This window comes from Rana temporaria, chromosome 1 (assembly GCF_905171775.1).
Source record: "Rana temporaria chromosome 1, aRanTem1.1, whole genome shotgun sequence".
NCBI lineage: Eukaryota > Metazoa > Chordata > Amphibia > Anura > Ranidae > Rana > Rana temporaria.
The window spans coordinates 191104526-191392883 of NC_053489.1; the positions used below are offsets into that span (position 1 = coordinate 191104526).

At 44.2% G+C, this 288358-nt stretch overlaps 1 protein-coding gene across 3 annotated transcripts; it reads left to right on the top strand.

Moving 5' to 3' along the window:
• The first annotated feature begins 4500 nt into the window (after positions 1-4500).
• On the top strand, positions 4501-204549 carry GLT1D1 (glycosyltransferase 1 domain containing 1). Of its 3 annotated transcripts, XM_040347369.1 has the most exons (13): positions 4504-4777; positions 25535-25683; positions 31465-31570; positions 43813-43864; positions 51511-51547; positions 51900-51956; positions 92394-92489; positions 106796-106882; positions 113098-113147; positions 124336-124379; positions 139306-139426; positions 167903-168001; positions 204119-204549. In XM_040347369.1, the coding sequence occupies exons 1-13, from the start codon at positions 4710-4712 to the stop codon at positions 204269-204271; spliced, it is 1119 nt and encodes a 372-aa protein (XP_040203303.1). In that variant the 5' UTR covers positions 4504-4709; the 3' UTR covers positions 204272-204549. The 3 variants fall into 3 exon arrangements, with proteins under 3 accessions (XP_040203308.1, XP_040203303.1, XP_040203305.1); XM_040347374.1 differs by lacking the exon at positions 167903-168001 and having other exon boundaries at positions 4501-4777; XM_040347371.1 differs by lacking the exon at positions 106796-106882 and having other exon boundaries at positions 4508-4777.
• Positions 204550-288358: the final 83809 nt, after the last annotated feature.

The window sequence follows — 288358 nt, forward strand, 5'->3', positions numbered from 1 at the left end:
TCGAGTCAAGTTTTTTAAAAAGTTTCTTTAACAAAAAAATTGGGGATGCCCGAAACACATACAAAAATTTTGGTAGGTAAATCATCTTGAAAATGTTCACCCGGCCAATAAGGTTAAGCGGCAAGGAGGTCCAGGTTTTGAGCCTAGTCTCCATGTGTGTAACAATTGGGGTAACATTTAGAGTTTCGTAGGAAGACAGGTCTGCGTTAACATTTATCCCCAAGTATTTAAAGGTAGGTTGAATGGACAATTTGGACCTTGAGAGGTAGGAATAATCAAGCATAGGGCCTATAGGGAATGCAACCGATTTTTCCCAACCAACTCTCAACCCGGAGACCTTCCCAAATTCCTCCACCACCCTCATCAGGGAGACAAAGGACCGCTCCGTTCCGTCGAGGTAAATCAGGGCGTCGTCCGCGTATAGAGATATCTTTTCAGAGAGGGAACCGTAACAGATCCCGGCCACCTCCGCCGTCTGTCGCACCGCCAGAGCCAAAGGCTCAATGGCCAATGCGAACAGGAGTGGCGAGAGCGGACAGCCCTGCCTGGTACCCCTCTGCAAAGTAAAAACATCTGAAACATCTTTATTAGTGCTAACCCTGGCTCTGGGATTGGTGTACAGCAAGCGGACCCACTTGATGAATCGGGCACTAAAGCCCATTCGGTGCATGGCCTCCCACAGGAACGACCAGTTGACGGTGTCAAAGGCCTTTAGTATGTCCAAAGACAGCACCAAACCCCCCATTTTCCTGGCCCCAGCCTGGTGAATGTGCAAATAGAGTCGCCGGATATTGTCGTACGTACTCCTTCCAGGCATGAACCCCGCCTGATCCCTGTGAATAAGATGGAGAATAACCTTCTGTAATCTTAGGGCCAGAACTTTAGCTAGCACCTTCACATCACTGTTTAGAAGCGAAATGGGGCGGTACGACCCACATAGCAACTTGTCCTTGTCAGGCTTAGGGAGCACCACAATCAGGGCTTCACACATGGAGGAGGGGAGCTCACCCTCCTGCAGAGCCTGCCCAAACAAGGAGTGTAACTTCTGTGCCAACTCTTCCGCGTAGTTTTTGTACAACTCGGCGGGCAAGCCGTCTAACCCAGGAGCCCTATTTGGGGGAAGTGAATGAATAGCCTCGGTGACCTCTTCTACCGTTAGGGGTTTGTCCAGTATCGAAACATGTGATTCCTCTAGGACTGGGAACCGAAGAGATTCTAGGAATCCCAATGTCTCTTCCTCTTCTGGGGGGGGAGGGGCGGCGTACAGACTTTCATAAAAGGATTTAAAGGCCTGATTTATGGCTATGGGGTCCGAAGCGACAGAGCCATCCGGCAACTGAATACGGGGTATCGTCCGATCCACGTACTCCGTGCGGGACAGAAATGCCAACATCTTGCCATTCTTACCACTATGCTCAAGTATCCTAGCTGACAAATATAGCTGTTGTTTCCGCGTCACATCCACCCTGTGAAGGTCAAGGGCTCTGTGCGCCCCCACCAGTGCCCCGTGGGAGTCCGGGGTGGGGTGCGCAGAGTATTGGGCCCTGGCCCTCTCCAGGGAGGACTCCAGGGCCAAAAGAGCGGCCCGGGAGGATTTCCTATGACTGGAGATGTTAGAAATGTATGAACCCCTCACCGTCGCCTTAAAGGCGTCCCAGGTGGGACCAAAGGAGGCCGACCCAGCGTTGTCCCCCCAATAGTGGGACATATCCTGCCTGATCTGTTCCTGAAATTCAGGCGCGGAGACCCAAAAGGGACTGAGCCGCCACACCCGAAAGGAGGGCCTATGACCCATCACCAATTCCACAGTCATTGCGGAATGGTCGGACAACGTCTGAGGTAAATGGGAAACTGTCTGTACACTGGGTATCAAATCCGGAGTCCCCAGAGCATAGTCCAGCCTGGAAAGAGTACGGTACGTCCGGGACTGGCATGTATATTCCTGAGCCCCTGGATGACTGAGCCTCCAGAGATCTACATAACCGAAGGAGTCACACCACTGACTAAACAGCTTAGAGTCATAGGGGATGGGCCTCAAGCGGTCCCGCACAGGGTCGAGCACCGAGTTGAAGTCACCCACTATAAGGGCAGCCATAACCGGGAAGGCAGCAAATTGCACACTTAAGTCTGTAAAAATGTCTGCCGTTACAGGGGGGGGGGCGTATACCACTACCAACAGTAGTGGCGTGGCATGCACTGTGCATTGGAGGAACACATACCGACCCTTGGGGTCTAGCACCACCCGTTCGCAGGAGAAAGGGAGACCCTTCCTCACTAAAATGGAAACCCCCCGTGCATAGCTAGAGTAGGTGGAATGGAAACCATGCATAACCCAACATTTCTTCAATGCCATAACCTTTGAACCCAAGAGGTGCGTTTCCTGCAGACATAAAATATGGGGGTTGTATGCCTTAAGGAAATCAAACAACAAAGCCCTCTTAAATTTAGAGTTTAACCCCCGAACATTCCATGAAATACACTTTACCACAGACATGTTAAAGCTTTAAATACAGTGGGACACAGGGCGGATCAAGTGACAGTGACCCAGACAGGGCACAGGCGGGGAGAGCGAGAGGACCAGAAACCCACACACACAAGCACACAACACGCAACACCACATGCAGGAAATCAATCACACTCCCAAACATACACATCTTAAACAGCAACCCTTCACAATTAACCCCTGCCAGGCCCCCAAAAAAACACGGGGCTGGCTTTAACCCCGAACTACCTGTGGACACAGGGAACATGGCCCGCCGCAGGCACGCCAGCAAGCGAGTTAGAAACAGTCAATGTTCACTTAACTGACATAAACGTGTTTCAAACAGAACGGTATTAGGCTGAATAATAGCAGCACAGTCACCTTGAGGAGACCTTAGTCCTCTTGTAACGATGAGTATCTGAAAAACCTCCTGCCCCGGAGGCATTCTGGTGGAGCGGAGTTCAACAAAAGAAAAAAGCCCCAAGGGGGGCTATCCCATGTAAGAAAAACGAATATATGGAAAATAAAACAACAAAAGTAGAGGAATCACCCATCGGATGCCCTGTCAGATGCACGGCCAGGCTGGTGCAGGGATTCAAACCAGGATAAGGCGTTGGCAGGGGTTTGGAAGAAATTCACCTGGCCCTGGTGTACCACTCTCAACGTAGCAGGAAACAGCATAGAATACTGGATGGTCTTCTCCCTCAGCTTCTGCTTGACATGCTGATATTTGGCTCTCGCGGTCCGGACCGCAGGGGAGTAGTCCGGGAAGAGGGACACCGATGCGTTGTTAATCTTTAGGCTCCCCTTAATCCGGGCGGCCCTCAGGATAGAGTCCCGGTCCCTGTAGTTAAGGAGGCGCATTACCATAGTACGAGGGGGGCCTCCAGCAGGCAGCGGCCTGCCCGGCACCCTGTGGGCCCGTTCCAGGACAAAGCAGGGGGATAGGCAGTCCTTCCCAAATTCCTGGGTAAACCAGCTCTCCAGGAAAGCTACCGGGTCGGACCCCTCGACCCGTTCAGGAAGGCCCACCAAGCGCAGATTGTTTCTGCGTAAACGATTCTCCAAATCATCCATTTTGTCCTCTATTGCGCGAAGTTTTACACCCTGGGCTTTAACAGTAGGAAGGACGGGGCCCACAGTATCCTCCAGGTCACTGATACGGCGCTCTGTCTCCTTAACGCGGTCCCGCATCTTGTGCATGTCCTGGCGCATAATAGTTATGTCCAGCTTAAGTTCCTCCATCTTTCCCATAGTATCTGCATGGTTTACCTTCAGTAACTTGAGGACCTCCAGCAGCGTAGGCTCCGGCTCCGGGCCTTCCTCCAGGCCATCCTCGCTGGGCGACCCAGGGGCAGGCAGCACTGGCGTGGTGGAGGACCTGGGAGAGGGTGGGGGAGATGATTCCGGGTCGTCTGCAAACAACTCCGGCGTAGATGCCAAAGAGGAGAGTGGAGCGATGCTGCGGCGGCCATCATGGCCGGAGCGCGTGGTGACATTCATCCTGGCCGCGGGCTGTTTTTTCCTCTTTCCCATCCACCAGATTCCTCCGAAAAGTATCCCAAGGGGTCCCCCGAGGGATTAGCAAGGTTACCCGACGGTGTATAGGGGCAGGATGGCAGGATGGTGCAGGATTGTACAGAGGGATCACGGAGCTGCTAGGAAAGACGTCCGCTTACATGCCGCTCCAGGCCACGCCCCCCCAAAAGTGCTTTTATTACTACTACTATTCATTTTCCTCATTTTGGCTTTAGGAATTTACAAATGTAGCAATTTAGAAATCAGATGGAAGGTTTAGCGCTGGAAAACACTTTTTGATAGATAAAAAGTGCATTTTATATACAATTATAGAGATCAGGGCAAAATGAGGGACAAATGAGGAGGAATAAGAGACAGAGGGACATTGCTCCGAATCAGGGACAGTCCCTCGAAATCAGGGACAGTTGGGAGCAATGGTCAGTGTGCTCTGATCCTCCATACACAGCAATCCTAGTGACAAGGGGAAAGCTGCAGCTAGGAACCTTAGCGCCTGGGTGCAGTTTCTGGGGGAACACTTTGCAGAACGGAACGATTCAGTGTCATAGAGAGAAGAGAGAGAGGGGTGTGATCGGTGTGCAGGTGTCCAGTGTCTCCCTCCCCATATTCCACCCATGTGTACTCTGCAGCTGTCACAGCTCCGGACACTGACAGAGACGTGGCACACCACTGACAGGGGACAGTGACAGCTATGAGAATCCTCTTCCTGGCCCCTCTGAGAGCACACACCGGGAACTCCACCACTGCTCTCCGGATCAAGTAAGATCACACACACTGTCCTCACCCCATAATCCTACATGGGGGACAGATCACCCCATACATCCTACATGGGGGACAGATCACCCCATACATCCTATATAGGGGGACAGATCACCCCATACATCCTACATGGGGGACAGATCACCCCATACATCCTATATAGGGGGACAGATCACCCCATACATCCTATATATGGAACAGATCACCCCATACATCCTACATGGGGGGCAGATCACCCCATACATCCTATATAGGGGACAGATCACCCCATACATCCTACATGGGAGACAGATGACCCCATACATCCTACATAGGGGACAGATCACCCCATACATCCTACATAGGGGACAGATCACCCCATACATCCTATATAGGGGAAATTCAGTGTCCCCACCCCATACATCCTATATAGGGGACAGATCAGTGTTCAAACACCATACACCTCACAGAGGGTAACAGATTAGTGTCTTCATTCCATACTCCCCATAGCGGCCAACAGATCAGTGCTCTTGGTTCATACATCCCATACAACAGAACACCCCATACAAGTTCAGTAACATTGTCTTCACCCCAAGCACCCCATATACGATCAGTGACTGTGTCTTTACCCCATGCACCCCATATAAGATCAGTGACTGTGTCTTCACCCCAAGCAGCCCATATACGATCAGTGACTGTGTCTTTACCCCATGCACCCCATATGAGATCAGTGACTGTGTCTTCACCCCAAGCAGCCCATATACGATCAGTGACTGTGTCTTTACCCCATGCACCCCATATAAGATCAGTGACTGTGTCTGCACCCCATGCACCCCATATACGATCAGTGACTGTGTCTTTACCCCATGCACCCCATATGAGATCAGTGACTGTGTCTGCACCCCATATGAGATCAGTGACTGTGTCTTCACCCCATGCACCCCATATAAGATCAGTGACTGTGTCTTTACCCCATGCACCCCATATAAGATCAGTGACTGTTTCTTCACCCCATGCACCCCATTCAAGATCAGTGACTGTGTCTTCACCCCAAGCACCCCATATAAGATCAGTGACTGTGTCTTCACCCCACGCACCCCATATAAGATCAGTGACTGTGTCTTCACCCCATGCACCCCCATATAAGATCAGTGAATGTGTCTTCATCCCACGCACCCCATATAAGATCAGTGACTGTGTCTTCACCCCAAGCACCCCATATAAGATCAGTGACTGTGTCTTCACCCCACGCACCCCATATAAGATCAGTGACTGTGTCTTCACCCCAAGCACCCCATATAAGATCAGTGACTGTGTCTTCACCTCATGCACCCCATATAAGATCAGTGACTGTGTCTTCACCCCACGCACCCCGTATAAGATCAGTGACTGTGTCTTCACCTCATGCACCCCATATAAGATCAGTGACTGTGTCTTCACCTCATGCACCCCATATAAGATCAGTGACTGTGTCTTCACCTCATGCACCCCATATAAGATCAGTGACTGTGTCTTCACCCCACGCACCCCGTATAAGATCAGTGACTGTGTCTTCACCCCATATAAGATCAATTACTCTGTCCTCACCTCATATACCCCATACAAGATCAGCGACTGCGCCCTCATCTATGTACACCTCAGTACTGTGTCTTCACTCCATGCAAGGGAACAGATCAATATCCTCTCCCCATACACCTTATACAGGGGAATGTCCTCACTCCATACTGTATCCTCACCCTGTACATTGGGAACTGATAAGTTATCATGTCCTGTTTTCTCTAAGTATATGTGCTGGATCAGATGCTGATTGCAGTCTAATGTTGACACACATGCACATGTCCTTGTCCTGACTATTGTATGATTTTTTGTCTGGCTGTTTTTGGTTTTTATTTCACAAAGGTTTTATTGGGTTTTCAGATTATTTATTACGCTTGTACAAAACAATTGTGTGCACAATACAGCATACACTTAATAACAAAGGCAAGGACATAACAACATTCATGGTTTTTAATCATTGGGCTGGATTCAGGTACGAATTGCGCCCTCTTACCGTTTTAACGCTGCGCCTCAGTAATTTACGTGCGCTACACTTCATTCGTGAAGCAGTAGCTACGTAATTTGCGCGGGCGCTCCTTAAAACTGCCCGGCGTAAGGGCGCGTAATTTAAATGATCCTGTAGGGGGCGTGGATCATTTAAATTAGGCGCGTTCCCGCGCCGAGCGTAGTGCGCATGCTCCGTCGGGAAACTTTCCCGACGTGCATTGCGGTAAATGATGTCGCAAGGACGTCATTTGCTTCAAAGTGAACGTGAATGGCGTCCAGCGCCATTCACGATTCACTTACGCAAACAAAGTAATTTTCAAATTTCGCGACGCGGGAACGACGGGTATACTTAGCATTATGCGGAACCCGACGAATGCAAACGACGTAAAATGCATACGTAGGGCACGCGTACGGTTGTGAATCGGCGTTAGTATGCAATTTGCATACTCTACGCTGACCACTACGGGAACGCCACCTAGCGGCCATCGTAAGAATGCAGCCTAAGATACGACGACATAAGAGCCTTATGCCAGTCATATCTTAGGCTGCAGTCGGCGTAACGAGCTTTCTGAATACAGAAAAGTCGTTACGCCGGCGCAACTAAGCAATTGCGCTGCGTAACTATGGTTACGCAGACGCAATTGCTTACTGAATCCACCCCACTGTTCCTGGACATCTGTCTGTGCAAAATGTGCCCTTCTTTTAAAAGGGAAGAGATAATGGGCCAGATTCTCAAAGGCGTTACGACGGCGCAACACCATTAGCGCCGTCGTAACTAGGGTTGTCCCGATACCGATACTAGTATCGGTATCGGGACCGATACCGAGTATTTGCGGGAGTACTCGTACTCCCGCAAATACCCCCGATACCAAAATAGAATACACCCCCCCCCGCCGCCGCCGCCGAACGAATCCCGCCGCTAAAGCCGCATCTCGCCGCATCCCTGCTTGGTTACCACGGGCGGGGAAGATTACAGCATTCATTTGAATAGCTGTAGTCTTTCCCGCGGCGCAGCGTAGAGACACTCCCCTTGCTCGGGTGAACTGTCCAATCCCGAGCAAGGGGGAGTGTCTATACGCAGCGTGAGAGACTACAGCTATTCAAAGCTGTGATGGCGCGGCAGCATGTACGGTAAGGGGGGGACATGGCTGATTTTTTTGGGGGGGACATGGCTGGTATGGGGAGGACATTGCTGCATATGGGGGGGGGACATGGCTGGTATGGGGAGGACATTGCTGCATATGGGGGGGGGGACATGGCTGGTATGGGGAGGACATTGCTGCACATGGGGGGGGGACATGGCTGGTATGGGGAGGACATTGCTGCACATGGGGGGGGACATGGCTGGTATGGGGAGGACATTGCTGCATATGGGGGGGGGCATGGCTGGTATGGGGAGGACATTGCTGCATATGGGGGGGGGACATGGCTGGTATGGGGAGGACATTGCTGCATATGGGGGGGACATGGCTGGTATGGGGAGGACATTGCTGCATATGGGGGGGGGGGCATGGCTGGTATGGGGAGGACATTGCTGCATATGGGGGGGGGGGACATGGCTGGTATGGGGAGGACATTGCTGCACATGGGGGGGACATGGCTGGTATGGGGAGGACATTGCTGCATATGGGGGGGGGACATGGCTGGTATGGGGAGGACATTGCTGCATATGGGGGGGGACATGGCTTGTATGGGGAGGACATTGCTGCATATGGGGGGGACATGGCTGGATATGGGGAGGACATGGCTGCATATATGGGGGGGACATGGCTGCATTTGTGGGGGGACATGGCTGCATGTGGGGACACATTTAAAAAAAGTATCGGTATTCGGTATCGGCGACTACTTGAAAAAAAAGTATCGGTACTTGTACTCAGTCCTAAAAAAGTGGTATCGGGACAACCCTAGTCGTAACACCTCATCTGGCCCCGGGTATCTATGCAACTGATTCTCAGAATCAGTTGCGCATAGGTACCCATTAGATCTGACAAGCGTAAGGCTGTTACGCTGTCAGATCTTAAAAGTATTTTTTTTTCCCGCCGCTAGGTGTCGCATCGTCGCTTTTCCCCGTCGTCTATGCAAATGAGGTAAGTACGGCGATTCCCGAACATACGCGAGGTCGAAGCAGCGAATTAACGTCGTTTGCGTAGCGTACCCGACGCGTAAGGTTGCCCCTGCTAATTAGCAGGCGCAACCAATGTTAACGATGGCCGTCGTTCCCGCGTCGAATTCAATAAAAATTACGTCGTTTGCGTAAGACGTCCGTGAATGGCGCTGGACGCCATTTACGTATACATCTAGGCAAATGACGTCGGGGCGACGTCATTTAGCGCAATGCACGTCGGGTAATTTACCCGACGGAGCATGCGCAGTACGCTCGGCGCGGGAGCGCGCCTAATTTAAATGGTGCCCGCCCCATTTGAATTGGGCGGGCTTGCGACGAGCAATCTAACGCTACACCACCGCAAGTTTACAGGTAAGTGTTCTGAGAATCAGGATGTAAACCTGTAGACCTGCGGCGGTGTAACGTAGATCTCATATATTACGCTGCCCAGGAGCAGCGCGAATGTATGAGAATCTGGCCCAATGAGTTTTCAAAGATGAAGATTAGCCACTTTTCTAGCACCCCGGTAGGATGAGCACACTTGCCAAAAGTCAAGCGATGAAGGTAAATAACTCTGAAACCCTGGATCAGGCTTATTCTATATTGAGCGGAACTCTGTGGATCTATATACAGGGGGGAATAATTATTTGATTTTCTAGGTTTGCCCACTTCCAAAGAAATGAAGGGTCTATCATTTTTATCATAGGTGTGTTTTATATGATAGAGACAGAATATCAACCAAAAATCCAGAAAAAACACCTGATACAAATCTTATATATTGAGTTGCAGTTCAGTGAGTAAAATAAGTATTTGACCCCCAAGCAAAGCATGACTTCGTACTTGGTAGATAAACCCTTGGCATACACAGAGGTAAGACATTGCTTGTAGTTAGTGACCAGGTTTGCACACATCTCAGGAGGCATTTTGGTTCACTCTTATTTAGAGGTCGACTGATATGGGTTTTTCTCTGGCCGATGCGATATTTAGAAATCGGGGCGGCCGATGGCCGATATATGATGCCGATTTTTGCGGCTGATATTTTAGGCTGATTTTTTTTTTGGCAGGTGGCACTGGCAGGCACTGACAGGTGGCACTGGTTGGTACTGGTAGGTGGCACTAATTGGCACTGGCAGGTGGCTCTAATTGACACTCATTGGCACTGGCAGGTGGCAATGGCAGGTGGCACTGATTGGCACTGGATGGCATTAGTTGGCACTGGCAGGTGGCACTGGATGACACTAGTTGGCACTGATTGGCACGTGGCACTGGTTGGCACTGGCAGGTGGCACTAACAGGTGACACTGGCAAGTGGCACTGGTTGGCAGGTGGCACTAATTGGCACTGGCAGGTGGCACTGATTGGCAGGTGGCACTGGCAAGTGGCACTGGTTGGCACTGATTGGCAGGTGCCACTAATTGGCACTCTCAGGTGGCTCTAATTGCCACCGGCAGGTGGCACTGGATGGCACTATTTGGCACTGGCATGTGGCACTGGATGGCAATAGCACTGGCAGGTGGCACTGGTTGGCATTGGCAGGTGGCACTGGATGGCATTTGCACTGGCAGGTGGCACTGGTTGGCATTGGCAGGTGGCATTAGCACTGACAGGTGGCACTGGCAGGCAATGGCAGCAGATAGTGTAACTGTGTGAAACTGCTCTCTGCAGCGCCGCGGTGTGTGTAACTGTATGGAGAGAGAAAGGAGCTGACAAATTCAGCGTGATGTCAGAGGTGGGCGGGACCCGGGGTGGGCGGAACCCAGCAACTATCCAGCCAATGATTGGGCTGTTTAAGAAAGGGACGGGGCCACATACACGTAGCGGCCTGCCCAGATCCCATCCCATTGGCTGGTGTTGGACAGCTGGGTCCCGCCCACCCCGACCTCCAACCTCAATTATCACAGCTTCTCTCTCTCCATAAAGTTTCACCCACGTTCCTCCCTCCTTCTCCACACTCTGCTGACAGAGGTGCAGCCAGCATTAAATATCGGCCCAATTTGGATAATAATCATCGTAGCTGATTTCTCCAAAATGGCCAAATATCGGCCGATATATTGGTCGACCTCTACTCTTATTACAGATTTTACAGATCTCGAAGTTTCAGCTCCCTCCATAATTTTCTATAGGATTAAGGCCTGGAGACTGACTAGGACACTCCATGACCTTAATGTGCTTCTTCTTGAGTCACTCTTTTGTTGCCTTGGTGGTATGTTTTGGGTCATTGTCATGCTGGAAGACCCATCCACGACCCATCTTCAATGTTCTGGCTGAGGGAAGAAGGTTCTCTTCCAAGATTATACAATACATTGCCCCCTCCATTGGTCCCTCAATGCGGCAAAGTCGGCCTGTACCTTTAGCAGAGAAACAGCCCCAAAGCATAGTGTTTCCACCTCCGTGCTTGACTGTAGAGCAGGGTTTGACAAATTTGCTTGGAATCTAGGAGCCAGAAAACGCACCCCGTCCCGACGAGCTTGCGCGCAGAAGCGAACACATACGTGAGCAGTGCCCGCATATGTAAACAGTGTTCAAACCACACATGTGAGGTATCGGCGCGATTGGTAGAGTGAGAGCAATAATTCTAGCCCTAGACCTCCTCTGTAACTCAAAACATGCAACCTGTAGATTTTTTTAAACGTCGCCTATGAAGATTTTAAAGGGTAAAAGTTTGTCGGCATTCCACGAGCAGACGCAATTTTGAAGCGTGACATGTTGGGTATGAATTTACTCGGCGTAACATTCTCTTTCATAATATAAAAAAAATGGGGATAACTTTACTGTTGTCTTATTTTTTAATTTAAAAAAGTGTAATTTTTTCCCCAAAAAGTGCGCTTGTAAGACCGCTGCGCAAATACGGCGTGACAGAAAATATATATATAATGTTTGGGGATTCTAATTAGAGGGAAGAAGATGGCAGTGAAAATAGTGAAAAATGACATTAGAATTGCTGTTTAACTTGTAATGCTTAACTTGTAATACCAACGGCCACCACCAGATGGCGCCAGCTCACACAAGGAAGAGCTGGGGACTTCACAAGGCCGCAAAGCCACGGCCTCAATTACCGGACATCACGGGCCCCCCGCAATCTAGCGGCGGGGGAGGTGGGGGCCTAGTCCGCCGCGATCCTGGGAAAAAGGCGCTCCGCGGACTAGGCCAAAGCCGCAGCCTCACCTAAAACATCCTGCCCGCAGCGTTCCTGGGAAAAGGCCGCGAGCGCCAGATGCCGCTCGCGGCCTTTTCCCAGGATCGCGGCAAGCTGCGGGCAGGATGTTTTAGGCGAGGCCGCGGCTTCGGGCCTAGTCCGCGGAGCGCCGGTCCTATGGAACAAAAATTTTTTTTTTGCCCACCTTCCAAGCCAAGTCGCCAGGACGCTATTTCTAGTCGCCATGGCGACCTGTCGACCGGGATTTGTCGAGCCCTGCTGTAGAGAAGGTGTTCTCGGGGTTACTCCTGTGTACATGTGCAAGAGTCTGTGGCAACTCCATTGCTTGACCTGTCATCGCTGAATAAAGGCGCACTGAGAGGTGCAAGTATATTTGTGTACCCACAAGTTTTGTTTAAGTTATATTATCATTTATGCAGGAGGAACCAGGCTCGGCAGGAGGAACCAGGCTCGGCAGCAGTGGGAGCCATTGGCTACTGCTGCTGTCAGTCAACTCCTGTGAGCAGAGAGAAAGGGGGCAGGGCTGAGCTGTAATGTGTGTGTCGATAGATGTACACAGTGCGGCTTGGGATTGAGACTGCATGAGTGCCCCTATAGCAAGCTGCTTAATATGGGGGCACTCTGAGAAGGGGAGGAGCCAAGACTGCCGGCAGGGGACCCCAGAAAAGGAGGAGCATGTAAGCATGACCTGTTGGTTATTTTAAAAAAGAAAAAGGTTGGAATCACTTTTAAACTGGCCCAGTTGCTTTCTCCACCACATGATTTTACTATTGTGTACCCGTGTGCATACATTTTTCATTGCCTAAAGCAGGCATGTCCAAAGTCTGGCTCGCTGGCCAATTATGGTTTGCCCCACTGGTAATTTGGCAATACTGTATATATCTTTTGTGGCCCCCAACGAATCCCAGAGCACTGCAGGGGCCACAAAAGATATATACTTGTATTTATTGGTGCACAACATGCACTTTCCCCCCTGAAAATCAGCGGGAAATCGAGTGTGCGTGTTATATTTAGATTCCTGTTGTCTCTGATTGGAAGGAGGGGGCGGCCGCCACTGGATTACACAGAGCGCTGATCTCCTGTGTACCTGGCAATCAGTCACACGCAGTCTCACTTCCCGGCCCAGGATTGGACCACTGTTCTGTCGATTACAGGTGGCACTGTGTGTGACTGATCACCAGGTACACAGGAGATCGTGGCACTGTGTTATCCAGCACTGACGAGGCTGCAGATGAGCAAGGATGTGCAGGCTGCATTCATTTACAATGGTAAGGCTGCATTAATGAGCAATGCTGAGGCTGCTGATGGGCACTGTGCATGCTACATTAATGAGCAATGCTGAGGCTGCTGATGGGCACTGTGCAGGCTGCATTAATGAGCAATGCTGAGGCTGCTGATGGGCACTGTGCAAACTGCATTAATGAGCAATGGTGATGCTGCTGATGGGCACTGTGCAGGTTGCATTAATTTGCAATGGTGAGGCTGCTGATGGGCACTGTGCAGGCTGCATTGATTGGCAATGGCGAGGCTGCTGATGGGCACTGTGCAGGCTGCATTAATTTGCAATGGTGAGGCTGCTGATGGGCACTGTGCAGGCTACATTAATTTGCAATGGTGAGGCTGCTGATGGGCACTGTGCAGGCTGCATTAATTTGCAATGGTGAGGCTGCTGATGGGCACTGTGCAGGCTGCATTAATTGGCAATGGCGAGGGTGCTGATGGACAATGTGCAGGCTGCATTGATGGGCAATGGCGAGGCTGCTGATGGGCACTGTGCAGGCTGCATTAATTTGCAATGGTGAGGCTGCTGATGGGCACTGTGCAGGCTGCATTAATTTGCAATGGCGAGGCTGCTGATGGGCACTGTGCAGGCTGCATTCATTTGCAATGGTGATGCTGCTGATGGGCACTGTGCAGGCTGCATTCATTTGCAATGGTGATGCTGCTGATGGGCACTGTGCAGGCTGCATTAATTTGCAATGGTGAGGCTGCTGATGGGCACTGTGCAGGCTGCATTAATTTGCAATGGTGAGGCTGCTGATGGGCACTGTGCAGGCTACATTAATTGGCAATGGCAAGGGTGCTGATGGACAATGTGCAGGCTGCATTGATGGGCAATGGCGAGGCTGCAGATGGGCACTGATCAGGCTGCATTAATTGGCAATGGTGAGGCTGCTGATGGACAATGTGAAGGCTGCATTGATGGGCACTGTGCAGGCTGCATTAATTGGCAATGGCGAGGCTGCTGATGGGCACTGTGCAGGCTGCATTAATTTGCAATGGTGAGGCTGCTGATGGGCAATGTGCAGGCTGCATTAATTTGCAATGGTGATGCTGCTGATGGGCACTGTGCAGGCTGCATCAATTTGGAATGGTGAGGCTGCTGATGGGCAATGTGCAGGCTGCATTAATTTGCAATGGTGAGGCTGCTGATGGGCACTGTGCAGGCTGCATTAATTTGCAATGGTGAGGCTGCTGATGGGCAATGTGTAGGCTGCATTAATTTGCAATGGTGAGGCTGCTGATGGGCAATGTGTAGGCTGCATTAATTTGCAATGGTGAGGCTGCTGATGGGCACTGTGTAGGCTGCATTAATTTGCAATGGTGAGGCTGCTGATGGGCACTGTGCAGGCTGCATTAATTGCAATGGTGATGCTGCTGATGGGCAATGTGCAGGCTGCATTAATTTGCAATGGTGAGGCTGCTGATGGGCACTGTACAGGCTGCATTATTTTGCAATGGTGAGGCGCTGCTGATGGGCACTGTGCAGGCTGCATTGATGGGCAATGGTGAGGCTGCAGATGGGCACTGATCAGGCTGCATTAATGGACTGTGCCCATTATTTTGCTTCAAAGTTCTCTATTTAAAATGTAATCTTTTTTCCTGAAACTTCTCTCTTAAAATGAAGGTGAGTGTTATACGCCGATAAATAGGGTATATATCCAAATAACATGCCCAAGCTCATCCTTAGTCCTGAGCGGCGCTCTGGGATTCATTGGGGACCACAAAAGATATATATATATCCAAATAACACGCCAAGCTCGTCTCTTCACCACACACGGCCACAAAAGGCGGGAGAATTCTTGTTGGGTAGTGTATTAGTGCTTAGACCGAATTTTAATGGTTCTTAGAATGTCAGGCAAAATGGTCGGCCCTCACGCATGTTCACTTCATTAAATCTGGCCCTCTTTGAAAAAAGTTTGGACACCCCTGGCCTAAAGGAACTAAAATCTTCATACTATATGTGAAGTATACATCCTGGTACTGACATGAGATGGCACTTGGGCTGTAAAACTCTGGCTTCATGCTGTATGGATTTGTCATCATTGGTTATCTAAAGCCCCATACACACTATCAGTTTTCCTGATGGTTTTCTCTTCAGGTTTACCAAAACCATCTAATATGAGGTCAATTAAGCGTTTCAATTTGAATGCAATCAGGCAGGTCCTTGTACTACATGGTTTTGGTAAACCTGAAGAGAAAACCTGCAGGAAAACTGATAGTGTGTATGGGGCTTAATTGTTCCACGTACGTTTTTTTATTACAGCGTAACTTCCCTGTTCCTGCTCTGTCTGGCTAGCCCTTATGGTGAGGGTTGTGGCAGAAATACAAGAACTTTGCTAAGTAGTATTTGCACATGCATTTAAAGGGACTTAGTCCCTGAAAACAAAAAAAACCCCAAAAGATTCCTGTAAATGAAGAAATGAACGTTTGATAGAATCATGAATCATTTGCTGAGAAGTGAGGACTTCCCATGTGACACGCTCCGGGGTTGGATGTATGCCTCCCCTGCCACGCTATGTGGTTCTGTCTGCTGGTCCCTATAGTGATGTGAACAGGCAAGTACAGCATTGGCTTCTTATACTGCAGCCTTTTTTTTTTTTTTTTTTTATCAACAGTAATACTTTCATTTCTGGCAAACAATACTGACGTATTGGTGACAGTTCAGTGAATACTTAAAGCGGAGTTCCACCCATTTAGGAGTCAGCAGCTACAAAAAGTGTAGGTGCAGACTTTTAATAATCAGACACTCACCTGTCCCACGGTCCAGCTATGCGGGCACAAAGCCTCTCTTCTTCCTCTCCACGGCACTGGCATTCTAACTGTGGGCGCCCGGCTGTGGCTTCACAACTGCGCATGCGTGAGCTGCTCTGTGTGGCCGGGCATTCTTCTGGGACCTGTGACGTGTCCCAGAAGATTTCAGGGAGGGAGGGGGAAGAGGTGATCTTTCCCGCGCCGCAGAGCCAGAGGAGGAGGTGAGAGCTGGGTGCCCGTAAAAAAAAAAGAGTGTCCCCGTAAAAATAGGGTACCTGCTCCTCCCCCCAAAAAATGACATGCCAAATGTGGCACGTCAGGGGGTCACCATCACTTAAAGCGGAAGTTCAATTTTTGGGTGGAACTCTGCTTTAAGGCAGAACATTATTCTCTTAATCAAAATGAACTGGTTTTAATCTTTTTGCTACCAGCATTAGTAAATAGATACAGTGCATCTGGAAAATATTCACAGCGCCTCACTTTTTTCACATTTTTCATTTTTTTTAGTCTTGTTTCAAAATTAAATTAATTATTTTTCTCCAAATTCTACAAGCAATACCCCATAATGACAACACAAAAGAAGTTTGGTTGAAATCTTTGCAAATTTATATAAAACAAATAAAAAAATCCCATGTACATAAGTATTCTCAGCCTTTGCTCAATACTCTGTTGAAGCACCTTTGCAAACGTTACAGCCTCACGTATTTTTGAGTATGATGCTACAAGCTTGGCACACCTATTTTTGGGTAGATTCTCCCATTCTTCTTTGCAGGACCTCTCAAGCTCCATCAGGTTGGATGGGGAACGTTGGTGCACAGCCATTTTCAGATCTCAGAGATGTTCAGTCGGGTTCAGATATAGACTCTGGCTGGGCCACTCAGGGACATTCACAGAGTTGTCTTGTAGCCACCACTCTGTTATTTTGGCTGTGGGCTTAGGGTCGTTGTTCTATTGGAAGATTACTTTTCACCCCAGTCCAGAGCGCTCTGGAGCAGGTTTTCATCAAGGATGTCTCTGTACATTGCTGCATTCATCTTTCCCTTGATCCTGACTAGTCTCCAAGTTCCTGCCACTGAAAAACTTTCCCACAGCATGATGCTGCCACCACCATGTTTCACTGTAGGGATGGTATTGGCCAGGTAATGAGCGGTGCTGGGTTTCCTCCAGACATGATGCTTGCCCTTCGGGTCAAAAAGTTCAGTCTTTGTTTCATCAGACCAGAGAATTTTATTTCTCATGGTCTGAGAGTCCTTCAGGTGTCTTTTGGCAAAGTCATGTCATTTTTACTGAGGAGTGGTTTCTGTCTGGCCACTCTACCATACAGGCCTGATTGCTGGAGTGCTGCAGAAATGGTTGTTCTGTCAGTGACCATCGGTTTCCTGGTCACCTCCCTGACTAAGGCCCTTCTCCTCCCGATCGCTCAGTTTGGCCAGGTGGCCTGCTCTAGGGAGAGTCTTGGTGGTTCTAAAGCCTCATACACACATTCGGACTTCCAACTGACGTTTCCGTGGATTTTGCTCTGAAGGGCACTGTCCATGGTATGCATACACACGGCAGGAATTTTTCAGCCAACAAACACGAACGTAGTGACGTAACAGACGTACTTTGTGGTTGTTCTGCTCTTTACCGCCACTCTTTGGGCAACTTCTGCTATTGTTGCTTGATCTTTAGCATTGATTCTGAGCATGTGTGTTTGTACTTTGGACTTTAGTCCAATGGACTTGTGTACACACAATCGGATTTGCTCCAACATTTGTTGCCGGAAAGTTTGTCTGTTCTCACAGCGAACATTTGTCCGATGAAAAAGTGAAAAAACTAATTCCAGTGGAGCGTACACACGGTCGGATTGTCTGCAAAAACAGGTCCGTCGGAGGTTTGTTGTCAAAAAGTCCGATCGTGTGTACGGGCCTTAAAGGGGTTGTAAAGGTAAAAGTTTTTTTTACCTTAATGCATCCTATGCATTAAGGTACAAAAACATCTGACAGCACCGCCCCCCCCCCCCCCCCCCCCCCCCCGAGCACCCGTTTTACTTACCTCACTGTTGGAAAGTCCCGGGCGCGTGCTTGTCATCTTGCTCGGTTCCCAGCCTGGCCGTTGATTGGCTAGGCTGGGCGGATTGATAGCGCAGCCATTGGCTGGCGCTGCTGTCAATCACAGCGGATGACGAGGCGCGCCGGGGGGGGGGGGCGAGTGATATAGTCGGCGGCCGCTGTATCACGGGAGCGTGCTTGCAAAAGCTTTCCACCATGCAAGCTCGCTCGCATGAAGGTAGAAAGCTTTTGCGAGGAGGAGCCGAGACAGCCACCGAGGGACCCCAGAAGACAGGATTCGGGGACACTCTGTGCAAAACAAGCTGCACAGTGGAGGTAAGTATAACATGTTTGTTATTTAAAAAAAAAAATATTTATTTTATTTTTATTTTTTTATAAATTTGCCAAGATTTTAAACAAACTTCTTTCACGTTGTCATTATGGGGTATTGTTTGTAGAATTCTGAGGGAAAATAATGAATTTCATTTTTTTAAATAAAGCTGTAACATAAAATGTGGAAAAAATGAAGCGCTGTGAATACTTTCTGGATGTACTGTAGGAAGGTATATTATGTTTCCTTTTTTTTTTTTTTACTTCAGTTGCTTCCTGTTTTTTGGCCTAGGCCAACATGATGAGAGTCCTAATGGGATTTATGTTTTATTTTTATATTTGCGGAAGAGCTTTCTCAGCTAAGCACATCCTCACTTTATATTCCAAGCCATGTAGTCAGATCAATTGTTGTTAATTTTTAAATATGTTTGATAAGGTTGAGTTCTATTTTCAATAAGGAGTCATATTGTTATTATGTATGTAGCATGACGTGCTGCTGAGGAGTGGTGCTGGAATGTGAATACAGTGCCTTGCGAAAGTATTCGGCCCCCTTGAACTTTGCGACCTTTTGCCACATTTCAGGCTTCAAACATAAAGATATAAAACTGTAATTTTTTTTGAAGAATCAACAAGTGGGACACAATCATGAAGTGGAACAAAATTTATTGGATATTTCAAACTTTTTTAACAAATAAAAAACTGAAAAATTGGGCGTGCAAAATTATTCAGCCCCCTTAAGTTAATACTTTGTAGCGCCACCTTTTGCTGTGATTACAGCTGTAAGTCGCTTGGGGTATGTAACTATCAGTTTTGCACATCGAGAGACTGACATTTTTGCCCATTCCTCCTTGCAAAACAGCTCGAGCTCAGTGAGGTTGGATGGAGAGCGTTTGTGAACAGCATTTTTCAGTTCTTTCCACAGATTCTCGATTGGATTCAGGTCTGGACTTTGACTTGGCCATTCTAACACCTGGACATGTTTATTTGTGAACCATTCCATTAGGGCTGCAACTAACGATTATTTTCATAATCGATTAATCGGCCGATTATTTTCTCGATTAATCGGATAAAATCATTAAAAAAACGTAATGTGGAATTTTTTCGTTGTTCGAGTGTTACACTCAAACGGCAATGATGGGGCACTATTCCTCCCAGGAACACCAATGCTGGGGCACTATTCCTCCCAGGAACACCAATACTGGGGCACTATTCCTTCCAGGAACACCAATGCTGGGGCACTATTCCTCCCAGGAACACCAATGCTGGGGCACTATTCCTTCCAGGAACACCAATGCTGGGGCACTATTCCTCCCAGGAACACCAATGCTGGGGCACTATTCCTTCCAGGAACACCAATGCTGGGGCACTATTCCTCCCAGGAACACCAATACTGGGGCACTATTCCTTCCAGGAACACCAATGCTGGGGCACTATTCCTCCCAGGAACACCAATACTGGGGCACTATTCCTTCCAGGAACACCAATGCTGGGGCACTATTCCTCCCAGGAACACCAATACTGGGGCACTATTCCTTCCAGGAACACCAATGCTGGGGCACTATTCCTCCCAGGAACACCAATACTGGGGCACTATTCCTTCCAGGAACACCAATGCTGGGGCACTATTCCTCCCAGGAACACCAATACTGGGGCACTATTCCTCCCAGGAACACCAATACTGGGGCACTATTCCTTCCAGGAACACCAATGCTGGGGCACTATTCCTCCCAGGAACACCAATACTGGGGCACTATTCCTTCCAGGAACACCAATACTGGGGCACTATTCCTCCCAGGAACACCAATGCTGGGGCACCATTCCTCCCAGGAACACCAATGCTGGGGCACTATTCCTCCCAGGAACACCAATGCTGGGGCACTATTCCTCCCAGGAACACCAATGATGGGGCACTATTCCTCCCAGGAACACCAATACTGTTTACACACACAGCTCCCGGTTCTCGCTCTGTAACGAGCAATCGCGGGTGCCCGGGGGGGATCGCGCCCGCCAGGCACATGCGTCGGGACCAGGGACGAGAGGAGGACAATAAGAGAAAATAGGATTTTTTGTACTCACCGTAATCACCGTAAAATTGCAGTACAATTTTTTTTTTAAAAACGTCAGCAGCTACTAACAGCTACTGTAGCTGCTGACTTTTATTAAAGACACTTACCTGTCCTAGGCGTCCGCGATGATGGGCCCCCGACGGCGATCGCTTGGTCCGGCGCCTCCATCCTGACTAAGGGAAACAGGCACAGGAAGTTAAGCGCTTTGTGAATGGGCGGCTGCCTCCTGGGATACACACAATTCCCAGAAGGCAGCGCGCCCCATTCACCAGAAGACACGCAACAGAGGACAAAGTAGAAGAGGAACGTGGTGGAGGAAGAGGCAGAATAACTACTTCCGCATAACAGCCCTTTCTGGTGAGTATAATTTTTTTTATTTTATTTTTTCAGATTTTAGGTAAAAAAAAAACAAAAAAAAAACAGGTGGAACTCCACTTTAAGGACCAAGCCTATTTCTGACACTTGTTGCTTACAAGTTAAAATCAGTATTTTTTTGCAAAACATTTACTTAGAACCCCCAAACATTATATATATATATATATATATATATATATATATATATATATATATATATATATATATATATATATATATATATATATATATTTAGCAAAGACTCTGGAAAATCAAGTGGCAGTTGTTGCAAAAATTTAAGTCGCTTGGTATTTGCGCAGCAGTTTTTTTAATGCAATTATTTGGGAAAAAAATGTACTTCACTAAAACGAAACAGTAAAGTTAGCCCAATTTTTTTAATTCATTGTGAAAGATGATGCTACACTGAGTAAATAGATCTAGATTCCCAGGGAATTGAATCAGTGTGACGTGTATCATAGGAACCAGTCTAAGAGGCGGGACTTTGTTACAGTGGCCGCCCGGCAAATTAAAATCCAAGCTCAATGACACGGCAGGAGGTCGCTGCTCTGTGTGATCCAGGCACTGGTAGGCTGCATTTGATGGGCACAGTGAGGCTGCATTTAATGGGCACAGTGAAGCTGCATTTGGTGGGGCACTGATAGGGTTGCATTTGATGGGCGCAGTGAGGCTGCATTTGATGGGCGCAGTGAGGCTGCATTTGATGGGCACAGTGAGGCTGCATTTGATGGGCACAGTGAGGCTGCATTTAATGGGCACAGCGAGGCTGCATTTGATGGGCACAGTGAGGCTACATTTAATGGGCACAGCAAGGCTGCATCTGATGGGGACAGTAAAGGCTGCATTTGAAGGGCACAGTGAGGCTGCATTTGATGGCCATGGGTGAGGTTTTGGTGGCCCACTTTTGGTGGGCACTTCTAAGGCTGCATTTGATGGGCACAGTGAGGTTGCAGTGACTGGTAGCAAGCAGTAACTACCACTGTATATGGTTTAATGTTGTTTTTGAAGTTTGCATGCAGCCCCAATGGGATATAAAAACTTGTCCAGTGGCCCTCAAGTAATTTGAGTTTGAGACCCTTGCTGTAGGATAATATAGAGAATTTGTATCTTATATTTATTGTTGAACAAGGCTGAACGTGTTTTTTAACCACTTAATGAGCGCCTAACGCCAATATACGTCGGCAGAATGGCACGGCTGGGCACAGGCACGTCGTCTTTAAGAGCCCAGCCGTGGGTCGCGCGCGCACGCCGCCGGTGTGCGCACGTAACCTGGTCCGAAGCTCCGTGACAGTGCCCCGCGGGACCCACGGACCCGATCGCCGCCGGTGTCCTGCGAACGGTCACAGGAGCTGAAGAACGGGGAGAGGTGTCTGTAAACTCACCTTCCCCGTTCTTCACTGTGGCAATGTCAGTGATAATCTGTTCCATGATATAGGGAATGACGATCACTGACGTCACATGTCCAGCCCCGCCCCCCTACAGTTAGAAACACACATGAGGTCACACTTAACCCCTTCAGTGTCCCCTAGTGGTTAACTCCTAAACTTCAATTGTCATTTTCACAGTAATCCGTGCATTTTTATAGCACTTTTCGCTGTGAAAATGACAATGGTCCCAAAAATGTGTCAAAATTGTCCGATGTGCCCGACATAATGTCGCAGTCACGAAAAAAATCGCTGATCGCCGCCATTAGTAGTAAAAGAAAAAATTATTAATAAAAATGCCATAAAACTATCCCCTATTTTGTAAACACTATACATTTTGCGCAAACCAATCGATAAACGCTTATTGCTATTTTTTTTTTACCAAAAATAGGTAGAAGAATATGTATCGGCCTAAACTGAGAAAAAATAATGTTTTTTTATATCTTTTTTTGGGGATATTTCATATAGCAAAAACTAAAAATTATTGAAATTTTTTGAGATGATCAAATACCACCAAAAGAAAGCTGTATTTGTGGAAAAAAAGGACGCCAATTTTGTTTGGGAGCCACGTCGCATGACCGCGCAATTGTCAGTTAAAGCGACGCAGTGCCGAATCGCAAAAACTGGCCAGGTCCTTTACCTGCATAATGGCTTGGGTGGTTAATGCAACATTTTAAAAATAAATCTTCCGAAAAAAAGTGGGCTCACAGTAATCTGTCAAAGGTTGGCTTTTGTGTTGTAAACTGTGGTGGAAAGTGACCTTAGGAACAGATTGTTTTCATGAAAGAGCGGGTCTAAACGAAAAAAAATGGCAACAATATTTTCAAGCAATTAAAATGGCAGACGGCCTCCTGGAAAATACATTCTTGTGTACGTCCAATCACGGTCTTATCAGTATTCATTTTAGACTAATACAAGACTCCTATTTTTTCAGTTCTTCCTGCGGGAGTTGAAGCGGAAAATGAAGTCTTTGTCCTCTTGCTGCAATCCCCGTAGTTTAAAACAAAGGAAGAGTACAAGATAAAAGGAGGAGAACTTGCTCATTGTTTGTTACAATAAGAAAATCAAGGTGGTGATATCCTGCCACCATATAACGTGCCAGTGCGTGAGTCAAATCTCTGCTCAAAGCGTGAATATCAGTCTTGTGTGGACTAACCCGATTAAAAGCCAACATTATTCGGTGTTATAAGATGGTCTGGTGGCAGGTTTTCTTGAATCTGAGAAGGCTTTAGGGCTCATTTACATTGGTCTATCTATGAAAAGCAGTTTATGGTGGATTGCTATTCGGAGAATGGTTAAAGGGGTTGTAAAGGAATTTTTTTTTTTCATAATAAGCATTCTTTACCTGCAGACATTCCTCTTTTCACTTCCTCATTGTTCGTTTTTGCTCAGAAGTTGCTCTATTTCTTCTCTGTTCTGTTCACTTCCTGCTTGTCTGATTGTTACTCACCACCATGAAGGGAGGCTTTACTGCGGTGGTCAGTAACGTGCGCACCCCCTCCTGGGAACTACATCTGTGTGGCAGGACGCTCTCTACGTGTTAGAGACTTCAAGGAGGTGTGAATTACTGGGCGTGCCGCAATTCATAATGGGAAATGTACTGCTTACATGAACAAGCGATGCAAACCAGGAAGTGAATGAGAGAACAGAAACTAGAATGCCGGAGGTGATATAGATGAAGGAATTTAATAGGTATTTACTAGTTTTATAACAGAATCATTACACTATTCTGTCTGTCTACCTTGCAGACATTAATTTTAGGCAAAAAAAAAATATTTCCCTTTAGTGACCCTTTAAGCAGCGGCTGGCAAGCATTTATAAGGTGATACGTCCTGCTCCTGAATGTCTATTTTTTTTTTTTTTTTTTGCCAAACTGAGATTTTGAATGGGAATATGGCACGGACTTATTCACTTGAATGGTGACAGTATCGCCATGCCAAAAGCATTACAGGATATAATTTTTACGACACTGACCATAGTAAAGGGTGTTAACATGGCCAGTAGCCATTTAACTTGCAGCTGGACTGTAAAAACGGCCTAGTAAAAGCATGTTTATGCCTATTTTCACTGCCTGTGTAAACTTTGCCTAAGGCCCCTTTAACACTGGGGTGGGAGGTGTGGTGGCGGTAAAGCGCCGCTATTTTTATCAGCGCTTTACTATTAATTTTGTGGCGCAGTTCGGCCGCTAGCTGGGCGGATTTACCCCCCGCTAGCGGGCGCATTGCCAGCGGTATAGCCGCGCTGTTCCATTAATTTCAATGGGCGAGAGCGGTGAAGGAGCGGTATACACACCGCCCCTTCACCGCTCCAAAGATGCGGCTAGCAGGACTTTTTTTCCCGTCCTGCCAGCGCACCGCTCCAGTGTGAAAGCCCTCAGGCTTTCACACTGGGGAGACAGCAGCAGCTGTTTAAGGTCGGTTTGCAGACGCTATTTTTAGCACAATAGCGCCTGCAAACCGCTCCAGTGTGAAAGGGGTCTTAGGATAGGTTCACACTGCTGTGATCCAATTTTGATCCACCTTTCAATGCGATTGTGTAGTGCAACTTGGATCCTGCTTTAAAGCGGTGGTCCACCTAAAAAAAATATATTAAAAGACAGCAGCTACAAATACAGCAGCTGCTGACTTTTAATAAATGGACACTTACCTGTCCAGGGTGCCTGCGACGTCGGCATCTGAAACCGAGCAATCTATCGGCTGTCCCCGCCATCATCTTCGGTGAGGGAATCAGGAAATAAAGCATTGTGGCTTCACTTCCTGGTTCTCTACTGCGCATGCACGAATTGTGCTGCGCATCTTCTGGGACCAGTGTGTTTCCCAGAAGACAGCGGGGGGGGCGTGACTATGCTCAGAAGTGGGTGCAAATACCTATATTGTACAGGTATCTGCACCCCCTCCCCCTGAAAGGTGCCCAATGTGTCACTGGAGGGGGGAGGGTTCCGTAAAGCGGAGGTTCACTTTTTGTGTGGACCTCCACTGTAAAGTGGTTTGCATATTCTTTGGGGCCAAAATTATTATGGATTGGCACCAAAGTGGGAAAGAAGCCTTTTTCCAAAATCGCACCATGCTGACTTGCATGGACACCATTGAAAACCATGTGATTTTTTTTATTGTCATGGGATTCTGTGGGACTCAAGTCGCATCTGAAATGGCACTAGTGTGAACAGAGCCCTATATCTGTCTAAGTTGTAATATTATCTGTTTTCTTTGCCATTCAGGAGTCACCTTGAAGCTGCAGGACATGAGTGTGATCTCCGAGACGCCTCTACTTTGGAGAGCCCATTAGAAGTGGCAAGACTTATTTCCCAGAAGAAGTTTGATGCCGGGCTGGTCATCCATTTGTACAAAGCTGGAAAATTATTGCTGGGTAACATATTAAAGTTTTTTTTTTACTTTCTAGAAGTAGAGATGGGCTGAACACCCCCCTGTTGGCTTGGCACCAGAATTCCCGAACAGAGAAAAAGTTTTGACCTGAATGGCGAATCCCATTGAAGTCTATGGGAGCCGAACTTGAAAATTAAAGTCTCCATTTTAAAGGCTTATACTGTATGCAAGTACAGTGCCTTGAAAAAGTATTCATACCCCTTGACATTTTTCACATTTTGTCATGTTACAACCAAAAACTTAAATGGATTTTATGCGATAAACCAACACACCCACTTACTGCCATCAAAGACCTGAAAAAAAAAAAAAAAAAAACACTGCTGTGTCAACTAAGGCAATCTGTTGAATGCCAGACTTGCTGTTTGACAGTTCTTAAATAGGTAAGGGCAGGGCCACCTGGCGGCATCACCTGGTGACCTCACCAACCCAGCATGCACCGGTCCGTGACGTCACAAGGGGGCGGTGCCACCAGGTGACGTCGCCAGGTGGCTCTACCCCCTATATATATATATATATATATATATATATGAACCGTCAAACAGCAAGCTAGGCATTCAGGGATTTGCCTTAGTTGACAGCAGAGCAATTTTTTGTTTCTTTTTCGGGTCCGGTGGCGTTAACGTCATGATTGGCGATGGATCTACATCAGGGGACACTGTTTTTTTTATTACTTTTTGACACTTTTTTTGGGTGAATGGGTAGGGGTACTATGTGCCCTATACTCATTCACATGGGGGTTTGGGGGCTACTTTGTTTAAAGGGGGTTCCAGATTTTGATAAACTCCCTGGCCCTTTCTGCACTGATCATCACTGCACCCATGCATTTCTGTGTGTACAGGGCATAAAACAGCAGGACCTAACAGAACTCTATGGGAAAGTGCAGATAATTCTGCCTTTTGAGGGATCAGAAAGGATTTTTTTTTCCTGCTGGAGCAAATTGAATCTTGCTTTTTTTTTTTTTTTTCGCCTTCTTCTGGGTCAGCTGTGGGTATAGGATTGTGTATATGGAGGTTTGTGTGTGTGTGTGTTTTTTTTTTTGTTCTCCATGGGTTGAACTGTCTGTCTTTTATTAAGAGGAAAAAGAGGGTAGGTCCTCTGCTCACTAAATAACAAACTACTGGGCAGGCTGAATGAACCTTTCACAGTGTCCCATAATTTACGGACTCACCTCGAGGGTGCGGTCTCCATGGGCCTATAACGAATGCAAAAAACAGCCCCCCGGGGAGAACAAAAAGAAAAGCCCCCCCCCCCCCAGGATAAAGAAGACACGGGCGGACCACGCCGTATATAGAAAATGGAATTATTGGTAAAAAATTACAAAAACATATTCATAGCAATGGCACTCAAAAACCCTACAGCACCACCATAACAATAAAATGAATACGATAACGTTGTGTCTTTTCTTAACTATGTAATTCGCACCAAACCCATGGGTACACTGCACTACTCCTGTGGTACCAACACATCAGTCTGAAGGCACTGTAATGGCACAATTCTCCACCGTATTGGTGCGCTACAAAATGTAAAATGTGTTAGAGCCATCTCTGTTAAAAAAAAAAAAACTGTGTTAGAGCTCTTTCACACGGGCGGTCCACCCAACGGACTCTGCTTTGCTCAGTGGGGGATCGATCCACTGATCCCCGATTAACAGGCAAATGACAGGTCCATCTCTGCTCACCCAGCAGAGACGGACCTGTCAGAGTCCAGCTCTCCTCTATGGGAAGATCGGATGAAAACGGACCACCTGTCTGTTTTCATCTGATCCGATCTTCCAGACAGATGGAAAATAGGGTCACCATCAGTCTGGATTTCATGGACAGGATTGGATCAAATATCGGTGGATGTCAGCGGACATGCCACCGCTGACATCCACTGCTCCATAGAGGTGAATGGAGCGTCCGATCAGGTCCACCTAAAAAACTGACAAGCCTGTGTGAAAGGGCCCTTATGCCCCATACACACGATCGGCCTTTTGCCTGGCCAAACTTACATCTGAATTCTGACGGAATAAAAGAGAACATGTTCTTTTTTTAAACTCCGATGGAATTCCTCTGATTATCCGATGGAAAAACTCCGATGGGGCATACACACGGTCGGAATTTCCGATGGAAAAAGTCCGTCTGACTTTTTCCATTGGAAATTCTGATCATATGTACGGGGCTTTATACATTTTTTTCACAGACTACATTGGCCCGGATTCACAGACAGCGGCGCACATTTATGCCGCCGTAGCGTATCTCCTGTACGCTACGCCGACGCAGCGCAGAGAGGCAAGCACTGAATTCACAAAGCCAGTGCTCCCAAAACTGCGCTGGCTTTCCTAGGCGTAAGCCGGCGTAGGTGGAAGTGGGCGTGAGCCATGCAAATGAGGCGTGACCCCATGCAAATGATGGGCCGAGCGCCAGACAGATACGTATAATGAACGGCGCATGTGCCGTCCCGTGGATGCATCCCAGTGCGCATGCTCAGAATACCGTCGGATCACTGCCTACGGCGTGAACGTAACCTACGTGCAGCCATATTCACGTCCAACGTAAACTACGTAAAATACGCCGGCTTGTGTTCCCTGGTGCAGCCCTTTGCATGGATGCTGCTGAGTTACACCTCCTTTATGGGGCATAACTTTACGACGTACGTATAACTTACGCGCACTTGCGTCGGGCGCACGTACGTTCGTGAATCGCCGTATCTCCCTCATTTGCATATTTGAATGGAAAATCAATGGGAGCGCCAAATGCGTCCAGCGTAAATATGCGCCCACTCTACGCCGGCGTAGGCAAGTTACGTCGGTGGGATGAAGCCTGTTTTTAGGCGTATCTTAGTTTGTGGGCCCGGCGCATAGATACGACGGCGCATATTTGCACTTAAGCGGCGTGTCTGGAGATACGTCGGCACAAGTGTTTTGTGAATCTGGGCCATTGTATTTAATATTTGTAACACTAGAAGTTTTTTTTAAGAATATAGAAATACTTTTGCTGGCAGTCTTATAAAGAACTGTGATGCTAAGCTGCAGTTTACAAATGAACTTAAATAAGCAAGGACACAAAAAATGTAATAAATATAATGAACACGAAGGCCTGAATTCGATTTATTCAGATTTCTGTTTGCTTAAAAAAGCCTGCACCATTATAATTATATTAAATATGCATAGGATAAATGCTTTGATGTACAAAGTGGTAAGGGCACACACAGCTAACCAACACAAGAATGTATTAATGACATTACTGCTCTCTTAATTGTGATTTACAACCTGTTCTCATGTCTATGATCTTGTTTTGTCTCTATATTTCCTAAAAACTCTCCCATTAATGTACTTGATGGTGCTAATAACTTTTAACATTTATTTTCTGCATGAGTATTTAAATCCACTCTTTCGTTTGCCAACGCTTAGAATCTGCTGCCAAATATAAAACAATCCACTCATAAATAAATCACCCATGCAAAAAAGTGAAAAAACCTTGTTCAGCCTCATACGCTCAACGGCGGTTCTTTTGAATGGCCGTCTGTATGCACAGCTTTGCAAGAAAAGCTTGCCAGGAATCCCGTCAGGAAAACCAACGTTTTTTTCCTGACGGGATTCCCAGCCGTGTGTACAGGGCCTTCTTGTCTGTCCCCTAAGACCCAGCTATTCCTCTTGGTGCGCCATCTTGCTCTTACATAGCATAGGAAAGGTAAAATCGGTAGTAGCTTTGCCAGTCCAAACTTGCTTCTCTCTCTTTAGCTCCAGCTCCCATCAGGTGCATCCGCACACAGCTGTGCCACTTGTCTACATGCCTCTATGATCAAGCCCTTAAGGGTCCTTTCACACGGGCGGACAAACGGACCGTTTTTTACAAGTCCGTATACGGACTTGTAATGCATCGCTATGGGATTGTGGACGTTAGCGGATGATGCATCCGCTAACGTCCGCAAACATCCGCATCCGCAAAGATCCACTTTTTCAGACGGAAGAAAACCGTATTTTTCTTCCGTCTGGCGGAACGGATTGGATGTATTCATCCGATTCCCCATAGGGGAGAGTGGAGGAAAGACATGGCGGTCTCTGCACAGTGTGCGGGGACCGCCCTGTCCGCCGACAGCTTAGCGGGGATTTACGGATGATCCCTGCTGAGCCGACGGACACACACGGGGCGGATCAATACGGATCCGCTCCGTGTGAAAGAGCCCTAATGGGGCGAGACACATAGTAGGAAGTGGACAGACAAGACTATATGTTGTGAATCCTCTAGTTCAGGGATCCTCAAACTATGGCCCTCCAGCTGTTGCGAAACTACACATCCCATGAGGCATTGTAAAACTCTGACATTCACAGACATGACTAGGCATGATGGGAATTGTAGTTCCTGAACAACTGGAGGGCCGTAGTTTGAAGACCCATGCTCTAGTTATTATATTTATGCTGGTTTTACATCAGTGTGTGGCCCACGTATTGCACAAAGAAATCGTTCGGTTTGTTCGAATCCCATTCCCGCCGGGAGAACACAGTGATTATTGCTAGTGGCTATTATAGATGCTAGCAATAGTCTCATGCAGCATTCGTCAGGTTGGTTGCACCCAAGTTGATCAATTGATCAACTTGGGTGCATTCAGTCTGCCCCTACATGGTTCGAATCTTTGCCAGTTCCTGCTGAACCGTCTATGGCTGGCTTAATTGAACAAGCTGTAGTTAGAAGCTGATTGGCTATCATGCAGAGCTGCACCAGATTTTGTATTCTCCAGTTTTAGTAATTCAAACCCCACTCTACGTACAAGGTTGGACAAATCTCCAGCATTAAAAAAAGTAAATACTGTCTTTCATTAAAAAAATGAACAGGCACCAACCTGGACTCAGACGGATCATTTTACTGGGCGGATTGGTGTGGACATAGTATTAAAGTGGCATTAAAGCTTTGTTGTTTATTTTTTATATTTTTTAAGAACAAACATGTTATACTTACCTGCTCTGTGCAATGGTTTTGCACAGAGCAGCTCTGATCCTCTTCTTTTCATGTCCCTTGTCAGTGCTCCTGGTCTCCTCCCCCTAGAACAGTGCCCCCAGAGAAAGCCGCTTGCCCAGGGCACCGCTGTGTGCTCGCTCCCAACCAGCTGCTCTATGCATCCATCAATCACATAGAGCTGTGGCTCAGCCCCACCCCACACTTTCTCCTCATTGGCTGTGATTTTCAGCAGTGGGAGCCGATGGGCTGTCAAAGCCAGTGAGGAGGAAGAGTCTTTAGACAGCTGCACACAGAAGGTTTTTTACCTCCATGCATAGAATACATGAAGGTGAAAAACCTTCAGCCTTTAGAAGCACTTTAAACAGACCTCTTGCCATGTGTTTTTTTCTCCCTTTTGCGTGCCCTTCTGGTTCCACGCTCCCCACTATGTACCCTAGAAGTGCTGTGGATCACAGCAGTAGTAGTTGCTTCAGCGCTGAGTTGTGAAGCCAACTGCATTCAGGGTGCCCAAGCTAACATAGACTCCCATTGTTTCTTCTCATCACCCCCCTGTGACATGCATGAGTGCTAATAGCAGATCTCATTATTGAAGAAGCCATTATACCTGCTAGATAACATGGTGGTGACGATGGTGGTAGCACTCTGTCACTATTGGGTGACGTGCGGATGCCGCTTTAATACTCCTACTGACCAACAGGACTAGGAAGAAGATGGAGTTCTCCAGGTCATACGGAAACTATCTTAAAATGTCAATTTTGTAGGTACTTGGAGACAATCTGGAAGATGTTGCATGTGTTAAAATAAAATGTTTTATTGTTGTGTTAAAGGAAATGGAATTCCTTTCGGGGCGGTATTTGGTGGGACAGACATCAATGAAGATGTGAAAAATGAAGAGAAATACAGGGTTATGGGAGCTGTCCTTGAAGATGCCAGGTAATTGGAGTGTTTTGTATTGGTAACTCAGCCCAATGGCTATGCTTCATGTTCAGGTAGGATATGCCATGCAGACTTTCCTTATGTCAGGAATAAGCTAGGACAGATTCATTTCCCATTCTATGTGAAATGTCACGTTCACTGCTGGTGGCGACATTGTTCACCTAGTCACTTGCGTGCGTCCCCATCCTGTTTTTTCAGTGCATTGATTTTATTTTTATTTTTATTTATTTTTATTTATTTTTATTAAAACTTAAATCTGCACTCTAGACAAATGACTAAATACACAATTTAGGGTCTATAGCCTCGTACACACGCTCGGTTTTCTCGGCAAGAACCCGCACGTGTGTAAGAGGCTTTCAGGTTTTTCGTCAAGAAAACTGCCCAGAATCTAGACGAGAAAAATAGAAAACCTGCTCTCTATTTTCTCGTCGTGATTCTCGGCAGTGTTTTCCTGACCGAGAAACCCGAGCGTGTGTATACTTACCTGTCGCAGTGGAAACCCGCGCATGCTCGAAATGACTTTGACGCATGCGCAGTAGCTTCCAAGGCATAGGTAGGGTGTAGCAAGATGGCGGCGACGGCATCGAATGTGACGAGCGCATGCTCGTCGTAGTCAAAGATCTCACCGCGTTCGTGCCATTCAAAAGAACGGCGGTTCTTTTGATTGGAGTGTCTGTACACTTGGCCGGCAAGAGAATCTTGCCAAGAATCTCGTCAGGAAAAATGGCAGTTTTTTCCTAACGAGATTCTGGGCCATGTGCACGAGGCTACACAGTATGTGGGAATTGTATTACCTACTAAAGGATTTGTATTTCTGTCAATTCAAACCCTAGATTTACAGCACAGCACAGCCAGTCTGGACACTTGACTATTTTCTGCTGCAGTTAAAGTGATTGTAAACCTCAGACATGAAATAAGAACAAAGCATATCCCTCTATAGTGCGTACTTGTCTCAATCCAGAGCACTTAGTGTAATTTCTGTCTGCTGCTTCCTTCCTCGGCTATCAGCAGGAATCACTTCTGACAAGTTTTCCTGACACCAAAAGAAAAATGGTGACAGGGAAGGGATCTCCAGCTGATTGACAGCCTCAGCTCTGTTCCTGTTTGGAGGGGTGTGTCTCTTCCCTCCAATCAGCTCTCAGACCTCTCCTCACTGAGCCCTAAAGTGTGTAATTGCATCTCCTCCTCCCCCATATTTCTAACTCTCAGACAAGTTTTAAAGTTCAGCACTTTGAATGGATGTAGAACATAGAAGACTGCAGATAGACAGATACAACTTATGTAGGTGGATTTGTTTCATCTCTGTATCCACAGACCAGTTACTTCACTGGGTATATTGAAGGGTTTACAACCACTTTAAGCTACACAGCTAAGTAACCTCCCCACCCCTACCTTGTGAATAGACAGTACTGGAGCAGCAAAAGACTGATAAGGTCTTCTCTCTGCTCTCCCCTTCGGTCATCATCGTTTTTTCTCAGGACATGTGAATGCAGAACAGCTTACTGGACCCAAGCCTGGATTTTTCTTTCCTAGGGCTGACTGGTTGGTGAGTTGAGCTGGGAATTCTCTCTGGCTTTGTCTTGCATGCATTGCCCTTCCATGTGCTCCTTTCTCTGAAGGCCAGTTCTAGATAGGGGCAGTGGCCATTTGTTTGTTACTAATGTATGATTGGTGAGAGAACACACTGGACACCTTTGCTGCCTATGTGCTGGGTGTCTAGTGTCCCCCTGTGACTTTAAGGAGGGGTGGGCTACCTCCAGGCCCACCTGCCCTCTATCTATCCATTAGAATGCATGTGCTCCCACTGTGGAGGCTCTCATAAATGTACAAGCGTTAGGACTGCAGGTAATACTGGGGTGCCGTGAAGTGGCCTTGCAGCTTACAGTTGTGTTTGCAAATGTGTGCTAACTAAACCCCTGTTTTTAATGCAAACTGTTAATTTGGTTGGTAAGCAGACTGGTTGGTGAGTTGAGAATAGCATCTTCTCTGGTTTTGTCTTGCATGCGTTGCCTTACCCAAAATTAACATGGCCGCGGGAAAACGTAAAACCTTGGCAAAAAACATGCTGCGATTTTGCCGCAGCCGGCGGTCAAAGCGCTCCTATCTTGAACGCTATTCTCCTGCATTCAGGAGAGTGAGCTTAAACTTCAACTAACTGCAGCAGCTCCTAAACTCTGGTAACAACCCATGTATACGCTATACAAGTTACTCACTCACTCATTCACTATACATGGACACAGACTTTTATAGAGTTTTTGTAAAAAAAAAAAAAAAAATGCCAAAAGCTCCAGTTTAGCAGCTGCTAGTGTACACGAAGCCTTGGATGTATTAGTTTTCTTTTTTTAGGCCTTATTTTCTTTATTTTTACCCGGTGATCCTGCCAATAATTCAGTTTTTTTCAGCAGAACAAGCTCTCCTCCAGATGTGTCAGTTCAGTGTGTTGAGAAAAAACAGTTAGCACTGACAGGGGTGCTTATAATGATCAGTAAAACCTTTATCTCAAAAGGAAAAAAAACTGTCGCTGTGACAGCTTGTATAACTGCAGTGAGCTGGCGTTTGGCTTCAATTTGTTAGTGTATCTAAGGCCTCTTTCACACGGAGCGGACCGTTTTTGTGTCCGCTCCGTGTGTGTCCGTCGGCTCAGCGGGGATCATCCGTAATCCCCGCTGAGCTGTCGGCGGGCAGGGCGGTCCCCGCACACTGTGCAGAGACCGCCCTGTCTTTCCTCCGCTCTCCCCTATGGGGAATCGGATGAAGACGGACCGTCTGTCCGTCTTCATCCGTTCCGTTCCGCCGGACGGAAGAAAAATAGGGTTTTCTTCTGTCCGAAAAACCGGATCCTGACGGACGCGGATGGTTGCGGACATTAGCGGATGCTCCATCCGCTAACGGACGCGATCCCATAGGGATGCATTACAAGTCCGTAAACGGACGTGTAATAAACGGACGAACGGTCCGCTAATGTGAAAGGGGCCTAAATCTGCTAGTACACGTAACACTCCCCTCCCCCCACACTGACAATGCTGCTGTACTCTTAAGCCTAGAAAAGAAAACAAATGCAACCACCACATCTAGGATTTGGTAGGTTGCAATATAATGCATTTTTGTTTTTGGATTTAATACCATTTTAAGTCAAATGCTGGTCTTTACAGGGAGTATTTGCATTTAAAAATACATTGAATTATTTTGATAAATAACCGCGTTCAATTGTGTTTTTTAAATATCTAACTGGAGTTCAGCTTTAACCACTTGAGATCCGCGCTATAGACAAAAGACGTCCACAGCGCGGCTCTCAAGTGCCGAGTGGACGTCTTTAGACGTCCTTTTATGTGCATTACCCACGCGCGCCACTGAGGGGCGCGCAGCGGGTAACCACTGTCCCGGCGCATCGCCGAAGAGCCGATGCGTGTACCTGGCGGCCGCGATGTCCGCCGGGTTCACGCGATCGTCGGTAACACAGCAGGGACGTGGAGCTCTGTGTGTAAACACAGAGCTCCACGTGCTGTCAGAGGAGAGGAGACCGATCTGTGTCTCTTGTACATAGAGACACAGCATCGGTCACCTCCCCCAGTCACCCCCCTCCCCCCACACACTTGGAACACACCCAGGATACACATTTAACCCCTTCCTCACCCCCTAGTGTTAACCCCTTCACTGCCAGTCACATTTATACAGTAATTAGTGCATTTTTATAGCACTATCGCTGTATAAATGTGAATGGTCCCAAATTTGTGTCAAAAGTGTCCGATACGTCCGCCGCAATATCGCAGTCTCAATAAAAATCGCAGATCGCCGCCATTACTAGTAAAAAAAAAATAATAAAAAAAATCATAATTCTGTTCCCCATTTTGTAGGCGCTATAGCTTTTGCGCAAACCAGTCGCTTATTGCGATTCTTTTTTTTTTTTTTACAAAAATACGTCAAAATACGTATCGGCCTTAACTGAGAAAAAAAATATTAAAAAAAAAAAAATTGGGATATTTATTATAGCAACAAGTAAAAAATATATATATATATATTTTTTAAATTGTCGCTCTTTTTTTGTTTATAGCGCAAAAAATAAAAACCGCAGAGGTGGTCAAATACCACCAAAATAAAGCTCTATTTGTGGGGAAAAAGGGACATCAATTTTGTTTGGGAGCCACGTCGCACGACCGCGCAAATGTGAGTTAAAGTGACGCAGTGCCGGAAGCTGAAATTTCGCCTGGGCACGAAGGGGGTTTATGTGCCCAGTAAGCAAGTGGTTAATACACTTTGTGCAAGCAGCCACAAGTTTTAACGTATGTCTTTACTTTATGTGAAATGTCTGCTTGCTGTGAGAACATCAAGAGATCCCTTTTATTCATTTAGTTACTCACTTTTCACTTTTTACAATAACTTCTCCTTTTTTGCGCTTTTTGGCATTTCCAAAGAATGTGAATGCTTCTGCTTTCAGCGGCAGCGTGCGCACTTCAAGTGGGAGGGGCTGTATGTCAGTTTCTTAATACACTCATTCAGAACCACTGAGAGTTTTTGAGTTTCGTTTACTTGTCCCTGGAAACTGATAGAGGTCTGCAATGTCGCAGTCCCGCTAAAAATCACTTATCTACAACAAACAAAAGTCACTGCCCCTACCTATGACTGGTCTATACAATAAGGAGCGCTGGAAAGGGCGCATATACATACAAAAACATAGAATATCCAGGCTCAAACTTACCGACCAATCAGCAACCAACCAAATTCACCTGTCTATCTGTGTGCGTTAAAAACAGAGGTTTAGTTGCACGCATTTGCAAATGCATGTGTAAGCTGCAGGCTATTTTTTTGTATAAAAATCGCTTATCGCCGCCATTACTAGTAAAAAATTTAAACAAATAAAAATTCAATAACTATATCCCATAGTTTGTTGACGCTATAACTTTTGCGCAAACCAATCAATATACACTTATTTGGATTTTTTTTTTTAACCAAAAATATTTTTGGTTAGAAATTGGTTAAAAAAAAATGTTTTTATTTTATTGGGTATGTTTTATAGCATAAAATCTAAAATATTCTTTTTATCTATGTATTCTTTTTTTCTAAATTGTCTGTCTTTTTTTGTTTCTAGCGCAAAAAAAAACAAAACACAGAAGTGATGAAATACCACCAAAACAAAGCTCTATTTGTGGGAAAAAAAAGGGACATCAATTTTATTTGGGTACAGCGTCGCACGACTGCGTCAATTAAAATAGTGCAGTGCCTTATCGCAAAAAATGGCCTGGTCATTAAGCGGGTAAAACCTTCCGGGGCTAAAGTGGTTAATCACCACTGGGTTTTTTATTATATAAACAAAACATATTTTCTACTTTCTGTTATAAAACATATCTAATTAAAAAAATAAAATAAATTCTTAATAAATTTAGGCCAAAATGTATTCTGCTACATGGCTTTAATAAAAAAGAAATCCCAATAAGCGTATTTTAATGCCCCTTCCACACTGGGACGGGGGCGGCATCGGCGGTAAAGCGCCGCTATTTGGCCACTAGCGGGGTGGTTTAACCCCGCGCTAGCGGCCGAGAAAGGGTTAAAAACCACTGTAAATCGTCTCTGCAGAGGCGCTTTGCCAGCGGTATAGCCGCGGTGCCCATTGATTTCAATGGGCAGGAGCGGTGGAGGACCGGTAAACACACTGCTCCTTCACCGCTCCAAAGATGCTGCTAGCAGGACTTTTGTTTAACGTCCTGCTAGCGCACTGCTCCAGACACAGCGGCTGTTTCAGGTCGCTTTGCAGGGGCTATTTTTAGCGTTATAGCACCTGCAAAGCAACCCAGTGTGAAAGGGGTCTTATTGGTTTGTGTGAAATTGAAAGGGTCTACAAATATATATACTGAAATGTATGCAGCTAAAGAGGCTATACTGTAATGGGGGTGATGAGAGACGTATAGCGTGAAGGTGATCGCGTGGCGGGCAATCTGGTGTAAACAAACATGGGCTTGGAGGGTCACTAATTAACATTGACGTTGCTAGTGACACTAACACAGTGATCACTTATAATACTGTACCCTGACAATGTACTAATGACACTGGCTATGTCTCATGCCCCGTACACACGATCGGAATTCTACTGACTTTTTCCATCAGAAATTCCATCCGTGTATAGGCCCCATAGGAGTAATTCCATCAGGAACTTCAGATGAATTCCATCAGAGTTTACATAGAGAACATGTTCTCTTTTCCTCTGTCGGAATTCCGATGTGAATTTGGTCGGACAAAGGTGCGATCATGTGTATGCAGCATAAAAAGTGTAATGTGTGCTGCTTTTACTTACTCTTCTGGCTGTTTCTTCTCTCTTTTCAGGGAGAGGAAACAGCCAGGTCGCTGTTCATTGTACACAGAGTTTTGTGTGTTTGTAAACACAGAACTCTGTGTGTAATTAGACACAGCTGATCAGCAGGTTTCAGCCAAAATCATTGGCTGAAATCTGCTGACAAACTTTTGCTTTGTCCAATCAAACCCAGAAGCAAGCTAGAAATGTACATGTACGTTGCCAAGCTCACACCTGCCACCCACATGCAGTATATTTACTGTGAATGGTTGGCATGAGGTTAAAGTGGAACGTCAGTCAAACGCTAACTATTCTTAAGCCTACTCCCACCCCAGTCTCAACCTATTTTATCTGACCTGCGAAAGGATCTTTCGCAGGTCAGGTATACTTACCTATTCAGAGGGCACTCCGGTCCGGTCACCTGATCAGCTGTCTTCAGTGTAGAAGAAGGACAGCCGTCAATGGATGCCACATAGTAAGCCTATGGGTGACGTCACTGCAGCCGTTGGCAATGTCTCCTCTTTACCAAAGCCAGTGCTGGGACCTAGTCATGTGTCCAGACCAGAGTGTCCTCAGAATAGGCAAGTATACAGATCTTTTCTTTCCTAGGGTAGATAGAATAGGCTTAAAAAGGGGGTGGAAGTAGATTTAAAATGGTTATAAAGACAAAAGGTTCTTTATCTTAATGCATTCTATGTGCAGCAGCCCCCCTCATACTTACCTGAGCCCCATCCTGATCCAGCGATTTTGCAGGAGAGACTCGGCTGTCCGGGACTCTCTCTCCTGATTGGCTGGGGCACACAGCGGGTGCCGTTGGCTCCTACTGCTGTTCAAGTCAGTGAGCCAATGAGAGAGAGGGGGTGGGGCCGAGCCGCGGCTCCATGTCTGAATGGACACACAGCAAGCTGCTCGCTGTGGGGGCACTCAGTAGGAGGGAGGGGCCAAGAGTGCCGGCGGAGAACCCGAGAAGAGGAGGATCTGGGCTGGTCTGTGCAAAACCAACTGCACATCGGAGGTAAGTATGACATGTTTGTTATTGTTAGACAAAAAAAAAGCAAGACTTTAGTATGACTTTAAGTATAGTTTGTATTTGACTGAACTTCCACTTTAACTCTGTAACTGTAAGTTGAAACTGTAAGCCTTGAGCTACACATATAAATAACCGGCATAGATGAGGAACTGAAAGCGATTTAGTTCTAGAGGGAACATCCCTCACCTATTGTGAGATGACAAAGTACTTAAAACATGTTTTTTTTTTTTTTCCTAGTTAAGTCATATCTAGAAATCTAAAGATATTATTTTCTTCTGTCTAGTAAATTTGTGACCACTCTATCTGCATCTGTCTGCAGGGATGGCTGTGTTCACTTGTGATTCTGTTTACATGTAATGAATTAGGTAGAGACATGCTTATCTGCTAATGCTTTCTCCATCTGATCTCTAAAATACGACCCTCAGCAGTCATACATGGCTTGTTACTGCTATTTGGCATATACAGTGCCTTAAAAAAGTATTCATGCTCCTTGAAATGTTCCACATTTTGTCATGTTACAACCAAAAACTTAAGTGTATTTTATTGGCATTTTAAGTGATAGACCAGGGGTCAGGGCCAGTACAAGGGGTGGGCAGAAGGGGGGGATGCCCTGGAGAAAGGGGGGCGCAGTAGAGACCACGCTACAGGCCGCCTGTCCTGGGGCCGCTTTGATCTGTGGCTGCAGCACTCCCCTCCAACCTCCTCCTCTTGTTTGTCACACAGTGCCGGTGTCCTGAACGGGAGCGCTGTGTGTCAGGGAGCTGGGATTGTGTGTTTGGCGGCGTCGTAACAAGGTCCTGCCCCCCTAGACTGGCTCATGTGGTAGCAGATTGAATCAGTGTTCCGCCTATCACACGAGCCAGTCTAGGGGGGCGGGACCTTGTTACTGCGCTGCCGAACACACACACAGACCCAGCTATGTGACACACAATACTGCAGGAGATTTCCGCTGTTTGATCCAGGGCAGGCTATGGTGAGTCTGCATTCATAGGCAAAGTGAGGCTGCGATTATGGGCACAGAGAGGCTGCGATGGGCACAGCGAGGCTTCAATTATGGGCACAGGGAGGCTGCGATTATGGGCACAGTGAGGCTGCGATTATGGGCACAGAGAGGCTGGAATTATGGTCACAGAGAGGCTGTGATTGTGGGCACAGAGGCTGCAATTATGGTCACAGTGAGGCTGCAATTATGGTCACAGTGAGGCTGTGATTATGGGCACAGTGAGGCAGCATTGATGGGCACAGTGAGGCTGCAATTATGGGCTGCGATTATGGGCACAGAGAGGCTGCGATTATGGGCACAGAGAGGCTGGAATTATGGTCACAGAGAGGCTGTGATTGTGGGCACAGAGGCTGCAATTATGGTCACAGTGAGGCTGCAATTATGGTCACAGTGAGGCAGCATTGATGGGCACAGTGAGGCAGCATTGATGGGCACAGTGAGGCTGCAATTATGGGCTGCGATTATGGGCACAGAGAGGCTGCGATTATGGGCACAGAGAGGCTGGAATTATGGTCACAGAGAGGCTGTGATTGTGGACACAGAGGCTGTGATTGTGGACACAGAGGCTGCAATTATGGTCACAGTTAGGCTGCAATTATGGTCACAGTGAGGCTGTGATTATGGGCACAGAGAGGCTGCGATTATGGGCACAGAAGAGAGGCTTTGATTATGGGCACAGAAGAGAGGCTTTGATTATGGGCACGGAAGAGAGGCTTTGATTATGGGCACAGAGAGGCTGCGATTATGTGCACAGTGAGGCGGCATTGATGGGCACAGTGAGGCAGGATTGATGGGCACAGTAAGGCGGCATTGATGGGCACAGAAGAGAGGCTGCGATTATGGGCACAGAAGAGAGGCTGCAATTATGGGCACAGAGAGGCTGCAATTATGGGCACAGGGAGGCTGCGATTATGGTCACAGAGAGGCTGCAATTATGGGCACAGCGGTAGGCTGCATTTGATGGGCACTGGTGAGACTGCATTGATCTCTTGTATCATGTCTGCAGGCTCTGATCATCTTTAGTATAATGTCCTCTGTCTCTAACCATCGCCTGAATCATAAAAACAAAACAAAAAAAGAAGTAGCTTCTCCAGGTAAGAAAACAAAAAAGCCTGAGAAATGCCCAGGGAAAAACCAAGCCTCCTTACCGACCAGCCTGCAGAACAACCAATTAACCTGTCTAACAGTATGCGTTAAAAACAGGGGTTTTGTCCGCATGCATTTGCAAACGCATGCGTGAGCCACAGAGCCGCGCCAAGGCACCCTGTAATCTGTGGTCCTAACACTAAACAATGAGCGTCCCCACAATGGAGGCACATGCATTCTAATGGATAGATAGGGGCAGGTGGACTGAAGGGGAGCCACCCCTCCTTAAAGGTGCAGGAGCACACCAAACACCCAGCATGTAGCACAATGGCTGCAAAGGTGTTGGTGCACTGATGGACCAATATAGGCACCACAGGTAAGTGGTAAGAAGCCTTGATGGTGATCCACCTCACGAAAGCCACAAGTGCTGGCAATGCATTCAGCAAGACAGGATCAAGAAATTGTATTTCTGGACAGTCACACTCTGAAGAAACGTTGCCTTTATTATAATAGGATAACACTACAATCCACAGCAAAACAGCAAACTGGACCACTGACGCGTTTCACACTATTCCTGTGGCTTGTAGTGTTATCCTATTATAATAAAGGCAACGTTTGTTCAGAGTGTGGCTGTCCAGAAATACAATTTCTTGTTCCTGTATCGCCTGCATCCATCATGTCCTCAGTCTCTAACCAAATCTTGTTTCATGCTCTCAGTCTCTGACCATCTCTTGTATCATGCTCTCAGTCTCTGACCATCTCTTGTATCATGCTCTCAGTCTCTGACCATCTCTTGTATCATGCTCTCAGTCTCTGACCATCTCTTGTATCATGCTCTCAGTTTCTGACCATCTCTTGTATCATGCTCTCAGTCTCTGACCATCTCTTGTATCATGCTCTCAGTCTCTGACCATCTCTTGTATCATGCCCTCAGTCTCTGACCATCTCTTGTATCATGCTCTCAGTCTCTGACCATCTCTTGTATCATGCTCTCAGTCTCTGACCATCTCTTGTATCATGCCCTCAGTCTCTGACCATCTCTTGTATCATGCCCTCAGTCTCTGACCATCTCTTGTATCATGCCCTCAGTCTCTGACATCTCTTGTATCATGCCCTCAGTCTCTGACATCTCTTGTATCATGCCCTCAGTCTCTGACCATCTCTTGTATCATGCCCTCAGTCTCTGACATCTCTTGTATCATGCCCTCAGTCTCTGACCATCTCTTGTCTTATATCATGCCTGCAGTCTATGAAGGGAGTTTGCTTAATTAGCAATCGTATTGGTAATATGCAGCAGGAATGGGGTTAATGCACTGTCACTGATGCATTAGTATAGATCCCATCGTCTGTAGGCGCTGCAGCTTTTTCCCAGTGGTGGGGGGGGGTTGTGGGGGGGGGGGGGTGGTGTCGCAGTCTTTCATCTTCGCCCTGGGCACCAGGTGACCTTGTCCCGGCACTGCCAGGGGTAGTAAATTCAAATTCATGGAGGTCCGTTAACTTAAAAACAAATTCAGCCGATGTCCGAATCACAAGTCTATGCCATGAAAGATTGTACATGTCTACTTTCCTTTTTTTGGCGCAAGCCACGCTCTCTGTCACTTTTCTTACAGTTTTTTCCACACACTCTGTTAATACCCTGTAAATGTAAATGTCCCCAATAGTGTTCCCCCTTTCATCAGTGCCCCTACCAGAGTAATGCATTATATTGGGTGTCCCATCAGACTACCCCCATAAATCAGTTGCCACCGTCAGAGTACCCTCTTTTAGCAGGTGTCCCCATCAGAGTGCCCCCTTACATCAGGTATTCCCATCAGAGTGCCATCTTACATCAGGTTTCTTCATCAGAAGGCCCCCTTACATCTGGTGTCTCCCATAGTATGCCCCCCTTACATTATTTGTCCCCATCAAAGTGCCCCCTTACATTTTGTTCCGTCATCAGAGTGCCCCTTTACATCAGGTGTCTCCATCACATCAGGCGTGTCCATCGGAGTGCTCCATTACATTAGGTGTGCTCATCAGAGTGATGCTTTACATCAAGTGCACCCATCAGAGTGCCTCTTTACATCAGGTGCCCCCATCAGAGTGCCTCTTTACATCAGGTGCCCCCATCAGAGTGCCTCTTTACATCAGGTGCCCCCATCAGAGTGCCTCTTTACATCAGGTGCCCCCATCAGAGTGCCTCTTTACATCAGGTGCCCCCATCAGAGTGCCTCTTTTTATCAGGCGCCCCCATCAGAGTGCATCTTTACATCAGGTGCCCTCATCAGAGTGTCCCTTTACATCAGGTATCCCCATCACACTGCCACCTTACATCAGGCGTTCCCATCAGAGTGCTCCTATACATCAGGTGTCCCTATCTGCATGCCCTCTTTAACATAATATTTAGTGCCCATCACTGTGTCCCCCACTAACATATATTCCCATCAGAGTGTCCCTTAACATAAAATGTGCCCATCAGTGTGCCCCTTAACATAAAATAAGGGGCATGGGCATATTTTATGTTAAGGGGCACTCTGATGGACATATTTAATGTTAAGGGGCACGCTGAAGAGCATATTTTATGTCAAGGGGCACGCTGATAGGCACAACAAAATATTCCCATCAGGTTACCCCTTAACATTAAATATGCCCATCAGCATGCCCCTTATATCTAATAGCATTATGCTATTTAGTCTTCTCTTAGGGCTGGCTAAATTCTCTTTAGTAGATATGTGTATGGAATCTAAGTATAAGGATAAGTATGTTGTCTTTCTCATTAATAGTTTTTCTCATATGACTAATGTTAAAAAGTGACTTGAGTTTTTCTGTATCATTTACTGATTGTTTCTTCTCTCCAGATTCGCTGTGGCGTTTACTAACGACATTAAAGAAATTGCAGCAAAACACTGGGTATGGCAAAGTATGCTTCTTTTTTTGTGTGTGTGTGATAAGTTGTAGGCCCCTAAAGAGAACTTTTTTCGGCGTATAGTTACCCCTGCTATATGAGGCGTAGCTAATGTTAAGTATGGCCGTCGTTCCCGTGCCGAGTTTTGAAATTTTTACATTGTTTGCGTAAGTCGTTCACGAATACGGCTTTACGTCATTTACATTCACGTCGATTCCAATACGTCCTTGCGGCGTACTTTGGCGCAATGCACACTGGGATATTTTACGGACGACGCATGCGCCGTTCAAAAAAAACGTAAAAAACGCGGGGTCAAGGCAAATTTAAATACAACACGCCCCCAACATCCCCATTTGAATTACGCGGCCTTACGCAGCAACACATACGTTACCCTGCCGTAAATAAGGGCGCAAGTTCTTTCTGAATACAGAACTTGCGCCCAAAGTTACAGCGGCGTAACGTATCGGAGATATATATATATCTCAATAAAATACATTTTAAAACATATCATATAAACATACGTTAATACTGATATTATAACTATAGTTCGCAGTACAGGGAGCTGTGCTTAATGCAAGTATATATTAACTTATACTATGATACCTACATCCTGAAAATCAGTCTATTGAAAAGAAGTTTGGGGCAAAAGGATTTTTCTTGGTACTAGAAATGATATTAAAACAAATAAAGGTTTACAAACATATAATTTTTATTACAAATATCTTTTAATTATTTTGTATGATATTTGTAATAAACACAATGTTTTTAACCATCTATATGTTGTAATGTCCCTGTTGGTACCAAGAAAAATCCTTTTGCCCCAAACTTTTTTTCAATGGTACTTAAAGGTAAAATAGTATTTCCGTTTTTTTTAGAAAGTTTTTATAGTTTCTATCATAGTCTATTTTTTTCTAAATATTACTACCTCCTACCTTTTGAGGTTCAATAATTATCCTAGGGTTTACTCACACTTGGGTCAGTTTAACGGAACCATGCCCGAGTTAAATTCTCCCCCTTGCTCACTCCCTCACCGGTTTGCACAGAAGTGTTCCCGGGAACCTGACCTGCGATCCCTGTATCACTGTATAGCTCTCTATAGAGATGAGTGAACCGCACCCTGGATCTCAAGTGAACCGCAACCTGGATCTCAAGTGAACCGCACCCTGGATCTCAAGTGAACCGCACCCTGGATCTCAAGTGAACCGCACCCTGGATCTCAAGTGAACCGCACCCTGGATCTGAAGTGAACCGCACCCTGGATCTCAAGTGAACCGCACCCTGGATCTCAAGTGAACCGCACCCTGGATCTCAAGTGAACCGCACCCTGGATCTGAAGTGAACCGCACCCTGGATCTCAAGTGAACCGCACCCTGGATCTCAAGTGAACCGCACCCTGGATCTGAAGTGAACCGCACCCTGGATCTGAAGTGAACCGCACCCTGGATCTCAAGTGAACCGCACCCTGGATCACAAATGAACCGCATTCTGAATCTCAAGTGAACCGCACCCGGGACCACCTGTTTCAAGTGATTCCGGGGCACAGTGTGCTTAACTGGTCCCAGCGTGGTTTGGAGCACTCACACTACACGTACCGGCCCAAGGGGCTGAACCACGCCTGGGACTGGTTGAAAGTACTAGTGCGAGGGCACCCTACTGCCCTCTACACACGATCGGAATTTCCGATGGGATAAAATACGATGGAATTTTCCGTCGGAATTTCGTTCAAGCTGTCTTGCATACACACTGTCAGACCAAATTCCGACCGTCCAAAACGCGGTGATGTAAAACACTACGACAAGCCGAGAAAAATGAAGTTGAATGCTTCCGAACATGCGTCGACTTGATTCTGAGCATGCATGTTTTTTTCTCCGTCGGAGTTCCACACATACGTTCGTAATTTCCGATTAAGATTTTTCTCCATCGGAAAAAAATAAAACATGTTCTATTTCTAAACTCCAACGGAAAAAAGTCAGATTGGGGCCCACACACAGTCAGAATATCCGATGAAAAAATTCCGTCTGACTTTTTTCATCGGAAATTCCGATCGTGTGTACAAGGCATTAGTCCTAGTCTCTATTTAATATTTTATAATGTATTATTGGTTCTACCTTTTTTGCTTATGGTTCTAATACAATTTTGTAAGATCTAGGCCTCATGCACACTGGACACTGAACAACCCTTGACACTACTAAAGGCATCTAAATGTGCCTAAATGCTATGCGTTTCTTCATTTCACTAGCCAGAAAAATTACTATTCTGGCCAATGAAATGAATTTACGCCCACGCTCTTGATGCCTGTAAACGCACCTAAATGCTTGTAAAAGCTTTACACGCTTTTACAAGTTTTAGGCTTTTTTCTGCCAAAACTCCAAAAGGAAAGGCTTCTAGGAGAGTTTGCAAAGCATCCTGTGTACACGAGGCCTAATGCCGCGTACACACCATCACTTTATGTGATGAAAAAAAACGACGTTTTAAATCATGAAGTTAAACGACGTTTTTGAATGTTTATTTTCAAAAACGACGTTGCCTACACACCATCGTTTTTTCAAAATGTTCTAGCAAAGCGCAGTTACGTTCAGCACTCTTTTCCATTGAAGCTAGCTTCATAACTTGCTTCTGAGCATGCGCAGGTTTAAAAACGTTGTTTTAAACGTCGTTTTGCCCACACACTATCATTTTAATTGACACAAAAAACAACGTTTTGAAAAACGACACAAAAAATTGAAGCATGCTTCAATTTTTTTTTGTCGTTTTTCACAAGACATAAAACAACGTTTCCCCCACACACGGTCATTTTAATTGATTAATTGTTTTCATCACATAAAGTGATGGTGTGTACGCGGCATTAGGATTGGTTCTGGGTAACACTTTAGGAAGCCCGATGTCTGGTGATTGGATTTTCTCCTTTTTTTTGGTTGCCAATTATAAAATCTTTTTACATGTGCCCAGTGCCATACAATCCAAGACCTGATTGTTCTGTTATGTCATGGATTGCAATGTTTGATGCCAGGGGAAGGACAAATTAACTTTTTTAGGTTTATTAGGTTATTATGAATTTTCTGCTGTCTGATTCAACAGTTAAAGATAGGTTACAAATCTGCAGTTTAATGATGGCTTTTATTGTAAGCACAATAATGAATAATAATATCAATTTGCTGGATGTAATTACCGAATATAAAAGGGAAAAATGCAATAAAGCTTAGCTTCAGTAAAGATTGCGGTCTAAATCTTCAGCTTTATGTATACAGGTGGGACTTTACTACAGATAATTTATTCATATCTGGCAGCGTTGCTACAACAAATTTTTTTCTGTGTGTCAGTTAACTGTCTGCGATCAATCTCGGATCACTTCACAGGGTTACATTGTAGTTTCCTGGTAAATAACAATTACATTTGTTGCCTATTCTTTAGCCTCGTACACACGATAAGAAAATCAGACAAATAATACAGCTTTCAATGTGATCATATGATTATCTGATCATTAGTACACAGCTTTCCAGAGCCAATCACGACAGTTCATGTAAAGTTATCCGAAGGGACAAACACAAACATTTTTCTTTGTAAAATACCAGAACAAACGATTTTCATTTAATCAGTACAGTATTTGTCTGAAAAAAATCGGAAGACGCATGCGCGGAAACAAAAGAATACATTACAATTCAGTACAACACTTCCGAAGTTGTATGCTGTCATGAGAATTTTTGGAACATTAGTAACCTATTGGTTTTTGATATGAGACTAGCATGCTAAAAAAAAAAAAACGGACGATCATTCGTTGTCGGAAATTCTAAACATGTGTACGAGGCTTTAGGCAGGATCTCTAGTTTCACAATTTTTTAATTGCTGATACGTTTGCTTCAAACCCCAGAGGAACTCGCAGTTTAAATCAGCTAATCAGATGCTCAATGTTCTACAGAGTTTGCTTTATTTCTAAAGTAGCTGCATCCTGAGTGAAAAAGCTTGTTCCCTTCCAGCAGCTGCAGTAGAGTAGAACCATTGCCTTTTGTAGTAAGCAGTGGTATCCCTGCAGAGGTCAAACAAGCCCCCGTTTTAGTGAGGCCAGTAGCTCACTTAATTTAATGTTCAGTGTTCTGAAATCCTTGATCTTGGGGCAGTTACATATACCGACTTATTAAAGAAAAGTCAAGACTGGGGCTGCCCACTCCTGAACCTAGTAATTTGCCATTGGACACTGAGGCTTCCCCTCTTTAGAACAACCAATAAGAATTGAAGAATAAAGAGCGCATGTAAGCAGTGGTCTCTTTGCAAAGGTAAAACGAGTTTAGTGAGACCTATAGCTCACGTCATTTAACTTTTAGAGTGTTCTGTGATCCGTGAATCTTGGGGCATTTTAATATACAACTTATGAAAGAAAAGTCAAAAGCTGGGCTGCCCACTCCTGTGCCTAGCAATTTGCCATTAGACACTGAGGTCTCCCCCCATTTTGAACGACCAATAGGAATTGTAGAATAAAGATCGTGTGTAGGCAGTGGTTTCTCTGCAGAGGTCAAACAAGCCTCCCTGTTCAGTGAGTACTGTAGCTCACTTAAAGCGGAGTTCCACCCATATAAAAGTCAGAAGCTACAAAAAGGGTAGCTGCCAACTTTTAATAATCAGACATTCACCTGTCCCACGGTCCAACGATGCGGGCGAACGTAGCCCCACTCCTCACCCCCTCCTCTCTGCGGCGACATTCTGACTGTGGGCGCCCAGCTGTGGCTTCACAGCCCAGCACACGATGCGATTGGCCGGGCAATCTTCTGGGACCTGTGACATGTCCCAGAAGATTGCAGGGAGAGATGGGGAAGAGGTATACTTCCTTCTGGCGCCGCAGAGCCCCGGGAGGAAGTGGGATCTGGATGCCTCTAAAAAGAGTGTATCCGCTCCCCCCCAAAAAAGTGGCATGTCGGGGGGGTCACCTTCACTTAAAGCGGAAGTTCTATTTTTGGGTGGAACTCCACTTTAATCTAATTTTCAGATTGTTCTGGGATCCCTAAATATTGGGACACTTACATATACTGACTTTAAGAGAGAAAAGTCAAGGCCTGGGCTGCTCACTCCTGTGCCTAGCAATTTGACATTGGACACTGAGGCTTCCCCTCATTTTGAACGACCAATAGAAATTGAAAAATATAGAGCATGTGTAAGCAGTGGCCTCTCTGCAGAGCTCAAACAAATCCTGTTCTGTGAGATCTATAGCTCACTTCCTCTAATGTTCAGAGTGTTCTGGGATCCGTGAATCTTGGGGCACTTACATATACCGACTTATGAAAGAAAAGTCAAAGGCTGGGCTGCCCACTCCTGTGACTAGCAATTTGCCATTAGACACCGAGGCTTCCCCTTATATTGAACAAGCGATAGACATTGAAGAATAAAGAGTCACTGACTGGCCTGCCCTCTCCTGCATTCTTCCGCTTTTTGCTGCACAGTGAGGACACCTGTCATGCTAAACAGCTGTAAGGGGTAGTTGGGAGGTGAAAGGGCCGCATTTGACTGTTCAGTCTGTGGTTGATATTTGCATGATTATGAGCCCCAGGATTTAGGTCCCCCCAGGACCTTGTGAAAGCACTTAGATGATAAATCTCAGGCTGACATTTTATCTAATGTGGGGTTGGTGAAGGATCATAAAATCTAGATAGGTTTGTTGGGACTTTTAAAGCGCACATACAACAAAATTAGAACATTTATTTGATAAAAGTTCATATTAGAATACATACAATATTTACAGATAGATCAGTGAAATATACCAACAATAAGTGCATATCTGAATTATCTCTACATGTTTCGCCTTTTACGACTTCTTCAGGAGATCTTTTTACAACAGGCACTATATATGAACTGATAACTACAATGGAAAAATACATGTTTTAAATCAATAACAAATGAGAAACAAAATATTTTATTTGTTTTGTTTCTCATTTGTTATTGATTTCTAACATGTATTTTTCTATTGTAGTGATCAGTTCGTATACAGTGTCTGTTGTAAAAGATCTTCTGAAGAAGCCGTAAAAGGAAAATTATGTAGAGATAATTCAGATATGCAATTATTGTTGGTATATTTTACTGCTATTTTATGTATTCTAATATGAACTTTTATCAAATTTTCTATTTTTGTAATTTTGTTGTATGTGCGCTTTAAAAGTCCCAACAAACCTATCTAGATTTTATGTATTCAGTAGGGACGTGGCGCCTTTAAATTACGCTTTTCAACAATTCAGCTCATAAACCCTTTCTTCTTCTTGGTGAAGGATCACTTTAACCCCTTTTTGGTTGGCCTACCATCCCTTTCAAAAGTTCTAAACGCCCGAGGGGCTGGGAGGATCGGTAGTCATCTGGCCACTGTGATTGGCTGTCACAGTGGTCACATGATCGGGAGCCGGTCACGCTGGCTGCCAATAGTTAGTCGGAACTGAGAGCTGTCTCTGTGCTGAGAGTGCGCAGTGAGTTCTGTCTCAGTACAGAAATATTGGCTGCCTAGCGATGCATATCTGTGGCGTGTAGGTCTTAAAGCCCACCCCTTTGCTGACACGTGTGTATGCATGTGCATCTTGTTAGTAAGGCCTCTTGCACACAGTGGGCCAGATTCACATAGAGATACGACGATGTATCTCCTGATACACCGTCGTATCTCAGAGTTGTGTCGGTCGTATCTATGCGACTGATTCATAGAATCAGTTACGCATAGATATGCCTAAGATCCGACAGGTGTAACTGTGTTACACCGTCGGATCTTAACTGCATTTTTAAAATGGCCGCTGGGGGCGTTCTCGCTGATTTACGCTGAGAATATGTAAATCAGCGAGATACGCCAATTTACAAACGTACGCGGGCCCCGACGCAGTCACTTTACGCCGTTTACGTAAGGGTTTTCCCGGCGTATAGTTACCCCTGCTTCTATGAGGCGCAGCCAATGTTAAGTATGGCCGTCGTTCCCGCGACGAAATTTGAATTTTTTACGTCGTTTGCGTAAGTCGATCGCGAATTACGGATGGACGTAATTTACGTCAAAACCAATGACATCCTTGCGACGTCATTTGGAGCAATGCACGCTGGGAAAATTTCCGGACGGCGCATGCGCTATTCGATCGGCGCAGGGACGCGACTGATTTAAATAGTACACTCCCCCTAGCCGCGGAATTTGAATTCCGCCGGGGGATTTACGATACGCCGCTGCAAGTTTTGAGGTAAGTGTTTTGTGAATTACCCACTTGCCTCAAAAACTTGCGGCGGCGGATCTTAAATCACATAGGTTACGCGGATCTAAAGATCCGCTAACCTATGTGAATCTGGCCCTACGTCTGAGCCCATGAAATGTAAATTCTGCTGTATTTTCCCCACTCAGGAATCCCAGGTGCTACGTACAGCTGCTCATGAACATGAGTGATTGTGCAGGGGTGTATGCTGATGCCTGTGTAAACATGAGTATAGCACTTTTCTTCAGAAGGTGCAATTCTATTAAAATAAAAAATCTACAAATTTCTGAAAAATTAAAAAAAAAAAAAAACTGTCGTCATCACATTTATCGTCTAGGTCCTGCATGACTGTCTTTCACTGCAGTGCTAGTGGGAGAGTACGCTCTCCAATATATGAATTATGATGTTTTTATTCTGTAATAAAAAAGGCTTCTTTCTTTTTTGTCATTATTTCATAGCCACAAGCAATCTATAAAATACACATCCAACCTCAAGGTAAGAATTTCCATTGTTATTAAATGCGACAGTGCCTATATAATGAAAAGATGCCTGTATTTACCCAGGATTGGAAATACAGTAACATTTGTATTAGCACATTTTGATGCTTTCATTTTTTATTTGCTAGTTATGAGCGGAGATATTAATAATGCACCTTCAACTTGCCATCTGCTTTACTACTAAACATGACTAATCAGAAAGGATTAAAGAGGAATGTAAAAACCTCTCAAAGTTATGAGTGTTAGAGGAAGGCGTTCTGTCTTTTTAAGTGCTTTTTCAATTTTGCTAATTCATCTGAAGTGTTCATATTATTTGTCAATTTTAGATTATTTTTTTTTTGTCTTTGCAGGAATAATGACGAAGCCAAACGTATTATTTAATTGCGAAGACTTTCTTCAAAATGCAGGTAAACCAAAAGTAAGTTTATCATTAACCTGTCAGCCAGTCAATGTAGTACAATTAATACAGGTTCTGTATAGCAGGCACCCTTCATAATTGCACTATACCTTATCAGGGTCACTATGTTGCCCCAAGATGCCCCAGGAGCCTAATGAAAAACATAGCGGAGTACTTTTCAGTTGTTATTTGCTTATGATTTTTAAGGGGCTCACTGGGGAAGCATTGAGGTACTGTTGGCCTAAATTTAGCTCTTGACCACAGAAATCTTCCAACCTTGGCTTCAAGTGCATGTCTGGGCAAAATACAAAGAAAGGTGTAATACATATTCATATTGCCATGTTTTATTGCATACAAAATAATAGTAAATAATACAAAGTAATATGTCAGTATTACTAATAAGTAATTGTAACATAAAACTACCTGTTTCTCCTGCCAGGAATACAGTGATCTCCTTATTTTTTGTTATACAGTACCTGACAATGCTACCTCTGCTGGCTAGAAATCCCAAGCAGTGTGGCTAATGCTGCCTGTGTTCCCTCCTGCTGGACTACAGAACCCAACCCCTTCACTTTTTCTGCCAGTAAAATAATATCGCTGCCTCTCGAAAGCCTGCCCTCACAGTGTGTGTAGGGAGATGTAATTCTGGTGGGCATGCCTACATCAATAGGAACTGACCTGGGCACCCTGCTAATCCCTCCTCCCAACAGCTGCACTTGCAAGAATCTTACAAACCCGTTAAGCATGCAATCACAGGAAATAATACAAGTTTTTCTTTTTCAGGAACATGAAAAGAAAACTTAAAGTAGAACTGTAGGCAAAACTTGTTTTTTTAATTTTTGATAGGGAGGATAATAATCCATGTAAGGATTATTTTATCCCTCTTTGTCCCAATGAGGAGATTTCCCTTCACTTCCTGTCCCATAGCCAAAACAGGAAGCGGGAGGTCACCAGAACTAATGTCCCTTCTATTATTTTTCTGGGGACAACCCAAAATTTGGGATTTTCTTTTTCTTTCACTTTCAACGATAATGGTAAACAGGACAAATAGAGAGGGTGAATCTCTTTAATGGGGGCACAGACAGCAATAAAAACTGACAGGTGTTCTAATCCACCTCCACTCTATCCAAAACCCCCAAAAAATGTTTTGCCTTTAGTTATACTTAAATTCTCGAATGTGCTCTAGAGAAGTGTGGGGGGTAAAGTTGGGTCATGTGAGGAATAGTGCTCCAAGAGCTGGATAAAAGCAAGAAAGGGGCCACATATCTTTGAATTCATTTCTTTCCCATTTTCTAGTAATAGAATAATATAAGTGTTGCATAATTCAAATGAAACCACTGCAGTGCTAGTCAAATGGCATTTTTTAAGTAATTTCAATGGCAAATTCAGTCATTAGCCCACCTGAAAATCAGAAACTATGGGTAGCTGTTGGAAAGCTGCAGAAATGCTAGGAAAAAGTGCCAGCGTTATGACTTGCAATAAAATACAGTGGGGCACTAGAGAGTGATTAATATACAGAACACGTGTTACTTTGACCTGTTTGTAGGTTTACTTTAAGTGAAATGTATTTAGTAATTGCAGTTATTGTGGAGATTCCCCTCTATTCCTCTTCTTGTGACGGCTCGATTTTCTGGATATTCCCTCACATTTATTTGAGACAGTGGTCACCAGGAAAAGTGAAAAGTGAATCTCGCTAGCCTGGGCACACCTTAATCCAAGGGACGGCATGAAGGTAAAAAACCTTTCTTTATCATACATTACGGGACACAGAGTTAGGCTAATATTCATTACTTACTGGGTTATACACCATCTCAAGTTGAATGGACACTGGTAGACCAAGTCTCAGACAGGAAATTATCCCCTATATAACCCCTCCCATATAGTAAGTACTTCTGTTTTTTACCAGTGTTTGCAAGGTGGATGGGCACATTTGCTGTGCTCTAGGTCCCAAAAACGGTTCTTAAATAAATCAAGGGATTGACCGATCGGATCCATTTGACACAGGCTTATATGCTTATATACTTGAGCCTTGCAAAGAAGACAGGTCTTCTGGGAAGGATGGTGTCCTTCTTAGAGGCAGTGCCCTATGCCCAGTTCCACTCCAGGCCTATACAACAAGACATTTTGTTGGCTTGAAACAGGAGAGGGCAAGCCCTGGATTATCCAATGTTCTTATCTCCACGGGCACGCTTAAGCCTAAGCTGGTGGTTTCAGAATCAGAACCTGTGAAAGGGAAGATCCTTCCTCCCGGTATCTTGGAGAGTACTGACCTCAGACACAAGTCTCTTGGGTCTCCCATCAACATCCTGGAAATATCGTTAGTACATCTGGTCCTATGGTGCTGGACAGTGGAGCTTTGGGACTGCCCTATCAGGGTTCTGTCCGACAATGCCATTGCAGTGGCCTATATAAACCACCAAGGCGGTAACAGACGTCATTCAGCTCTGAAGGAGGTAAACCACATATTAGCCTTGGCAGAGGGACATGTGCCCATTCTATCGGTGGTTTATACCCCCGGGGTAGAAAACTGGAGGGCAGATTATCTCAGCCGCCAGCAGATCTGCCCTGGGGAATGGTCCCTACACCCAAGGTTGTTCCAGGAAATTTGCCAGCGTTGATGATGGCCAGATATCGATCTATTGGCATCCAGGTTCAACAACAAGCTACAGCAGTTTGTGTCCTTAACAAGGGATCCTCTTGTAATCGGAGCGAATGCTCTTGTAGTTCCATAAAGCCACTACTCCCTGGTTTATGCTTCCCCCCTGATCCCTCTCCTTCCACATTTGTTGCACAGGATTTGGTGAGAGGGGGTTCTAGTCATCCTGGTGGCACCAGCCTGGCCCAGAAGGCCCTGGTTCCCAGAAATTGGACGCTTCCGCGCCGCCCGATCTACTGTCCCAAGGTCCTATATTCCACCTCAATTTACAGTCTCTAAATTTGACTGCATGGCTATTGAAGCTAGGGTGCTAAAGGATCGTGGCATCTCGTAACCAGTGGTGTCTACCTTAGTGAATTCTAGGAAAGCAGTCACTAGGAAGATCTATCTATCTATTAGGAGAATTCTCTCTTTTCTACAGTCGGCTATGGAAATCAGATTGGCTTTGAGTACAATCAGAGGTCAGATTTCAGCTCTGTCGGTATTCCTCCAAAGGCCTTTAGCCTTCCATTCACTGGTCTGAACCTTTATGCAGGGGGCAACTGTTTTGCTTCTCCCCATTAGGTCACCTATGTGTCTTTGGGACTTAAATTTGGTGCTGTCTGTGTTACAGAAACAACATTTTGAGCCTATTAGGGAAATTCCATTAGTCTCGCTGTCACGCAAGCTAGCCTTCCTGATGGCCATCACCTCGGCTAGAAGGGTGTCGGAATTGGCGGCCCTTTCATTTAAGGAACCATACCTAATTCTTCACCATGACAAAGTGGTGTTGTGTCCTATTCCATCCTTCTTACCAAAGGTAGTGTTGGCCTTTCATTTAAATCAGGACATTGTTTTTCCTTCTTTTTTCTCTCAGCCTTGTTTGAGAGACGACTGCATTCCTTGGACATCATCCGGGCAGTTATGTCGCGTACACACGATCATTTTTCGGCATGAACAAAAACGTTGTTTTTCGGCATTTAGAAAAAACAAAGTTTTTCCAACTTCATCATTAAAACGACGTTGCCCACACACCATTGTTTTTTAAAAATGCTCTAGCAAAGCGCGGTGACGTACAACACGTACAATGGCACTATAAAGGGGAAGTTCCATGCGGATGACGCCACCCTTGGTGCTGCTTTAGCTGATTTCGTAAGGCTCCTCCCTTCAGGATGAGAGCTTATTCTACCAGGGGTGTAGGAACCCCTGGTACCTGATCTTCAGTGCATACGTTCACAAAATGTTATCAAGTGGATGTTCGTGCATCATTATTTACAACCACTTGTTCAAAAAACTCCATCTTACTTGAAAGATACTGGTGACACCATACGTCTACTAGAAAAAACAACTGTAGAGGGGGACTATCTATTAGCCACGGCAGATGTGGCTTCCCTCTACACCTGCATTCCGCATCATCTGGGTATTGCTGCTGTTAAGCATTTTCTTGATCGTGAACCTACTCTTGTCTCATTTCAATGTGAGTACATCTTAGAGCTGTTGGAGTTCGCAACCAAACGAAATTATTTTTGGTTCAATCAGTGTTATTACCTCCAACAACGAGGAGTAGCCATGGGGGCCAAGTTCGCACCCAGTTTAGCGAACTTGTTCATGGCCAAGTGGGAGGAGGATGTCGTCTTTGCACAGGTCCATCCGTCTTTGGTCCTTTGGGCCAGATATATAGATGACATCCTCCTCCTATGGAATGGCAGCCCAGAATCGTTAGAGTCGTTTTTTAAGACTCTTAACCAGAACGATAGAGGCATCTCATTATCTTTTGAATATAGTTCTACCAAAATTAACTTTTTGGATCTGGAGATTGGACTTGTTGATCGCAAGTTCAGCTTCCAGACTTATTTCAAACCAACCGATAGGAATGGTTTCATTCCTATTGGTAGCTGCCATCATAGTTCATGGCTTCAGTCGGTTCCTCGTAGCCAGTTTTTAAGACTACGTAGGAACTGTACTGACTCAGAGTCCTATTTACGCCAGGCCACGATGCTTAAACAGAGGTTTGTCGATAAAGGCTATTCAGGTGATGCACTAGACCTTGAGTTACAGAGAGTTCTCTCATTGGACAGATCATCTCTTGTTGTGGCCAAACCCAAACGGGTACAGGACGATAGTTTTAAATATGCCATGATCACATCTTATTCCACTCAACATAGACAGGTGAAGAACATCATAGACAAACATTGGGACATCCTTAGGAACGATAGTGTCCTTAGACCTGTACTTCCGGAACGAGCCAAATTGGTCTTTAGGGGTGCACCTTCGTTACAAAATCGAATTGCGCCTAATATCATCAACCCTCCACCAAAGATTTCTTTCTTTCAGGATCTTACTGGTTTTGTTCCATGTAGGAAATGTAAAGTGTGCCTACACAATTCATTAAAGGGACGTAAAATTACACACTTTACATCCACTGTGACCAATAAGCAGTATGAGATTAAGCATTTTTGCACTTGCGAAACTAAATATATTGTTTATCTCATTACCTGTACATGCGGCAAGCAATATGTCGGCCGCACGATCCGTACTTTTTCAATACGTGTGGGCGAACATATTGCTTTCATTAAAGGTGGAGACACGAACCATACGGTTCCACGCCACTTTAGACAGTGTCATGACAGAAACCCTTCCGGTACACAATTCACAATCATAGATCGGTACATACCTCCGTGGAGGGGAGGGGCCAAAACAAGAGGTGTTTCCCAACTAGAAACATTTTGGATATATGAACTCCAATCTTATCATCCCTTCGGCTTAAACATTGAATGGGATATCAATTCATTTATTGATAAGTCATGAACTGTTAGTTTCTCATTTTTATTTCTATTTTGAAGAACTTTGTGTACAACCAACCATTATCATTTTTTTCATTTTTATATTTTTCTCTTTTTGTCATTCAAGACATTGCTCATTCACTTGACATTTTAAATAATTTTTTATATTGTTAAATGTATAGCTGACATGTTTGATTACATTATCTGTAAATGTATGTTCGTGTTTGTGCATCCAACTTACCATCTGGACGACTCACTCAGCATCGTTTTTCAGATATAATCTGATTTTTAAAAATCTTTGCAGTTCTTTCTTTGAGTTTTTCACTACTCATAGATTTTATATTCTGCAACATTCAAGACAGTCCATTTCTGTCACTGTCATTTTTAACATTAAAGGTCATGCTTTATAGACATGTTACTTATATGCATTTTTACACATATTATTTTTATTCCCGCTTTTGTAATCCCCATTTAGATTTTCCTTTCCAGGTCATTCTAAAATTGTTTATCTATTACAGCTCAGCTTCATGATACGTTCTGGAATCACACTTCTAACAATTATTTGGAGCCCCAGCTATTAATTAACTACCTGGCCACTGTGCTAGCCATTATATTTTTATTTTTATATTCACATGGATGCACCATGCAGATCAGTCTGGAATCTCTAGATATGGTATACATGGAATGCACAGCGGTCACTACAGAGTTAGGTGAATTGCATTGATTTGCATTTCGCTTCGTTCTCTTTTTTCTGATGATTTCAGTCTTTCTCGGCTCATTGTCAGGTGTTGTGGAACGCTGCTGTTCTGAGTACACAGTCAGAACGAGGCTTGGAGCGCACGTTCCGGCGCCATCTTGGTACAATCAGGATGTGCTCGTCCGGAGCGCCTCCTCGTTTCTGACATCTGATTCAGAGCATCAAGTCAGAACGAGGCTTGGAGCGCACGCACCGGCGCCATCTTGTTGATGCCATGAAGTGTTTGCCTGCAGCTCCTCCTCGCTCTCGACATCCTATCAGAACACTGCATCAAGACGAGGCTTGGAGCGCACGCCCTGTCGCCATCTTGCCACACTCAGGAAGCGCTTGTTCCAAGCGCTCCTTCATTTTATATGTCTTGGTATTTTTTACTTATGTCGTTTTTTAAACATTGAAAGTGCTTACTGCACGGACAAGCATGCCATTCTAAGCTTACACTCTGTCCAGATTCGCTTTTCACCCGGAAATGTTTCAATTCTGAGTGACTCCTCCCAGATGGTGAGTTGTATGTGTTTGGGGGCTCACTATAAATTTGTCTGTTGGCCACATGAGAGGGATACCCTTTTGACAATGTGTACTTACACGAAACGCGTCAGGAAAGACTCCAATGTTGCCATCATTTTATTGAAGTGCGCTATATTCTCATACGACATGTAAGTGCAACTTTTAATTAAACCTAAAACTGATTTTTTGACGGTATTACACTATGGCGTCCCCTCTTTTCTTTTTCTACGTTTCTATGTGAATTTTAAACACGGATGACCATCTCCTGCATTCCCTGAGTGAGAGACCTTCCAGTTCTCCCTAGGTTATCGCTTTAAGATCATTCGCTGACCCCTGCCTGAAGCAACTCCACACCGTGGTTTCCAGTTATACCAAACCTGATTGGCTCTGGAAATATACATTTCACAGAGTCCATACGTTCCGGTAAGCCTGCATTCACACTGGTGATGGGATATTTCTTCTTTTGGAGATTCACATTTATTCACTCATCTTTGGAAGATTTCATCTCTCTCTTCAATTTTGAACATTGCTTCATTTAATTTTTTATTTTGTTTATTTTTGGACATTTTTTATTGATAATTGTGTCCTCATATATATGTGCAGTTCACACTATTGCATACTAGCTACACATGGTTTGGATTTTCACTTTCACACCTGTTTTTGTATCAGAGCGCTACACTTTTGTGTCCACATTTTGTTTTTTGCTTCTTGTTTTTCAGTAGCTGTGTTTAGCAGCTTGATACATGTATACCTAGCAGCGCAGTAATTTATACCATATTATTTGCTTTTTTGAAAAATTTCTCATTATTGCAGCAGCTTACCAGTCTAACCAGGTGACTTTCTGGATATGGATGTCTTTGACTACAGAGCATCCCGGACTGTCAACATAGAAGGAGTCTTTTCCACTATTGGGAACGACTCTGAATTAGGAGGCCTTTTCTTAAGACTAAAAAATGTTATGACATCAGAGTTGCACATTTTATGGGATATAGTTTTTTTAGAACAATATATTGCTGAGAGTATGGTCCCACGCAGCCTACGATGGAATGTTAACCCCCAACAGGGTGAATTGGATCTTAATTCCTGGTTTAAATATTTTAATGAGGCCGGTACCAACTTTCTAGGCTTTTTAGTCTCAAAGAAAAGGTCCAGACTTTCAGCCTTTGACAAAGAGATCAAAGAGCTTAAAGATAAATTACAGACCCATAAAAATTCCCTTGAATATAGTTCCTTATCAACCAATTTGCAGAGTCACCTTGAAAAGGAGGACCGCGACCAAAGGATAAAAAAACATAAAAAATATTCAAGGGACGTAGGAGACTACAAGAATAGTTGTGTCTTTGGATGGCAAAAAGCTGTTGTGCCCACTCCAACAATGGACACCACCCCAGCAGCTGAAGTAGATTTACCATCGCTTCCTGTTCCATCTATGATCTCAGGGGGCTTAGCGGCCCAATTCGGTTCTAACCGCATACCACCAATGGGCCCCAACATCAGTTTAGGCTCACTACCTTTACCACCAAGCCATTCACAATCCAGTCTTCACACTCCTGACACTCATAACAGAGGTAGAGTCAACAGTAGAGGCAAAAGGGGTGGACGTGGCCATTCCCGGGGGAATTTTTCACAAAACGCACCCCGTTCTCATCATCGTTATGATAGTTATGCCTCACCTGACCCTTATAGGGAGCACCATGAACCATACTATCATTATCCTCCCCAACATTATGCACCTTCCATTCCAACCCGTAACAGATTCTCACCTTTGAGAAATCAAAGTGGTTACATTTCTGAACCCTATGGGAGAAATGACTATCAACATACACCACAGCCATATGCTCACTCTAATGCACATGGCAACCAGGGTTTTCACGAGGACCAGCTTTCAAAAAAGAAAAAAGGTCCAAATCCAAGAGAGGGTGCAGAGGGGGCCGTCGAATCCAGACGAGGAAAGAGAAGGAGGGTTTAAGAGGTCTTGGTGTATTTAATCTTAGCACTAAGACACTTACCAACGCCGAACAATCAGTACTTGATAAGGGTCTCAAGTTTGCTCCCCCCAAACAACTCAGCAAATTCGGGACCTTTATTGATATAAACAAATACATACGTAAAATCAATATTCAAAGGTATTTGATTTCCAATACACGCAATCATGAAGAACGGGCAGCAACGTCCGGCACGGTGCATTCTGGATTAGCTAATCCATCTCTTTTCAATCCCACCGTGGCAGTAGCACCAGCCGTTAAGATCTTCAAGGATTGTGTGTTAAGGGATTTATCTAAATTGTCTATTAAATCGCCCCATTTACCTTCAGTTTGCAGTTCAGGCCTTCGGTCCCTCTGCGACCGAAAGGATTTGGTTATACGCCCCGCCGACAAAGGCGGGGGTATTGTGATTTTAGACAAGTCAGACTATGAATCTGAGATGCACCGTATTTTAAGTGAACCCGGTACTTACAAGGAAATCCCTAATAATCCCACCCACACATACAAAACTCAGTTATTAAGTCTTGTCAATAAGGGTTACGAGTTAAAGATTTTGAATGACAAAGAAAGAACATTTTTAGTACCCAAAGTTCCACGTATACCGACAATATATTACCTGCCCAAAATTCACAAGCATCCCACCGCTCCTCCCGGTCGGCCGATTGTGAGCGGCATCGATTCGGTCACGTCCCGCATAGGCCGCTACATCGATCATTATTTACAACCACTTGTTCAAAAAACTCCATCTTACTTGAAAGATACTGGTGACACCATACGTCTACTAGAAAAAACAACTGTAGAGGGGGACTATCTATTAGCCACGGCAGATGTGGCTTCCCTCTACACCTGCATTCCGCATCATCTGGGTATTGCTGCTGTTAAGCATTTTCTTGATCGTGAACCTACTCTTGCCTCATTTCAATGTGAGTACATCTTAGAGCTGTTGGAGTTCGCAACCAAACGAAATTATTTTTGGTTCAATCAGTGTTATTACCTCCAACAACGAGGAGTAGCCATGGGGGCCAAGTTCGCACCCAGTTTAGCGAACTTGTTCATGGCCAAGTGGGAGGAGGATGTCGTCTTTGCACAGGTCCATCCGTCTTTGGTCCTTTGGGCCAGATATATAGATGACATCCTCCTCCTATGGAATGGCAGCCCAGAATCGTTAGAGTCGTTTTTTAAGACTCTTAACCAGAACGATAGAGGCATCTCATTATCTTTTGAATATAGTTCTACCAAAATTAACTTTTTGGATCTGGAGATTGGACTTGTTGATCGCAAGTTCAGCTTCCAGACTTATTTCAAACCAACCGATAGGAATGGTTTCATTCCTATTGGTAGCTGCCATCATAGTTCATGGCTTCAGTCGGTTCCTCGTAGCCAGTTTTTAAGACTACGTAGGAACTGTACTGACTCAGAGTCCTATTTACGCCAGGCCACGATGCTTAAACAGAGGTTTGTCGATAAAGGCTATTCAGGTGATGCACTAGACCTTGAGTTACAGAGAGTTCTCTCATTGGACAGATCATCTCTTGTTGTGGCCAAACCCAAACGGGTACAGGACGATAGTTTTAAATATGCCATGATCACATCTTATTCCACTCAACATAGACAGGTGAAGAACATCATAGACAAACATTGGGACATCCTTAGGAACGATAGTGTCCTTAGACCTGTACTTCCGGAACGAGCCAAATTGGTCTTTAGGGGTGCACCTTCGTTACAAAATCGAATTGCGCCTAATATCATCAACCCTCCACCAAAGATTTCTTTCTTTCAGGATCTTACTGGTTTTGTTCCATGTAGGAAATGTAAAGTGTGCCTACACAATTCATTAAAGGGACGTAAAATTACACACTTTACATCCACTGTGACCAATAAGCAGTATGAGATTAAGCATTTTTGCACTTGCGAAACTAAATATATTGTTTATCTCATTACCTGTACATGCGGCAAGCAATATGTCGGCCGCACGATCCGTACTTTTTCAATACGTGTGGGCGAACATATTGCTTTCATTAAAGGTGGAGACACGAACCATACGGTTCCACGCCACTTTAGACAGTGTCATGACAGAAACCCTTCCGGTACACAATTCACAATCATAGATCGGTACATACCTCCGTGGAGGGGAGGGGCCAAAACAAGAGGTGTTTCCCAACTAGAAACATTTTGGATATATGAACTCCAATCTTATCATCCCTTCGGCTTAAACGTTGAATGGGATATCAATTCATTTATTGATAAGTCATGAACTGTTAGTTTCTCATTTTTATTTCTATTTTGAAGAACTTTGTGTACAACCAACCATTATCATTTTTTTCATTTTTATATTTTTCTCTTTTTGTCATTCAAGACATTGCTCATTCACTTGACATTTTAAATAATTTTTTATATTGTTAAATGTATAGCTGACATGTTTGATTACATTATCTGTAAATGTATGTTCGTGTTTGTGCATCCAACTTACCATCTGGACGACTCACTCAGCATCGTTTTTCAGATATAATCTGATTTTTAAAAATCTTTGCAGTTCTTTCTTTGAGTTTTTCACTACTCATAGATTTTATATTCTGCAACATTCAAGACAGTCCATTTCTGTCACTGTCATTTTTAACATTAAAGGTCATGCTTTATAGACATGTTACTTATATGCATTTTTACACATATTATTTTTATTCCCGCTTTTGTAATCCCCATTTAGATTTTCCTTTCCAGGTCATTCTAAAATTGTTTATCTATTACAGCTCAGCTTCATGATACGTTCTGGAATCACACTTCTAACAATTATTTGGAGCCCCAGCTATTAATTAACTACCTGGCCACTGTGCTAGCCATTATATTTTTATTTTTATATTCACATGGATGCACCATGCAGATCAGTCTGGAATCTCTAGATATGGTATACATGGAATGCACAGCGGTCACTACAGAGTTAGGTGAATTGCATTGATTTGCATTTCGCTTCGTTCTCTTTTTTCTGATGATTTCAGTCTTTCTCGGCTCATTGTCAGGTGTTGTGGAACGCTGCTGTTCTGAGTACGCAGTCAGAACGAGGCTTGGAGCGCACGTTCCGGCGCCATCTTGGTACAATCAGGATGTGCTCGTCCGGAGCGCCTCCTCGTTTCTGACATCTGATTCAGAGCATCAAGTCAGAACGAGGCTTGGAGCGCACGCACCGGCGCCATCTTGTTGATGCCATGAAGTGTTTGCCTGCAGCTCCTCCTCGCTCTCGACATCCTATCAGAACACTGCATCAAGACGAGGCTTGGAGCGCACGCCCTGTCGCCATCTTGCCACACTCAGGAAGCGCTTGTTCCAAGCGCTCCTTCATTTTATATGTCTTGGTATTTTTTACTTATGTCGTTTTTTAAACATTGAAAGTGCTTACTGCACGGACAAGCATGCCATTCTAAGCTTACACTCTGTCCAGATTCGCTTTTCACCCGGAAATGTTTCAATTCTGAGTGACTCCTCCCAGATGGTGAGTTGTATGTGTTTGGGGGCTCACTATAAATTTGTCTGTTGGCCACATGAGAGGGATACCCTTTTGACAACGTGTACTTACACGAAACGCGTCAGGGAAGACTCCAATGTTGCCATCATTTTATTGAAGTGCGCTATATTCTCATACGACATGTAAGTGCAACTTTTAATTAAACCTAAAACTGATTTTTTGACGGTATTACACTATGGCGTCCCCTCTTTTCTTTTTCTACGTTTCTATGTGAATTTTAAACACGGATGACCATCTCCTGCATTCCCTGAGTGAGAGACCTTCCAGTTCTCCCTAGGTTATCGCTTTAAGATCATTCGCTGACCCCTGCCTGAAGCAACTCCACACCGTGGTTTCCAGTTATACCAAACCTGATTGGCTCTGGAAATATACATTTCACAGAGTCCATACGTTCCGGTAAGCCTGCATTCACACTGGTGATGGGATATTTCTTCTTTTGGAGATTCACATTTATTCACTCATCTTTGGAAGATTTCATCTCTCTCTTCAATTTTGAACATTGCTTCATTTAATTTTTTATTTTGTTTATTTTTGGACATTTTTTATTGATAATTGTGTCCTCATATATATGTGCAGTTCACACTATTGCATACTAGCTACACATGGTTTGGATTTTCACTTTCACACCTGTTTTTGTATCAGAGCGCTACACTTTTGTGTCCACATTTTGTTTTTTGCTTCTTGTTTTTCAGTAGCTGTGTTTAGCAGCTTGATACATGTATACCTAGCAGCGCAGTAATTTATACCATATTGGATGTTCGTGCAACCAAGGATTTGGCTTTCGGCCACAGTGTACTTTGGCTGCCGTATAAGATCTGACGGCTTTAGTTTGGCAGGTTGTCTCCCTCCCCTGAAGGCTATTGCTCTGGAATGTCCCAGTTGTAATGAATATTAGCCTAGCTCTGTGTCCTGTGATGTATGAGAAAGAAAATAGGATTTTTTCGTCAAACTTACCTGCTACAAAACTGAAGTACTTCCTGTATGGTAGAGGTTATATAGGGCAGAGTCAGTGGGAGCCTTGAGCGTGTCACTTGCCACTGTCACTTGCCACCAGATGTGGAATGTCACTTGCCACGTCACCTGCCACGCTGCCTGTCACCAGATGTGGAATGTCACTTGCCACGCCACCTGCCACGCCACCTGTAACCAGATGCGGAATGACACTTGCCACGCCTCCTGCCATGTTGCCTGTCACCAGATGCGGAATGTCACTTGCCATGCCACCTGCCACGCTGCTTTTCACCAGATGCAGAATGTCACTTGCCATGCCACCTGCCACGCTGCCTGTCACCAGATGGAGAATGTCACTTGCCACGCCACCTGCCACGTTGTCTGTCACCAGATGCGGAATATCACTTGCCACGCCACCTGCCTCATTGCCTGTCACAAGAAGCAGAATGTCACTTGCCACGCTGCTTGCCACCACTGCATTGGTGGCAGCACTGGCCCATTTAGCACAGATGCAGGCCTCTGTGCAGTGTTGGGTTCCGAATTAAGGCAGGAGAGCAGTGATGCGGGGCGGGCAGTGAGAGATGATGTCATCTCTCTGCTCCCCTGCCGCACCTCCGACACTGAGGCTGACAGGACATTGGCTGTTAGGGAAAGAGAGATGATGTAATCTCTGCTTGCCCACTCGCTTCTTCCGATCCACCCATCCGATCCATATCCAGCTCTCATATGCCGGCCGCCCGGCTCTCTTATGCTGACCACCTGGCTCTGTCATGCTGCCTGCCCGCCCGCTCAGGTGTCTCATGCCGGCCACCCGCACCTGCGGCCCGGCTGCAGAAAGGCCATGGCCCGGTAGTGGGCTGCGGCCTGGGGGTTGATGACCCCTGATATAGAGGATCACTTCCTGTCTAAGACTTTTTGTACCAGCGTCCATTCACCTAGAGATGGCATATAACCCAGTAGGTAATGAAAATCAGCCCAACTCTATGTCACGTGTACTCAAAGAAAAATATTTTACAGGTAAGTATGACGAAAATATCCTATTTTTGTGTGCTGCTCCCCCCAACAGCCCCCCACTCTCAATCCAGTGATGTGCACGAGAGCCTCGGCTTTCCAGGGGCTCCCTCTCCTCATTGGCTGAGACAGCAGCGGGAGCCATTGTCTCCCACTGCTGTACATCACTGTCAGTGAGCCAATGAGGAGAGAGCGGGAAGCAGTGTGGAGCCACGGCTGTATGTGTCTTGTGGACAAATAGAACAGGGCTTGGGAAAGAGCATGCACCAGTGCTATTAGTGGGCACTTGTCAAGGGGAAGGAGACAGGTTCATCGGCGGTGGACCCAAGAAGAAAAGGATAGGGGCTGCTCTGTTCAAAACCATTGCACATAGCAGGTAAGTATAACAAATTTGTAATTATTTTTATGAAAAAGCTAAATCTTTAATATCACTTTATTCATAATTCTACTTTGGTCATCCAGTGTAGTGCATACTTTTTTTTTTACGTTTTATGGTAAATCTGTATGTCCATTGTGACACCTCAGTCAACGCGTATGTACTGCAAATACTATACGTTTTTTTTTTTTTTTTAACATAAAATGTATTATGTGTACATAGCCGATTATATTTAGCTACATACAAGCACTGCCACACTTGCCCCAGTTTTTTCTTGTATTATGTAGTTGCCACATTTGATTGTCAGTGAAGCTGGGAGAGGGTGTCCTTTTCTTCTTTATTTCCTTTTTCTGCTCAGAAGTCTTGTAAGAGAACTGCGAACATAGAAAACCATGCTGCAGCTTCTTGCTGCCCTGGGCTAAGGTTGCTGCTATCCTATGTCGTATGGCCAATATGTTTTGTAACCTTTTCCCTGGTCGGTGCCGTCTTAATGTTTTAGAATCCACTGAAGTGATTAGCAGCATTTTGTTCTCCACATTTCAATTACTTTGCAATCATAAGTATGAAATGGAAATTATACACTTGAAATACAATTATTTCTTTTTGTGTGTGCAGGGTCTGTATTTTGTGTTGGTAATGTGTTTGCATTTAGGCGTGCTTTATCAAGTGCCTTGGTTCGCCCAGGCATTTGCTACTCACATGAAAGAGTGGGTGTAGCAACAGCAGCAGAATAATAGCACGTCTGAAATTCCTGGAAACCCTACTGTTCTGCTGGTTGAAAAATTTGTCATGCAAAATAAAGGTGAAGTTTATTGCTAATTCCCAGTCGGTGCTGTGGATTTTAATTTTGTCTACAGAAGGGCTATGCTGCTTTTTGGACAGTGAAAGAACTGAACTGCTAACTATCAGGAATGAAGTTGTTAAAGGATGACTGCATAAATATTCTCGTAATCTGCCTGACTAGCATTCCTGCTGTGTCTAACAAATGAACTGCTGCCACAGAGCAGGTTCATCACATTTTTAAGTACATGTCATTATTCAGTACGTGCGTCCCAGTTTTAAACAGAGCAGTGCCAGGTTATAACATCCATCATAAATCACTGCACATGACACTACCGATTTATTCTTGGATTGAAATAATCTTTCCCTTAGAGGACATGATTCTGCCAGGCTGACTTGGTTTTAACTGTTTATGAACTTGGGTGTATTCAGCGATGTTTAGCGGGACTGCAACATTGCCGCGGACAGATCAGACACCTAACTGAGTTTTGACCAGGGGTCTCAAACTGGTGGCCCTCCAGCTGTTGCAGAACTACAGGTCCCATGAAGGATTGCAAGGCTGACAGTTACAAGCATGACTCTCACAAGCAGAGACATGATGAGACTTGTAGTTTCACAACAGCTGGAGGGCCACCAGTTTGAGACCCCTGCTTTTGACACTTTTTTGGGAACCAGTGACATTACAGTGATCAGTGCTAAAAATATGCACTGACGCTGTATAAATGACACTGGCAGTGGAATGGGTTAACATCAGGGCAGATCAAAGGGTTAAGTGTGTTTCCTGTTTGTGCTTTCTTACTGTAGGGGGGATGGACTCACTGCATGGACACAGTGATCCATGTTCCTGATTAACAGCAACACAAGATCAGTGTCCATGCCTAACAGATCAGCGACCTGCCTTGTTCTCACCAGAAGACTGCCATTCTATCTCTGTGGGGAGCAATCGTGGGTGGCGATGTCTACTGTGCCCGCTGATGGGCGCCCCCCCCCTGGTGGATTTTGTGCAATAGAGCCACCTTGCCGCAGTAACTAGGCGGTCGGCAACTGGTTAATATGAGAGATTTCTCTAGAATCTGTTATCAGCTGTTACCACCATTACCTGCAACAGTTTTATGATGTGTATAGAACAGCACATACTGTATATAAAACTTGTAGTTGCCTTTTCCTTGGAATCAGTGCAGTTAAATTGGAACTTTACTCTGAAAGTTTAGTCCTGATAGATCACTTAAGGCTGGTCCCTTTGCATGTATAGCTATGTAAAACACTAAAATATGTTCTTTTACTGTTTAGAATCCTGTAATGCCTTGTCTCATTCTGTTCTGCATATGCTCAGTTGCTCTCTATTCTTGGCACTGTGCCTAAAACTAGAGTCACTAGAGGACGATCAGCTGACAACTTTAAGATTTACTTTTGCTGAAGGAGGAAGAAAGCAACAGAAATAACACAAACTGAGCAGAGGGAACACATATTAGGGAGAGAGATAAGAAAAGTGAGAAGGTGACAGGACAAACTCTGCTGTCAGGGAGACACAAAAAGTTTAAAGTGGTTGTTAACCTACAGGGTTAAATTTACATTATCCTCTCGGTTGATTTATGTAATGTCCCCCTGTGACTGTACTTTATAAAATAATGCAGCTATATACCTGTTTACAGACCGCAGATCGGCGCTCATGTGACCCACTGCCTCTCTCCTCTCCCGCATGACAGCTGCAGCAGGCGGGGCCGAGGATTGCCCCCTGACGTCAGTCAGGAGGGGAGGAGGAGAGAGGTGGCCCCGCCCACTGCAGCTGTCATGCGAGAGAGGAGAGAGTCGGCGGGTCACGTGAGCACCGATCTGCGTTCTGTAAACAGGTATATAGCTGCATTTTTTTTAATAAAGCACAGTCACAGGGGGGACATTACATGAATCAACCAAGAGGATAATGTAAATTTAACTCGAATTTTAGCAGTGGGAGGGGGCGGGCATGGACACGGAGCTGGCAGGCAGGAAGGGGAGGGGAGGGGAAGGAGGAGAGCAAAGAGGAGACAGTGGATGACGGAGGCATTTAAACTGACCACGGTATCAGGACTCAGCAGCCATGATACATCGTGGTCAGTTTACAAAGGGGTGAACAGGAACTGGCAGGATCAGCCAGGTATTTCATGTTATAGAAGGGGCCAAATTACACAGCACAAGCACTGTGCTCTATAACATGCTTTAAAGAGGAAGTAAACCCTGATGGGTGTTACTTCCTCTTTGTTTCCCTGTAAAGGTAAAGCATAATGGACTACTATGCATTACCTGCAGGAGAAGCCCACAATGTCACAGTGCCCTTTCCAACTCCGGCGCATGCGCAGGAGAAATCGCCATACGGCGATTTGCAAATATCTCCTAGACCGTGCAGGTCTGGGAGATATTTCAAGCACCTACAGGTGAGCCTTAATCTAGGCCTACCTGTAGGCTAAAGTGGTTGTAAAGGGTTTACAATCACTTTTAAGGGAACAGGATCTTTATTTTGACATCTGAATATGAGGTCAAAAAGCATCCACAGTAATGGGATCACTGCACTCCTCTCCCCGTGTTAGGCTGGGTTCACACTATATTCGCATGCGGCTCACAGCTGGGGTCCAGTGCGTCCTTTTCACCATTTCAGGTCTGATTTCAGCCTTAAATTTTGGGCTGAATTCGGACCTGAAACGGACCAAAAGATGCACAGGGTTCCTGTGCAATTCACACCGGAGCCGCAGCGGAGATATGTGGAGAATCCACATCCAATTCACAATAGTGTGAAGCCAGCCTTAGACAATATTGGTGTAGTTAGCTCAATCTCACACTAATCCAGGGTGTCAGTTAAAATGATATACACCCTTGGCCTGCTTAACAGAAATGGCTTCCGCTAGGCATTTTATGTAACTGCCCACCAGTCATTACATTTTTAACCATTCAGCCATGTCCCTACAGTAGTTGCAAGACGGGAAGGCTGCCCACTTCAACTGACTTCACTCTTTGTGGTCCATGTTATCACATTTACAAAATACAAGATATATAAATAATAAATCCCATTACACACAAAATGTTAAAGGTTACATATTCTGCAGTACAGCACTAAAATGCTAAAATATGTACCGTATTGCTTAAAGAATCTGTTATGCTAAAACATTTTTTTTATATACTTTTTAGATAGAACCTCTGTCTGTTTTTTTTGGCACACAAATGCCCGAAGTCTGGTTAATTAAAGGAAAAAAATATTTTTGTTTAAAATAACAAACATGTCATACTTACCTCCACTGTGCAGTTTGTTTTGCACAGAGTGGCCTCGATCCACGTCTTCTGGGGTCCCTCTGCGGCTGTCTCTGGTCCTCCCCGCAATTACTTACCACAGTCATTGGAGAGAGCTTGCATTGTGTGTAGTCCTTGCAGGCGCGCTCCCGTGATACAACGAGCGGCCATAGCCGCTCACTGTATCACTCGGCCCCGCCCCTTGGCGCGCCCGTCACTGGATGTGATTGACAGCAGTGCCAGCCAATGGCTGCGCTGCTTTCAATCCATCCGCTCTAGCCAATCAGCGGCCCGGCTGAGCAGCGATGAGGATCTCGGGACCGAGCGCGGGACTTTCAAGGGGTCAGGTAAGTATAACGGGGGGCCGGTATACTCTGACGTTTTTTCACCTTAATGCATAGAATGCATTAAGGTGAAAAAACGTTTTCCTTTACAACTCCTTTAATTGAAAGAACTAAAGCTTCTGCTACATGTGGAGGTTTTTGACTTTGTGGAAATATCACAGGGGAATGTGATAGCCATATACAAATCTTTAAAATGGTAGTAAACTCCTCTTCTTTTTTTTGCAAAGTAAAGCCATAATGTGCTAGTATGCATTGCATACTAGCAAATTATGTGAAACTAACCTTAGAACGAAGCCCTCCAGCGGCGCTCTGTCACCGCTGAAAGCGCTTGCCTCTTTATCCGGTCTTCCTTCCGGGTTTGCATACTCCGGTTGTGTAAGTGGTCACAGCCGTGGTGACGTCACTCCCGCACATGCGTGGGGGAGCTGCTGTTCATGGCACAGGACTTTGAAGGAACGGCACGTTATGCCATTCTTCCAGGGGGCATAAGCCAGTGTCATCACCGGCTGCATCGAAAGCAAATATCTCCCAAATGATGCAGATATTACTATAGGCTTACCTATAGGTAGAAGTCGTGCATGGGAGTTTACTCCCACTTTAAATGAACATTGTAAACATCACAATAAGGGAGTTTCAGACTACGGTGGTGTATGTTGACTTAGCTCCCTAGCATCACAAGCAGCCTAGAGACATTAGATGGAGACTGGTCATGCATATACTCCAAGCAACCAGCTAAATATTCAACGGGATCACTTATATGTGAGATCTATAATAATTTGTAATTCTCTTAAAGGAGAAGTTCGCCCAAGTTTGTTTGGTTGTACTTCTCCTGAGGATCACAGGAATGCAGTTCGTTCTACACTCATGTGACCCGTTTTCAGCAGACAGAGGGATAAAGTCTGCTGTCAGCTGATGTCACAGAGCCGGTCCAGGCTGAGGAAAGATCATGACCATATGGTCGGGATCCGCCCACATGCCTGGACCGGCACGCAGAGCAGTTTCTAGGTGTCAAAAAAGCAGTTTGAATCAGTGTTTATGACCAACGCTGTTTAGACTGCGATTATACAAAGATAAAAAGTAGCATATTGTTACATTTATATCTTTTTGATCATTCATCTGCAGATCAAAAATGAACAGATAATGCAAGTTAAAGCAACCTGACAAGTTTTATTTATTTTTTATTTTTAAATAAAATGTTCATTGTTTAACCCCTTATTAACACTTTATTTACTTGAATCAGCCCTAATTAACTCCTTAGTCTTCTCACTTCAGCCATTTTTTTCCTTCAGATTTTTTTGTTTGTTTGTATTTTATTACCTATTAATATTTAATATTCTTTTTGTTTTGTTTGATAATGTTTTTACACATTTAACATATATTTACACATTTACCAATTAAAAAATTGCAAAGCTGAAAAACTCATAATTTCAGTCATTTTAAACAGGACATATTTCAGAATGCACACATTGTATGTGCAGTAACCTCATTTATTTTTAAACTAATATTGCTCAAAAAAATAAAGTGTTTTGTTTAGTTTTGTTGCGTTTTTTCTTTTATCTTAGAATTGTGAAAAAAAAAAATCATAATAAGAAAGCCTTATTTGACCTTAGAGAACAGTGTACAGTGGGTATAGAAAATAATCACCCCCTTTTAAAACAATCACAATTTGTTGCTGCAGCAGTCTGAAGTGAAGACAGACACCGTTTTTTTTTATCCAGCTGTATTTACTCAGTGTAACTTATAATATCCAAATGAAAGATATAACACCAACATGTCAGAAAAAAATAAATTCAAACAGAATCCCTGAGATTAAAAAAGGTTTACCCCCTTTTGTCAGTATTTTGTTGGACCACATTTTGCTTTAATTACAGCCTTCAGTCTGTTGGGATATGTCTCTATTAACTTTGCACATCTAGACTTTGCAATATTTGCCCGCTCTTCTTTGCAGAACTGCTCAATTTCATGGTGATACTTTGTGGACTGGAGACTTCAAGTCATTCCACAGATTTTCAAGGGGTTTAAGTCTGGGCTCTGACTAGGCCATTTACTGATCATTTTTGCTCTGTGCTTTGGGTCATCGTCATGTTGGAAGGTAAACCTTCTTCCCATTGACAACTTTCTGACAGAGGGCAGCAGATTTTCCTCAAAAAATGTATGGTATTTTGCCCCATCCATTTTTATTCTATTCCAATCCCTGCTACAGAAAAACATCTCCATAACAGAATATTACCACCTCCATGTTTTACTGTAGGAATGGTGTTATTTGGATGGTGAGCTGTATTGGAATTCCACCAGACATATTTGGTGTTGAGGCCAAATACTGTATTTATCGGCGTATATTGCGCACTATTTTCCCCTTAAAATAAGGGGAAAATCGTGGGTGCGCGATATATGCTGATAGCTGCTTCCCGCGCTCAGTTTGAAATCCTGCGCCGACATATACCGAGTGCAGTACACTCGGGTACATTCGGCTAGTCTCGGCTTCGCTCGTGCTCACGCATAAACGTCACAGAGCGCGAGCGCGAGCGACGCCGAGCCTTGCCGAATGTACCTGAGTGTACTGCACTCGGTATATGTCGGCGGAGGCGTTCGAACTGAGCGCGGTAAGCGGGGACTCGACTTGAGGCGCGCGCTGGAGAAGCCGGAAGGACACCATCGAGGCCGGAGACGGACGCCGGACCGGACGATGGACGCTGGGAAGACACCAAAACCGTAAGTAATAAAATCATATAACTTTTTCTTTACAGGAATTCGGGGCAACTTTAGGGGTGCGTGGTATACGCGGGAGCGCGTTATACCGCGATAAATACGGTAATTCAGTTTTAGTCTTATCTGACCACCTTAAATGCACTTTAAAGATTCGGAGACCACATGGAAAAGGGTGTTTGTTTGGATGGTGAGCTGTATTAAATTTTCACTAGACATACTGTATTTGGTGTTGAGGCCAAATAATTCAATTTTAGCGATATCTGACCACCTTAAAATGCACTTTGAAGATTCTGAGGCCACATGGAAAAAGGTGTTATGGTCAGATGAGACTAAAATTTAATTATTTGACCTCAATTTTAAATCCTGTATGTGTAGTGGAAATCCAATGCAGCTCATCATCCAAATAACACCATACCTACAGTAAAGCATGGAGGTGGTAATATCATGTTATGGGGTTGTTTCTCTGTAGTAGGGACTGGAGCACTTGTCAGGACAGAAGGAAAGTGGATAGGACAAATTGCCATCAAATTCTTGAGGAAAATCTGCTGCCCACTGTTAGAAAGTTGTCAATGGGAAGAAGGTTTACCTTCCAACATGACAATGACCCAAAGCAAACAGCAAACATGATCACACAGTGGTTGAAGAAGAAAAAGGTGAATGTCCCTGCATGGCCTAGACTGCCAAGACTTAAATTGGGGGTTCACCCAAAAAAAATAATTCTAACATTACATTGAGCCGAGTTGTGAGAATGACATTAGACAGTTTTTTTTTATTTCCTTGCCGTACATACCGTTTTATCTATATTTTCACCGCGGCTTCTGGGTATGTAATCTGCGGGACTGGGCATTCCTATTCACATGTTAATTGATTGACATGCTTCCGACCGGCGCATACAGCGCGTCACGAGTTGCCTTTTTCCAACTCGGTGATTCTGTTTTTGAACTTTTTTTTTATGTTTCTAACATTGTTTCTGATTGAGTTTATAAGTCACTTTAAGGAAGGGGGGGGGGGGTGATCCTTTTTCCAACTCTGTGATTCTGCTTTTAATTTTTTACTGACATGTTGGTGTTATATCTCACTTGCATATTATAAGTTAAGTAAATACAGCTGGACAAAACAATAATGGAGCAGATTCAGATAGAGATACGACGGCGTATCTCCTGATACGCCGTCGTATCTCTGAGTTCCGTCGGTCGGATCTATGCGCCTGATTCATAGAATCAGTTACGCATAGATCTCCCTAAGATCCGCCAGGTGTAAGTGACTTACACCGTCGGATCTTAGGCTGCAATCTCACGCTGGCCGCTAGGTGGCGCTTTCGTTTGTATACCCGAGGAATATGCAAATGAGGAGTTACGCCGATTCAGAAACGAACAACCTCCCGGCGCTTTCTTTTTACGTCGTTTGCGTTCGGCTTTTTCCGGCGTATACTTACCCCTGCTATATGAGGGGTAGCTAATGTTAAGTATGGCCGTCGTGCCCGCGCAGAGTTTTGAATTTTTTACATCGTTTGCGTAAGTCGTTCGCAAATACGGATGGACGTAATTTACGTTCATGTCGAAACCAATGACGCCCTAGCAACGTAATTTGGAGCAATGCACGCTGGGAAATTTAGCGGACGGCGCATGCGCAGTTCGTTCGGCACGGGGACGCGCCTGATTTAAATTTTACATGTCCCCTAGCCGCGGAATTTGAATTCCGCCGGGGGATTTACGATACGCCGCCGCAACTTTACAGGCAAGTGCTTTCTGAATTAAAGCGGAGCTCCACCCTCAAATTAAACTCTGCATCATCACTTTAAAAAAAAATTCATTAGTGGAGTAAAAAAAAATAAAACATTTTAACATACCTTAAAACGGTTGTTGCTAGGCAGACTTCCTAATCTGCCTACTTCCTGATCCGCGGTCGTTTTCCTCTGCCTACACCGCACAGACTCCTGGGATTGTTGAGTCACCTCCCCTCCTAATCACGCAGTAACACCCCCCTCCCCTCTGAGACTCAATAATTGTTTTAATAAATGACACTCGCGGCTCCCGTGGTTGGACTCCACCCCCCCCCCCCGCTTCTCAAGATTTTTTTATCAAAAAATGACACTTGCGGCTCCCGCGGTTGGCCCCCCCCCGCTTCGCAAGATTTTTTTATCCAAAAATGACACTCGCGGCTCCCGCGGATCCACCCCCCCCTGCTCAAGATTTTTTATAAAACAATGACACTGGCGGCTCCCACGGACTGCCCCCCCCCCCCCTTCTCAAGAATTTTTTTTAAATAAATGACACTCGCGGCTCCCGCGGACTGCCCCCCCACCCCCGCTTCTCAAGAATTTTTTTTAATAAATGTCACTCGCGGCTCCCGCGGTTCCCCCCCCCCCCTCAAGATTTTTTTTCAATAAATTACACTCGCGGCTCCCGCGGTTCAAAGTCCCCCCCCCCCCTTCTCAAACATTTTTTAAATAAATGCTTGTGCAGCACTGAGCATGTGCAAGGTCTGCAAAGCTAAAATCCAGGAAGTAATACAGTCTGGCTTCATATGCCCACACTTAAGATGGCCACGGCCTAATGCTAGTTTATAAAGTGTCTAAATGCTGTAACAACCTAACAAAACGGACCTTAGTTTACAGACTAACTGTAGTAGAATACATTAAGCTTGTGTATTACAGGGGTATTTATATTTAAAAACTTTTTATTTTTAAAATTGTGGCCGGAACTCCGCTTTAAGCACTTGCCTCAAAAACTTGCGGCGGCGTAACGTAAATCAGATAGGTTACGCGGATCTAAAGATCCGCTGACCTATCTAAATCTGGCCCTATGTGTCTGTCTTCATTTCAGGCTGCAAAGCAACAAAACGTGATTATTTTAAAGAGAGAGGGGTGGGTAATTATTTTCTATACCCACTGTACAGGGAGTGCAGAATTATTAGGCAAATTAGTATTTTGACCACATCATCCTCTTTATGCATGTTGTCTTACTCCAAGCTGTATAGGCTCGAAAGCCTACTACCAATTAAGCATATTAGGTGATGTGCATCTCTGTAATGAGAAGGGGTGTGGTCTAATGACATCAACACCCTATATCAGGTGTGCATAATTATTAGGCAACTTCCTTTCCTTTGGCAAAATGGGTCAAAAGAAGGACTTGACAGGCTCAGAAAAGTCAAAAATAGTGAGATATCTTGCAGAGGGATGCAGCACTCTTAAAATTGCAAAGCTTCTGAAGCGTGATCATCGAACAATCAAGCGTTTCATTCAAAATAGTCAACAGGGTCGCAAGAAGCGTGTGGAAAAACCAAGGCGCAAAATAACTGCCCATGAACTGAGAAAAGTCAAGCGTGCAGCTGCCAAGATGCCACTTGCCACCAGTTTGGCCATATTTCAGAGCTGCAACATCACTGGAGTGCCCAAAAGCACAAGGTGTGCAATACTCAGAGACATGGCCAAGGTAAGAAAGGCTGAAAGACGACGACCACTGAACAAGACACACAAGCTGAAACGTCAAGACTGGGCCAAGAAATATCTCAAGACTGATTTTTCTAAGGTTTTATGGACTGATGAAATGAGAGTGAGTCTTGATGGGCCAGATGGATGGGCCCGTGGCTGGATTGGTAAAGGGCAGAGAGCTCCAGTCCGACTCAGACGCCAGCAAGGTGGAGGTGGAGTACTGGTTTGGGCTGGTATCATCAAAGATGAGCTTGTGGGGCCTTTTCGGGTTGAGGATGGAGTCAAGCTCAACTCCCAGTCCTACTGCCAGTTTCTGGAAGACACCTTCTTCAAGCAGTGGTACAGGAAGAAGTCTGCATCCTTCAAGAAAAACATGATTTTCATGCAGGACAATGCTCCAGCACACGCGTCCAAGTACTCCACAGCGTGGCTGGCAAGAAAGGGTATAAAAGAAGAAAAACTAATGACATGGCCTCCTTGTTCACCTGATCTGAACCCCATTGAGAACCTGTGGTCCATCATCAAATGTGGGATTTACAAGGAGGGAAAACAGTACACCTCTCTGAACAGTGTCTGGGAGGCTGTGGTTGCTGCTGCACGCAATGTTGATGGTGAACAGATCAAAACACTGACAGAATCCATGGATGGCAGGCTTTTGAGTGTCCTTGCAAAGAAAGGTGGCTATATTGGTCACTGATTTGTTTTTGTTTTGTTTTTGAATGTCAGAAATGTATATTTGTGAATGTTGAGATGTTATATTGGTTTCACTGGTAAAAATAAATAATTGAAATGGGTATATATTTTTTTTTTGTTAAGTTGCCTAATAATTATGCACAGTAATAGTCACCTGCACACACAGATATCCCCCTAAAATAGCTAAAACGAAAAACAAACTAAAAACTACTTCCAAAAATATTCAGCTTTGATATTAATGAGTTTTTTGGGTTCATTGAGAACATGGTTGTTGTTCAATAATAAAATTAATCCTCAAAAATACAACTTGCCTAATAATTCTGCACTCCCTGTATATGCATTACCTTGTTATCTGTAGCACAGTTATTGCCAAGTAAACAGGTTCATAGCAGAAATGTAAAAAAATAAAGTTCTGATCCATAGAGAGTGAGCAGGTGTGAGAGGTGAAGTGGTTAAGAAAATATAACTCAATATATAATTTAGCTTTCTGGAGTTCAGCTCTGATAACCTTTTATAGAATTACCAAGTCCTTATTATACCATGTCCTGAGACAGCTGAACAACAATATTGTTGAGAGTCTCCTTGCATTGTTAGCAGATCAATATCTCCTGTCATTTCCCTTAAGCTGGTTCTTCATTCAGACTCTGTACACAATTCTACGTAATCATTTTTTTCCTGTTTATGTTTTATTTTGTTTTCAAGCAATCTAGTTTGTTAACTTCAATCAAGTAGTCTTCTACTGTTCAGGTTTGAAGTTCTGTGACCTCTCTTCCCTCTTCATAAACAATGAAATATTTGCTGATCAAAGTTCTGTGTACATGTCGAAGAAATGTATTCTCCTGTTGCTTGCAGAAGTATGCAGGCGTTTTAATGCATGTGATGGCTGAGGAAGCACGGATGCTTTATTTCAGCGCTCTATCAGAAAGTACATATAACAAGGCAGACTAGACGGTTTACAAATGTTCAATCTAAAGGCATGGAAGCTCAAGGAGGTAACACACTTGTCAGTTTTTTAATCTAAATTAATGGTTGTGTTCATTAAAGGGCAACTCCATATTAAGCAGCTAAACAAACATTTGCAAAGCAAATACAGTCTAAACAGCACCATTTATGTGGATTCTAATGACAAAGCTGTTTATATCTCTAACTACAACCAGTCATTTTGTTTTCTTATTGTTTTTAAACTAAAATTGCTGCCTCTATGCAAAAGATCTGATCTTTTATGCCAAAAAACTAGGAATAATTTGTTTGTGCCTACCACATTACTCACTGTCCTGGAGACGACCTTTATTTCCGACATTTTCTCCAACATTAACACAGACATTAAAGCCCAAGTCCAGGAAATTTAAAAAATATCCCTAGCAGTGGACCTACAGCCGCACTGCAAGGATTGCCGGTTGTTTAGTCTAGGGAAGAATAGAATCACTTTAACCACTTAAGGACCGGACCAATATGCTGCCTAAAGACCCAAGGTGTTTTTACAGTTCGGGACTGCGTCGCTTTAACAGACAATTGCGCGGTCGTGCGACGTGGCTCCCAAACAAAATTGGCGTCCTTTTTTCCCCACAAATAGAGCTTTCTTTTGGTGGTATTTGATCACCTCTGCAGTTTTTATTTTTTGCGCTATAAACAAAAATAGAGCGACAATTTTGAAAAAAATGCAATATTTTTTACTTTTTGCTATAATAAATATCCCCCAAAAACATAAAAAAAAAATGTTCCCTCAGTTTAGGGCGATCCGTATTCTTCTACACATTTTTGGTAAAAAAAATCGCAATAAGCGTTTATCGATTGGTTTGCGCAAAATTTATAGCGTTTACAAAATAGGGAATAGTTTTATTGCACTTTTATAAAAAAATTTTTTTTTTACTACTAATGGCGGCGATCAGCGATTTTTTTCGTGACTGCGACATTATGGCGGACACTTCGGACAATTTTGACACATTTTTGGGACCATTGTCATTTTCACAGCAAAAAATGCATTTAAATTGCATTGTTTATTGTGAAAATGACAGTTGCAGTTTGGGAGTTAACCACAGGTGGCACTGTATGATTTAGTGTACACTTAGTGTGTGTTTACAACTGTAGGGGGGTGTGGCTGTAGGAATGACGTCATCGATCGAGTCTCCCCTATAAAGGGGATCACTCGATCGATGCAGCGCCATAGTGAAGCACGGGGAAGCCGTGTTTACATACGGCTCTCCCCGTTCTTCAGCTCCGGGGAGCGATCGCGACGGAGCGGCTATAAACAAATAGCCGCGCCGTCGTCCCGGATCGCTCCCCGAGGGAACCCGACCGCCGCATGTAGCGGGGGGGGGGGTGCCGATCGGACCCCCCACCCGCTAGAAGGCAGGGACGTACAGGTACGCCAATGTGCCTGTACGTGCCATTCTGCCGACGTATATGTACATGCGGCGGTCGGGAAGGGGTTAAAGGGGTTGTAAAGGTACAATTTTTTTCCCCTAAATAGCTTCCTTTACCTTAGTGCAGTCCTCCTTCACTTACCTCATCCTTCGATTTTGATTTTAAATGTCCTTATTTCTTCTGAGAAATCCTCACTTCCTGTTCTTCTGTCTGTAACTCCACACAGTAATGCAAGGCTTTCTCCCTGGTGTGGAGTGTCGTGCTTGCCTCCTCTCTTGGACTACAGGAGAGTCAGGACATAGAGAGCGTCCTGACTCTCCTGCGGTCCAAGGGAGGGGGCAAGCACGACACTCCACACCAGGGAGAAAGCCTTGCATTACTGTGTGGAGTTACAGACAGAAGAACAGGAAGTGGGGATTTCTCAGAAGAAATAAGGACATTTTAAAGCAAAATCGAAGGATGAGGTAAGTGAAGGAGGACTGCACTAAGGTAAAGGAAGCTATTTAGGAAAAAAAATTGTACCTTTAAAACCCCTTTAATTTACCTTATCCTGTGCTCCCAGGTAGATAGTGCTCCCTGATCTTCTGGCGCTGGACTGTCCCTTGGTATCATCACAACCAATCCAGGCCTATGGACCCCTGCATTAAACACTTGCAGAGAGTCTGCCCCCAATGCATAAGTGGTCCATAAAGGCAAAGCAACGTACCCGTACAGCACTGCCTACCTCTGGGTTTAGAGGCACCGCCCCGCCTGCACTCGCTGTACACAGAAAGAGCAAGGCCAATGCTTTACACCTGGGACCTGCTAATTGGCTGTGTATAATCACAGCCCAGAGTTCTGTGTTGAGAATCAACACTGAGCTCTGTACAGAGGAGACATTCTCTCTGTTTGTCATCCCTGTGAAAGAGGAATGGGAATTTGAGAGATCTTTTATTAACCACTTCAATACCGCACATAGTCATATGACGTCCACAAAGGGGATCTCCCATCCCGGGTGGACATCATATGACGTCCTGGACTTTGTGCGGTAATATCTGAATGATGCCAGCAGCTAGAGGCATCATTCAGATATCATTGTGTTCTGGCGGCGATCTTGTGCACTATAAAAATGATCAAATCGGCGGTCCTGCTGCTTGATCGTTCTTATAGGCGACGGGAGGGGACATCCCCCCCATCCCGCCGCCATTCGGTGCTTCTCCGGGCTCTCCCGTGCCTTTGGTGGGCCCGACGAAAGAATCGCCCTGCGCCGGATAGGAAGCATGACCAGATGGTCATCAGTCATCTCTATGACCGTCGGAGGCCCGGGCACAACGTGATGACGTCACGCCCAGGTACCCGGAAGTAAACAAAGCCGCAATTGCGGCTAGTAAGCATGAGATCGGTTTTCACAATCTCATGCTTTCCAGCCTGGAGGAGAGATGTGGGGCCTTTTTGACCCCGCATCTCTCCTTAAAGAGAGACGATCAGTGACATTGCCACTGTGAAGAACAGGGAAGGTGTGTTTACACACACCTCTCCCCGTTCTTCAGCTCCTGTGACCGATCGCGGGACACCGGCGGCGATCGGGTCCCGCGGCCGTGGAGCTTCGGACCGGGTCGCACGGGCGCGACCCACGGCTGGGCACTTAAAGGGGATGTACAGGTGCCTGTGCCCAGCCATGCTATTCTGCCGACGCAAATGTGCAGGAGGCGGTCCCTAAGTGGTTAAAATGCGAGATTTTTAAGGGTAAAAGTTTGTCGCCATTCCACGAGCAGGCGCAACTTTGAAGCGTGACATGTTGGGTATCAATTTACTTGGCGTAACATTATCTTTCACAATATTAAAAAAATTGGGCTACTGCTGTCTTATTTTTTTATTCAAAAAAGTGTTTTTTTCCCCCAAAAAAAGTGCGATTGTAAGACCGCTGCGCAAATGCGGTGTGACAAAAGTATTGCAACGACCGCCATTTTATTCTCTAGGGTGTTAGACAAATATATATATAATGTTTTTCCTAGCAAAAAAAACTTGGCTCGGTCCTTAAAGCGGTGGTTCACCCTCCTTCACATCATTAGACCATTACATTCGGCATCGTAGCGCGAGCTACGGTATGCCGGTCTTAAATTTTTAATCCCCGTACTCACTGTGCTATCGCTCATTGAAGAATCCGACTCCCGCGGGGAATGGGCGTGCCTATGGAGAGGGAGGATGATTGACGGCCGGCTCTGGCACGTCACGCTCCCCGAAGACAGCCGGAGTAGGTCTCGGCTCTTCACGGCGCCTGCGCACAGGCTATGCGCAGGCGCCGTGAATAGCCAAGCCTATTTCGGCTATTTCCGGAGAAGCGTGACGTGCCAGGGCCGGCCGTCAATCACCTTCTCTCACCATAGGAACGCCCATTCCCCGGAATCTTCAATGAGCCATAGCACAGTGAGTACGGGGATAAAAAATGTAAGACCGGCATACCGTAGCTCGCGCTACGATGCCGAATGTAATGGTCTAATAAAAAAAAACATATTTTTTTTTTTTTAACAGGGTGAACCCCCGCTTTAAGGGAAATACTAGAATCTCTGTTAGCTTTTTATTGTGGTCTACTTACCTTGTACAGACTTTCCCCCAGAACAGAAAACTAGGGAACATCTCTCTAATGGAGCCCAAGATAGCAATAATATCTCACAGGACATACTGACCTTTCCCCATTCTATCCAAAACAATAAATAAAAAGTTGAAAAAAAAGAACAATAGCAGCGTCTGTATGAATGCAAACACTTGGATGTGCAGGGAAATCCGTACAGCCGCTTCTTTCAGTGATTATTAACAGGCTGCTGCCAGTGACTGCATGGCACATCTATCAGTTCCGGGCACATAAACACACACACTGTAGGGGCCTATTTACTACAAGTGAACAAGCCCTCAAGGAGTTCTTGGTTGGCAGCCATGTCATTGGCTGCAAAGCATGAACTTTCTGGCAGCTTATCAACAAGGTAAGTGTGCCCTATAAAACATGCAGAAACCAAAAAGAGACAAATTGACTCTTGTGACATCAAAAACACTGACATTTCTAGGGGAAAGGGGGCTAACACCAATTGGTTTTAGCATAAAATATATCTTATATTCATTTGAAAGTGACATTGTAACTGTGCAAAAAGGAGCAAGCACATACCTCCCCATTGCTCCTCCACTACGCTTTTCAGCAACTGGAAACGGAAAGAGGAAGCGTCAAGTTGTGATGGCATTGGGCGAATCACCAAGCAAAGCTGACACATTGGAGAAAGGGGAATGAGTCACATGCTCCACAGTACCTAGAGATACAGATCCAGATTCAGAGAAGAAGTACGCCGGAGTATCTGCTGATACTCCGGCGTACTTTCAAATTTGCCGCGTCGTATCTTTAGTTTGAATCCTCAAACCAAGATACAACGGCTTCTGGCTTCAATCCGACAGGCGTACGGCTTCGTATGCCTTTGGATCGTAGGTGTAATACTTCGGCGCCCGCTGGGTGGAGTTTGCATCATTTTCCGCGTCGGGTATGCTAAATAGCTGTTTACGGCGATTCACGAAGGTACGCGCGGCCGTCGCATTCTCTTACGTCGTTGCTAGTCGGCTTTTCCCGGCGTCTAGTTAAAGCTGGTATTTCGTGGCCTATATTTAGACTTGCCATGTAAAAGTATGGCCGTCGTTCCCGCGTCGAATTTTAATATTTTTTTTTTTGCGTAAGTCGTCCGTGAATAGCAAAGGACGTAACTCATGTCGACGTTCAAAAAATGACGTCGGTGCGACGTCATTTCGCGCAAAGCACGGCGGGAAATTTCAAAACGGAGCATGCGCAGTACGTTCGGCGCGGGAACGCGCCTAATTTAAATGATACACGCCCCATTTGAATTAGGCGGGCTTGCGCTACGCCGCAGCAAGTTTACAGGCAAGTGCTTTGTGAATCAAGCACTTGCCCATAAAACTTGCGGCGGTGCAACGTAAATGCAATACGTTACGCCGCCGGAATTCTACGTGAATCTGGCCCACAGAGTACTATTTTTGCTCCCAGTGGCTGGATTAAGCGGCAAGCAAGTGAAGGTTGGGTGAGTATTATCTACTAGAGAGGAGAGTACACCTGTGGTTTTGCCCTACGCTAGAAGAAGATATGTTCACTGTAATTTAAAGATGAATTACTGTAAAGTTTTGTCTCCTAACTTTGTGTGAATGGAGAATTGTACCTTTAGCCTTTTGGGAAAATCGTATAACCCTTGAGGGTACATTTATGACTTGCATTGCGTTGTGATACAGCATTAACGTTCATTAACCGCTTGAGGACCGTCGCACGACGATATACGTCGACAAAATGACACGGCTGGGTACAAGGGCATACATGTACGTGCTCTTTAAGATCCCAGCCGTGGGTCGTGAGCGGCCCACCGGCGGCGTGCTTGAGACATGGTCCTCTTCTCCTTGACCATCCCCGTGGGAACAGCGGACCTGATCGCCGCCGGTGTCCCGCGATCGGGTCACAGAGAGGAAGAACGGGGAGAGGTAAGTGTAAACAAACCTCTCCCTGTGCTTCCTAGTGAGCCTGTCACTGATCGTATGTTCCCTGTCATAGGAAACGACGATCAGTGACGTCACACACCAAGCCACGCCCTCCCACAGTAAGAATCACACATTAGGGCACACTTAACCCCTACAGCGCCCCCCTCCTGGTTAACCCTTTCACTGCCAGTGTCATTTTTACAGTAACCAGTGCATTTTTATAGGACTGTTCACTATAAAAATGACAATAGTCCCAAAATAGTGTCCATAATGTCGCAGTCACGATAAAAAATCACTGATCACCGCCATTACTAGAAAAAAAAAAAAATATTAATAAAAATGCAATAAAACTATTTGGTAAACGCTATAAATTTTGCGCAAACCAATCAATAAACGCTCATTGCGATTTTTTTTTTACCAAAAATATGTAGAAGAATACGGATCGGCCTAAACTGAGGAAAAAAAAAAGATTTTTTAGATATATTTTGGGGGATATTTATTATAGCAAAAAGTAAAAAATATAGATTTTTTTTCAAAATTCTTGCTCTATTTTTGTTTATAGAGCAAAAAATAAAAACCGCAGAGGTGATCAAATACCACCAAAAGAAAGCTCTATTTGTGGGAAAAAAAGGACGCCAATTTTGTTTGGGGGCCACGTCGCACGACCGCGCAGTTGTCAGTTAAAGTTACGCAGTGCCGAATCGCAAAAAGTGGCCTGGTCTTTAAGCTGCATAATGGTCCGGGGCTTAAGTGGTTAAGGAAGCCTATTCCTATCGAATAGGCTTACAATGCACCACAACACAGCCAAAATTGGTCTTGTCCAATTATTTCAAAGCACGGCATATGCGTTGTGGTTCAATGCAGTAGGGGAGCATTGTTTTTTTTAATAAAGTAGTGCCTGAGGATGACATTAAAAAAAAAAAATGAACTTACTAATGCCCCATACACGCTATTCGATTTTCTGCAGATTTTTGTCTTCAATAATATAATATGAGGTCAAACTCTAAGGCCTGGTACACACAATTGGATTTTCCGTGGACAAAGAGTAGGACTTTTGTCTGAAGGGCTTTGGCCATGAACTTGTCTTACATACAAACGGCACACAAACAGAAAATCTGACAACAGACAAATGTTTGCAGAAAATTTTAAAGCCTGCCATCCAACATTTGTCCACCAATAGGCTGTCATCACACAATTCCCGTCGGAAAATCCGATCGTGTGTACGAGGCTTAAGAGTTTCAATTTGTATGCAATCAGGCAGGCCCTTGCACTACATGGTGTTGGTAAATCTGAGGATAAAAATCTGCAGAGAATCTAATAGCGTGTATGGGGCTTAAGAAAGTGTGGATGTTCAGATAGGAAGTTTATAAAAAAACAATCCTAAAAATAGTGTAGTCTAGCACTTCACATCTTTATGAATTTATTATTATTATTATTATACAGGATTTATATAGCGCCAACAGTTTGCGCAGCGCTTTACATCAGGGAAGACAGTACAGTCACAATACAATCAATACAGGAGGGATCAGAGGGCCCTGCTCGTTAGAGCTTACAATCTAGAAGGGAGGGTCAAGTGGAACAAAGGGTAGTTAGCTGTGGGGGATGATCAGATGGACTCAAATGAAAAAACAGTTATGTGTGGGAAGGGTAGGCTTCTCTGAAGAGAAGGGTTTTCAGGGATCCTCTAAAAGCTGATAGAGAAGGAGATAGATGGATAGATTGGGGTAAGGAGTTCCATAGGCATGGAGAGGCTCTAGAAAAGTCCTGGAGACGAGCATGGGAGCAGGTGATGAGAGAGCTAGAGAGTAGGAGGTCTTGAGAAGAACGAAGAGAACGTACAAGAATACGAAGAGAATGTCCTCCTTAGCATCCATAATGTGTGGCAGTAAATGGAACATGTACATGTTGTTAATCATTTGCAGTAAAATAAATTACAAGCGATCAAAAGATCCGCCTGCAGTGATTGGGTGAATGTCATATTCACTGCTATATAAATATGTTGTTGTTTTTTTTTTTTTTTTTTTTCTCACTGTAACTGAAGTGTGATAAAACGTGGTGTGTGGGGAATCTCTATAGGCTTGAAGCAGAGCTGTACACTGTGACTCAAAACATATACATTAAGGATCTCTCAAAGAATAAAACCCCTCTTGCTCTCTTATATTCCTATAATGGTTCACGTCAGTCTATTTTCCCCTTTGCATTCACTCATGCACTTACTGTATGTAGCATCTTGCTTTATCTTCTGTTCTATACAGTAACTCTCCTCATTTGCTCTTTTATCAGCTTTGCTGCTCTTTCTCACTTTACCACTTCTCTATTCGTTCCCCCTTCATCACCTCTGTTTTCTTCTCTCTCTCCTTCAGCTGTGCTTTGCTTTGTTACTTTGTTTTGTTACCTTTTATTTTTTCGCTTTCCACCTTTTTGAGTTTTACTAAAAGCTCAGCTGTACTTAAAAACCCATTAGCTTTTTGTGAAGGATTATCCAATATAGAATATATAATCTTTGTCTTCCCTGTATATTGAGAACCATTATATTATATCCAGACCTGAACAATATATTGCTATGTTTACATAAAGCTTGTCTGCATTTGCACTGTGACTGCAGCCAGGGAGTGAAAACAAGTAAGGCATCTGGTCTGCGTACCGTCTTGATTCCATATCTTAACTGCCGAGAGCCATAAATGATTTCTGTGCTGCTCTGCACTCCTGGAGATGACAAACTACTAGAAGCAAGCTGCTGCATGAGTCTAACTACAGAGCACATCTACAAACCAACACTGAGGACAAGGAAGGCATCAGGAATCCCCCTCCAGGAATCTACTTTGCACAATTGGCTTTCGGAAAGCATATTTATTGGGAAGATGGACATAGCTGAGCTAAGCTTATAAAGTGTCTGCCTGTATGTGTCAAACTTTGGTCTCCAGAATCCAAACAAGCTCATTGTAGCTTTGATATGTATGACTTTTTTTCATTGTAGCCATTTAAAGTGGTAGTAAACCCTTACAGACCACTTTGACCTACAGGTAAGCCTAGATTAAGGCTTACATGTAGGTGCAAGAAATATCTCCTTAACCTACACGGTTAAGGAGATATTTCCAAGAAAGATGGCATTGATGTCTACGGCGCATGCGCTGCCGCATGCCGCTACTAACGTCATAATGCCGCTTTTGGGTCGGCTCCCGTGCGCATGTGCGGGAGTGACGTCATCGCTGCTTCGGCCAGTCACAGCGCCGGAGCAGCGATATCCAGAAGTCACTCCGGGTATCATGGCGGCAACGGAGGAGATGTCCGAGGACTGCTGCGGGGGCTTCGTTCTCAGGTAAGTAATTCATAATGAGCTAGTATGCTATACATACTAGCTCATTATGCCTTTGTCTTGCAGGTTTTTTTTTTTTTTTTTTTAAGAGAGGGTTTGCATCCTCTTTAATCAAATGTATACAAAGCGTTCAGGCTTTAAAAAGTTGGCAATGGATGGCTAGATCACATCAGTGTATCAAGAAGATCTCTGAAATTTGTAAACATCAAACCATGATACCAGAAAAAAAGAAAGAAAAGGTGCAAAAATGAACTACTATTGACCAAGAAATGTATTGCGCAAGTGGTCAATTACTTACAAACTGATGGGTGAAAATAAGCATGAATCCAGTGAAAGTTTACAGGTGAACACCATCAACGAGTGTTCAAACGAAAGACCGGAAGTGACGTCTCGTGGATTCGGAAACCGGCCATTATGTGATGGTCAAGAGGTCCTTTGAAGACGCCCTGTGGGAGGGTGAAATGCATTGACGTAATTTTCCCAGACTGAAAAACTAGGGGTCCATTCCATCCGGTGAGTGGGGGGACACAAGAGGGAGTGTGTGGCGCACCTTGAGTTTTGGAGCACGCTGTAATTCTTTCCAATCATTCACTTTTCAAGTGTTAGCTGCAATTTCACTTGTTACACCTGAATTATTTTATTTTATTCTATTTGTACTTTCAGCACGAGTTATATACTGTATTTAGATATTGTAACGGTCACCACCGTTTACGACCTTCCATCAACCCACGACAGCTCATCTGACACTCCAACCAACAGGACCCGATCCATCCCATTTCCCAGAATAACCGAGACTCACACAGCTCTGGTACTGGTTTCAAAATGAATGACATCTTTAATGGTACATTCTCCGGGGTTTTATGCAGTTCAAGCATGAAAGGGACAAAGAGACTCTCCACCCCCCTCATCACACACTGTGGCTTTAATACACCTGAGAAGTCACATTCCACATCTTAGACAGACGTTCTGTCTCCGCATACAGCTTGGCAAGTTCCAGTATTTAGCATACATAATGAGAGATCCTGGACCAGACTCAATTAGCATGTCAACAGTCTACACAGAGAGATGAGTCATAGAATAAACCAACACTTTGCAAAAATATGAGCTATCGGTAATGTCCCCTGTCCTGTAATTTAGGATATAATTTCTCAGTCACCCTATGGCCCTATCGGACATAAGGTGACCCTAGACATAAGAGTTATTAATGACGCTGGCACAGGAGTACCCCTCATCCTTCCAAAGTCTCTGTTTGTCCCGGGTCATTCCGTTACAGATATATATTTTGTTCACAAGTAAATAATATTTTTATTGTTTCCTGGTATGTTTGAATGAATTAGAAATCCTAATGTTTATTAACATTAACTGCTCTCTAGCTCCCTTGTTACCTCCTCCCATCCTCCCCTTCAGGACTTCTTCAGAGCCTCTCCCATCCTCTGGAACTCCCTGTCCCTGTATGTCTGATCAGCCCCTAACCTCTCCACCTTTAGGAGATCCCTGAAAACTCACTTATTCAGGGAAGCCTATCCCACACCCACCTAACAACTGTCCCTGAGCCACCCCCATCAAATCATCCCCGCAGCTATTAGCTTTTGTTCCACCACCCCCTCCCTTTAGAATGTAAGCTTTACGAGCAGGTCCCTCCTGTACCTTCTGTATTGTACTGTACTGTAATTGTGCTGTCCCCCTCTACTTTGTAAAGTGCTGCGTAACCTGTTGGTGCTATATAAATTGTATATAATATTAATAATAATAATAATTAAGGCTTGGGTGGCGGTAAAACAAAATTGAATATATAGTAACTTACTTGTGGCATCCTTAAATGTAGTGGCTGCATTTGTTTACTTTTTCGACTTTTTTCACGTGATCTGGCTTATCTCAGGGTTAGGATGTCTCCACTCTGGAAATAGGGGCAATACAGATGCCTTTGGACAGAAGCACTGTCAGTCTGGGAAGAAGCAATTGTTAGATATACTAGCTTATTTAGATGAACTTCACATACTGTACAAATTACAGACAAATTCCAGACAAAACTTTTTATAGCAGAACTTAAACCCTCCTATCCTTCATAGCCAAGGAAGCTGCCATCCTAATCTCTGTTTGATCCACAATTGCCATGGGTGCTGCGCATGTGATCGGCTATGACTTCAGCCATTTAATGCCTTGACAGTTGAGAGCTGACGTATAGTAACAGTAACATTTATCATTCAAGGCCTTTAAACTGTTTTGGGAAAATTGGTGGGTTTAGTTCTGCTTTAAAAGAATTAAAAAGTTGCTTACCTGCCTGTTTGCACAAAGCTCAGTGTAGAATTCCAGCAATGCCAAGACTACGGAACTCCCACACATGTGCGGAAGTTACGTCATCTCACCTCCGCCAATTAAAACAGTCTGAGATCTATACCCTGAACCACCCGGCTGCAGATGTCAGTGACCTACAGGTATCTCCAGAACATTACGGCACTGGAGAAAAGTATTGTAAAAGTGAGTATAGTTACAGCAAGAGTTTTTTCCTTTTCAGGATGAATTTTTTACATATATGAATAAAAGATAAACCTTGTATTCACCCCAGTCAGTGGTAAATGGTTTATCTCAATACTTTACAGTAGCAGTTGGGGGGAGGGGGGCAGTACAACCATGCAGTTGAGCTTTAGCAGCAAAGGCTGGGGGTGTACACATGCCGCAGCTGCAATGCTTTGCTTTATGGCCGCGGCAGGAATTATACACTTGTTTTTTTTTTTTTTTTTTACTAAAGACTAATCCACTTTGCACTAGAAGTGCACTTGGAAGTGCAGTCACTGTAGATCCGAGGGGGACATGCAAGGAAAATAAAAAACAGCATTTTAGCTTGCACATGATTGGAAGATAAAATCAGCAGAGCTTCCCCTCATTTCAGATCTACCCCTCAGATTTACAGCGACTGCACTTCCAAGTGCACTTTCAGTGCAATTTCAAGTGCACTTTACACTTGTAGTGCAAAGTGGATTTGCCTTTCGTAAATAACCCCCCCTGTCTGCCACCTGCCAGACCTGAGTCATTCAGGTGATTGCCAGGCAGTAGTGCAGTCTTTAGTGGGTTAAAACAATCAGTGAAGAGGTGAGATACTGCATCACATTCTCACTGCCTGTCAAATGTCCTGGGAAAATGATCCGAGTGCTGAATCTGAATACATGCACAGTCATTTTAATGTTTTCTTATCACCCTAGTTCACATCGCTGCGTTTGGTTCCAATGCTGTAAAAAAAAAAGAACCAGAATGCATATGAATGCACCAGAACGCATATCAGAACATGCAAGGGGGAGGAAAAAATCTAGTAAAATAAAATGAAAAACTGAAATGTACTGGAATGAAAGTCATTGTTTAGAACACTTCTTGTTCTTGTGTAACTTCTGGTTTCAAATTGTGCTCCTACCTTGTCACCCATTCACATGCACACTTCTTTAGCAACTGTGCCAGCATACATTGAGCGGGTATGGTCCACAATTGTCACTATCGGTATTTATGATTACTTTTTAGATTGATATTGTAAGGCACAGGTGTCAAACACAAGGCCCGCGGGCCGAATCCGGCCCTCAAGGCCGTTTAATGTGGCCCTCACACCTCACCTGCAGCTGCAGGAGAGCTCCAGTCCTCCTCTGGTCCTCCTCCAGAACCCTACTTTCTGCTTTCAAGCAATGCATCCATCTTCCCAGCAGCAGCATAAGGAAAGGGAGTGCACTGAGATGTAAGGGAGAGTAGGGGACTCGACTTCTGATGGTGGGGTGGCTCTTGACATCTAATGTAAGAGGAGGGGTTGCGCTGGACATCTAATCTTACAGATACAACGGCAAGGGCAAGGCAAGGGCAATCATAATGCTGATGCAGCCCACGATGAAATTGAGTTTGACACCCTTGATGTAAGGGATCTTCATTTAATGTAGCTTGTTTTTTTTTTTTTTTATACATGTCACTATAATTCCTTTGCACGTATCTGTTGTATGCATGAAAACCACGTTTTTTTCTATTCCTTTGGATACAATCTCATTTAAAGGTACCTATACACATGAGATGATCATTGCCCAGTCTGGCTGAACTCATTAGGATTAGGAGTTGCTCCTCGTGTATGGGGCCAGTAGGATGCAGTGGCCAAATGGTGCCTGCTCCTGTGTCTATAGACACTGGACTGCAGCCGAACCCCCTAGCCAACAGTTCACGGGCTGCTATTGTTTTCTACAGTTTAAAGCCAGCACCAGGGTGGTTCTTTCTGTCACCCCGTTTTCATAAGCATGAACATGAATTGCAGGGCAGTCCTCTTAAAAAAAAAATAGATTTTTTTTTTTTATAAAATAACCCTTCAGTATTATTTATTTGACATTTGCCATATTTACTGGGCTAAGTTGGACAGGATTGCCTTGAACTTTTTTTAAGCCACCTGAACTCATTCTTTTAATCTGTTTTTCAGCTGTAAGCCAGAACTCATTACAGAAGCTTATAAGCAAAATTGAAATCTGTTTATTCAATTCTCTGCCTTGGCGCTAAAATAAATCCTTTTGTTCTGCAGGAATTCAACAGATTTCAGAACATTTACATATTTTCATCCTGATATGTGGCCTCCGCAGAGTTAAAGACCCCCTCTTTCTGGTGGATACGTTTGCAGGTAAGCTCCATTCTGTACACAACTTTCTTTTAAGGAGAGGACGCGTAAGTAGTTAATGCACATAACATATTAGGAATCACACTATTATTAATAGAAATACAAATATCCTCACATTTCTGTATAGGTTTTGAATTTCATTTAAAAGGCTTTATTTGCTATTGATTTATATAGCTATACTTATTTTGTATATCATATTTTTATTTTTATTTTATAATTTCCAAATGCATTACTCATCTAACAATGTACAAAGTAAGTAGTAGTTGGTTTGAGAGCGTTTTGCAAGACAAGCAACATTTTTTAACACATTTTGACTTGATAAATAAGCGATGGCTTGATATACAAGTAGAGAGAGGTGCCTTTAATGCCGCGTACACACGACCGTTTTTCGTGTTTTAAAAAATTATGTTTTTAAGGGTCTAGAAAAAACTACTTTTATTTCAACCCGTTCATTAAAACAGCCTTGCCTACACACGATCGTGAAAAAAAAATGCTCTAGAAAAGCGCGGTGACGTACAACACGTACGACGGCACTATAAAGGGGAAGTTCCATTCGGATGGCGCCACCCTTTGGGCTGCTTTAGCTGATTTTGTGGTAGTAAAAGATGATTCGCGCTTTTCTGTCTGTTACAGCGTGATGAATGTGCTTACTCCATTTCGAACGGTAGTTTTACCAGAACGAGTGCTCCCGTCTCATAACTTGCTTCTAAGCATGCGCGTTTTTTTCACGTCGTTAAAGCCCACACACGACCATTTTTTCCAACCTTAAAAGCGACAATGTTAAAAACGTCAGGAAAAAATAAAGCATGTTCGGAAAAAAATTTGACCATTTTTTAGATCGTGAAAAATGCTCTGGAGCCCACACACGATAGTTTTTAATGACATTAAAAAAAAAAAACTGTATTTTTTAGAACCCGAAAAACAGTTGTGTGTACGCGGCATAAGTGTAGAAAAATAGTTAAATTTAATGAAGGTACAACATTTAGCAACTCGCATGGTTGATGATTAAAAGAGGCACATCTAAGTATGCAGGCATCCGGGGTAAAGCTGTCCACATAGACCGTCCTCCTCACTGCCATCAAAGTCATCCCTTCCACGCTGCGCTCCACAAGCGCTTTCAGATCGCTCTACTGCAGACTTACAGCACTGAGAGCCAGCAGTGCAGAGGGCGGTCTATGTGGACAGCTTTACCCCGAATCCCTACATACTTAGATGTGCCTCTTTTAATCATCAACCTCGTGAGTTGCTAAATGTTGTACCTTGAGGGTGCTCAATTTTCACTTCTGTTGTTGTCACTTGTGCCTTATACAACATTGTTACTTCAATAAACATATTGAAATATAAATGTTTTACTTTCATTAAGTGCCGGTTCACACTACAATGGCATGACAGTCGGCACGACTTTCCGAGGCAACTTCAAGTCGCCTCCAGGACAGGCAACTTTGCCAGTGTGCAATCAAACAATAATCAGCTCTGTGGGAGGGAGGGGTTTGCCTGAGAAAACTATTTTCTCTTCCTGTAAAGTTGCTTCAGTTAAGACAGTGATCCGACTTGGAGGCAACTTCCATTGAAATCAATGGGTAGAAGTAGTACAAGAACCTTTTCTGGAGTCGGAGCGACTTCAGTAGTGTGCATTAAGACGCCTCTTATTCACTTTAATGTAATTTCTCATATCGTGCGACTTGGGGCGACACAAGTCGGATCCCAAGTCACGGTAGTGTGAACGGGCACTTAATGTAACCATATTGCCACACTTAGAGGCGCCTCTCTTCTCTTTTATAGTCTGTAGCTCCTGATGGATTTTCCTTCTAATTCCCTTCTAGAGGCTGCCATTTGTGGATGGACATTTTATGGTTACACAACCTTTCACATTTCTATAATATTTTTATATGGACTATAAACTGAAGGACTTATGAATAAATGGTTGTGGAATGAATCATTTGAGTTTCCACTATTTCTTAAGATATACAAGTGCTTTGGATTACAAACATGTTTCCGGAACGAATTATGCTTGCAATCCAAGGTTTTACTGTACAGTGAAATGAATTGCTCCACATGGCTTTTTATTAAAGTCTACATTTCTCCAATTTAGGAGTACTCACCTGTCACAGGCTAAACACATCGTTTTTGCTATGAATGACTGGTGCTATTCTCATTATAAAGCCTTCAAACATTAGACAGCACATATTGCCAGGGACTGTAATTCCCACAGACAAAACCTAGGAAATTAGGAACAGTTGGAGAGGAGAGAAGAGGTGTTCATTTGTCATATTAAGCGCATGAGTGTCATTTTTTATGAGATAGCTGAAGATGACTGTCAGTAAAAATAAGAATTCCTCTGCTGCAGTTTAGAGGCTGAAGAGTTCTTAGGCTGGTCACACATGTTACTTTGCGAATGCACAATCTGTTCAGCTTAGATAGAATTCTACAGAAATACTATTGTACAAGTGCTCACATAAGATCCCTTGTACTCAAAAAAACTGGACGAGGTTGATCGTAATTGACCGTAATCGATAAACTGGAATTTTCCCATTACAAAGGCCTATGTTAAAGTGGTTGTAAACCCTTACATATACCCAGTGAGGTGATACACAGGGATGAAACAAATCCTCCTACATAAGTGGTATCTGTCTATCTGCAGTCTAAAAAATGCTGAATTTATAAAGCTTATCTGAGGAGTCAGAAAAAAGGGGGGCAGAGAGCTGAAGTTACACTCTGCAAAGCTCATTGAGGGGAGCTCTGAGAGCTGATTGGAGGGAAGAGACACACCCCCTCCACAGAGCACACAAGAACAGAGCCGAGTCTGTCAGGCCTCGTACACACCACCGGATCTATCCGCTGGGATTTATCCGCAGATCAGTTCCAGCGGATAGATCCGGTGGTGTGTACGGCCCAGCGGATACTTTTCCGCGGATATTTTTCCGGCCGATGGATTTCCAGCGGATATAAATTTCTTAGCATGCTAAGAAATCTATCCGCTGGAATCCTGTCCAGCGGATTGATCCGGTGGTCTGTACAGACTCACCGGATCAATCCGTCCGCTCCTCTCCCTCGCATGCGTCGTAATGATTCGACGCATGCGTGGAAATCTTTATCTTCCAGCGTCGCGCACGTCATCATCGCGGCGACGGCGCGACACGTCACCGCCGATGGATTCCGCGCGGATTTCGATCTGATGGTTAGTACAACCATCAGATCAAAATCCGCCAGAGGATTTATCCGCGGGAACGGTCCGGAGGACCGTTTCCAGCGGATAATCCTCTCGTGTGTACGGGGCCTAAATCAGCTGGAGGTCCCTCCAATCACAATTTTTCTCTTGGTGTCTGGAAAACTTGTCATAAGTGATTCATGCTGATAGCAGAGGAATGAAGCAGCATACAGAATTTACACTAAATTGAGACAAGTACACACAATAGAGGGATATGCTTTGTTCATATTTCATGTCTGAGATTTACAACCACTGTCAGCCATCATGTTCTATTTTTCTGCTTCTTTTACTTTGTACTTTACTTTCTTAATCTCCCCTCTACTTGGCTCCTATCATTGACCATAAATACAGTCTCAACAACCAACTACTAACCCGTAATCTATTCCCTTCTATGTATATCAGAATTCTGGTATTTCTGTTTTACAGATGCTTCATTCGTACATATTACTTGTAGCGTTCCAAAAGTATACCTTTTCTTGTTTTATCACCACCACAGCCATAATAATATGCATGTAATTGGTTAGAATAACTGACAGATGTTCAGTTGCTAAGGCTGGTATGCAATTTCTGAATTTTGCCATCTATCCTTAGCGAAAAGCTTGCAGCATCGCGTTAATGTCCATAGAGAGTTTTGAGATTTGTATTTAGTTTTACTATGTCTGCATGTTTATATTTCAGTTGGTGTTGGGTTCAGCTCTGTCCAGGTGAGATCTGATGAATCATAAAAATTTGGCTGAATTGCCAACTGCAAATTCAATGACTAAAATCAACCTAATCATCATCACTAGTATGATTACTGTTCTCAAAGTCACATAAAAAATCCCTCTCCATTCTGTTATGTGCATGTATATATTTGTTTATTTTGCCATTGGTATATGTCCCCTATGGCTGTCAGTCAAAGCCTGTGAGGTGGCCGAGCCACGCTGTTTGTCTATGGATGCGCACAGCACGGATCAGAAGCATGCCAGCACGTGTGCCGCCATAGTAAGCGGCTTCCTATGGTGGAGTGGAGAGCACCGGGGGACCCCAGAAGAGGAGGTTCAGGGATGCTCTGTGTAATATTGCCCAGAGTAGGTATGTATCTTTTTTTTACATGTTCAAAGTTTTTGTTAAGAAACAAAAAAGAACAGAAACATAATATGTATGACATGAGTCTACACCAGAAAACACGCTAGGTTGTGCGCAGAAATTGTTTACAGAATAAATTGACAAATAACAACCATACAAAATATGAATGCACCATCAGCGCCAGAATAATCGAATATAACCAATATGGATCAGGAACTAAACAAACACCCAGGGTATCAAATAACTATATAGAGTATATATGGGGAACATAGATCCTGGATTTAGAAAGGACATCAGTAAACATATTAGTGATGTGGATGAGCATAAGGAGTAACATACACCCCCGGTGCTGTCATGTCATTTAGTAACCGTACCAAAGTTTTATAGGAGTGGATAAAGCAGAGAAGTGAAGACCAGAAAAAATGTGGGGGTTGAGGAGACTTGGAAAGCATAGTGAGGGGCGAGCCCAGAGTCCTCACCCACATCCGGCTCTGCGGACTGGGAAAATCGCAGTAGTGGGTGAGGGCCTGATTTGCTCATGGAAGCAAGAGGGTTTCATCAAAGTGAGTAGGGTGGAAAGTGTTCTACCCACAGTAGCCACAGTTTGGCATAACAATCCACTATATCCAGAAGGACTGCATCTAATTTGGCATGGATCCTGTAAAACATTTTTTTTTTTTTTACTAAAATAAAAACAGACTGATGCCGCGTACACACGACCGTTTTTCAGGTTGTAAAAAATGAAATTTTTAATGTTCTAGAAAAAAAGATTTTTTTTTCAACCCGATCGTTAAAACGGCCTTGCCTACACACGATCGTGAAAAATAAATGCCCTAGCAAAGCGTGGTGACGTACAACATGTACGACGGCACTATAAAGGGGAAGTTCCATTCGGATGGCGCCACCCTTTGTGCTGCTTTTGCTGATTTCGTGTTAGTAAAAGACGATTTGCGCTTTTTAGTCTGTTACAGCGTGATGAATGTGCTTACTCCATTACGAACGCTAATTTTACCAGAACGAGTGCTCTCGTCTCATAACTTGCTTCTGAGTATGCGCATTCTTTTCACGGCGTTAAAGCCCACACACGACCATTTTTTACGACGTTAAAAACGACAATGTTAAAAACGTTGTGAACAATTAGAGCATGTTCTAAATTTTTAATGCCCGTTTTTTACATCGTGAAAAATGCTCTGGAGCCCACACACGATCGTTTTTAATGACATAAAACATTTTTACAACCCGAAAAACGGTCGTGTGTACTCGGCATTACAATTGCTTTAACTTGCTTATGGCTATAACTTGCATTGAGAATTGACAGCTTTGCGAGGTGCAACAACTGTTATTATCACTTATTCATTGGGTATATAAGGCACAAAACCTTGCTAGGGCCATTCTAGTAACCAATCATTTTCAGATAGGTTGATGGCTCTCCAGGCCATTTATAGAGCCAAGTATGGAAATCTTTGAGTAACTTTTAGGCTTTGTTCACACTACTTCAACCTGAAAGTCGCATGACTTATGGTGTGACTTTGCCAGGCAACTGCCTGCCGATTTGCAGGTGACTTAAGTATTACTTTAATGCGACTTTGAAGCGAGGGAGGGGCTACAGTGCAGGGAATGCGTAATCTTCCTGTAATGTCGGATCCAAATCCTAAAGTCTATGGGCACAAATCGGGTATAAGTGCCTTAAAGTAGTACAGGAACTTTTTCTAAAGTCAGTGCAACTTCAGTGCTAATTAAGACAGCTCTCATAGACTAACACCTGATTTCACATGTCATGTGACTTGGGGTCTCACAAGTCGGATCCCAAGTTGAGGCAGTGTGAGCTAAGCTTTAACATGGCCCTGAACAACTTCTTTGAGGAATAGAAATATGGGAGCTGCTATTGTTGACTTGGAGCATTGGGGCTGTAATCCTTATCATTGTTTAACTACTTGGTCATTGACTTGAAAAAAGTACGTAGTTAAGGATACCTGATTTTGAATACAGACTTATTTAGGGTATAATAGGAACAATAATGACTTGTTTGTGATTTAACTATATAGTTGGGTAGTTTATGACAAATAAGGAGACAAATTAATTGCATACCATTTGTGGGACCCCAACCAGCAATGACCACCTTCAGGCCTCTTGCACACAGATGTAATAATGTACTGATATTTATATTGAGAATCTTGTTAACAGGAAGATCTTGAGTAAAAGGATCCGTAAAGACCTGGTTTATGCATATACAGTATATAGGCTTGTAAATGTGCCCATACATGCATAAAATTCTTCCTTTTCGGTGGTTCTGTATTCATCTTTGCGAAGCTGTATGCATTGTTGAGTAGGCCAGGGTTTGACAAATTTGATTGGAATCTAGGGGCCAGCTAAAAAAGTTAGGAGCCAGAAAATGTGCCCCGTCCCGCCGAGCTTGCACGCAGAAGCGAACGCATACGTGAGTAGTGCCCACATATGTAAACGGTATTCAAACCACACGTGAGGTATCACCACGATTGGTAGAGCTGGAGCAATAATTTTAGCCCTAGACCTCCTCCGTAACTCAAAACATGCAACCTGTAGAATTTTTTAAACGTCGCCTATGGAGATTTTAAAGGGTAAAAGTTTGTCGCCATTTCACGAGCGGACGCAATTTTGAAGCGTGACATGTTGGGTATCAATTTACTTGCCGTAACATTATCTTTCACAATATAAAAAAAAAAAATTGGGCTAACTTTACTGTTGTCTTATTTTTTAATAAAAAAAAGTGTATTTTTCTCCAACTTTTTATCTTGCACGGTATTTGCGCAATCATTTTTCAAACGCCTTTTTTTTTGGAAAAAAATGGTTTCATGAATTAAAAAATAACAAAACAGTAAAGTTAGCCCAATTTTTTTATAAAATATGAAAGATGATGTTACGCCGAGTAAATAGATACCTAACATGTCATGCTTTAATATTGCGCACACTCATGGAATGGTGCAAAACTTCGTTACTTAAAAATCTCCATAGGCGACGCTTTGAAAATGTTTACAGGTTACCAGTTTAGAATTACAGAGGAGGTCTAGTGCTAGAATTGTTGCACGCGCTCTAACGCACGCGGTGATACCTCACATGTGTGGTTTGAACAACGTTTACATACGTGGGCGGGACTTACGGGTGCGTTCGCTTCTGAGTGCGAGCTACCGGGGACAGGGGCGTTTTTTTTTTTTTTTACTTATTTATTTTTTTTTTACACTTTTTAAAAAAAAAAATGTTTTTAATCGCTTTTATTCCTATTACAAGGAATGTAAACATCCCTTGTAATAGGAATAGTGTGTGACAGGTCCTCTTTAAGGAGAAATGCGGGGTCAATAAGACCCCACATCTCTCCTCCAGGCTGGAAAGCATAAGATCGTGGAAAAAAAATCACTGATCTAATGCTTACTAGCCGCAATTGTGGCTTTGTTTACTTACAGATACCCGAGCAGGATGTCATCACATCGCGCCCGGGCCTCCGACGGTCATAGAGATGACTGGTGACCATCTGGTCGCCATCTCTATGCTTCCTATCCAGCACAGGGCGATCCTTTCCCCAGGCCCCGATGGCACGGGGGAGCCCGGAGAAGCACTGGATGGCGGCGGGAGAAGGGAATGTTCCCTCCCGCCGCCTATAAGAACCATCAAGTGGGGGAACCGCCACTAGGATTGTTCTTATGGTGCGCAGGATCGCTGCCGCCGCAACACAATGATATCTGAATGATGCCTCTAGCTACAGGCATCATTCAGATATCACCGCACAAAGTTCAGGACGTCATATGACGTCCACCCAGGATAGGAGATCCCCTTTGTGGATGTCATATGACGGTGTGCGGTATTGAAGTGGTTAAGTTGCAATAAAAATAAAAAAGTTAGACTTAAAATTAACATAGGGAATGCCACTTCGCAGTTTTTTTAATCTGCCATTGTTATGCATCAGCCCCCCTAATTTTCAAAAAAAATTCTAGTCTAGAAAAGAGAAAACAACACTCCAGGTTAGACCACCACCCACATCACACAATCTCTATATGCTCGTCACCAGGACTTTTCGAGAGCCTCTCCAAGCCTATGGAACTCCTTACCCCAATCTGTCCGTCTATCTCCTTCTCTATTAGCTTTTAGAGGATCCCTGAAAACCCTCCTTTTTAGAGAAGCCGATCCTACCCACACCTAACAACTGTATTTTCATTTTGTCCATCTGATCATCCCCCACAGCTACTACCCTTTGTTCCACTTAACCCTCCCTTCTAGACTGTAAGCTTTAACGAGCAGGGCCCTCTGATCCTTCCTGTATTGAATTGTATTGTAACTATACTGTCTTCCCTGATGTTGTAAAGCGCTGCGCAAGCTGTTGGCGCTATATAAATCCTGTATGATAATAATAATAATAATAGTGGGTGCTCACCACCAGAGGCGTATCTAGTAAAAATGGCGCCTATGGCAAGCACTGAAACTGCGCCCCTGTCGAAACATTTGAAACCTTTCAGATTACCAGGGACAGAAAGGGACGCAGTGCGACGAGGACAGAGAGGCACACTGGGGACCACTGGCGGCTAGTGCTGAAAATTTTGGAGGGGGGGGGCGCAAACAAACTGAAAAAAAAAATCAATTGCAGCCACTGTGCCAATCAAACGCAGCCACTGTGCCATTAATGGCCAGTCATCAGCTATCATGGGGGCAGCTGTCACTCCCCTCCCCAGGCCAAGTAGCAATATTAGCAATTGCTGTGCCGGCGCCATGCTTCAGCAGGCCGGCCGCGATGCCGGGAGCTACATTAGTGCGGGAGGTGGCCACAGCAGGACAGGTGTTTTTTTTTCATGTGGGGGGTGGCTTTTTGCCGCCCCCCCTTCCCAAGCGCCCAGAGGCGATTCAGTACGCATGTGTTGCGCTATATAAGTTTCTCACTCACTCACGGCACTTGCCATGGCTGCCATACCACTGCTCACCACTGTCACACAGCAAAATAGAGACAATTGGCAGCACAAAATTGCTGTAGATGCCAAGTCCTTTATTCCATAATCAGATGAAGACAGCATAAAGAAGACAGATTATGCTGTGGCTTGTAGTTCTTATGCAATTGTTTGAAGTCATATGAGAACAACCAGCCACAGCATACTCTGTGTTCTTTGTGTTGTCTTCATCTGATTATGGAATAAAGGATTTAGTATCTACAGCAATGGTGTGCGGCCAGTCTTCTCTATTTTGTCAATAGGCTGGTGGTCCTCCTGCTGCAGTTTTCTTTCCTCATGCAGTGGTGGAACATGCGTCATCATATTCCAAACCAACTTTCCTCACTCCCCAACAGCCCTTCTGGTGCCCTTCACTGGCTGCCTGGCCCAGAAGAAACTCACATTTATAGGCTGCTATAAACCCATAATCTTTTAAAGTGGTCGAAAGAAGATGAACCCCCCAAAAATTGGGACTTTAAAGGCAACCACAAAATAAATAAATAAAGATTTTATTCTCAAATTATACAAATATACATAAAAGTAACATTAAAAGCATGAACGTTATGATAATACGTGGGTTCCCAAACAGAGGTGCAGAGGGCCGACACGTTTCGGGACGCTGTTCGTTCCTTCGTCATGGGATTATTTCCAGACAGGATCACACTGTACAATATAAATTAAATCATTTAGAAAGACATATATACATTGAAAATTCGGTTATCTATACAAAAAGAGTAACAGTGGCATAAAGTAAACACACATAACAGGGAACATACCCAAACATATCATTGTGAGAATTCACGGTCGGAAGATCTGGGAGAGCTGTCTACGCAAGTGTCCTGACTAGTTCACACAGTCCCTAGGGTCATCTGAGTGGCTTGGCAACTAGGTATGATGGTGTGCAATTATCTTTTTAAAGGGACAGTTACTTTGTTCTATACATACACATATATCTTTTTAATTAAAGCTTTAAGGACGGCAATTTGCGTGGCTGCTGTGTCCGTACTCTGTCAATGTACCTTTGGACCTGTTGAGATTGTTGGGGATCCTTCTCACCTGTGTCCTTTGGACGTAGGAGGTACATCTGTGCTTCTCTTGGGGGTACGCCTGCCCGACCGTGAATTCTCACAATGGTATGTTTGGGTATGTTCCCTGTTATGTGTGTTTACTATGTCACTGTTATTATTTTGTATAGATAACCAAATGTTAAATGTATTTATGTCTTTCTAAAGGATTTAACCACTTGCTTACTGGGCACATAAACCCCCTTCGTGCCCAGGTGAAATTTCAGCTTCCGGCACTGCGTCGCTTTAACTGACATTTGCGCGGTCGTGCGACGTGGCTCCCAAACAAAATTTATGTCCTTATTTCCCCCACAAATAGAGCTTTCTTTTGGTGGTATTTGATCACCTCTGCGGTTTTTATTTTTTGCGCTATAAACAAAAAAAGAGCGACATTTAAAAAAAAAATATATATATTTTTTACTTGTTGCTATAATAAATATCCCAATTTTTTTTAAAAAAAAACAATTTTTTTTCTCAGTTAAGGCCGATACGTATTTTTCGACGTATTTTTGTAAAAAAAAAAAAATCGCAATAAGCGACTGGTTTGCGCAAAAGTTATAGCACCTACAAAATGGGGAACAGAATTATGATTTTTTTTTATTATTTTTTTTTTTTACTAGTAATGGTGGCGATCTGCGATTTTAATTGAGACTGCGATATTGCGGCGGACGTATCGGACCCTTTTGGACACAAATTTGGGACCATTCACATTTATATAGCGATCAGTGCTATAAAAATACACTAATTACTGTATAAATGTGACTGGCAGGGAGTGGGTTAACACTAGGGGGTGAGGAAGGGGTTAAATGTGTATTCTGGGTGTGTTCTAACTGTGTGGGGGGAGGGGGGTGACTGGGGGAGGTGACCGATGCTGTGTCCCTATGTACAAGGGACACAGATCGGTCTCCTCTCTCCCTCACAGCACGTGGAGCTCTGTGTTTACACACAGAGCTCCACATCCCTGCTGTGTTACCGACGATCACGTGTACCCGGCGGACATCGCGGCCGCCAGGTACACGCATTGGCTATTCGGCGATGCGCCGGGACAGTGTTTACCTGCTGCGCACCCCCCAGTGGCGCACGCGGGTAATACACATAAAAGGACGTCTAAAGATGTCCACTCGCCACTTGAGAGCCGCGCTGTGGATGTCTTTTGTCTATAGCGCGGGTCTCAAGTAGTTAATTTATATTGTACAGTGTGATCCCGTCTGGAAATAAGCCCCTGACGAAGGGACGGACAGCGCCCCGAAACGCGTCGGACCTCTGGACCTCTGTTTGTGAACCCACATATTATCATATCATTCATGCTTTTAATGTTACTTTTATGTATATTTGTATAATTTGAGAATAAAATCTTTATTTATTTTGTGGTTGCCTTTAAAGTCCCAATTTTTTGGGGGTTCATCTTCTTTCGATTTACCCTAGGAATGTTGGCAACACTATTTAGGTCCAATATGATGCTCTATCTATGTTTTTCTTTAAAAGTTGTAGTCAACTCTGCCAACGAAAATGTAAAAAAACAAAAACCTCTGCAGCATTATGCCATAATGTGCTAGTACGCACCGCATACTAGCTCATTATTACAGACTTGTCTGTCAAATGCAGCCCTCCAGCGCTGTGCTGTAACTGAACCCTCGCATTCCCCGGTGCTTGCAACTTTGCCCAGTCTTCCTTAGGCCCCTTTCACATTGAGGAGTTTTTCAGGCGGTACAGCGCTAAAAATAGCGCTGCTATCGCGCCTGAAAAACTCCTTCACTGCACACTCAATGTGAAAGCCCGAGGGCTTTCACACTGAGGCGATGCGCTGGCGGGAGACAAAAAAATCTCCTGTCAGCAGCATCTTTGGAGCGGTGAGAGGAGCGGCATGTATACCGCTCCTTCACCGCTCCTTCCCATTGAAAACAATGGGAAACCGCGGCAATACCGCCCGCAATGCGCCTCTATAGAGGCGCATTGCGGGCGGTATTAACTCTTTATCGGCCGCTAGCGGTGGTTAATACCCGCGGCAATTCCGGCGGTATAGCGCCGCCGCAGCTCCCACCCCAGTCTGAAAGGGGCCTAAGGGATCTGTCCCTTTGGCTGCCTAAATAGTTGGGCCACAGCAGCATCACTCCTGCGCATGCGCATGGGAGTCATGTAGCCACAACACAGCAAAAGTGCTGTAAATGTTGTGGTTAGCGGTGGAGCTGTGGCTTGTATAAATGGTTTTATGTATAATGTGAGCACAATAAATATCCTGACGTCAACATAGTTGCAGAGTTTTGAACCAGTGTTAGCAATTCAGTGAATGATTTAACTTTTCTGCACTGAATAATAACAACTAATCTTATATTGCACATGTTGCATAATTCATAAAAAATACAAAGGGTGCTTCCAGTATTGATTTGTGTACTGTTGCCATCTGTAAACCTGAAAAATAAAATCTAGTTTATGTAAAATTGAGCACAACAAAATTCACATTATCTAAAGTTTTGATTGTAATGATAATTTAATTATCTTTTGCACCTGTTGAGAAGTAATGAGTTATTTTTTTCTTTGCTCTGGTGACAAGCTGGTAGAAAGCTGTAATATGCATGTATAGAATGAAAAATCATAAACATTGGAAGATTTTTTCATCGTAAAGTTTTTTTTTTTTACTAAACTTTTTTTCATACAGAGAACAGAAACAGGCTTAAAAAAAAAAACAGTTTGCTTTAAAATACATACTTGCACTGTGGACAGTAGACTTGAACAGATGATACAAAGAAACACCAGGAGACCTAAGAAGGGTGTTGATCTTTTTTTTAACCACTTGTCCACGGGAGGACATCATATGACGTCCTCAACTTTGTGCGGTGATATCTGAATGATGCCTGCAGCTACAGGCATCACTCAGATATCGCCGTCTTCAGCCGCCGATTCCGTGCACGATAAGAACGATCAAAGTGGCTTGATCATTCTTATAAGCAGCGGGAGGGGATGCCCCCCCCCTCTCCCGCCGCCATCTGCTGCTTCTCTGGGCTCTCCCGTGCCATCGGGGGCCCGGAGAGCGAATCGGTCAGCGCTGCCTGGAAAGCATAGAGATGGGTCACCAGTCATCTCTATGACCGTCGGAGGCCCGGGCGTGACGTTATGACATCACGCCCGTTATCGGAAGTAAACAAAGCCGCAATCGCGGCTGTCGGCATGTGATCGGTGAATTTTTTTTCACCGATTTCATGCATGTAAATCTGGAGGAGAGATATGGGGTCTTATTGACCCCACATCTCTCCATAAAGAGGACCTGTCACACTGATTACGAATAAAAGTGAAAAAAAAAGTGTAAAAATAAAAAAATATATATTTTTTTTCGAATCACCCCTGTCCCCGTTATCTCGCGTGCAGAAGCGAACACATGCAAGTCCCGCCCACATATGTAAACACCGTTCAAACCCCACATGTGAGGTATCGTCGAGTACGTTACAGCGTGTGCAACAATTCTAGCACTAGACCTCCTCTGTAACTCGAAAATAGTAACCTGTAAGAAATGTTAAAGCGTCACCTATGGAGATTTTTAAGTACCAAAGTTTGGCGCCATTCCATGAGTGTGCACAATTTTAAAGCATGACAAGTTAGGTATCTATTTACTCGGCGTAACATCATCTTTCACATTATACAAAAAAATTGGGCTAACTTTACTTTTTTTTTTTTATTCATGAAACCGTTTTTTTTCCCCAAAAAAAGGCGTTTGAAAAATGATTGCGCAAATACCGTGCGAGAAAAAAAGTTGCAATGACCGCCATTTTATTCCCTAGGGTGTCTGCTAAAAAAAATATATAATGTTTGGGGGTTCTGATTAATTTTCTAGCAAAAAAAATGTGATTTTTACATGAAGGAGAGAAGTGCCAAAATAGGCCCGGTGGACAAGTGGTTAAAGAAGGAAATTGTGTTGTATTTTTTCTGAAAAAATATGTTGGCCCACTTCACAAGTCTATACATCCTTTTCGAAGTGGGCCGACACAGTTACTTCAGAAGGTAACACTATTTCTTTCTCATTTATTGAAGGACACAGGATCCAGAGACTGTTGTTTTATACTGCCACCGAGTGGATGATATTGATACTGGTTAACCAAAAAAACACAGATCGGCCTGGTATATATTCCCACTCCCACCATGCCTCTAGTTTTTGCTTGTGTCCTAGAAGAATGCACGCCTTTTCTCTATTGAGAAAATGTAATCATGTTTGCTAGTAATTTTTCCTGCTTTCAAGATTTTTTTTTTTTTGTTCATTCAAGATTTCCCTACATGTCCATATATATTTGGACACGGGCACAATTACTTTTGGCTCTCTATGCCACCAAATTAAAATTAAAACAAAACAATCCAAATGAATTTGAAATGCAGACTTTCAGCTTTATTTCAAGGGGTTGAACATTAATATCAAGTACAAATTTTAGGAACTGCAACCATTTTTATACACAGTCCCCCCATTTTCAGGGGCTCAAATGTAATTGGACAAATGAATATAATCATAAATAAAATGTTAATTTTTTATATTTCGTTGAGAATCTTTTACTGGCAATGAGTGCCTGAAGTCTGGAACCCATGGACATTACCAAAGACTGGGTTTCCTCCTTTCTGATGCTTTGCCTAACCTAGAGCCTAATGCCGCGTACACACGACCGTTTTTCATGATGAGAAAAGTGCAATTTTTTAAATTGGTCATTAAAAACGATCATGTGTGGGCTCCAGAGCATTTTTCTCGTCGTGAAAAATGGCCATTGAAAATTGTGAACATGCTCTAATTTTTCTCATCGTGAAAAATGGTTGTGTGTAGGCTTTAATGACGGAAAAAAAACGTGCATGCTCAGAAGCAAGTTATAAGACTGGAGCACTCATTCTGGTAAAACTAGCGTTTGTAATGGAGATAGCACATTCATCACGCTGTAACAGACTGAAAAGCACAAAGTCTGAAAAGCGCGAATCGTCTCTCACCAAACTTTTACTAACACAAAATTAGCAAAAGCAGCCTAAATGGTTGCGCCATCCGAATGGAACTTCCCCTTTATAATGATGCTCAAGCATTTTTTTTTACGATCGTGTGTATGCAAGGCAGGCTTGACAAGAATCACGTTGAGAAAAAAATGTGTTTTCCATGACATTAAAAGCGGTCGTGTATATGTGGCATAAGGCTCTACCTGCAGCTGTCTTCAGTTGTTCTTTGTTTATGGGTCTTCCTGCCTTTAGTTTTGCCTTCAGCAAGTGAAATGCATGCTCAATTGGGTTGACATCAGGTGATTAATTCGGCCAGTGCAAAATATTTCACTTCTTTTCTTTAAAAAGCCTCATGGTTGCTTTTGCAGTGTGTTTTGGATCATTGTCCATCTGTACTGTGAAGTGCCGTCCAATTAACTTTGCTACATTTGGCTGAATCTGGGCTAACAGTATATCTCTAAACACTGCAGAATTCATCCGGCTGCTTCTGTCTTCTGTCACATCATCAATAAACACCAATGACCCAGTGCCACTGGAAGCCATGCATGCCCATGCCATCAGCATTAACTACCAGCAGCTAGTTCGTGATTATGCGAGCCTTGTACCCTGAGCTACCCTGAGCTACATTGTCCCTGCTTGGCAGTGTGACATGCAGGGGGCTGCCATTTCAGGCGCAAGGTGCCCCTATCCATGCGTCCTGCCCCCTAATTTACATGCAGGGTGTCGGATGCATGTATTCCAGTAAGGGGACCAGAGGCTCTAATAGGCTTGAAAAAAGGGTGGACTCAGGGTGCAGAGCACTGTGCTCTGAGCCCACCCAGTGGTGTGAGAATAGCGAATGAATATTCGCTATTCTCACACTGATCCTCCTCCTGGCCAATCAGGAAGTAGGTCTAGAGAGCTGTCACCTGATTGGCTGAAAGGACAGACAATCTTATTGGATGTCTAGGAGGAGGAGATGCACAATGCAGAGGAGGAGAAGACATCACCCCGCTGCCCATAGGAGTGCTGCCCATCCGAAACTTATATTGGGGGGGGGGTGCACCCCCGACCAGGGGGGATTGGTTGTTCATATGCAGGAGTTCACATCGATTACTTGTGGGAGGCAACCCTATTAAAAGCAATGAGAAGCTGACAGCTCTTGCAGCTAATCGTAGTGGCTCTTATGTGATTGTTAATGCAGCGATTACCTTTTGAGTGATCGTCCCTGGATGCAGTCAGTCTGCACCCAGGGCCGATCACTTGCAGATAATACCTGTGATAAAAGTAAGTGGAGAACCAGCAAAAAGTCACAGAGGCCCAGAGAATTACGTTTTTTGAGGAGGAGGGGGTGGTCAACTACATTAAGTATGGGATGACCAATGGATGTTTAGTGGGAACAGGAAGCAGGGCCGGGTGGTTAGGTGGACATAAAAAAAAAAAGTTAAGCAACCTTCTCTATGGTAACAGGGTTTAAGGAGGCACATATTGAATGTGCAGGTGGACATGGAGTGTTAGGTGGGAAAGATATCTGTACAATGGATAGCTCATCATGAATTTTATTTTTAAATGCTTGTCAATTTCCTAAGAAATTAGGGGGTAATCCACAAAAGGGATACGCCGGCGTATCTACTGATACGCCGTCGTATCCCTGTTTCTATCTATGGAACTGATCCACAGAATCAGTTTCACATAGATGGGCAGAAGATCCGACATGTGTAAGGGACTTACACCGTCGGATCTTAGGATGCAGTACCGCAGCCGCCGCTGGGGGCATTTCTCGTCGAAATGCCGCTTCGGGTATGCAAATTAGCACTTACGGAGATCCACGAAGCTTTTCAGCTTAGTTTTTTCTCCGTAAGTATTAGTTTGCCGTCGCAATATTAGGGCTGCTTTTACAAGGCCTAAACTGTTTACACCTTGTAAAAGTAGACCCTTCTATCCCGCGTCGCTGTCTTTTTTTTTTTTTCCCGCCGCAACTCGTTTTTTTTTTTTTTACGCCCGTCGCGATTCTCAAAACCCGGCGCAACGTAAAACCGTGCAAAGCACGTCGGGAAAATGACGTCGGGAGCATGCGCAGTATGTCCGGCGCGGGAGCGCGCCTAATTTAAATGGGACTCGCCCCATTAAATTAGGAACGCCTTGTGCCGGACGGATTTAAGTTACACCGCTCAAAATTTCTAGGTTAGTGCTTTGTGGATCGGGCACTTAGGTAGAGATTTTGCAGCGGTGTAACTTAAATGCCAAAAGTTACGTTGCGCCGGGTTTTTGAGGATTAGGCCCTTAGTGTGTTATTGGGTTAAGGAAGTTGAGGAAAAAGTAGAGTTAAAGGGTAGTAAAGAGCTGAATGGAACTGCGTGAGAGGGCGTTAATGAGTGTGGTAAAATAGGTCTGTTTGGCAGTGTGATTCCAATGGTTGGGAGGCGTTTAACGGCTTGTCACGCAAAGGGGAGACGGGGGGGGGGGAGTCAAGGGAGGAGAGAGAGGGGGACAGAGGAACATTCTTGTTCTATATAGGTTTAAGGGTCTGATAGGTACACCATGTAACTGTATGTGTAAGGCCTTATAATATTTATCAATGTTTGGGAGGCCAGTACCCACATTTGATTTATGTAGGGTCAGTAGAGAGAACCTATATGCCCCATATGTAGGACTGTAGCAAAGCACAAAGTTGAGTAAAGTACAGGTATGCTTAGGGTATATGTATAGAAAGTTCCTGGATAAGGTAAAGGAGCCGAGGGAGGATGGTCACTTTGAACGCATTGCATCTCCCGAACCAGATCAGTACAATTGGTTGCCAGTTGTTTAAGTCAGTTCTGATTTTTCCTAATAAAGAGTGAAAATTGGCATCATAGAGATCAGAGGGGTCAGGTGTAAGCCTGACTCCTAGGTATTGAGCCCACTAGACCAAAGTCTCTGTGATGGAGATATTCAGGGCTTCAAACCTATTATAGTTGGCTGTGAAATTGGAAAGCTCTCTGCATTGATGGGAAAGATGCAGAAGGGCAGGGAGGGCCGAAATAGGGTTAGGCATAACAAATAGGAGATGTTCGGCATGGTAGATCATTTTTCAGAGGTATTTGTTAGGAGCCTCAGAGGCAAATTGTCACTTTCTAGATGTCTGCTTTAACTCTTGAAAGCCTGAAGCATTGTGCCAAAACCACTTGCATTATACAAGGTTCTAGGACAATTGCAGTGCACTCCCATTCACTTGAAAGGGTCACATTTGGTGGCAGTACTGTCTACCAAACGAACGTGACCTGCAGCAGTGTGTACTAGCATGGCTCATAGCCGTATTAACTTGTGGCTGAAAGGAAGGGGGGCAGGGGGGTGTTGGGGTTGACAGTAAACATGCAGGTCAACCACCTACTGTTAACATTGCCCATGTACGCAAAGCCTTAGTAAATTAGCCTGAATATGTGAGACTTTTAGCGATCGTTGCTGTTACATCATGTTTTCAAAATCAGTGTTTCCACAGTTGTGATCTATGTAGCCCACTTTAAAATGACTTGCATCACAGCAAGATCATTTATAAAAGTTTAAGACCCCTTTCACACTGAAGCGTTTTTACAGCGTTTTAGCGTTAAAAATAGCGCTATTAAAACGCTCATAAAACGCTCTCCGTGCATCTCAATGGACCCCTTCACACTGAGTCCTGCAAGCAGCATCTTTGGAGCAATGGGAGAGTGGGTAACCGCTCAAAGAGAACCAGGTAATCTGATTCCTGTGGTCCGAGCCAAGGGTGCAGGCAGTGCAATCAAAATGCAGGTTAGGATGAAGGAAAAAAGCTGGGACAGCCGCACTCCAAAAAAACTCCTCCTTTAATTAAAAATCACAAAATACATGCCACAGCAAAAAACAGCACAAAACTTGTGCTGTTTTTTGCTGTGGCATGTATTTTGTGATTTTTAATTAAAGGAGGAGTTTTTTTGGAGTGCGGCTGTCCCAGCTTTTTTCCTTCATCCTAACCAGCATCTTTGGAGCAGCTTTTGGGCACTGAAAAAAACACTCCAAAAATGCCCCTCTCCATTGAAATGAATTGAAATCGCTGTAAAAATGCCTTACCCTTTCACACTGAGGCATTGCACTGGCGGGGCGTTGAGAAAAGTCCTGCAAGCAGCATCTTTGGAGCAGCTTTTGGGCGCTGAAAAAAAACGCTCCAAAAACGCCCCTCTCCATTGAAATGAATTGAAATCGCTGTAAAAATGCCTTACCCTTATACACTGAGGCATTGCACTGGCGGGGCGTTGAGAAAAGTCCTGCAAGCAGCATCTTTGGAGCAGCTTTTGGGCACTGAAAAAAAACGCTCCAAAAACGCCCCTCTCCATTGAAATGAATTGAAATCGCTGTAAAAATGCCTTACCCTTTCACACTGAGGCATTGCACTGGCGGGGCGTTGAGAAAAGTCCTGCAAGCAGCATCTTTGGAGCAGCTTTTGGGCGCTGAAAAAAAAAACGCTCCAAAAAACGCCCCTCTCCATTGAAATGAATTGAAAAGCGCTGTAAAATCGCCTTGCTCTTTCACACTTAGGCACTGCAAAAACGCCCTAAAACTTTAGGGTCTTAGTGGTGCTTTACCAGCGTTTTTCGGGCGCTGGCAGTGTGAAAGGGCTGTGAAAGCACTCCGGCTTTCACATTGGGATTGCAGATGAGGCTTTCTCTCGAATAACGCTCGAATAACGCACGAAAAACGCTTGAATAACGCTCGCAAAACGCCCCAGTGTGAAAGGGGTCTAAAGGAAAAAGGGGATAAGCAGCACAGAAAAAGGTAAGCGTGTAAAAGCAATAACTTTAGCGTATTAGCAAAAAACATTATCTACCAGAAGACAGTGTAAAGAAAATATATTTTTTTCAGTTGCCTGAGGAGACTCTGATGGCTGCACAATAAGTGCCAGAGGACTAAATGTAGCCCTGGGATGCAGGTTGGGCACCAGGGGTTTAAGTTATTTCTTTCATAAAAATATGACTGCATTAAATGCTCTCGTTATGTTTATTTTTTTCCTTATTATGATTTAGTGAAAGATCAGGTCCCATTTTAGGAGCCATTCATTCAGGGAAAATGCCTTAGGGTTCACATCCGTTTTTTTCCCCTGTACACGCTGCTAGTAAGATTGAGAAATTTCAGCATCCGTTACCTCTGTGTTACAAGAGCATTAAATATTAAAAGTGCATGCTGTACTCGCTGCCCCTAAGCAGCAGTAACATGCTTGGCTGCACAAATATTTGCCTAATCTGAATAACCGTTCTCTTGATGATATTCTGCTGTTAATTAAATTGCAATCATAGCAACTCGCTGTAAGCTTTACTAATTCTAGATGCTTCCGCTCCATGCACATTATATTAAAATCACATTAAATCATTTAGTACCAATCTAATGCAAATCCTTTATCCTAGAGTGGCATAAAAGGGAACCAACTGTTCACTTGGCTATTATTGGACCAATGGTAAGTACATCTTTACATTTATTTTTTAGATAATTACTAATCTATTATAGCATATATTTTAATATAATTTTATTGTTTTTACTGCGAATACTTTTTTTTGTATTGATTCTTTAGTGGTTTTTATCTGTTTGGCTGTTTACCTTTTTTGCTGGGAATGATTAGTAGGGTTGGGTCAGGGACAGGCTAAGGCCTCATGCACACTGGACGTTTTTACAGCAGCTGTTTTTGGCAGCAGACATTTTTTTCTAAAGTCATTAAACTCTCCATCATGTTATCCTATGTGTCCATGCACACAAAGACTGTTATCAGCAGTTTTGGGCAGTGGCGTTTTTGAGCAATAAAAAAACACTCAAACTAGTGGGTTCTGAGAGACGTTTTTCAGCTGTAAAAACACTCTAAGGCCCCGTACACACGACCAGATCTATACGCTGGGATTGATCCGCGGATCAGTTCCAGCAGATAGATCCGGTCGTGTGTACGTAAAGTGACAGTGCTTTTGCGCTAATATAGATCCTCAATGTAAAAACCCTAAACAAAATATATAGCAATAGATGCTGCAAAACCTAAAGTGTTTACAGTACACAAAATATATAGATGCAATAAAGTGGGGTTCTGCGCACCCTAACACGCAGACACGGTGAAAAATAAATAAATAAAATACCAATCTGTGAAGACGTGGAAGAGAGCAAATAAACGCTCAATAAATCAAGTGCAAAATATAAATAAATATAAATGTCCAAACTTCAAAGTAAAAATAAATTACAATGCAATAAGGGTCACCGAGATAAGGTCAATAACCATGATAAATGTCCAAAGTAGGATGAAAACTATGTTAATGGTGATAATCAAGTGCTAATGTTCATATAAGCTGCCAGAGAAATGTAACTGATGTGATCTCAAAGCAATCCAATATGAGTGTTGCCAGACGAGTGTAATAATCCCTCCCTGGGCTCCCGGGACTCTTACCTCCGCGTAGATAATAAAATGCCTCCACTATAGGTGTCACTCCCGGTCCTCCGTATACAGGCTCCACCAATCCTCCTTAGATATCCATGGCCAGGTCCTCAGTATATCCAGATAATGGGTATGTCCAGGAGGAAAGCAGGGGAAACACAAAGACAAAGGAGGGGACTCCAATCGTGAAGTAGTAAGCACCGGAAATGTTTAATAGAAGGAAAAAACTGCGCTTACATGCGATCTGACAGATTACAGCAAAGAAACTTTTTTAAAACGAGCGGCGTTTCAAGCGCCTGTATACGTCACTCCAGGTGTACGTCTTCCCGTCCAATCCCTACGCGTTACGACACGTGTCACGTGTCTTCATCTGGGGAATCCGATTGGCGGTTGTGGTGTTGTTTAAGTATCCAAGCGACCGGAAATAATGCCGTGGCCATTTTATTGGAGTCCAATACATAACACTGATTCTGCCCATTCATTAGAATGCATAGCAGAGAGTGTCACTAAAATAGGACGCCACGGCTTGGAAGTCACTGAAATGACGGCTCACATGTCCTTATATATAATAATGTAATGGGCCATAATAAACAAGAAAGGGTAAAAATAAAAATAGATATACCGTATTTTCCGGCTTATAAGACGACTCGGCGTATAAGACGACCCCCTAATTTTCCAGGAAAAATGTTGGTTTTGGGATATACTCACTGTATAAGACTACCCCCTTTTTTTCCCAGCCCCACTGTGCCATTACATGCCCCACTGTGCCATTACATGCCCCCACTGTGCCATTACATGCCCCCACTGTGCCATTACATGCCCCCACTGTGCCATTACATGCCCCCACTTTGCCATTACATGCCCCCACTGTGCCATTACAGTACTTGCCCCCACAGTGCCATCACATTACATGCCCCCACAGTGCCATCACATTACATGCCCCCACAGTGCCATCACATTACATGCCCCCACAGTGCCATCACATTAAATGCCCCCACAGTGCCATCACATTAAATGCCCCCACAGTGCCATCACATTACTTTCCCCCACAGTGCCATCACATTGCATGCCCCCACAGTGCCATCACATTGCATGCCCCCACAGTGCCATCACATTGCATGCCCCCACAGTGCCATCACATTGCATGCCCCCACAGTGCCATCACATTGCATGCCATCACATTACATGCCCCCACTTTCCCCCCCACTGTGCCATCACTCACGTTTTGCAGGCCGGGGACTCCGTCTGCTGCGAGCGTCCATGATTTCAAAGCCGCGCGCCGTCTTCTCAGCGTGTCCTGTGATTGGCAGAACACAAATTTTCCCAGTAGCGCCTCTGTTCTATGTTCCGCCAATCACGGATGCCTTCTCATCTCGTCCGAGGATGAGAAGGCATCCGTGATAGGCGGAAAACAGATACAGAGGCGCTGCTGGGAAGATTTCTGTTCCGCCTATCACAGGGCAGCGAGGACGCGCTGAGAAGACGGCGCGCAGCTTTGAAATGATGACGATCGCAGCTGCACGGAGACCGTACCTGGCGTATAAGACGACCCCCGACTTTGGATGCATTTTTTTGCATCCAAAAAGTCGTCTTATACGCCGGAAAATACGGTAGATAAACATGGGTATGGTGTGGAGAAATAATATATAAAGAAGCACATATAATCCTCAGGCTGGGACGAGTGGAGCATCGTCCTGCTGGACAAAAAAATTAATATAGCAGCGCTTCTTAGTAATCAATCAAACAGTGGATATGAAATCCTAAATGTATATATATCTCTCCGAACACAAAAATGCCATGTAATAAACATTATTAAATAAAAAATATGTTTAATAAGAATATATTTAATAAAAAATAAGTGTATAAACCACTGGGACGGGTAGAGAATAATGGTAATACATGACATCGTTAGAAGCCATAAATACCTCTAAAATTATTAAAATATATATATATATATATCCACAAATAATGCCGTATATATATAAAAAATATAAAAATATATATATAAATCCATATAAAAACAGGTAATAAAATTTTAAAATATTAATAAAATAATGATAAAATATAATATATGGAGGTCGCACACCTAGTTTGTCGCATGATTAACCACATCTATGCATATTATAATATCACAACAATATGGATGATCATAATAGTAAACATGGGTGAATAGGTACATATAGGGTGGAATCAGAAATTGCTCAGGAAGCAGTTAAGGTCAAATTCCACATTCATTCCTCCTGGTACTAATGTTCGCATACAATGTATCCATTTGGATTCTTTTTGACTTATTGTGCGAATCTTATGGCTCCCTCTCCATGAGGGGTTGTACTTTTCAACCCCCCAAAATTGGAGTTGGGTGGTATCTCGATTATGGACCTGGTCAAAGTGTCTAGAGACACTATGTTTAGGGTAGCCATTAATGATATAATATCATTAATGGCTACCCTAAACATAGTGTCTCTAGACACTTTGACCAGGTCCATAATCGAGATACCACCCAACTCCAATTTTGGGGGGTTGAAAAGTACAACCCCTCATGGAGAGGGAGCCATAAGATTCGCACAATAAGTCAAAAAGAATCCAAATGGATACATTGTATGCGAACATTAGTACCAGGAGGAATGAATGTGGAATTTGACCTTAACTGCTTCCTGAGCAATTTCTGATTCCACCCTATATGTACCTATTCACCCATGTTTACTATTATGATCATCCATATTGTTGTGATATTATAATATGCATAGATGTGGTTAATCATGCGACAAACTAGGTGTGCGACCTCCATATATTATATTTTATCATTATTTTATTAATATTTTAAAATTTTATTACCTGTTTTTATATGGATTTATATATATATTTTTATATTTTTTATATATATACGGCATTATTTGTGGATATATATATATATATATTTTAATAATTTTAGAGGTATTTATGGCTTCTAACGATGTCATGTATTACCATTATTCTCTACCCGTCCCAGTGGTTTATACACTTATTTTTTATTAAATATATTCTTATTAAACATATTTTTTATTTAATAATGTTTATTACATGCCATTTTTGTGTTCGGAGAGATATATATACATTTAGGATTTCATATCCACTGTTTGATTGATTACTAAGAAGCGCTGCTATATTAATTTTTTTGTCCAGCAGGACGATGCTCCACTCGTCCCAGCCTGAGGATTATATGTGCTTCTTTATATATTATTTCTCCACACCATACCCATGTTTATCTATATCTATTTTTATTTTTACCCTTTCTTGTTTATTATGGCCCATTACATTATTATATATAAGGACATGTGAGCCGTCATTTCAGTGACTTCCAAGCCGTGGCGTCCTATTTTAGTGACACTCTCTGCTATGCATTCTAATGAATGGGCAGAATCAGTGTTATGTATTGGACTCCAATAAAATGGCCACGGCATTATTTCCGGTCGCTTGGATACTTAAACAACACCACAACCGCCAATCGGATTCCCCAGATGAAGACACGTGACACGTGTCGTAACGCGTAGGGATTGGACGGGAGGACGAACACCTGGAGTGACGTATACAGGCGCTTGAAACGCCGCTCGTTTTAAAAAAGTTTCTTTGCTGTAATCTGTCAGATCGCATGTAAGCGCAGTTTTTTCCTTCTATTAAACATTTCCGGTGCTTACTACTTCACGATTGGAGTCCCCTCCTTTGTCTTTGTGTTTCCCCTGCTTTCCTCCTGGACATACCCATTATCTGGATATACTGAGGACCTGGCCATGGATATCTAAGGAGGATTGGTGGAGCCTGTATACGGAGGACCGGGAGTGACACCTATAGTGGAGGCATTTTATTATCTACGCGGAGGTAAGAGTCCCGGGAGCCCAGGGAGGGATTATTACACTCGTCTGGCAACACTCATATTGGATTGCTTTGAGATCACATCAGTTACATTTCTCTGGCAGCTTATATGAACATTAGCACTTGATTATCACCATTAACATAGTTTTCATCCTACTTTGGACATTTATCACGGTTATTGACCTTATCTCGGTGACCCTTATTGCATTGTAATTTATTTTTACTTTGAAGTTTGGACATTTATATTTATTTATATTTTGCACTTGATTTATTGAGCGTTTATTTGCTCTCTTCCACGTCTTCACAGATTGGTATTTTATTTATTTATTTTTCACCGTGTCTGCGTGTTAGGGTGCGCAGAACCCCACTTTATTGCGGTCGTGTGTACGGCCTAGCGGACATTTTCAGGCGGATAAAAATCCAGCCGACGGATTCCCAGCGGATAAAAATTTCTTAGCATGCTAAGAAATCTATCCGCTGCAATCCAGTCCAGCAGACTGATCCGGTCGTCTGTACAGACTCACCGGATCAGTCCGTCCGCTCCCATCCCTCGCATGCGTCGTAATGATTCGACGCATGCGTGGAAGTATTTACCTTCCAGGGTCGCGCACGTCGCGGCGACGGCCCGGCACGTCACCGCGGATGTATTCCGCTGGGATTTTGATCTGATGGTGTGTACAGCCATCAGATCAAAATCCTCTCGTGTGTACAAGGCCTAACGCTGATAAACGTCGATAAATGCTCAAAAACTTCACTCACCAGCGTTTTTTTTTTTTCGTTTTTTTTTTTGCACTTCAGACTTCGCCAATAAAGGACTTCCCCGTTAGAGGACGGGGAGTACCAGCGTTTAACGTTTTTGATCCATTGAAAAAAATGATAATTTTCTTCAACAAAAAAAACACTAAAAACCGCTAATGCAGAAAACGCTAAGAAGTTGAAATACTCACTGCAAAGCTACTGCCGTTTTTATAAAGTTATTTTAATGTCCAGTGTGCATGAGGCCTTATACTCAAACACAGCCTTGATAATTACGCTGGCACTGAGCTCCTCAAAACGCTTGTCATATGTAACATGTTTCCTGTAAACAGCATAAAAATTTAGATTTACAGGTGATCTATCTATCTATCTATCTATCTATCTATCTATCTATCTATCTATTGATCTATCTATCCCTATTATCTATATTTATTTATCTATCTATCTATCTATCTATCTATCTATCTATCTATCTATCTATCTATCTATCTATATAGGGAACCCTGCCAGGGTCCAGGTCTAATAAACAGCCAGTTCACTAATGAGTCAGCTGTGTTCTGGGCTTTAAGTAATCACCAGACCAAGGCTCCAGGCTCCCAGTTGGAGACGACTCCACCCTGCAGACAGGAGGTCTGGGCATGGGAGTCAGGAGGGCTTCACCTAGGAGAGAAAGGTGGGAGCCAGTATAGCACAAGGCTTCTTGCTGTACGCACGGAAGTGCTGAGCGTCCGGTCTGTGGGAGACAGACCAAGGCCATAAGTTATTCTAGCAAGTTATGGAATCACAGCTGCAGCAATAAGTTTAGTTTTGAAAAAAAGTTGTAGCTTCCTAGTTTGTTTGTAGTGTATTGCCGCGTACACACGATTGGAATTTCCGACAACAAAGGTTCAATGTGAGCTTTTGGTCGGATATTCCGACCGTGTGTAGGCTCCATCGGACATTTGCTGTCGGAATTTCCAACAACAAATGTTTGAGAGCTGGTTCTCAATTTTTACGTCATCCTCTGTATGCAATTCCTACGCACAAGAATCCTATGCATGCTCGGAATCAATTCAAAGCATGCTCGGAATCATTGAACTTATTTTTCTCGGCTCGTCGTAGTTCTGAACGTCAAGAGCGCGGTGACGTACAACATTTCTGACAACATGCAACACAAGTTTGAGCCAACATTTAGTCGGAAAACAATCCACGGTTTTGTTGTCGGAATGTCCAGTCTTGTGTATGTGGCATATGAGTGTAATTTCATAGACAAAATGTCAGTTTACGAGAATGACTTGGCAGGAGAGTCCACAGGTCATAGAGTGAGGTCTTATTCTAGAAAAGCTTTTTTGTAACTCCATAAAAATGATTACTTCAGCAGTTTGCTTGAAACTTGTAGGAAATGTTTTCTCTTCCCTTACTCATTATTAAAGCCTGGCGGGAGCTAAAAAATATTTTTCTAGTTTTGGATAGAGTTGAGGTTGCCAGAACTCAGAAAGCCGTTTACTGACGGTGTTCATTGACAGCACTCCTGCTTATGTGTAAAAGTCACCAGCTGGCTAATACCGGAGCGCTGTCAAATCGTTTGCCCACTGCCCACATATTTCTGCTGTCCATTTACATTCTTGGCCACCTCCTCCTTAGACTGCTCCTGTTCCAGCAGCAGAAAGACGCATGTATGGTGTGGGGTAAGCAAACCCCTGCAAATTCTCCTTCTGACAGCGCCCCTGTATTAGGGTGGTTGTTAAGACTGAAAGTTTTTTACCTTTATACATTCTATGCATGAAGGTAAAACCCTTCTGAGTGCAGCTCCCCCGACCTTATACTCACCTGAGCCAAGTCTCTCTCGCATCTCATCGGTGTAAAGACTGCAGTGGAAGCCTAGCTAGCCCCAATAGCAAGCAGTTTGCTATGGTGGGCACTTGGCGGGGGAGGGGCCAGGAGTGCTTGCAGGGTACCCAAGAAGAGGAGGATCTGGGCTGCTTTCTGCAAAACCATTGCACAGAGCAGGTAAGTATGACATGTTTGGCATATTCAAAAAAAAAAAACCCTTTAGAATCACTTTAACAAGTTGATTGTGTCTTGGTTATCCATCCTCAACTGAAACTCCTTCAGTCTTGGCCCAGTGAGTCCAATCCAGGCCGTGGCTATCTACCTTGTCAGACTGTAGGTCATCTACCCTGCCGTTGGACCACTCCTCTCCAACTAAAGTTGTATACACACTATAAGAAAATTAGAAGGAAAATTTTGTACGAGGAATGTTCGGTCGGTTATCTGATCGTTAGTATTGTGCTTTCCACATGCGATTCTGACTGTTTGTACCCAAAAAAAGTGCAAGCTCTAAAAATGTTATCGTACATGAACACGACGTCCAATATTTGCTCAGTGTGTGCAGTAATCGTACGAAAATAATTGAATATAGAAAAATAGAAACATAGAAATCATACACAAGAAAGATTGTTTGCCTTTATTGTTCAAGAATTAACATACAGGTTAATACCGTTGTCAGTTATAGTATGATACACACCGTTCGTCCGATTTTCTCATAGGGGCAGATCCACATACATCTGCGTGGGCGCAGCGTATGTGAGATACGCTACGCCGCTGTAACTTACTTTGCTATTCTTTGAATCTTGAAAGAATTTGCGCCGTAAGTTACGGCGGCATAGGGTATCTCTCTCGGCGTAAGGGCGCGGAATTCAAATGCGGCGAGTAGGGGCGTGTTTCATTTAAATGAAGCGCGTCCCCGCGCCGAACCAACTGCACATGCCCCGTCCGTCAAAACTCCCAGGGTGCATTGCTCCAAATGACGTCGCAAGGACGTCATTGTTTTCGACGTGAACGTAAATGGCGTCCAGCCCCATTCACGGACGACTTACGCAAACGATGTAAAATGTTTAAAATGATACGCGGGAACGACGGCCATACTTAACATTGAGTACGCCACCAGATAGCAGCTTTAACTATACGCCGGAAAAAGCCGAACAGAAACGACGTAAAAGAATGCGACAGCCGCTCGTACGTTGGTGGATCGTCGGAAATAGCTAATTTGCATACTCAACGTGGATTACGATGGGAACGCCACCTAGCGGACGTCGAAAAATCTAAAATCCGAAGACGTACGCCTGTCGGATCTAACCCAGATGCCGTCGTATCTTGTTTTGAGGATTCAAAATAAAGATACGACACAAGAATTTTGAAATTACGCCGGCGTATCAATAGATACGCCGGCATACTTTCTTTGTGGATCTACCCCATAGTGTCTACCCCACTTCACAGCTACAGCCTCCAGGATCACTGTTATCAATGGCTTATTGATTATTGATTATGGTTTATTTTTTGATCCATTCATGATGTTTGAATGTGTTTTACGGTAAATAAAAAGTCATTCATGTTAATATAAGAAAGTGAAGTGAGGATATTTGTGTCTTATTACTGTACTCAGAGATCAGTCCTATGAAAAATCTAAGCACAAATTCATTCATGAATCTAAAAGAAAGAAATCCTAATTACAGAAATCTAAAATAACTTATTTGTCAATTTTGTATTGTATTTTTGCATTGTATTATTTGAGCTATTTTACAAAATAAGAAAAAAGTCCAAAAGCAGCTTAAAAAAATAAATACATATTGGGCAGCATGCATTACGTATATATATACCACGCAATTACGGTGTGATAGTATGGCAGTTGTAGCACTAAATCAAGCAGTGAGAAGCAGTTCTACTCAAGTTTTATTGCATTCTTCTTACATCTAGAACACGAAGTTGGAGTAACATTTCCTGATGAGGTGGTTTGATACATTATGTATAACCTTAATTTACCCACATGTTTTTTATTATAAGATAAAGGATATCCAATGTTCCATGTGCAATTTATACTGCTCTGCTGCACAAAAACATTTGTATGTCAAACAGAGTGGAAGACAAATGTGCAAACCACACTGACACAACTTTTGATTTGAATAATTTGCTTTCCTTCACAACTAACCATTGTAGATATATTGCATGTTGAATATTGAATATCACAAATAAAAATACGCAGAGTGCATTTTTCATTTTATCTATTGGAGCATATTATTGAAATCAAATATTATGCTGGTCATTGTAGCGGAATAAACAAAATTCATGCAGAACTTGTATATTTATAGGCTGGTCTTCGAGTACAGAAAACATGACCTTTATCATGCGATGTCTTCCAATATAAGGGCATTCAATGACAGCAATAGTGTTTACTAAAAAAATGTGCATGCTTTTTTAGGCTTTCCCTCTTCCTTTTCCTACTTTTTTATTAAGTGAAACTGCAATTTTTTTGAGAAAAATAATCTCCTGTCAAAGTATGTTAAAGTCAGTTACAGTGTTAATTTTAGCAGCAAATTTCAGTTTAGTTTTAGTCTTATGCCGCGTACACACGACCGTTATTCATGACATTGAAAAAAACAACGTTTTTCTCAGCGTGATTCCTCTCAAGCCTGCCTTGCATACACACGACCGTGAAAAATGCTTGAGCAAAGCGCGGTAACGTACAACACATACAACGGCATTATAAAGGGGAAGTTCCATTCGAATGGCGCCACCCTTTGGGCTGCTTATGCTAATTTCCCCGTCTCATAACTTGCTTCTTAGCATGCACGTTTTTTTCCCCCTCGTTAAAGCGTACACACGACTGTTTTTCACAACGTGAAAAACGCCAACGTGAAAAAATAGAGCTGTTTTTTTTATTTTTAACGCCGTTGAGAATAATGCTCTGGAGCCTACACACCACCGTTTTTCACGACCAATTAAAAAAATTGCATTTTTCTCGTCATGAAAAACGGTCGTGTGTACGCAGCATTGTTTGGGTCTCCAAACATTCTAAACAAAGGGCCGGCTTATTGTCCTTCAGACTCTTGGAGGGCCGGACTTTGGCCAGCGGGGGTGGAAATTTTCCTGGCATCAGTGGGACTAAACATCTGGTATTAGGGGGAGGAATAGTGCCCCATCGTTGGTATCATAGGGAGGAATAATGCCCCATTAGTGGTGTCAGTGGGAGAAATGGTGCTCCACTGTCCGTGTCAGATGGTAGAATAGAGTCTCGTATCAGTGGGAGGGATAGTGCCCCAAGGGCTGGATAAAGGCAAGCAAAGGGCCGCAGTTTGGGGACCACTGATTTATGGCTTGCCTTAAGCAGCCCATACATGGGTTGCAGGAAAGAAATTTGCTCAATTCCCCCATCAATGCTGTGTTGATAGGGGAACCCGTCAGGCTAGTTGTACCCAAGTTGATCGATCCAATTTACATTCCTACTGAACCAGCCGAGAATCAAACCATCTACGGCCAGCCTTACTTACTGTCCCACCCCTGGCCCTTTCCTCCCCCACCCTTCACAGTCAACATTGGTGACTTTTTCAAGTATAGTTTATACAACTCCATTCTCACCTAGGCTGTGTGCTAGAGCTCCCTTCCTTGTCACCTACCTTTTTTCTCTTGGTGTCAAGAAAACCTCCCAGAAGTGACTCATACAGATAGCTGAAGAACAAGGCAGGAGACAGAAATGTAATTTAGTGCTCAGGTTTTAGAGAAGTACACTATAGAGAGTTATGCTTTGTCAGAGGTTTTAACCACTAGGATTTTTTGGCCATCTTAGTTAGATTTCCCACTTTTATTTTTATAGGTTGACCCGCTGTTTACAAATGAAGTCAAAGCCAAGCTCAGCAAGTAAGTATGTTATGCCTGGCACACACGATAAGATTTAAAAATTTCTTTGCATGCTAATCTCATATCGAAAAAAAAAGAGGTCACTTAAGTTACAGAAATTCTTGTATGACGGAATAAAAACTCAGAAGTGATGTAATGTATTGTATTTGTATTGTATTTTCGGAAGACAACTGTACTGATTAAACTAAAATTGTACGATCTGGTATAGTACGAGAGACATTTTTGTGCTTGTCGCATAGGTAGGATAATTTTACATGAACTGTGGTGATGGACTCTGTGTTAGCTGTGTACTAATGTTTAGATTACTGTACAATCGGATCGAACGCAGTATTTTTCTGATCATGTGTGCGGACCTTTAAACTTTTCTTCTTTTTTTAATTGGTCATGTATTGGCCAGATCTGCTTAGCTCTGTAATCATTTGCCTGCACCTATCTGGATTAGGTCATATACCTGCATATTTGAACATGAGAACTCAGCTGGGTGATGCAGGAATTATAAACCTACTTCCACCAGTTAGTTAAACAGTTGTGGCATAGACTCAATTCACAAAGTATTAACACACATGTACAGAGGTTTGTTTAGGCCATGTCACTGTAATTTTAAAATCTTACTGGATTCCGCGGGGGAAAAAAATGCCTGTTTTTTTTAAATAAGGATCCTTTTACTGGTGTGTTGGCTTTTTAAGTTGAACCTATTAATTAGTATAAATTCAAGGTACGGTAGGGTGGGACTTTATATGTGCCCTAGTGGAGTATAAATAATGATATATAACACAATTTAAAAAGAATATGGAAAAACGTTATTTGCCATCCATGAAGATAAAAATCTATTACAGTCCAAGAAAAAATATAGAGTTTGATATTTCCTGGGTCCAGGGTGTGCAGGTCCTGGTATGATCAGAGATGTGGCCTACGCATTTTGCGGTAACTTCTGCTTTGTTAGGGCCTTAAAGATAGCACAAAAAATGTCATATAAATATTGAGAATATCTTTATAAATGTAAGGTTAACATCATTTTAAATCAATATTGAATAAGCGTTAATATTGCAGGTACAACATATATATACATTTTTACACAGGCGTCAAGTCATTATAAAATATGGACCTATTAATTAGCTGCTTGAAGTGTCCAATATGCTGGGCATGTTGGCATTATAATATTTATAGAACTGGGTCATAATCCATATTAGTCATCCTTTCTTACAGTATATACTGTGAATTTAACCAGTTAGATATATCTAGTGAAGCAGCTTCAACTTAAATTAGCAACACTTTGGCAAATAATGAATCCTAAATCTTCCGACAATCTAAATTTAGTAGGAGTTGGAGTCGGTGCATTGTTTGCTGACTCCGACTCCAGGTACCCAAAATTTCCTCCGACTCCACAGCCCTGTTTTTAAGTGTTTCAACTTTAAAGTATAACTATAGGAAAAAATATTTGTTTTTCTTTTGAATAGAGCAAAGGAGGGTTATATCCCCTGTCAGATTTTTTTTCATCATCTGTGTCCCCATTTTGGAGATTTACCTTTAATATCTGTCCCAGAGCCAAACAGGAAGTAAGAGGAAATCCATGCAAATTAAGGTAATTCCTTGGGGACCCCCAGGTGACCAAAACTAGTGTCCCCATTGGAAGATTTCCCCTCTATTACTTTTCTGGGGGTACCCGAAAACTTGGGATTTTCTTTTACTTTCACCTTCAATGATGATGGTAAACAGGAAAAACAAAGACGGTGAATGTCTTTAATGGGGGCACAGACAACAATAAAAACCGCCAGGCGTTCTAATCTCTCTCTACTCGTTCCAAAACTAAATAAAAAAAGTTTTGCCTTTCGTTGTACTTTATCTGAAAGTATTTGAGATATAATGAAAAGAAAGGTTAGATTTACCATATGAAAAATACTGAAAGGTCTATAGAACACTGATCATATGATCATGAAGGAAGTTGGAATACAGCTTCTGTTGTTTTTGAATCTTTAAAGCTGAATTCGAGGAATGATATATTTTTTAAAACTTAGGCCCCATACACACGAGAGGATTTATCCGCAGATACGGTCCAGCGGACCGTATCGGCGGATAAATCCTCTCGAGGATTTCAGAAGATTTCTATGCGATGGCGTGTACACACCATCGCATTGAAATCCGCGCTGAAATCCTCTGGCGATGACGTGTCGCGCCGTTGCCGCTATTATGACGCGGCGACGGGCGCGACGCTGTCATATAAGGAATTCCACGCATGCGTCAAATCATTACGACGCGTGCGGGGAATCCCTTTGGACGGATGGATCCGGTGAGTCTGTACTGACGAGCGGATCCATCCTTTGGGATGGACTTCAGCAGATGGATTTTGTTATGTACTGGAACGTACCTTGTAGCCAGAGCCTAGTGTGCAGGAGGAGGCCTCTCTTACAGCCCCGGCTCTGGAGCTGCTGGAGTTGGGACAGCAAGCTCGGGAGCACGGCGAGGTAGGAGTGCCTGGTGATGATAGCAGCTCGGCACCAGTGGTGGTCCTTCGGGACGGTGGTTGTAGGAGACAGCGTCTCTGGAGCTGGCACAGGCACTGGATAGCAGGAGCTGGTAAAGCAAACCGGGTTAGCAGATAATCAGGTGGGTTAGGCAAGCGTAGTCAGATTCAGGCACAGGGTCTGGTAACGATGGGCAGGAGAGCAGAGCGGAGTCAGAGCAAGCCAGGGGTCGGAGTGGAGAGGGTCGGATGGTCAGACGGAGCCGGGTCGGTTTGAGGTAACAGGTTACAACAGGTCACAAGTTTCACAGATACAATGCTGCAGATCAGACAGCAAAGTGTCACTGCAGCTACTTGCTTTTTAAAGGCTGAGTGGCGCCAATCGCGCATTAACGCGCACGCGCGCGTTCCCGCCGTCGTGCACGTGCGCGTGTATTAGGCGCATGCGCGCGCATACGAGCGCGCACATTTGGCGCACAGATGCGCGCATTTGGCTCATATCCGTGTGCATGTGGGACGCGCCTGCGCACATGAATAGGCGATTGGTGCTGATTCTGACCATCAGTAAGTGTGCGCATGCGTGCACGCCGGAGCCTATTGGCGGGTCCCTGACATTGCCCCCCCCCAAGGGGCAGCCTCCGGATGCCAAGTCGGGCCCTCTTCTCAGGGTGAGCAGAAAAAAAAGCACGAACCAGTCTTTGTGCATGAATGTTGCTTTCAGGTTCCCAAGAGTTGTCTTCTGGACCATACCCCTGCCATTTAACTAGAAACTGCGTCTGCCCTTGCCGTTTCCTGCAGTCAAGGATGGCCTCCACCACGTATTCCTCGAACCCATCAACCACAATAGGTTCCGGAGGACTGGCCCCTCTGTCAGGAAAGGGATCAGGAACTGCAGGTTTCAACAGTGAAACGTGAAACACCGGATGAACTTTAAGTGAATCGGGTAAAGACAGTTCATACGATACCTCATTGATTCTTCTTTGTATTGAAAAAGGTCCCATGAATTTCGGTCCCAACTTCTTGGAAGGACAGGCCAACCTGAGGTTAGCTGTAGATAGCCATACTTGGTCACCTGGTTGGAGATCCAGCTCACCTCTCCTCTTCCTGTCAAAGAATTTCTTGCTGTCGGCTTGGGCTTTGGTCACTGCTTCCTGCAACACCCGATTGTTGTGGTTGAGGAACTCCACTGTGCTCTGCACTGCCGGAACTGGAGATTCTGGAAAAAAGTCAGGTAAGAATGTTAGGTTAAAGCCATAATTGGCAAAGAAGGGGGACTGCCCAGTGGCTGAATGGTTGGCGTTATTATAGGCAAACTCCGCTAAGGGCAACAAAGAGACCCAGTCGTCCTGAGAGAAGGACGTGAAGCACCTAATATACTGTTCCAGCGTCTGATTGGTTCTCTCTGTTTGCCCGTTGGTTTGAGGATGGTAGGCTGAGGAAAAGGCAAGTTCGATCTTCAAAGTCTCACATAGGGCTCTCCAAAAACGTGACGTGAACTGAACCCCCCTATCAGACACGATGTTTGTAGGGACTCCATGTAGTCGGATAATCTCCTTGATGAAGACACGAGCCGTTTCTGCAGCCATTGGGGTGCCCTTTAGTGGGAGAAAATGAGCCATTTTAGACAGACGGTCTATGACCACAAAAATTGCCGTACACCCTTCAGAACATGGAAGCTCCACTATAAAATCCATGGCAATCATCTTCCAGGGTCTATCAGGTACAGGTAAGGGTTTTAGTAATCCCCAGGCTCGGTCCCTTGTAGTCTTGTTCTGATTGCAGATGGGACACGTATTGACGTACGATTTACAGAACTCTTCCAAGCCTGGCCACCAGAAGGTACGGCGTACTAATTCAAGGGTCTTGCGAATCCCGAAGTGCCCTGCCAACGGGTGGTCGTGAAGGAGCTTCAAGACCTCCACTCGATTACTTCCCGGAACGAAAATTTGACTTCCTTTCCAGAACAGCCCGTCTCTGGATGTTAGAGTGATACCAGGAGGTTTGGAAGTGTCCGTGGATGCTTCCCTAATTTGAGAGAGCAGATCAGTCCGAAGAAGTAAAAAGTTACCTGCAGGTAGGATGGTGTCGGGAACAGATACATCTTTGGGGTTATCATGCATCCGTGATAGTGCATCCGGTTTGACATTCTTTGACCCCGGCCGGTAAGTTATGTGGAAACAGAAGCGTGAGAAAAACAGTGCCCAGCGGGCCTGCCGAGGTTTCAGTCTCTTAGCAGATCTCAAGTATTCGAGGTTTTTGTGATCTGTATAGATTAACACTGGATGGGCTGCACCTTCTAATAAGTACCTCCATTCCTCCAAGGCGGTCTTGATGGCAAGTAATTCACGGTCACCTACATCATAATTTCTCTCCGCGGGGAGAGCTTCCGGGAAAAGAACCCGACAGGATGCATTAAGTCTTTATTCCCCTGGCGTTGGGAGAGAACAGCTCCCACTGCAATTTCAGATGCGTCTGCTTCAAGGAGATAAGGTAGTGCTGGATCAGGGTGGCTGAGGATAGGGGCTGAGGTAAAAAGTCCTTTAAGCTTGTCAAAGGCCCTTTGGGCTTCGGGGTTCCAGCGGAAACGCAGGTTCTGTTTGGTCAACTGTGTGATAGGGGAGATTATTGCAGAAAACCCCCGGATAAATCTCCTATAGAAGTTCGCAAACCCCACGAAGCGTTGCACTCCTTTCTTATCCAGGGGTACAGGCCAATCGAGAATAGCAGACACCTTTTGGGGATCCATTTTAATTCCTGTAGGGGAGATCACCAGGCCCAGGAACTGGATGGTTTGCTGCTCAAATTCACATTTTTCCGCCTTGGCATACAGTCCGTGTAAGCGGAGACGGCAGAGGACCTTACGGACGTGTTCCCGATGTCTGTCTAGTGATCTGGAAAAGACTAAGATGTCATCGAGATAGACAATTACAAATATATCAAGGAAGTCTCTGAACACATCGTTGATAAAATGTTGGAAGGTGGCGGGTGCGTTGCACAGACCGAAGGGCATGACCAGTTATTCGTAGTGACCGAATCGGGTACGAAAAGCTGTTTTCCACTCGTCCCCCTCCCGAATGCGGACTAGGTTGTAGGCCCCTCTCAGGTCCAACTTGGTGAAGATGATGGCAGATCTTAGCTTCTGGAAGAGCTCGGGTATCAAAGGAAGCGGGAACCGGTTTTTCACCGTGATGTTATTTAACTCGCGATAGTCCACACAAGGACGAAGGGAATGGTCCTTCTTGGTAACGAAGAATATTCCAGCGCCCGCTGGAGAGGTAGAGGGCCGAATAAATCCTTTGTCCAAATTTTCATCGACGTATACTTTTAGGGCCTCTTGCTCCTTTTCTGATAACGGGAAAATGCGCCCAAAGGGAATTTCGGCCCCCGGAAGGAGCTCGATAGGACAGTCATAGGGGCGATGAGGTGGAAGGGAGTTAGCCCCCCGTTTACTGAAAACGTCCAGGAACTCGTGATAGGGTTCAGGAACAGACTGGAGCAGGTTGGGGTCAGAGTCCATGCATAGCAGGGTGGTGGGTGAGCAAGAGGGTCCAGGCAAGCAGTGTTGCTGACAGTAGGGGGATGGAAATGACACTTCTCCGGATACCCAGTTAATCAGAGGGTTATGGGCCTGGAGCCAGGGTAGGCCTAGGATAACCGGAAACAGCGAAGAGGAGATGACGTCCAGGATCAGCAGTTCCTTGTGTCGAGGAGCGATTAAAACAGGCAGGGGAAGAGTCTCCTGGGTCACCTGTCCTGAACTAATGCGGGAGCCATCGGCCAGAAAAACAGAAAGTCCATGAGCCTTTTCTTGTAGGGGAATATTATGCAAGCTGACGAAGGCAGAGTCAATGAAGCAGCTACATGCGCCGGAATCAATGATAGCGTTGACTGGAACCTTCCTTCCCAGGCACTGTAATGAGAAAGGGAGAGCAAGGTGGGTTGCGTTGGCAGACAGAGCGGAAAAGTTAACAGGGACTGAAGGAAAGCACTTACGCATCTTAACAGGGCAGTTGCGCACGTAGTGGCCAGGCTCGCCGCAGTACAGGCAAAGGTTCAGTTGGCGGCGGCGTGCTCGTTCTTCGGGTGGTAGTGTTGGTCGCATAAGACCGAGTTGCATGGGCTCGGAAGTGTCCATAGTGGTGCTGGGAGGATTAAGGCAGGTGGGAGGCTGGTAGCGAGAAGCAGGCATTGGCACTCTTGCGGTCATCCAGGCGGGGCGACTTGGCTGAGAGGAACGCTCGGCCCGGCGTTCACGGAGTCTGCGGTCAAGTTGAATGGCCTTGGTGATTAAATCTTCAAGGGTCTCAGGTACCCCAACTCGAGCGAGCTCATCTTTTAAGCTTTCGGAAAGGCCCAGGCGGAACTGGTGCCGGAGAGCCGCATCGTTCCAAAAAGTATCTGCGCTCCAGCGTCTAAAGTCTGTGACGTAGTCCTCGGCCGCTCTGCGACCTTGCTGGAGCGCTAGCAGGGCAGACTCAGCAGTGGCGGCCCGTTGTGGGTCATCGTATAACTGAGCCATGGCCTCAAAGAAGGCGAACAGGGTCTGCGTCTGGTCACCGTTTTCTTCGAGCAGCCGATGGGCCCAGGTCTGAGGTTCACCTTGTAGTAGAGAGACCACAAATCCCACTTTGGTGGCCTCTAAAGAAAAAGTCCGTGGTTGCAAGGCAAAATAAAGCTGGCAGGCACTACGGAAGGCCCGGAATTTAGATCGGTCTCCCGCAAATCTTTCTGGTACTGGAACTCTTGGTTCAGGTGGAAGCATTACTACCGAGGGAGCAGAGGCGGCAGATGCGGTCCTGGCAGTAGATGTAGAAGCTGTGTCGCCAGGAGCAGACAAACTTTGTACTTGTCCCTCTAGTCTTAAATAGCCTTGCTGTAGGTTCTTTACTGCTTCTGTGAGGGATGCCAGATGTTTGCAGATCTCCTCCAAGGCAGGGGTTACTCCTGCAGGCTCTGTCATGGCTGTCTGATACTGTTATGTACTGGAACGTACCTTGTAGCCAGAGCCTAGTGTGCAGGAGGAGGCCTCTCTTACAGCCCCGGCTCTGGAGCTGCTGGAGTTGGGACAGCAAGCTCGGGAGCACGGCGAGGTAGGAGTGCCTGGTGATGATAGCAGCTCGGCACCAGTGGTGGTCCTTCGGGACGGTGGTTGTAGGAGACAGCGTCTCTGGAGCTGGCACAGGCACTGGATAGCAGGAGCTGGTAAAGCAAACCGGGTTAGCAGATAATCAGGTGGGTTAGGCAAGCGTAGTCAGATTCAGGCACAGGGTCTGGTAACGATGGGCAGGAGAGCAGAGCGGAGTCAGAGCAAGCCAGGGGTCGGAGTGGAGAGGGTCGGATGGTCAGACGGAGCCGGGTCGGTTTGAGGTAACAGGTTACAACAGGTCACAAGTTTCACAGATACAATGCTGCAGATCAGACAGCAAAGTGTCACTGCAGCTGCTTGCTTTTTAAAGGCTGAGTGGCGCCAATCGCGCATTAACGCGCACGCGTGCGTTCCCGCCATCGTGCACGTGCGCGTGTATTAGGCGCATGCGCGCGCATACGAGCGCGCACATTTGGCGCACAGATGCGCGCATTTGGCTCATATCCGTGTGCATGTGGGACGCGCCTGCGCACATGAATAGGCGATTGGTGCTGATTCTGACCATCAGTAAGTGTGCGCATGCGTGCACGCCGGAGCCTATTGGCGGGTCCCTGACAGATTTGTTGAGCATGTCAGCAAATATTCATCTGCTGAAAATCCATCCCAGGGGAGATTTATCCGAGGATAAATATCCGCAGGAGTGTACACACCATAGAATCTATCCGCTGAAACCCATTTGATGGGATTTATCTGCGGATAGATTCTATGGTGTGTACGGGGCCTTACAGTATATTGCTCCAGTTTCATCACGGGCTGCAGGGCACTGCAGAAATTCCCTGCAGTAGCCTGTACTACATACAGCCAGCTCTAGTAGTCTATTCCAGGTGCTGCTCTAGTGGCTTTGCATCTGTATACTGACTTGGTTGTCCACTCAGCACCTCCACCATTCAGAGAACTTCTTGTATTTATTTTAATGACTATAAGGTGTTTTCTCATTGAATGATGCAGAGAGAACTGACAAATGATGTCACCAGCTCAGCCTCGTCCAATCAGAGAAAGCCTTATATTCATAAATAGGGGTGCAACGGATCGTCATTGATCCGTGATCCGCACGGATCAATGACTTCTGATCGGCACACACGTGATCCGTGGTGTGCCGCGGGACTGCAGAGCAAAGCGGTAAATAAACACATTGAAATTGTCTCCGCTGTTTGCACACAGCCCCGCCTGCTCCTAACCACGCTGTGATAGACAGAATACGTGTCCAATGCGCTGATGTGTTTTGTCTATTACAACGTGGGCTTAGGAGGAGGTGGGGCTGTGTACGAGCAGCATGGAGACGTTTAAACATACGGGCGGTGAGTTCAGTTGGTTTCTAGCAGAGAATGTGCTGCTGCCGTCCATCCGTTCCCCCCACACTTCTCCCTGCTGGCTCTGATAACCCCCCCCCCTCCCGTCCGTCCGTTCCCCCCCCCCCCCTCCAGCTGCAGTCCGTCCGTCCGTTCCCCCCCCCCCCCCTCCAGCTGCCTTCCGTCCGTTCGTTCCTCCTCCCCCAGCTGCCGAGTCTCCTGTCCCTGCTGCAAATAGCACACAGTGAGATGGGTGAGCTATGCTCTTCCCATCTCAACTGTGAGGACTGTTTTTGGAGCTGACAGGGTTAACAAAGAGAACCTGTCACCTTCAATTGCTATGACACAGGGAATTGTTTTCTCTTGTGTAATAGCAATAAAGTTAAATGTAAAAAAAAATAAGAAATAATAATTCAATTAATAAAAAAATAAGTAATTAAAAAGTAAAGAAGAAGAAAAATATTAAAAATAGGAAAATTATACAAAAATTTAAAAAGTAAAAACGACAAGCTACAAAAAAAAAAAAAAGTGATAATGTAATAAAAAAAAAAAAGAAGAAACAAAAAATATTTGAACTAACCGTGCCGCCCCTGCCATCCAACTGCTATTCTCCGGGAGGTGGTTCGGTTGGTGGGGAGGGGGTGCATTGCAAAACCTGGCCTTGGGGTGGCAGGGAAAGGAAATCCAGCCCTGCTGGCTGCCCTCTCACTTCTTCCACCCTGGCGAGGCGGCAATTTGGGGCACAGTGAGGCGGCAATTTGGGGCACAGTGAGGTGGCAATTTGGGGCACAGGGAGGCGGCAATTTGAGGCACAGGGAGGCGGCAATTTGAGGCACAGGGAGGCTGCAAATTTTTTTTTTGCTGATCCGAAAAATGATCCGATCCGTGACTCCTAATCCGAGGAACGATCCGAACCGTGAGTTTTTTGATCCGTTGCACCCCTATTCATAAAAAATACAAGATGTTCTCTGAATGGCGACAGTGCCAAGCGTGCAACCTTTTTCATCTGTGCCTGTCTGTAACCTGTGGTCAGAATACAATGAAAGTCACTTGAGCAGGACCCGTAAGATGTATATGTAGCCAGGCTGGGCCGATTAAAAAATGAGCACTTTAATCTTGCAAGTATTATCAAACCTTAAAGTGATTGTAAAGTCTTGTTTTTTTGACTAAAAACGAACAAAGATTTTATACTTATCTGCTCTGTTGCAGTGGATTTGCACAGAGCAGCCCAGATCCTCCTCTTCTCTTGCTATGGGGGCACCCAAGCCGAGTCACGGCTCTCTGTACCCAATCAGACACAGAGCACTGACCTGGCCCCGCTCCCTCTCTCCTGATTGGCTAGCTGATCTTGATTGAAAGCAGTGACAGCCAATGTCTCAGCCAATCGGGAGGGAGAATATCAGACGGCTGAGACTGAAGCCTTTTTAAGTGGATATAAACCCAATTAGTGAAATTTGAACTGTGCACATATATCTGCAGTATTTGTTATCTCTCTTCAAAGAGCTAAGTCTCATTGCCCTCTCCTGACCCGTTCCTCAGTTATCAGCCTGATAACTCCTGACAAATTCTCTGACACATCAGATAAAAACAGCCTGACATTTCTGTCCGGAGAGATTGCTATACATATATTAGCAGGCAGCTGGCCCTGTTACACAAGACCTCTGAGAGTCTCTGCCTATTATGAGAGGGGGGGGTGTGCCTTTCCTCCAATCAGAAATGTTCCCTATCTTGGCTGTATGCCCAGACATCACACTCTGTGTTAAACAGGAACAGAAAATCTCCTAACACGATCTGAACTTTCTAAACAGTATATAAATGCAAAGACAGCAGATATACATGTAAAACCTATGTAGGGAGATTTGGTGCATCTCTGTATATTATCTGAGGCTGTTCACTTCACTGGGTGTATGGAGGGTTTACATCCACTTTACATTAAAAAAAAAAACTTCTGCCTTTACAACTCCTTTAATGTATCATAAAGGGGGGAAAAAGGGGAAAGGGAGAAGTGGGACTTTAATTGAGGCACACTAGATAAATGTCTCCATCCCTAATCAATATATAATAAAAATGGAGGAAGTCCGGGACTTTAAATGAGTCTTGTAAGTAGAACAATAGATTGCTTGAAAAACAATTTTAATAAAATAAGCACAAGTCAGACAAATATCTTGGCCAGCAGGCTCCACATAAAAATGTAAGTTAATGTAAATTCTTAAAATAGCTACATCACAGCATGTATGATATCATCAAGCATCTAGGATAGCCTAAAGATTGAAAAGGCTGTAGGCTCGATGCGTTTCGACGATTTAGGCGCCTCATCAGGAGCAGATGCATATAATCTGGAAGAACATTATAAGAAAAAATAAAGACCAATAAAGTGTATTCAAAACTCTTAAAAGAGGGAAAAAATAAATAATTGAAAAATAGATGAAAAGGGGGACAAAAATTAAGGGTATAGAGGAGGGAAATAAACCAACCTCCTGCTTACACAGTACGCACAAAATGTGCTGGTGGCACTGTATCGGCAGCAACCATCACATATCTCTGCGGGGAGCTGAGGGGGCGTGGAAACCCAGGGGAGAGGGACACCAAAAATGAGCCTCCAGCGGGAAAGTGATGCCCACATTGGCACTGGTGACGATGCAGGGAGGGGACCTGTGAAATGTGTGGGAAGGATGTGAAAATATGTTGGGAACAAGAAAATGTATACTAATGTGTGGGCTCGTGTGTGAAGGGACTGGGGCGGTGAGAGAGAAAAAAAGGGAAGAAAATAAATTAAAAAAGAGTAAGAAAAAAGATAGAAGGGAATGGGGAAGAAGAAAGAAAGGGATAGAGGGAGGTGAGACTGAAGAGTGAGGATAGGTGTAGGTGAAAAGGACATAGAATAGCTGGGATGAAAGAAAGTGTAAAAAGGGTGGGGAAGAGTGGATCAGTGAGGGGTAACTGGCTGATAAAGAAACCAACGGAAATTACCTAATATGTGCCAATGAATGGCTAAAAATAGTGAAGTGATGATTGACCAGGCATCCGTAAGCAGCGGACAAGAAGGACACTTAAACCACGCGGGGAGCCATGGAGGAATCCGACTCATCCCAGGAGCGCAACCCCGTCACACTGGTGTGACTACAAGGGGAGGGACCCAAGTCTCGAGGGGCAGACGCCACTCATATAGAAGAGCAGCCAACCTCTCCACATGCAAGCCATCAGATGGAAAAAGGACGCTGGTGTCCAGCGTGGCACCGATGCATGACTGGACAAGCCCGCCGACCCCCCAGGAAGAACCATCGGCTAGCTGGGGGGAGGAGGGAGGGCGCCAGGGACGCATCGCAGCTCCTGGGCATTAAGAGACAAAGGGCGAATGCAACTAAAACAGCACCACCTAGTGTAAGCTAACAAAAAATATATATTTTGTTCTTTAATTAAAAAATGAATATATAATAAATGATAAATAGACATAGGGGAATCGAAATCTTAAGCAAAGGGGGGAATTGGAAATACTGCATTGATAAATAACAACAATTGTATAAGACACAAAATTATAAATGAATTTTTGTAAAAAAAAAAAAGGGAGTTTATAATCCAAATAACAAATATCTACCTATTAGCCTCCATCCCTAATTAATTGTTCATAAAGGGGGGAAAAAGGGGGAAAGGGAGAAGTGGGACTTTAAATGAGACACCCTAGATAAATGTCTCCATCCCTAATCAATATATAATAAAAATGGAGGAAGTTCGGGACTTTAAATGAGGCTTGTAAGTAGAACAATAGATTGCATTAAAAAGCAATTTTAATAAAATAAGCACGTTATACAAATATCTTGGCCAGCAGGCTCCACATAAAGATATAAGTAGGGTTGTCCCGATACCACTTTTTTAGGACCGAGTACGAGTACCGATACTTTTTTTCAAGTAGTCGCCGATACCGAATACCGATACTTTTTCTGAATTTTTTTTTTTAGGGGGAATCTTCACTTTAATTATTATCTTCAGTTAGTCATGAGAGAAAGGCAGGAGGGGGAGGGGAATGTACTGTCTGCCACCACTGGTCATAGTAACTAATGACCAGTGGTGGCAGACAGTACATTCCCCTCCCACCCTCGCCATGCTGCATATTAAAAAAAATCTGAATGGCAGTCACAGTTCATAATTAATCTTCATACACATATCACATATTACATCCGTTACTTACTATGACCAGTGGTGGCAGACAGTACATTCCTCCACCCCCCCCCCCTCCCCCTCACAGACTGGCTTTCTGATTTTTTTTAAATATGCAGCATGGCGAGGGGGAGGGGAATGTACTGTCTGCCACCACGGGTCATAGTAACTGATGTAATAAGTGTATGAAGATTATGAACTGTGAGTCACAGTTCATAATCTTCCCATATCACATCAGTAACTAACTTTGACCCGTGGTGGCAGACAGTACATTCCCCTCCCCCCCCTCGCCATGCTGCATATTAAAAAAAATCTGAATGGCAGCCAGTCATCACTGATCAAGATCATCATAATCTTAGGCATCTGACTACAGTTTTATCCGATGTATTAGTCACATGTTAGTCTTACTTGCTGCCTGCCTGGCAATGGTGCGGTGGTGGTGGCACTGACTCGTTGTTCGTTCATCCTCGGCGGCGCTGGCTCCGCCTTCTCTTCTAGCTTGAACGGCTCGGGCTCGGCTCCTCCTCCCATCCCCTCCCGCATACGGCCGTGACCCCTGAGATACGTCACGCCGCTGGGAGGGGAGCAGTGATGGACGCCCGTGATTGGCTGACGGCGCCGCGTACATGCAGATACGTGCAGCCTGAGCCATGTAAATGAAATACTCACCCAGACTCACAGTCCATCGCTGGCTCCCGTTCACTGCCCCCTCTATGCACCGCTCACCTCTATGCACCGCTCGATGAAAAAAAAAAACAAAGTATTCTATTTTGGTATCTGCAGTCTGTACTCGAGTATGAGTACTAGCGCAAATACTCGGTATCGGTCCCGATACCGATACTGGTATCGGTATCGGGACAACCCTAGATATAAGTTTACGACAATTCTTAAAATAGCTACATCACAGCATGTATGATATCATCAAGCATCTAGGATAGCCTAAAGATTGAAAAGGCTGTAGGCTCGATGCGTTTCGGCGATTTAGGCGCCTCATCAGGAGAAGATGCATATAATCTGAAAGAACATTATAAGAAAAGATAAAGACCAATAAAGTGTATTCAAAACTCTTAAAAGAGGGAAATAATAAATTGAAAAATAGATGAAAAGGGGGACAAAATTTGAGGGTATAGAGGAGGGAAATAAACCAACCTCCTACTTACACGCACAAAATATGCTGGTGGCACTGCATCGGCGGCAACCATCACATATCTCTGCCGGGAGCTGAGGGGGCGTGGAAACCCAGGGGATAGGGACACCAAAAAAGAGCCTCCAGCGGGAACGTGATGCCCACATTGGCACTGGTGACAATGCCGGTAGGGGACCTGTGAAATGTGTGGGAAGGATGTGAAAATATGTTGGGAACAAGAAAATGTATACTAATGTGTGGGCTCGTGTGTGAAGGGACTGGGGCGATGAGAGAGAATTTTTTTTTTATTTAAATTCCTTTAATGTATATTTGTTCTACTTTTTTTTTCCACCTAAAATATTTTTTCCTTTTGTAAAATTTACAGTATAATTTTTTTTTTAGATATGATTTTATAGCATAAAATCCACAATTTAAATGCTACACTCAATAGTATTTGGAAAAACTGCTACTTGCTTGGGCTTATTGTAATGGTTATATCATTATATTGATACTAAGTTACAAAAACCGGCATGCTTATTAGAATGTTGAGATATTCTGAAATGTTCTTCATTGATCTAACCCACTCAATGAGGCTTTTGCCAAAAGTCACCCGCTCTCCTCAAGGTTTCCAAAATTTTGTAAAGAGTGGTTTTGTATAAATGGATGCCTAATAATGGGATTTAAACACATTTTTCACTTGCTTAAAATATGCGGCCTCTGAGCAGAACTCTATTCCTATTTTTTTTTAGCCTTGATGGAGTTCATCTTATTGAAGAAATTCCACAAGCAGATCTGCAGGCTGTAATAAAGAAAAGTTTTGCGGTGGTAAATAGTTCAGTGTCTGAAGGGATGTCGGCAGCAATACTAGAGGTAAGAGGTATCATATGTTATATCCAAAGTAGAAAATGAATAAAGAACGCATTAAATAATGTGCACAAAGTATTTTGCAATATTGCTGAGGTGTCATTAAGCGTTCAGATGGAAGTGTACAGTAAGCATTGTCTCATTTTTTTTCTTAATACATAATTGATAGCACCAAACTGTAATTAATGACTCAGGCCCCATACACACGAGAGGATTTATCCGCAGATACGGTCCAGCGGACCGTATCCGCGGATAAATCCTCTCAAGGATTTCAGAAGATTTCTATGCGATGGCGTGTACACACCATCGCATTGAAATCCGCGCTGAAATCCTCTGGCGATGACGTGTCGCGCCGTCGCCGCTATTATGACGCGGCGACGGGCGCGACGCTGTCATATAAGGAATTCCACGCATGCGTCAAATCATTACGACGCGTGCGGGGAATCCCTTTGGACGGATGGATCCGGTGAGTCTGTACAGACGAGCGGATCCATCCGTTGGAATGGATTCCAGCAGATGGATTTGTTGTGCATGTCAGCAAATATCCGATCTGCTGGAATCCATCCCAGAGGAGATTTCTCCGCGGAAACAGATCCGCTGGCGTGTACACACCATAGGATCTATCCGCAGAAACCCATTTGCTGGGATTTATCTGCGGATGGATTCTATCGTGTGTATGGGGCCTCAGAGATACTGTTAATATAGCATGCCGGGCTTGCTAAAAATTAAGATCAGCACTTGTTAATTTAGCAAAGACCTAAAGCATAACTAAAGGCAAAACTTTTTTTTTTTTGGATGCAGTGGAGAGACACTTGTCAGTTTTTATTACTGACTGTGCTCCCGTTAAGGGAATTCACCGGCTCTATTTGTCCTGTTTACCAACATCATTGAACGTGAAAGTAAATGAAAATCTCAGATTTTGCATTGTCTCCTGAAAAGTAATAGAGTGTGCCATTCTTCCAATGGAGGCGCTAGTTCTGGTGAATTGGGGGTCCCCAAGGAATTCCCCTAATTTGCAAGGATTTCCAATCACTTCTTGTTTGGTTATGTGACAGGAAGTGAATGGAAATCTCCACAGTGGGACACAAATGGCAAAAAAAGGGGTTATAACCCTCCCTTGCTCTATCCAAAAAAGTTTTAAGCCCTGTACACACGATCGGTTTGTCTGATGAAAATGGACCGATGGACTGTTTTCATTGGACAAACCGATCGTGTGTGGGCCCCATCGGTTTGTTTTTCATCGGTGAAAAAAAATAGAACATGTTTTAAAATTTTCCTTTGGATAAAAAAACAATAGAAAAAAATGATCGTCTGTCCATCGATTAAAAATCTATGCATGCTCAGAATCAAATCGACGCATGCTCAGAAGCATTGAACTTCATTTTTCTCAGCACATCGTAGTGTTTTATGTCACCGCGTTTCGACACGGTCGGATTTTTGACCGATGGTGTGTAGGCAAGACTGATGAAAGTCAGCTTCATCGGATATCTGACGAAAAAATCCATCGGATTAGATTCCATCAGATATCCGATCGTGTGTACAGGGCTTTAGTGTTTTAAATAGACAATTCAGTTACCTCCAGGCTAGAGTATGTAATTGGGTGTTTTTACTGATAATGCTACACTGTATAGTAAATTGCACAGAGCTGCTCCTTACCGCCTCTTCTGTGATCCCCTGCCAGCGATCTTGGCTCCTGTTTTTCTGTGTCTGCCCCCATAGTCATGTGCTATGGTTCAAATGTGCAGATTTGCTCCTAAACTGGGCTGTGTGTGTCCATAGACACAGTGCAGGTTGGCCCTGCCCCTCACTCTCTGCTCCCTGGATTTGACTGACAGCAGCAGGAGTCGCTGTTCTTAGGAAAAGCCTGTGAGATCAAGAAGAGAGGAATAGAAGACCTGCAGCTGCACTGTATCTATACAGGAGTCAGGTAAGTGTTGGGGAGGGGAACACAGTGGAAGTTTTTTTTTTTTTACCTTACTGCAGAGAATGCATTGGGTTTAAAACCTTTAGACCCATTTTAACCACTTTTAGGAACAAAGATCTTGTGACTAAAGAAGAGTAGTCTGTGTGGCTGTTCAGGTCATGTGTGCCATTTCCTCACTAAATGCTGGCTGTCTTTGTATAATTCTACACACATTCTGTGATGTAATATGCTGGTTATCACCATTAAAAACAGAAGTAAGGAACATGAGCTGGCACCAAGGTTTAAGGTTCTTTTAGGCAAAAACATAGCTAGAATATATTTATATCCTGCTTGAATTTTCTATGCCCCATCATTGTCAATGTCATAGATGACTCTCTTACCACCGGTTTTGTACCAACAGTCCTCAAAACTGCCGCTATCTCCCGGTACCAAAATAACCCAACATGACTCTGGACAATTTAAACAACTTTCGACCAATATCGAACTTCCTTACCAAGATCCTTAAACGGGTTGTGGTAACTCAGCTACATAACCACCTGACCCTAAACCCCTCCAATCTGGTGTGCACAGTACAGAAACCGCCTTGGTCAAAGTCACTAATGACTTTATGTTAGCTACTGATTTTGGCTCACTAAGTGTTCTTATTCTACTGGATCTTAATTTTGCCTTTTGATACTGTAGACCACAATGTTTTAGTCTCTTGCCTTGAAACCATATTTGGAGTCTCATAATTGGGTCTATAATGGATTTAGTCATATCTTACTGATCGCTGTCACTTTGTTTCTCTTGGCGGATTATAGTCTGAAGTATGTCCAGTCAAAATCCTCAGGGCTCAATCTTGCGTCCCTTACTTTTTAGCATTCATGTTTCCACTTGACCAACTGCTTAGATCTCATGGGCTCAATTATAACTTCTATGCTGGTGACACTCAGATATACATCCACACTAAACCATATTCTACTTTGGCTGCTTCTATCCTATCTAACTGTATTTGTGATATAAAAACTTAACTGCCCCGAAATTTTGAGCAATTAAACTGTGACAAGACTGAAACCAAGCTTATTGGCACCCCTTATAAGTTCAGTCCTAATAGATGGCACTGTACTTGAGCTTCAGTATAAATTGAAAAAAACTAGGGGTGATATTTGATGCTAGCTTAACTTTTGATCCACATGTACAAAATGTTGTCAGAACATCCTTTTTTTTACTTGAGAAACATTGCTCAGCTGCGTCCTATGCTATTATACACTCTAGCTGAAAAGCTGATCCATACATTTGTGTTCTCCTGACTTGACTATTGCAATGCTCTACTTGCTGGTAGTATCTAAATCCACTATTAATCAGCTACAATATGTTTAACGTTCTGCAGCCAGAATCCTGACTAGGTCTGGTATAAGTGATCATATTACCCCTATCCTGGAAGTCCTTGCACTGGCTAGCCCTCAGGTTTCTCATAGACTTTAACCACTTTCCGACCAGCGGCTGTCATTATACTGTGGCTCATCTCCGCAAATCGCATAGGTGTACGTCGGCACCTTTAAGGGCGATAGCAGGCACGCGCACCTGCTGCACGATCGGGAACCTGATGCGTGCCTTGTTATGGCTATAATTGTACTTTTATTTTCCAAACTGTTTTGGTTTCTGTCCCCTAGATAGTAGGCACACCTCTCAACATTAATTGATTATTTTTTTGGGGGCAGATCCTAACACCCAGCATAGCAAAGACGTCCGGCTTCCGTGGCGATCTTGGGATGTGGCTGGTCTCCTGATCTGTACCATTTGCCGTGCTCCCCTTTCATTTCCATGGGGACCGCTTCCATGTGGCTGGATCATTTACGTGCGACGTCACTCCACCGCTCATGCGTGTGACGTCACCATTCGCGCATGTGCAGTGTGGAGGTGCGAAGCGAGTCTGGCTCAGGAAATTTAACACACCTGCTCCCTATTCAAACTTGAGACCTTGTGACACTAACGAGTCGCATGACATACGGGAGGGAAAATGGCTAATTGGGCCCAATTTGGACATTTTCACTTAGGGGTGTACTCACTTTTGTTGCCAGCGGTTTAGACATTAATGGCTGTGTGTTGTTATTTTGAGGGGACAGCAAATTTTCACTGTTATACAAGCTGTACATTCACTACTTTACATTGTAGCAAAGTGTAATTTCTTAAGTGTTGTCACATGAAAAGATATAATAAAATATTTACAAAAATGTGAGGGGTGTACTCACTTTTGTGAGATACTATAACTATGTGTGAAAAAAAGCTAAATATGAAGAATGCTTTCAGAAATACAATTTTAATAGTTTATTTTTATCAATTAACAAAATGGAAAATAAATGAACAAAAGAGAAATCCAGACAAATCAACATTTCGTGTGACCACCCTTTGCCTTCAAAACAACATTGATTCTTCTAGGCAATGAAATCATACAAAAGTGTTGCTCTGCTCTATCTCTAAGTTAAAAGAATAAATACCATACTCAAACCACCTCATTAAATGAATTCAGACTTGTCAATAATATCACAACTCTTGTCCTGTGCTAACACTATGTTATAACAGCAAGTGAAGACACGCAATCCCTCACTCGTACAACGCTTATACAAAATAAATCCGTAAAATGACATGTGCTGTAAACAAATAATCACACTTCAATACAATCTTGCCAAACATAAAACTTGTGTTAATTAGTGAATAAATACCAGTCCTCAAACAAAAGTTCTTAGACAGTTTCAAAACAACTTCAATCAAGTTTAAAGCAGTGAATCTGAAATCCAAAGTCACACTCCGTGAAATATAAATCAATGATGACTTCCTGTGATGATCCCTCCACCACTCGGTAGGATTTCTTACTCACCAGAGATGTTTGCCTGTCTTGCTATAGACCAGACTTACAAAGCATGTCTCTTCCCTCCTGATGGGAATCACATGAGGTTATTATTATTATTTCGGATTTATATAGCACTAACAGTTTGCGCAGTACAAGATAAAGGTAGATAATGCAGCAACAATACAACTCAATACAAGAGGGTTAGGAGGGCTTGGTATCTGGCAACTTACAATAGGGAGGGGCTAGTGGAACAAGAGCTAATTAAAAAAGCTAATAAAAAAAAGAGATGCGTTTTCAGGGATCGCCTAAAAGTCGGCAGAGTAGGAGATAGCTGGCCAGATTGTGGTAAGGAGTTCCAGAGGATGGGAGAGGCTCTGGATAAGTCATGGAGATGAGCATGGGAGGAGCAGACAAGAGAGCTAGAGAGCAGGAGGTCTTGGGCAGAGCTAAGAGGACAGTGTGGGTGATATTTGGAGACAAGATTGGTGATGTAGCTTGGGACAGAGTTGTAGATGTTGTAGTTGTATGTTGTTAATATTTTGAATTTTATTAATTGGGCAATGCAGTGATTGGCAGAGAGGGGTGGCGGACACTGAGCGGTTGGTAAGGTCCCCATACATACTAGGGGGAGTACAACTGGGGGGATCCGTAGTGGAGAAGGATCTGGGGGTTTTAGTTGATCATAAGCTCAATAATAGCCTGCAATGCCAAGCTGCGGTTTCCAAAGCGAGCAAAGTCCTTTCTTGTATTAAGAGAGGTATGGACTCCAGAGAGAGAGATATAATTTTGCCCCTGTACAAATCATTAGTAAGGCTGGGTTCACACTACGGTTTTCCCGTCCGTCAGCCGCATACGATTTCAGTATTGAAAACGTACGGGCCCGGACGGGAAAACGTAGAGATAGACAATGCATTGCAAATCGTATGCACTCGGATGCATCCGGGTGCGTACGATTTGCTGGCAAAACGTTTTTTAAACGTACGCAAAACCGTGTTCAACCACGGTTTTGCGGTCGTTTTTAAAACAGTATGGCAACCGCATACGTTTTCCTTTAACATTAATGTTAATGGAAAACGCACATATGTGCGGTGCCATACGTTCCCGTCCGTTTCAGCCGCATACGTTTTTTCATATAAATCGTATGCGGCTGACGGACGGGAAAACCGTAGTGTGAACCCAGCCTAAGACCTCATCTGAAATATGCAGTTCAGTTTTGGGCCCCAGTTCTCAAAAAGGATATCTGGGAACTGGAGAAAGTGCAGAGAATGGCAACCTAACTGATAAGAGGCATGGAGGAGCTCAGCTATGAGGAAAGATTAGAGGAACTGAATTTATTCTCTCTTGAGAAGAGGAGATTAAGGGGGGATATGATCAACATGTACAAATATATAAGGGGTCCATATAGTGAACTTGGTGTTGAGTTATTCACTTTACGGTCATCACTGAGGACAAGGGGGCACTCTTTACGTCTGGAGGAAAAAAGATGTTATCTCCAAATACAGAAAGGTTTCTTCACAGTAAGAGCTGTGGAAATGTGGAACAGACTCCCTCCAGAGATGGTTCTGGCCAGCTCAGTAAAGTGCTTTAAGAAAGGCCTGGATTTTTTCCTAAATGTACATAATATAACTGGGTACTAACATTTGTAGGTAAAGTTGATCCGGGGAATATCCAATTGCCTCTCGGGTGATCAGAAAGCAATTTTTTTCCCTGCTGTAGCAAATTGGATCATGCTTTGCTGAGTGTTTTTGCCTTCCTCTGGATCAACTGTGGGTATAGAATTGGGTATATGGGATTGTACGATTTTTTTTTTTTATATGGTTGAACTGGATGGTCTTGTGTCTTTTTTCAACCTCATTAACTATGAGTCTGCAGCAGCATTCACATTCATGATAGAGGTGTTGGTGCTAAAAAAGTTTATTTTTTCAGCGCCAACACTTTTACATTTTTCTTTTTCAAATATTTTATTGAGAATTTCACAGTACATGTTATTAATGCAGATTTTGAAAACAAATAAGATAGACAGGTATAGGTAGTATATTTGATTTTTTTTTATACAGTTCAGTGTTTACACTTTCTTAAAGGGGCAGCTATGTTTTAAAACAATACACTAGGCTCCATTTTCAACCCACTCATTATCAGCATTCATGATAGACTGAAGAGGGGAAAGCCTGTGAAAAGGTAGGCCTATGAGGAGGGAGTTGCAATAGTCAAGGCGTGGATCTTTGAACCGAGACTCCTCCACTATCAATGTGCTCAGCGGGCTCTAATCCACCCCCTCCCCCCGATGGATAGATGGATTGGTCAACCATTCGGGTGGAGTCAGGGGCAGGGCCAACGGGGGCGTCAAAATTACGTTTCGCCTAGGGTGTCAGAAATTCTTGCACCAGCAGTCACAGGGAGGGGGGCATCGAGAGAAGGGCTGCAGGAGCTAGAATATGTTACATATTCCCAAAGGTAAACTTATCCTTTAAAGTGGTAGTAAACTCTGTACTACCACTCTTACCTACAATTACCTATAATAAGGCTTACGTGTAGGTACTGTGAATATCTCCTAGACTCACACCGTTTAGGAGATATTCAGAGTGCATGCAGCCGATGACATAATCGGGGCATGCGCTCTGAAGGTCAGGCTTACAGTCCTGGACCTTCAGAGCCCATGCCGGAAGCGGCGGCCGCGAACCGACCGGGGGAAGATGTCAGCCCTCTCAGCATTTACATTGTGGAGTGGGAGGGCTTTGTTCAAGGTAAGTTTCTCTGTATTTTTTTTTTTTTTTAACCACTTGCCGTCCGCCGTATGCAGAATGACGGGCGGGAAGTGGTTCTGTTATTCTGACTGGGCGTCCAGCAGGAAAACATGTCGGCGCGCGCCCATTGCGAGTGCCGCATGTCAGTCTGACATGCCGCATCTACGATCGTGATGAAAATCCTCTGTCAGAGGCTTCTTACCACATGATCAGCTGTGACCAATCACAGCTGATTATCGCATAAACCAGGAAGTGCCGGTAAACGTCATTTCTCGGTTCGCACTGACAGGGAGAGCCAATCGGCAGCTCTCCCTGTCGGGGGGGGGGGGGATGTGCTGATAATCAGCACATTGATTATCAGCACCGCCCCCTCTGTTCTGCCAATCACATGCCAATCAGTGCCCAGCAGTGTCCCCACAATAAAGTGTGCCAGTGTCCACCACAGTGCCAATCAGTGCCCACCACAGTGCCAATCAATACCCAGCAGTAACACCTGTCAGTTATCTATCAGTACCTCATCATCAATGCTGGCCATCAGTGTCACCTGTCAGTGCCAATTAGTACTGCCTATCAGTGCCCATCACAGCCGCCTGTCAGTGCCCATCAGTGCTGCATATCAGTGCCACCTATTGGTGCACATCAGTGCCCATCAATTCTAAATAACAGTGCCAACTCATCAGTGCCGCCTCATCGGTGCCCGTCGGTGAAGGGGAAAAAAACTTTTTTATGACAAAAACTAAGAAAAACATATTTTTTTTCAAAAATGTTGGTCTTTTTTAGTTTGTTTAGCAAAAAATTAAAACCCCAGAGGTGATCAAATACCACCAAAAAAAAGCTCTATTTGTGGAAAGAAAGTGATAAAAATTTAGTTTGGGTACAGTGTAGCTTGACCGCGCAATTTTCATTCAAAGTGTGAGGAATGGCCGAAAGTGCCTGGTATTGAAGTGGTTAAACATCAGCGGTTTATAACTGCTTTAACCACTTGCCGACCGTGCACCGCCGTTCTACGTCGGCAAGTTGGCTCTGCTGGGCGAGAGCACGTAGTATAACGTCCTCTCTCTCAGCCGCCACTAGGGGCGCGCGCGCCCCCCGCTCGCCCCCGACTCCCGTGCGTGTGCCCGGCGGGCGCGATCGCCGCCGGGCACACGCGATCGCTCGTTACAGAGCGGGGACACACACAGCTCCCGGTCCTGTCAGCGGGGGAAACGCTGATCTTCTGTTCATACAATGTATGAACAGAGGATCAGTGTTTCCCCTAGTGAGGCCACCCCCCCCCACAGTAAGAACACACAAGGGACATGCTTAACCCCTTCCCCGCCCCCTAGTGTTAACCCCTTCTATGCCAGTGGCATTTTTATAGTAATCCAATGCATTTTTATAGCACTGATCGCTATAAAAATGCCAATGGTCCCAAAAATGTGTCCGAAGTGTCCGCCATAATGTCGAAATACCGGAAAAAAAATCGCTGATCGCCGCCATTACTAGTAAAAAAAATATATTAATAAAAATGACATAAAAATACCCCCTATTTTGTAAACGCTATAACTTTTGCGCAAACCAATCAATAAACGCTTATTGCGATTTTTTTTTTACGAAAAATAGGTAGAAGAATACGTATCGGCCTAAACTGAGGAAAAAAAATGTTTTTTTATATATTTTTGGGGGATATTTATTACAGCAAAAAGTAAAAAATATTAATTTTTTTCAAAATTGTCTCTCTATTTTTGTTTATAGCACAAAAAATAAAAAAAGCAGAGGTGATCAAATACCACCAAAAGAAAGCTCTATTTGTGGGAAAAAAAGGACGCCAATTTTGTTTGGGAGCCACGTCGCACGACCGCGCAATTGTCTGTTAAAGCGACGCAGTCCCGAATCGCAAAAAGTACTCTGGTCTTTGGGCAGCAATATGGTCCGGGGGTTAAGTGGTTAAATACTGTTTTTGATATTTGTTTCCCTATGTGTGAGCGCCTGGCATTTTATGGGTTATTAGGACCAACAATATGTTTGATTTTAAAGCGGTATCAAGCCCAAAACAAAAAATATAACGTGTTGCAGCGTACCAATTATTAATGTGGTGGCTTCATTAATTTGACCTTTTTAGGCTCTTTTCCCTCTGTTTTCAACCGGTGATCTGATCAATAACACACTTATTGTCTGAGGGTGTCTGCATTCTAAATGTAGTAAATGCAGACATCTTTGGACAGCAGAATTGTCATTTTAGAGGTAGGGGAGTGTTGGATATACTAGCAGATTTCGATATTCTATCAGATTTAAAGGGGTTGTAAAGGTAAAAAAAATGTTTCCCTAAATAGCTTCCTTTACCTCAGTGCAGTCCTTCTTCACCTACCTCATCCTTCGATTTTTCTTTTAAATGTCCTTATTTCTTCTGAGAAATCCTCACTTCCTGTTCTTCTGTCTGTAACTCCACACAGTAATGGGAGGCTTTCTCCCTGGTGTGGAGAAAGCCTCCTGAGGGGGAGGGGGCAAGCAGGAGTGTCAGGACGCCCACTAACACACAGCTCCTTTCTCTATCTGCAAAGTAGAGAGCGTCCTGACTTGCCTGCTTTCCCCCTCCCCCTCAAGAGGCTTTCTTCACACCAGGGAGAAAGCCTTGCATTACTGTGTGTAGTTACAGACAGAAGAACAGGAAGTGAGGATTTCTCAGAAGAAATAAGGATATTTAAAAGCAAAATGGAAGGATGAGGTAAATGAAGGAGGACTGCACTACGGTAAAGGAAGCTATTTAGGGTATTTTTTTTTACCTTTACAACCCCTTTAAGCTAAGCGCCAGCTAACACTGTTTAACTACTTGCCGACCAGCAAGTTCTACGGCGGCAGGTCCGCTCCCCTGCGCGACAGCCCGTAGCTCTACGTCACCTCGCAAAGCGGGCACTAGGGGCACGTGCGCGCCCCCGCTCGTCCCTGATCCCGACGCGCGTGCAATCACCGCCGGGCACCCGCGATCACTCGTTGTGTGTAAACACACAGCTCCGGTCCTGTCAGGGGAGAAATGCCTGACCGTCTGTTCATACAATGTATGAACAGCGATCAGTCATTTCCCCTAGTGAGTTCACCCCCCCTACAGTTAGAACACACCCAGGGAACATACTTAACCCCTTCCCTGCCCCCTAGTGTTAACCCCTTCCCTGCCAGTGGCATTTTTATAGTAATCAATGCATTTTTATAGCACCGATCGCTAAAAAAATTACAATGGTCCCAAAAATGTGTCAAAAGTGTCCAAAGTGTCCGCCATAATGTTGCAGTACCGAAAAAAAATCGCTGATCGCCGCCATTACTAGTGAATTTTTTTTTTTATTAATAATAATAATAATAATAATGCCATAAAACTACCCCCTATTTTGTAAACGCTATAACTTTTGTGAAAACCAATCAATAAACGCTTATTGCGTTATTTTTTTCTTCGAAAAATATGTATAAGAATACGTATCGGCCTAAACTGAGGAAAAAAATCGTTTTTTTATATATTTTTGGGGGATATTTATTATGGTAAAAAGTAAAAAATATTCTTTTTTTTTCAAAATTGTCGCTCTGTTTTTGTTTATAGCGCAAAAAATAAAAACCGCAGAGGTAATCAAATACCAACAAAAGAAAGCTCTATTTGTGGGAAAAAAGGACGCCAATTGTGTTTGGGAGCCACGTCGCACAACCGCGCAATTGTCAGTTAAAGTGACGCAGTGCCGAATCGCAAAAAGTGCTCTGGTCTTTGACCAGCAATATGGTTCGGGGCTTAAGTGGTTAAGCAGTTACAGCAACAGTTTTTTTTTTCCTGTTGGGGATAAGAGTCGGTTCACACTAGGGCGACACGACTTCCAGCGCGACTTTCAGAGGCGACTCCGACACGACTTGAACATGAACCACAGGGCGATCTGGGGCGATTTACAACACAACTTGAAGTCGTCTCCAGGACAGGAGACTTTCCAGTGGCCAATCAAGCAACAATCAGCTCTAGGGGAGGGAGGGGCAGGGAGGGGGGCAGGAGAGGTTTGCCTGAGAAATGTATGTTATCTTCCTGGAAAGTCGCTTCAGTTAAGACAGTGATCCGGCTTCTGAGGCGACTTCCATTGAAATCAATGGGTACAAATCGCCTACAAGTCGGATTGAAGTAGTACAGGAACCTTTTCTGAAGTCGGATCGCCTTGAGTCGTGTGTATTAACCACTTCCCGACGGCCGTACGAATATGTGCGGCCGCAGGGTGGTTCTAAATCTCTGACAGGACGCATATATGCGTCCTCCGCTCTTCCAGGCCACTAGAGGGCGCGCGAGCGCCACCGGCGTCACGCGCGTGCCCGCCGCATTCCTGTGATACCGATGCGCGTGCCTTGCGGCCGCGATGTCCGCCAGGCACTTGCGATCGGTGGTTACAGGGACAAGGACATGGATCTCTGTGTGTAAACACAGAGATCCATGTCCTGTCAGGGGAGAGAGGACACCGATCTGTGTCTCTTGTACATAGGGACACAGCATAGGTCACCTCCCCCAGTCACCCCCCTCCCCCCACAGTTAGAACACACCCAGGGAATACATTTAACCCCTTCCATGTCCCCCTAGTGTTAACCCCTTCACTGCCAGTCACATTTATACAGTAATCGGTGCATTTTTATAGCACTGATCGCAGTATAAATGTGAATGGTGTCAAAAGTGTCCGATGTGTCCGCCATAACGTCGCAGTCCCAATAAAAATCGCAGATCGCCGCCATTTCTAGTAAAAAAAAAATAATAAAAATTTATAATTCTGTCCCCTATTTTGTTGGCGCTATAACTTTTGCGCAAACCAGTCGCTTATTGCGTTTTTTTTTTTTTTTACCAAAAATATGTAGAAGAATACGTATCGGCCTAAACTGAGAAAAAAATGTTTTAAAAAAAAAATGGGCTATTTATTAAAGTAACAAGTAAAAAATATTGACTTTTTTTCAAAATTGTCGCTGTTTTTGTTTATAGCGCAAAAAATAAAAACCGCAGAGGTGATCAAATACCAACAAAAGAAAGCTCTATTTGTGGGAAAAAAAGGACGCCAATTTTGTTTGGGAGCCACGTTGCACGACCGCGCAATTGTCAGTTAAAGCGACGCAGTGCCGAATCGCAAAAAGTGCTCTGGTCTTTGACCAGCAATATGGTTCGGGGCTTAAGTGGTTAAGCAGTTACAGCAACAGTTTTTTTTTTCCTGTTGGGTATAAGAGTTGGTTCACACTAGGGCGACACGACTTCCAGCGCGACTTTCAGAGGCGACTCCGACACGACTTGAACATGAACCACAGGGCGATCTGGGGAGATTTACAACACAACTTGAAGTCGTCTCCAGGACAGGAGACTTTCCAGTGGCCAATAAAACAACAATCGGCTCTGTGGGGGGGAGGGAGAGGTTTGCCTGAGAAATGTATGTTATCTTCCTGGAAAGTCGCTTCAGTTAAGACAGTGATCCGACTTCTGAGGCGACTTCCATTGAAATCAATGGGTACAAATCGCCTACAAGTCGGATTGAAGTAGTACAGGAACCTTTTCTGAAGTCGGATCGTCTTGAGTCGTGTGTATTAACACTGCTCCCATTCACTTCCATTGTTTTTCTCTACAGCGCGACTTAGGACGACTTGAGGCGACATGAAGTCGGATCGCAAGTCGCCCCAGTGTGAACCGGCTATAAAGGTTTTACATAAATATTATTATTATTATTATTATTATTATTATTATACACGATTTATAAAATTAAATAATATAAAAATTAAATAAATAAAAATGATAAATAAAATAAATAAATAAAAGCTGACCATTTATGAGCACCCATGTCAGTGGTAAATGGTTTGTCTCTGTCCCCCAAACTGTTACACCTGCAGGGTGGATTTTTCTGTGGAAAGAAAACAGACTTACTAAAAGAAAGAAAACCTAAAAAAGAAAACGAATGCATTACATCTGAGAACTTTGTAAGCTAAAATTTATGAAAGGTTTGCTTTTGGGTTTAATACCGCATTACGTATTACACACCACTGAAGTACTTGGACTGACAATCACCAATACATTTGGATTGGAAGTCGAAGCATAAGGCAGTTTAATGTGCAAATATGAAATGCAGTCTCTTTTCCAGCATAAAACAAATTACCCAGGAATGTATCAAAGCCATCACATTCCACATGCTACGCCTCCATCTAGAACACAGTAGTTGATGCCTTGTTTACTGGCAAAGACAAATGAATGCTTGTCAAGCTTTGTAGTGGGTTCCGTTTGCTTTTATGACGGGATTGTAGGCAGAGTTGATGTGAAAATGTATGCATATGGTGCGTTCAGCTTTTAAACTTGTTTATAATGTAGAATAGGGAACATAAGTAACGTATGGGTGGGAGTTTAACCACTTGGTTTCCAGCCCATAGTCAAAATACGTCCTGTTTTTAAAGATGGATATCTTAGTAACGGCAGCAGCTGCTGCCACAACTGAGGTATCCATCTTTAGTGCCGACGGTCCTGTACACGATAACGGCGGTCTCTGCGGCGGATTCGCCGCGAGATCGCCGTTATCGGTGGCGGCAGAGGGGCCCCGCCGCTGTCCCGCGCCCTCCGCCGCTTACCGGAGCCGTTGGTAGCGGCGGAGGGGATCGCGACCATCCGGCAGCTGAGCGGGGACGAGACTGAAGGAAAAATCTCCTTCGCCCGTCCCCCATAGCTCTGCTGGGCGGAAGTGACGTCAAAACGTCAGTCCCGCCCAGCCTCTTAAAGAGACATTTTTTTTTTTTGTCATTTGAAAAAATTACATTTCCAAAATTTTTTTTTTTTTTTTGCATTTAAGCCCAAATATGAGATCTGAGGTCTTTTTGACCCCAGATCTCATATTTAAGAGGACCTGTCATGCTTTTTTCTATTACAAGGGATGTTTACATTCCTTGTAATAGGAATAAAAGTGATAATTTTTTTATTTATTTTTATTTCAGTGTTAAAAATTGTAAAATAACTAAAAATAAATGCGAAAAGCAAAAAAAAAATTTTTTAAAGCGCCCCGTCCCGACGAGCTCGCGCGTAGAAGCGAACGTATACGCGAGTAGCGCCGACATATGAAAACGGTATTCAAACCACACAAGTGAGGTATCGCCGCGATCGTTAGAGCGAGAGCAATAATTTTAGCCTAAGGCCGGGTACACACGGACAAACATGTATGGTGAAAGCGGTCCGTCGGACCGTTTTCACCATACATGTCTGCCAGAGGGCTTCTGTACGATGGTTGTACACACCATCGTACAGAAGTCCGCGCGTAAACAATACGCGGGGCGTGTCCGCGGTGTCGCCGCGTCGATGACGCGGTGTCGCCGCGACAATGACGCGGCGACGTGGGCGGCCCGCCTTTAAAATGCTTCCACGCATGCGTCGAAGTCATTCGACGCATGCGAGGGACGGCGGGCGCCTGGACATGTACGGTAGGTCTGTACTGACGACCGTACATGTCCGAGCGGGCTGAATTCCAGCGGGCTGTTTTAAAACAAGTCCAGGAATATTTGTCTGCTGGGAAAAGGCCCGGCGGGCAAATGTTTGCTGGAATTCGGCCCGCTCGCGCCCACACACGACCAAACATGTCTGCTGAAACTGGCCTGCGGGCCAGTTTCAGCAGACATGTTTGGTCGTGAGTATGGGGCCTTAGGCCTACTCTGTAACTCAAAAAATGCAACCTGTAGAATTTTTTAAACGTCGCCTATCAAGATTTTTAAGGGTAAAAGTTTGACGCCATGCCACGAGCGGGCGCAATTTTTAAGTGTGACATGTTGGGTATCATTTTACTCGGCGTAACATTATCTTTCACAATATATAAAAAAATTGGGCCAAATTTATTGTTGTCTTATTTTTTAATTTAAAAAAGTGAATTTTTTCCAAAAAAAGTGCGCTTGTAAGACCGCTGCGCAAATACGGTGTGACAAAAAGTATTGCAATGACTGCAATTTTATTCTCTAGGGTGTTAGAAAAAAATATATATATAATGTTTGGGGGTTTTAAGTAATATTATAGCAAAAAAAACTGTTTTAGTCTCGTAAACACTGAATCTGAAAAACAGGCTCAGTAACGAAGTGGTTAAGTGCTGTGACATTAGCTGCCACATTTAAGTACTTTTCCTCGGTCTACTTGTACAATGCCCTGTGTTTGTTATTGGCTTCGCCCATAGATGTTATTTTTGCAGATAGCATACAGGAACCCATAACAGCTGAGACGCATTCATCTTTGGCTGACCAAAGTAATGATCTTTGTTTGCTATGGGTTTCTGCACTTTGCTTGTTAGCCTAAGTAAATCAGCCCTGTAGCATTGGGCCATTCACTACTATAAGCAGCAGTTATTTCATACTCCAAGCTTGAAAGCTCTTGATGCTAAATGCAATTTTTATTCTACAATAGTTTTTTTTTTTATTATTGACTACATTTCAGTATTATATTTACTTTGAAGGTTATCCATTAAATGTTCTTCTTTTTAATAAAAAAAAAAAATCTGTCTAAAGGTCATAAAATATTAGTTGCCATAGAGATACTTCCATAATGCAGTAAGGGACTGTTCAGAAATCGAGATTTGATTGAGCAGTGCCTTCCTGCTGCCAGGTGGAAGTATGCGAGATGATACCACACTAGGTGTTAATACCTTCAATCTCTTCTAAATGCCAGATGCTTTACACTGATACTGAAACATCAATAAGCCCAGCCGCTTTCTCAACTGCTCAGTCCACTTTACTGTATCCAGCCTGTAAGATCCTTGCCCTGGTATAATTAGCAGTATGTAAGTTTACTGCTGTAGCATCTGCTGGTGATTTTAGAGTCCAGCAGGGAACCTAAATCAGTGTGCAAGGCATCAAAGTATGGTACATTTCCAAAGCTAAAATCTGAGTGGGATATAAGTCATCTCCAGTCTAACGGCTCTGAACTAAAAGATATCATCTGTTACAGTGGGGACACCAAATATCTGTTAGAAAGCTGTTAATCACATATAAAGAGTCGCTGAGCAAAGCTTTCATCGCAGGTTCTATCCTGTATTTTTTCACATTATAGGCATAGACTGCCTTTAGAGTAGATTTATCATTACTGGATGTCATTACCTTTTCTAAAGCACAAAGTATCATAAACACTTGCCATCGTTTGGATCACATAAACTAAAACATGATTTTTTTTTCTTTTTAGTTCATATTTTAGTGCTGCTGATCTCCTGTAGCCTATTTCATCCACTTCCTGTCTATATGCACGTGATCCAGAGCACATTAAAGCGGAGGTTCACCGGTACAATATACCTTTTCCCCTTCGCTTCATGCTTGTTTTGTCTAGGGGAATCGGCTAGTTGTTTTAAAATATGAGCTGTACTTACGGTTTACGAGATGCATCCTCTCCGTCGCTTCCGGGTATGGGCTGCGGGACTGGGTGTTCCTATTTTGATTGACAGTCTTCCAAGAGGCTTCCGACGGTCGCATCCATCGCGTCACGATTTTCCGAAAGAAGCCGAACGTCGGTGCGCAGGCGCAGTATAGAGCCGCACCGACGTTCGGCTTCTTTCGGCTACTAGTGACGCGATGGATGCGACCGTCGGAAGCCTCTCGCAAGACTGTCAATCAAGAAGGAACGCCCGCTCTCGAAGACCCATACCCGGAAGCCGACGGAGAAGATGCATCTTGAAAACGGTAAGTACAGCTCATATTTTAAAACAAATAGCCGATTCCCCTAGACAAAATGAGCATGAAGCTAAGGGGATTGTTTAAAAAAATATATTAATGGGTGAACTCCCGCTTTAATGCTATAGACCAGCTTTTCTGATAGGGACAACAGAGGATCATGCACACACAGTGTCATCACAGTTGTTTGTAGTCTCCCTCAGTAGAGAGAGCATGTGACAATGTAGGCGTGCAATTGAAAGCCAGTGGACGTCTCCATGAATAAAAGTACCTAAACAAGGACCTTTACAGTGGGTCTCAAGGTATTTTTAAGTTGCATATTTAAAGAGCTAGTAAACCGCATCCTTTCGGGGAAAAAAAACAAACCTGCAAGACAATGGCATAATGTGCTAGTATACATCGCATACATGCTCAGAACCAATGTTAACCACTTGATCACTGGGCACGTAAACCCCCTTATTAACCAGACCAATTTTCAGCTTTCGGTGCTCTCACAATTTGAATGACAATTACTCAGTCATACAACACTGTACCCAAATGAAATGTTCGTCCTTTTTTTCACACAAATAGAGCTTTCTTTTGGTGGTATTTAATCACTGTTGGGTTTAAAAAATTTTGTGCTATAAGAGAAAAAAGACTGAAAATTCTGTAGAAAAAATGAATTTTTCTTTGTTTCTGTTAAAAAATTTAGCAAATTTCGTATTTTTTCTACAATCTTTTACATAAATGTGAAAGATGAAGTTACGCCGAGTAAATAGATACCCAACATGTCGCCCTTCAAAATTGCACACGCTCGTGGAATGGCGCCAAACTTTGCTACTTAAAAATCCCTATAGGCGACGTTGCAGGGTATTGTGGGGTATTGCAGAGTATTGTGGGGTATTGCAGAGTATTGTGGGGTATTGCAGAGTAGTGTGGGGTATTGCAGAGTAGTGTGGGGTATTGCAGAGTAGTGTGGGGTATTGCAGAGTAGTGTGGGGTATTGCAGAGTAGTAGCTATCAGCGGCGATTTACCGTGATGCGCTGGGTCCGGATGACCCGGCGGTCACGGACATTCCCGTGTGGGTGCCCCAGAGGGCGCGCGGGAGTGCGATTCTGGGAGGACGTCCATGGACGTCCTCCCAGAGTTAAGCAACCGCCTTGTAGACATATATCATCTATAGGGCGGTTGTTAACTGGTTAAAATCAACCAACAATAGCAGAAGTTGACCAAAGGGTGGCGGTAAAGAGCTGAAAAAAACACGTGATTTTGGGAAAGTTTGCAGAAAAGTCCTGCTGTGTGTATGCTATGGGTGTTCCCGACCAACGCCCTTCAAACAAAAATTCATGGAAAAGTTTGTTTGAAGTCCGACCGTGTGTATGAGGCTTTAGTGATACTTCTGTCTGGTTCGAGAGTGTCTGGAATCCATGGATACAATATCTTCAAACTCATAGGTTGTACTCTGGTGGTGGGTGAGGGTGGATCTCCACTCCTTTTCTCTGTTTCTTTCTGCTCTCTCCTTCTCCTTTTATTTTTCTTCACCCTCTCCCTTTTCCCCTTTCTCTTCCTCCTTTTTTTTACGGCTCTGCTTGCACTTTTCATCTATTCCCTGAGGATATTTTGAATGATTGGAACTTGTTTCTCCCCCACTGAAATAGCCTATAATTTAATCCACAAATTTGGTTTCCTTATTTTTAGTTTGTAACGTTGATGCAAATTCCTACTTGTAATCCTATGACTATCAATGTGTTATTCCCAAAGCTCATTGTCATTATTTCCATGTTGACACTTCATGCCGCCTACATAGCGGTTTCGCACTTATGTTTGCTCTTTGATAAATTAAGCAGGGCTGATTATAGGCCTTATCCTTTCATGTTAATATCTGCTTTTCATACTTTTCACACCGCCCTAATCTGCGGCACTGCATTGATTTCAAAAAGTAGTTTCTGTACTACTTTTTGCGATTTCAGGCACAGATGTCTCTGAAATCACGGCCGAAATCAGGACTGACAAGCGGGAGTGAAATTGTGCGAGTTCACCCGAACTCGCACGGCTTCATTCCCACAGCCCAGTGTGAACCTGCGCTGAAACATGTTTTCACGCTTTGCTACAGCAGAGAATGAAAAAGGAAGGATCATTGTCTATTCAGCTGGAAGTCGACCGAGCTGTACAGTGAGGTTTTTAAGCATGCAGAGTGGCCAAGGTATGTGAGTCACAAAAGTGCAGCTATCTCGGCAAGTAAAATAGTTTGCTGGATTTCCCTCACTGAAGCTTGCAGTCACATAGCCCAAGTCACCGAATGCAATACCTCACTACTAGGATCGCCTACTCTTCACCAATAATTTTCTTTTTATACTGTTGCAAAAAGGCTTAGAATATTGTGCCAATATCTATACAGAAAAAGGCTGCCTCTTTGACTCTGCCCCAAATAGGCACAAGCCTACTGAGCCCTTTGCTTTAAACTTTGTAGATGTTTGCCCAGATTTTAGCTGTATTGTAATTGCTGATAGTAAATCATATCATTAAAATCTCATATAATCTTTACTGTGTAGCGCCCTCCTACAAAAGGTTATTGCATTTAATCCGTAGGTAAATGAGTGAACTATAAATTTTGCAAAGTGGAAAAGTGGGTTTGATAATAAAGTTGCCAGGACAGGACCTGTGATCAGAGGGATTCCTTTCTTGGGAAATAAACCAGTAATCTCTTCAGAGTAATTGGAAGCAGAAGGACTACTGCAACCAGCATATAACATCCATCACTTGAGTGCATACACATAGACAGAAAATGGCTGCAAATAATCTTCATGAGTTTAACAGCCCCAGGGTGCAACTGTGGATGAAAAAATGTGAAAACAAGTATTTCTCTTATTGTCCATGGATGGACACAGCTCCTTAAATCTTGACAAGTGGGTTATGTTCCCTGTTTACAGGAGAGGACTAGGCAGAAACATGTTAGATAATTAAATACATGTTACATTAACAGAGTTGAACAGCCCCACCCAGGGGGCGGTCCCTCCAGACATAACCCTCCTCCCTGCAGTATGCAGCCTCAGTTTCATTCTGCCTAGCAAGGAGAAGAACGTATGGCTCCCTTTGGGCCCAGCGCCCTGAGGAGAAATTTTATTTTATTTTACTTTTTCCTGAAGAATCTTCTTTCAACTGTCGGCTGAGAGACAGGCTGGATAATATAGATCCTTGTAGTCTACTCAGTCCGACCAGCAAGCGTGGGCACACCTTTGCAAAGAGGCTGGGTCTGCCATGCCATACCCCATGACTCCTGGGGTGGCCGTTGAGCTGAGGTCCACATATGACTGGGCTGTGGTGTTGTCTCACTTACAGTGGACCGGGCCGACAGCTACCTTCATTGTGGTTGTAGTTCTGTCAGGAATGCGTCAGTGGGTCCTCGCTCGGACGGGTAAGTACAGTCCCTCCCGCTTCGGTGGGTTGGTACGACTGGGCATTCCTGGGGTTCTGGGGTCCTCGTCTCCTCCCTTCCCTGCTCCTTTCCCTTTGCTGCATTGCTAACATTGCCGCTGTCAGGGGGGGGCCTTCTTGAGGGGACTGTGTTATATGGCCTGTGTTTTTTCTTTTTTGTATGGGGCTTTCCTGTGAGGGGTTTTTCACTGTTAAAAAGCCCTAGGGGGCTTTTCCTGTTTTTGTTATAGCCGCGCTATGGCGCAGCTTACATTGCGGTCAGCCATTTTCCTGTGGCCGCGTTCTGAACACTCGGCGGCCATCTTGGAGTAGTCCTGCAGATGCCGCACAGTTACCTCACGGTTCTTTTCCTCTCAAACGCCGTGTGCTGAGAGCGGACGACAGTGCTGGGCAGTCTCCTCTTGAGGTGAGTCCCCTGGGTACCCCTGGTCAGCGCAGCAAGTGGGTGAGATGCCCTAATAGGGCTCTAGGAGCTTCTGTTTATTTGTAAGGACAGGTGTGCATACACCTACATATTATACATACACACTATGTAAATATTATTAATATTTGGAGTCAGTATTTGTGTCCTTTCCCAACATGCTGGTGGTGGCAGCAGGTGTTACCACCTAGGATTCCCACAGAGTTTTTATTGTTAGTCCTGGACACGTTTGTGCCAGGGTGGGGGTGGACTGCGGACGGGCGGTAAAAGAGTGCCCCCTTACCCTGTTATGCCCTGGGGAATGCTCTGTTATGAAGCCATGGACCAGGTACCTGGGTAGAAAAAAAAAAAAAGCAGGATAAGGCATTTATATGTGTGCTTCTCACTGCTGCAAGCAGGGCCGGACTGGCCAACCGGGAGACCGGGAAAATTCCCGGTAGGCCGGCCGCCTTCTCTTGCCTGCTGTCACTGCCTGTCAGTCAAATGTACAGTAATCAGCGGCGGGCCACGGCCGCCGCTCTTTTCACTTGTGCAGGGGTGACGGCTGCTGTTCCCTGGGGCTGCTTTTACATACCTGCAGACTGCGGTAGTTAAAAGCAGCCGCAGGCTGGCGGGTTGCGGCCGCCATGCTCGGCGCCGCACTTGCCTTCTTGAACTAGTCCTGACGTTTTGTTTTTCTCCTGCTCGGCTCCTCCCCTTAGACACATTAACAGTGATGCTGCTCACTGATTAGCTAGGCTACCTAGCTAATCAGTGAGCAGCATCACTGATCATGTGTCTAAGGGGAGGAGCCGAGCAGGAGAAACAAAACGTCAGGACTAGATCCATCGTCCCGTGCGGCGCCAAAACGAGAGCCTACAATGTGTCTGCACGGTCACGAGTGAGGGAAGAGCCGCAGAGCAGAAGAGGATGCCCCCACCGCCCCAGTCGCCACTCTGCCTTGGAGCACAAGGTGAAAAAACAAACATTTTAATGCAATTTATAAAACGAATCTCTCTCTTACCATATCTGCACCCACCACCCCCCTTCTCTCTCTGTCACCTACCTTTGGTGCCCCTGCAATAAAATTTAAATCTGTATAATAATCTCAGAGAGGGGGGGGGGGGGGGGGGGTGCACCGTGCAATGCCTTGTGAGAGAGATTATTATACAGGTTTAGGTTACAATTTGCACCCCCCCCCCTCCTCTCTGTCACCTTGCTGCCCCTGCAAATTGTAATTAAAAAAACAGCCAAAAACGTAAAAAAAAATCCCACCTGTCCTCCTGCGGCTGCCTCCTGCACTATAGCCCCAGCGGTACGGCACTTTACCTGAAAAATTCTGTTACTTAGCTGTTGGCAGTATGGAGGAGTGTGACAGGCACTCCCCATGCTCATTTACAAGTGTGACCGGCCACTCGGCCAGATTGTCATTTGTTTGACTGGAGGAGGCTCCACCTAAAGCTCCACCTACCCTCCTATGCGCTCTTCCTTAATCTTTTCCCCAAACGAGCGGGTCGGTGAGTGCCGTCACCCGTCACGTGAGGTTGTTTCTTAGGCTACTTTCACACTGGGGCATTGTGCCGTCGGCAGTAAAGTGTCAGTATTTTAGCAGCGCTTTACTGTCATTTTTGCGGCGCTATTCAGCCGCTAGCAGGGGCGCTTTAGAAGCAGTGTATACACTGTTCCTACAGGGCCTCAAAGATGCGGCTAGCAGGACTTTTTTGCGCATCCTGCCAGCGCACCGCTCCAGTGTGAAAGCTTTCGCATTGGAGTGAGAAGAGAGGCTCTTTCAGGGCATTTTGCAGGCGCTATTTTGTAGCGCCTGCAAAGCACCTCAGTGTGAAAGTAGTCTAAGACCCCTTTCACACTGAGGCGCTTTGCAGGCGCTATAACACAAAAAATAGCCTCTGCAGAGCGCCCTGAAAGAGTGGTTCCATTCACTCCAGTGTGAAAGCCCAAGTGCTTTCACACTGGAGCAGTGTGCTGGCAGGACATTAAAAAATTTCCTGCAAGCAGCATCTTTGAGGCGCCCATTGGAATTAAAGCGACAATTTGCGGCCATTAAAAGCACCCTGCTAGCGGCTGAATAGTGCCGCTAAAAATAGCGGTGCTTTACTGCCGATGCCCCCACCGCCCCAGTGTGAAAGAGGCCTTAAAGTCATCATCATGTGTGATTTGTGCGTGTGTGCTAAGCAGACAGAGCCACTGGTGATCCTACTCCCTCTCTCCCCCTGTACAGTGTCAGAGGCACTGGCGCAGCATTGGCAGAGGACTGTATCCATTACAAGGAAACACCCCCTGCACTGCTGCGTGTCCCTAACCATCACAGTGCCACTGCCAGTGAGTGTGACCTGTATGTGTACCACTGTCTGATGTTCCATTCCACTCTGCCTTTCTGCCCAGTGCTGTGCCCATGATACACCGCACGATTCCTCTGCATTTATGGGTGCTGATATTGCCACATTTATGGGTGCTGTTACCACATTTAAGGGTGCTGATATTGCTGAATTTAAGGGTGCTGATTTTTCTGCATTTATGGGTGCTTGTAAGGCCATGTTTATGGGTAATGGTAAGGCCGCAATTATGGGTGCTGATGTTACTGCAATTATGGGTGCTGATGTTACTGCAATTATGGGTGCTGATATCACTGCAATTATGGGTGCTGATATTACTGTATTGATGGGTGCTGGTAAGGCCGCTTTTATGGGTGCTGATATTACTGCAATCTTGGGTGTGTTTTTTTTGTAATGGTTATCTGAAAGATGGGTTTCAAATGTTTTGACAGGGGTGCAGTTTCAGTGCTTGCCATAGGCGCCATTTTCACTAGAAATGCCTCTGCTCTCGCACCCTCTCTCTCTCTCTCTCGCGCCGTTGCACTCTCTCTCTCGCCGTTGCACTCTCTCTCTCTCTCGCGCCGTTGCACTCTCTCTCTCTCTCATCGTTGCACCCCTCTCTCTCACCATTGCAGCCTGGCCCCTCTCTGGCTCTCTCATGGATTTCTGTTTTTTTTGGGCTGGTATATTAATGCTGTGGGGCTGGTATGAAATTATTTCCAGGGCTGGTTTTCATTCCCAGTCCGGCCCTGGCTGCAAGGGACTCTCTTGAGCTGGATAGTGCAGCTGGGTTTTCGCTGAGGGCTCTGTCTTTTTTGGATCGCACAAATCAGACCGCTTTGTGTAGGTTTTTTTCCTTCTGTGCCCTTCTTTGATCATTTCTAAGATGCAGAATGAGAAATGCCACTGTGGGCTTTTGTAGTCCCTCACCGCCGGGCGGTTCAGTGCCCCTTTGAGGAGAGCCTTTTCAAAAGGTGGGCTTCTTCTCCGGTGGTGGACCCTCCGGGTGTCATGTATAGGTTACCACTCTCCCTATTTCCGGAACCCTCGCTTGTATGGATCTGACTGATAGAAGATCCGAAGTACTGATAATAGTAATGTTTACCATGCTGGGGTCTGACTTGCGGCCTATTGTGGCCACTACTCTGGGGTCTCAGTCACTTACAGAGTGAGCATTTTGCACCAGACAGTGGAGGAGCACCGACTCTCTCCCAAAATTTTTAGGCTAGCGGACCAGCTGGTCCAGGGCCTTGTATAGGTCTGTGATGCTTCATTGAATGTCGCGCCCTTGTTATCCAGGGCTTCTGTTTCAGAGATGGTTTTATGCACACAGTGGTGTAGTGGTAACTCCATTACTTGGCAGCAAGAGAGTCATTGGTTAGAATCCGGACACTGACACCAATCTGCCTGGAGCTTGCATTGTCGCTCCCTGTGTCTGCGTGGGTTTCCTCCGGGTATTCCGGTTTCCTCCCACCCTCCAAAGACATGTGTGCATACACCTACATATAATACATACATACTATGTGTATGTATTATTAAAGGGCAACCCTCCCAGGCCAACAAAGGCTCCGCTGGGGGACTAATCCGTCCCTGGGTGCGTAAGCCGGTCACGCCGGCACCCAAATCCCGCCATTGTATGTAGCTTTCCCGACTGGTAGGTTCACAATTTGGTGAACCTCCCTGTTTTCCGACCAGTGTGTCTGCGAGGTGGTCTCTTCGGAGTACTAGATGTGGTTTCCTCCTATCCACAGAACATAGTTCTTTCCTTGTGTCTTCCTCTCCCAGCTCATCGGTCTGCCTTGAGCAGTGTGGGACTTGCTGAGCTGCGGGGTAATTTTACCTTTCCTGCAGGACGATAGGTTTGGGGTTTCCTATGGGCCTCAGGCCCTGAATACCTTTGTGAACGTCGGGTAGTTCTGCATGGAAACCATTCGTTCGGTGGTAGCTGCGCTCCATCCGGGGGGCGTTCTGGTGTCCTCGGACATTAGGGACGCATACATGCATTTCCTGTTTTGCACAGGTCACAGAGGTTTCTGTACTTCGTGATGAGGGAGGGCCTCTGTCAGTCTGTGAAGTTGCACCTCCTCCGTTGAGGAGCTCTGCTTGTTTTGCGGTGAAGTTACAATTGGTTTTACTGATGCTGTTCCCACCCCTCGTTTTTTGACACTGCTTGGGGACGTCCCACTTGTCAAGATTTAAGGAGCTGTGTCCATCCATGGACAATAAGATAAAATAGGATTTTTTGTACTCACCGTAAAATTCCATGGGCGGACACAGCACCCACCCCTCCTTTTAGCTTTGTACTGCTTGTTACAAACTGAGGTTGCATACTGCAGGGAGGAGGGTTATGCCTGGAGGGACCGCCCCCTGGGCGGGGATGTTCAACTCTGTTAATGTAACATGTATTTAATTATCTAACATGTTTCTGCCTAGTCCTCTCCTGTAAACAGGGAACATAACCCACTTGTCAAGATTTAAGGAGCTGTGTCCATCCATGGACTCAGAGAAATGGATTTTACGGTAAGTACAAAAAATTCTATTTTTGTTTAAAAATAAAGGGGTCAGTTGTTGGATACACAGGGCTAGATTCACATACGGCGGCGTATTTTTCTGCCGGCGTAGCGCATCCCATTTGCACTACGCCGACGTAAGATAGTGAGGCAAGTACTGTATTCACAAAGCACTTGCCTCCTAAGTTACGTCGGCGTAGCGTAAATGGGCCGGCGTAAGCGCGCCTAATTCAAATGAGGAACAGGGGGGGCGTGTTTTATGTTAATGAATCGTGACTCGACGTGATTGACGTTTTTAACGAACGGCGCATGCGCCGTCCGTGGACATATCCCAGTGTGCATTGCTCCAAAGTACGCCGCAAGGACTTAGTGGTTTCAACATGAACGGAAATTACGTCCAGCCCCATTCATGGACGACTTGCGCAAACGACGTAAAATTTTCAAAATTCGACGCGGGAACGACGTCCATACTTAACACGCCTCATATAGCAGGGGTAACTTTACGCCGGAAAAAGCCTAATGTAAACGACGTAAAAAAATGCGAGCGGCGGACGTACGTTTCTGAATCGGCGTATCTACCTAATTTGCATATTCCTTGCGTAAATCCACAGAAGCGCCACCTAGCGGCCAGCGTAAATATGCAACTAAGATACGACGGCGTAAGAGACTTACGCCAGTCGGATCTTAGCCAAATTCCGGCGTATCTTGTTTTCTGAATACAGAAAAAAGATACGCCGGAGCAACCTAGAAGTTACGCGGCGTATCAATAGATACGCCAGCGTAACTTCTTTATGAATCTACCCCACAGTGTTTTAGAAAATAGAATGTCATTCAAGCACAGCTAGAGCTGTATTTTACACACCAGCAGATAGATGTGTATGGTAGAAGAGGCTCTGAATGTCTCTTCTGCCATCAAAATCTCTTCCCCTGTCCACTACAGGGGCATATCTACCGCGAGGCAAACAAGTCGTTTGCATTGGGCAGCATTTTTCAGGGGGGTGGCTTCTCTACCGGGATGATGCCTGCAGCTGCAGCACACCACAAGTCATGGTAACACACTTCTATGTATTATTTGGGTTTTTTCATTTCCCCTAAGAAAAAAAGCAATTTTGAAATGCGTTGGGATGAAAGAGAATTGTACCCAATAGGTCTTGATCACATAGTTCCATTGGCAGCCTTATGTATTGTTTTAATGTTTCTGTCTTTAACGAAGGTGCTCTAAATAAACTTTTTTATGCAGTTCTATGTATAAATATGTGGAATGCGTAAAAAATGGCATCCAGATATGTCTACAATCCCAGATGCTGAGAATTAGTACAGTTGGTAGGGACAAAGTAACTTGTGTCCACGTGCATGGAAGTTCTGTTTAACTAGCACAGTCAATAAAGACGGGTGAAGATTGTTAACCTAGAATAAAACAAAGAGGAAAGACATCGTTGGATGAGAGCATTTTGCAAAGTTGGTGTACCATAATGTGAAAATAGGCTGTGCATGCTTACACATAATTGCAAGAGCTTCTGGGGCCCAAAAGTTTAGTTCCACTTTAACCAGTTAACCGCCCTATAGACAAAAAACGTCTACAAGGCGGTTGCTTAACTCTGGGAAGACGTCCACGGATGTCCTCCCAGAATCGCTCTTCCGCGCGCCCTCTGTGGCGCGCACACGGGAATGTCCGCTGATAGCGGCGGTTTACCACGTGAACGCTCCGTCATTTGTAAACAAACCGGCGTCATGTGATGACGCCGGTTCCTCCCTCTCCTCTCTGTACCGAACGGTACAGTGTGAAAGGAGAGGGGGGAGAGAGCGGAAGCAGCAGCAGCTGCTGTGGGCTGGATCTGTGACAAATGCAGTCACAGATCCAGCTATCCCTCCCTATGCAATACTCTGCAATAACACCAATACTCTGCAATACCGCCCATACTCTGCAAAACACCCCAAAATACTCTGCAATACCCCCATACTCTGCAGTACCCCAAAATACTCTGCAATACCCAAAATCAAAATACTCTGCAATACCCCACAATACTCTGAAATACCCCACACTACTCTGCAATACCCCACAATACCCTGCAACGTCGCCTATGGGGATTTTTAAGTAGCAAAGTTTGGCGACATTCCACAAGCGTGTGCAATTTTGAAGGGTGACATGTTGGGTATCTATTTACTTTGCGTAACTTCATCTTTCACATTTATGCAAAAGAATAAAGAAAAAATACTAAATTTGCAAAATTTTATAACAGAAACAAAGAAAAATTCATTTTTTTTACAGAATTTTCAGTCTTTTTTCTCTTATAGCGCAAAAAATAAAACCCAACAGTGATTAAATACCACCAAAATAAAGCTCCATTTGTGTGAAAAAAAGGACGAACATTTCATTTGGGTACAGTGTTGTATGACTGAGTAATTGTCATTCAAATTGTGAGAGCACCGAAAGCTGAAAATTGGTCTGGTTATTAAGGGGGTTTACGTGCCTAGTGGTCAAGTGGTTAATTTAGGGTTTGCGTCTCCTTTAATGTCATGGCAATGATTTAGTTTTGTCATTTTGATGAGAAATTATATATACTTGCATTTAGGGAACATTTGTAAATGTTGCTGCTACAACTAAATTTCACAAATACAGAAAAACAATCTGTTTACAAATTAGTGAATATTAAAGTACATTTCTCAATGGCTTGTCTTTTTTTTTTCCCCAGGCTATGGATCTTGAAATTCCAGTACTGGCAAGGGATATTCCAGGCAACAGTGCAATAATAAAACATGAACATACGGGTTTACTTTTTTCAACCCCCAAGGTAAGGTAGATATTGACTTGAGCTTGGCAGCAATACTAAACCCACAAATGACACCTGATAACCTATCTATGTAGGAAACTTTATTTTCTATTCTTTCATCCCTTTTGTGTTAGTGCAGGAACAGTATAAATATCTTGTCTCTCTGTTGGTGCATAGGTCTTGCTTAAAGAGTGTTGTAAACCCCTGAAAAGGCATAATGAGCTAGTATGCATCGCATTCTTGCTCATCATGAAATACTTACCTTAGAACAATGCCTTGCAGTGCCGCCCGCACTCCGCTCCCCAACCGACATCTTTCACAGAGTTACTTTCGGGTTCTCTGGCTCCGGTGCTGTGATTGGCTGGAGCCGCAATGATGTCACTTCCGCACATGTGCGCGGGTGCTGCTAGTCCCTGGTACTGAAGAAACGGCACCAGCTGCACGTTTCTTCAGTGCGCTTGCGCTGATGACGTCGGAAGCAGCGCATATAGTAAATATCTCCTACTGTTTAGGAGATTTTTACAGTAACTACGCGTAAGCCTTATTATAGACTTACCTGTAGGTAGAAGTGGTGTAACAGTGTTTACAGTTAAAAGTAAGAACCCCCCCACACAAAAAAATTGTCTCTGGAACAGGAATACAGGGTAAATAATTCCGTGGGGACGTTTGTTGTGATGACAAATGTTTAAGAGGGAATTTCCTTGTCTATGGAGACATCTCCTCTCTCCTGCTGTATCTATGGAACAGGAAGTGATGGAAAGTCAACCCAATGGGACACAGATGGCCAAGAAAATCCTAGGGTTTTACTATTCTTCCTTCAGGTTTTGGCTTTAGATATACTTTAAGCAGATCTAAACCCGAAAGCAAAAGTTTATTGTTTTACAGCTTACCAATTCTTTTATATAGTGGTTGCACTAGTTTCCTTTTTAGGCATTTTTTCTGTTTTAAATTTGACATAAACTCTGCGCTAAGGGTTAAAAGTTGCTTTTTGCACGTATAGCTGCCTCCAAAAATGATTATCCCTATCAGGGGACAACCTTAATCAAGTTCATATAAATGCAGCTTTACTTCCTATACCAATATACTCAATTCAGTGTTACTAATAATACTAAACAAAATAATCAATTCATAATATAAAGTGCTCAATATACGTTAGTCAATACATATGTAAAAATCCTATATAAAAGTTCATACATGCAAAAGTGCTCTGTGCTTATAAATAAATCACTTTCAACGCTAATGTCTCAAAAGTGCTATATAATAAGTCCATAAACAACGAAACGTCTGTGGTGCTTAAAAAGTGCCCAGTGCTTCAAGTTTTACAACATTCAGTGATCTGTGTGAGAACCAGTATTAATTTTGTCGACTAAAACCTACTAAAACATTTTAGTCGTCTAAAACTAAAACAATTGAGATGACTAAAATACAACTAAAACTAAAATGCCATTTTAGTCAAAAGACTTAAAGGGTTTGTAAATGATTTTTTTTTTATCTTAATAGCTTCCTTTACCTTAATGCAGTGCTGTTTTCATGTCCTCATTGTTCGTTTTTGCTCTCAAGTTGCTGTAATTCTTCTCTGATCTCCACACTTCCTGGTTGTCTGTTTCCTGATAACCACAGTGCTGGGAGCTTTCTCTCTGTGGTCACTAACTTCAAGGAGGTGTGATTACTGTGTGTCTAAAACCCCACAGCACCAATCAGTTTCATTTTCCAAACCATCACTGCCCTGTATTGGCTCTGTGGCTCTGTACAGCAGAGAGGCAGGAAACAACATGCAAAAACAAAACTAGAAACTACAGGTACATTATATGATTGATTTGTATCTATTTTTAATTGTTTTTAAAAGGAATCAGTTATTATGTCTCTATAAATCCTTTAAATGCGACTAAAACTAAATAGAATTTTGACGTCAAAATTAACACTGGTCTGTAGTGCATGTTCATACCTCAATAACATAAATAATAACTTATTAGATTTTTCACTCCAGCAGTATATGAGTTTGGAAATTGAAGAGAAATGTTTAAATTATGCATTACAATTTACCTACACCCATTCGATTTTAGATGACTAAAATTAGTTTTAGTTGACTAAAATGATTTTAGTCAACTAAAATGTACTGGAGATTTTAGTCGACTAAAATGTCTTGGAGATTTAGTCGACTAAATACGGCTACAATTGAAACAATTGCAGAAGATTAAAAGGGGACTAAAACTAAAATGCCATATTAGTCCTAGGACTAAGACTAAAACGACAGTAAATTGAAATTAACTGCCAAAATTACCACTGGTGAGAACACTCCATACTCCCCTCCTTTGTTTCCACACTCACAAAACATGATGACGCAAGCACTTTGTATGCAAAACCAATGGCCTTTCTAATGCTGCCCCTGCTGCTCTCATTTGAAATGGATTGATGCTCCTCTGTGATACTCCATCAAGCATGCATGTATGGGGAGATACTGTAAAAACCAAGAAGTCCTGCAAAGCGTCATACAACTTTATTTAAAATGTATAAAAACACATAATACTAATGCACGCATTACAAAAGCAACAAACGTATGTAATGGTGTCTGCACTTCTTACAAAAGAAAATGAGGAAAAAACAGAAATTAATGAATGAGCACTTTACACAACACACCAGCAGCAGCTGCAAATAAAGTTTAACCCTTTGATATCCACCTCCTACACTACCAGTCTCCAGTGTGTCTCTGTGATCTGCAACATTCACCCCTTCATCTCCATCAGGCACATGATTAGAATTGAGAAAAATCTAGGGCACCTTTGGAAACACTAAGGAGAGCAACGATGGGCAGTGTGCTGCAGCAAATGGTGATTGTAGGCAAATTTTGCTGAAAGTGGGAGGGGCTTAAAGAGGGATCATTAAAGTGATTGTAAAGTCTTGTTTTTTCCCCTATTAAAGATAACAAACATGTTATACTTACCTGCTCTGTTGCAGTGGATTTGCACAGGGCAGCCCCAGTCCTCCTCTTTTCGTGTCCCTCTTCTGTGCTTTTGACCCCTCTCTCCTGTTCAGTGCCCCCAAAGCAAGCAGCTTGCTATGGGGGCACCTGAGTCACAGCTCCCTGTGTCCATTCAGACATGGAGCCTTGACCCAGCCTGCCCCCTCTCTCCCCCCTGATTGACTAGCTGACTTTGATTGACAACAGCGGCAGCCAATGTCTCCAATCAGGAGAGAGAATATCGGTTGGCTGAGACACACGTGGACATCGCTGGATAGAGAGGGACCTCAGGTAAGTGTTAGGGGGACTGAGGGGGGCTGCTGCACACAGAAGGCTTTTTATCCTAATGCATAAAATTGCATTAAGATAAACAACCTTCTACCTTTACAACCCCTTTAAAGCGGTAGTAAACCTGCTGTCTTTTTTTTTTTAAACCTGAAAAGCAAAAGCTATAATGAGCTAGTATGTAAGGAAGCTATTTAGGGGAAAAGTACCTTTACAACCCCTTTAACTTTGATTAAAGATGTATTACAGATGATACAATACAGATAAATACAGCATATTCAAATCAGGGGAGTTCATAACTTCTTCAATTGAAGAAGTTCCTGGAGACGATGGTCCTTGATTCGTACTTACCTTCTGAATCCAACTCAAACTTGGGACTGCTCGCCCAGTCATATTTATATGGCAGGGAAAACAATAGCTACAACCAATGAAAAGAAAAGGTCAAAATTTCCCAACTTCCCATAGCATAATGAAGCAGATGTCTCATGCATTAACCACTTCAGCTGCGGACCATTTTGCTGGTCAATGACCGGGCCACTTTTTGCAATTGGGCACTGCCTCGCTTTAACTGACAATTGCGTGGTCGTGCGACGTGGCTCCCAAACAAAATTGGCGTCCTTTTTTTCCACAAATAGAGATTTCTTTTGGTGGTATTTGATCAAGTCTGCGGTTTTTATTTTTTGCGCTATAAACAAAAATAGAGCGACAATTTTGAAAAAAATACAATATTTTTTACTTTTTGCTGTAAAATATATAATATATAAAAAAGTTTAGGCCAATATGTATTCTTCTACATATTTTTCATAAAATCGCAATAAGCGTTTATTGATTGGTTTGCGCAAAAGTTATAGCGTCTACAAAATAGGGGTTAGATTTTTGTCATTTTTACTAGTAATGGCGGCGATCAGCCATTTTTATCTGTACTGCGACCTTATACCGGACACATCGGACACTTTTGACACATTTTTGGGACCATTGGCATTTTTATAGCGATCAGTGCTATAAAAATGCATTGATTACTGTAAACATTTCACTGGCAGGGAAGGGGTTAACACTAGGGGGCGAGGAAGAGGTTAATTATGTTCTTTCATTGTGTTCTAACTGAAGGGGGGGTGGGACTGACTAGGGGAACTGACAGATCGCTATTCATACATTTTATGAACATGCGATCAGTCATTTCTCCCCCTGAAAGGACCGGGAGCTGTGTGTTTACACACACAGCTCCCGGTTCTCGCTCTGTAACGAGCGATCGCGGCGGCGCGTGTGCCCATGGTGGCTGCAGTGCAAAATCACGTTATATTACGTGATTTTGCGAAGCTAAAACTACAGTGGGCGGTTGGCAAGAGGTTAAGCATGTTGTATATAAATAGAAGTAATTACTTATAAAACTACTACTAAGTTTCTTGTAAATCAATAACTAAAGTTATATATGAATATCGACCCATGCTACACCTTATCCAGGAAAGTATGCGAAGGGAATATCGTTACTGCCTAACAGACCTGCCACACAGAACTAGGGAGATGTTTCAGAGCACTCCCATAGGCTCTGTACGCAGGTCTACAAAAAAAAGTATGAGCAGCCATGTGCGTTGTTAAAGGTACTGGCCCGGATTCAGAAAGCAGTTACGACAGTGTATTTCCAGATACGCCGTCGTAACTCTGAGTACGGGCCGTCGCATCTCGGCGTCTGATTCATAGAATCAGATACGCCTCAATGTTGCCTAGATACGAACGGTGTAAATCTCCTACGCCGTCGTATCTCAGGGTGCAATATTTACGCTGACCGCTAGGGGCGCTTTCCTAGACTTCCGCATCGAATATGCAAATTAGGTAGATACGCCGTTTCAGAAACGTATGCCCGCCTGGCGCATTTTTTTACGTCGTTTGCGTAAGGCTTTTTCCGGCGTAAAGTTACCCCTCATAAAGCAGGGGTAAGTCATGTTAAGTATGGACGTCGGAAACGACCGAACAGCATCGTACGTAAGTTACGCGAATACGGCTGTACGTAAGTTACGTTCACGTCGAAAGCATTGACAGTTTGGGCGTAATTTGGAGAATGCGCACTTGGAAACGTTCACGGACGGCGCATGCGCCGTTCGTAAAAAAAACCCTCAAATACGTGGGGTCACAAATAATTTAAATAAAACACGCCCACATCATCCACATTTGAATTCCGCGGGCTTTTGCCGGACCACATACGTTATGCCGCCTTAACTCAGGGCGCAAGTTCTTTCTGAATACAGAACTTGCCCCCTAATTTACAGCGGCGTAACGTATCTGAGATACGTTACGCCCGCCGATAGATACACTATTGTATCTGAATCCGGGCCACTGTTTGCTTTACTCTGTTTGTGTCCTTTTTCGCTGAATTCTTGACCCTTTAAACTGTAAACATAAGCTGGTGTTTGAGGAAGGTCCGGTAACACTTTGCAACAGGAAGAAAATGTTCTTATCAAATTCATTTAGTCTCCAGAAGAGTACCAAAAAAAAGATATAAGTTGTATTGATCTAATGCTCTTGCCAAAGGAAAACTTTGAAATCAAATAAAAAATGCACTTCAAGGCATGTTCAGGAGGAAAGGTCAGAAAGCGGTCTACATAGCTACAGTAAATATGTTTTTCATGAGAACTATGCTATTTCTAGTGAAGAAATTATTCCTATTGAGTACATCCAGTTGCCATTATTGAAAATGATTGACTGTTATTGTTCATGGAAACATTCACAACCTGATGAAAATATCTTGTTTTTCTCCATTGTAACAGAAAAATATATTGGAGGTGAAAATGCCCCATAGTTTGTCTCTGCAAGGTGCATGCTGTGCCTTTGATAGAAGCTGTGAATTGTCACGTCAGTGGATGTTCTTGGAGCTTTCACAATAATCACCTTTTTGTTGAACACTTTATATAATTTAAAGCCCTAGTCTAGTTAAAAAAAAATAATAATTTCAAACATGTTTTAAAAAATGCAATTTCTGATGCAATACGCACCTTCTTTCCAGCACTGACCTCCATAGTCTTAGGCCTCATACACACGATAGGTTAACCAGAGGACAACGGTCTGAAGGACCGTTGTCTTGGGTTAACCTATGAAGCTGACTGATGGTCCGTCGTGCGTACACACCATCAGATAAAAAAAACGATCGTGTCAGAACGCGGTGACGTACAGGGAGTGCAGAATTATTAGGCAAGTTGTATTTTTGAGGATTAATTTTATTATTGAACAACAACCATGTTCTCAATGAACCCAAAAAACTCATTAATATCAAAACTGAATATTTTTGGAAGTAGTTTTTAGTTTGTTTTTAGTTTTAGCTATTTTAGGGGGATATCTGTGTGTGCAGGTGACTATTACTGTGCAGAATTATTAGGCAACTTAACAAAAAAAAAATATATACCCATTTCAATTATTTATTTTTACCAGTGAAACCAATATAACATCTCAACATTCACAAATATACATTTCTGACATTCAAAAACAAAACAAAAACAAATCAGTGACCAATATAGCCACCTTTCTTTGCAAGGACACTCAAAAGCCTGCCATCCATGGATTCTGTCAGTGTTTTGATCTGTTCACCATCAACATTGCGTGCAGCAGCAACCACAGCCTCCCAGACACTGTTCAGAGAGGTGTACTGTTTTCCCTCCTTGTAAATCTCACATTTGATGATGGACCACAGGTTCTCAATGGGGTTCAGATCAGGTGAACAAGGAGGCCATGTCATTAGTTTTTCTTCTTTTATACCCTTTCTTGCCAGCCACGCTGTGGAGTACTTGGACGCGTGTGATGGAGCATTGTCCTGCATGAAAATCATGTTTTTCTTGAAGGATGCAGACTTCTTCCTGTACCACTGCTTGAAGAAGGTGTCTTCCAGAAACTGGCAGTAGGACTGGGAGTTGAGCTTGACTCCATCCTCAACCCGAAAAGGCCCCACAAGCTCATCTTTGATGATACCAGCCCAAACCAGTACTCCACCACCACCTTGCTGGCGTCTGAGTCGGACTGGAGCTCTCTGCCCTTTACCAATCCAGCCACGGGCCCCTCCATCTGGCCCATCAAGACTCAATCTCATTTCATCAGTCCATAAAACCTTAGAAAAATCAGTCTTGAGATATTTCTTGGCCCAGTCTTGACGTTTCAGCTTGTGTGTCTTGTTCAGTGGTGGTCGTCTTTCAGCCTTTCTTACCTTGGCCATGTCTCTGAGTATTGCACACCTTGTGCTTTTGGGCACTCCAGTGATGTTGCAGCTCTGAAATATGGCCAAACTGGTGGCAAGTGGCATCTTGGCAGCTGCACGCTTGACTTTTCTCAGTTCATGGGCAGTTATTTTGCGCCTTGGTTTTTCCACACGCTTCTTGCGACCCTGTTGACTATTTTGAATGAAACGCTTGATTGTTCGATGATCACGCTTCAGAAGCTTTGCAATTTTAAGAGTGCTGCATCCCTCTGCAAGATATCTCACTATTTTTGACTTTTCTGAGCCTGTCAAGTCCTTCTTTTGACCCATTTTGCCAAAGGAAAGGAAGTTGCCTAATAATTATGCACACCTGATATAGGGTGTTGATGTCATTAGACCACACACCTTTTCATTACAGAGATGCACATCACCTAATATGCTTAATTGGTAGTAGGCTTTCGAGCCTATACAGCTTGGAGTAAGACAACATGCATAAAGAGGATGATGTGATCAAAATACTCTATTGCCTAATAATTCTGCACTCCCTGTAAAACACGACGACGTCCTGAAAAAAACAAAGTTCATTGCTTCCAAGCATGCGTCGACTTGATTCTGAGTATGCGCAGGTTTTCAACCGATGATTTTGCATACTAGCGGTTTTGACCTATCGGTTAGCAATCCATCGGTTAAATTTTAAAGCAAGTTCTCATTTTTTTAACCTAAGGCTAAATAACCTATGGGGCCTACACACGATCGGTTTGGACCGATGAAAACGGTCCTTCAGACCGTTGTCCTCTGGTTAACCTATTGTGTGTACGAGGCCTTACTGCTCCAGTCATTCTATTCCTGTTTTCTGGGTTGAATGACACCCAGTGTTCTCTACCTTTCTCATTGTAAGACCATAATATCAAAGACCTGCTTTCTGGAGGAACATCATCAGAAGACCCAGGACCTAAAGCGGTAGTAAAGCAACAAAAAAACTAAAAATTGGGTCCTCTGCTGGTTTATGCCATAATGTGCCAGAATGCACTGCACAGGTATGATAGCAAGTTTACTACCCCTTTAACCACTTCAGCCCCAGAAGAATTGGCTGCTCAATGACCGGGCCATTTTTTTGCAATACGGCACTGCGTCGCTCTAACTGACAATTGCGCGGTTGTGCGACGCTGTACCCAAACAAAATTTATGTCTTGTTTTCCCACAAATAGAGCTTTCTTTTTCTGGTATTTGATCATTTCCTGCGGTTTTTATTTTTTGCGCTATCAACAAGAAAAGCGCTAATTTTGAAAAAAACACAATATTTAGTACTTTATGCTGTAATAAATAGCCGCAATTCCTTTTTTCCTTTTTTAAAGGCAAATTTTTTCCTCAGTTTAAGCCGATATGTATTCGTCTACATATTTTTGGTAACAAAATAAGATTTCTGCTATTTTTATGACCATATTTATCTTCCTATAACGCACCCCCCGGCGTATAGCGCGCGCCCCCAACCTAGAAGGAAAATTCCTGAAAAAAAATTAAATACTTACAGTTTGGATGCCCCTCGTTGGTGTCTTGCTCGGCGTCCATCGGTGGCCTTGTCCGGTCCGGCGTCCTTCTGCGGCCATCGTGGTGTCCTCCCCGCTGTGTTTTTCAGCCGATCCCCGCTTCCCGCACTGTGTTTGAACCACTCCGCCGACATATACCGAGCGGAGTGCTCGAGTATACCGGGTATACTCGGGCAGGCTCGGCCCCTCTCGCGTAAAGGACGTACAGGACGTGACAGCGAGCAGAGCCAAGCCTGCCCGACTATACCCGAGTGTACTGCGCTCGGTATATGTCGGCGCAGTGGTTCAAACACAGCGCGGGAAGCGCGTATCGGCGTATATCGCGCACCCACGATTTTGCCCTGATTTTAAGGGCAAAAAAGTGTGCGGTATCTGCCGATAAATACAGTATTTATTTATTTTTTTACTAGTAATGGCACCGATCTACGAGTTTTATCGGGATTGCGATATTGTGGCGGACATATCTGACACTTTTGACACACTTTTGGAACCATTGCCATTTATGCAGTAATCAGTGCTAAAAAAAAATGCACTGTTTACTGTAAAAATGTCACTGGCAGGAAAGGGGTTAACACTAGGGGGCGATCAAGAGGTTACTTGTGTTCCCTATGTGTGTGTTCTAACTGTGGGGGGGTGGGACTGACTATAGGAGATGACAGATCATGGTTCCCAGCTTGTAGGAACTCACAAGCTCTCTCTCCTCTCAGAACAGAACTGGGATGTGTGTGTTTACACACATCCCTGTTCTGCCTCTCGTGCCTGCAATCGCTCATGGCTGGCGGTCATCGCGACTGCTGGTCACAAGCATCGGCTCCCCCCGCTTAAAGGGACCGACGTACAGCTACAGCGGTTTGCGGGATCGTGCCAACCTGCCGCAGTATAATGACGGCGGCTGGTTGGCAAGTGGTTAAAAGACAATTTTGTGTAGAACAGCACTACATCATGATGTGCTTCTGCTCCGCAACATTTAGGTAACATGAAGAAGACTTGTGATGTAACATGACTGGGACTAAGACTGCTGGAAGAAAAGGGTAGGAGGGGTGGCTGGAAAGGGTCAGTAGAGGTTGATTTTGGCTTTAGCTAAAGCAAATGAAACTGATTCATGGAACCAGAACCAGCATGCAGCAATAGAAGTCAGAATACCTGATCTGCATGCAATCACTGATTTATAAATTGTTGTAACAAATGCATCAGTCTGACTTCCAGACAACAACCATTTTCAGAGGGTTAAAGCGAGAGTTCACCCGAAAAACAATTTTTAACATTAGATTGAGGCTCATTTTGTGAAGGGGAATCGGGTGTTTTTTTTTTTTAATCAAAGCCGTGCTTACCGTTTTAGAGATAGATCTTCTCCACCGCTTCCGGGTATGGTCTTCGGGACTGGGCGTTCCTATTTGATTGACAGGCTTCCGACGGTCGCATACATCGCGTCAGGAGTAGCCGAAAGAAGCCGAACGTCGGTGCGGCTCTATACGGCGCCTGCGCACCGACGTTCGGCTACTTTCGGAAAATCGTGACGCGATGTATGCGACCGTCGGAAGCCTGTCAATCAAATAGGAACGCCCAGTCCCGCAGCCCATACCCGGAAGCGGCGGAGAAGATCTATCTCTAAAACGGTAAGTACTGCTTCGATTTAAAAAAAAAACCACCCGATTCCCCTTGACAAAATGAGCCTCAATCTAATGTTAAAAATTAAGTTTTTGGGTGAACCTCCACTTTAACTATGCAATAATAATTGGTTCTTTCAGTACAGATTTCATTTTGTAGCGCAACAGTTGAAAACTGTTGGCGCTATAGAAATTCCTAATATAATAATAATATAACAAAAAAGTAATTAAAGGCGATGATGCTTCCACTGCTAGGGCTAAAAGTCAGATTACCGGTAGTACTCTATTGGCACAGTGCTTTTAACTGCATAGAAGTCAAGTGACAGGAAGCAGGGTATTCCTGGTTTAAGTACCCTTCATTAAAACTTACCTGCTTCCGGACCGCACTATAGCAAATTTACTGCTACAGAGTGACCATGTATATAGGTGACTCTGCACTTCCACCTTGGGGGGGGGGGGTGCCGATTACTGAATGTCTTTGGGCACCCACCGATAGTCTGTTAAACAAAGAGAGCAGGGATCTGCCAGATCTCCGTTCTGACAGGGGAAGGGATGGATTTTGTATTCAGTGTTGTGTTTGTCCAGGGAATAAAATCCATCTATTCTAGTAAAATGAGCACATACGGTATACAAAAACACTGGCTAGACACAGTTTATCCTTTGATCGCCCTAGATGTTTAACTCCTTCCCAGCCAGTGTTATTAGTACAGTGATAGTGCATATTTTTAGCACGTATCACTGTATTAGTGTCAGTGGTTCCTGCAAAGTGTCAGTTAGATTGTCCATTGAAAAATCGCAGTCCCGCTGATTGCCGCCATTACTAAAAATATTCCATAAATATATACCATAGTTTGTAGACGCTATAACTAACTTTAACTAAAAATATGGTATAAATAGAGGGCGCTAGACCACTCAGTGATACCAATTATTAATATACAAAGTGATCCTGTGAAAAATTAAATACAGGTGTATATATATACCACTATCTATAGTAACAAATAATACAATTAATTGACAAAATAACATTCATAGGAAAGTCTCTGTGTCAAAAACTTGATAGGTAGTCCCAATAGTGTATTTGCTCAATGCATAACACATGTGTCAAAACACCAAATCTTCTTAGTTGATAATACTTTATGTGAAAAAGGAGAAGAAAGCCATCACCACAAATCCAATCTTCTTTATCACCACTAGTTGTGTCAAAGCAAAAGGATGTGCTTACCAGAAACACTGGACTATTATAATTAAACAATAGTCATTAACGCCTATGCAGGATTTGTGCCTGCATACACTTGGGACAGGAAGACAGATTAAAACCTCGATACCAGGAATTCCAGATAAGGATATGTAATAAAAAAAGGGCAATGGGGTGCCAATAGTGTGATATTGCTTAAAAATGTATTGGTTCATAAAAACGTAGAAAAAACAAAAACTGTTACAATGGCCGAATTGGCCTCTTACTTTAAAAGTGCCTACCCGGCACTGGGGCTGCAGGCGTATCACCGCTTGCTTGCGGTCTGATACGTGGATGAGTCGTCGGATGCGGTGCCAGTTTCGTAACACGGCTCGGCGTCCCAGCTGTCAGCTACCACGGGCAGGGGGGCACGTCACGTGATCGGGTCAGCCTCCTTTTTTTCATTAACTAAAAATATGTAGCAAAATACATTTTGGTCTAAATTTATGAAAAAATTTGATTTTTTATTTTATTGGATATGTTTTATAACAGAAAGTTAAAAAATATATAGCCAGATTCAGGAAACTTATGACGGGCGTATCAGTAGATACGCCGTCGTAACTCTGAATCCGCGCCGTCGTAACATTAAGCGTATGCTCAAACTGAGATACGCTTAAATGTTGCTAAGATACAACCGGCGTAAGTCACCTACGCCGTCGTATCTTAACTGCATATTTACGCTGGCCGCTAGGGGCGTGTACGCTATTTTACACCTAGAATATGTAAATCAGCGAGGTACGCCTATTCACGAACGTACGCCCGGCCGTCGCAGTAAAGATACGCCGTTTACGTAAGTCGTTTTCAGGCCTAAAGATATTCCACCAAAAAGATGGCGCAGCCAATGTTATTTATGGACGTCGGACCCAAATTTTAAAATGTTTACGTCGTTTGCGTAAGTCGTCCGTGAATGGGGCTGGGCGTAATTTACGTTCACGTCGAAACCAATAAGTCTTTGCGGCGTAATTTGAAGCATGCACACTGGGATATGTCCACGGACGGCGCATGCGCCGTTCGCAAAAAACGTCAATCACGTCGGGTCACGATTCATTAGCATAAAACACGCCCACCTCTTCACAATTTGAATTAGGCGCGCTTAGGCCGGCACATTTACGCTTCGCTGCCGTAACTTAGGACGCAAGTGCTTTGTGAATACAGCACTTGCCTCTCTAACTTACGGCGGCGTAGCGTATATGCGATACGCTACACCTGCCTAACGTTATGCTCTCCTACCTGAATCCAGCTAATAGTTTTTATTTCAAAATTGTCAGGCCTTTTTTGCCTGTACTGAAAGTTTCCCTATTCTAGCACCTACCTATGGTAGAGGGTGCTACATTCGAGCGACATACTGTACGTTTTGTTCAATGGAACACGTTCTTGGGGCATCTGTGAATGAAGACTATTAATCTTTATAGAGTACAGGCTAACTGACACCAGAGGGCGTTCATCCTCTCCTAACTCTTCACAGAGCAAATACTCCTGGAAAGATTAATCAGTGCAGCTGCCTCAGACAAAAGTCCACGGAATAAATCAAGGAAATGGCTTTCCGCCTTCCACCTTACTTAGGACATTGTGGAGGGGTTATTTACTAAAACTGTGAGAGTGCAAAATCAGGTCTCTGCATAGCAACCAATAAACTTCCAGGTTTTCTTGTCAAAGCTTAATTGAACAAGCTGAAGTTAGAAGCCGATTGGCTACAGTTCACAGCTGCACCAGATTCTCAGTGCTCCAGTTTTAGTAAATATACAAGTGTTTCCTCCACCTGATGTCCTGCTTTGTAACACCATGAGGAGCTTTCCCTCCTCTGTTTGAGTGTGGTATGTTCTTTGGAATTGTTAGCCTCATACACACAATCGGACTTCCATCGGACAAATCCGTGGATTTTTGTCCAAAGGGCGTTGGCCGTGAACTTATTCTACATACAGACGGCAGAACTTTTTCAGCCAACATACACAAAATGACGTGGTTTTTCTGCTCTTTAGCGCCACCCTTTGGGCAACTTCTGCTAATGTTGTCTGATGGTTAGCATTGGTTTGGAGCATGCGTGTTTGTACTTTGGATTTTAGTCCGACGGACTTGTGTACACACGATCAGATAATCTGACGGAACACATTTGTTATCAGACAATTTGAGAGCATGACCATCGAACATTTGTTGTCGGAAATTCCAACAACAATTGTCCGATAGAGCATACAGACGGTCGGATTATCCGGCAAAACACGTTTCATCGGACAATTGTTGTCAGATTATCAGATCGTGTGTACAGGGCTTTAGTCTCAGCTACAGCCTCCTTTTGACAATTGGATTCCCTCTTTGCCCTTCCCAAGGGTTTCCACAAGGGGCTTACTGCCTCTTGGTCCACCATTGCTAGGTGGATTAGACAAGTTATTGTTTAAGCCTGTGGTCTAAATGATAGGTTTTCCCTTTTCTGCAAAGCCTGGTACACATGGGCCAAATGTCGGGAGACAACAGCCGGGTAAAAAAAACGTGTGTGAAAATAATCAATCTGTGCAATCCAATACTATATCAAATAAATTAATTTAAAAAGTTGCTAGCCAACACCCATAAGTGATTTAAACCTTAGTGAGCTAATATATACAACAGAGTGATGTAGCGCAACTTACAGAAAATAACCACAATATAATTAAAGTGCAAACCATTGTGCAAAAAATGTGTACAAAAATAAATAATATATATATATACCGTATATACCCGAGTATAAGCCGACCCAAATATACAGTAAGCCGAGGCACCTAATTTTGCCACAAAAAAAATGTATTGACTCGAGTATAAGCCTAGGGTGAGAATGCAGCATACTGTAAGTGGAAAAGAGGGTCAACAATTCCCATCTGCAGTCTCACTGTGCCCATATACATGCCTCGCTGCTCTCACACTGTGCCCATATGCCTCACTGCTCCCACATACATGCCTCAATGTGCCACCCCTCAGTGCAGACCCCCATCAGCATAGACACCCCCCAGTGCAGAACCCCCTCCATCAGCATAGATAACCCCCAGTGCAGACCCCCCTCCATCAGCATAAATCCCCCTCCATCAGCATAGACCCCCCTCTCCACTTGTGCTAGTAGTCCCCTCTCATAAGGCCCCCAGCACATGTCCATCTAAGAAAAAATACACTATTCAGACCTCAGAACAGCACGGCATAGACATAGCGGTGTGTCCCTCCTCGGACTCCCTCCTCCTGTCCTGTGTACATGTAAACAAAGAGGAGGGAGGACTCGAGGAGGCGGCTTCAGTCGCAACGCTGTCATAGATCAGTGCAGGAGTGTGCGGACCGCGCGATGCCGCTGCCCACAGGTGTCACCCCTCTGGCGGGGGTGAGTGAGTGAGAAACTTATATAGCGCAACACATGTGAACTGAATCGCCTCTGGGCGCTTGGTATCCATTCCCTGGGCCCTCAGAAGAGATGGGTCTTGATCTTTCTCCTGAAGGCCAGGTGGTTTACCTCCAATCAGATGGTGGTTGGTAGAGTGTTCCATAGTCTGGGTCCTTGGACCGCAAATCTTCGTTCTCCTTTGGACTTGTATCTGGCTTTGGGTATCTGGAGTAGATTTTGGTTGGTGGATCGCAGAATGCGATTGGTGTTGTGAGCTTTTAGTTTCCCGCATAGATATTGGGGGGCATTTCCCAGAATACACTTATGCGTTAGACAGAGTGCTTTGAAAGTGATTCTGTCTTTTTCGGGCAACCAATGAAGGGATCTCAACGAAGGTGAGATTGATTCCCATGTTTTTTTCCCAGTCACAAGTCGAGAGGCCGTATTTTGAACGACTTGCAGACGAATGATTTGGTATTTTGGGAGCCCAAGATAGAGGGCATTTGCATAGTCAAGTCTGGAGTTGATAAGTGTCCCCACCACGACTGCTATGTCTTTTTTTGGGATAAAGGGAGTGAGTCTGCATAGAAGGCGCAGCAGATGGTGGGATCCGCTGACTACTGACCATATTTGTGCATCCATTGTCATGTAGGTGTCGAAGATGACTCAGAGACTTTTGACTTTGGTGCTGGGGGTGATGGATTGTCCCAGAATGGGTGGGGGAGTCCATGTTGTTGCGGGATGAATCTTCCAGTTGGCCTGAAACAGGAGAAGTTCTGTTTTTGAGCCATTGAGTTTAAGGTAACTCTTTGTCATCCACTTTTCTATCAAAGAAAGGCATTTCTCTAGTCCGAGATAATGATCCTTTTTGTTGCAGATGCGAAAATATAGTTGTGTGTCATCTGCATAAGAGTGGTAATGTAACTTCCGGTTGCTGATGATTTCAAAAAGAGGGCGAAGATAGATATTGAAAAGAACAGGCGACAGAGGGGATCCCTGAGGGACTCTGCATGACACTGTGCGTTTTTCAGAAGTGAAAGGGCCCCATTTCACTATTTGTGACCGGTTTTCCAAGAAGGAGAAGAACCACGATAAATCACATTCCGCAACTCCAGCTACTTCGACTAGCAGTGTCAGCAATAAATCGTGATCTACCGTGTCAAAAGCAGCGCTTAGGTCCAGCAGTACCAGAAGACAAGATTTTCCTTCGTCTGCGGCCTCTAGAGCGTCATCCCATATTTTGAGCAGTGCTGTTTCTGTCCCGTGACCCGGACGGAAACCGGACTGGAATGGGTCAAGTAATTTATGGGTGTCTAAGTGATGTTGTAGCTGTTGTACAACTTCTTTCTCCATTACCTTGGAGAAGACATTCAGGCCTGTTATGGGGCGACGGTGGTTAGGGTCTTTGGGGTCGAGGGTGTTTTTTTTTCAGAATTGGTTTGATTATACCTTGTTTCAGCAAGGGTGGCACCACGCCCTCCTTGAATGACTGGTTTAGGAGCTGCATGATAGCAGCTCATCCGGGTGCGGTCTTCACACCCCATCCAGCAACGCCACTGACATTACTCACTGTGGCCATCTTCTGCAGCCCCATGTAACTGATCTGGAGACATCGTTGGCGGCGTCCAGTGTAGCAAAGCCCCGCCTCCTCCTTTTCCTCGTCCGTGATGGAACACTTCATTCAGTTCCCAGCAGTGAGTGTGTGTTTTCCGCCTATCACGGACGAGGAAGAGAAGGAGGCGGGGCTTTGTAACACTGCACGGCCGTTGACTGCAGTTAAGACTGCATGTCACAGCTTGTAAGGCTGCAGATGGACACAGTGAGGAAGCGTGACTCGAGTATAAGCTGCTGATGTGAAGTAATGTGCTGAAAAACTCGGATTATACTTGAGTATATACTATATATATATATATATATATATATATATATATATATATATATATATATATAATCCATTGTATATCCGAAAATAAAGAAGAAAACAAAAGTTCATATGTATGTACAAAAAAAAGTCAAATGTATATCCAAAAATATCAAAAGGGAAAGAATACGATATCCAATTTAAATTTACTCCAATCACCATTGTGACATGTAATGCAAAGTGTGAATCCTTCAGCCTTGTAGATTAGCTTCTCACCTCACTGCCGTGGCCCCTGCATTACCAGTAGGTCTCATATAAACCAATCAGCTTCCAGGTTTTATTGCCAATGCTTAATTGAACAAGCTAAGACTTGAAGTTGATTGGTGTGTGCAAACCCTTTCTTAAAGTGGATATAAATTTGTATGCAAAGTTGAACAAATTGTGTTATTCAATCACTCAGTGCTGTGTCAGCAACTAGTGCAGTGTCAAGGCTTGAATCTTAAAAAATCCTGGTAATTATTTGGCTCCATTTGATTTACCTGTGTAATCTTAAGGTCATTGTTCATTGTGCACAGCTTGCGAATAGTTTAAACTAGACATCTGTCTATATTATGTTCCATACTGCCATCTCCATCAATATCAGACACACTTCAGTAGCCACTTGTCATTTTTTACACAGTGATAACTGATTTCCTGCTATCATCTTTCCAAGCCAAAGTCAATGTTACAGCCCTGTGACCTGACTGTGTTAGGTTAATGAGTCTGAATATTTTTATCTGCACAGATATTGTTTCCAGAAGAGACTTTTCTCCCTTAAGTGCCATCACTTAAAGCAAGCCAATAAATCAGCAAAATAATGTACTGGAACAAGCACCCTTATTTCATTAAGGAAAAAAAGACTTTAGTACTGGAGTATATGTTTGGACAGTATCCTTTTAATAATCCTAATGCCGCGTACACACGACCGTTTTTTCGGGTTGTAAAAAATGATGTTTTTAATGGTCTAGAAAAAACAAATGTTTTTTTCAACTCGATCATTAAAACGGCCTTGCCTACACACGATCGTGAAAAAAAATGCTCTAGCAAAGCGCGGTGACGTACAACACGTACGACGGCACTATAAAGGGGAAGTTCCATTCAGATGGCGCCACCCTTTGGGCTGCTTTAGCTGATTTTGTGTTAGTAAAAGACGATTCACGCTTTTCAGTCTGTTACAGCGTGATGAATGTGCTTACTCCATTACGAATGCTAGTTTTACCAGAACGAGCGGTCCCATCTAATAACTTGCTACTAAGCATGCGCGTTTTTTTTACGAAGTTAAAAATGTCGTGAAAAATTAGAGCATGTTCTAAATTTTTAATGGCCATTTTTTACATTGTGAAAAATGCTCTGGAGCCCACACGTGATCGTTTTTAATGACATAAAAAAAATGAAATTTTTTACAACCCGAAAAATGGGCGTGTGTACGCGACATCACTCTTTCTGCAGGTAGCACATTTAATTTACAGTGCCTTGAAAAAGTATTCATACCCCTCGACATTTTCCAAATTGTTCATGTTACAACCAAAAACGTAAATGTATTTTATTGGGATTTTATGTAATAGTCCAACACAAAGTGGCACATACTTGTGAAGTGAAAGGAACATGATAAATCATTTTCAAAGTGTTTTCCAAATAGATATCTGAAAAGTGTGGCATGCATTTGTATTCAGCCCCCCTGAGTCAATACTTTGTAGAACCACCTTGCGCTGCAATTACAGCTGCAAGTCTTTTTGGGGATGTCTCTACCAGCTTTGCACATTTAGAGAGTGACATTTTTGCCCATTCTTCTTTGCAGAATAGCTCAAGCTCTGTCAGATTGGATGGAGAGCGTCTGTGAATAGCAGTTTTCAAGTCTTGCCACAGATTCTCAATTGGATGTACAGTAGGTCTGGACTTTGACTGGGCCATTCTAACACATGAATATGCTTTGATCTAAACCATTCCAGTCTCTTGCAGACTCTAACAGGTTTTCTTCTAAGATTGCCCTGTATTTTGCTCCATCCATCTTCCCATCAACTCTGACCAGCTTCCATGTCCCTGCTAAAGAAAAGAATCCCTATAACATGATACTGCCACCACCATGTTTCACGGTGGGGATGGTGTGTTCAGGGTGATGTGCAGTGTTAGTTTCTCTTTCGTTCATGGATGGACACAGCCTTAAAGCGGTGGTTCCCCCTTAAAAACAACTTTTTTTTATTCCACTGGCCCCCCACATTACAATCGAATTAAGGCTATTATTTTTTTTTTGGCTGCTGTACATACCTTGATACAGCATCTTCACCCGTGCATCCGGGTTGCGAGTCCCGCGGGAGTGGGCGTTCCTCACATGTGTTTGATTGACATTTTTCCCAAAAACGAGCTCCCCCCTGTCGCGTAAGCCGCGTCACGGTTGGCGAAAGGAGCCGAACGGCGAGTCGGCGCTATACTGCGCATGCGCATCGCCGTTCGGCTCCTTTCGCCAATCGTGACGCGGCTTACGCGACGGGGGGAGAGCTTGTTTTTGGGAAAAATGTCAATCAAACACATGTGAGGAACGCCCACTCCCGCGGGACTCGCAACCCGGATGCACGGGTGAAGATGCTGTATCAAGGTATGTACAGCAGCCAAAAAAAAATAATAGCCTTAATTCGATTGTAATGTGGGGGGCCAGTGGAATAAAAAAAAGTTGTTTTTAAGGGGGAACCACCGCTTTAATCTTGACATAGTGGGAAATAGCCTATCTTTAGGAGTGACTAGGCAGGAAGTGTTAACAACTTCAAAGCCGAACCGCCCCGCCCAGGGTGCGGTCCCACTGACTATATCCTCTCAGCCTGCACCAAGCAGTTCAGTTTTTTTCTGCCCACTGACCACCAATGTAAGGAGCATTCTTCTCACTGACCACCAATGTAAGGGACATTCTTCCCACTGATCACCAATGTTAGGAGCATTCTTCTCACTGATCACCAATGTAAGGGACATTCTTCTCACTGATCACCAATGTAAGGAGCATTCTTCTCACTGATCACCAATGTAAGGGACATTCTTCTCACTGATCACCAATGTAAGGGACATTCTTCCCACTGATCACCAATGTAAGGAGCATTCTTCTCACTGACCACCAATGTCAGGAGCATTTTTCTCACTGACCACCAATGTAAGGAGCATTCTTCCCACTGACCATTAATGTAAGGAGCATTTTTCCCACTGACACTAATGTAAGGAGCATTCTTCCCACTGACCACCAATGTAAAGGAGCATTCTTTCCACTGACACCAATGTAAGGAGCATTCATCCCACTGACCACCAATGTAAAGGAGCATTCTTGCCACTGACACCAATGTAAGGAACATTCTTCCCACTGACCACCAATGTAAGGAGCATTCTTCCCACTGACCATCAATGTAAGGAGCATTTTTCCCACTGACACTAATGTAAGGAGCATTCTTCCCACTGACCACCAATGTAAAGGAGCATTCTTCCCACTGACCACCAATGTAAGGAGCATTTTTCTCACTGACCACCAATGTAAGGAGCATTCTTCCCACTGACACCAATGTAAAGGAGCATTCTTCCCACTGACCACCAATGTAAGGGACATTCTTCCCACTGATCACCAATGTAAGGAGCATTCTTCCCACTGACACCAATGTAAGGAGCATTCTTCCCACTGACCACCAATGTAAGGAACATTCTTCCCACTGACACCAATGTAAGGAGCATTCTTGCCACTGACACTAATGTAAGGAGCATTCTTCCCACTGACCACCAATGTAAAGGAGCATTCTTCCCACTGACCACCAATGTAAGGAGCATTTTTCTCACTGACCACCAATGTAAGGAGCATTCTTCCCACTGACACCAATGTAAGGAGCATTCTTCCCACTGATCACCAATGTAAAGGAGCATTCTTCCCACTGACACCAATGTAAGGAGCATTCTTCCCACTGACACCAATGTAAGGAGCATTCTTCCCACTGACCACCAATGTAAAGGAGCATTCTTCCCACTGACACCAATGTAAGGAGCATTCTTCCCACTGACACCAATGTAAGGAACATTCTTCCCACTGACCACCAATGTAAAGGAGCATTCTTCCCACTGACCACCAATGTAAGGAGCATTCTTCCCACTGACCACCAATGTAAGGAGCATTATTCTCATTCTTCATTATAGAGGACCCAAAATTGACCCCTATCTTCATGATTGGCAATGATGGGATGTACCCAATATCGACGTCTTCTCCGCTTCCGCTTCTCCTCTTCTTCTTCCTCGTGCACTGCTACTGCTGCAGCAGCAATGACAACTGCGGTGGCAGGAAAAGGAATTGCCTCACACCATGTATGTTTTCATTGGTTAATGCCAAAGTTGTGGCAAAGTCAAAGTTGTACTGATCCCAAATCGCGGCAAAATCGCACGACTTTGAAGTCGTATAAGTGTGAAAGGAGCCTAATACTTTCCTTGCCCAGCCTGTCAGGTTAGGTGAACAGCCATGTCTTGGTAGGTTTGTAGTTGTGCCATATTCTTTCCATTTCACGGATTATAGGTTCAAACAGTGCTACGTGAGATGTTCAAAGCTTGGGATATATATATATATTTCATAATTGTAAATTTTTATATTTTTATTCGATTTTTCCAATATACAACATAACAAAAGGTAGAAAATAAAAAAAAAATATCAAACCAGGACACCTGATAGAGTTCACGTCAGACTGATGCACTGTAACATTAACATGCAAGGAAAAATAAGTGTTGCAACTGCATGGCATTTTAAGTGACTATGATACAATTTAACTTAAATAGTAAGGCCCGGATTCACAACTTACGCCAACGTATTTTGAGATGCTCTGCGTAAGTGTAAATGTGCGCCGTCGTATCTATGCGCCATGCCCATAAACTGAGATACGCCTGAAAATAGGCTTCATCTGACCGACGTAACTTTCCTACGCCGTCGTATCGTGGGCGAATATTTACGCTGGGCGCATTTTCCGCTCCTATTGATTTTCTATGCACATATGCAAATGAGTGAGATACGCCGATTCACGAACGTAGTTGCTCCCGGCGCATAATATACGCGGTTTGCGCAAGTCGTACGTCCGACGTAAAGTTATTCCCCATATAGGAGGCGCAACTCATGCAAAGGTATGGACCAGGGAACACAAGCCGTCGTATCTTTTTTCGTTTACGTTGTACGTGAATATGACTAGGTGTAGGTTATGTTCACGTCGTAGGCAGTGATTCGACGTATCTTAGGCAGTTGTTTCGACGTGATTCTAAGCATGCGCACTGGGATGCGGCCACGGGACGGCGCATGCGCCGTTCATTTTAAGTACTTCTATGACGCTTGGCCCATCATTTGCATGGGGTCACGCCTCATTAGCATGGCTCACGCCCACTTCCACCTACGCTGGCTTACGCCAAGGAAACCCAGCGTATCTTTAACCACTTAAGCCCCGGACCTTTAGGCAGCTAAATGCCCAGGCCAGGTTTTGCGATTCGGCACTGCGTTGCTTTAACAGACAATTGCGCGGTCATGTGACGTGGCTCCCAAACAAAATTGGCGTCATTTTTTCCCCACAAATAGAGCTTTCTTTTGGTGGTATTTGTTCACCTCTGCGGTTTTTATTTTTTGCGCTATAAACAAAAATAGAGCGACAATTTTGAAAAAAAATTAATTGTTTTTTACTTTTTGATATAATAAATATCCCCCAAAAACATATATAAAAAATATTTTTTTCCTCAGTTTAGGCCGATACGTATTCTTCTACCTATTTTTGGTAAAAAAAATCGCAATAGGCGTTTATCGATTGGTTTGCGCAAAATTTATAGCGTTTACAAAACAGGGGATAGTTTTATTGCATTTTTATTATTTTTTTTTTTTTTTTACTACTAATGGCGGCGATCAGCGATTTTTTTCGTGACTGCGACATTATGGCGGACACTTCGGACAATTTTGACACATTTTTGGGACCATTGTCATTTTCACAGCAAAAAATGCATTTAAATTGCATTGTTTATTGTGAAAATTACAGTTGCAGTTTGGGAGTTAACCACAGGGGGCGCTGTAGGAGTTAGTGTTCACTTAGTGTGTGTTTACAACTGTAGGGGGGTGTGGCTGTAGGACTGACGTCATCGATCGAGTCTCCCTATATAAGGGATCACTCGATCGATGCAGCGCCATAGTGAAGCACGGGGAAGCCGTGTTTACATACGGCTCTCCCCGTTCTTCGGCTCCGGGGAGCGATCGTGACGAAGCGGCTATAAACGAATAGCCACGCCGTCGTTCCGGATCGCTCCCCGTGGGAATCCGACCGCTGCATGTAGCGGGGGGGGGGGGGTCCCGATCAGACCCCCCACCCGCTAGAAGGCAAGGAAGTACATGTACGCCCATTTGCCTGTACGTGCCATTCTGTGGACGTACATATACATGCGGCGGTCGGGAAGTGGTTAACAGCGAGTGGGAGCGAGTGCTTTGTGAATCCAGTGCTTGCCTCTGTGCGCTGCGCCGGCGTAGCGTAAAAGAGATACGCTATGCCGGCATAAATATGCGCCGATGTATGTGAATCCGGGCCTAAGCCTTCTGGCTTCAGAAGGTATTTTTTTTATACCCTAAACTTGCTTAAACTTTATCCCTGACCTGTTTGGTGTGTTCCTTCGCCTTCCTGATGCTGTTTGTTCACTAAGGTCCTCTAACAAACCTCTGAGGGCTTCACAGAACAGCTGTATTTATACTGGGATTAAATTACACACAGGTGGATTCTATTTATGTGACCTCTGATGGCAATTACTTCCACTAGATTTTAGTTAGGGGTATCAGAGTAAAGGGGGCTGAATACAAATGCATGCTACACTTTTTAGATATTTAATATTAAAAATGTTGAAAACCATTTATCATTTTCCTTCCACTTCACAATTATGTGCCACTTTGTGTTGGTTTATCACATAAAATCCCAATAAAATACATTTACGTTTTTGATTGTAACATGACAAAATTTGGGAAATTTCAAGGGGTATGAATACTTTTTCAAGGCACTGTACATTCATGCCACCTCGAATATGGGCAAATTTGGATCGTGGATGCAGATTTTTCTTGTTTTGTTTTAGGCAGCTAAAGGCGAAAATGTGAAAAAACAAAACCAACCTTTCTTAACAGTCAGAGAGAGAGAGAGAGAGAGAGGACTTAGCTGTCTATTCCAAAGACTTCTTCAGCTCAGGAAAATGGGACATTCCTCGAAGACCATGTGGAACAAATGATTTTTATGTAAGAATTCCACGGTTCAGCATGTTAACCAAGATGCACGTGTAGGAGTACCAACAGAAGAAATGTGATATAAAGGAAAGGCTGTGTGGTTTGCATGGGAATAGAGCTGCCCACCACAAGAAAAAGACATTCAGATTTTCTGATTTGGGTGATATAGCCACAGACAAAAATCTGTCTAAAAGATTCTTCTTACCGAGAAGGCATAGGATATTAGTGATTAGCAGAGGGATCCTGCCTGACTTGGAGAAGTCCAGCGTGTCTATGTAGGATTTGGTGGTGGAGGGGGAAGATGAAAATTAGCAACCATGGGCTCAGAAAATACAGTGTAACTTTATCATGTCTGTTATTTTTTCCAAGGACTTTACAACAGACTCCCTGTGTGAACATAAGTAAAACAATATAAAACATAGGGAATACAAGAGTTAATAATTTGCCAACTACATAATAATTTTGTTTATTGCTTAGAAATGTAAGGTAGCAAAGTAGTCCCTCCCTCTAGAATAGAGCTGAATTAAGCTGGCTATAGATGGATCGAAATTTGATCAGTTAGGCAGGGACTGGATACATTTTGATCCATCTATGGCCATTCCCATCTATGTCACCCTACACGTTTCTTTAGAGGTGACCTCGTCAGGTACCCCTGACGAGGTCACCTCTGCCGAAAAACATAGGTTGGAGCCACACACACATGCTACAGCGCATGTGTGATTGTTGGTCATCTTTGATGCTGGAAAAGGACCTGTTCCTATGTTTGGATAAGATACTTGCTGTTTTACTGCTAATGCCATGTACAGTTGTGCTCATAAGTTTACATACCCTGGCAGAATTTATGATTTCTTGGCCATTTTTCAGAGAATATGAATGATAACACAAAAATGTTTCTTTCACTCATGGTTAGTGTTTGGCTGAAGCCATTTATTATCAATTAACTGTGTTTACTCTTTTTAAATCACAATCACAACAGAACCTACCTACAGTTGTATTCAAAATTATTCAACCCCCACTGAAATTGATTGTTTTGGCCAGTTTGACATTTATTTTGATCATTCAGTCATCCTGCTTACAATTAAATCAAAGAGGCACGTGTAGGTCAGACAAATATAACATAACATTTATAATGAAATAACCACAAATGTCTTTTCTGTGCTCACATCATTATCAGTTTTATTCAACCCCCAAGTGACATTCAATCTTAGTACTTAGTACAACATCCTTTTACAGTTATAACAGCTTTTAAACGTGAAGCATAGCTTGACACAAGTGTCTTGCAGCGATCTACAGGTATCTTCGCCCATTCGTCATGGGCAAAAGCCTCCAGTTCAGTCACATTCTTAGGCTTGCGCACTGCAACTGCTTTCTTTAAGTCCCACCAGAGGTTCTCAATCAGATTTAAGTCTGGTGACTGCGATGGCCACTCCAAAATGTTCCAGCCTTTAATCTGCAACCATGCTCTAGTGGACTTGGAGGTATGCTTGGGATCATTGTCCTGTTGAAAGGTACAATGTCTCCCAAGCCTCAGGTATGTGACGGACTGCATCACATTGTCATCCAATATCTCCTAGTACTGAAGAGAATTCATGGTACCTTGCACACGCTGAAGCTTCCCTGTACCTGCAGAAGCAAAACAGCCCCAAAGCATGATTGACCCCCCGCCATGCTTCACAGTAGGCAAGGTGTTCTTTTCATCATAGGCCTTGTTCTTCCTCCTCCAAACATAGCGTTGATCCATGGGCCCAAACAGTTCTAATTTTGTTTCATCAGTCCACAGAACACAATCCCAAAACTTCTGTGGTTTGTCCACATGACTTTTGGCATACTGCAGTCGACTCTTCTTATTCTTTGGAGACAGCAAGGGGGTGCACCTTGGAGTTCTGGCATGCAGGCCTTCATTACGCAGTGTGCGCCGTATTGTCTGAGCAGAAACTTCAGTACCCACATCTGACAAATATTTTCTCAGTTCCTCAGCAGTCACACAGGGACTTTTCTCCACTCTACGCTTCAGGTAGCGCACAGCAGTCAAAGTCAGCATCTTCTTTCTGCCACGACCAGGTAGCGTTTCAACAGTGCCATTTGCCTTACATTTGCGAATGATGCTTCCTATGGTGTCTCTTGGTATGTTTAACATCTTTGCAATCTTATAGCCATTGCCCTTCCTGTGAATAGTAATCACCTCTTCTCTTGTCTTCCTGGACCATTCTCTTGACTTCACCATGTTTGTAACCACACCAGTAAATGTCTAGAAGGAGCTGAGTATCACAGTCATTTTAAAGCTGCCTAATCGGTGCTTATTAGGCTTTATTGCTGCTCCCTGACATTTTTTAATACCTGATTGAAAACACTTCAATGAACCTCTGTTCTTCAGAGAAGTAGTCTTTAAGGGGTTGAATAATTGTGTAAATGAAGAATTCACAAAAGAAACATTGACTACTGTATTACAAAACCAATTGATGTCATTTTAGTTGCATATGGTTCTTTAAGAAGTCCTTGTAGGATTTCATTCTGAATACAATTGCAAATGTACACTAAATTCCCTAAAACCCTTTACAGCATTGGGGGGTTGAATAATTTTGAAGAAAACTGTAAATGACCCTGATCAAAAGTTGACATACCCTGGTGATTTTTGGCCCAATAACATGCACACAAGTTGACACAAAGGGGGTTGAATGGGTATTAAAGGTAACCATCCTCACCTGTGATCTGTTGCTTGTAATTAGTGTATATGTATAAAAGGTTGATGAGTTTCTGGACTCCTGACAGACCCTTGCATCTTTCATCCAGTGCTGCACTGACGTTTCTTTTTGGAGAAAGCAAAAGAATTGTCAAAGGATCTGGGGGAAAAGGACTGTATAAAACAGGAAAGAGATATAAAAAGATATCCAAGGAATTAAAAATGCCAATCAGCAGTGTTCAAACTCGAATCAAGAAGTGGAAAATGAGGCGTTCTGTTGAAACCAAACCACGGTCAGATAAACCAACTAAAATTTCAGTCACAACTGCCAGAAAAAAATGTTCGGAATGCAAAGAAAAACCCAAAAATAACTTCAGGTGAAATACAGGACTTTCGGAAAACATGTGGTGTGGCTGTTTCAAGATGCATAATAAGGAGGCACATGAAGAAAGATGGGCTGCATGGTCAAGTCGCCAGAAGAAAGCCATTACTGCGCAAATGCCACAAAGTATTCCGCTTAAAATACACCAAACAGCACAGAGACAAGCCTCAAACCTTCTGGCACAAAGTCATTTGGAGTAATGATACCAAAATGTAGCTTTTTGGCCACAACCATAAACGCTTCATTTGGTGAGGAGTCAACAAGGCCTATGATGAAAGGTACACCATTCTTACTGTGAAAACAGAGGTGGATCACTGATGTTTTAAGGGATGTGTGAGCTACAAAGGCACAGGACATTTGGTCAAAATTGATGGCAAGATGAATGCAGTATGTTATCAAAAAATACTGGAGGAACATTTGCATTCATCAGCCAGGAAGCTGCGCATGGGACGTACTTGGACATTCCAACATGACAATGATCCAAAAGACAAGGCCAAGTCGACCTGTGATTGGCTATAGCAGAATAAAGTGAAGGTTCTGGAGTGGTCATCTCAGTCTCCTGACCTCAATATCATTGAGCCACTCTGGGGAGATCTCAAATGTGCAGTTCATACAAGACAGCCCAAGAATTTACAGGAACTGGAGGCTTTTTGCCAAGAGGAATGGGCAGCTTTATCAGAGAAGATAAAGAGCATGGGGTGTGTAAACTTTTAATCAGGGTCATTTTTGGTAGTTTCTGTTGTGATTATGATTTAAAAAGAGTAAATAAACACAGTTGATTGATAATAAATTACTTCAGCCAAACACTATGAGTGAAAGAATTTTTTTTGTGTTATTCATACTCTCAGAAAAATTGCCAAGAAATCATAAATTCTGCCAGGGTATGTAAACTTATGAGCACAACTGTAAGTGCAATATATATTTTTTAATACAATGGATGCTTTTACAATACTGCACTATGTGGACCCTTTTATCTTGTGTATATATATGATCCATTGATTGCGAGTGGAGGACCCAGTGAATTGCCTATCTGGAGTCACCTGTCTGGGTTTACCTGAGAATTGGTTGCCTGGGGTCACCTGATTTGATGCTCAATTTTGAATCCATTGATTGATAAAGCGCTCCCTGAGTAAGGGGGGGTCGCTGGCTTTTTGGTAAGCCCCTAGTGTGAATACTTTTTGGGTGTCACATTTGCTGTCTCTTAATCCCTTTCTCACTTGGCACGGAATTTCATATTGTAATTTCTTACATTTTTTCATATTTTTTATTGTACAGTTTATATTATATAATTGTATTTTTTGTGTTCACTTGCACATATGTCTTCACTGGATATATTTTGAATTATAATGTTTATCTGAATCATATGTTTTTCATTTATTACACTGTTTGATATAGCGCTGCACTCTTTTTTACACTTGTTGTTATATGCCTAGTATCAAAGGTACAGTGCTGTGAAAAATTATTTGCCCCTTCCTGATTTGTATATTTATTTTTTGCATATTTCTTACACTTAAATGATTCAGATCATTAAACAAATTTTAATATTACTCAAATATAACCCTAGTAAAACCAATATGCAGTTTTTAAATTATTATTTTGTTTATTAAGGGAAAAAAGCTGTTCAAACCTGCCTTGCCCTATGTGAAAACGTAATTACCCCCTTCCATGCTGAATCATGAATGAACTGTGATTAACCACAATTTTTTGGAAAGCTGAGTTAAATTTCACTTGCCACACCCAGGCCTGATTACTGCCAGACCTGTTGAATCAAGAAATCACATAAATAGAAGATGATTGACAAAGTGAAAGCATGCTAACAGATCACAAAAAGCCACATATCATGCCACAATCTAAAAAAAAATCAAGAACAGATTAGAAACAAAGTAATGTGCATGTAGTGGTTTAGGAAGGGTTTCAAAGCCATTTCTAAGGCGTTGGAACTCCAGTGAACCATGGGGAGAGCCATTATCCATAAATGGAGATAACTTTGAACAGTGGTGAACTTTCCCAGGAGTGGCCAGACTACAAAAATCACTCCAAGAGCATGACGACGAGTCATCCAGGAGGTCATAAAAGAACCCAGAACAACATCTAAAGAACCGCAGGCCTCACTTGCATCAGGTAAGATTAGTGTTCACGATTCAACAATAAGAAAGAGATTGGACAAAAATGGCATCCATGGGAGAATTCTAAGGTCAAAGCCACTGCTGACAAAAATGAACACACAGGCTCATCTCACATTTACCAAAAAACATCTTGGTTGAGACTTTTAGGGGAATATTCTGTGGACAGATAGGACAACAATCTGGCATAAAACGAATACAGCATTTCATAACAAGAACATCATATCAACAGTCAGACATGGTGGTGGTAGCGTGATGGTCTGGGGCTGTTTTCAAGCTTTAGGACCTGGATGACTTACCATAATTAATGGAACCATGAATTCTGAGCTCTACCAGAACATCCTAAAGGAGATTGTCCGGCCATCAATTTGTGACCTCAAGCTCAAGTGCACTTGGGTTATGCAGCAGGACAATGATCTGAAACACAACAGCAAGTCCACCTCCAAATGGGTCAAGCAAAGCAAAATGTAGGTTTTGGAGTTGCCTAGTCAAAGCCCAGACTTAAATCCAATTGAGATGCTGTATCATGACCTCACACAGGCTTGTTCCACAGCAATGTGGATTGCAGTTGTTGCTGCCAAGGGTGGCACAACCAGTTATTGGGTTTAGGGGCAATTACTTTTTCACATAAAGCCAGGCAGGTTTGGACAGCTTTTTTGCCTTAATAAATGAGACTATTTAAAAACTGCATTTTGTATTTACTGGCTATCTTTGTGTAATAATACAATTTGTTGCAAACACTTTTTCACACAACTGTATAGTGTTCAGCTGTTAAATATATGATCCAAGCGCAGATATTCTTTTTCCCTTTCTTTTCATTTGATGTTTGAAGTATCTATTTACTCAGCATCCCTTATATTTTACCAACAAAATGTGTTATATATTGTGTTTTTTTGCATTAAAATTCATTAAAAAGTATTTGAAAAAACATGCGTTTGGAAAAACTGCTGCACGAATACCATGTGACATAAAATATTACAACGATCTCCATTTTATTCTCTATGGTAGGGGTAGGCAACCTCTAGCTGTTGCAGAACTACAAGTCCCATTATGCCTCTGCAATGTATCATGGGAAATTTAGTTATGGAACAGCTGGAGGGCCCTAGGGTCTCTGCTTCAAAAAAAAGTATATAATGTTTGGGGGTTCCAAGTCATTTTTTAGCAAAAAAATACTGATTTAAACTTGTAAACAGAAAGTGCCAGAAAAGTAAATTGCTTGATATCCAGCACTTAAGTAAAGTAAATGTCATCCAGTTAATGTTAAATACTACTTTAGACACCTTGAATATTTAACCTTTAATATAACTTCCATATTAGAACAAATTGTTCAATGTTGTAACTCATTGAAACCACTTATCAGATAACCCTTACCGATTTTGTGAATTGTGTTTGTTGAACTAATCTTAAGGTTGTTTAAAATGTTTTTTGAATGCACAAGATTTATAAGAAGACATGACATAAGTTGCTTTTATATACTGTTTATGATGTGCTTCTTCTGGCACACATAGTTACATAGTTACATGGTTAGTCAGGTTGAAAAAAGACAGTCCATCCAGTTCAACCACAAAAAATAAAAAAAATAAAAAATAAAAAACACAGTACAATGCCATACACCCAACTCCATACCCACAGTTGATCCAGAGGAAGGCAAAAAAAAACAGCAGAGCATGATCCAATTTGCTACAGCAGGGGAAAAAATTCCTTCCTGATCCCCCGAGAGGCAATCGAATTTACCCTGGATCAACTTTACCTACAAATCTTAGTACTCAGTTATTTTCTGTACATTTAGGAAAGAATCCAGGCCTTTCTTAAAGCAATCTACTGAGCGGGCCAGAACCACCTCTGAAGGGAGTCTGTTCCACATTTTCACAGCTCTTTCTCGTACTTGCACGTACTGTATGTAGAAAGTTATTAATGTTGAAAGTTGCACAAGGACAGTTATGCGCAGCATAAATGCTCTGTGTATACTCTTGACACAAACCCATTAGCCATTAGTTGATGCCTTGAAAATAAGAGCTGCTTATATATGTGGTATTTGTTGCTCTACCTTCTTTCACGGTAATTGCAATATGTAAACATTAATGTCTACATTGCCAACAAATGTAAGAGTAATTTTACTACCAAAGCAGACATGTTCCCAACCAGCTGCTCTGTGTTTATCTATTTACACACAGAGCCACGGCTTGGCCCCACCCCCTTCTTTCCTCATTTGCTCACTGGATCGTGATGAGGCTCAGGTAAGTATTGAGGGGGGGGTGGGGGAGTGAGTGTGAGCAGAAGGTTTTTTACCACGAAGATGATAAACCTTGAGCCTTTATGACCTCTTTAAGAACAGCCTGCTTAAACTAATGACACACAAGTGTCTGTGCTCTTTCAGGACTTTATTATTGGATTGAAGACCTTAGATGTGCAAAATATGCCCTTGAAGGCTTCATTGAAGTACACAAGGTGTACACCCTATTCCTCGTCCCTACCCCTGCTTCTTTTTTTTTAGGCAATTTCTAGATGTCAAAATGAAACTGAGACTTGCTCTTTAACAAAGCAGCAGCTGCAGGGGCTGCTACTTAAACTTGGTGATAATAAACAGTGTTTGTAAACCCTGTAAAAGAGCTCAGTCTCAGTTTAGAAATACAATTTAATATTGCTATAATTAAAAAAATAGCTCTATTTTTATTAGTTTCATAAATATGCATATGACCTTTTATCTAATTATGATGTCATATGAAGTCTAACGTCTTTAAGATCATGTTACATGTTACCATATTTAGGCCTCATGCGCACTGGACGTTTTTACAGCTGCTGTTTTTTGCGTCAGGCATGTTTTTCTACAGCCAGTAAACTCCCCAGCATGTTATCTTATGTGTCCTTGCAAACAAAATTCTCAGGAAAGGTGCCAGCATAGTACAGCTGCTGTTTCCAGACACACACATATGCGCATGCGCCAACAAAGAATGAGCAGAACAGTTACAGGCACATCCGTCACCAAGACTGGCGCCAAACGGCCTATTTAAACAGAGCTTCAGTACTGGCTGATTGCTGATTGGTCTACAGCATTCTGTGTATGTTCTTGATTCCGGTGTTTGATTTCTGATCCTGACCTAGCTTGCTCCCGATCATTCCTGTCTGCTACCATCTCCGACCCCTGGCTTCACCCAGGATCTTTCTCTGCCTGCTGCTCCTGTTTGATCCTGCATCTGTTGCCAACTCTGCCTGTGACCCGACTACGCTACTGTCTGCAGTTTATGCCTGATCTCCCTGCCCGTTACAAACCCGGCTCGTCTGCCCCTGCTTCCAGCTCTTCCAGCCTGCTCAACATCTTCAGGCTCCTGCTTCCTGTTGTGCATCCACAGTCTGTCATCAGCCAAGCCCTGCCAGCCTGTCTGCTGTCTCATCTGCCTACTATCAGCCAATCCTGGCTTCCTTCTGGTGGGTTCCTGGCTACTGCCCACACAGACTACTGGACTGATCCTAGGCGCTCTTACCCCACCATGCTCCAGCAGCTGCTGTCTTACCATTAGTGGCCCTCGAGCCGGAGCTGTACGAGAGGCCTTCCTCTGTATGTCAGGCTCACCAACCAGGTACGTGACAGTACTGAACAGCCATGACTGAGCCTGCAGGAGGACCCTCTGCCTTGCACAAAGTCTGCCAGAATCTCACAGATCTTACAAAAGAAGTCAAGACCCTGCAGGAGAAATATGCTCAACTAGAGGAACATGTGCAATCCTGCCTTCATCTGCAATACCTAATGCTTCTACTTCTGTTACTGCTCAAACAGTGACCTGTGCTAGCCCTGCAGTGGTAATGTCATCCCCTGAGCCACGAGTACCAGACCCTGAAAGATTCTCTGGAGACCGGACTTTTAGAGCATTCTGTGATTCTTTACACTTCAACCACAGACTACAAAGGTGGGGTTCATCATATCTTTGCTCCAGGGTGAACCCCAAACCTGGGTTTATCGTCTGTTGGAAGAAAAAGATGCACAGCTAAACACCATGTCCTAATTGTATGAGGATCCACAACGAACTGGATCATCTGGAAACGTCCTTCATACTATGATAGGTAGTCAGAAAATGTAACGGGTAATTTAGGCTCCTTGAAAGCCCAAAAGTGCTTCTTGGATTCTGGGCCCCTTTATGCATCCTGGCTGTGAAGAAGTCTCACACATGTGGCATCCTCAGGCTCAGGAGGCATAGCAGAATGTGTTTTGGGGAGTAATTATAAGTATGCCCATGCTGTGTGAGAAATAACTTGTTAAGATGACAACTTGGAGAAAAAAAAACACCATGCTCCTTATTAAATAATTTGCACTGTCTGTTTTCCAAAAATGGATAATTTGGGGGGTATTTGTACTGTCCTGGCATTTTAGGACCTCAAGAAATGAGATAGGCAGTCAGTACATCAGAATTGATCATGTTTCAAATATATACACTCTATAGGAGGGGTCGTCAAACTATGGCCCTTCAGTTGTTTAGGAACTACAATTCCCATCGTGCCTAGTCATGTCTGTAAATGATAGAGTTTTACAATGCCTCATGGGATGTATAGTTCCGCAACAGCTGGAGGGCTGTAGTTTGAGGATCCCTTCTCTATAGTTTATAGACTCTATAACTTTTACACAGACACCGATTTGGATTGCTTTTACCAAAGAAATGTAGAAGAATGCATTTTGGCTTAAATTTATGAAGAAAGAGAAACTAAGAAAAAAGTGTTTTTGTTTCAAAATGCTAAGTATATTTTTCATTTATATAGAAAAAAACAAATAAAAAAAACTGGTGATTAAATACCACCAAAATAAATCTACCTGTCGCAAAAAAATATAGAAAATGTAATTTTGGTACAGTGTTGCATGTAATTGTCACTCAAAGGGCACTGCAATCTGACCCACAGCCTCGCCAACAGAAAACTGTCACTGTCATCGGTGATAACCTCTTTGGGATCCTGTACCCCCTAGTTAGAAGCCTATCATTTGTTTCTTAGGCCGCATACACACGGTCAGTCCATCCGATGAGAACGGTCCGAAGGACCGTTGTCATCGGTTAACCGATGAAGCTGACTGATGGTCTGATGTGCCTACTAACCATCGGTTTTGACCTATCGGTTAGGCGTCCACTGGTTAAATTTTAAAGCAAGTTCTAATTTCTAAGTTCTAATTTTTTTGACCGAAGGTTAACTGACCGATGGGGCCCACACACGATCGGTTTGGACTGATGAAAAGGTCCTTTAGTCCGTTTTCATTAGTTTTGAGTTGCTTGTACTTTTTTCAAGAAACTATTTAGCAGAGGAAAAAAACATGTTTTTACACTTGTTTAGAACTGTTGGCGGTAAATATTAATTGGGATACAATAAATCATACTTATCCACGATTAACACTATTAAGATTTTGGAGGCCGTTATGACTTAATTTACCGTATTTATCGCGGTATAACGCGTTCCCGCGTATACCGCGCACCCCTAAAGTTGCCCCGAATCCTGTGGGAAAAAGTTTTTTTTGTACTTACAGTTTTGGTGTCTTGCGCGGCGTCCATCGGTGGCCTCGTCGGGTCCGCCGTCCGTCTGTGGCTTCGGGTGTCCTCTTCGTCGGGTCCAGCGTCCTTCTGCGGCTTCGGGTGTCCTCTTTGTCGGGTCCGGTGTCCGTCTGCGGCTTCGGGTGTCCTCTTCGTCGGGTCCGGCGTCCTTCTGCGGCGTCCTCGCGTCCTCCCCGCTCGTTTCCCGCGCCGAGTTTGAATACTGCGCCGACATATACAGAGCGCAGTACACTCGTGTATTGTCGGGCAGGCTCGGCAACTCTCGCGCTGACGTCCTGTACGTCCAGGACGTGAGCGCGGAAGGAGCCGAGACTGCCCGACTATACCCGAGTGTACTGCGCTCGGTATATGTCGGCGCAGTATTCAAACTCGGCGCGGGAAAGCGGGTATCGGCATATACCGCGCACCCACGATTTTGCCCTGACTTTTAGGGCAAAAAAGTGCGCGGTATACGCCGATAAATACGGTAGCTTAGAAAAACAAAATAGAATGCATACTAACATGTGGAATTTCAGGGGAAAAGGGTTTAGCATACGTTAGGTTAGGACTTATGGGACATGAAAATGAAATCCAGAGAATTAGATGTTTGTTGATCAGGTTTGCACTCCTACTACAACCATGATGTGGGGTCCCACTGCTGCTATTGGATGTTTCAATTATTTTACAGTATATTATGTAAACTTCAACTGGAAAAGCTTCACTCAATGGTGGGTGAAAAAGCCAGAGGAGACAATTTTTGGTTGAACTGAGCTTTTTACCAAATGTCATTTTGGGGTTGATTTACAAAATTTGAAAGTGCAAAATCTTGTGCAGCTCTGCATAGAAACCAATCAGCTTCCAGTTTTTTTTTTGTTCTGCCAAAGTATAATTGAACAGGCTGAAGTTAGAAAACAAATTGGCTACAATATGCAACTGCACCAGATTTTGCACTCGCATGTTTTAGTAAATCAACTCCATAGAGGGGGAGAATAATAATGAAGGTTCCCAGAAACTGATGAGGTGTATCTTATGCTTAGCTTCATTAGTGAAGATTGGTCATTCTTTATACAAAACATCAGAGTTTCGTATTCTCTCCTCCAAGAATATATGATGTAAGAGATTCATACTTTCAGTATATCTTGAGATCTTTTAATTTAATATTCTGTGTTCTCTTTTAGGAATTTGTCCAGATGTCAGTAAGACTGATGAAGGAACCAGATCTAAAAAGGAAAATTATTCATAGCGCTAAACAATATGTCTGCACTAACCATTCTTGGGAACTTGAAAGAGAGACATATCAAAAACTTGTCCGAAAACTGACTGAACTGTGATACAAAAGAACATCATCACAAAATGTTGTTCTGGACTTATTTTATTTTATTGTATTTTTATTATGGGATGTTAAAGGGAGTGCTGTAATGTTTTTATTTTGGGAACAATGGACTACTTTAAACAATTACCTCATTGTGTTCCCTCTTAACAGTGAAGCTCTTTTCTCTTTTGGTGTTTTTCCTTTTCCTGTACTCTATTTCCGAAACTATATTTTAAATTGTAATGGATTCTTATGTTTAACTTCTTTCAAAAAAGATTAAAGTCATGTATTTTTGTATTGTTTTGTATGAGCAATATTGTAAAAAAGTGATGCTGTTGATACTGTGAGACCAGGCTGTACTGGGAAGGATTTCTACATATGTCTTAAGACTAGACGGAACTGCCCTTACTTCTGTATAGCCATGTGAAAATGAATGCACACCCTATGAAAATTGTTGATTATTTATCATATATTACATCTTCATTCAAGCAGTGCCTACAGATAAAAGGTACATACTTGAAATTGTATATTCCCAATTCAAAGTAACAAAGATGCAGTATGCCACATGTGGAAAGTAAGTTCATCCTTACATTTACCACCATTTAAAATCCACAAAATTTGAATCAGGTGTCCAAGGTTAGGTACCAATGATCAGAAACTTTTTAGAGGGTATAAAGGTGGAACCTGTTTTGTTTAACCATTTTTGTACCAGACCCATTTTTTTAGGTGTTGCACATATGTTGTTAAAATGCACATTTTGCCCAGGTTCACACTGGGCTGCGGGAGTGAAGCCGTGCGAGTTCAGCTGAACTCGCACGATTTCACTCCCGCTGGCAGTCCCGATTTCAGGAGCTGAAATAGTAAAAAGTAGTACAGAAACTACTTTTTGAAATCGGTGCAGCGCCGCAGATGCGGCGTCGCACCGATTGACATGCCAAATCGCATGTCAAAACGCACCAGTGTGAACCAGGGCTTTAGGTCTGAAATGTGGATGTCTGGTAATGAATTTAGAAAAATCACTGAATTATTTACTATCAATAACTCCACTGTAATAAAAATAATCAACACGTGACATCAATTTGAAATGACTGCCAATTTGCCCAGGTCTAATTGGCCCAGCAAATTTAGCACCAGAGGTGTTCATTTGGTGCTAAAAGAAATATCAAGATCACCAAAATTTCATTACAGGATCTGAAGGTAATTATTGCAATGGTTAATGAAGTGCATACAACTATAATCAGAGATTACATAAATTTGCCCACCATGGGGGGGGGGGGGGGGGTGCGCTAGGAAAAAAATATTTGCTGTCCAAATAGAACATTAGACCAAGTCTATAGTTTGCCTTTGAACATATACAGTAAGTAAAGACAAGGCCTTATGGAACAATGTGCTGTTGATTGATGAATCAATCCCACCTCCAGCCCCCAGTCGATGAAAGACCATTTAATGGGTACATGTAAATTGGTTTCCTGGACTCCAAGAGTAAGGAACTTTCCCAGGATGATGTGCTTTCCTTTTACCAACTCAGGGTGAACAAGTGTGACTTCTGCTCTGGTCTGTTGGAAGCCAGTCATGGTTCTGTTACCCACAGTGAAAAGGCTGTAGGTTAGTATTGGTCCCCATAAGTAAGCTCAGGTGGGCGGAGTAAAATGTGTTGGGGGCGTGGTCTGACAGGGTCCAGGCTGAGACTGCCATTCATTATCACACAGCAGGCTATAACTTGATGGTTGACTCCCGGGACACCTATCACTCTCTATCATTGCTTGGATCAGTGTTTTTTAAATCCAGTCCTTAAATCTATGGCCTGGAGCATAGATGAGCTCAGTTTCCAGCGGTGAGCACCAGACTTCATTTCCATATAGCCTGTGCGGCTCACACACATATCTTGGTTCACAGTATTGTAGCCCCTCACTTTTCTATGGACAAATGACACAGAGAAATATGAGTTGGCCGGCTAGCCAGGTGATAGCCTTTTCTCCTCATTAATTATTTCTCCCGAGGCATCCAGGCTTGCCACAATTATAGCTTCTGTGGGTGTCAGCTGATAATGCCTTTTTCTCAGGAGCTCCATATGCTTGTTGCAGGGAGGCTTGACTCACAGGTGCAGTAGAAGATGCTGCTGGTGATTTCCTTCCTTTCCAGCCACTTGGGGGAGCCCTTCAGTGGTTAGAAGCCCAAGTGTCAATGTAGGTATTTGCCAACTCTTTTTTTTTTTTTTCTATTCTTTATTTTAATATATTTTTTTTCACAAAGATAATCATAATACATCTTGTCAAATAAACCATCTTATGCATGCATTCTGCTTATTTTACTCTTAAACACTTTTAATTTCTCCTATCCCCTATTTCTACTTTATCTTTAAACTTTAATTCTATCCTTAATTCTATCCTTATGATTTGACTATCTCTCTGGCCCTTCCGCTACGTTCTCCCCCCCCCCCCCCAAAGAAGAAATAAACCGAAAGTGTCAGTTTAATCTTAGATTAGTTAAACAAACAAAAAGACAAAAAAAAAAAAAAGAATTTTTCTCCCCTCTCCTTCCCCTTCCTCCCCTCTCTCTCATTCCTAAGTCTACTTTTACCCTGTCGTTTTAGGATCATAAACCTTTTTTCCTTTCAAACTCTGGGTTGCACAGGATAGGAGTCATCGGGTTCAACAGGGTCGACATCTTAACTTTTTTGAGTATCCTTTTAGCTACACTTAGGTCTCGTACACACGATAGGTTAAACAAAGAATGGACCGTTTTCATCGGTCAAAACTGATCGTGTGTGGGCCCCATAGGTTATTTAACCATTGGTTAAAAAAAAGCCAACTTACTTTAAATTTAACCAATGGATTCCTAACCGATAGGTCAAAACCGATCATTAGTAGGCATGACCATCGGTTAAAAATCCATGCATGCTCAGAATCAAGTCGACGCATGCTTGGAAGCATTAACCTTCATTTTTTTCAGCACGTCGTTGTGTTTTACGTCACCGCGTTCTGACACGATCGGCTATTTAACCGAAGGTGTGTGGGCGCGATGGACCATCAGTCAGCTTCATCGGTTAACCAATGACAACGGTCCTTCAGACCGTTCTCATCGGATGGACTGATCGTGTGTACGAGGCTTAAGTGTCGCACCTACTGTCGGATGTTGTTTTGCTGCTTGCGATATAGTCAAATTTTTTAACCAAATTAACCCCTCCAGGGGTACCTCCACTATTGCTTGTTCCATGTGTACCCATGGTTTTTCTTTTTGCACCAATCCAACACTCTTGCTAAATGTATTGCCTCATAATACCCCTCTGGGTCCGGGAGCCCTACCCCACCTTTTTCTTTTGGTAAGGTCAAAATATCTCTAAGAATTCTAGCAGACTTTCCAGCCCATACAAACTTTGCCAATCTTATGCCGCGTTTTGAAAAACGTCAATTAAAATGACCGTGTGTGGGGGAAAACGTTGTTTTATGTCTTGTGAAAAACGACAAAAAAAATTGAAGCATGCTTCAATTTTTTGTGTCGTATTTCAAAACGTCGTTTTTTGTGTCAATTAAAATGATAGTGTGTGGGCAAAACGACGTTTAAAACGACATTTTTAAACCCGCGCATGCTCGGAAGCAAGTTATGAAGCTAGCTTCAATGGAAAAGAGTGCTGAACGTAACCGCGCTTTGCTAAAGCATTTAAAAAAAACGATGGTGTGTAGGCAACGTCGTTTTTGAAAATGAAGTTTCAAAAACGTTGTTTTATTTCATGATTTAAAACGTTGTTTTTTTTAATCACATAAAGTGATGGTGTGTACGCGGCATAACTCTCAGCTCCCTCAAATATCCCGTCTGGATCTTAATAGGCAAGGTCTGTAATAGGTATAGCAATCTTGGCATTACATTCATTTTAATGATATTCATTCGGCCAAACACCTCTTTATCCCATTTCTGTAGGTTTAATTTAATCTGTCGTACCAAGGGCACAAAGTTCAGTTCGAATATCCTATTTAGTTTATTAGGTATTTTTGTCCCGAGGTAACCTATATGAGAGTATGTCCATCTAAACGCAAATAAATTTGATAGCTGCTGTTGTAATACTGTACTCGTCTCAATACCCATTGCTTCCGATTTGTTATAGTTGACCTTAAAATTGGACAGTCTCCCATACTTATCCATTTCAGTCATTAATGACGGCAGAGACAATGCTGGGAGGGTTATAAAGAACAACAGGTCATCCGCAAATGCAGCCAATTTATGTTCCCTTCCCTTTAATCTGATGCCCCTAATATCTGCATTGGCCCTTATAGTTCTTAGAAATGGCTCCAGTGTCAAACTGAAGATAATAGGAGATAATGGACAACCCTGTCGTGTTCCATTCTTAATAGAAAAGGGCTCTGAAAGTACCTAATTTATCTTAATTCTAGCTTTTGGAGAGGAATATAGGCTCATGACCCAGTTCTGCACCCCCCTCTTCAACCCTATGTGTTGTATGGTCGCCCTCAGGAATAACCAGTCAACTCTATCAAACGCTTTTTCTGCGTCTGTGCATACTAATACTAGTGTTTTTTTATGATAATGAGCGTAATGTATGGCACTTAGAACTCTTTGCGTATTCTCCCTACCTTGCCTTTCTGGCGTAAATCCTACCTGATCAGAGTGTATTTAAGTGGGTATATATGGTAATAATCTGGTTGAGAGTATTTTTGTGAGAATCTTTAGGTCCACATTTAACAGTGAGGCCCCGTACACACGGCCGAGGAACTCGACGTGCCAAACGCGTCGAGTTCCTCGTCAAGAGTTCAGGGATGAAGCCGCCGAGGAGCTCGGCGGGCCGCCTTCTCCCATAGAACAACGAGAAAATAGAGAACATGTTCTCTATTTTCTCGACGAGTTCCTCGGCGGCTCCATCGGGCCAAAAGTGTACAGACGACAGAGTTTCTCGGCAGAATCCGGGTTTGACCGAGTTTCTCGGTGAATTCTGCCGAGAAACTCTGTCGTGTGTACGAGGCCTGAGATTGGGCGGTAACTTGAGCATTGAGACAGAGCTTTCCCCTCTTTGTGTATCACTGTTATATGGGCCATCAACGTTTCTACAGGTATTATTTGACCTTCTCGTATCGAGTTAAAAGCCTCCACGAACCTTGGTGCCAATTTATCTGTGAAGGTTTTATAGTATAACAGGGTGAATCCATCCGGACCCGGTGCTTTACCAGGTTTTAATTTTCTCAAAGCCTCCAAAAATTCCTCAATGGTGATTGGGCCGTCAATGTCTTCTGCTTTTTTGTTCGTCAATCTAGGCATCTCTGAGGCTTCTATATATGCACTAGCCTCTTCTTCTTTACATACCCTGGCTCTCTGATCTCGCACCTCCAATTGATATAAGCCAACATAGTAGTCTCGGAACACCTTTGCAATTGCCTGTGATGAGTTTACCAATGTGTCTCCCTGCGTTTTAATACGTTCTATGTAGTTTTGCGTCCTTATCGCTTTCAATGCATTAGCCATCATCCTACTAGGCTTATTCCCAAATTCATAAAAAGTTTGTCTACCCCATTGCTGCTTTTGCTTTATCTGTTAACCGAGCATTCAATTCCTCTCGCAAGCAAGTTAGTTCCTTCTCTCTCTGAAGTGTCTGCAATTTCTTATGTAAAGTCTCTAGTCTCCCGATATCTCCGAGCAGAGATTCTAATTGGGCCCCCTGTTGTCATTTTCTACGTGCTCCTGCTGATATAAGTATGCCTCTAATATAACATTTATGTGTTTCCCATACACAGAAAGGTGACACTTCTCCTAATTTGTTTGTTAAGAAAAACAATTCTAATTCCTGTTTTTTTTTAAAATGTGTCTCTTGAAGAAATAAAATATGCAATCCAAGTCTCCTGGATTCCATATATAGCTAACTATGTTTTTCTGGTAGGTTAAAGCCTTTCAAATTGTACAATGTCAAAGTTATTTTAGTCATCTTAGTATACCAGACTTTTACAGAAAAAAAAAAAGAGAAAGAAGATGTAAGAGTGGGGAAAAGCTTCCCCCCCTTTTCTCTCCCATGCCCCCCTCCTTCCCTTTCCCTTCCGTGGTCCAGCTTCTAACTGTGATCATGGAAGGTATCAAAAATGTGTCCGTACGTATCCGGGAGGTCCCTCCACTCGTGGATCTACCCGGTCTCGCACGGACAAAAAAAAAAGAAAGATCAGAAAATACGCCTCTGATTTCCCTCCTTTTGGAGGAAAGGCGTATCAAGTGGGGGAATTGGTCATACGCACACGGAGGTAGCGGTCCTGTTCTCTATACCCTTATTCCTCGCTTGTGTCTCCCTTCCCCCTCGAAGCACCAATTTTCCATATTACTAACGCAGGACCTAGGCCCTAATTATACATATAATTTACACATTTATTATTACCGGATACCATATAGCACACTTAGATTGTTCAAATATTCTCGTAAAATAAACATACAGAAAAAAAAAAGAAAAGAACAACATAATATGTACGCTCATCCTATAACAGCTTTTATATACATACTCTGTATTCTACTCCAACTATTTGCCAACTCTTTTGCCACTTTGGCAGGCTCAGACTTTTGTTCAAACACAGCTGTCAATTTTCAGTAGAACAGATATGTAGAAGTTGATCCTGGAATGTCAGGTTCATAGAAATCCTTTCTCAATCCGTCCACTGCTAGAATGTTATGCGTAAGTGGCTTATCACCTCTGTATAGAAGTCTGCAGTTTTTCTTCTGCAATGAATAACCTGAATTTTTTGTGGTATTCTTCTGGTGTCAATTAATAATTTTAGATTATTGCATCTCTTATGGCCTCATAGTCCTCATTCTGCTCAGTTGGCAATGCCTCTCAGCAATTATAATAAGTGTAGCGCATAAATCTAATAGATCACCCAATGAAAGGATGAATAAACAGTGCATCAAACAAATGGTGAAAAAATTATGATGACAATATATCAACCAAAAAAGTGATGTATATGTATAGACACTGGATGGTGTATATATAAAATCTAAATAAATATATGTGGAAAAAAAGTCCAATGTGATGAAAATTGGTGATAATAGTCCCAATGCCTCTGAATAAAGTGCAGTAAAGAAATCCCCCACTGATCATTGAAAGGAAGGCTTACCAGAGATACTAATGCACATATGCCTAGGGTCAGTAAAGCAGGGTATATACCACTCTCAGGCCTGGTTCATCGGCTGCAATTCTCACGGAGATGTCTCACACGTCAATCAGAGAGGGACCCAAGGATCGAATCAGGAAAAAGGTTGCTTCCAGGGGTACCCAATGTGGGCCAAAATTTAAACCAATATGTAGAGATGTAGGAGAAGAAGAGAAAGGCACATAGCGAAATAATGAAAGGTACTGATGTTTAATGTAGGTAAAAACACTTACATTATAAAAGGTAATAAGCGCTTTCAAATGTACAAATAGTGCATCGTCTGTCCATTAGGGTACCGTTTTTTCACCATTTGTTTGATGCACTGTTTATTCATCCTTTCATTGGGTGATCTATTAATTTTATGCGCTACACTTTTTATGTTTGTTTTGTATTCCACTATTGGTAGTGTGAGCTGCTTACTATTGATAGCGCAGAATTTTCTGTCTTCTGTTTCCGGCAATGCCTCTCAGCACTGGCACCAGATATTTGGTCCCCTGTATCTGCAGTTAGTGGTACTGACAACGTATTTATTTATTTATTTTTACCACATTAGTATTAACATCTCTGTTTTTCTCCATGACTGGATATTTGGTTGCATGACTCATAGCAAAAAGAATTTCCCTGTATCCAGGGGAACTTATAGTCTGATTCTGTAAGGCCTCGTACACACGACAGAGTTTCTCGGCAGAATTCGGCGAGAAACTCGGTCAGAGCCGGATTCTGCCGAGAAACTCTGTCGTCTGTACACTTTTGGCCCGATGGAGCCGCCGAGGAACTCGTCGAGAAAATAGAGAACATGTTCTCTATTTTCTCGTTGTTCTATGGGAGAAGGCGGCCCGCCGAGCTCCTCGGCGGCTTCATCCCTGAACTCGACGAGGAACTTGACGTGTTTGGCACGTCGAGTTCCTCGGCCGTGTGTACGAGGCCTCATTGTTGCTGGAGCTTAACATGTTCAGTTCAAGTTGACTGGCAACTTCCTTCTCAACCCGACAGCCTCACTCTTAACCACAGCTTGATGGACAGGTATTCTATAAAGTTCAAAATAATAGCAGTCCAACATCACTAACCAGATCAATCACTGTTTTTGATATAAATTATATTTCTACGTGGCAAATAATTTACTAGTAGGTGTAATAGAAAACCAACAGTCATGACATGGATGCTGCTGATTCTGTGCAATTGAATCATTAAATGAAAGAGACGTGTTCAAAATAATAGCAGTGTGGAGTTCAATTAGTGAGGTAATTTAGTCTGTGAAAAATCAGGAGGCCCTTACTTAAGGACGAAGGCAGCAAATGTTGTACATGCTGGGTATAGTGCATTTCTCTCTGAAAATCTGAGTAAAATTGGTTGTTTCAGACATTTTTCGGACGAACAGCCTACTTTGATTAAAACATGAATTTGAGAGGGAAAAAAATATTAAAAAAATACAGAAACTGATGGGCTGCTCGGCTAAAATGATCTCAAATGCCTTAAAAATGTCAACCAAAACCAGAAAGGCGTTAAAGAAAAGGGAAAACTACCATTCAAATGGATCGAAGTATAGCCAAAATGGAAAACTCAGCTTCAGGGTGATCAAAGAAAGCCTAAAGTTATCTGTGAGTACTGTAACAATCAGAAGATGTTTATATGAAGTCATGCGATTGGCAAGAAGCCCACCTAAGGCCTCAAAAACAGCAAGCACATAGCAGCATTTCCCTGGAGAGAACATTTTTATTTATTAACAACTGCTCTAAAATTAATGGAGACAAGTGCTATGTAAACAGGGATCCCTGGGAGGATTACCATACTTTGTTTCTTCTGGTGATAGATCTTGAAAAAGTGTTGGCTGGAGATCAGGTTTCATTTGTTAGTTAAGTCCATCTAAATTTGGTAGTGCATCTAACTCTTCCTTCTCCCAAAATGTAAAATGCTGTCCAAAGGTGCTCCTTAATCCACAGTGGAAAAACCGTAAGACAGGTGTTACTGGCTGAATCACCAGGTATAAAATAAAGTTAGCCCAATGCAGCCACCATATCTAAGGATTGGTAAATTGCAATATATTAAGGGGCAGATTCACATACATCGGCGCAGGGCACAGCGTATGTAAGATACGCTACGCCGCTGTAACTTACTTTGCTTTTCTTTGAATCCTCAACGAATTTGCACCGTAAGTTACAGCGGCGTAGTGTATCTTTCGCGGCGTAAGGGCGTGGAATTCAAATTCGACGGGTAGGGGGCGTGTTTCATTTAAATGAAGCGCGTCCCCGCGCCGAACAAACTGCGCATGCGCCATCCGTAAAAACTCCCAGGGTGCATTGCACCAAATGACGTCGCAAGGACGTCATTGTTTTCGACGTGAACGTAAATGGCGTCCAGCCCCATTCACGGACGACTTACGCAAACGACGTAAAATTTTCAAAATTATACGCGGGAACGACGGCCATACTTAACATTGAGTACGCCACCATATAGCAGCTTTAATTATACGCCGGAAAAAAAACGTAAACGACGTAAAAAAATGCGACGGCCGGTTGTACGTTCGTGGATCGTCAGAAATAGCTAATTTGCATACTCAACACGGATTACGACGGGAACGCCACCTAGCGGATGCCGAAAAATTGCTTCTTAGATCCGACGGCGTACGAAGATGTACGCCTGTCGGATCTAGCCGAGATGCTGTCATATCTTGTTTTGAAGATTCAAAACAAAGATACGACGTGGGAATTTTGAAATTATGAATTAAATTTCTTTGTGGATCTACCCCTAAAGGTTTTGTTTGTGGATTTAACACCACTTTATTAAATTGTTAATTTATCACTTGTGCAATCAGTGATTGCTTGTCCATTAGGGGCGAACGGGCACCGCCCTCCTAATCCGTGTGTCTGATCCCTAATCTACATGCAGGGCTCCAGACACATGGATTCCAATGTTTTTTTTTTAAGCACAGTCAATCAGGAAGCTGGTCCTGAGACTCGATTGGCCAGGGAGTCCCAGGACCCACTTCCTATTTGGTCCGGAGGAGAAGCCCTGGCTCTTCCCTCATCAAGCTCATCTCTTCATCTTGGCTCGCATCCCATCTGCCTCCTTACGGTAAGGCCTCCGATCATGGCCTCCCATCAGTCTCCCATGCGGGGGGTCACTGCTTCCCGTCCGTCACTCCCCCGGGGGTGGGGGTGGTTGGGGTTGGTGGTATTGATGCGGGTGAGGGGGGTTTGTTTGCCACCCCCCAAAATATTGAGCACCAGCCGTCACTGTGTGCAAATATACTTAATAATATTGTCAGGAATGCTGGTAGATCAGACTGTGTGACCGCACAGAGGAACCAAACAAGGTGAGTAGTGAAATAAAAGGTGTTTATTTACAAATGTGTGAACCACCAGTGCACAATAAAACAACAAACAGTATGTACAAATAAAGGGGAATACCGTATTCATAAACGAGCCAAGCCAAGGTCATACACATGGGAGGTCAGTAGATGGGTAAGGATGGGGACAGGAATCAGGACACAGGGAGGACAAGTCCAGGCAGGGATCAAGGATCAGGTCCAGGGATCAGAGTCAAATACAAGCTCAGGTCCAGGAGGTATGACGATACCAGGGCGAGGAGTGATTACACACGCCGGGTATTTATAGAGGCGTGCTGATTGCATTCAGGTCACACCGGAACGCAGGAAGGGCTGTATGCTCCATACTTCCAAGAACGCCCCGCTGGTGGACACCAGTACTGCAGCCCAAGGATAACATAGCACCACCAGGGAAGAACTCCCCCGACAGTCCAAGACTGAGTGGTGGGCCACAGTACTGCACGCCAAATACCAGGCAGTAACACCAGCAGGGGGAACCTTCCCTGACAGTACCCCCCCCCAAAGGAGCGGCCTCCGGACGCTCCAATTAGATGTTGCTGGGGGAAGTCCGTGGTGTCAAGCTGGGCAGCAGATAAAGTCACATCAGGTTGGGCCGGATGAAAGTCCATGACTTTTAACAGGGCAAAGTGCAGCTCAAGCTGGGCAGCGGGTACAGAAATCTTAAGTTGGGCAAAAAGTACATCAAGCTGGGATGCAGATAGGGGCAGATCAAGCTGGGCAGCAGACTCCGTGTCGTCGAGCTGGGCAGCAAGCTCCGGGTCGTCGAGCTGGGCAGCAGGCTTCGGGTCATCGAGCTGGGCAGCAGGCTTCGGGTCGTCGAGCTGGGAAGCAGGCTCCGGGTCGTCGAGCTGGGCAGCAGGCTCCGGGTCGTCGAGCTGGGCAGCAGGCTCCGGGTCGTCGAGCTGGGCAGCAGGCTCCGGGTCGTCGAGCTGGGCAGCAGGCTCCGGGTCGTCGAGCTGGGCAGCAGGCTCCGGGTCGTCGAGCTGGGAAGCAGGCTCCGGGTCGTCGAGCTGGGCAGCAGGCTTCGGGTCGTCGAGCTGGGAAGCAGGCTCCGGGTCGTCGAGCTGGGCAGCAGGCTTCGGGTCGTCGAGCTGGGCAGCAGGCTCCGGGTCGTCGAGCTGGGCAGCAGGCTCCGGGTTGTCGAGCTGGGCAGCAAACTCCGGGTCGTCGGGCTGGGCAGCGGGCAGGGACACCTCAGACTGGGCAGCAGACAGGAACTTCACAGGCAGGGCGGATGGCACTGAAACAGGCAGGGCAGATGGCACTGAAACAGGCAGGGCAGATGGCACTGAAACAGGCAGGGCAGATGGCACTGAAACAGGCAGGGCAGATGGCACTGAAACAGGCAGGGCAGATGGCACTGAAACAACAACTTCAGGCTGGCAAACTGGCACAGCAACTTCAGGCTGGCAAACTGGCACAGCAACTTCAGGCTGGCAAACTGGCACAGCAACTTCAGGCTGGCAAACTGGCACAGCAACTTCAGGCTGGCATACAGGATCAGGCTGGCAAACTGGCCGCATAGCAGGTAGAGGTTTGGCAGAATCAGGTTCAGCTGGCATGCAAGCAGACTGGAGCAGGTTGGTTGGTGTGGAGACAGGTTGGATTACTGGCAGGATCATCTTGGTTGGGAAAAACTTTAGTTTTTTCTTGGGCTTAGCCACAGAAGCTCTGTAGGTAAGGGGTGCAGCGGACTGGAAAGGAGGATTGGGATATGGCAGAGTAGAGGGAACAGTAGCTGGAGGAAGTTTTTGTGGGTTAGTAGGCAGCTGAGAAGAGACAGGTGGGTTGTATGCAGGATAGGTACAGGGAGCAGAGACTGGATATTGGTATCTGGTGGGAAGCAGTGTATACTGAGCTTCGACTGGGGTTGCCATTGGTGATGGACAGATGGATCTTTGGGAAGGTGAGTGGTTAATGGCAGGGCTGGAAACAGGTGGATTAAAGGCAGGATAGGTACAATTAGTAGAAACTGGGTAGTAATATTTGGTAGGATGCGGAATTTTCTGGGCTGGGGTTGCCATAGGTGATGGACAGATGGATCCTTGGGAAGGCAGGTGGTTAATGGCAGGGCTGGAATGTAGTGGTTTGGCAGAAATCAGGAGATCTGACCATGCCTGCAGCACAGGCTGAACAAAAGCAGGTTCACACACACCTTGTCTAATCAGAGCCTGCACTGAACAAATGCATTCAGACAACTTTTGCTGGGGACAAGAGGAATAATGCTCATCAAAAGACGTCGGATCATCCTCTAATAACCACACCAGGGATTCAACTTGGTCATGACTGAAGGGGGGAGAGAAATCGTCACTGCCGTCAGGAATAAATGACTGAGCTGGCTTTACACACAACCGAATTAATGCCTGAACATCATCATAAGACATATAACCCTGATCCACCATGGAATGGGCTGATCGGATGGCTTCCATCAGCTGGTCACTTGTCCATCCCTCAAAAACCTGGCGACAATACTCCTCATCCTCCTCTGCCAGCAGAGAATAGTAAATGATTTCATTGAAATCCATCTTTAGAGCCACACACTACACCAGTATGGTTCCTCAAAGCAATCACGTCTGATCAAGGGATGGCCCTGGTATACTGTCAGGAATGCTGGTAGATCAGACTGTGTGACCGCACAGAGGAACCAAACAAGGTGAGTAGTGAAATAAAAGGTGTTTATTTACAAATGTGTGAACCACCAGTGCACAATAAAACAACAAACAGTATGTACAAATAAAGGGGAATACCGTATTCATAAACAAGCCAAGCCAAGGTCATACACATGGGAGGTCAGTAGATGGGTAAGGATGGGGACAGGAATCAGGACACAGGGAGGACAAGTCCAGGCAGGGATCAAGGATCAGGTCCAGGGATCAGGGTCAAATACAAGCTCAGGTCCAGGAGGTATGACGATACCAGGGCGAGGAGTGATTACACACGCCGGGTATTTATAGAGGCGTGCTGATTGCATTCAGGTCACACCGGAACGCAGGAAGGGCTGTATGCTCCATACTGCCAAGAACGCCCCGCTGGTGGACACCAGTACTGCAGCCCAAGGATAACATAGCACCACCAGGGAAGAACTCCCCCGACAGTCCAAGACTGTCGGGAGACACCTGGTGGTGGGCCACAGTACTGCACGCCAAATACCAGGCAGTAACACCAGCAGGGGGAACCTTCCCTGACAAATATAATCCCTTCAGTACTTCTACTGAACTACCCACTTATTGTTCACTAACACAGTGAATTCCTACAAATATCTACAGATATTGGCCCAGATTCACAAAGCACTTACGCCGACGTATAACAAGATACGCCGACGTAAGTGCAAATGTGCGCTGGACCCACAAACTAAGATGCGCCTAAAAACAGGCTTCATCCCGCCGACGTAACTTGCCTACGCCGGCGTAGGGTGTGCGCACATTTAGGTTGGACGCATGGTGGCGCTCCCATTGATTAGCCATTCAAATATGTAAATGAGTGAAATACGGCGATTCACGAACATACATGCGCGTAAGTTTTACGTCCGGCGTAAAGTTTTTCCCCATAAAGGAGGTGCAACCCAGCAGCAGACATGCAAAGGTCTGCACCAGGGAACACAAGTCGGCGTATTTTACGTTGGACGTGTCTGGCTGGGCGTAGGTTACGTTCACGCCGTACGCAGTGATCCGGCGTAGTTTAGGCAGTTGTTCCGACGTGGTTGTGAGCATGCGCAGGGGGATGCGTCCACGTCTTGGCGCATGCGCAGTTCGTGATACGTATCTGTCTGGCGCTACGGCAGCGTAATGTGCGCCCGCTCTCTGTGAATCTGGGCCATTGCATATTATATTTGGCAATCAACAAAAAAACATGTTGCCCCTGTACATAAAGTGCTAAAATAACTCCCCATTACAGAAAATTTAGGTCACCAATATCTTTGCTTTTATGTTCGGAACCAGCTATCCCATGTGGTAAAAAGATGCAGATTAAACCTCTGAGGAGTGATCTAGCTAGACATGAAAGATCAAAGATCCCTGGGGTGTGTCACTCTTTTTTGTAAGAAAAATAAAACTTTTAAGCCCATAATAAAAAGATGGTATGAAGAACACATAGGGGCTGATTTACCAAGCCTTTACTCCATGACTCATGGAGTAAAAGCAGGAGTAGCAGCCGTTTGGTGATTTACTACAGAAATACGCTGCTAGTGCAGTGTATTTCCCTAGTTACTAATGTGCTCCGTGCGCCCAGGAGAGGGTGCATTGTGCACCAGTACAGACCTGGCGCACGGCACATTGAAATGTAAATTGCGGGGGTTTGGGCGGGAGTTTATTAGGGGGGGAGGTGGGGGGATGCAGGGGAAGTGAAGTGACATGTGTTTTGAAGTGTTTGGCGGGCCGAATTGAAAGGGAAAGTGTTTTTTGAAAACAGATCCCCGTATGCTTGCACAGTGCGCCTGAACCTCGGGAGGTTCATTTGCATACTGGGCATGCGCAGAGAGAAAAGTCAGGGATTCCCGTGCGCCTTGTCAGTACGCCGTGAAAATCTTGGTAAATACCAAGCGGCGTACCCGTGATTGCGCTGCGTGACGCGGCGCACGGGAATCTCTGAGCTGTTTTCAGCCCTGAAGGGGAACTCCGCGCCAAATTTCAAACTTGAAATCGGCGCGGGTCCCCCTCCAGGGCTACATTAGGCTCTTAGGCTTGGTCCGGAACGTGAGGGGTTAAACCCGCGCCGATTCGGCGCGGGGGTCCCCCCCAGATCCAAACCAAGCCCTCATCCCAAGCATGCAGTCTGGCCCGGACAGGAATGGGGGCGGGGACGAGCGAGCGCCCCCCCCCTCCTGAGCCGTACCAGACCGCATGCCCTCAACATGGGGGAGTGTGTGCTGTGGGGGAGGGGGGCACTGCCCCCCCACCCCACAGCACTCTTGCCCCCATGTCGATAGGGACAAGAGCCTCTTCCCGACAACCCTTGCCATTGGTTGTCGGGGTATGCGGGCGGGGCTAATCGGAATCTGCGAGCTCCTTTAATAAGGGGGCCCCCAGATGCAAATGTGCGCTGGACCCACAAACTAAGATGCGCCTAAAAACAGGCTTCATCCCGCCGACGTAACTTGCCTACGCCGGCGTAGGGTGTGCGCACATTTAGGTTGGACGCATGGTGGCGCTCCCATTGATTAGCCATTCAAATATGTAAATGAGTGAAATACGGCGATTCACGAACATACATGCGCGTAAGTTTTACGTCCGGCGTAAAGTTTTTCCCCATAAAGGAGGTGCAACCCAGCAGCAGACATGCAAAGGTCTGCACCAGGGAACACAAGTCGGCGTATTTTACGTTGGACGTGTCTGGCTGGGCGTAGGTTACGTTCACGCCGTACGCAGTGATCCGGCGTAGTTTAGGCAGTTGTTCCGACGTGGTTGTGAGCATGCGCAGGGGGATGCGTCCACGTCTTGGCGCATGCGCAGTTCGTGATACGTATCTGTCTGGCGCTACGGCAGCGTAATGTGCGCCCGCTCTCTGTGAATCTGGGCCATTGCATATTATATTTGGCAATCAACAAAAAAACATGTTGCCCCTGTACATAAAGTGCTAAAATAACTCCCCATTACAGAAAATTTAGGTCACCAATATCTTTGCTTTTATGTTCGGAACCAGCTATCCCATGTGGTAAAAAGATGCAGATTAAACCTCTGAGGAGTGATCTAGCTAGACATGAAAGATCAAAGATCCCTGGGGTGTGTCACTCTTTTTTGTAAGAAAAATAAAACTTTTAAGCCCATAATAAAAAGATGGTATGAAGAACACATAGGGGCTGATTTACCAAGCCTTTACTCCATGACTCATGGAGTAAAAGCAGGAGTAGCAGCCGTTTGGTGATTTACTACAGAAATACGCTGCTAGTGCAGTGTATTTCCCTAGTTACTAATGTGCTCCGTGCGCCCAGGAGAGGGTGCATTGTGCACCAGTACAGACCTGGCGCACGGCACATTGAAATGTAAATTGCGGGGGTTTGGGCGGGAGTTTATTAGGGGGGGAGGTGGGGGGATGCAGGGGAAGTGAAGTGACATGTGTTTTGAAGTGTTTGGCGGGCCGAATTGAAAGGGAAAGTGTTTTTTGAAAACAGATCCCCGTACGCTTGCACAGTGCGCCTGAACCTCGGGAGGTTCATTTGCATACTGGGCATGCGCAGAGAGAAAAGTCAGGGATTCCCGTGCGCCTTGTCAGTACGCCGTGAAAATCTTGGTAAATACCAAGCGGCGTACCCGTGATTGCGCTGCGTGACGCGGAGCACGGGAATCTCCGAGCTGTTTTCAGCCCTGAAGGGGAACTCCGCGCCAAATTTCAAACTTGAAATCGGCGCGGGTCCCCCTCCAGGGCTACATTAGGCTCTTAGGCTTGGTCCGGAACGTGAGGGGTTAAACCCGCGCCGATTCGGCGCGGGGGTCCCCCCCAGATCCAAACCAAGCCCTCATCCCAAGCATGCAGTCTGGCCCGGACAGGAATGGGGGCGGGGACGAGCGAGCGCCCCCCCCCTCCTGAGCCGTACCAGACCGCATGCCCTCAACATGGGGGAGTGTGTGCTGTGGGGGAGGGGGGCACTGCCACCCCACAGCACTCTTGCCCCCATGTCGATAGGGACAAGAGCCTCTTCCCGACAACCCTTGCCATTGGTTGTCGGGGTATGCGGGCGGGGCTAATCGGAATCTGCGAGCTCCTTTAATAAGGGGGCCCCCAGATGCCGGCCCCCCACCCTATGTGAATGAGTATGGGGTACATCGTACCTCTACCCATTCACCTGGGGGAAAATGTAAAGTAAAATAAAACACCACACAGAATAAAATATTTTATTAATCTGCTCCGGAGCCCCCCTTTCTTCTTTAGCTCTCTTAGAAGGGGGGGTTTCTTCTCTCCCGATCTTCTGCCGGGACCCTGGGCTTCGGTGATTTCTGCCGGGGGAGGGCGCCATCCCTCGGTCCTCTCCGGAGCCTTCCGCCGGATGCCCCCACCCCATTTAAGCTCTTTTTCATTAGGGAGGGGCATCCGGACTTCGGGGTCTTCTGCCGGGGGATGGCGCCTATCCCCCGGTCTTTCCGGTGCCTTCCGCCAGGGTTCCGGTCTTCCTGGTCTTGCGCCAACTCCCCAGTCTTTTCTCTGCTCCCTCTTCTGCCTGGCTCCCCCGCGGAGCCAGGGCTTTCTTCCGTCTTCTTTCTTCTCTCTTCCTTCTTCTGCCTGTCTCCTCCGGGAGCACAGGGCTTGTCTCCGCTGTCTTCTTGCTTCTCTTCCATTGGATGTTGACACAACGAGGTTCCGCGCTGACATGCAGTGTCAGCGACGGGCATGGACTTATATAGGGTAATGCCACCATGTGACCTCAACCCATGTGACATCACATTCCCTGGGCATGATGGGAATGTGATGTCACATGGGTTGAGGTCACATGGTGGCATTGCCCTATATAAGTCCATGCCCACTGCTCAGACGGCATTCCAGCGCCGGACCTCGTCGTGTCAACATCGAATGGAAGAGAAGGGAGAAGACAGCGGAGACAAGCCCTGTGCTCCGCGGAGGAGACAGGCAGAAGCGGAAGGCATCGCAGAAGCCCGGAGAGTGGCGCCCTCCGGCGGAAGACACCGTACAAGCCCGGGACCCTCCCCCAAAGGCAGGAGCCTCACTGGTGAAGGGGGTCCCAGTGAATTACGTCGCTGAAGACGGGGGTGGGGTGCCAGTGCACCCCCCCCCGCAGAAACCGTCGTGGAAGCCCGGGACCCTCCCCCAAAGGCAGGAGCCTCCCTGGTGAAGGGGGTCCCGGTGAATTACGTCGCTGAAGATGGGGGTGGGGTGCCAGTGCACCCCCCCCCCCCGCAGAAACCGTCGTGGAAGCCCGGGACCCTCCCCCAAAGGCAGGAGCCTCCCTGGTGAAGGGGGTCCCGGTGAATTACGTCGCTGAAGACGGGGGTGGGGTGCCAGTGCACCCCCCCGCAGAAACCGTCGTGGAAGCCCGGGACCCTCCCCCAAAGGCAGGAGCCTCCCTGGTGAAGGGGGTCCCGGTGAATTATGTCGCTGAAGACGGGGGTGGGGTGCCAGTGCACCCCCCCGCAGAAACCGTCGTGGAAGCCCGGGACCCTCCCCCAAAGGCAGGAGCCTCCCTGGTGAAGGGGGTCCCGGTGAATTACGTCGCTGAAGACGGGGGTGGGGTGCCAGTGCACCCCCCCCGCAGAAACCGTCGTAGTAGCCCGGGACCCTCCCCCAAAGGCAGGAGCCTCACTGGTGAAGGGGGTTCCGGCAGAAGATGGCGAAGCCCGGGGCCTAATGGGGTGGTGGTGGGGGGCCCCGGCAGAAGACCCCCGGCTGACTAATAAATTAATTTATTCATGTGTGGTGTATTATTTTTTTCCATTTTTTTCCCCAGGTGAATGGGTAGGGGTACAATGTACCCCATACTCATTCACATAGGGTGGGGGGCCGGAATCTGGGAACCCCTTTATTAAAGGGGTCTCTCAGATTCTGATAAGCCCTCCGCCCGCATACCCCGACAACCAACGGCCAGGGTTGTCGGGAAGAGGCTCTTGTCCCTATCGACATGGGGACAAGAGTGCTGTGGGGGGGCAGTGCCCCCCTCCCCCACAGCACACACTCCCCCATGTTGAGGGCATGTGGTCTGGTATGGCTCAGGAGGGAGGGGGGCGCTCGCTCGTCCCCACCCCCATTCCTGTCTGACCAGACTGCGTGCCTGGGATAAGGGCTTGGTTTGGATCTTGGGGGGGACCCCACGCTATTTTTTTTTGCGCGGGTTTAACCCCTTATGTTCCAGACCAAGCCTAAGAGCCTGGTATGCACCTGGAGGGAACCCACCTTATTTTTTTTGGGGGGGTCTGGAGTTCCCCTTCATGAACAGCGATCTGTCATTTACACATGTCAGTCCCCCCCCTACAGTTAGAACACACCCAGGGAACATATTTAACCCCTCCCTCGCACCTAGTGTTAACCCCTTCCCTGCCAGTGGCATTTTTACAGTAAGCAATGCATTTTTACAGCACTGATCGATAGAAAAATGCCAATGGTTCCAAAAAAGTGTTCGATGTGTCCGCCATAATGTCGCAGTACTGATAAAAATCGCTGATCGCCCCAATAACTAGTTAAAACAAAAAAACAATTATTTTGTAGACGCTATAACTTTTGCCAAAACCAAACACTAAACGCTATTTGCGATTTTTTGGAACCAAAAAGATGTAGAATACGTATCGGCCTAAACTAAGGGTTTTTTTATTTTTTACAATATATATTTTTGGGGATATTTATTATAGCAAAAAGTAAAAATAATTTTTACATATGTGGGCGGGACTTACGCAAGTCCCGCCCACATATATAAACATCGTTCAAACCACACATGTGAGGTATTGACGCGTGCCTTAGAGCGAGAGCAATACTTTTACCACTAGACCTTCTTTGTAACTATAAACTGGTAACCTGGAAAAAAAAATAAAAGGTCGCCTATGGGGATATTCACGGAATTCATTTTGGCCCCATTGCAGGAGTGTTTCCAATAGTAAAGCGTGACATGTAAGGTATCTATTTACTCAGTGTAACATCATCTTTCACATTATCCCCAAAAATTGGGCTCACTTTTGTGTTTTGTTAATTTTTAACCACTTGAGCCCGGACCATATTTCTGGTCAATGACCGGGCAAGTTTTTGTGATTCGGCACGGCGTCGCTTTAACTGACAATTGCGCAGTCGTGCGACGTGGCTCCCAAACAAAATTGGCAACCTTTTTTTTCCCACAAATAGATTATTAAATATGCGTGTTTACTTCTGTCTTTAACACCTCCCCTTCAGGCTGGAAAGCATCAGATCAGGGGAAACAAAAAAAAAAAAAGCTCTCATTCCATTGCAGCTTGGTTCCTACATGTGTGATGAACTGAGCATGCTCAAACACTTAGAAAAAAAATATCCTTTCTTTTTAAAAGGTGAAAAACACTCCTTGGATGCTCATAGAGCGTGGTTTGGGTTAATTGCAGGTGTGCCCAATTACAAGCTCACCCAAACTAGAGACTGCAATTTGTTCATGTGATTTCAATTGCTTCATTACTAGCACTGTTATAAAAAGCTTGGATCGATCAGTCCTCAGCTGCCCTCAGAAGGGGCAGGCTGGCAGAAATGCTGTTGCTAAACACAAATGTGGTTTGTTGCATGGGTTTTGTTTTATTTTGCCAATGGTTTTGGTTTATTTTTAAATGATGTTCACTTTGATGTATTTGTCTATGTGGCCTTATTTTATGAAAAATGTGTGAAGCTATGGTTATTTAGAATTTTGAAATGTATTTTTGTTTGTGTTTGTTTGTTTGTCTTTTTTCACTTTCCTTGTTTTGTTGACCAATAAAAATTACTTTAAAATTGTTAAGTTTGTCTTTTGTTACTTTTTCATGCTACATATGTTGACAGCTGCAGCTGAAATCGGTTTGGGCCTTACAAATTATGTGTGTCTAAGCTTCTTTCCTGGTGTGTAATCATGAAATGTTTGCCATGTTTATTCTCCATGACTTTAAAGACAAAACTGGTCATTTTATTTTTTCTGCAGTGGTCCTCAGCCCTCAAGTACCCCCGACAGGACATGTTTTGGGGATTTCTCTTATCAAGAATTGCTGTCCAGACTGTATTTTAAAGCACATGTTCAAGATGAAGGAAAACCTGCAAACATGGCCTGTGGGGGGGGTTTGCTATTGGTGGACAGGCTTGACGTGCTGATTTACAGCACTGTGCTTAAATCTAGCGCAAGGCAATCCTATTCAAATTGTGGGTGTTTGAGGGAAGCCAAGTGAGTGTTAGAACCCCTGCTTTGTGTTTTTTTATTTTTGTGTTGAGCTTTGTGTCCCTTTTCTTAAAATTGGCTTCACTTCCTGTCACACAGCTGAACAGGAAGTGAGGTTAAAACCCTACCAGTGTCATTTCTTGGGGACACAGGTCAATCTAACTAGTGTCCCCATTAAGCAAATTGCACTCCAGCACTGCTGTGTACACCCCAAATCATGGGTCTTCAAACTACGGCCCTCCAGTTGTTCAGGAACTACAATTCCCATCATGCCTAGTCATGTCTGTGAATGTCAGTGCATTACAAGGCCTCATGGGATGTGTAGTTCTAAAACAGCTGGAGGGCCGTAGTTTGAGGATCCCTGCCCCAAATGATTATTTAGTTTGGGGTTTAGTAAAGGCAAAGCCACTCTGCAGTACAAGCATAGTTGCTGAAAATCAGAGAGGAAGCACTGATGGTTTTAACATCCAATCCTGTAGAAGCAAAGTTGTTTTGTTTTCTTTCTTCCTTGCTTTGCACTTGTAGTGCAAAGTGGATTTGCCTTTAGTCAATGGACCCCAAAGTCCAAGATCCCTAATAATTTGGGGTGTACACAGCAAAATGCTAGAGTGCAATTTACATAATGGGAAACTATTTAGATTGATCTCTGTGTCCCCAAGAAAAGATATTAGTAAGGTTTTACCCTCACTTCCTGTTTGGCTATGTGACAGGAAGTGAATGAATTTGAATTAGAAAGGGTGAAGACACCTCACAAATGTTGTCACTATCAGGGGTGCAGACATCCCCAAAAAAATGAGCAGATAATACTTATTTGCAAATTAATAATTTTTTAGTTAACATTGGGTGGGGTGCTCTAACACACACATTCCTACATATTAGCAACGCTCTATCCTGGCCTATTGGCATGGTTATATTTTCTTAGGGCTCTCAATAAAACTCTATGAAATTTGTGCTTAAACTAGAACCAGGGGCGGACTGACAACTCATGGGGCCCCTGGGCAATAGAAGATTATGGGGCCCCTCTGGCTTACAGATGACCACCACGCCAGGAGGTAGTGCAGAGGCGGGCAGCTAAAATCTTGGGATATTCACATTAAAAGCATGTCATTTTCGGACATATCAGGGACAGATCTAAAAAAAACACAGATTTTTACATACTGTCCCTGGTTTTACTGAGCCTGGCAACCCGGATGGGGCCCCCTAGTGGCATGGGGCCCTCGGGCAGTGCCCGAGTGACTCAATGGTCAGTCCGCCCCTGACAAGAACTATAATCATCAAGTTTTATTTTCTTTAATTTTGGATAGAGTGAGGGAGGGTTATAGGCCCTGTCAGTTTATTTTGTATTATCTGTGTCCAATTGGGGAGATTTGCCTTCACTTCCTGCCCCATAGCCAAACAGGAAGTGAGAGAAAAACTATGCAAATTAACCACTTCCCGCCCAGCCTATGGCCGATTTACATCCGGGAAGTGGTTACACAATCCTGACAGGACGTCCTGCAGGATTTCATGCCGCACGCGCCTGTGGGGGCACGCAGCGCGGCGATTGGTGATGCGGGGTGTCAGTCTGACACCCTGCATCTCCGATCTCGGTAAAGAGTCTCTCACGGAGACGGAGACTCTTTACCACGTGATCAGCCGTGTCCAATCACGGCTGATCACGATGTAAACAGGAAGAGCCATCGATGGCTCTTCCTCACTCGCGTCTGACAGACGCGAGTATAGGAGAGCCGATCGGCGGCTCTCCTGACAGGGGGCGTTCGCGCTGATTGTATATCAGCGCAGCCCCCCCTCGGATCACCACACTGGACCACCAGGGATGCCCACCCTGGACCACCAGGGTGTGCAAAAACAAAAAAAATATAGAACAAAAAAACAAAAAGCAATAAAAAATAAGAAAAAAGATGCCAATCAGTGCCCACAAATGGGCACTGACTGGGAAAATCAGTGCCACCCCACAGTGTCCATCAGTGCCACCCCACAGTGCCCATCCATGCACAGTGCCCACCTATCAGTGCCCACCTGTGCCACCCATAAGTATCCATCAGTGCCACCCATAAGTGCCGCCCATAAGTATCCATCAGTGCCACCCATAAGTGCCGCCCCATCTGTGCCGCCCATGAGTGCCCATCAGTGCCGCCTATGAGTGCCCATCAGTGCTGCATAGCAGCGCCGCCAATCAATGCCACCTCATCTGTGCCCGTCAGTACTACCTCATCGATGTCCATCAGTGCCATCTCATCGGTGCCCATCAGTGCCGCCATATCAGTGCCCCGTAATTGAAAGAGAAAAAGTTATTTACAAAAAAATTAACCTAAAAAAATAAAAACGTTTTTTTGTTTCAAAATTTGCAGTCTTTTTTTAGTTGTTGCGCAAAAAAAAAAAACCGCAGAGGTGATCAAATAACAACAAAAGAAAGCTCTATTTGTGGGGAAAAAAGGACGCCAATTTTGTTTGGGTACAGTGTTGTATGACCGCGCAATTGCCATTCAAAGTGCGACAGTGTTGAAAGCTGAAAATTGGCTTGGGCGGGAAGGTGCGTAAGTGCCTGGTATGGAAGTGGTTAAGGGAATCCAGTGCCCCCCCAGAACTAGTGTGTGGGTCCCCTGAAAATTACTGGGCGGGGTTATACAAAAACAGGGTGTGACCTTGACAGGAAGGGGTGGGTCATTTTTCTATTAGGAGGTGCAGATATGTAGTCAGGCCTAGGGCAGAACCAAACCTAAATATACTACTGCATATTAGGGCTTATTTAGACCGGAACCGATTTACAGCGTGTTTTTATATTGTGGGAGGAAACCCACGCAGGCACAGGGAGAACATGCAAACTCCATGCAGATGCTGTCACGGGCGGGATTCGAACCAACGACTCTTTTGCTGCTAGGTCAAAGTGCTATACGCTACACCACTGTGGTGAACGAACATGATTGCAGCTGAAAGCATGAGATCTTTTTTTTTTTTTTTCAATACCATGCTTTCCAGCCTTATTGACCCCGCCTCTCTCCATAAAGAGGACCTGTCACACACTAGTCCTATTACAAGGGATGTTTACATTCCTTGTAATAGGAAGAAAACTGATCATTTTATTTTTTTATTTTTATTTCAGTGTAAAAAATTATAAAACTAAATAAAAATAAATAAGAAAACCCAAAATAAAAATTTTAAAGCGCCCCGTCCCGACGAGCTCGCGCACAGAAGCAAACGCATACGCGAGTAGCGCCCGCATATGAAAACGGTATTAAAACCACACAAGTGAGGTATCGCCGCGATCGTTAGAGTGAGAGCAATAATTCTAGCCCTAGACCTACTCTGCAATTTAAAAAATGCAACCTGTAGAATTTTTTAAACGTCGCCTATCGAGATTTTTAAAGGGTAAAAGTTTGACGCCATGCCACGAGCGGGCGCAATTTTTAAGCGTGACATGTTGGGTATCATTTTACTCGGCGTAACATTATCTTTCACAATATATAAAAAAATTGGGCAAAATGTATTGTTGTCTTATTTTTTAATTCAAAAAAGTGATTTTTATCCAAAAAAAGTGCGCTTGTAAGACCGCTGCGCAAATACGGTGTGACAAAAAGTATTGCAATGACTGCCATTTTATTCCCTAGGATGTCTGCTAAAAAAAAATATATAATGTTTGGGGGTTCTGATTAATTTTCTAGCAAAAAAATTGTGATTTTCACATTAAGGAGAGAAGTGCCAGAATTAACCCGGTGGGCAAGTGGTTAAAGTACTCATGGCTATAAAGAATAGAGTCATTGCTCATTAAAAAAAAAAAAAAAAAAAAAAAAAAAGGGGGTCCCTCCAAATTAAATTACCAGGCCCTTCAGGTCTGGAATGGATATTAAGGGGAACCCCGCCGTAAAAAAAAAACCCAAAAAACGGCGTGGGGTCCCCCCAAATATCCATACCAGACCCTTCAGGTCTGGTGTGGATTTTAAGGGGAACTCCACCCCAAATTGAAAAAAAATGGCGTGGAGTCCCCCTAAAAATCCACACCAGACCCTTATCCGAGCACGTTGACCTGGCCGGCCGCAGAAAAGAGGGGGGGACAGAGTGCGGCCCCCCCCCTCTCCTGAACCGCACCAGGCCACATGCCCTCAACATGGGGAGGATGTCCCCATGTTGATGGGGACAAGGGTCTCATCCCCACAACCCTTGCCCGGTGGTTGTGGGGGTATGCGGGCGGGGGGCTTATCAGAATCTGGAAGACCCCTTTAACAAAGGGGACCCCCAGATCCTGCCCCCCCCCCTATGTGAAATGGTAATGGGGTACATTGTACCTCTACCATTTCACCCCAAAAAAAATGTCAAAGTGTTAAAAATGACAGTAGCCGGTTTTTGACAAATCTTTTAATAAAATCTTCTTTTCTTCTTTCCTTCGGGTTTCTTCCGCTGCTTCTTTCTCGGGTCTTCTCGTCCACATCTTGCCCGACGTCTTCTTCTATCTTCTCCGTCCGTACTTCAGCCTTCTGGTCACGCATCTTGCCCGTTGTCTTGTCCTGTCTTCTTCTCCGTCCTTCCGCCAGCCTCCTCGCATCTTGTGTCTTCTCCGGTCTTCTTCTCGGTCCGCCAGCCTTCTCGTCCCCGGACCCAGCGTTTGAATTTGATTTGGCCGCCGTGTTCCCGCTCCTGGGACCCGCCCCCCTCTGACGCCACAAGTAAACTCCTTAGAAGGTCATGTGCGTCAGAGGGGGGCGGGGTCACAGAGCGTCACACAGCGGGGGAATTCAATTTCAATCGCACCGCCCGGAGAAGAAGTTCCCGCCGTGTCACACTCATGTGACCCCGCCCCCCTCTGACGCACATGACCTTCTAAGGAGTTTACTTGTGGCGTCAGAGGGGGGCGGGTCCCAGGAGCGGGAACACGGCGGCCAAATCAAATTCAAACGCTGGGTCCGGGGACGAGAAGGCTGGCGGACCGAGAAGAAGACCGGAGAAGACACAAGATGTGAGGAGGCTGGCGGAAGGACGGAGAAGAAGACAGGACAAGACAACGGGCAAGATGCGTGACCAGAAGGCTGAAGGACGGACGGAGAAGATAGAAGAAGACGTCGGGCAAGATGTGGACGAGAAGACCCGAGAAAGAAGCAGCGGAAGAAACCCGAAGGAAAGAAGAAAAGAAGATTTTATTAAAAGATTTGTCAAAAACCGGCTACTGTCATTTTTAACACTTTGACATTTTTTTTGGGGTGAAATGGTAGAGGTACAATGTACCCCATTACCATTTCACATAGGGGGGGGGCCAGGATCTGGGGGTCCCCTTTGTTAAAGGGGTCTTCCAGATTCTGATAAGCCCCCCGCCCGCATACCCCCACAACCACCGGGCAAGGGTTGTGGGGATGAGACCCTTGTCCCCATCAACATGGGGACATCCTCCCCATGTTGAGGGCATGTGGCCTGGTGCGGTTCAGGAGAGGGGGGGGGGCCGCACTCTGTCCCCCCCTCTTTTCTGCGGCCGGCCAGGTCAACGTGCTCGGATAAGGGTCTGGTGTGGATTTTTAGGGGGACTCCACGCCATTTTTTTTTCAATTTGGGGTGGAGTTCCCCTTAAAATCCACACCAGACCTGAAGGGCCTGGAATGGATATTTGCCGGGAACCGCACGTCTTTTTTTTTTTGGTTTTTACGGCGGGGTTCCCCTTAATATCCATTCCAGACCTGAAGGGCCTGGTAATTTAATTTGGGGGAACCCCTACACATTTTTTTGTTTGTTTTATGAATGAATCCCTTTAGAATTGTCAGAGCCGACAATTCATTATAGCCGCGTGTGAATTTTTAAATGACTTTTTTCCTTCTGAATGTCACTTTGTGCAGGGGGAGTTCTAAGTGCGGGAAAAATGCGCTATTTCACATGCTGACATTACACCCCCCCTAGGTACGAAATTTAAAGGAATATTTCACTTTTATTGTTTCACTTTAAGAATTATTAATTTCACTGCTCCCGAAAAAACGGCCGTTTTAAAAAATAAAAAAAGCATTGATACATGTTCCCTGGGACAGGACTGAGGTCCCCAAACACTTTTTAGGACAAAACTTGCAGATTAGCCTTTAAAATGAACACTTTTGATTTCTCCCATAGACTTCTATAGGGAGTTCGGCGCGGCTTTAAATATTAGTTTCAATGCGCCGGCTGCTACGCTGGTTCATGCGCCCAATTAAGCCTCCACCCGGAGTACTAATTAACGCATGAACCAGCGCAGCGCACATAGCATAGTAAATCAGGCCCATAGTGTGTCACAGTAGTGTCCTCTTCCCCCCTTCCCATCACCCCCCCTCCCCCAGTAGTGTCCTCTGCCCTCCTTCACATCATCCCTCCCACATTAATTTACTCTGCGTCACCCCCCCCCAATAGCAGTGTCTTCTGCAGCCTTCACCTCAACCCCCACTGTAGTGACTCTGCCCTCCCATAGCAGTGTCCTCTGCCCCTTCATAGAAGTGTCTTCTACCTCCTTCAGACACCTCAATTACCCACCAAAGTAATGTCCTCTGCCCTCTTAACATTATCTTCCCCACATTCATTTACTCTGTCCCCCATAACATTGTCCTCTGCCCCCCTTCACACCAACCCCCACTGTAGTTTCCTCTGCCCCCCCCCCCCATAAAAGTATAATTTGCCCCTCCATAGCAGCGTTTTCTACCTTCACATCTCCCACACAGTAGTGTCTTCTGCCCCCCTTCACATCATCCCTCCCACATTAATGTACTCTGCGTCACCCCCCCCCCCCCCCCCCTGATAGCAGTGTCCTCTGCTGTCTTCACCTCAACCCCCACTGTGGTGCCTCTGCCCTCCCATAGCAGTGTCCTATGCCCCTTCATAGAAGTGTCCTCTACCTCCTTCAGACACCTCAGTTACCCACCAAAGTAATGTCCTCTGCCCTCTTCACATTATCTTACCCACATTAATGTACTCTGTCCCCCCATAACATTGTCCTCTGCCCCCTTCACATCACACCCCCCCCCCCCACTGTAGTGTCCCTTGCCCCTCTGCCCCCCCCCCCCCATAGAAGTATCATATGCCCCTCCATAGCAGTGTTCTCTGCCTTCACATCACCCACACAGTAGAGTCCTCTGAGCCCCCACTAGTGTCCTGTGCCCCCCTAAAGTAGCATCCTCTGCCCCTTCACATCACCCTCCACAGTAGTTTCCTCTGCCCCTTCACCTCATCCCCCCCACTGTAATGTCCTCTGCCCCCCTATAGCAGTGTCCTCTCTCCCCCCCTGTCCCTTCACATCACCCCCCCCCCCTCACTGTATTATTCTCTGCCCTCCCTTCATATTACCCCCTACAGTAGTATCCTCTGGCTCCCCATAGCAGTCTCCTCTGTCCCCCTCACATCACCCCCTACATAAATACACAGCAGTGTCCGAGCTTCACTCTCCCACCTTACAGCGGTGCAGTGTTCATTTTGGTGTCAAATTTCAGTCATAGTCTTTTGACTAAAATGCCATTTTAGTTTTAGTCATATTTTAGTAATCTGAATTGTTTTAGTTGTATTTAGTCGTCTAAAATCTGCAGTTTACTAAAATATCCTACGTTTTAGGTGACTAAAATCTAATGGGTTTAGTTAAATTGTAATGCATTATTTAACGCGTTACTAAACCCACACCAGTAAAATCAGTCTGTATATGCAGTAAAGCATGCTTATTATACTCGCAGTGGAACCTAAGGGGTTAATCCTCAGCATTGTGTAAAAAGGCTGTTTGATCCTGTCTTCTCTGATCCTCCCCTTCTTACACTGTCCCCAATCCATCTCCTGATAAGGCAGAGCCTTTGGAGTCACCCTGTACATGCTCAATTTGGTGTGTATTGCTAGCAAAAAAAAAATCTTGGGAGGGTGCATGTGATCAGAAAAGGTATTTAGGGGGGGCGTGGCTTGCGCGCGCACGTGAATGGACGCCTGAGCTGTGAGCTCCGCAAACCGGACCGGACAACGAGCGAAAAACGGGTGCACACACCGCTCCAACCGCCACCACGGACACCTCCCCAGCTCCCCCGGGTCCCGCAGACACGATGCCCCGCAAGAGGCCGCAGGATCGCGGCCCAAAGAAGCTGGAGACCTTCTCCTTCCAGCCGTGCCGGAAAATCCAAGATGGCGCCGGCGGAGGTACAGCGAGGCAGATGCTGGACTATACAGCTCTCCCCACAGCACAGCCACACGAATTAAAATTACCTCAGCACGCCTTCCCGCCTGACACATCACCTGCCACCCCAGGGATACAGAGCCCGGCGAAATCCAGGATGAGGATGGACAACCACGAGCAGGCCGCGGTCACAGTGAGTACAGGCCTGCATAATGAATCTGCCATATCAGCCTTACAGTCCTCCATTGCCCAATTTCCAACCACAGGACAACCAGTCCTAGACACTACAATGAAGGACATGTTAATGACCTTGCAGTCCTCCCTCATGACTAATCTGTCATCTCTGATCAACACATTCTCATTAGAGATGAAACACATGGACAATAGAATGCAGTTCATAGAGAATAAAATGGAGGATTGTACTGACACAGTAAACGAACTAGTAGACGCCTATGCTGAGCAAAAGGAGGACACATCCTGGATCAAAGCAAAACTCGCGGACCTCGAGGACAGATCCAGGCGCAATAATCTTAAGATCCGTGGGGTCCCAGAGTCAGTCCAACCAAAAGAGTTGCATGCCTATGCCACTGCATTGTTCTCTAACATGCTCCCCGAACTCACCCCTATTGAACTCACTGTTGACAGGATCCATAGAATCCCTAAACCCCGCCATCTTGAGGCCGATGTCCCACGGGACGTGCTGCTAAGGGTTCATTTCTACCAGGCGAAAGAGCAGATTCTACTGAAAGCAAGGGAAATGTCCCCGCTCCCAGAGCCCTACGCCACCATCCAGCTGTACGCAGACCTATCGCAGTACACACTCCAGATGAGAAGGCAGCTCAAAACCATCACAAAGGCATTCCACAACCACAAGATAATATACAAATGGCGACATCCAGCGACCATCCTAGTCACACATAACGGCATACCCCATGCCATCTCCACCATGGAAGGGGGCTTGAAGCTCCTGCACGCCTGGGGTATCCTACCGGAAACCTCCCGCAACGCACCAGATCATAACGGGCAACCTAATCCATTCACCTTTGGAGCTGATAAAGGGAGACCCAAAACGCAGCACCCAAGACAACAACCACGCTGAGCGACAATACAGTCCGGTTCGGTCATGCGACCCACCACCTGCTCACCAGACTCTCCCCCATACTTAGTCAGCCGCTCTCACAGAGCAGTTAGTAGCTGACACCCGCTGGTCCCCTTAATAAGGGAACACTTCTCAACTTGTTCTACACTTTTTGTGCCTTCATTGGTACCTGTTCTCACGTTTGCATTTCTCTTGTTTGTTTCTACTTGTCTGTTTCTATATCGAGTTTACCCACCTGTGCAGGACTCTCCCACCAGTGGAACTGTGCTTCCCTCAACAGCACCAACGGCACGAACTGCTCCCATCGAACCACTGAGGGAACCCACATCTACCACCTTTTTCCACACTCCAGCACACAGGAAAGATCCGGATACCTGCCCAAGAAGTCGACTCACCTCCCCGGCACCCCCGCCCAGCTTCCTACCTACCACAAAGAACTGTAAGTAAGTTTTGTATTACCACACCACCACACACAAGGACATGGGTATCAAAATACTCTCCCTTAATGCCAAGGGCCTAAACCACCCAGCAAAGAGAACTTCTCTATGGTCATCAGCTCTTACCCACAATTGTGACGTATTATGTGTACAGGAGACCCACTTTGCCCAAAATGCTGCCCCCAAATGCTCCCACAAACAGTTTCCACATGTGTTCCAAGCCCAATACACCAAGAAACAGCGTGGAGTGATGATAGCCATCAGAGACACGGTCACCTTTATCCTGCACCAATGTGTAACTGACCCGGAAGGTCGATACATCTTTCTAGACTGTGAAATCAACAAAGTGCACTACACCTTAGTGTCTATCTACGTGCCGAACCACGGCCAAATGTCGTTTCTTAGGAAAAGAATAAAAGCAATACAGCAATTCCAAACAGGACACCTGCTTATCTGCGGGGATTTCAATAAGGTACCCAATAACACGTTGGACTCTACCGCTGCTCCACCACGCTGTACTTCATCTTTGGACTCATTTATTTCTTCTCATAACATGTATGATGTGTGGAGGTGTTGTCACGCGAGCGAGAGGGACTTCACGTTCCTGTCGCCCCGTCACAACACCTACTCAAGGATCGACCTGTTCTTAGCCGATAGCTGGATACTCCAAAGGGTTGTAGACGCAGAAATACACACCACCACCTGGTCAGATCATGCCCCCATAAGTCTCACTCTCTCTGACGATTCCTCCCACTCCACTCCCTACATATGGAGGGTCAACAACTACCTCCTCAACACCCCCAGCTACTCAGACATCATTAAACAAAAATTAGAAGAGTACTTTGAACTCAACCAGGCCTCTGTCTCTGACCCGGTGGTGGTGTGGACTGCCCACAAGGCAGTAATCCGAGGGGTCTTTATCCAAATGGGAGCAAGAGCAAAGAAAAATAGAACCAAACAGATAGATGACCTCACACAGACCCTGACTGCTACAGAAGCCCTTAACAAATCCAATCCCTCCCCTGACTTACAGGCAAAGATATTTACCTTACGACACGACCTACGGGCGATACTTCTCGAAAAACACCAAAAGGCATATAAAATATTTAAAGCACAATCCTACTCCACAGGGAACAAAGCAAGCAAAGCAATGTCCCTCAGAATCAAAGGGCACAGGACCAAAACGAAAATCCCCTACTTACTCCACCCCCTATCAGGTGAAAAACTTCTTAAACCCCAACTGATTGCGAATGCATTTAGTACCTACTATGAGGGCTTATATAACCTTAAAGATGACTCTGCCACCGTCCAACCCTCCCCGACCATGATCCGACAGTTCCTGGAAAATGTAAATCTACCATCAGTTACCCCTACACAGCTGACCACGCTAAATAGTCCCTTCACAACTGAAGAAATCTTCAGAGTGATCAACGAACTCCCACCCTCCAAATCCCCAGGCCCAGATGGGTTCACAGGGGAATACTATCACAAATTCCAACACATCCTAGCCCCCACAATGCAGCACATGTTCAACAGAGCCGCTGGAGCGGCCTCATTCCCAGCAGAAATGCTTGCAGCCACAGTAGTGACCCTACCCAAACCGGGTAAAGACCCCGTCACCCCGAAAAACTTCCGCCCCATTTCCCTACTAAACGTGGACCTAAAAATATTTGCCAAACTGATTGCCAAAAGACTGGAAAACATTCTCCCCTTGCTCATCTCCCCTGACCAATCAGGATTCACCAAAGGGCGTCAGGCATCTGACGCCACTCGGCGAATGATAAACATAATACACCATGTTGAGACTACTAGAACGCCTTCTCTGCTCCTTTCCCTGGATGCAGAGAAGGCGTTCGACAGGGTCCACTGGGGATACGTATCAGCAACGCTGACCAAATTTGGCCTAGTGGGCAGCATCCACGACGCCATTATGGCTCTTTACTCCAACCCCTCAGCTCGTGTCCTCTCGGCGGATGCCCTCTCTACACCCTTCCAGATCACCAATGGAACGAGACAAGGATGCCCCCTATCACCCCTAATATTTAACCTTGTAATGGAACCCCTAGCAGAAACTATACGATCAAATAAAAACATCTCAGGAGTAAGAATAGCAGACTTAGAACACAAAATCAGTCTATTTGCGGACGATGTGATCCTTTCAGTCACAGACCCTGAACGCTCCCTCCCTGAGATCCAGAGGATGCTAGCCTGGTTTAGCGAGGTTTCCTTCTACAAAGCGAATGAAACCAAATCATACATGCTTGACCTAGGAATCGAAAAATCTTCTAAGAACCACATAACCCGCAATTTTCCATATGTATGGGCCAAAGATAGTATTACATATCTGGGGATTCAGCTAACTCCCACCACTAAGGCCTTATTCGCCACCAATTTCCTACCGATTCGATCCAGATGGCAGGCGGATCTCGCCAGGCTGACATCCTTTGAGCTCTCATGGTCGGGCCGCTTGGCGGCCTTTAAAATGCTCTACCTCCCGCAAATACTGTATCTGTTCAGGACACTTCCCATACCCATACCCCGTAAATACTTTACATCATTGCAAACAATACTGTCAAAATGTGTTTGGAAAGACAAAAAAGCTAGGTGTAGTCATGCTAGAATGGTGAAACACCGCTCAGCAGGAGGCATGGGATATGTCGACTTCAGAGACTACTATATAGCCTCTGTGTTAACACAAACTAAAGATTGGGTAGCCCCCGGCCCTCCCTCCACACTATGGGGTAAAATAGAAGAAGCCTCGGTCCCGCATCATAGTCTACCAGCCTGGCTATTTGCCACCGCACTGGGGGCGAAACCCCCCCCCTTATGTCCCCTACCATCTACGCGACCCTATCGGCCTGGTACCAACTCACACGCTCACTCACGACCCACGACATACGATCCACACTACCTGTCCCAGTAGAAACACTACAGATATTTATGGTGTCCACATCCTACTCTCGCTGGAAGGCACTGGGGATAACCCACATCTCCGATCTGATAACAGGTAACGACATGAAGTCCTTCCCAGTCCTTCAAACACAATTCCGCATCCCAGAATCTGACCAGTTCCTCTATCTCCGTACCCGACACTGTCTCCTCTCAGTAGCCACATGGACTTGCTCTCTCCCTCAAAAAGCGTGGATCTATTACAGATCCCCTTCGGCCCACAAAAAGGGAATCTCAACCTTTTACACTCTGCTTGGCTCCAAAACCACATTCACCAGCTGCAATGCAATAATTAAGTGGGAAAAAGACCTAGGACAAGAATTTTCCTTGGCACAATGGGAAAAAGCAGGCCAATCTACGTACAAAGCCACGTGCTGTTCCACCCTGTGGGAACTGGCATTCAAACTGACCTATCGCTGGTATATTACCCCTGACAGAATCTCCAAATTTGACCCCACACTTGACAATACCTGTTGGAGGAAATGCGGCCTGAAGGGCGACCTACTACACACACTTTGGGGATGCCCGAAACTAGACCACTATTGGACCTTAGTATTCAAACTCCTCAAGGACGTCACAAAGGTGTCTTTAGACAAACAACCAGCCGTGGCACTTCTTTCACTGACTATAGAAAGCGTCCCTACCCCATCAAGGATGATCACAATGCATATCCTCTTGGCTGCACGCCTTAACATCACCAGAAAATGGAAAGACCCAGACCCTCCCACACTCAGAGACGTGGTACATACCACACATACCCACTTTATATATGAAACCACCCTAGCACTCCGCCACGGTAATAAAATACAAAACCTCAAGAAATGGCAACTATGGACCGACTGGGTAGGATCATCAGGATTAAATGATACACTCTCTTCCCCTCTTTGATTAACCAGACGTAGGGACTTGCCACACAGTAATGGGTAATACTCCTACCTTCCCCGGGAGGGGGGGGGGTCCTCACCGGGACACAGTATAGTTCCCGAAAGGGGTGCCCCGGGAGGGGTCCCGCCCTACCCTTCAACAGAACCCATGCATTGATCCTTTAATGCCTTGTATGTTTACTTAAGATGTTGAAAGTTCAACCCACGAACACAGGGCGGAAAGAAAATCTGCTCTATTCTGCTTGTTACTTCATGTATGTTATCGCATGTGCTTCTTGACAGTGATCACAACGGATAGAGGTACTACGTGTTCTGTTATTGAAAGCTATTAATGTTCCTCCTCCGTAAAGAATATATGTAAAAAACTGTATGGCACATGCAATGTTGAAATGTATGACAACTTAATTACCAATAAAAATCTATTGAGTTAAAAAAAGAAAAGGTATTTAGAATTTTATATTTACTAAAATAATTGCATTTCTGTGTACTGTGGGAAACCAGATATAGTGATTGTAGGGTCCTGGGTTTAGTAACAATTTAAGCATTTCTCTAGAATTTCCGAACTCATTATATGCTTCTGGAGTAAAAAAAAAAAAAACCTAATATCATGTTATTATTAACCACTTACCCCCCGGACCATATTGCTGCCCAAAGACCAGAGTACCTTTTGCGATTCGGGACTGCGTCGCTTTAACAGACAATTGCGCGGTCGTGCGACGTGGCTCCCAAACAAAATTGGCGTCCTTTTTTTCCCACAAATAGAGCTTTCTTTTGGTGGTATTTGATCACCTCTGCGTTTTTTATTTTTTGCGCTATAAACAAAAATAGAACGACAATTTTGAAAAAAAATAATATTTTTTACTTTTTGCTGTAATAAATATCCCCCAAAAATATATAAAAAAACATTTTTTTTCCTCAGTTTAGGCCGATACGTATTCTTCTACATATTTTTCGTAAAAAAAAATCGCAATAAGCGTTTATTGATTGGTTTGCGCAAAAGTTATAGCGTTTACAAAATAGGGGGTATTTTTATGGCATTTTTATTAATATTTTTTTTACTAGTAATGGCGGCGATCAGCGATTTTTTTTTCGGTATTGCGACATTATGGCGGACACTTCGGACATTTTTGACACATTTTTGGGACCATTGGCATTTTTATAGCGATCAGTGCTATAAAAATGCATTAGATTACTATAAAAATGCCACTGGCAGTGAAGGGGTTAACACTAGGGGGCGGGGAAGGGGTTAAGTATGCCTGGGTGTGTTCTTACTGGTGGGGGGGGGGGGGGGGTGGCCTCACTAGGGGAAACACTGATCTTCTGTTCATACATTGTATGAACAGAAAATCAGCATTTCCCCTGCTGACAGGAACGAGAGCTGTGTGTTTACACACACAGCTCCCGTTCCCCGCTCTGTACCGAGCGATCGGCAGGACGTATTATGACGTCCTGCCTTTTAGCCGCCACTAGGGGCGCACGCGCGCGCCCCCCGCTCGCCCCCGACTCCCGTGCGTGTGCCCGGCGGGCGAGCGGGGGGCGCGCGCGTGCGCCCCTAGTGACGGCTAAAAGGCAGGACGTCATAATACGTGATCTCGCCTAGGAGAGCCACCTTGTGGACGTATTATGACGGTGCGGCGACGGCAAGTGGTTAACAAACTATGTGCTCTGGAGAATCTGAGGAGGCCTGTTATGCACAGTGAATGCTCTGGACGGTCTGAGGAGGCCTGTAATGCTGCACAGTGCTCCTGATGATCTGAAGAGGCCTGAAAGGCTGCACAGTGCTCTGGACGGTGGTCTGAGGAGGCCTGTAATGCACATAGTGCTCAGGACGGTTGGAAGGCATGTAAATGCTGCACAGTACTTTGGACAGTTGTCTGAGGAGACTAATGCATTCAGTGTTCTGGATAGTCATCTGAGAAAGCCTGTAATGCTGCATAGTGCTAATCATGCTACACCACTAAGCACGATACAGTCTCTACCTTACTTGCTGGGAGGGCAAACACCCAGGGGCTTTACAGGCAGAGCTCTGAGGACACCTGAAGTTCATGTGGGTAATCATCCCTCCCTCACATTTTCATTCAGTTTTTGTTCACTGATGAAAATTTGTATTGATTTTCATCATAGTTTTCATCAATTGACAAACATGTGGGGTCATTTTACTTCTTCCTTTCCTTCATCACTGAAAACATGCTGCTGATGAAAATTATGACAACATTTTTTTTTCGTTGACAAAAGAAACACGGCACAGGTGCAGAGCAGAGAGCAGGGGCCAGCACAGTTCTAGATGGAGAGTGGGAGCTGCCAGAGTTGACTTTTCAGGTTAACAAGCTGGAAATTGGTTGCTATAGGACCGCCCTGTGTCTTAGCAATCAATCACCTCCTGGTTAATTTGAAAGGTTAACTGGGTTAAGATTGATGGGTTGCCGACCCCATTTTAAATAATTTTACCTAAAGTATAAAAAACACAAAAAACAAGTCACTCAAAGTACTCAACAACACTATGAAATATTGCTATATTAGCTCCAATCTGGATACACCTCCAACTAATGCGTTTTGTCAAAAGTGTTTACTTTTCAAAGACCATTTTTGCAAAAACACAAGCCGACAGTTACTAACTTTAGTCTATCTCCCGGATGTGATCTGTCAGCTGGGCTCAGTATTTATTTTCAATATATAATTACTAGTCATGTGCATTCGTTTTCGTCCGAATACATTTTCGTCCGAATTTCAGCTATTTTCGTTATTGTTTTAACAAACGAAAATGAAAGTGCAGAATACGAAAACCGAAAGATCCGACATAAACAAATGCTTTATTTTCGTTTTCGTCAGTCGAATGTGCCTAACCTTAACTCTATTACTCCAAGATTATTCTACATAGAGAGAAAAGATTCGACATAGAGAGAAAAGATTCGACATTATAGAGAGAAAAGATTCGACATTATAGAGAGAAAAGATTCAACGTTATAGAGAGAAAAGATTCGACATAGAGAGAAAAGATTCGACATTATAGAGAAAAAATTCGACATAGAGAGAAAAGATCGCTGCTAGAATTGGGTGGGGGAAGTAAAATAAAAATAATGATGATGATTAATGTTATTGGCTGACTGTAACCAAAGAGGAGGAGCAGTAGAATAGCTAGAACTAACTTGACAATTCAACATGAACGACGAAGATTCGACAAAGCATCGGAAAACATACAAACGTTGAATCTGTCATTGAAGGCTTAGGCCCCGTACACACGACCGAACATGTCTGCTGAAACTGGTCCACAGACCAGTTTCAGCAGACATGTTCAGTCGTGTGTACGACCGACCGGACAAATGTCCGGCGGATCGGACAGGTTTCCAGCGGACAAATGTTTCTTAGCATGCTAAGAAACATGTCCGCTGGAAGCCTGTCCGTCGGACATGTTCGGTCGTCTGTACGACTTACCGGACATGTCCGCTCGGCCAAAAGCCCTTGCATGCGTCAAAGTGATTTGACGCATGCGTGGAAGCATTGACCTTCCAGGGTCGCGCACGTCGCCACGTCATCGTCGCGGCCATGTCGCGACACGTCACCGCGTTTGTTTTCCGCTGGGATTTTGGTCTGATGGGGTGTACAGCCATCAGACCAAAATCCAACAGTGGACATGTCCGATGAAAACGAACCGCGGACCGTTTTCATCGCACAGATCCACACACAATTGGTTAACCAGAGGACAACGGTCTGATGGACCATTTTCATTGGTCAAAACCGATCGTGTGTGGGCCCCATACGTTATTTAACAATCAGTTAAAAAAAGCCAACTTGCTTTAAATTTAACCGATGGATTCCTAACCGATAGGTCAAAACCGATCGTTAGTAGGCACGACCATCGGTTAAAAATCCACGCATGCTCAGAATCAAGTCGAAACATGCTTGGAAGCATTGAACTTTTTTTCAGCACGTCGTTGTGTTTTACGTCACCGCGTTCTGACACGATCGGTTATTTAACCAATGGTGTGTGGGCGCGATGGACTATCAGTCAGCTTCATCGGTTAACCGATGACAACGGTCCTTCAGACTGTTCTCATCGGATGGACTGATCGTGTGTACGAGGCTTTAAGGTGTCTGTCGAAAGTTCAAAGAAGATTCTACGGAGCAGCTAAACTGTACAACGCCGCAATCGTACATTTCTGGTCAAATGCATCCGCCCATAGGCTATAGAAAAATTCTAATGTTGGTTGACTAGTAATAATAATAATAAATAAATAAATATAATTATTAGTAGTCATACAACATTAGAACTCTTCTATAGCTTGTAGGCGGAACATTCGACCGGAAATGTACGATTGCAGCGTCATACAGTTTAGCTGCTCCGTCGAATTCTCTTTGAACATTCGACAGACACCATAAGTATTGATTGGCAGATTGAACCTTAATTCATTCCGATTTTCAGACGAATGCAATTTCTAACGAAAAAATAAATAAAAACGAATTTCGGGAGTAACTAAATACATTCATTTTTCAGACCAAAATGAAATTCTGAAACAAAATATTTCAGTGTGCACATGTCTAATAATTACATATATTCAGTACAGTAGATGGTAGAGAAGGCACAGGGATGCAAGATTAGATGAAGGGCTGCAGATGTTCCTGGCAGCTTTTAGAGGGGGTTGTGTAGGCTCTGTGTACCCTATGATTCACAACCCCTCTCCTTATGCCGCGTACACACGATATTTTTTCGGCATGAAAAAAACGTTTTTCAAAAACGTCATTTAAAATGATTGTGTGTGGGCTACACATCATTTGTCAGGTTCTGAAAAACGAAAAAAAAAATTCCGAACATGCTGAATTTTTTAACGTCGTTTTAAATGATGTCGTTCTTCGGGTTGTAAAAAATGATCGTGTGTGGGCTAAAACGACATAAAAAACCTGCGCATGCTCAGAAGCAATTTATGAGATGGGAGCGCTCGTTCTGGTAAAACTACCATTCATAATGGGGTAAGCACATTCCTCATGCTGTAACAGACAGAAAAGCGCGAATCGTCTTTTACTAACACGGAATCAGCTAAAGCAGCCCAAAGGCGAATGGAACTTCCCCTTTATAGTGCCGTTGTACGTGTTGTACGTCACCGCGCTTTGCTAGAGCATTTTTTTAAAAACCATGGTGTGTAGGCAACATCGTTTTAATGATGAAGTTGGGAAAACGTCGTTTTTTGGACATGCTGAAAACAACGTTTTTTTTCATGCTGAAAAATGATCGTGTGTACATGACATAAGAGTATGTGTTGTGTCAATCAGAACTAATTAAGTCATTGTTTCCTTGTAAGCAGTACGATTGGACAGCAGTAAGAATGGAGGTAAGGCTGTTGACCACGCTAGCTTTACATCCACAGCACAGGTTTAACTGGACCAAGTGCTATGTGCACCGAGTCTCCTGGGGAATTCAGCAGTGCTTTTCAACTTCTGGCAATACTTCCACAACTTGGTAGTGACGTTTGATTTAAAGGCTCCAATAAATGTATTGGAAGCTTTGCTAGTTTTCTTACATAAACTGAATAATGTGAACAAGACTGACCTACTTGACCTAAGTATCCAGTGAAGGGTTCAGTCTGATGCAATTAATTTTTTTGTTCCAAGAGCTGATACATGTCACATGAGGCCATCAGAGGTATAATGATAACTTTCAGCTCTTTAAAGGTAAAATTCAAGATCACGCTTTACCTTAACTTAAAGTGGAGTTCCAGTCCCCCACACTTTAAAAAAAAACACTCTGCACTTGTCTAAACACGTACAGTAGGTGAACCCGATTTTGTGTCAATCTCGCTCTCTTTCTCAGCGAGATTGAGCACCTACGAGCCCCATCGCGGGAGCCAGCGCCGAGCTGGCTTGCCGCGATGGATACAGAGCCGTCATAGAAGCGACGGGAGATCCGACTTGGATTCCCGCCAATTCTACACGTGTGCGGCGTTTGTTATGAATCCTGAAGGGGAAGTCCCCGCCGGATTTTAAATAAAAATCCGGCATGGGTCCCCCCTCAGGAGCATACCGGGCCCTTAGGTCTGTTATGGGTTGTAAGGAGAGCCCCCCTACGCCGGAAAAAACGGCGTAGGGGGTCCCCCTACAATCCATACCAGACCCGTATCCAAAGCACGCTACCCGGCCAGCCAGGAAGGGAGTGGGGACGAGCGAGCGCCCCCCCCCCCTCCTGAGCCGTACCAGGCTGCATGCCCTCAACATGGGGGGGTTGGGTGCTCTGGGGCAGGGGGGCGCACTGCGGCCCCCCCCCACCTCAGAGCACCCTGTCCCCATGTTGATGAGGACAGGGCCCCTTCCCGACAACCCTGGCCGTTGGTTGTCGGGGTATGCGGGCGGGAGGCTTATCGGAATCTGGGAGCCCCCTTTAATAAGGGGGCCCCCAGATACCGGCCCCCCACCCTAAGTGAATGAGTATGGGGTACATCGTACCCCTACCCATTCACCTGCAAGAAAAGTGGTAAAAACACAAATAAACCACACAGTGTATTAAAATATTTTATTTTTCTGCTCCGGAGGCCGCCCCCTGTCTTCTTTATTAGCTCTTTTACCAGGGGGGGCTTCTTCTTTGACGTCTTCGGGTGGGTGGGGGCCGCCGTCTGGTTCTCTTCCACCGCCGGGGGGGGTGGCTTTTAAAAAAGCCCCCACCCCCCGGCGGGTTTCCTCCGGCGTCTTCGGCGGGGCTCTTCTTCTTCCGCTATCCCGACGGGTCTTCTCAACTCTCCGGGGTTCTCCTTCTGTCTTCGCCGCTCTCCGTTGTTGACTCGGCGCACCCCGGTTCTTCGTCTCGCTGTCCGGTGTCTTCTTCCGTGATGTACGTCTTCTCCTTCCGTGCTGTGATGAGTTCTTCTTCCGTGCTGTGACGTCATGTTCTTCACTTCTCTCCTTCTCCCGATGTTGCCACGCCGGTCCTCCTCGCTGAAATGACGGATGCGCGCCTTGCATCGGACCTATATAGGCCTCACAGTCCCATCATGCTCTGTACCTACCCATGTGATACCTACCCACGTGGTAGGTATCACATGGGTAGGTACAGAGCATGATGGGACTGTGAGGCCTATATAGGTCCGATGCAAGGCGCGCATCCGTCATTTCAGCGAGGAGGACCGGCGTGGCAACATCGGGAGAAGGAGAGAAGTGAAGAACATGACGTCACAGCACGGAAGAAGAACTCATCACAGCACGGAAGGAGAAGACGTACATCACGGAAGAAGACACCGGACAGCGAGACGAAGAACCGGGGTGCGACGAGTCAACAACGGAGAGCGGCGAAGACAGAAGGAGAACCCCGGAGAGTTGAGAAGACCCGTCGGGATAGCGGAAGAAGAAGAGCCCCGCCGAAGACGCCGGAGGAAATCCGCCGGGGGGGTGGGGGCTTTTTTAAAAGCCACCCCCCCCGGCGGTGGAAGAGAACCAGACGGCGGCCCCCACCCACCCGAAGACGTCAAAGAAGAAGCCCCCCCTGGTAAAAGAGCTAATAAAGAAGACAGGGGGCGGCCTCCGGAGCAGAAAAATAAAATATTTTAATACACTGTGTGGTTTATTTGTGTTTTTACCACTTTTCTTGCAGGTGAATGGGTAGGGGTACGATGTACCCCATACTCATTCACTTAGGGTGGGGGGCCGGTATCTGGGGGCCCCCTTATTAAAGGGGGCTCCCAGATTCCGATAAGCCTCCCGCCCGCATACCCCGACAACCAACGGCCAGGGTTGTCGGGAAGGGGCCCTGTCCTCATCAACATGGGGACAGGGTGCTCTGAGGTGGGGGGGGGCCGCAGTGCGCCCCCCTGCCCCAGAGCACCCAACCCCCCCATGTTGAGGGCATGCAGCCTGGTACGGCTCAGGAGGGGGGGGGGCGCTCGCTCGTCCCCACTCCCTTCCTGGCTGGCCGGGTAGCGTGCTTTGGATACGGGTCTGGTATGGATTGTAGGGGGACCCCCTACGCCGTTTTTTCCGGCGTAGGGGGGCTCTCCTTACAACCCATAACAGACCTAAGGGCCCGGTATGCTCCTGAGGGGGGACCCATGCCGGATTTTTATTTAAAATCCGGCGGGGACTTCCCCTTCAGGATTCATAACAAACGCCGCACACGTGTAGAATTGGCGGGAATCCAAGTCGGATCTCCCGTCGCTTCTATGACGCGCTTGCTGGAATGTGCTGTCACTATTCCAGTGAGTGTGAGATGTCGGCGAGATCTCGGCACCCTGTCGCCGAGTATCAGCGCGACGCTGTCGTGCTAAAAGCACAATATCACAAACACCTACTGTACATTAACAATTGCAACATGTCTTATGTGTTGCAACTTTATTTGCTTTAAAAATATCTTTGGTACCTACTGATTTCGGTAGCAGGCAGGGTTCCATTTAAACTTTGGGCATCTGAAGCCCTTCTGTATTAATTTACGGGATTTCCTCAGATTTTGCGCATGCGCAGTAATGCCGCTGCGCGGCTCTCCATCTTTCTGACAGGTTGCCATAGCAATGTCTGCATCAGCGGAAGTTCCTGCCCCATTGCTATAGCAACCTGTCAATCAAACGTGTACATGACTTATGATTTCGGCAGTAGGCGATTTGCAAGGACTCCTGGGATACATGACGCCGCTATCCCGGAAGCCCTTGTGAATCGCCTAGTAACGTAATCGCGGAGGCGGGGAAATGCCAGAAGTGCGGATGGAACCCTGGGTTAAAGGTATTTACATGTCAGAAAAAAAAAGATGTCCATTAGTAAAAGCATGATGCATGGGTATGCAAGTGACATAAAGTCTAAAAAAAAGGGTGGAACTCCACGTTAAAAACAACACAGATAAAGCTTCTTGGTTGTGGCTCTTTAACTGAGTAATATTTTTCTATGTACCATTGTAAAAGCTAAAAAAAATATTTACTTGTACGTTACAGCCGTGTCGTTTTTTGATTTTTTTCTGGCGTATCTTTTTCTATCCCCAACTTTTTGAATAAATAAATGGCAAGCTTTTTCTTGCATCTCAAAGGGGTTGATTTACTAAAGGCACTTTAATAAATAAACCCCTTTGAGTACCGTATTTATCTTCATATAATGCGCCCCAGCGTATAGCGCGCACCCCCAACCTAGAAGGAGAATTCCTGGAAAAAAAAGAAATACTTACAGTTTGGATGCCCCTCGTCGGTGTCTTGCCCGGCGTCCATCGGCGGCCTTGTCCAGTCCGGCGTGCTTCTGCGGCCATCGTGGTGTCCTCCCCGCTGTGTTTTTCAGCCGATCCCCGCTTCCTGCGCTGTGTTTGAACCACTCCGCCGACATATACCGAGCGCAGTGCACTCGGGTATACTCGGGCAGGCTCGGCTCCTCTCGCGTAAAGGACGTACATGACGCACAGGACGTGACCGCGAGCAGGGCCAAGCCTGCCAGACTATACCCGAGTGTACTGTGCTCGGTATATGTCGGCGGAGTGGTTCAAACACACCACGGGAAGCGAGTATCGGCGTATATCGCGCACCCACGATTTTCCCCCCATTTTATGGACAGGCCGATTGTACCCAAGTCGATCCATCGATCGACTTGGGTACAACCAGCATGCCAGGTTTTTACATGTGATTATTGCCATCGGCTATAGCCCCTAGCAATAATCAATGTGTTCTCCCAGCAGAGACAGTTCCCCCTGCCAGGAGAACACAACTGCTCCACAGAGGGGATTCCCCCATCAACACTGACTGTGTTGATGGGGGAATAATGCGTTTTTCTTTCCTGCAATCTGTGGTTGCAGCAAAGAAAATCACATTATCTAAGGCCTGCCTAACTATGCTCAATATGCAGGATCCTATTCTTTGTAATGGTCTCTGTTCACAGTTGTATATTCAGTTGCCCAATGCTTTATGCCCTATGCTCAAAAGAATACATTGCATTTTTACTCCCATAGAATTCAATGGGAAGGCCTGTAAACATGCGATAAGTGTGGTCTTGCGCATTTTCATGCACATTTTAATGCCTGAAGAACTCATCTCCTCCTATAGAACTGCTGGCTTCCCCTTGTCCAGCCCAGGAAGCTTGACACATGCAAAAACACTTGTAAAATGCCCGAAAATACACTTCAAAGTCGCTAGAAATATGTTCTGCTCATATATGAATGCAGAGTGCTGCTCTTCCTGCTGGAAGTATCACTATACACACAGTTAGGTTGGGTTCACACCAGGGCCGGACTGGGAATGAAAACCAGCCCTGGAAATAATTTCATACCAGCCCCACAGCATTAATATACCAGCCCAAAAAAAACAGAAATCCATGAGAGAGCCAGAGAGGGGCCAGGCTGCAATGGTGAGAGAGAGGGGTGCAACGATGAGAGAGAGAGAGAGTGCAACGGCGCGAGAGAGAGAGAGAGTGCAACGGCGAGAGAGAGAGTGCAACGGCGCGAGAGAGAGAGAGAGAGGGTGCGAGAGCAGAGGCATTTCTAGTGAAAATGGCGCCTATGGCAAGCACTGAAACTGCGCCCCTGTCAAAACATTTGAAACCCATCTTTCAGATAACCATTACAAAAAAAACACACCCAAGATTGCAGTAATATCAGCACCCATAAAAGCGGCCTTACCAGCACCCATCAATACAGTAATATCAGCACCCATAATTGCAGTGATATCAGCACCCATAATTGCAGTAACATCAGCACCCATAATTGCAGTAACATCAGCACCCATAATTGCGGCCTTACCATTACCCATAAACATGGCCTTACAAGCACCCATAAATGCAGAAAAATCAGCACCCTTAAATTCAGCAATATCAGCACCCTTAAATGTGGTAACAGCACCCATAAATGTGGCAATATCAGCACCCATAAATGCAGAGGAATCGTGCGGTGTATCATGGGCACAGCACTGGGCAGAAAGGCAGAGTGGAATGGAACATCAGACAGTGGTACACATACAGGTCACACTCACTGGCAGTGGCACTGTGATGGTTAGGGACACGCAGCAGTGCAGGGGGTGTTTCCTTGTAATGGATACAGTCCTCTGCCAATGCTGCGCCAGTGCCTCTGACACTGTACAGGGGGAGAGAGGGAGTAGGATCACCAGTGGCTCTGTCTGCTTAGCACACACGCACAAATCACACATGATGATGACTTTAAGGCCTCTTTCACACTGGGGCGGTGGGGGCATCGGCAGTAAAGCACCGCTATTTTTAGCGGCACTATTCAGCCGCTAGCAGGGTGCTTTTAATGGCCGCAAATTGTCGCTTTAATTCCAATGGGCGCCTCAAAGATGCTGCTTGCAGGAAATTTTTTAATGTCCTGCCAGCACACTGCTCCAGTGTGAAAGCACTTGGGCTTTCACACTGGAGTGAATGGAACCACTCTTTCAGGGCGCTCTGCAGAGGCTATTTTTTGTGTTATAGCGCCTGCAAAGCGCCTCAGTGTGAAAGGGGTCTTAGACTACTTTCACACTGAGGTGCTTTGCAGGCGCTACAAAATAGCGCCTGCAAAATGCCCTGAAAGAGCCTCTCTTCTCACTCCAATGCGAAAGCTTTCACACTGGAGCGGTGCGCTGGCAGGATGCGCAAAAAAGTCCTGCTAGCCGCATCTTTGAGGCCCTGTAGGAACAGTGTATACACTGCTTCTAAAGCGCCCCTGCTAGCGGCTGAATAGCGCCGCAAAAATGACAGTAAAGCGCTGCTAAAATACTGACACTTTACTGCCGACGGCACAATGCCCCAGTGTGAAAGTAGCCTAAGAAACAACCTCACGTGACGGGTGACGGCACTCACCGACCCGCTCGTTTGGGGAAAAGATTAAGGAAGAGCGCATAGGAGGGTAGGTGGAGCTTTAGGTGGAGCCTCCTCCAGTCAAACAAATGACAATCTGGCCGAGTGGCCGGTCACACTTGTAAATGAGCATGGGGAGTGCCTGTCACACTCCTCCATACTGCCAACAGCTAAGTAACAGAATTTTTCAGGTAAAGTGCCGTACCGCTGGGGCTATAGTGCAGGAGGCAGCCGCAGGAGGACAGGTGGGATTTTTTTTTACGTTTTTGGCTGTTTTTTTAATTACAATTTGCAGGGGCAGCAAGGTGACAGAGAGGAGGGGGGGGGGGTGCAAATTGTAACCTAAACCTGTATAATAATCTCTCTCACAAGGCATTGCACGGTGCACCCCCCCCCCCTCTCCTCTCTGAGATTATTATACAGATTTAAATTTTATTGCAGGGGCACCAAAGGTAGGTGACAGAGAGAGAAGGGGGGTGGTGGGTGCAGATATGGTAAGAGAGAGATTCGTTTTATAAATTGCATTAAAATGTTTGTTTTTTCACCTTGTGCTCCAAGGCAGAGTGGCGACTGGGGCGGTGGGGGCATCCTCTTCTGCTCTGCGGCTCTTCCCTCACTCGTGACCGTGCAGACACATTGTAGGCTCTCGTTTTGGCGCCGCACGGGACGATGGATCTAGTCCTGACGTTTTGTTTCTCCTGCTCGGCTCCTCCCCTTAGACACATGATCAGTGATGCTGCTCACTGATTAGCTAGGTAGCCTAGCTAATCAGTGAGCAGCATCACTGTTAATGTGTCTAAGGGGAGGAGCCGAGCAGGAGAAAAACAAAACGTCAGGACTAGTTCAAGAAGGCAAGTGCGGCGCCGAGCATGGCGGCCGCAACCCGCCAGCCTGCGGCTGCTTTTAACTACCGCAGTCTGCAGGTATGTAAAAGCAGCCCCAGGGAACAGCAGCCGTCACCCCTGCACAAGTGAAAAGAGCGGCGGCCGCGGCGATCGCGGCTGCGGCCCGCCGCTGATTACTGTACATTTGACTGACAGGCAGACTGCAGTGACAGCAGGCAAGAGAAGGCGGCCGGCCTACCGGGAATTTTCCCGGTCTCCCGGTTGGCCAGTCCGGCCCTGGTTCACACATATACGAATTGGATGCGGCTCAATTTGCAGAACATTTGAAAATATGTTCTTTTCAATGGGTCTGGTTCACTACTTTACATTGTAGCAAAGGGATAATTTTTTTAGTGTCATCACGTGAAAAGGTATAATAAAATATTTACAAACTTTTGTGAGATACTGTCTCTAGCTCAGCTCTGGTGCATAGAAGTTAATAAAATGCCACTTTGTGATATAAAAGGTAAATGCAAGGCACCCAACCCTCTTCTCTTTCCTTCTCCACCACCCATACACAGTATATGATTTTTAGCAAGGAGACTGGTGTGAACGAAGCCGAATAGCTGATTCAGAGGGATTATCCTTATCATCACGTCACTCATACTTGACTTAATTATATTATATATTAAAAACTTTTATCCACGTGTCTGTGTTCCTTTATAGCCACCAATGAAAATATTATAGCCATTCTTTGAGATTTTCTTTTTGAATGCTCTATCTTCAGATACAGTTTTGCTTTTATAGTCATTATATTAGATGCTTTAGGCCAGCAAATCACAGTGAAAAATACAATTACCTCTGCAGATGATGGGCTGTTTCAGTTTTTATAAACATTTTCTCTTCTTTTATCTGAATTTGCAAGTTTATGAAACTTGGGATGATAAAATATATTATCCTTAAAGAAAGCTGATGTTTACAATTCACAACAAGAAAGCTTTTGATCATCCTTTCAATTACATTTGACTCGGTTTTACACAAAATAAAGAAATGGTGTGATTATGTTCTAATAAAACACACATCAGTATTCATCTACCAGCATAGATGCAACAGCAGCTCACTACATTGGGTAAAATCTTCTCCAGTCCACAAATTGCTATGCTCCACGTTCATGACTGCCACCAAAAACCTGCATTCAGGGGTACTCACTGACTCCTGGTGACCACACTCATAGGTTGGTCATTCACCACTCGTGTAACCTTACTTAACCTATTTCTCGGCCTTGCATATCAGCACCGTTTTCTTGCTGTTGCAATCCACAAAGTTGCTAGGGGAATGACTGAAAGTGAATGACCATCTTCAGAAACAAAAATTAGAGAACTTGCTTTAAAATCGAACCGATGAACGGCTGACCATCAGTCAAAACCGATGGTTAGTACACAAAAGCATCGGTTCAAAACCCGCGCATGCTCAGAATCAAGTCGATGCATGCTTGGAAGCATTGAACTTAGTTTTTTTCAGCACGTCGTGTGTTTTACGTCACCGCGTTCTGACCCGATCGTTTTTTGAACTGATGGTGTGTACGCACATCAGACCATCGGTCTGCTTCAGCGGTGAACCGATGAAAACAGACCGTCGGACCATTCTCATCGGATGGATCGACCGCGTGTACGCGGCCTTAGGCCCCGTACACACGAGAGGATTATCCGCTTGAAACGGTCCTCCGGACCGTTCCCGCGGATAAATCCTCTGGCAGATTTTGATCTGATGGTTGTACTAACCATCAGATCGAAATCCGCGCGGAATCCATCCGCGGTGACGTGTCGCGCCGTCGCCGCGATGATGACGCGGCGACGTGCGCGACGCTGTAAGATAAAGACTTCCACGCATGCGTCGAATCATTACGACACGTGCAAGGGAGAGGAGCGGACGGATTGATCCGGTGAGTCTGTACAGACCACCGGATCAATCTGCTGGACAGGATTCCAGCGGATAGATTTCTTAGCATGCTAAGAAATTTTGATCCGCTGGAAATCCATCGGCCGGAAATATATCCGCGGAAAAATATCCGCTCAGACGTACACACCACCGGATCTATCCGCTGGAACTGATCTGCGGATAAATCCCAGCGGATAGATCCGGTGGTGTGTACGAGGCCTTAGAGTTGCCTTTAACATGATGTGTCTGCTGGTTGAAGCTGGATAATAATAAATATTAGCCCATTGTAGGTTAGTTAATTGCTTTACTCCCTTACTCCCTTACTCCCTTACTTGCTGCCCATCTCTCTATGAATCAACAAAATAATTGGTTTCTGAAGCATGCTCCCTTGAGGGAACGCTGTATCCTGGCCTAGGCCAACAAGGCCCAGGCATAGGGCAGCACTTGCAGGGGGCAGCACAGAAAGAGTCTCCGCCGGCTTGCGCTACACTGTTAGTGTAACGCTAGCTGCTTATAATTTTGACTGTCCTATCAGCCTGGACCACAAACCTTCCTCACCGGTTATATCTTCTTGGTCCTCTCCATAAAATTATTAGAAATTTGTGCTTAAAGTAGAACTATAGGCAACACTTTTTTTTAAGGGAGGGTTATAGCCCCTGCCAGTTTATTTTTTACCATCCCTGTCCCATTGCAGAGATTTTCCTTCACTTCCTGCCCCATAGCCAAACAGGAAGTGAGAGGAAATCTATGCAAATTAAGAGAATCAATGCCCCTCAGGCCCTAAGAATTAGTGTCCCTACTCGAAAATTTCAGGACAGGTCTTAAACAGAAAGGGGTGGGGCCTTCACAAAAAGGGGTGGGTCATATTTAAATTAGGGGGTGCATGGATTTAGTCAGGCCTAGGGCAGCACAAAACCTAAATACACTACTGTCTTGAGGGGTTGTTTTGTTTAACCACTTCCCATCCAGCATACTTTTATATACATCCTGGATAGGAAGCGGTTATATCAGGATCATGGCTGCAGCTGCAGATTGGTGGATTGGTGTAATACACACAATCCAGGGGCAGACTGACCATTGAGTCACTCGGGCACTGCCCGAGGGCCCCATGCCACTAGGGGGCCCCATCAGGGTTGCCAGGCTCAGTAAAACCAGGGACAGTATGTAAAAATCTGTGTTTTTTTTAGATCTGTCCCTGATATGTCCGAAAATGACATGCTTTTAATGTAAATATCCCAAGATTTTAGCTGCCCTGCCTCTGCACTGCCTCCTGGCGTGGTGGCTATCTGTAAGCCAGAGGGGCCCCATAATCTTCTATTGCCCGGGGGCCCCATGAGTTGTCAGTCCGCCCCTGACACAATCTGTTCTTTGAATACAAACAGGATGATGGAAGTATCAATCACAGATGGTTGCTCTCTAAGGATGGCTCAGATGACATTTCGGATTATTACCCACTCCAGCTTCAGGCAGAACTCTCATCTGATCTTTCTGATACCCATGAGAGTTATTGGACTGTGGTTCCTGATGCCTCTAGCTCAACAGTACTCTCTCCTCCAAGAGATTGAACCCAGAATCCCAGAATTTGCAGAGTTTGTGCAACAAACGTGAACACGCCTAGTCTGGAACCCGGTATTTCTCTGCAGTCAGTGCCATTCCTTTCCATGACTCATAGTCCTAGTTCAGGGCCTTAAAACACAGCATTACCTCAGAGGCAAGTGCAGGGAGGGCAGACATCCTCACCCATTTTGATATCTAAAAATGTGATAATTTGGTGGACCCCAGTTTGATTACTGAGCTATACTTGTACCATACTTGGGTAGGAGCAGACTCCAATTTTAACAACATGTTGCTTGTTTTTGCTTCACCTGGCATGTGTTGCTTCTAATATGTTGTTTTTCCTCTGCAAGCTATTGTACTGTGGAGGGGACAACACCATTTCTTAAACTGATGTTTATTATGGAAATTGTGCAAGGTTTAGGAGATATTTACACTGGATGCAGCCGGTAATGTCACTGGCACATGCACTCAGAAGGTCCTGCAGACCTTCAGAGCACAGTGCCGGAACCCAAGGGCTCCCACGCATATGCACGGGAGTGACATCATCACAGCTCCGGCCATTCACACAGCCGGAGCACACAAACCCAGAAGGAAGACCAGAGGAAGTTGGAAGCCCTGTCAGCAGTGACAGCGTGCCACTAGATGTCTTCATAATAAGGTAAGTATTTCATAATGTGCTAGTATGTGATGCATACTAGCACATTATGCAATTATCTTAAAGGAGAAAGTTTTCATTTTTTTTTACTGCAGTGGATTACAACCACTCTAATTCACAGGTCACATACAGTGGGAGGATGGAGACGAGAGGGTTAATGTGCAGGCTAAGGGAGATGAAAACATTAATATACAGGTTAGAGAGAGGTTGGAGCTTAAAAATACTGCTCACACTCAGAGGACAGGAGGGGTGAAAAGGAAAAAAATCAATCCCACAAATTATTCATGAAATTATTGAAACCACCTCAAACCTGTTGTTGCCTAATCTCTGTTTTAAATATTCATTCAGAAATACCACTTCCTCCCAATCCTTCATTGTTAAAAGAGGGAGGGCTCTCACTTGCAGTATTTACATTTGTGATTGCTGTGATTGGCAATCACAAGGCACAGAGCCAATCTTATGGCTCTGTGCATTTTGCCTGGGATCTACAATGTCTGATAAATATAAAGTTACATTTAAAAAAAAAAAATTGTATAGGAGTGGTTAGATTGGAACCCCTGTCAAATGTTTAATTGCTGAAAGTGATTAAAAATCCAAAAACTTAGGTTGTCACTAGAACAGAAATAAAGGAGAAATCTTCCAAATAGAGGCAATAATTCTGGTGACAACTGTATAAGAGGGCATTTTTCTCACGCTAGTGATTTTCTTTTGTCACTTCCTGTTGTGTTTATAGGACAGAAAGTGAAGGGAATCTTGCCTATGTGTTCCCTATTTATTCTCTACTCTATAAAAAAAAAAGACTTTAGATGTACTTCATAAAAGATCTTCTAATTCTTCTGTATTTTTAAAGTACTATTTAAATCTAAACTTGTGCTTCAGTTGAGTGTACTTCATTGTACTTCCATAAATGTAATTTTTCCATACACTTTTGCAAAATGTTTTTTTTTTTTTTTACCTAACCTTTCCTTCTCCAGTTTTTCAAATAAACACAGATAATACAAAATGCCAAGAGAAGTTTCAAAGTCCACAAACTCTAAGTTTGCAAAATTGTTTAATGCAGGGTTTTTATGACAGTTTTCCTTCTTATTGCCAATATGTAATGGTTGTTTAACGTTATAATTTTCTGCTATTGTTGTGCAAATCATATGATTATAGCAGATGCCATATGTTCAATTTTATTGTCTGACAGAAACAAACAGGATGACTCAGTTTCTGTAAATCGATTGTAAAGTTCAACTTATTTTATTTGCAATGCAAGATATAAATATCCAAAAGAAAATAAACCATTCCAGCCGGAGAGGATTTTTTTTTTTTTTTTTTAATAAAATGAACTGAAGTGGGCCTTCATTGTCAGAAATATAAATAAATTACAGTCCCTGTGACTCCAACTACCAGTGCTAGAGTCAAGTGTTATTCTTCCCTGTCCCGAGGATGCAATAGGAAGTTAAAGCAATAATCTTCAAAGTAAGAGGAATTCCTCTTGTGGATTCCTTGTCACAAGAACAGGTGTCCCCGCTGGAAAATGTACCCTCACCTTTTGCAGGAGACACTTGGAGCGATCTGAACAAGGATCATATTTCAGAGACCAAAATAAATGTGACTGAGCTCTGAGAGTACAATATCACATGATGCAATGGGCGCATGTAAACCAGCATTGCTAAAAAAACAAAAACAACAGCAGATAATAAGTAATGATGGGCAAGTTGCTTTACCTAAACTTGGAATTGTCAAATATGGCAGACCCAGTGATCAGATGTATAGAGTCTAGGAAAAATGTGGGCCAATAGGCGATCAGATATTCTATCAGAAGATTTGCTTTAAAGCGGGGGTTCACCCTATCGACGGGAAAAATTTTTTTTTTTTTCTTTTACCTTTAAATCAGGCATTGTAGCGCGAGCTACAGTATGCCTGTCCCGAATTTTTTCCCCCCATACTCACCTTGTAGTCGTCCATCGAAGATACCGGGGAATGGGCGTGCCTCTGGAGACGGAGAATGATTGACGGCCGGCTCTGGCGCGTCACGCTTCTCCGGAAATAGCCGAAATAGGCTTGGTCTTCACGACGCGTGCGCATAGCCTGTGCGCACGCGCCGTGAAGAGCCGAGACCTACTCCGGCTGTCTTCGGGGAGAGTGACGTGCCAGGGCCGGCCGTCAATCATCCTCCCTCTCCATAGGCACGCCCATTCCCCGCGGGAGCCGAAATCTACGATGGACGACTACGAGGTGAGTACGGGGTTAAAAAAATCGGGACAGGCATACTGTAGCTCGCGCTACAATGCCTGTCTCGATGGTAACATCAAGTACGAGAGGGTGAACTACCGCTTTAAGTCATCTTGATGTTAGATGCCCTTATTTAAGTTGGCAATACATGGATCAAAATTTGACCATGGGTTAGCTGGTTGTACACAATTGAATTGAGGTCTGTACAACCAGCCTGTCAGGTTTTTCCCAAATGATCAGTGCCATCAGCTATAGACAGGAACACTATAGTTGCCAACATTGTGAAAAAAAAATATCTGGGACAGTTTTTTGCATGTAGGTGGAGCCTTGCTATAATTAGGGGGCATTCGTTTGTAGGCGTGGCACATCCTAACAGAAAACCGCAGTGCAACGAAAAATGGGTGTGGTTTATGCATAATTGTGGGCATGGCTTAAATAGGTGTGGCTCAGAAGGGGTGTGGTTAGAGTCCAAGAAGAAAGAAAGAAGCCAGATCCTACACCACAATAGAAATATGTGTATTCCAGAATGTTTAACAAAATCAGTAGATAAAGATACTCCAAACACCTTGGGTTAGCACTTCAATCATCCCGGCACCATGGTTGTTATGGTGTCAGGGTGATTGAAGCGCATTATTTCTATTATTAAATTGTAATATAAAATTAAATCATTCAACTCACCATAGTGCAGAATCAGTGGAAGCCCTGAGCTTGTCACCAGCCACGTCGCCTGCCACCAGATGCCTCCCTAGCACTCCGTCCTTGCATCAGGTGCCTCCCCAGCAGAGTCCGTCCTTGCATCAGGTGCCTCCCCAGCAGAGTCCGTCCTTGCACCAGGTGCCTCCCCAGCGGAGTCCATCCTTGCATCAGGTGCTTCCCCAGCAGTCTGTCCTTGCATCAGGTGCCTCCCCAGCAGAGTCCGTCCTTGCATCAGATGCCTCCCGAGAAGAGTCTGTCCTTACATCAGGTGCCTCCCCAGCAGAGTTCACCCTTGCAGGTACCTCCCCAGCAGTCCGTCCTTGCATCAGGTGCAAAACGCACTACATTGATTACTACAACACGCACTACACTGTTCACTACACCACCCACTACACTGATTACCACTACACTACACTGGTTACTACACCACCCACTAGACTGATTACCACAACACCCACTACACTAATTACCACAACACCCACTACACTAATTACCACTACACTAATATCCACTACACCCACTACACTAATTACCACTACACCCACTACACTAATTACCATTACACCCACTACACTAATTACCACTACACTAACTACTACACTACACTGATTAATGCACTACACTATCCACTACACAGCAATACCCAGCAGAGCCGTGTCCAGAAGATGGTACCTGCCCTGCGTGAGGATGTGGGGCCAAGCTGGGGGTCCCCGCTCATCGGACACACAGGGTGGAGGGTTGGCGGCAGTGGCAGGTGGAGAATGATCACATCCTTGTGTTCAGTGGAGAGTGGGGAGGGGCCACCAATCCCTGCAGCCAATGGGCTTCAGTGTACAATAAAATTTTCTATTTGTACACTAAATAGAGATTTTTGTGTAGCCGCTGCCTTTTTAACCCAAAACATTTAAGATTTTCCCAGGACAAAATCAAAATCCCGAAAAAAAATCGGGACAAGCATAATTCGGGACAAGGGTCCAGAATTCGGGATTGTCCCAGGAAATTCGGGACTGTTGGCAACTATGGAACACCAATGAATGTATTATGCTGGCAGGGAAGGCTACCCGCCGGCAGAATAAAATAGCTCAGTGGGAGTGATTCCCCCATCCACATAAAATGTGTGGATGGGGGAATCAGTTTATTTTTCTTCCTGTGCTCTGTGAATACATTTTAACCACTTGCTTACTGGGCACATATACCTGCCCAGGTGAAATTTCAGCTTTCGGCACTGCGTCGCTTTAACTAACAATTGCGCGGTCGTGCGACGTGGCTCCCAAACAAAATTGACGTCCTTTTTTCCCCACAAGTAGAGATTTCTTTTGGTGGTATTTGATCGCCTGTGCGGTTTTTATTTTTTGCGCTATAAATAAAAAAGTGCGACAATTTTGAAAAAAATACAATATTTTTTACTTCTTGCTATAATAAATATCCCAATTTAAAAAAAAAAAAACAATTTTTTTTTCTCAGTTTAGGCCAATACGTATTCTTCTACATATTTTTGGTAAAAAAAAAAATCGCAATAAGCGACTGATTTGCGCAAAAGTTATAGCGCTTACAATATAGGGGACAGAATTATTATTTTTTTTTTTTACTAGAAATGGCGGCGATCTGCGATTTTTATTGGGACTGCGACGTTATGGCGGACACATCGGACACATCGGACACATTTTTGGCGCCATTCACATTTATACTGCGATCAGTGCTATAAATATGCACTAATTACAGTATAAATGTGACTGGCATTGAAGGGGTTAACACTAGGGGGTGAGGAAGGGGTTAAATATGTTTCCTATAAAGTGTTCTAACTGTAGGTGGAGGGGGGTGACTGGGGGGGTGACCGATCTGTGTCCCTATGTACAAGAGACACAGATCGGTCTCCTCTCCAGAGACAGCACCGCTGTCTCTGTGTAAAACAGCAATGAGAGATGATCTCATATGTTTACATATGAGATCATCTCTCATTGGCCGCACAGATCGCATCGCAAGCAGCCACTCTGATTGGCCGTTCGCGGCGATCTGTAATTGGCTGTGTCCAAGGGACACGGCCAACACAGATTTTCCCCGCTGCGCGCTCTGGAGCACGCGCGGGGACCGCCCAAAGGGGCGGACGTCAATTGACGTCCACTTGGATTTTGGGATCCGCGCTGTAGCCCTCAATTGACTATAGCGCGGGTCCCAAGTAGTTAACAATCTGATCAAAGTTTTGTGGCAAAATAGACCAATTGTCTATTACTTTTAGTATTGCTGCAGTAAGAGAGCAGGAAAAAGAAAAAGATGGATGGTTTCAGGTATATATTTAAAAAAAAAATATATATATATATATTTAGTTTCCAAAATGTGTTATTTGATATTGAATGGGGAAGAATTAAGTATGATGGCCTATTGCAGATTTGTATCTGTCAATGTTCAACTGTTACATGAATATACAGTTGTGTTCATCAGTTTACATACCCTGGCAGAATTTATGATTTCTTGACCATTTTTCAGAGATTATGAATGATAACACAAAAAAAAATCTTTCACTTTCACTTTATTAGCAATCAAATGTGTTTATTCTTTTTAAATCATAATGACAGCAGAAACTACCCAAATGACCCTAATCAAAAGTTTACATACCCTGGTGATTTAGCCTGATAACATGCACACACGTTGACACAAAGGGGTTTGAATGCAATAAAAGGTAACCATCCTCACCTGTGATCTGTTTGCTTGTAATTAGTGTGTGTGTATAAAAAAGTTCAATGAGTTTCTGGATGCCTGACAGACCCTTGCAACTTTCATCGAGTGCTGCACTGACCTTTCTGGATTCTGAGTCATGGGAAAAGCAAAAGAATTGTCAAAGGATCTGCAGGAAAAGGTAGTTGTCCTGTATAAAACAGGAAATGGATATAAAAATATATCCAAGGAGTTGAGAATGGCAATCAGCAGTGTTCACAATCTAATCAAGAAGTGGAAAATGAGGGGTTCTGTTTAAACTAGGGTTGTCCCGATACCGATACCAGTATCGGTATCGGGACCGATACCGAGTATTAGCGGGAGTACTCGTACTCCCGCTAATACCCCCGATACTAAAATAGAATACTTCCCCCCCCCGCCACCGTAACCGCCGCCGCCGAAACCGCCGCCGCTGCCACGTTAATCACCGCGGCGGGGAACATTACAGACAGCGTTCGTTTGAACAGCTGTTTTCCCCGCCTGCTGTACGGGGGACAATGGCTGCTGTACGGGGGACAATGGCTGCTGTACTGGGGACAATGGCTGATGTACTGGGGACAATGGCTGATGTACTGGGGACAATGGCTGATGTACTGGGGACATGGCTGATGTACTGGGGACATGGCTGATGTACTGGGGACATGGCTGCTATACTGGGGACATGGCCGCTATACGGGGGACATGGCCGCTATACGGGGGACATGGCCGCTATACGGGGGACATGGCCGCTATACGGGGGACATGGCCGATATACGGGGGACATGGCCGCTATACGGGGGACATGGCCGTTATACGGGGGACATGGCCGTTATACAGGGGACATGGCCGTTATACAGGGGACATGGCTGCATTTGGGGACACATTTAAAAAAAAGTATCGGTATTCGGTATCGGCGAGTACATAAAAAAAAGTATCGGTACTTGTACTCAGTCCTAAAAAAGTGGTATCGGGACAACCCTAGTTTAAACCAAACCACGGTCAGGTAGACCAACTCAAATTTTAGTCACAACTGCCAAGAAAATTGTTCGGGATGCAAAGAAGAACCCACAAATATCTTCCGGTGAAATACAGGACTCTCTGAAAAGGAAGGAAGGATAGCAACAGGAGCTCACAATCAGCGCACGTACCTAACAGTAGGACGTGGGGCTTATAGCTCCAGGCAGGCAGGTTCAGCGTTCAGCCAGTGCTCAAGCATCCAAGCATCCAGCTCCCGGGTATTCAGCCTCCAGCCTACGGTCCCTGGCTTCATCTGGCTTCACTTCCCCCTAGCCCCCCAGGCTTTCCCTCTTCCTTTCAGGAGCCAATGGCAGCCACAAAGACACCCCAGGTACGGCCCCCTTACACCAGGCAGCCGGGACAGTCTGTGGCTGCGACCTGCAGGCGCACCTATCCAGCCCCCTCTGTCTCATCTCCTCCGCCGCCTACCTTGCCTCCCCACAGGTACTGCCAGCCGCGATCGGAGGACCACTCCTGGATAAGGTAAGCCTCCACCAGCTCCCACCATCCACAACACCCCTTGGTACACTTAGGTCACGGCGGCCGCTTTAGGAAAGTCCGCGGCTACGGCTGAGGCCTAGCGGCGCGCCGCACCTACCCGATTCAATCCCCATTAATTCTAAACAAAACCCTCCGGTCCCAGTCCCCCCTCGCCTCAGGAGGATCTCCAGATTCAAATTTACACACTGGGGTGGTCAATAGGCTTCCCACCAGTCCCGCATTCAGGATGGATTCAAATGGCAGTTGAGTGGCCGCTACTGGGTGAGGTTAGGTGAAAGGGTGTCCCTCCAAGCTTTGTGCCTTTAGTAAGCCTCTTCTTATGTATCATTTTAAAGATGAAGAGATCTGTATTTAGTCTCTGGACAGTGCTTAGGCACACACTGCTCCTTTCTGGGAGTTCTCTACTGAAGCTCCACACAGCTTCTGCAATGTTAAATTTCTCGCCCAGTCCTCCCTATTGCCAAGGGTGGGTTCATAGTCCAACTGTGATGTAGCCAACTGCAGTTGCAAGTTCAGAACTGTCCACACTGCAGAAAAAGGGGGTAAACTGCAACAAGGGTAAACATTCTTCATGCATGTTAAAGGAGCCACTGACAAGTCCACCAGATATGTTTTATGGGTCCATGTCCCTGACAGCTGTCCAATGATTTCCTTGCAATGGATAAACATCATTAGTGAACATGCATGAAACATCAGAAATTATACACGCTTTTTACATCCCTGTGTACAAGGCCTAATAAAGTAAAAGTAAAATACTAATACTAATTAAGCATACAAAGATAAATCAGGTCTCAAACGTGAAGTAGCTCTACCATATACAATGATGACCGAAAGGTTGTGCTGCTCTTTTGTGGGTACCAGTATAGCAATAAATATCCCTGCAGAGAGAGCTATAACCTGACAGTCTGCTATTTCAATCCTACTTTCATTGCCATGGTTGCCTGTTTATCAACATGAATTGGTCAGTATGACAGACAAAAGGAGAGGCCAAAAATAAAGTACCCATTTTCTATAACTTTTAGAAAGGCAAGCTAGCAGGAAAGAACTCTAAAGCTTCTAATACACCATGTTGTCAGAAATTCAAGCTAAACCCGGTATACTGTTGATTTGTTATTGATTTGAAGCAAATGTTATGTTGTCATGTTCTAATCAGGTTCAAATATCAAAATAAAATAAATGTAGTGAATGCTAAGAAATCATAGTGAATAAACTAAAAAGAAAAAAAAAAGAAAAAATGCAGATGTATTGTATTAAAACAGGGTACAATAATCACAATAGTTTTTTTAAGTTAATATATTAACTAATTACCCTATAATAGCATGGGAAAAAATTAAATGAGATAGGAGATAAGCCAGAGCTTTCAGCCAACAGTGAACTAAAAAGTTTGCTACATGTAGTGGTTGCCTTACCATGCTGCCCACCACCCGAATTACACAGGGTATTCACACAAAGAGAACTGCCTGCCAGATTCCGCGGGGAATTCTCCCCCCTCCCTCTCCTCTCTCACACACAGGCATCAGGCCACTCTGCTTCCTCCCCTGTGACCCCATTGGCAGGGAGAGAGAGCCATTGAAAGGCAACAGCAGTAGAGGATCATGGGAAATGAAGTCCCAGCAAAGAGCAACCTAACTGACTCTTAAAGGGCCGGTACTACAAATCCCAGAGGGTTCTGCAAAGCAGAGGACTGGCTAAGAACTGCATTTTGGAAGGCTGGGAAGTTCTCCATGAGGCAGAGAAAAGGACAGACGTGATCTGAGGGGCTGTTGTTACCCATGGAGGGGATCCATCCTGCCACAATTCCAGAGGTCGGTGTGTTGATCCTGCCACAGCTCAAGAGGTCGGGTGCTGATCCTGCCACCGTTACAGGAGTCGGATGGTGATGGACATGCCACCTGAGACGGATCCCCAGGTACATCTCCAGGCGTTCCTGAGGGCGTGGGCTGATCTGTTTACAAGGTGGCCAGTCAGGCCTTTCGAGGAATCTGTCACTTGATCCTTTGATCACAGGACGGGTGAGCGGGCGTTTGCCCATCTTTACAGACACGGTAGTCAGGCAACATTGCCAACATTTGTAAGAACATTTGCACCCTGCTGAAAAGTCACTACATTCCACTTGCCCATCCAAATACTGCTAGCATCCCACATTCCACTTTTCCTACCAGGATACTGCTAGCATCCTACATCTCATTTTGCCTACCAGGATACTTTCAAGTACCCCTTTGTTTATCCTGCTCAACAGGACACCAAGTGCACCAATGCCAGGCTATCCGAAGATCCTGGATATCTCCATTGTGAGGACCCTTTCTGTTACTCCTTCAGTATCAGTAATTTAGTGATTCTAGTGACTACCTTGAAAGGGGAACTCTCACATTAACTGTTAAAGTGATAATTTGCTTTTGTGGCCTATTGCCTCAGTGTTCATTGCCTGGGTCTGTGAATTTAGGATTTGAGGGAAACAGACTGACCGTTGTTAAGTCAGATCCGTTCCCCTTTATGCCTGAGTGCATAGGCCACTCTAGATCTATTTAAGTTGTTTGATTGTGCTATTTTGAAGTCCGCATTTTGGTTTTGATTAACACTATTAAAGACCATAGTTTTCCATTTTTGACTGTTGAGTTACCAGATCACTGTTTGATTGTGAAAAGTCTCCCAGTAAACAAACTTTCTGTTCACTACATTTGTGTCTGTTTTACTGTGTTTGCAAGTACACTGTTTGCCAGGTGTGCCAGAGGGGCTGGGACAGTGGCTCCGACGAGGGTAGTGCTACATACAAAAGCTAGAAAATACAAGAAAAAAATATAAAAATAGCTGTCCCTGAAAAGTGAGACATCTTAATGTGAACTGTCAAATCATTTCAAATGCCTATTCTTCACTCTTTTTAGGCTTACAATGAAGATTATCTTTTAGTGTTAGGGGATAGGTTTTATTTAGGGATTTGGAGGTTGTTAAGGTTTGGGAAGAGAAGCGTTAAGTGTAAGGGTCCGGTTAATAGGAATTGGTTAGATGTCACAGGCAATTATGTTTTATTTTATCTTTTTATGTTTCTTGGAACTCACACAGTTGCTCTCCATGCAGAGTTTTAATATATCAATTCTGTAGGAACTTCAATATTTGATTTATTACTTCAGTTCCAAAGGTAAAAAGGAACTTACATGTACTTTAATATATCAGTTTTCACACAAAACTAATGATGAGTGAACTGACAGCTTAATTTATCTCGATTGTGGGCAAAAGTCAGGAAATGTAATTACAATTTTGGTGAAACAAGGGTGCTTTTCGATGGTTTTTAAGGGGGCAATGGATTTTAAATGGCTCCTGCAGATTATTGAATCATGGACCTGTTCTTGACCTCAAAAAATTAAAATAAAAAATCAGTGTAAAAAACACGGTTGATCTTGTTAGAAATTCATTGCTGTTCGTTGAACTTTGCAGACTTCCTGTGGAATATGAAAAAGTCCTTCTATTGCCTATCTTGGACTACAGAATCTTTAACGTAGCAATCTAGGAGTGGGGGTAGTTGAGTAGTTTGTCCTCCTAGCTCTTATGCTGGACTACAGAATAGTTAGTGTCTGTGTTCTAGAGATGGGAGAGTGGGAGGTTTTTGAGTAGGTAAGTGAAAGACAACTGGTCCAGGCTACCAATCAGTCCACAAAAATGCTATATGTTGTCAGCCCACAACACAGCTTAACGTGATTGTAAAGGTTAAAAAAAAAAACACATATCATACTTACCTCCGCTGTGCAGCTCGTTTTGCATGGATTGGCTCCGAGCCTTGTCTTCTGGGGTCCCTCGGTGGCTGTCTCGACTCCTCCCCGCATCAGATAACCCTCTCTGGGAAGCGCTTTCCCAAGGGGGTTACCTTGCGGGCGCACTCCTGAATCCAGCATTTGCGTCCATAGACATGAATGCTGGACTTGGCCCCCCGCCCCCCCACTGCCTGCATCATTGGATTTGATTGACAGCAGTGGGAGCCAATGGCTGCGCTGCTATCAATCTATCCAATGAAGAGTCGAGAAGACCTGGCCGAGATCAAGCTTGTTCTCGACGCAGGACTTTCGAGGGCTCAGGTAAGTAAATGGGGGGCTGGCAATTATCAGATGTTTTTTCACCTTAATGCATCCTATGCAAACTGGAAGGTTTACAACCCCTTTAAGAGTTAAGAGCACATCTGGAATATCAATCGGTATTTTTCTGTACGTGTTTTTTTTTTTTAGGGTATAATTAATGGGAAAATGTGCATGTATTGCAGAGATGTAACACTTTTTTTTTGCCTTGACATACACTTTAACCTATATTGTGCTTATGTTGGCTCAATCTTTAAAATGTTCCTTGACAGACTTTACAAGCCATTATACCATTTAAATTCTGCCTATAAGAAGGTTTTTCTATTAAATAGAAGATGTAAGTCGAGAAGTAAGTATAGTTGCAGATAATAAGCTTTGTATGTTCCCTATCTTATAGTCAAATGCTCTTCATTACCCTTCAAACTCTTATTGTTCATAGTCTTTTATCAGTAGAAAATCCTACAACACCCAGTGCAATTTTGTTCTCTATACTCCATGCTTGATAGATGGGATTTATATTACATTCAACACATAATATGCTTGAACTGTTAAGACCATGTAACCCTCTGCTGGTATCTGAATAATGATGTCAAGCTACAATCTTTCAGTTGGCAGCATATTCTCTAGTTGGAGTATCTAAAGTAGACATATTCGATTTACCTGGCAAGGAACCAGTCTTCATCAGATAAGATATGTATTCATTTTAAAAGAGAGCTTGTGTGATTGCCATGCTTTCATATTTTTATTTTATTTTTTAAACAGAGGAAGTCTTCAAGACTTTTTTAAGTGCCTTTTTATTATTGCAGTAGTTTGTTTAGCATTTTTTTGGAAAAAATTGCATAAACCGAATAAAGGAATTTAAAATAAGTTTAGAATTTCTTGTTAACAAATGTAGAATAAAGTTGATGCAAAAAGCTAAGATGCAAAAAGTATAAACCTTCACATTGCACAGCACAACATCCAGTCAGTACATGGCTCCATGTTAAAGGGTCACTAAAGGAATTTTTTTTTTTAGCTAAATAGCTTCCTTTACCTTGCTGCAGTCCTGGTTTCATGTGCTCATGGTTCGTTTTTGCTTTGATGTTGCTGTAAATCCTCTCTGTTCTGGACACTTCCTGGTTGCCTGTTTCCTGATAACCACAGTACTGGGAGATTTCTCACGGTGGTCACTAATCAAGGAGCTGTGTGTAAAACGAAACTGGATTGGTGCTGAGGAGTTTTAGACAAAGTATCACTGCTCTCTATTGGCTGACTGCCCTCTAGTGGCTCTCTGTACATCAGAGAACCAGCAAACAACAGCAAAAACGAAACTACACTGCAGGCACATTATATGATTGTTTTTTTATCTATTTTTAATCATTTTTAAAAGGAATCAGTTAACTATTATGTCTCTGTGCCCTGTAAACAGTCATTTCAGCTAAAAAATGTTTTTCCTTTAGTGACCCTTTAAGTTTCTAAATTTGGTAAATGAAGGTAAGCAATAAAATATCAAATTTTATTTTATGAAAAACAGTATACAAGCAATGATACTATTAAGGGTTCTTGTTCTACTTACCTTTGTTATACATGTTTACCCAGTGACATAAAATGAGGACATTGGGGGACGATCTCTACCAAACACCACAAGCTGGGTTGCTATAATATAAAATAAGGACCCAAGCAGTCCCAAAACTGCACTGCACCTCCGCAGCCATAAATGAGGTAGGTGTAGAGGTCAGTGCTGCAGCCTATGGTGCTCACCCCAACCAGTAAAGTTACAGCTAGAAAGAGAAGTTTCCTCAGAAACATGTAAGGTTCTCTTGCTGTAATTTTATCAGTTGTGTTAGAACGGGGGTTCACCCCAAAAAAATAAATTTAACATTACATTCAGCCGAGTTGTCATATCGACAATCGGCTGTTTTTTTAAATTTTATCCCCGTACATACCGTATTTTCAACGCCGCTTCCGGGTATGTCTTCTGCGGGACTGGGCGTTCCTAATTAATTGACAGGCTTCCGACCGGCGCTTACAGCCCGTCACGAGTTGCCGAAAGAAGCCGGACTGCGAGTCGGCTCTATACGGCGCCTGCGCACCGACGTTCGGCTTCAGTATGCGACGGTCAGAAGCCTGTCAATCAATTAGGAATGCCCAGTCCCGCAGAAGACATACCCGGAAGCGGCGGTGAAAATACGGTATGTACGGGGATAAAATAAAAAAAAACAGCTGATTGTCATTATGACAACTCGGCTGAATGTAATGTTACATTTTAATTTTTTGGGTGAACCCCCGCTTTAATAAAAACTATATTTCAGCAAGGACACATGTCAGGTGCATGTCTTCGTATCCTAAAATAGGGGTCCAGCACCAGGCACCCAACTATTCCCTCTCCCCCACCTTAAAGTGGACCTTCAGTAATTTTTTCAACTTTTCATCTATACAATCTACTGCCCTACTGTTTTAACTTAGGATAGTAAAACATTTTTTTTCTGCCAGTAAATACCTTGTACAGCCCACTTCCTGTTTATTTTCTGGTCCTTGGTATAGGTCTATGACATCATGCACAGCTCTCTCACTCTTGTGAGGTTTGCCAGGAAGGGAGGGGTGGTGAGTCATAAGAGGGCCAATGAAAGCTGCAGTGCTGCATAGCTGGAGGTGTGCCTCTGTGTGTGTGTAAATCCAGTAGTGAACAGGCAGCAGCTTCATCTGCCCACAGTTAAAATGGATGCAGTCAGACTCAGGGCCTGTGCTACCACTAGGCAAACTAGGAAGCCGCCTAGGGCGCACTGCTGCCTAGGGGCGCCCGGCCACTGGTGTTCCTACTCTCTTCTCTCTGCAGCAAGCAACTAAGTCTCAGCATCAGAAGGCAGCTCGCACATAGTGTCTGAGGCGCATCGGTGGTGAAGGACTGTGTCCTGACCCCCCGAATGAATGGAAGCAAGAAAGCATTCATTGATGAGCACTGGTAGGCTGCATTTTATGGGTGCTGGTGAGGCTGCATTGATGGGCGCTGGTAGGCTGCATTGATGGGGGCTGGTAGGCTGCATTGATGGGGCTGGTGAGGCTGCATTGATGGGGGCTGGTAGGCTGCATTGATGGGGCTGGTGAGGCTGCATTGATGGCCGCTGATGAGGCTGCATTGATGGCCGCTGGTGAGGCTGCATTGATGGCCGCTGGTTGACTGCATTGATGGCCGCTGGTGAGGCTGCATTGATGGGGGCTGGTGAGGCTGCATTGATGGGTACTGGTGAGGCTGCATTTGATGGTCGCTGGTAGGCTTCATTGATGGGGGCTGATGAGGCTGCATTTGATGGGCGCGTCATTAAAAAGGTGGGGTATACATGGGCAGGGCAAAGGGAGTGTAGCCAAAGGGGGTGGCAAAATTAAGTTTCGCCTAGGGTGTCAAAAATCCTTGCACCAGCCCTGGTCAGACTTAGTGGAGGGAGATTTTTGCAGCATATTTGACAAGTACAGAATCACAGTATATATAAAATAATATGCAAAGTGGTTGGAGGGAAGCTTCAGAATGGAAAATATGTTTATATTACAGATTATGTGAACAGACTGCAGTTACTCTTTAAGTGCTGACCTCCTCCTCAAGGCTTGTCCCAGGGAGATGTAAACAGCTTCCTAAAAAGTGGCAGTTGCACACCATTTAACTTTCCACAATTGACTTCAATGTTGCCTGCACAAACTCCTTCCTCTGCTGCATTTTACTCTAAAAAGCTTAATTGTGGAGTTGCTAATGCTAATGTATTAAACACGTTGGGGGCTATTTACTAAAACAAAATCTGCTGCAGCTCTGCATATAAACCAATCAGCTTCCAGTTTGGTTTGTCAAAGCTTAATTGAACAAGATGGAGTTAAGCTGGCCATACACCATACAATTTTCTCATTTAATTTTCTTTAGATTTACCTTCAACCATGTAGTGCAAGGGCCTGCCTGGTTGCATACAAATTAAAAGTGTTTAGGTTTGACCTCCTATTATATGGTTTTGGTAAATCTAAAGGAAAGTTGTACAATAAAAGTTTGGCTACCATGCACAGCTGCACTGGATTCTGAGTACACCAGTTTTAGTAAGTTTCCCTCAGTGTTTGGGAACATGTTCTGCCCTGAAGGGATGAACAAAATTGAGATTTTTCATGATCCCTCAAAATTGGCTAAGAAAAAGAAAAATGTCCGCAAAAAAATCACCATTTTGTGTACACTCGTTAGAATTTAAAGTGGTAATAAAGCTTTGTTTTTTTTTAGGTTTTTTTCCTATATAACAAACATGTCATACTTACCTGCTCTGTGCAATGGTTTTGCACAGAGCAGCCCCAATCCTCTGCTTTTCAGGTCCCCCACTGGCGCTTCTGGCTCCTCCCCCTCGACCAGTACCCCCAGAAAAAGCAGCTTGCCCTGGGAGCACCAAGGCGCTGCTTTATGCATCCATAAGACACATAGAGCCACGGCTCAACTGTCCCCCTGCTCTCTCCTCATTGGCTTACTGGCTGTGATTGACAGCAGAGGGAGCCAATGGGCTCCTGCTGCTGTCTCAGCCAATGAGGAGGGAGAGTCCGGGACAGCTGAGACTATGGTGAACATTGTTGGATCGGAGGAAGCTCAGGTAAGGATTAGGGGGGCTGGGCTGGCCGCTGCACACAGAAGGTTTTTTACCTTCCTGCATTGATTGCAAAGGTAAACAACCTTCAGCCTTTGGAACCACTTTAAGAAAAAAGGTGAAATTAGGATGGTTTTGGTGGTTTCTAAAAGTGCAATGGGATTTTATTGATCCTGATCATTACAGAAGCTTATTTCAACTATCCTCGACCTGTTTTTGTGAAGAAAAAAAACGCTCCTCGATTGTAAGTGGAAACAAAGAGAAAAAAACAAAAACAAACAAACAGTAAATGAGTTATATAAAATTTCCCTAACTATACTTTCCCTGTCCACCCCCCCCCCCCCTCCTGATTATAGCACCATTGGATGACGTTTGATTAATTTTACACTTAGATACTGTGCATGTTCTATAGGTAGCACTACACTATTTATTTATTTATTTGATCACTTTATTTTACACGGTGAGTGAAATCACTGTTTAGTGTTTTAGCTAGCAACTTGATATTATGTATTATTTTAAATTTTTATTTTTTGGTTTATTTGATTGCACTGAAGGAGTCTAATGTCTGTGGGCAACCTACTTCACATTTATTGTTTACCTGTTTACTGAATAACAAAGGCAGTCTTCTACAAAAAGTATATACAGTATCTCACAAAAGTGCAAAAGAACACTGAACAGAGGCTCTGCTGTGAAGCTGAGTGTTCCGCCTATCACGGAACAACACAAGGAGAAGACGTGGCTTTTGAATAATGAACGCCTGCAGTCTGACTAAGACTCTGCATACAGGCACCGGCGTATAAGACGACCCCTGAGTTTTGAGGCATATTTTTAAGTATAAAAGGTTGTCTTATACGCCGGAAAATACGGTATATCTTTTCATGTGACAACACTGAAGAAATGACACTTTGCTACAATGTAAAATAGTGAGTGTACAGCTTGTGTAATGGGGTAAATCTGCTCTCCCCTCAAAATAACTTAACAAACAGTCATTAATGTCTAAATCGCTGGCAACAAACGTGAGTACACCCCTAAGTGAAAATGTCCAAATTGGGCCCAAAGTGTCAATATTTTGTGTGGCCACCATTATTTTCCAGCACTGCCTTAACCCTCTTGGGCATGGAGTTCACCAGAGCTTCACAGGTTGCCACTGGAGTCCTCTTCCACTCCTCCATGATGACATCACAGAGCTGGTACTTTGTGAATCATGTACTTGCCTCGCTAACTTACGGCGGTGTAGTGTAAACACGATACACTACGCCGCCGCAAAGTTAGGGCGGGTTATGTGAATCTAGCCCCCCGATTCTATTTCCATCTGGATGCTGACTGGGGATATTCACATCTATTGAGTACCATCGTTTGGACACAGAATACCCATGCAAGGCTGGTTCATATCCAGTTTCTGGTAAGTGCACTGTATACTGGTGGTGGGTATTCACCGCAAAGTTTTACTACATCGCACAGAGTGGTGGATTATTTTTCCTTAAAAAAAAAGGTTAAAATTCTATTGTGGGTCACCATATGTCCTGACACCTTCTATATCTTAATAAAGAACTATTTGAAGTGATTCACCCAGCGTATCCTCAAGCAATCTATTTTCACTAATTGTTTACTGCTTTTTTTTTTGTATTTTGTTTTTTGGACATTCACATATTATAAGTTTTCTAGCGCTGCACTGGTATATCTTTTAAATGTTGACCAATGATAATGACTAATAATCTTTTTCCTTTGTAAACAATTTTATACGGTATGTATGAGAATATGTTTATAGTCAGGTGGTTATACTTTATCACATCATGTTTTTTAATAAATAAAATGTGTCAGGTGATAGGATGTCTGAGGCACCGTAGAAGACTTTGGAGGGGAACATAGATAATGAATTCTCATTTTTTTAATGTTAGAGCAGATAGATATTTTGGAGTGAATCATTTGCCAACACGTGACTGTGTAGTAAATGTAACTATTACGTACGGTAACTTCTGTTTGTTTGATAGAATTTGGAGATTTTGAGGAGGCTGGAAGCAATTAAAAGTAGTTTTTTGAATTAAGAAAAAATAGTTGAATTTCATTTTTTAGCGTCATTTTAAGACTGGCTTCACATTTATGCATTATGGTAAGGCATGCACAACAATCAAGTGAAAACTGTATGGAAGCCTATAAAGGAACACTATGCAATCTAGTTTGTATAATAATAATTTCTGTTTTGCTTCATCATTATTTAAGTAGGTCTGCGCTGTCATATTTCAGTTGTGCAGTTGGTGGAAACATCTGGGCTAGAAACTCATTTTATATCTTGATAAATCATCTTAGTAAGCGGGTCAGGCAACCATATAACAAAGCGGCTGCAATAAAAAATCAACAACACTACAGGTTTTGTATCACGATACTCTTTTTTTGGAGGGGGAAGCATAGCAAGAAATTCAAAGTTTTATTATATAATTTCTCTTGTTTTCCCTCTAATATTGCAGCATTTATAGTTGTGCAAAGAAGAATGCATTGCCATCTCAAACCTTATCAAAAATTGATATTTTATATTTGAATATTTCCTGGCATTGCTCCTTACAGTACGTGTATGTTAAAATGTCAACAGTGCCACCAAAAGGCTTTCAAAGGTATTGTCACACTTTCAAATGCTAAAATGCCTATCAAAAAATGTAAGACACAGTATTTAAATAAATACACGCAAACTACTGAATATATTATCAAAGGGATACATTTATCACTTCATATTTTCTAACTGAATTGTATTTATTTAATGAAAAGAGCACCTGCACCTTCTTTATATACCAAAAGAATTTCAGATCTAATCCTACCTTTTACATATTAAACATTCTAGAGTCATTTTAGGCTGCATTCACATTTGTACGACTTGTCATGCAATTTTGATGAAGTCGCTCCCCATATTTTCCAATAATAACCATTCATATATATATATATATATATATATATATATATATATATATATATACACACATACACGATTAAAAGTTGTAGCGACTTCAAATGAATTCATGCACTACTTTGATCTGACTTTCGTGTAACTTAAGGGCCACATACTTCAATGTTAACCCTCAAAAGTTGCATAGAAGTCGTACGAATGTTAAACAGTGCAACAGTTGTCCATTATCATCTATCAAAGCCAAAGTTGTATCCAAGTCGCACTCATCCAAAGTTGCATCAAAGTTGCACTCCAAAGTAATGCAACTTTGGAGTCATACAAGTGTGAATGGAGCCTTGGTAGAACTCATATTCAATAGGATGATACTGGACAGTGCCATAAGCCCTGTTGGAAATCCATGGAACCTACATAAATATCAGGGGCATAGATAACGGGGGGTTAGGGGGGGTCGAAACCCCCCCAAAGCCTCTGTCCATGGCACAGCAGCTAGGCTATTGTAGCTTTTCACCTGCGGGACCAGGACGGGAGCTGCACAGTCACAATTTCACTGAGTATAATAAAGGTGAGTTCCGGCATGTTTGTTTATTGTGCTGGCAGGCCGGGACACGGTATAGTGCAGTGTGATGTCTGTGGGAGGAACTGAGGCAGCTTAAGCTACCCATTGGCTGAGGAGGCAGCAGAGGGTGGTGCAGGCTTGCTCCAGATTGACTTTGCTCTGGCTGACATGACTTCCGAGTGGATGACGTCACACTCAGGGAGCCGGCATTTGGATACAGGCTACATACTGTCCTTGGTATTGTTGCAGCAGGATTTTTACTTCACCGATCTAGGTCCCACACCATCGAGTTTACCACCACCTGTACCTGCCATGGTTGTGCATCACCATCTGCACACCTGGCATCGGGTTTATCACCACATGCATTTGGCATGGCTTTCTCCCTGTCACCGCAGCTCAAGTATATTTTAAGGCAAACCACAGGGCTAAGTAAGCACTGCATATTAGATGTAAGGTTACAGTGGTTAACTGCATAACACTGAATACCTCTTGCACATTGTGTCAGTAGTGTCACTTTTATATATAAGAATGTTTTTTATATATATACAAGAACGGTCCTGCTGACCCCTGTAACCTGCCCTACTCACTCTCTGTCTTCCATCCTGCTGACCCCCATCTTAGTGTCTTTAGGGGTGCTGTCTTGAGGAGTTGATTGCAGAGTAGTAGTATTATCCCGGATGAGCCCCCATGTGTAGCTCTACCCCTGCAGGAGCCGCTTAAGTATATTTGTTGCATACTCTACCCCAATAATAGTTCCTGCCCCTCTTGGCACACCTGGCAATAGTGTAAGTGCAATGACAAATGAAAGACACACACAAGTTATGATAAAAAACACAGAAATTGTCTTTACTGTACTATTTCTGTGGAAAAGTAACAGACAGTAACAGTATATATATATATATATATATATATATATATATATATATATATATATATATATATTCAAGTAATCAACCGAAGAGCAATATAGCTCAATACTATATTACATAGTTACATAGTTACATAGTAGGTGAGGTTGAAAAAAGACACAAGTCCATCAAGTCCAACCTATGTGTGTGATTATATGTCAGTATTACATTGTATATCCCTGCATGTTGTGGTCATTTAGGTGCTTATCTAATAGTTTTTTGAAACTATCGATGCTACCCACTAAGACCACCGCCTGTGGAAGGGAATTCCGCATCCTTGCTGCTCTTACAGTGGCCACGTGTCTTGTTAAACTCCCTTCCACAAAATAAGTTTTATCCCTATTGTGGGGTCACCAGTATGGTATTTGCAAATTTAAACCATATCCCCTCTCAAGCGTCAGTGCTCGCAAACCTTTCCTCATAACTAATATCCTCCAGACCCTTTATTAGCTTTGCCCTTCTTTGTACTCGCTCCATTTCCAGTACATCCTTCCTGAGGACTGGTGCCCAGAACTGGACAGCATACTCTAGGTGCGGCCGGACCAGAGTCTTGTAGAGCAGGAAAATTATTGTTTTATCTCTGGAGTTGATACCCTTTTTAATGCATCCCAATATTCTGTTTGCTTTGTTAGCAGCAGCTTGGCATTGCATGCCATTGCTAAGCCTATCATCTACTAGAACCCCCAGGTTATTTTTGCATCCCTGATTCATCCAGAGGTTCTCTCCCCAGTGTATAGATTGCATTTATATTTTTGTCACCCAAATGCATTATTTACATTTTTTCCACATTAAACCTCATTTGCCATGTAGTTGCCCACCCCATTAATTTGTTCAGATCTTATTGCAAGGTTTCCACATCCTGCAGAGATGTTATTTCCCTTCTCAGCTTAGTATCATCCGCAAATACAGAGATTGAACTGTTTACCCCATCCTCCAGGTCGTTTATGAACAAATTAAATAGGATTGGTCCCAGCACAGAACCCTGGGGGATCCCACTACCTATTCCTGACCATTCCGAGAATTCCCCATTTATCACCACCCTCTGAATTCGCCCCCTTGTAGCCAGTTTTCAATCCATGTGCTCACCCTATGGTTCATGCCAGCGAACCTTATTTTGTACAGTAAACGTTTATGGGGAACTGTGTCAAATGCTTTTGCAAAATAGATACACCATGTCTATGGGCCTTCCTTTATTTAGATGGCAACTCACTTCCTCATAGAAGGTTAATAGATTGGTTTGGCAAGAACGATTCTTCATGAATCCACGGCAATTACTGCTAATGATACCATTCTCATTACTAAAATCTTGTATATAATCCCTTATCATCCCCTCCAAGAGCTTGCATACTATTGATGTTAAGCTAACTGGTCTGTAATTCCCAGGTATGTATTTTGGGCCCTTTTTAAATATTGGTGCTACATTGGCTTTTCTCCAATCAGCTGGTACCATTCCAGTCAGTAGACTGTCAGTAAAAATTAGGAACAATGGTCTAGCAATTACTTGACTGAGTTCCCTAAGTACCCTCGGATGCAAGCCATCTGGTCCTGGTGATTTATTAATGTTAAGTTTCCCAAGTCTAATTTTAATTCTGTCCTCTGTTAACCTTGGAGGTGCTTCCTGTGATGTGTTATAAGGATAAACACTGCGGTTTTGGTTACTGAAGCCCCCGATTCTCTTGTGAAGACTGGAGGAGAAGAATAAATTCAATACCTTTGCCATCTCCACATCCTTTGTAACCAGATGTCCTTCCTCATTCTTTATGGGGCCAATATGGTCTGTCCTCCCTTTTTACTGTTTACATACTTAAAGAATTTTTTTTTTTGCTCTCCTCCGCTATGTGTCTTTCATGTTCTATCTTAGCCGCCCTAATTGCACCCTTTCATTTATTGTTGCATTCTTTATAAAGTCTGAATGCCAATGATGATCCCTCAACCTTTGTATTTTTTGAAGGCCTTCTCCTTTCCTTTTTTATGCATTTTTACATTGGAGTTAAGCCATCCAGGAATTTTGTTTGCTCTTTTAAATGTAGGATACATTAGCTAATGTCCTTATTTAATATGCTCTTAAAGCAAACTCATCTCTCCTCTGTGTTCTTTGTTCCTAAGATTTTATCCCAATTCATGCCATCTAGCAAGCTTTGTAGTTTAGGGAAGTTGGCTCTTATGAAATTCAGTGTCTTTGTATTCCTGTTTATGTTTCCTATTTGTGTGATTTATACTGAATTCAATTGACCTGTGATCGCTGTTTCCTAAATTGCCCCGTATTTCCACATCCATGATCAGGTCTATATTGTTGGTAATCACTCAGTAGATCCAGTTACGCTTTATTTCTAGTTGGTGCGTCTACCATCTTTCCCATGGAATTGTCCTGCAAGTGCCGGAAACATTTACCAGCTGGCACCTGACAACTGGTTATGAGTATTTATTCACATTTTTCAGCATGGATATGTATCAATTTCCTATAGTGCATTAAATATCTGATGGCTGAATTCAACCCCCATGGCATGTAATATTTCTGATTTACATGTATTAAAATGTTACAGAGTATTAATCATGTGTCAACTGCCACTGCTTACAGCCTTTGTCACAGATGAAGGAAGCAGTTAAGAGGCATATTAATAATGAGAGAAATGTAGTGTTCTCAAATGACTAGAAACACAAACTAGGAATGGCTTTGTACAGATAGCGATACTGCAGGCAGTGCTCCAATATAAGACCGCTAATTGCTTACTGAATGAGCTAATTAAAATTGCCAATGCAGTGACATCCAGGGCTAGAAATGCCATCAAAAGGACATAAGTACATGGGGTTGTCTGACTTTTTCAGGATGTAGTAAAATAATTAAAGTGACTGACATTAGGTCACTTAATAAATACATAAATAAATAAAGCTACTAGCGGGTGTAAAGTGAAGGTCCCTAGAGGTGTATTCGCATATTTACAGCAGCTTCAATTGCTTCTTGCATGCATGAATCAGCAATGTTTCAGCACTTATTTAGCCCTGATTCACACCTATGCAGGTTACAGTTTGCAAAATGCAGGTGCATTTTGCGTTTTTCAATTCTCGCTTTTGATCCGTTGAAGACTATGGAACCAAAAACCAGAAAAAAGTCCCCGGCCCTTTCCATAAAATGCACAGATGTGAACTACATCCACAGGAAACTATGTTAAATGGAACATATCAATGTGATTGGCCAGTGTGGGGTGGAAGGGGAGGGAACAGGCAAGCTCTGTCTGGGAGTGTCAAAGCGTTGCCTATTCTGAACAAGCAGTTATTAATTATTATACAATTTAGCGCACTAAGAACAATCCCAATATATTCCTTAAGTAGCAGCAGCTGAGTGGACCCCACAGGTATTCATTAAAGTGTAACTCCAATTTTGTTGTGAAAAAAAATGTAAACTTACCGTATTTTAACAACATTTTTTGCAGATTCCTACCTGTTCCTGCTCTGAAAAAAAACTGTTTTTGTTTGTCTATGTTTTTTTAACCACTTCAGCCCCGGAAGGTTTACCCCCCATTCCTGACCAGGCCATTTTTTGCGATACGCCACTGCGTTAATTTAACTGACAATTGTGCGGTCGTGCGATGCTGTACCCATCGCGTTCATCTATCTTCAATCACGTTGGGCGACGGACCCCAACATTTTAAAGAAAATAAAAAAGCTCCGCCTCGATGGGAGGCCTCCCAGTGACTGCTGTCTCTTGGCTGTGACAGCTGTTATATAGGCAAGGGTGGGGCCACCCGACGATGTAACTGAGTGACCCCGCCCCCTTCTGACATCATGTGACATAATGTGATGTCAGACTGGGTGGGGTCATCCAGTTATGTCAGTGGGTGGCCCCGCCCTTGCCTATATAAGAGCTGTCAAAAGGAAAAGACAGCAGTGGGCAGTTTTTTTGTTTGTACTTTTCGGGTCCGTCAGGTGGCTTGATTGACGACCGATGTACATTGCAGGACCCGTTTTTTTTTACATGGGTTTTTTTTTGGCATGGAGTTCCGCTTAAAATCTATACCACCCACAAAAGGGTCTGATATAGACTGGGGGGAGGGGACCGCACGCCATTGTTTTCCTTGATTTTCTATCTATATTTCCGGGAGCCAGAAATACATTACCGCCGCAAGCAAGTTTAAATTACATTTTTCCTTTAGAAATTTCATTTTGCTGTTCTACACATCTACACATCGCACAGATGCACCACTTTACTGGCAGACTAAGAGGACCCCCCAGACACGATGTTTAAAGCAATCTTTCATTTTTATTGTTTCACTTTAAGCATTATTAAAATCACTGCTCCTGTAAAAGTGTTTTGAATTTTTTTTTGCATTGATACATGTTCCATAGGCCAGTACCTGGGACCCCATACACTTTTTAACCACTTCAGCCTTGGAAGATTTTTCCCCTAATGACCAGGCCCTTTTTTGCGATACGCCCTTGCGCACTTTAACTGACAATTGTGCGGTCCTGTGATGCTGTACCCAAACAAAATTGGCATCTTTTTTTCCCACAAATAGATATTTTTTTTGTGGTATTTGATCACATTTTAGTGCTATAAAAAAAAAAAGAACGATCATTTAAAAAAAAAAAAACAATGTTTTTAACTTTTTGCTATAATAAATCTCCCTTTAAAAAAAAAAAAAAAATTCTTCATCAGTTCAGGCCAATATGCATTCTTCTACATATTTTTGGTAAAAGAAAATCGCAATAAGCTTATATTGATTGGTTTGTGCCAAAGTTATAGCGTCTACAAAATAGGGGATAGATTCATGGCATTTAAAAAAAATATATTAGTAATGGCGGCGATCTGCAATTTTTAGCGGGACTGCGACATAGGTAGAACACTTTTGACCCATTTTTGGGACAAATAACAATTATACAGCGACCAGTGCTATAAAAATGCACTGATTACTGTGTAAATGTCACTGGCAGAGAATGGGTTAATACTAAGTGAAACAATAAAAGTGAAATATTCCTTTAAATTTTGTACCCAGTGAGGGGGGGCGGGGGGTTAATAGTATGTCTGTAAAGTAGAACATTTTTCCCGTGTTAAGAACTGTCCCTGCACAAAAAGTAATTTCTAAAGGAAAAAAAGTGATTAAAAACTACTTACGGCTATTAATAAATTGTCGGGTCCCGGCAATACAGATAAAAGTCATTGAAAAAAATGGCAGGGGTTCCCCCCCAGTCCATTAACAGGCTCTTCAGGTTTCCCGTTACATCAGAGGGGGGGCGGGGTTACCCGTACACGTCACTGGGAAACCCCATTGTTCCCCTTGTGTTAGAGGGGGACAGGATAACGTGACCCCGCCCTCAGCTACATAAGAGCTGTCAGGCTGGTGCCGCGTCATTGCCTGGTTGCCTTTGGTGGAGGCAGGATCCTGTGCGTGTTCCTCGCTGGAGTCGCGGAGATCATCCATCGCTGGAGAACGAGAATTGGATTACATCGCTGGAGATCGAGGATGGATTTATTGGATTACATCGCTGGAATCTCTTTTTTATTTTTTATTTTTTTATTTTTAATAAAAGGACTTGTCCCAAGCTGTGTCTGTGTTTTTTTACATTTTTTTTTACACTTTTTTTTGTGAAAAGGTAGGGGTACAATGTACACCGTTACCAATTCACATAGGGGGTGGCGGGATCTGGGGGTCCCCTTTGTTAAAGGGGGCTTTCAGATTCCAATAAGCCCGCAGACCCCCACAACCACTGGGCAAGGGTTGTGGGGATGAGGCCTGCCAGATTGCGTGCTTGGATAAGGGTCTGGTATGGATTTTGGGGGAAAACACGCCATTTTTTTTATTTTGGTGCAGGGTTCCCCTTAAAAGCCATACCAGACTGGAAGGGTCTGGTATGGATTTTTGGGGGCAACCCCACGCCATTTAAAAAAATGGTGCAGGGTTCCCCTTAATATCCATACCAGACCTGAAGGGCCTGGTATGGAATTTTGGGGGGACCCCCACCCTTTTTTTTGGGGTTCGGGGTTCCCCTTAATATTCATACCAGACCCAAAGGGCCTGGTAATGGACTGGGGGGGAACACCTGCCGTTTTTTTCAATGACTTTGATCTGTATTGCTGGGACCCAACAATTCATTAATAGCCAGTGGTTTTAAATGACTTTTTTTCCTTTAGAAATTACATTTTGTGCAGAGACTGTTATAAACACAGGAAACATGCGCTACTTTACAGGCATACTATAGACACTCCCCAGGTACGACATTTAAAGGAGTATTTCACTTTTATTGTTTCACTTTAATCATTATTAAAATCACTGCTCCCGTCCCGAAAAACTGCAGTTTTTAAAACTTTTTTTTACATTGATACATGTACCCTGGGGCAGGACCCAGGTCCCAAAATACCTTTTATGACAATAACTTGCATATAAACCTTTAAAATTAGCACGTTTTATTTTCTCCCATGGACTTTTGAAGGGTGTTCGGTGGCTTTTCAAATTTGCCCAAATTGTTAGCTGTTCCCGAACGGGCGAACAGCCAGTGTTCGAGTCAAACACATGTTTGACTCGAACATAAGTCTCATCCCTACTCAGCATACGATAGCGGCCTGTGGTGGTTTGTGTCCTCTTAATATGTAGGATTGTGGAATCCTTTACAATTGGTGGAACACTACCTTACTACATTAAAGGCATTGTCCAGGTCAGGTGAACAACCTACTGTGTTTAAAAAGCAGCAGAGCAGCCGCTTGGCAGGAGACCCAGAAGCTAGTGGGGATCACTGTAGTAGTGGCATCTAGTACAGTGGTTTTCAGCTTTCACAGGATCTCAAAGGTATGATATATACTGTACATAAACACATTGGTCTAAACTGGAGCAATGGAACTATGTGAAAAATGCCATATCTTAAATTCAGCTTTAAAGCTACTGGTACGAAGCTAACACTACTTACCTTTTGATCTGGTACAGCTACAATCACACTTTTTCCTTCATCCCAGAACCTAATTTTAAGTGTTGAAAACTATAGTCCCTTCTATTTTCCTTTATAAATTGACGACAACGTACGCACAGATTACATTTCAAACTCTGCTAAAAGTAATCCCTTGCCTCTAAGTGAGCTCAAGTCTCCCGGACAATACTAACATTCTGTAGATTTGTGATGGTTTTTAACTCACCTAAACTGTACAATATTTTGTGATTTTCTTTTCTAGTTGTGGTGCCCTAAACCAGCTCTGCCGCAGAAGGATGTAGCCCAAACAGCCTAATAATCATGCTGGCCTTTGAGTACACATCAAATTTATGGCCACTGCAATATTTTAGCAAAGGCACTTTTTGAAGGAGGAATGGTCTGCAAAGCAATTAGAATGAAAAAGAGCTTCAGCTGCCTTTGGCCCAGCAAGACTTTAATCTGTCAACTTCCCAAATTTATACTGCTGCAGAAGGCTGTGTACAGGTCTGGGACAGCCACTTTCTGCTTCCATTTTCCTAAACTATTTGTAAGCAATTTGTGCTAATCCAAGGCTACAAATGTCTTTACATAGTGAAATGCTGTCACCGGCTTAAAAGAGCCCCACAAAACAAATTGCAATGTTTATCAGACTCGTTCAGCTGCATTTTCACATAAATGGCAGCATGAGATTTGGTAAATGAAAGAAACCACATCAGATTGTTGCTGTTTTTTTTTTCTAAAATGTGCTTTAAGACTTTTCTATAAGATTGTATTTGTGCACAGGATTTGATCTGTTTTCCCCTGAGCTCCCTATACTGAGCCCTCTGAACAACGCAATGATTTTAAGAGGTGTTATTAGTGGAAATCTGCAATCCTGGCCACAAGCCAGCATCAGCTAACGATGACCTCCGTGATTGAGGTCACCATCGTGGCCCGTTCTTAATTAATGGTAAAAACACAAGCTGGAGAGAAAATGAAATGCAAATACATTAGATGGTTAAGCAAATGATGCACAAGCTGTATTTGTCCTGGAACTTGTACATAGTAACACACCGTTAAGATTATCATTGTAAAGGTCAGAAATTACAGAAATGCCCCAGTTTTATCTTGGAAGATATATACTACATACCCCAAAAAGAACTTTTCCCATGGGACTTTTGTGAGTGGTGCTAAAAAAAGGTTAAACACACTATAAAAAATTTACAAAATTTATTACACAAATATTTAAAATGACTAACAAGAAGACATTACAATCACATCCTCAATATCCACATATCAAGCTTGTAATTACAACATAACACCCATAATTAGTTGAAGCATGTAATCAATTTGCGAAGGCTTAAGGCCGCGTACACACGATCAATCCATCAGATGACAACGGTCTGATGGACCGTTATCATCGGTTAACTGATGAAGCTGACTGATGGTCCGTCGCGCCCACACACAATCGGTTAAATAACCGATCATGTCAGAACGCGGTGACGTAAAACACAACGACGTGCTGAAAAAAATGAAGTTCAATGCTTCCAAGCATGCGTCAACTTGATTCTGAGCATGCGTGGATTTTTAACCGATGGTTGTGCCTACTAACGATCGGTTTTGACCTGTCGGTTAGGAATCCATCGGTTAAATTTAAAGCAAGTTTGCTTTTTTTTTAACCGATGGTTAAATAACCTATGGGGCCCACACACAATCAGTTTTGACCAATGAAAACAGTCCATCAGGACGTTGTCCTCTGTTTAACCTATCGTGTGTACGAGGCCTAAGTGTTTCATGGGGCAGCGCCCACTTCTACAGGAGACAGCTCAGATATGATTTTTAATGTAATTACGTGCTTCATATGTGGATATTGATGATGTGATCGTAATCAAATTATATTAATGTCTTCTTGTTAGTCATTTTGAACATTTGTGTAATACATTTTGTACATTTTTTATACCTTGTTTGACCTTTTTTTTTAGCACCACTCACAAAAGTCCCATGTGCAAAGTTCTTTTTGGGTGTTTTCTGCATAAGTGGGGACTGAGTGTTGCTAGGGTTCGAGTTTAGGTGGCCTTTCTCTATATTTATATATGCTACATACCTACTGTAAGAGGTTTTGGGCTGACACTAATAACGACTCATACCAAAACTGTATATATGTGTAGCACCTCCTGACCCCAAAGGACATGTGAGATACCTCCCGGGACAGGGTGAGCTAGCATTTTCCCAGGGTGGAGTCTATGGATGAAAGGTAGGGGATATGCAACAATTAAGTAACCGTCAATTTATATGCTTTTAAAAGATTTTTTTCTTAGTAGTATTACATGGGAGAGAGGGGTAGGTAATTCAGAACACTCATTACATAGCACACTCATAAACTCAATTGTTGCACGCAAAAGGGATATTTAACTAAAACTAGCAACATAAACCATTTCCAGAAGAAACAGCATCCCCAAAAGCAACAACAGCCTCAGTGATTCTCTTGAGGAGTTTCCAGCTTACCTGTGAGTCCCTTGTCCTCAGGATCTCTGATGGCAGAGTCACCTCTGCTTCTCCATCCCATACATCACTTCTCCTCCCTCCAGGCTCCTGTTCCCTGCAGGACTCATTGAGCCCAGGGCCTCCAGCAGCAGGACAACCCTGAACAGGCATTCTTTTTCTGATTCCTGGCTTTTGCATCAGATACATGCTAAAGCCTTCTCCACCCTCAACAATTTTGCTCTCCCCCACATGCACCATTGGCTATAAACCTCCTACTGGTTGGCCAGTGGAACATAAATATTCATAATTGAGTATTACTGTTTCATCTCACTAAAATACTGAGTTTTTGTGAGGACCAAATGAGAACAAGACTAAATTTAGAAGACAGTGAGGATACATCTAATCGCAAGGGAGGAAGTTCTATGTCCACATATGCCCACATCCTATATAGCCAGAACCAAAATGTGTGTAGCTAAAGACTTTTTAGAGCATAGTAAATATTTCTGGTACCACACAAATGCATATAATTAACATTAATATTTTATTATATAAAAGACAAAATATAAGTATAAAACCATACGTGTATACTCCAGCAAGGAGCTATATCCCATTTTATCTGCATGGTATTTCTCAGCAGAGTGGCAACAGTGGCCCATGTCTGTGGGTTGCAGTCACCACTTGGTGGCTGGTGGTGTGAAAAAGTGACAAATTAAATATGTTGCAGCACTTAATAATGAGTATATACACAATAATACATTTCTCCTAGTCACCCTGCAAAGTCCTAAAAATGATATACGGGATATACTGCGCTGTGCAATAAGTGAAATTGTTGCAAACATACATATATATGAAATCTTAATTTCAGTGACACCAAGTGACTGAGTGTGATCCATGAAAAAAGAAATAAAAATCAAAACGAAGCAGTCCTCTATTGTGACCACACACAAATAAGAGTCTAAGGGGCCGATCCACATACATACGCTGCGCCCGGCGGAGATATCAAAAACGCTACGCCGCTGTAACTCACTTTGAGTTGGTTTGAATCCTCAACGAATTTGCCTCATAAGTTACGGCGGCATAGTATATCTCTCGCGGCGTAATTAAAATTTGGCGGGTAGGGGGCGTGTTTCATTTAAATGAAGCGCGTCCCCGCGCCGAACGAACTGCACATGCGCCGTCCCTAAAATTTCCCGGCGTGCTTTGCTCTAAATGACGTCGCAAGGACGTCATTGGTTTTGACGTGGACGTAAATTACATCCAGCCCCATTCACGGACGACTTACGCAAACGACGTAAAACTTTCAAAATTAGACGCGGGAACGACGGCTAAACTTAACATTGAGTACGCCACCATATAGCAGCTTTAACTATACGCCGAAAAAAGCCGAACGGAAACGACGTAAAAAAATGCGACGGCCGGTCGTACGTTCGTGGATCGTAAATAGCTAATTTGCATACTCGACGCGGATTACGACGGGAACGCCACCTAGCGGAAGCCGAAAAATTGCATCTAAGACCCGACGGCGTACGAAGACATACGCCTGTCGGATCTAACACAGATGCCGTCGTATCTTGTTTTGTGGATACCAAAACAAAGATACAACGCGCAAAATTTGAAATTATGCGGCGTATCAAGAGATACGCCGGCGTAATTTCTTTGAGGATCTGCCCCTAAAAGTGTAAAAAAACTGCAAGGTTGAAATGAAGAGTCCCACATGGATGTGACCCTCTCTGTGAAAGGATAGAGACACCACCACCGATGTAAGGAAGAGGTTTACCAGATGGTGTTGACTTGGTGAGGTTTATACCACCCAAGTCAAAACAGGCTTATATAATCAGTCAGCAAGATGTATCCAGCTGGTCCTGAATCCACATATCAGTCGGCACTGCAAATTTCAGTAAACACCAAGAAGTGTAAATACATGTAGTCTTGTTGGAGCCAGAGACACGGTAACCACATAACATGCGTAATGGGCAAAAAACTCACATAGTGTGATACCGTACAAGGTAGTATTTATTAAAAAGATTAAAAAACTAGCACTCACATTTGGAAGAACATCATAGGCAAAGTGCAAAAGTGATATGTGTGAATTTGTCTACCCGACGCATTTCAACTAAACAGTCATCATCTGGGGTCAAGTCTGTAGGGTTAAATATTGAGTTGGCCCACCCTTTGCAGCTATAGCAGCTTCTACTCTTCTGGGAAGGCTGTCCACAAGGTTTAGGAGTGTGTCTATGGGAATGTTTGACCATTCTTCCAGAAGCTCATTTGTGAGGTCAGGCACTGATGTGGATGAGAAGGCCTGGCTTGCGGTCTCCGTTCTAATTCATCCCAAAGGTGTTCTATCGGGTTGAGGTCAGAACTCTGTGCAGGCTAGTCAATTTTCTCCACCCCAAACTTGTTCATCCATGTATTTATGGACCTTGCTTTGTGCACTGCTGCACAGTCATGTTGGAACAGAAAGGGTTCATCCCCAAACTGGTCCCACAAAGTTGGGAGCATGAAATTGTCCAAAATGTCTTGGTATGCTGACACCTTAAGAGTTCTTCTCTCTTCTCTTAAGAGTTCTCTTCACTAGAACTAAGGGGCCATGCCCAACCCCTTAAAAACAACCCTACACCATAATCCCTCCTCAACCAAATGATTTGAACCAGTGCACAAAGTAAGGTCCATAAAGATATAGATGAGCGCGTTTGGGGTGGAGGAACTTGACTGGCCTGCACAGAGTCCTGACCTCAACCTGATAAAACACCTTTAGAATGAATTAGAACGGAGACCACGAGACAGCCTTCCCAGAGGGGTTGAAGCTATTATAGCTGCAAAGGGTGGGCCAACCCAATATTGAACCCTACGGACTAAGACAGGGATGCGCATTAAAGTTCATGGCAGGCAGGCAGGTTCAAAGGCAGGCATTCCAATACTTTTGTAATATAATGCATCAATTATGTTACTGCTGATCCACCAGCCTGTAGCTTGTTAACTAGCACCTAGGCACATTGCCTCGGTTGTATAACCCCCCCATTGTGGAAGGTAAAGGAAGTGTTTTGTTTATTTTATATGGCTTGTACTAGGCATGTGCAATTTTTTAAGTTACGAATACGTTTTCCGTCAATTTTCGTTATTTTAGTTGATTCGTTAACATACGAATGAACGAATGGTTTAACGCAATTGATAACGAATAACGATATTTTCAAAATAACGA

What these genes read in the sequence shown, in the direction of transcription:
- GLT1D1 (XM_040347369.1), top strand. Translation starts at nt 4,710, where the DNA reads ATGAGAATCCTCTTCCTGGCCCCTCTGAGAGCACACACCGGGAACTCC. An exon ending in GCTGTCCTTGAAGATGCCAG is followed by an intron (nt 31,571 to 43,812) that starts GTAATTGGAGTG and finishes TCTTCTCTCCAG; the next exon opens with ATTCGCTGTGGCGTTTACTA. An exon ending in TGTCGGCAGCAATACTAGAG is followed by an intron (nt 139,427 to 167,902) that starts GTAAGAGGTATC and finishes TTTTTTCCCCAG; the next exon opens with GCTATGGATCTTGAAATTCC.